Source organism: Uloborus diversus, chromosome 8 (assembly GCF_026930045.1).
Source record: "Uloborus diversus isolate 005 chromosome 8, Udiv.v.3.1, whole genome shotgun sequence".
NCBI lineage: Eukaryota > Metazoa > Arthropoda > Arachnida > Araneae > Uloboridae > Uloborus > Uloborus diversus.
This window is the reverse complement of record NC_072738.1, coordinates 81,186,577-81,450,658: the sequence shown is the minus strand read 5'-3', so window position 1 is coordinate 81,450,658 and position 264,082 is coordinate 81,186,577. Positions and strand designations below refer to the sequence as shown.

At 33.3% G+C, this 264,082-nt stretch overlaps 5 protein-coding genes across 5 annotated transcripts; 2 read left to right on the top strand and 3 right to left on the bottom strand.

Annotated features, from left to right (window-relative positions):
- Positions 1-27,986: 27,986 nt before the first annotated feature.
- On the bottom strand, positions 27,987-33,575 carry LOC129228449 (protein timeless homolog). Its single transcript, XM_054863129.1, has 2 exons — positions 29,262-33,575; positions 27,987-28,910 (listed from the first exon to the last, which is right to left on the bottom strand). The coding sequence occupies exons 1-2, from the start codon at positions 33,573-33,575 to the stop codon at positions 27,987-27,989; spliced, it is 5,238 nt and encodes a 1,745-aa protein (XP_054719104.1).
- A 393-nt stretch (positions 33,576-33,968) lies between these two features.
- LOC129227389 (cohesin subunit SA-1-like) lies at positions 33,969-70,782 on the top strand. The gene is made up of 6 exons (XM_054861940.1): positions 33,969-36,035; positions 41,248-41,467; positions 43,152-43,478; positions 53,101-53,475; positions 59,991-60,185; positions 70,459-70,782. Exons 1-6 carry the CDS (start codon positions 34,075-34,077, stop codon positions 70,666-70,668), a joined length of 3,288 nt encoding a protein of 1,095 aa, XP_054717915.1. The 5' UTR covers positions 33,969-34,074; the 3' UTR covers positions 70,669-70,782.
- Positions 70,783-80,428: 9,646 nt separating this feature from the next.
- Positions 80,429-83,523, bottom strand: LOC129228448 (protein timeless homolog). The gene has a single exon (XM_054863128.1). The coding sequence runs from the start codon at positions 83,521-83,523 to the stop codon at positions 80,470-80,472; it is 3,054 nt and encodes a 1,017-aa protein (XP_054719103.1). The 3' UTR covers positions 80,429-80,469.
- Positions 83,524-85,192: 1,669 nt separating this feature from the next.
- On the top strand, positions 85,193-126,083 carry LOC129228728 (NADH dehydrogenase [ubiquinone] 1 alpha subcomplex subunit 10, mitochondrial-like). The gene is made up of 8 exons (XM_054863413.1): positions 85,193-85,823; positions 97,616-97,702; positions 103,081-103,202; positions 105,881-105,969; positions 110,319-110,373; positions 114,321-114,430; positions 117,086-117,200; positions 125,875-126,083. Exons 1-8 carry the CDS (start codon positions 85,301-85,303, stop codon positions 125,998-126,000), a joined length of 1,227 nt encoding a protein of 408 aa, XP_054719388.1. The 5' UTR covers positions 85,193-85,300; the 3' UTR covers positions 126,001-126,083.
- On the bottom strand, positions 126,079-177,046 carry LOC129228727 (intraflagellar transport protein 80 homolog). The gene is made up of 19 exons (XM_054863412.1): positions 176,820-177,046; positions 175,335-175,445; positions 175,043-175,111; positions 174,302-174,411; positions 172,316-172,405; positions 170,612-170,749; positions 163,351-163,475; positions 161,561-161,734; positions 148,151-148,225; positions 146,335-146,498; positions 141,589-141,653; positions 139,229-139,367; positions 135,333-135,480; positions 132,250-132,421; positions 130,907-130,996; positions 130,647-130,819; positions 129,166-129,289; positions 128,573-128,664; positions 126,079-126,205 (listed from the first exon to the last, which is right to left on the bottom strand). The coding sequence occupies exons 1-19, from the start codon at positions 176,962-176,964 to the stop codon at positions 126,187-126,189; spliced, it is 2,223 nt and encodes a 740-aa protein (XP_054719387.1). The 5' UTR covers positions 176,965-177,046; the 3' UTR covers positions 126,079-126,186.
- Positions 177,047-264,082: the final 87,036 nt, after the last annotated feature.

The following is a 264,082-nucleotide window of genomic DNA, read 5'->3' as shown; positions in this document are numbered from 1 at the left end:
GGAGCAATCAGTTTGCGCAGAAAATCAATAAAATTGATTCAATGAATAAATATAAGTTTTGAGTAAAAAATATCATGTGTTTAAAGAACTCCATATGTTAATGTAAAATTACGATTAAGCGTTAATAAAGGCAAAACATAATATTATAAAATTTTGATTTAATTCAAATTTCTTCAAGGTTGCATAAAACTGACTTTTGAAATTAATTTAATATTTTAGCAGCTCCTATTTCTTCAGAATTTTTGGAATATCAAAAGTAATGTTATCTGATGCATACGGTGACCTCATCTTCCCTTCGATATCCAACCATTGATCTATTTACTTCTTTTAACTCACCTGTTGATAACTTAGTCAGTGTACATTATATCCATATTTTTTTAAAGTTGTCAAATAAACTGATTTTGAAAGCCTCTTTGAATGTCTCACCTTTTTGTGTAACACCACAAAAAATAACTGACAAAAGTTAAAAGGATCTTTTACTACACACATTCATTTCACAAAATAAATGTTCAGTACTTCTTTGCAACGTTTCTGGACAATGACACAACCTCGATAACTCTTCACACTTGGGCCCTCTTACGGCATAAAAAGTTAAAAACTTTAGCTTCTGCTAGGTCATTCTACGGAAACGGTAATTTTGTCCCGCACGTGACGCTTCATATATTTCATTTAAATTATAATTTAAAAGGATAATGAACAAAATTTTACTGCTTAACAAATTTCAAACGTATGTGTGATTCCTTAAGACAACGATTTCGTAATTACCTTTTAAAATTATCACTTTTTAATGAAATACAGTGGACTCTCTAATCTGAACAATTATGGAACCGAACTAAAGTGTTCAGATTATGGGGGTGTTCATTATTGAGGGCGACTTGATAATGCATGTATAGGTATTCTATTGCGTTAAAAGACTGTTCAGTACTTTGCTTAGTGAGCTATACAGGTTCTTCCGTTTTAACCTGCAAAACCTTTATTTTCGCAACCGTTAGCCCTAGATGTACACTTCCTGTAGCAAAAATGTTCAAAATTAGATGCAGGGTTAAGATATTGAAAGTTTGAAGTAAAAATAAAAATGAGTCAAAAAATACAAAATTTAACTTTTTATACGGGCCCCAGGTCCGCTAACTATTATTTAGGGAAATAATCTCCATTGAAAAACAAATTCAACACAAAAAGTTTTAAATTAGTACGACCAATATTCACCGAGATATGAAACGCAGCGTTTTGTGACTTACACCACTTTTCACTCGCCGTCAATAGCACCTTTTGGGAGTCGAATATGAAGTCCAATATTTTTTCACATCATTCCTATGTCATTCTAAATACAACCCAGTAATTTTTTTTTAAATATTGACAGATCTTCTTTTTGAAATGGGTCAAAAAACGAAGAGACAGAGAAATAACACGCCACAAAAGTCATCGTACACTCAAATATTTTCGAATAAATTCATAATTAAAAGTATCATATGCCGTTTATTTAATATTTTTGCATTGGGTGGTGGGGTTGGACCCTTAAAAATCATTTGGCTTTAAATTTTTGTTTATTTGTGCCTTAATATTGTGCTTATTACTTTAAAATGGCTGGTATTCGTAAAAACAACAAACACCATTCGAAATTTGATTTTTTTTCCTCACGGTAGTGTAAATTGGTTTAAAATGTCTCAAAATAAGATAATTTATACCATTCCATAGTGAAGTGCTAGATAAAATGCTTTAAAGGAAAAGAATCGGACCCAAAACAAGGTAAGAAAAAGTCAACTGGCAAAGTTGACAAAGCGTGATGGATGATTTAAAGTTAAAAAAAAGTATGAAAAAATACACATTTGAGTGCTGTAAATGTTTCTGCAGAGTTAAATGAAAAATTTTACATTTAATTTTTACTTGAAATTGTTCACCAAGATCTCTGATTAGCTGGATTAAATGGGACCTCTTCCCGCTGAAATTTTCTTGGTCGTGCGAAAAAACAGAAAGCTTACGCTTTTCGTCGCAAAATCAATGATAAATAAGCTCAAAACGTTTTACAATTACGTCTTACTTACAGATAAAAATGAATTTAACATTGTTGGTTAAATTGTTGTATAATTGTAAGTAGAAGAAAAATTTGGAACTAGGAACGTAGAACTTTAAGAACTTAGTTGGATCAGTTAATCAGGACGGTGGAGGTGTTCTAGTGTGAGGGTGCATATCAGCATCCAGGACTTGGTAGTTTGGAATTTTTTAGATGAAATAATGAATCATGCCGTTCCTTTAAATATTTTAAAACCCAATTTTGAGCTCTTAGCCAAAAATTTGGTTATTGGAAACAACTTTGTTTTTTTATCAAGACAAAGATAAGAAGCACACACTGTTAAAAATTCAGGAAGATTTTCTGGTAATTGTTACTGTAAAATTGCATCGCCGACGCATCGCTGATTTTTACGGTAATTTATACCGGAGAAATAAGCGATCCCAGCGCCAACTGGTTGCTGTGGCCTACCGAGGAAACCGTAAAATTTTACAGTAACATTTGATTTTTACGGTAATAGTTACTGGCAACATGGATGCCAGTAACAATTACCGTAAATTTTCCGGAAAATTTTTAACAGTGCACGGTATCCAACGTTTGCGTCTAGTGCCTCGAAAATTGTCCTAAAGTTTAGAAAATACCCCCTCAATCTCCGGATTTGAACTTAATGCAACATATTTAGAGATATTTGGAGGCTAGATTACAAAAATACGGCTTCGAAACGAATATAGAGCTGGAAACAGTAAGACTCAAAGTGTTGTTGAACGCTTAATCAGAAATTACGCAAAAAAAAAAAGGAAAAAAAAAAGAAAAGAAAAGAAAAAATTATGAAATTTATTCCCAGGCGTTTAAAAGGTGTTGTTGATACTGCATGATAATCTACTAAATAATAACTTAATAAAAAGTTAGATTATTCAATAATATATTGATATTTTTTAAAGTGTACGAAGACTTTTGTGAGATAAAATTTCCGGCACTTTTTGGTTTTTTATTTTTAAAAAATTAAGTTTTAATATTTTTTTAAAAACTTTTCATGTAGTTTTGTTAAAAATTGATCATAGATCTTATATTTTTGAATAGCAATGAAAAATATAAATATCTCTTGTTTTTCTTACTTTGACGAGATGTCATTCTTTTGAATGAGCGATAAGTTCCAATCTCATCTTCTGTATGGTCCCTTAAAACTTTTAACTGGAATATCTCCTTGAGTTTTGGTGGCACAAATGTCAAGTTTTTTGTGTTAGTAGTAGTTTTCAATGGAGATTATTTCTCTAAACATTAGTGAGGGGATCTAGGGCTGGTATAAAAAGTTAAATTTCGTATTTTTTGACTCATTTTTATTTTTGCTTCAAACTTTCAATACCTTAACTCTGCACCGTATTTTTCACTCTTCAAAATTTCAAAGAAAGAACATTATACAGAAGAACCAAAAAAAGTAAACGGAAAAACGTAAGCGCACAAGAGAAGGCATGTAATTTGAAGACATCAGTAACAAAAACTCGTTAAATACAACGTTGTGATAATTTTATCATCGCTCACCTTTTGGTTGTACCTATTTTCAATGCAAACATAAATATGTTTAAAAGTGCGGCTGAGTGACTCGTGAAAAAGCAGTAATTTTGCATGTGAAAAAACAGGTTGTGGCAAATACAGTTCTGCCCATGTGAGCATCCGACGGAAAAAAAATGAAACATTAAAGAGATATTTAATGGCACGGGTTCGAGCTGGCGCCATTCTGATTAACAGCACGACAGTCCAACAATCCTAGCGATTGCGCCTTCCTTTTCGAATGCTATTCATTGAAGGAATGCGTAATAAAAAACAGCAAAAAAGCTTTTGCCGAAAAAAAATAAGATCATGCGTCTATGCTTTGTCATTAGCCAGCATTTAACGATTTAAAATTATTCGTAAAACATGGAATTTGATAGAAATAATCAATTCGATTGAAAATAAGTGTTTTTACTAGTCGACCCGCGTGGAACTCTGCACTGTGCTTCGAATTGTTTCATGAGGCATTTCGCTCTTCAAAATTTCAAAGAAAGAACATTATAAAGAAGAACCAGAAAAAGTAAACGGAAAAACGTAAGCGCACAAGAGAAGGCATGTAATTTGCAGACATCAGTAGCAAAACCTCGTTAAATACAACATTGTGATAATTTGATCATCGCTCACCTTTTGGTTATACGTATTTTCAATGCAAACATAAATATGTTTAAAAGTGTGGCTCAGTGACTCGTGAAAACGCAGTAATTTTGCATGTGAAAAAACAGGTTGTGGCAAATACAGTTCTGCCCATGTGAGCATCTGACGGAAAAAAAAGAAACATTAAAGAGATATTTATTGCCACGGATTCGAGCTGGCGCCATTCTGATTAACAGCACGACACTCTAACGATCCTAGCGATTGCGCCTTCCTTTTCGAATGCTATTCATTGAAGGACTGCGCAATAAAAAACAGCAAAAAAGCTTTTGCCGAGAAAAAAAATAAGATCATGCGTCTATGTTTTGTTATTAGCCAGCATTTAACAATTAAAAAAATTATTCGCAAAACATGAAATTTGATTGAAGTAATAAATTCCATTGAAAATAAGTGTTTTTATTTTTGAATATTGAACAATATCCCATAGCAGGCTGCTTTAACCGTTACGGATTAAATGCCCGCACATGCTTTTCTTTTACTCGAACACTTAAAGTAGAAAACCAAAACCAGTTGAACTAAGTCCGTTTTTTAAGTGTAATTTTTCGAACGTAGACAAAATGTATATTTTCCTTTTTTTTTTCAGCCGAAAGCAGAGGAGTAGAAAATGATTTCTTACTAATGAAGTTGATAATAGTTTTAATGTTTTATATCGTATTCGAATAAATAATTAAAGGTTTACTGGGTGAAACTCTTAGTTTCAATTTGGCGTAGTATTTTTTCATTTGTACAAAAGGTCGAACACTGCTATTAGAAACATCTACATTTCAGCATACAATGAAAATGTTTTTCTGCACAAAAAGGATTTCCTTTTGGTAAATCTAATATTTTTTATGCTTACATTATGCTGAGTGGTCTGGATGTAGTCAAAGCTTAAAAAAAAGGAAGAACACTCTTCGATTAACAGTCAACTTATCTGAATGATAACTGTGGCCTGCATAAAGGAGTCGAAACACCAAGTAGCATTCCCACTGCATTAATTTTATTACGTGTGTTATCTGTTGTATGTTATGAGTACATGTAATAACAAAAACAATGCCATTGTAGTCTGAAATCTTAAACCTGATACTTATATTTTCACTTACATTATGCTTTATTTTTCCTACCGGAGCCAAAGCTTTAAAAACTAAAAAAAAAAAAAAAAGAAGAAGAATCAATTTAGCTCCATGTTGTATCAAGTTTTCATAACAGCATGGAGCGTTTCCATTTCATCTATTCCCTCATAAATGTTATTCAGTGTTCATGTATTGCGCGATATTTCTCCAATTTTTTTTGGTGCAGATTGTCCGGACATGGGCCCGAACACTCATTCTCTTGGTTACCAGTCGAACGCTCTGCCGATCAAGCTATTCATCTCTGCCGGTTACTGTGCAAGTTAGAGTTATAAATTTAACCGAAAACCTCATTCTGGTTCTTTAAAACAGGTTTTTTTGACAGAAAAGAAAACTATTTTTAGACCATGGGTCTATTTTTCGTCAGTAGCCTGCACAATAAACTTTAAAATAAGGTGTAAATCAAAGAAATCGATCAAGAATTGAGGAAAATCTCGCGTAGAAAAAAAAAAAACAGGCTACAGAAATAATATATAAGGATGGCAGAAAAATTAGGCTCAAAATGTTCAGGTGAATGATTTTTGTGATGCAGGGAAAAAAAATTTTCTTTTTCCCCTTTGATCACTGTGATAAAGTTGTGTATGTATTTCTGTCTTTTCAATTTGATTCATAGGAATTCCGGAGTACCGATTGTGAACATGTTCAGTATATAGAGAGGTAATAATTGAACGGAGATTAAAAATAGCGTTCATAATACTTGGGTGTTTATATTATAGGTTACTAGCTTTTACCCGCGGCTTCGCTCACGTTGATGTAGTTTTTACTTTCTTCTATATCTAATACATAGAAGAAAGTATTGGATTCGTGCAAATTTTCGAATTTCGAATTTTGACGGATTCGAACGTTTTGAGGTGTGCTGAGTCCATTTCGACTATTTTTGGAAAATGTCTGTCGGTCTGTGTGTGTGTATGTGTGTGTGTATGTATGTGTGTGTGTATGTATGTGTGTGTGTATGTGTGTGTGTCACGTCTGTGTGTGACCAGTTTTTTGTGGCCGCTCTACAGCAAAAACTACCGCATGAAATCGAACGAAATTTGGTACACATATGTGCCCCTATGTGAACTTGTGCCCATTGGTTTTTGGCGCGAATTCCTCCAAGGGGGGTGGAGCAATGGGACGTTTTTTGAGTTACGCGTGCTTGCTATTCCTCAGGAAGTAACTGGCGGAATCAGACAAAATTTGGTCCATATGTTGTCATTAACAGGAACAGGTGCTGATTCAATTTTGGTGTCAATAACTCAAACGGGGGTTGAGCTATAGAACGTTTTTTGTCGTCGATTGTGACTGCTGTATCTCAAGAAATAATGAACAGAATGAAAGAAAAATTTATCGGCAAGTAGTCCTTAGTGGGTATAAGAGCTGATTTTATTTTGGTGTCAACAGCTAAAAAGGGGGTAGCGCAATCGCCCGTTCTTTTTACTTTCTTCTATATCTAATATATAGAAGAAAGTATTGGATTCGTGCAAATTTTCGAATTTCGAATTTTGACGGATTCGAACGTTTTGAGGTGTGCTGAGTCCATTTCGACCATTTTTGGAAAATGTCTGTCTGTCTGTGTGTGTGTGTGTGTATGTATGTGTGTGTGTGTGTGTGTGTGTATGTATGTGTGTCACGTCTGTGTGTGACCAGTTTTTTGTGGCCGCTCTACAACAAAAACTACCGCATGAAATCGAACGAAATTTAGTACACATATGTGCCCCTATGTGAACTTGTGCCCATTAGTTTTTGACGCGAATTCCTCCAAGGGGGGTGGAGCAATGGGACGTTTTTCGAGTTACGCGTGCTTGCTATTCCTCAGGAAGTTACTGGCGGAATCAAACAAAATTTGGTCCATATGTTGGTATTAACAGGAACAGGTGCTGATTCAATTTTGGTGTCAATAACTCAAACGGGGGTTGAGCTATAGAACGTTTTTTGTCGTCAATTGTGACTGCTGTATCTCAAGTAATAATGAACGGAATGAAAGAAAAATTTATCGGCAAGTAGCCCTTAGTGGGTATAAGAACTGATTTTATTTTTGTGTCAACAGCTAAAAAGGGGGTAGCGCAATCACCCGTTCTTTTTTTCCATTTTGAGTGCCCTATCTCAAGAAGTAATGCTACGTTCTGGTTGAAATTTGGAATATATGTGAATCCATATGTAAACAGGCTTTGGTTTTATTTTGACGCCGATCGCTCCAAGAGGTGTTGATTTTTTTTTTTTTTTTTTTTTTTTTTTTTTTTTTTGCGAATAAAAATATTTTTATTAATGCAACAATAAGAAAGATAAATCGTAATAGATTGTCGTCTGCGTATTTCTCGTGATTTTAATTGTATGGAAATGATAGGAAATATTATCTCAATGATTTAAAATTTTTAACTGTTGCCATCTTATGTTTGTTAACAAATAAAATATTTGTAATTCATTCAAGCAAGGCTTTTAAAATAACTTTCAATTTTCGCTCTTTGCTTTGCTTTTGCAATAATTCAGACATTGGGATGGTAGTCAAGTTTTTGCATGTGTAATTTTGTTTTTGTTGGGAATATTGCTTCCTCGTCAAGCATGGGGAGGGATCAGAAAAAAAAGAAAAAGAAAAATATAGAAGAAAGTTTCGTGATGGCCACAACATACTAGTTTTCCATTGTGAGTGCCCTATCTCAAGAAGTAATGCTGCGTTCTGGTTGAAATTTGGAATATATGTGAATCCATACGTAAACAGGCATTGGTTCAATTTTGACGCCAATCACTCCAAGAGGTGTTGATTTTTTTTTTTTTTTTTTTTTTTGAATAAAAATAGCTTTATTAATGCAACAATAAGAAAGATAAATCGTAATAGATTGTCGTCTGCGTATTTCTCGTGATTTTAATTGAATGGAAATGATCGGAAATATTATCTCAATGATTTAAAATTTTTAACTGTTGCCATCTTATGTTTGTTAACAAATAAAATATTTGTAATTAATTCAAGCAAGGCTTTTAAAATAACTTTCAATTTTCGCTCTTTTGCTTTGCTTTTAAAATAATTCAGACATTGGGATGGTAGTCAAGTTTTTGCATGTGTAATTTTGTTTTTGTTGGGAATATTGCTTCCTCGTCAAGCATGGGGAGGGATCAGAAAAAAAAAGAAAAATATAGAAGAAAGTTTCGTGATGGCCACAACATACTAGTTTCCAATTGATGGTTATTACAGGCAATTAGTTACCAAAAAAAGTGTTTGTCTCTAGTTTCGCCGACACTTCAGATTGCTTGCCCCCTTAAATGCATCAAAAGGTATGATTAAAACTAAAAATTAGGGGGAAGGGGAGTAAATGAAATGTCGGAAAAACTGAGAAGACACCCAAAAATCACAAAAAATAAATCACGAAAACGTTCAGGAGTTGTAAAGAAATCAGTTTGGGTAATTCCCGAAAAATCCAATTCGAGTAAGGTCAACTATTCTTAAATAAAGTGAAAAAGTTCCCTTATAATCCTGATCTCCGTCAAATGCATAATATCCAGCGCTACACCGGCAGTCTAAATTATTGGTATAATGTATAACTTCTTACCGTAGAAATCGTCCTAAAATAGGGTCAACTATCACTACAAAAACTGATTGTAATAATGTCCCTTTAGAGTCATAACATCAAACCTCTAAAATCCCCACCAGAAGGAAATCAACTGTTTCTAAATAACGTACCTAACGGTCCTGATTACAATACGAAAAAGTTCAGAGTAAAAATACCATTAAAATCAGAGTAAGCACAACAGTTTTTTTTTTTTTTTTAAGTTCCCATTTAAATGAGGATAATAGCACAAAAACTTCTCATTTCGCAAAGAGAAAAAATCCCAAAAGTCTCTATTAGAATGGTCTCTATCAGCGTTTTCAAATAACATTTCCCTCTGATGATATCAGTTATGATTATTTCCAAAAATCTTCATCAGTACAGGTCTCATAGGATAAAAAAACAAATAAAAAACAAAAAAAGAAATAAAAGAAAAAAAAAAGAAATAACAATGTTTTCCATTGTCGCTATTATAATAGGGACATTAATCTCCAAAATCCTAATTAGCATCATTAACCCTTAAAAATACACACACAAAAAAGAAAAAAGGAAATTAAAAGTTTCATAAAAGTTTTAAATAATTCGCTAATGCACTAAAGTAGTCACCTGGTAAGACTGCAGATAAAAAATGGATTTGGTGGATTAATTTACGTTTAATTATTAGTTTTAATGTTATTTAAGAGTGTTGTTTCACTAATATGGCTGATTAATTTTAACTTCAATACCTCATGGTACTTGATCATTTTACCAAAATTAATTTGGCGGAATTTTTACATTTTAATGCAACTTTTGTCATGGCTGTAGCGCCAAAATTTTTGAACACTCGTCCCGAACACGTTATCATAACTCTGCCTATCAAATAAGTTTTAAAAATTAAATAAGCAATTAAAAGCAACCTTAAAATGTAAAATAATAAATCCTAATCCATTATTTATCGCCAAAGGACCACAGTACCATACATTCGGCAGAGACTTGCCAAGTTTATGAAACTACGTAAAATGTTTGGTTAATCTATATTCATAAGATACGATTTTTAATTCCGAACAGAAGATGCTATAAAGAAAATGTTTTGCAAGTATTTGGCCGTTTCTGGCGAAAAATAAATCTTTCTTCGACGGTAACTGAGGGTAGGGGCAGACTCTATTTCATAACTTTATTTAGTTACCAGATAATTGTAAGTAGCAAAAATAGCCGGCGTTGCCTGGGTCTGTAATAATTATGAGAAACAATCGCTACTTTTATTCGTTCTCTGCTGTAACTGAAATAACTCAAAACACACCGCTTTGACGTGATTAAAAATAGAGTTTCTTCCTTATCCATAAAAGTAAAATGTCAATAAGTATGAAGAACAAAATAGTACTCTTTTAGAAACGAAAAAACGATATTTAAGCATATACAAATTTGAGGAATTTCCAAAATATAAAATTAAACTTCACTCGTTTACAAAGATTTATCTTTTTTTTTTTTTTTTTTTTTTTCCTTTTTTAACATAGTCTAAAACCTTTTCTATATTGCCATTAAAGAACAAACTTTTAAAAAGTGTCCCCTTACTGCGAGTTAAAATGTTATTAAATTTGCATTAATCGTTTTGGGATACCTTAAATGATGCTCCTATCCTCCCTACTTTGTAAAACTGTGTGTTACAAATTTTCATCGAAGAGATAGAGTCGCCAAATACAGAGATACTTCTGGTGATTATGAAATGATGCTACCCGAAATGTTTCCAACAAACAGTAAAAAATTTGGCAATTGTTTGAAATTGTGTGCAAAGACAAAGTAATAGAAGTTTTTGCGCTGTTTATGGATTTGCTTAATTTAGTTGGCGAATTATTTTACGTGTTAACAAATTTCAAGACACAGATATTAAAGAAATGGCGATATTTGGATACATGGTGAAAACCGAGAAACAGTATTGCGTAGTCTTTACCTTCAAAAACAGCGACAGTTGAAAAAAATGCCAAATGCCTTAGCTATTGAAATGATTCCACAAAAAAAGTTTGGCTAGATTCCAGCTGATCGATTAAATACCCAGTCAATACAAATAAATAAAAAAAAACAATAATTGCCTCAAAGTTCCATTAAAATGGAAAATAATCAGCCAAATCCATGTATTATTTGCCAATTTTGTGCAAAAATCCTACTTCAAGATTTGACTTGAGAAAAGCCTTGAACAGTCACGAAAAGCAAAGATAGTCAACAATACAACAATATTCGCTATCGAAAGGGAGTTGAGATGATACACTGAATATTGTATTGAGTTAAGGAAAGCCTTCGAACATGGAATTAAAAAGCTCATAACTCGTTTTTTATTCCACTTAGAAATTTGGAACAGGTGCCATCTTCAGCAGAAAAATCAGAGCTTTCGATGGTCATATAATGTTAATAAGTGCAAGTATTTTTTCATCCCCATATTAGAGAATTTATACGAAAATTGTGTTTTATTGCTCCCTAAGGGGGTTTTGCCCCCCATAACGGGACGAAAACTACCCTATGTCTTATTCTGATGCATAAGCTATATTATTGTAAAGTTTCATCAAAATCCATTCAGTAGTTTTTGCGTGAAAGAGTAACAAACATCCATACATCCATACAGACAAACTTTCGCATATATAATAGAAGTAAGATAGTGTTCAGAGTACAGAGGCCAGCCTATGTTAAGTCTATGGAGTTTCGCCGGGACCATCAAAATGTGTTCAGAATAGGGGGATGTTCGCATTAGGGAGTGTTCAGATAGAGAAAGTACACTGTATATGAATCGTTACGTGCAGACAAAGGGACTACTTTTTCGTGGAATGGCCCAATGTATAATTTTTTTTCAATGGTTTAAACTATAGTTTCTCAACAAATGAGATATGTTTTCTTTACATTGGAATCTTTGCTTTCAAAATCTATAATTTATTTTGTCATTGCTATATTAATGGAGGAAAAATATTAACTAATTCATACAACAAGTTACAAGAGGTTGCCTTTGGATATACCGCACTTGACGTATGCAAATAAATAAAATTTTAAATAACAAATCTATTTAATAAAAATATCACTGTGTCAGGAGTATCTTTGTATCAAATGTAAAGATTGAAAAATGTGCTTACCCCTGATGTTTAATTAAAATATTAAGAGAAAATGTTGGTGAAATTTATAATTGTCTGATTGCCCCGCACGTGACGGTATAGAAGACAAATTTTGCTTCCGGACGTTTGGGGCTGAGTGTCTGTCCTATTTGCAAGTAGAAAAGTCGCGCAAGGCCTTTCGTAAGGTCGGTTATTATTAGGTATAATATTAGAAAATATATGCCTCTCCATTTTCCTCCCAGGAATTCTCAGAAACAAATAGAGTTTTGCGAAGCAGTGTTAAGGGTTCTGGAAAAATTAAGAATCTCATGTACTAATAAAAAAAATTGTGTGTCCTAAAGACACACGATAGAAGGGATATCGTTTCTTTTTTCTTTTCCATTATTTTATTTTTTTACATTTGGAACTGTCACTTCACTAGCACGTTTGCTCTCACGCTATGCTCTTGTTCTTTTTACGCCTAACTTAGGCTTAATCACAACAAAATTGTAAATTTGAATGATTAAAAACTATTGAAACAACACGAGAACTAAACAATACTCGAAATCCGCTTTTTAATTGGAGCCAAAAACAGTGAAAAATCATACTAATTTTGACAATAAAAGTTAACAAACCAACTTAACAACTAAAGTTAAGCAACGTGAATTATGCTTTTAAACTGATGACTTGACAGAAATCAAAAAAATCTTCGAAAACCTGCATTTTTTTTAAAGTTCAAAATGCCCAAATCCAAATATATGCTTCTTTAAGTGCAGCCTTGTAATTAATTTGTTTAATTCATTAACAAAACTTATTTTATAACTACCATTACTTTTCGTTCTTTTTAGCAACAGTTAAAAAGCGGAAGTATTTCTTCTTTACAATTACTATTAATTTTCATTGTTTTCCGCAACAATTAAAAACAACTACGTCACTTCCGTCACACAAAAGGTTGCGGATCAGAATTTCAAAGCTCTGGCAAAAAGTTTTACTTCAAAACTAAAACTATTGATAACTTGAGCTAGAATTAGCTTTACGTGATTCTTTCTAATACCACTTATAATAACTGTTCAAATACTTCGCCAACTATTTGTATAAATTTAAGCAATTTTATGTAAAGTGATTTAATCTTACAGAAACATATAAAACATCGAAAATTTCCTGCATTTTTGTTATCGTGATTCTGCTTTCAAACCACTTTGTGAAAAGCGGTTATTGATTGTAAATTGTTGAAGCACTGTGAAATGTTTCAGCTCTGTGTAACGTTTGTTGGATATAAATAATAATACATTTCGACATTTCGTTAGAAATATCAACACCTGTATTAAGGATCGCAAGAGACTTTACTGCAGCTAATATAATTTACAAGCGTAACTTTTCCAGCTACGCATCTGAAATCTTGAAGGACACCATACGGACTTCACAGACACCTCGTGCACGACACACACATAAAAAAGAAAAAAAAAATGCATCGCCGGAAGTTTTATCTAGAACTAAACGAGACTATTATTCGTATACCAGCATCGATTTCATAAGATCAAATAAATGTATCGGTTGTCAATTGGCTAAGGCTTCAAAGTAATTTTAAATCTACGTAATTAATCGTTGATTTTTTTAAACGGATTTATAAAAACAAAGTATGTCTCTTTTATGTAAAAAGAAAACTTTTTGTTTTCATAAAACTGATATTAAATTCATTCTCTCACGCCGTTAGGCATGTCATTTTTCAGTAAATTTCAAATACTTTAATAAATGTTTTACTATGAACGCTTCAAATTTAAGCAATTTTTTCAAACATTTAAGCGTAGGAAAAACAAATGGTAGAACTAAATTACAAAAATAATTCCAATGTAATATTCGGATTCTAGGAAAGAAAAAATAAATACGTAGACAAATGAGGTGAGAACTACTTTTATGCAGCTAATTTTGCAGCTTTTGTAAGTAAAAACTTTTTTCGTCGTTTCCAAGATTTAAAAAAAAAAAAAAAAGAAGAAGAAGAAGAAAATTACAGCATAAAGAAAGTAAAAGGATACATCTCAATGAATTATTTATATAAAAGATATTCTTAAGCTCTTTGTTTATTATCATAAACAAAGTACCGTGAATTTCCTCTTAATATTAAAGAATAACATTAGAACTTTGGAATGAAAGGATAAATTTTTTACCTCAAAAATAATTTCCATATCATAAAATTTGCACTTGGCTTTCACTTCACATTTCTAACTTGCGTCAATGATAAATCTCGAGAATAAGCGTTTCTGTTCTTAGAAAAATAACTTCTCCAGAAAAAACAGAAAAAACTGATTTTTCCCTCAAAACTTCAGGTTTTCTTTCCACACCATTCCCACCTCTAGAAAAAATGTAATACAATTGTTTTGTAACCTTCTATTATAGTTCTTTTTGTTGCCCTATAATACGATAATAAGTGATTAATGAAAAGATTTTTTTTTTTTTTTTTTTTGAGCAATCACGAATTGTTTAATGTTTGTTCTCACTTGACCGTCCTTAATCCTGTTTTTAGCATTTTTATTACGTTATAATAGTCGCTGGATGCTATGTAGTGAAACAATGGATTATAAGTTGAGTAAAATGTCACTTAAGGTAAATCTAGAAAGATAACTTAGTTCACAAATTCAACAATAATGTATCGGGAAATGTTACTGTAATGAACCTTCTTTTCACATCTTATTTGTTTTTAATTTAAATTATTTAAATCTTCTTTATTTACTGAATCAAAAATTCAAACATCCATCAGGCATCACATCTGTAGCTTGAGCGCCAGTCAGTACAAAGCAACGAGGCTTTTGTACAAATACTAATTTTGCCACCTGACAATTTTTTGAACCAAAATGTCGGTCAAGTCAGTTCTCCTTATATAGTGGCCTTACCTCCCCCGAACGGCTGGACGGTGGCGTGGATATCCTACACACACACGTCTACAAACACCATACACGCCTACACACACACACACTACAGTAGCGCAGCCAGAACTTACTCTCTGTGTGAGGTTTTTGGTCATAACCGCCCTTATATCCTTTTTAACTACTTTATAAGACTGGGGTTGTTTCCTTCAGTCAAAAGTACTACTTATAGTCACTGAAGTTGATAGAATGAGCGAAAAAAAATAATAATATGGACCCCGAAAATACTTTTATTTACCCAACAGTTACTTTTTAATTACTTTTTTAAAATGTCTGATTTTCAAACAATGCGTGGTCTTTATGACGTTACAAATGATGAGCTTTGCCGCGTATTACATTGGCGCACTGATTGTTTAGGCTTGCTGTCTTCCGCGTTTCCACGTTATGATAATCAAGAAGCGTGTTAAATATTGCGCTCTACTCTTGTTATCAACCATATCGTTGCCAATACATGTGAGTAAAAAAGCAAATTAAATATTGCACTCTGGTTTATGGCAACAGTGAATTGCAATTCATCATTTGTCTTTGTGATGTCATAAGTAGAAGTGTAATTAATGAAATGACACAGATTAAATTTTTTTTTTAATATTAAACTTTGTCAAATTATTTTAAAAAATGGTCAGATCCTATGTTTTTAAGGATGCTCTTTCAGAAAAAAATTCTTTTAAAATTTTGGAAACGATCCCATTGGCAACAAATATTAAAACCAAAGATTCTGGAAATGATTTTAACACCAAAACCTTCTCCTAACTGCGCCACATACACTCTCGTGATTGCGAAAGGCATATATAGATTGAATTTAAAATGTCAAAAATTCAAATTTTATTTATATTTTTTTTCTTTAATTTTTATACGAGATTATTTAGCTGCCAGATTCTATTCTATACTGCAAAGTTGTGTTCTGGAATGGACTGTAACTTATGACTCTTATTTCAGCCATTTATAGATTGCCGGAGATCCGATCTACCACACAACGCCTCATCAAATTCTAAACCCTTCACAGAAAAAGTTCGGGGTAAACAAAATACAGTCAATTTAAATATGTTTCCGGCAACAAACCCTTTCTATTTTAGGGAAACCCAATTGTTTCCTCTCATATCTAAACCACACCTCATGCCGGACCAATGCGAGGGCGGAATTTCATCCGAATAAATGTGATAGAAACTTGCTGGTCACTGGCTTTTGTTTTTCAGAGGGATTTCCCTCGAGTAAGCTGATCATCAATAAGTCAAAGGAAGAGAGAAAGAATTCAAACGAACCGCAGTTGAGGTCAATATAGTTTTGGGCACACGAAGAAATGTCTTCAAAGGACATTTGTCGCAAATCTCATTACAATACAAAAACAATGTGTTTTTCTAGGAAAATATAGCTTTTTTTTTTTTGCACATTTCAAATGTTTTTGGGGTATGAAAAACTCAAATATAAGATGAAAGAAACATTTAGTTAAAAAACAAAAACCATAGTCAGAGTACATAGCAGATGCCTAAAAAGAAAGTTAAATATAACATTAAAATGTTGGGTGAGCATAAATGATAGATCCAATTTTAGAAGTCATATTTCCGAAACTACCGCACATACAGTCGAACTTGCTTATAACGAGCTCTGATTTAACGAGAACCCGGAATTAGCGAGGAAATCAGAAATACTTGGTTCATAAAATGTTTAGTCAATGGGAGCATAACCGTCGCCACCGGGACTTTATTTCCATCATAGTTGCCCTTACAGTTTGGCACACAACAGTGGGAGGGCTGCCAACAAAAAAATTGTCCAAATTAATTGGACAATAAACACGATTGCATCAAACTATAGAAAGAAGTACACTCCTGCAATGGCGGCCGTGGTGTTCAACGCTTCACGTCTACGACTTCTGTCGTCTTCAGTGCGTGACTCAAAGGTAACTCGGGGGAAGCGTCACGAGGCCTTCTTGTAATCCCGGTGGCGACGGCATAACTCGCTTTGAACGAGCACAGTGGCGCACCCACGGGGGAGCTAAGGGGCTCAAGCCCCTCCCAGAAGCATGAAGACGAACCCTCTTGACCAAAAAGAGTCAAAAATTGCGTTTTTAGCGTTGAGTTTTAGAAATTTTCCGGTAGAAAGTCTCATTTTCCAATTCCCATCATAATTTCACCAAGGATAACTTTAATTTCTTTTTGAAAGAATTTAAATTCGAAAAATTTCCGAGGGAGAGCTACTTATCTTCTCTTTCTCCTCCAACTGGTACAATTATAGCCTATAGTGACACCAGCACACGAGGATTTTTTGATTCTGAGTGAAGTATATCTTACTGCAGCCAAACAAGTTTGGCTCAAGTACAAGACTCATGTTACACTGCAGTTATCATTACTTTTTTGGTAAAACCATTATCTTTAAGCAAGAGGGAAAATTTACCAATTGCTGTTAAGCTAAACTTTTCTACCAGAACGCAATTGGAGGGGGGTGTAAATTAAAGTCATTGTCTTTCCGCTTTGTTCATCGACTGAAAAAAGGGTGGCGTGGGGGAATTCTCCAGAAAAAATATTGAATCCTACACAATGTAATTGTAATAACTTTCAATGTATCAACAATACTTTCAATACTGACAAATAAAAAAACTATCCATTATTTTTATTGGTTACTAATGGATTCTAAAATTTAAAAATATGCCAAACACCAAACAAATTTTATAAGACGACAAATGTGACATCCTTTTTCTTTTCCTGTGCACTAATTTTGTCTTACGCAGTTTAAAACATTTATTTTATGACTTGAAAGGATTTCTTTAAATGTCCATTTTAGGTAAATTTTAGATTTGAACAGAGCAAAATCAGTCAGTTTTGGAGATAAATTAGGGTTCTCGTAACAATATAGATAAGATACTTTGAATAACATCCGGTGTGTTAAGTAGGGATGCGCAGATTAATCGGCCACTTTGTCGATTAATTGGCGGAAAACATATTTTCCAAAATCGTTTTTTAGCATATTTTCAACAAGAAATTATGATGACTATATTTATCACCAATACTCCGCCCCCTGCTCGCTGACGCTCACCAACCCCAGAGGATCTCCGCACAATCTTATTTGGTTCACGAGGATTTATAGTCTTTTAACAAGTATCAGATGAAAATCCACGTTACGATTAGAACTACATGAAATTTCCCTTCCCTCTCCCTTAAGAATTAGAATTTAAGTACAGTGAAGCACCGTTTACGTTTCTCTTTAATACGTTTTTATCAATTATACTTTTTTAAAATTGGTCCCTACAGAGTGTAATGCACATTAACCTATACCAATTATACGTTTTTTTCATACAGTCCCTTCAAAAACATATAAACGGTACTTTACTGTACTTAAAAGTAACTAATAGAGCGGGCGCTGTATGGAGTTGAGTATGCAAAACATGAGGACCGCATTCTGTAAATTGTTTTGAACTCGGAAAAGCTTGTAGATTATGATTCTGGATGTTGCCAGGAGGCTTGTTGGTCCTTTGATTTTTTGTACCCCGCTCCCTTAGGTACTAAGTAAATGAATTGAGCAAACTCATCTGAACCATTTTAATGATTGTCCTAGTTACAATATTCCGTTGTTTCTTAAAATTTAAGATATTTAAAGCTAGGTAATTTAAAATAAAACAAAAATATTAAAAGAAGAATTTTTGTTGAAAAAATTATTTAATACCAAAAATTAAATTTTTACTTAGGTATTCAAAAGCAAAATATAAAAATCCATCTTTTTATATTTTGACAATCATTATTGATGCATTTGCTAAATACTTGTCTCAAAGAAATAAGAGAGAATACAGTTGATAAAGATCATACAGGCCTAACTAAAAAATATAATCAACATAAAAGAATAATTACAGATTTTTTAATGAGTTTTTTAAATTTTCTTCGCTCCAAGAACACTAAAAACGAAATTGTTAAATATTTGAACAAGTATTGTGAAGTGGTTGAAATTTTGTTGGGTTCAGTTATGGCTAATATTAGTAATAATTTTGAACGGCATTTGTTAACAACTAGAAAAATGTCACCTTACTTTTTCTCCACGAATCACACAAATTACATTCGTGGGGGGACTTTATTTACAAGATATGATAAAACTACCTTTAGAAGTTGTAAATGATATGAAAAGAGGAATGCTGTCCGTCAAACGAACGGAAGGTAGATTTAATGCAGTAAGTCCCAATTTAGCATTAGAACAGTCTCAGAATCAATCTTCAGCAGTGGCTGGGTTTGATAGGTGTTACAAAAAATGAAGATGCGATGCAGAGATGGCTACTTCTTTATCCGTTTAAAAACAGCATACACGAGGCTTTTTCTTCATATATCGGAATAGAAGCAGACTCTGCATGTGACATTAATTACCACAATGAATGGACGCAATCCAGGATCAATAAAGACGAAAAAGATATTCAAAGTATCGTCAAATATTTTATTGCTTGCAATCCCTACAATAATAGCGAAAATTGCGCGCTCCGAAACATTTACACCGGTGAACTTGCTGATGAATCTTCTTCTCGATGTTTGCTAAATATTGTAGAAAATGAAGAGTTTGCATTAAGTACGTACAAAAAAGAGCGGATTGTTCTAAAAAGTTATCCGACCCTATTAAAAAATTAAATTTGACGATTTTGTGACTACCCATGAAAAAGGAAGAAAAACTAAGTGTAATAAAAAGTTACAAAATGCAACAGATATGTCTTTTTCAAAAAACATTCACATTGGCTGATCAACGAGGATTTGACACACAAATTTTAACAGCTCATGCAATTTTGGATTACTGCAAGTACCTTTTTGACGCAGAAGGATTCTACAGGAAATCCCCAAAATCAAAACTCGCTCTTGAAATTGAAAGTCATTATAAGTGCGGTGCAAACACACGGATGGAGATTTTCAATTTACAAAATTCTAAAATTTTTATTGTTGATGGTATGGCACTTGTTCATCGAATTCCATTAAAAAATTTCAACACTTTTGGCGACTTTGCTGAGGCATTCTTCAAAAGAATCCATGATTTTTTCTTGCAGCCAAATGTAAAACAAGTGGACATAGTATTTAGGTATGATGATCTTTCGATCAAATGTTCAGAGCCAGCTTTACGGAGTAAGGGTCAAAAAGTTTAAAGTGTTATAATTTTAAATGATAGTACAAAAGTCCCAAGAATTGCAATAATTTCTTTTCTAGCACTGAAAATAAGTTACAGCTAGTTCAATTCCTCTGTACTGCTGCTTCAAGATATGCACAAATAAATCAAGATTGCGAGTTATATATTTGTAAAGGATTTCATGATCCATCAAAATGTTTTAAATTACAAGGTTTCGTATTTTTTGAAGTACTTGAATTAAATTCCAACCACTTAGAAGCCGATTCTAGAACGTTTTGTCATATATTTCACGCCACAAAAAACATAACTACCCATAGTATAATTATTAGCGCTGATACAGATATTTGCATCTTGGGAATTTATTTTTGGAATAAGCTAGCACATCTTGGCTGTTAAGGTCTATGATTTGACGGTTCGTACAAGAAGAAATTCATTTCAGGATGTCATTTGACAGCTCAATCACAGGCGAAAAGATTTGTCATATTCTGCCAGCATTACACTCTCTCAGTGGCTGTGATTATACCAGCAGATTGGGTTCAAGAAACACAAGGTTTAAAAGTTGCATCATTGGATTTTGTACAAAAAGCTCTAGGACATTTTGGAAATCCAAATCTTAGTGTCGAATAATTAACTGAATTAAAAACTGTTAGCATTTATCTTTTCTCGAAAAAAAAAAAAAAAATTAGCTGCTGATGAGCTTCAGCATAAATAAATTACGCAAAATATCGGTTTCCGTGGAAATTTATTAAAAATAATTTGCACATGAGATGCTTTGCATTTACATTTATGAAGAGCTGCAGCACAAACATATGTTTGGATAAATGCTGACCAAACACTGTTACAGCCTTATTGATTATACCTTATTTGGCTACGAAAGAAGAAATGGTAAATTGTACCCACGGTAACTGACGAAGCGACCATTACCGAAATTGTTGATTCAGCCCTGTAAATGTTCATCCAACTGTCAAAAAAAGTCTCGTTCTTTTAAAAAATTACAAATAAATTGTATTTTGCTTTGAAAGTGCATCAATAATGATTGTCAAAATAAAAAAGATTGATTTTTATACTTTGCTTTTGAAGATCTAAGTAAAAATTCGATTTTTGGTATTAAATATTTTTTTTCAACAAAAAGTATTCTTTTAATTTTTATTTATTTTTTGTTTTATTTTAAATTACCTAGTTTTAAATATCTTAAATTTTAAGAAACAACGGGACATTGTAACTAGGACAATCATCATTAAGATGGTTCAGATGAGTTGGCTCAATTCATTTACTTAGTACCTAAGGGAGCGGAATATAAAAAATTAGTGGACCAACAAACCTTCTGGCAACATCCAGAATCGTAATCTGCAAGCTTTTCTGAGTTCAAAACAATTTATTGAATGCGGTCCTCATATTTTGCATACTCAACTCCATACAGCGCCAGCACTATAAAGTAATTAGTACAATATGAAAATTCCGCACATACTCGAAGGGAAAAGAACTTGAGGAAAATAAGTTTCCCAAAATTATTAATTTGTTATTAATAAAATAATATAATAAAGTTACATCACCTTTTCGCATCACCTGCCTTGCACCTATACTACTTTTTGCAGTAATTTCTGTTTTACTTTTTAAGTTTATAGTATCGTACCTTCACCCCAGCTTTGGATGACACATTTGCTTTTCTTTTTTTTTTTTTTTTTACGTTTTTACATGATAACATCATGCATTTTACAACTAAGTCTTAAAATTAATAACTTTGAACTCAAAAAAAAAATATTATTAAATATACAAATACAAATGTGACGCCCAGCTAAACTGGCTCTGGTCAATTAATAATCCCCAGTGAAGATCAATGGCCCTCTTAAAACTATCTACTCCCTTGCTCATACCACCTCTTCCGGTAAGCTGTTCCAAGGTTCCACTACCCTGCTAAAATAATAATTTTTCCTAATATCCATGTTAGCCTGAGATTTAAATAGCTTGAAACAATGACCCCTTTTTCTTTTTTCAGTGCTAAACTTCAGCCCCGTAACATCTTTCATTTTAATAAATTTAAACAACTGAATCATGTCCCCTCGGTCTCTTCTTTGCTCAAGACTGTACATTTTTTGCCTTCTAAGCCTGGAATCATAATCTAAGTAGGAAAGTCCATTTATTAGTCTTGTAGCCCGCCTTTGAACCCTTTCCAATAGATTAATATCTTTCTTAAGATAAGGAGACCAAATCTGAACAGCATACTCCAAATGGGGTTTTACCAAATGGGGTTTTTTTCTTGTCCATACTTTAGTTTTTTTTTTTTTTTTACAAACTGATGGTTGAAGCAATGTTATTATTTTCTTTATTTCTTCTATTTTGAATAAGTATACACATACACATGTATACAATGTTGCAATATTTTTCAGGTGTCTATTCTTTTCTCCTTTAACAGTGCTTTTAGGTAACCTTATAGTTTTTACAAAAAAAAAAAAAAAAAACTTAGATTAAAGTCTTTGATTAAATGGCTACTAATTATTAAAAAATGAATTCAAAGTAAAAGTGCTTCTAAATTAGCCAGCTGATCACAGGCTATCCCTCCCTTATTCTTAAATTTTCATGTCTGTTAAATTTTTATACTCACAATGGAATTTTGTTAACAATAACGTAAAAATTGGCTCAAAGAAATTGGATGAAATGTTGAAATTATTTGGGGAAAATTAGGAAAGTAGAGAAAAATAAATCTCCTCTCAGAAATAAACTATTAACTATATTTAAAATTCAAATTATAAAAGAAAAAAAATGATAGAGACACTGTAGTATCAAAAATAACCATTATGATCATTAATCGGCCGATTATCAACAGCCGATTAATCGGTAATCGGTTAATTTGCTTATCCTATCGGTGCATCCCTAGTGTTAAGGCCCTGCTACATCCCTGCACAAAATACTACAACAAATTATAATTTTAAAATTACACATTTAATTTCAGCATTAACTTTATTTTCATAGCTTTTATGCATTATATTTTTGTTAGTTTTGTTTCTTTCAATTGTGTTTTTGAGGTGTCTTTAAAATAATAAATAAATAAAAAGTACAGAGCAAAAAATAAGCATAAGAGTTAAAGCTGCCATGTCTATACAGCAAGCATAAAAATGAGAAGAAAAAAAATCTGAAGGAAATTGAACCTAAGAATCACCTAATTAAAAAAGACTTTTCATTATTGAAAATTCTTTACTCTCAATATGCATTTCCCTCTCTAGTGCTAATGCATTTCACATCATTACAAGACAATCACAATTTTAGGATAGTTGATTGGATACATATTACTTCTAACTGTAATATCAACGTTAATAGAAAAAAGAGATCCAAACTATCTGCTTCACATACCATTAATTTGAAGACTTTTTTCGGTTTAACTACAACTATATTTCACGTATTTCTGCTTTAGCCCTGGCTAATGGGCGGTAATTTACTGAATATACCCAATACTTTTCATATTTTTTGTTTGTAGTATAAGCAATCAAAGACAGAATTTAAGTACTTCCAGTGAAAGACAAATTGTTTAATACCATGTTTTTATTAAAAAATCTACAAAATTTAAATCACACAAAATAATTATATATTTCCAAGCAAACTAGATTATACACATGATATAGACTAAAATTAATATATACTTTGTAATAATTACAATGAAAAACCAATGTTACTTCATTTCTTTTCTTTTTTTGAACTTCACATGAAACCGATGAATCCAAGTAAAAAAAAAGCAGATTGATTTTTTAAAAAAAATTAAAATTTCAAAAAAAAAAAAAAATAATAATAATAAAATAAATAAATAAATAAATAAAAATTAATAATTATCTGATGATTATCAAGATCAAATTTTTAAGTGAAAACATTTTCTTGAATATTTTAATCAAATAAAAGTTTCCTTATCAAATCTTTGACAGCTTTTACAATTACATTATGTAATCAATTTTTTTAAGTGCAATCAGTTTTTAGAATACTTTATCACATTCAACAGGCCACACCTGCAAGTGATGGTGCATGATACATTGTGTAGTAAAGCTTCACTTAGTATGAAAGTTTTTAACAAAAAACTTCAAAAATTGTTTACGGAGGAAGCTGTTGGAATTTCTGATTTTGCACCTCGCTTCAAGTATCCGAGTTCGTTAAAATTAAAAATCTCGAACTCCTCCCAGGAAAAAATCCTGTATGTGCAAGTGGGGCAGGATATCTATTAGTCAGGGGTGCCCCCCCCCCCAAAAAAAAACAATGGTACATCCCCTTCAATATCAAGATTTCCAGAAACAATAGCCTCTAGAAAAGAAAAAAAATACTCCTGAAAACACCCTCTCCTCCCCCTCTAAAATTTTCAAGGGCACAGTCTGCCCCATGACTAAGGTAACCAGAGCTGTCTTCCTCAAAACAGGATGCTTTAGAATTTAAGGCAATAGCATGCTTAATATATACATAAAAATAATTAATAAAAAATTAATTGTTTGTGCTTGTTACAAACAGAAATTAACAGATTAAAAAAAAAAAAAAAAAAAAAACGGTAACTCAGATTTCACTTAAGTCAATTAGTATGAATAATTAAATCTAACCAGAAAACTGACACTCCATAGTCTATTCTAGGTGTCTCAGACCAGGGTTATCAGATTAAAAGTTTTGGACAGAGCAAAAACAATATTTAAAATTAGCCAAAATAGCAGACATGTGTGAGAACTGCGGTAATTTTAAAAGCTTTAATTGAGTAATCACACTTGAATATGTATAATACATTCCCTGTATTTTTACCCACAAAAGTTTTAAGGTGACATAATAATTGCTACTTAGATATTATTTTAGTTTGCTAGCTGTGATTTATATTAAAAAAAAGCCTATATTTGTCAAATATGTTAACCATTTTCTACACACTGATCTACTAATCAAGTGGTTGTGGTAACTTTGCTTCATGGGTGCCCATATGCGAAATTGTAATATGTGGGGGGAGGGGGGGGGCAGATATTTTCCCCATGGAAACCGATTTCAGTACAGATTAAAGTTATTAAAATTTGACATTATTAACTTATTCATAAACATCTAGAGAAGAAATATTTTAATATTTTTACAAAGAAAAAAGTACCGAGAGCAAGGAAGTTCTCATTTCTAAGGGGGGCTTCAGCCCTCCCCTTTCCTTCCCTCCCATATGGGCACCCATGCTTTGCTTGATTGGTTACTGTTATTTTTTCACTATGTGACTACTGGATCCTCGCTCTATAATTTATCATCTGTGTGTGTGCTCAAATTTCTAACTTTTCATTTTTTTTCCCAATTTTGCCAGAGTAGGTTGCTAACTTTCAGAAAACGGGGCATTTCTGCACCCCGATACAATGTACAGGGACAATGGGACAGGCTGTCTGAAAACAGAACTTATGGTCTTCTTAGCCATGCCCCACACTAGAAGCACATTATACACTTATTTTTTAAAAGTTTATACATATCATAATGGCTATGTTTGTTGCTTATTAACAAATTACGGCAAGTTATCAAAAAAAAAAAAAAAAAAGAGCTGAAACTAAAAAAAATGTATATTAACTTAATACATGGTAGTTGTAAATTATTGACAGCATTTAGATGGAGACACTACTACATCATTGTGCACTCAAAGGGTGCAAAGATTGCTCCTGGCATCCACTTTGGGAGTCTGGACAACAGTAGTCTTGAAAGTTCAAGGTTCTGCTTATTCTGAGGAGCTTCATTTATGTTTCAAGAATTTTTTCCAATAACTAAAAAATTAATTTTTTACTAAAATCCGAAAATTAAAATTTTTTGATACTTTGAAACTTATTTACAACATACAGTATATATAAATTAAGAAATGACTTAAAAATACAAATGAAAAGGTAGAAAATTTTCTAAGCTAATTGCAATATCTATACAGTAATCATGCAAATAAAATTGATTATATATATATATACATACATATATATATATATATATGTACAATGTTTCTGTCTAACACTTTTGCAGGAAAGTTGGCATATAAAAATGGGCAATGGTCGGCTTTTAAGATGCAGTCTACTCTCGATAACTTGAAGCTTTTTAAGACACTTCTTTATCTTGAAGTTCTTTTTTGGACCCTAAACTCTTGAGAAGACTGACAATTTCCCATAATTCGTAACTATCAATAACTCGAAGCTTTCAGTTGGTCCCTTGGGACTTCGAGTTATCACGAGTTGGCTGTACCAGCTTTATATACATAAAGAACAGCTAAATATCTTTTTAATTTTTTTTTTATAATTGTTTGATTTCAGTAGGGGGGAAAAGTTAAAGTAGTTTGTAATAGCAATTTTTTAAGTAATTACGTTTTTCTTAAATTTAATTTTAAAAAAAAATGATTTACTGCATTTTTTTAAATTAAGGTTTTTTTATACCCTTCCCTGCAATATAAGTTATTTTAGCTTGAGCTGCACCGAAAACCATATTTTGCCAAATACCAAACACAGAATAATTCGGTTAAAATTCTAACCAAATATTTGGTTGAATACAAATGTTTGGTTGCATTTTTTAAATTAATATTTATGTATTTTTCTTTTATGCCAATTTGAACCAAAAAAAAAGTATCTATTTGGTGTCTTTCGAGAAATATCTATGGTTTTCCATTTAACATCCCAAATAAATTAAAAATAAAATAAATCAATCCAAAAGCACAAGCAAATCAATATTGTAATCAACTCATAACCTTTTTACTTATATATATATATATATATATATATATGCCAACCCTGTTGAGAGTCCGCTACGAGTATTATTTTGCACTACAAAACAACGTAGGAACTATTTTTTTTTTTTTAAATTTCTGTCCTGGTTTCCTGTGCTGCAGTTGGAAAAAAAAATATTTAAAAAGACTCACCAAAAGAAAAGGCGGTTTGCAGCCAATTTACATTATATTTCTACTATTTTCACAAAAAAAAAAAAAAAAAAAACCTTAAGGGGAAGCCTCTTCCACCTCACTATGCCACTGCTAGCTTAACTACACACAGGGTTCGTACTCAATTTCAGAAATAAAATGAAGGAGTTTTGAAGGAGTAAAATGAGATTTTGAAGGTGTACTAACGGGCTGTCCTTGAATGATCTCACACTTTTTTTTCAACATATTTGACCCCTTCACCCTTTTTCAGTGCCACATGTCATTTTTTATAAACATATTGTTATTATAATGGTGTGATGTCACTTTTTGCCACCCTCTCTCCTCCCCTTGTCACAATTTCATGAACCTGTCCTCCCCTCAAGGAATGACATCACTTGTGGATGAACCTTTTTACAATATCATAACTACGATTAACTAAACAAATATTTTTTTTAACACAATCACTAAACATAGTACACCTACTTCAGTATTTTTAAATAGTTAAAAATACTTAGACAAAATGACTTTTGCTGCTGAGAGTGTGTTGGAAGAAAAAACAACTACCATATAGCTATCTTAGTCATATAATAATGTTTCACCTTCAACTTTTATGACTTCTATGATCAATTTGTAAATCACATCTTTATGAAAAAAAATAAGTATACGAAATTACTGCATTGAAATTGCCTTTATGCCTTTGCCCTTGTGGCGAAGTTAAGTTATCGAGCGAAGTATTTTAAGTTACTGTCATAAAGGAAGATTATGCAGCCTTGAACTAAAAAAGAAGGAGTTTTGAAGGAGTTAAAACCAAAAATGAAGGAGTTTGAAGGGCCCTTCAAAAAAATTTCCTAAATGAAGGAGTATTGGAGGAGTTTTGAAGGAGTGTATGAACCCTGTACACATTATGACTAATTTATGACCAAAAACAAAATTAGCACAGATAAATAATTTTGCAAGTAAAAATATAGTCAATTCTCAATAACTCGAAGTTCCAAGGGGCCGGTTAAAACGTTTAGTTATGGGAAATTTCCACAACAGTCTCAAGGGTTTTGGACCCGATGAAAACTTGAAGATAAAGGAATATTTGAGTTATCCGAGATTTAACTGTATTTTGTAAAATGCTATATAAAACTCAATTTTAGAAAACTGATGACATATTATCACTTTATGAGAAAATTTTAAAATGTGCAATATTTCACATTTAATGTACTAAAAGTAGTTATTAATTGATAATGCACAAGTTTCAAGAAGAATCATCACTGTCCAGCAAAACACGTATTTTCTTTTTCTTCAATTTTAAATCAGAAGAATTTTCTGCACTTTTATCTTCATCTATGAATGCAGATTTTTTACTACTGTTTATTTCAGTAAAATCATTGTCGTCACTAGATTCATCACTAAAAATAATCCGTTTTCTCTTGGCCTTTAAACTTTCTAAACTATGAGGAACAGTTTCTGCTGCATTGTTTACAGAAGAATGTGAAGATGGTAAGGCACTAATTTTTTCATTTGTTATACCGTCCGAAAGAGTTGAACTTGGATCTTGTAAAGAAGTGTTTTCGGTACCAAGCATTTCTTTCAAAAGAGGATCACTTTCATCCTGTCCACCAATTTTTGAATTTTGATTAATGTCCTGATCACCCTCTTTCGATGAACTGGATATGGTTCCATTAAAAAGTAATTCGTCATCAGAAGAATCCGATAAAAGTGGTTGAAGTTTTTTCTTTGCATCAGACATATTCCCTTTTTTACGGCTTAGCAGTAAATTATCATCATCAGATGAATCGGCTAAATTGTCAATATTAGTCTTGGATGCAAACGAATTAATTAATGGCAGTTCATCATCATCAGATGAATCAGCTAAATTCTCAACATTAGTCTTGGATGCAAATGAATTAATTAATGGCAGTTCATCATCATCAGATGAATCAACTAAATTTTCAACATTAGACTTAGATGCAAATGACTGAACTAATGGAAGTTCATCATCTGATGAATCTTCAATAACTTTATCCGTGATGGCATCCGGAGAGTTGGTCACTTTTGAAATTTCTTTTTCACTTTTAATCAGTCCCAATTCTAAGAGCTTTTGAACTACTTTTGTTCTTGGACGGTTAACAGCTAAATTATCTACAATATTCTGAATAGGATCATTAGAAGTTTTGTGCTTGTTAAACAAATTATGGAGTTCAACAATCTCCATTTCATTCCATACTTTCGAATCATTTATTGATTCACTTCTGGACTTGGCTTTTGATCTCTGATTAGTTATTTCTTTTTTATCTTTTATTAATCCTAATTCAAACAGTTTTTTAATAATAATTTTCTCTGAACGTTTGACACTTAAATTATCTATAATATCCTGAATAATATTATCAGAATTCCTGTACAGAGAAAACAAATTGTGTAACTGAATGATTTCACTTTCATCCCACATTTTTGGAGCTTCGGAAGAAGCTTGTTTCTTTTGAATCTTTTCGTTCTTTATTAGTCCAAATGCTAAGAGTTTCTGTGTTACCATTTTCTTGGACCGCTTGATAGTCATATTGTCTACAATACTTTGAACAACATCAGTAGAATTTTTGTATTGTGTAAACAAATTATATAGCTCAATAACTTCACTTTCATTCCATACTTTTGAAATATCAGAATTTGTTTCTTTAGTTCCTTTCTTCTTGAGTTCTTTTCGATCTTGTACTATTCCTAATTGCACAAGTTTTTCAATTACTGCTTCTTTAGAATGTTTGGCAGACAAATTATTAACAATATTTAGAACAACATCAGCAGAATTTTTGTGTTCACTATATAAATTGTGAAGTTGAATAACTTCACTTTCATCCCAAAATTCAGAAACTTTAGGTTTAATGCATTTTGAAGATCTTTTCTTCCGAATTTCTTTCCGATCTTGAATTAAACCCAATTCCAATAACTTTTCAATAATCTTCTCTTTAGGACGTTTAACGGTTAGTTCATCATTTATGTTTTGAACTACATCAGGTGAGTCTCGATGCTGTCGAAACAAATTATGCAACTGAATAACTTCTTGCTCATTCCACACTTTTGGAGGACGTTTCACACTACCTGCTTTTTTAGAACTGTTGGGAGGATTAGCTATTGGCCCCTCAGAAATATCAGAGATCTTCGACTCCAGTTGTTCATCATCAGATGAGTCTGATAAAATTCTTCTCTTCAAACGTTTTTTACCTTGTGCAGATCCAAGCAAAGATTCTGCAATGTCTTCAAAAGTACTGTCTTCAGAGTGTTCACCTGAACTATTTTCTTTTCCATTGCTAAATTTTTTAGAGGTACGTTTTTTCCTAACTTCTTTCTTATCTTGAATCAATCCAATTTCTAATAATTTTTCAACGATAGCCGGCTTTGTCCTTTTGACAGTTAATTTTTGTAGAATCATGTCCATGATGTTCTCAGAGCCTTTGAATTCATTAAAAACTTGTGTTAATTCTACAACTTCTTGCTCTTCCCAAACCTTAGATGACTTCTTTTTTCCTTCTAAAGTACCTTCTGTTTTTTTTACCAGTTGCTTGTTAGATTTTTCATGCTTTTTTTCTTTTCTTTTAAGTTCCATCTTATCTTTAATAAGTCCCATTTCTAGCAATTTTCCTACTATTTCTGATTTGGACCTTTTAATGGTTAAACCTTTGATGATGTTTTTCAATACTTTATTAGAACTTTTATGTTCTTCGAATAAACGATTCAATTCCATTATTTCTTGCTCATCCCAAATTTTAATTTCCATATTCCTATCAGTTAACATTTCAAGTGTTGCAACTTCGTTAACTTCTACGTTTTCATTGGCAGCTGAATTGCTAGTATTACGTTCAGCTTTCAATCTATTAAAATAGTTTTCGTCATCTGCATCAGATTCAGAACCACTTTTATTTGCTACATTTTTATGTTCTGGCACAATTAAGCTATCAGATAATTCACTTTCGTCATCAGAAGAATCTGAATCCCTACTGTCATTATTTTTATTCTGCTTCTTTGATTTTTTCTTTCTTACTTCTTTTCGATCAGTGATTAAATTAAGTTCCAGTAACTTTTCAACTACAGCTTTCCTCGAGCGTTTGATAGAAAGCCTTTCACGAATATCACTCATTATATCTTCCGAGTCCTTGTAATCATTGAATAAATGTGTAAGTTCCAAAACTTCTGTTTCCCGCCATTCTTTACTCAAATGCGGTTTTAAATCTTTTGCATTACTTATCAATCCTAATCTTTTCAAGGCTGATATAATTTGCTTTTTAGATTTAGATTTTTTATTCATACTTGCGCATATGATATCAGCAACATCTTGCCCTTCAATATGTACATCCTTATTTTCTTCAAAGAGATATTGCAATTCTTCGTCTTCTTCTTCAGTCCAAATCAATTTTGACGATCGATTCTCAGATGCTCCATAACCTTCCTCTAACTCGTAAACTTCACGAGCCCCTTTCCAAAATAACATCTCAACAAAAATTTTAGGGTTCTCTTTTGCCACTTCAAAAAATTTGGACATAATAAATTTACCAAATCTGTAAAATTCTTTAATAATTGGGCGGAAATTAACATCAGGATCATTAAAGATTTTATGAAAAGTCACAAACACTGTAGACTGGAAAAATAAAGCATACATTTTGCAATTCCAAGCAATTTTATGAATAAATTTAATTAAACTGGTATTTGTTTGATCAGAATTTTTATGATAATTTGCTAATAATAAACAGCATGGCTGAACTACTTTTGGTGAAGCATACTTTTTATAAACTTCATCTATTTCTAATTTTTTCTCAGCAACTGAAGACATTGATGCTTCCATTTCTTCTTCTTCCACATCCGATTCTTCATGCTCAACTGTGTTACCTTCAGTGTTTGTTCGCTGAACATTTGAGAAATGAATCTCTTTCAGAATGTTAACCTCCTCCTCTGCAGAAGTAGTGGCATTTCCATAAGCATCACCCTCCGGCCAGAGCTCCCTTGCGGCTCGTAACAAAGCAACAGCCGAAGCAGCGTCATTAGCAGTGATAGAATCTCGGATTTTGTACACGGCTTCAATTTTTTGCTCTGTGAAAGAAATGTTTGAAGCGCCATCAAAAGGCGTTACGTTAGTGGGCAATTCTACTTCACCTTGTGTTGCGGCAAATAAATCCCCAGATATGGACTCCCACTGGTCATTAAGGAGCTGCTCTGTTGCTACAGGCTCTTCGACAGACGATTTCTTTTTCTTTCTTCGACGAACAGTCCTTTTTTTGGTTTGGACAATCACTTCAGAATGTCTTTTAGAATGATTTTCCAGCATTTTTAAAAATAGATATGCACTTTCTACAAGTTCAGCGAGATAAGACAATGGGAACTTAACTTCATCATACTGAGTAAGCAATGTATAAAGCAGTTCTCTGTATTCAATCACATAAAATACATTCTTTATTATAAGATCAGCATTATGTCTTATCACTTCCTCTTTAGATCTTTCCATTACCCTTAATGTCTCAAGGAGTTCTTTATAAGCACTAACGCCTAACTGTGTTCTTCTGGACCAAAACATCATTTTCTTTTTATCAGTCAACATCATTTCAAGATAGTTGTTGATTTCTGTTTGAATGTGGTGAAATGTTTGCATAGAAATAGTCTCAGCGACAAAAGCAACATTAAAATCATGAATGCGATTGAATTCCATGAAGTAACGAATAACCCACAAAAAATATGTATCATCATTTTCATTGGTTTTATTGTGCTGTAGTTGGCGTTTCACAGAAACCAGCAATTTATTGTAAGATTTTAAAAATTCTATGCATATTTTCTTTAGCAACAACCTAACTGTAAATTTTGAACGCCTTGTCTCGTTTTGGTCACGAGCTGGAAGTCTATTTTTTGGGGTTCTCCTAGCACTCTTTTGAGCGTCAAATTTCACCTCGTCTAAGTTAACAAATTTATGAGCAATATAATCTTTATCACTAAGAGACTTCATATTTTTTACTTGATACACTCCGTTAAATCGACTAAACCTAGGTGTGAGGGATTTTAACTTTTGATTTTTCATATGTTGTTCTCGTTGCCTCACAACCATTAAAGTGTTTAAATCTTCTTCCTTCTCTGCGTCAGAACGTACATCAGCAGTGCGAGCCAGATCAGCTGCAGTATGCTCACGAAGCATCAAAGAAATGATTTCCAAGACATGAAGACAATAATCATGCTCGTCTTCATTAGCAGCCATATATAAAACAAGAAGATCCAACTTGGATTCGTGAATGCTTAACAGAAGTTTGTCATGCAAGCTGTAATCATCATCAGTTCTAATATATGAACTTTCATCTGAAGGCACATGAAGAACATTACGAACCGTAATTAAAATTCTTTCAATTGTCAAATTTTCATCGTCCGTACGTTCAAACGCACTTTTATCCAACAGATTGTACAAGCGGACATATAGAGCTTTCCAAAAGGTGGGATCGATCAATGCTTTTTTATAAGTCTGTAGACATGATACGATTTGAAGATAAACATTGCGCTCCAATTTGTCATCAGGCAGTTCTTCTTTATACAGCAGCAACGCAGGATTGGTTATGGCAACTAGAAGACGCAAAGCAAAATCAAAAATTTCTTGTTCTCTGTGATACTGCTTAATAATTGGTATGATGTCTGTTTGTAATAGACGAATTGATCCTAAGTAACGAATTACAGAATGATCATCATCGTCGTTTTTCAAATATCTCAAAAGGTCGCGCAAGCATTCCAAACATTCAGCACTCTTTTCGTAAATAAGTCCTTTTTGGATGCCTAAAGCACTGCAAGTGGCTAAAATATCGGCTTTTACAAATTCGGTTAAAGTCATTTTGATTCAAAATGCCGGCATAATTGGTTCAAAAAATAGGAAAAGCCGAAATCTGATTCATACCATAAACAAACACGTCAAGACCAAAACACGAACACGACACGAACAAAATCCAGTTTCCCGCTACCGCCAAAGAATTGATCAAGGTTTGCAGCCAACTTACAAAAAGAAATTTTAATGATTAAAAAAATTCCAATACAAAGACAGATTTCTAGCTTTGTAAATACATTAAAATTTTCATTAAAAATACAAACACTTAAAAGTGCTTGAAATTGATACCAATAATCAAATTCATCAAAACTGATCGCTTACATTAAACATTTATACTTGCTTTAAATGTGATTGGCAGCAGTCTCATGGTAGAATAATTTTTGTTTTCTTTTCGCGCGTCGCTGTGTCGCTGTCCAACGAAATTTGACGTTTCAGTTTCAATAGGATGTGAAAGGAATATCTGTTATTAGATTTTTTTGCAGTTGATTAAGATTTCGTTGCATTACCAATGGCTCGAAAGAGGGGAAGATTAAGTGAAGAGGATTGTCCTGAACCTCAGAATATTGAAGTTGACGCTGATGACATTTTCCCTGCTGGAGACATTCATGAGGCACCAGAAGCTTTGGATTTCCATGTCGAAGATCCTGGTTTTAGAGGGATTAGACCTAAACGGAGGCGAGTCGCTGGTAGAGCTCGAGGTGGAACTCGTGGAAGAGGAGGACGAGGTGGGCGAAGAGCAGTTCAAGATTCCCCAACTGAGGATCCAAATAGTTTATTCGAAGTCGTCAAACAAGGCCGCAGTGCACTTCAGTGTGTTGTTGATGATTGGATAGAGGCATATAAACAGGATCGTGACATTGCATTGCTAGATTTGATGCAATTTTTCATACAATGTGCTGGCTGCAAAGGACGCATCACTCCACAAATGCAAGCTACCATGGAACACGCACAAATAATTAGAAAAATGACAGAAGAATTCGAAGAAGAAAGTGGTGATTATCCTCTAATCATGAGTGGCCCTCAGTGGAAGAAGTTCCGCACGAATTTTTGTGAATTTGTGCAAGTTATGGTTCGTCAATGTCAATATAGCATTATTTATGATCAATATCTCATGGATAACGTCATTTCATTGCTGACAGGGCTTTCAGATTCGCAAGTTCGAGCGTTTCGCCACACGGCTACTCTTGCAGCCATGAAATTAATGACGGCTTTAGTTGATGTTGCATTAAATCTCAGCATCAATCTCGATAATACTCAGCGTCAGTATGAAGCTGAGCGTCAAAAAAATCGAGATAAACGCGCAACCGAAAGACTTGAAATGCTGCTTGGTAAACGCCAAGAGTTGGAAGAAAATATGGAGGAAATTAAAAATATGTTAACATACATGTTTAAAAGTGTTTTTGTTCATAGATATAGAGATACTCTCCCTGAAATCCGTTCAATTTGTATGTATGAAATAGGGCAGTGGATGAAGAAGTTCCACCAGCATTTTCTGGATGACAGCTATTTGAAGTATATTGGTTGGACATTGCATGATAAAGTCGGTGACACAAGATTAAAATGCCTTCAAGCATTATTGCCTCTGTATGGAGCTGAAGAATTGACCAGCAAAATGGAGTTGTTCACAAATAAATTCAAGGACAGAATTGTAGCTATGACTTTGGATAAAGAGTATGAAGTTGCTGTACATGCTGTAAAATTAGTCATCAGCATTCATAAATATCATCGGGAAATTCTCAGCGATAAAGACTGTGAACATGTCTATGAACTTGTGTATTCATCTCACAGAGCAGTTGCACAAGCAGCCGGCGAATTTCTCAACGAACGTCTTTTCCAGCCGGATGAGGAAGCGGTCCAGAATTTGCGAACAAAACGTGGCAAAAAGAGATCCATCAACACTCCTCTCATCAGGGACTTGGTGCAGTTTTTCATTGAAAGTGAGCTTCATGAGCATGGGGCCTACCTTGTTGATAGTTTGATTGAAAGCAACCCTATGATGAAAGATTGGGAGTGCATGACAGATTTGCTCCTGGAAGAACCCGGACCTCAAGAAGAGCCCCTCGATGATCGTCAAGAAACGTCTCTTATCGAAATTATGGTTTGCTGCGTGAAACAAGCTGCTACTGGTGAGCCACCTGTTGGAAGAGGTCCTAACAGGAAACAACCATCTGTAAAAGAATTAAAGCAAGTGTCTGATGATCGCACAAAGCTCACTGAGCATTTTATCATGACATTGCCAAGTTTATTAGCTAAATTTCAACCAGATGCTGAAAAAATTGCCAACTTAATGCTAATTCCGCAATATTTCGAACTAGAAATTTATACAACGAGTCGTCAAGAAAAAAATTTGGACGGCTTGTTAAAACTAATCCATGAGATAGTTGAGCGTCATAATGATACTGATGTTTTAGAAGCTTGTGCTAAAACTTATGAGTTTTTGTGCAATGAAGAACTTGCAATACATTCAAGGTTTGTATTTTTGTTTGGCTATTTTTTTATCTACTTTCTTATCTACTCTTCTTTATCCAAGAATGAAAGATTTCCGTCTTTTTTAAAAAGTTCGAAATAGAATGAGATAGAGAAAGATAAAAGAAAATAATAATCAGTAAATGAAATTTTTAAAAAATGGATATTTTTTTTGCTGTGTTGAGTTTACATATCATGTCCATAGTTGGCAGAAAACTGCTATTCATTATGTAATGGGGCAGTTCTCAAAAGGTGGGAACAAAAAAGTTAACTTTGAGCAATTTCAAAAATTTTCGAATTTGACATCAATTTTGATTTTATTCTATAGTATGCATACCTAGAACACAATATATGAACATGAAAAGACAGCAGGTATTTGTAAAAATTGTTAATTAGCAAATTAAATCAGCAATCTGTAGGTAACAGATTTTGGACATCATCATAACGTAAGTTTCACCATTTTTGACAACTATTAATCTGATTTTTAACTTTTGCAATGAAAATTTTATTTACTACTTTTTAAATTTTGCAATTTAATAATAAAGAGGATATTAATGAAATACTTGAATGGCTATACATGCTGCTCCTTACATTTAATAAAGTTTTGGAATGATTTTGAAGAAATTGATGCAAAGTTAAAAAAAAGCTTCAAATTAAAAATAATACAATTGTAAAAAGTGACATCAGTTTTAATAATGAATATTTTTTCTAATGTCATAAGAATTAAAATGATGTCTAAAAAAATTATTGAAGAAAGAAATTCGTATTTCTATTTGGAGATCGTTAAATTATGTTTCCAAAAGAACAGAGCCGGCCTTAAGCCGATTAGAGTAAAAGATCCCAATGGGGCCCCGCGCCAGCAGGGGCCCCGCTCTAAAAAAAATATTTTTTCCTCACAAAAGAAAATAAAGGATATATAAGGTTCAAATGAACTTAACTGATATTAATCATAATATGCTTAACTGATATTTAATCTGGCGGGTATGGAGCTACATTCAGTGCAATTGAGGTAGTATAGGGGGAATTTCCTGAGGCTTTTAGCATCCCTATTAAGTCCAAAACTACTAGTCTCAAATAAATTTCCTGAAGAAAAAAATAAAACATATAGCCAGCTAAAAATTTTTAAATCCATATCTAAGGTGATACCTGCTGTATCCTATAATTTCCGATCAAGAGAAAGGAACTAGGTAGTGGGGAACCAAAGTACAAATTTTTAATGATTATTAGCAGTCCGCAATAACGCAAGGATCAAGGACCCCTATCGCAGGATCTACTCGTATTACATGGCGGAAATTTACATGAAACTCCGAAATTTCAGAAATTTCCAAAGCTATCTTTTTAATTTCATTTATATATTTACTTTTATTATTTTTTTACTTTCTTTATTAGTATTGATAAAAAAAATCTTAAAACTTAGCAGCAATGCCAATTTTTTTACTACACAATTAACACCAACGTAAGTGCAATTCTGAAAAATAAATAAATAAATGATAAACTTCAAATACTGCGTATTTAATACGCGGAAAACATCTCCATAACAAGTCTAAAGAAAGCAAATTGCCATTCTTCTTCTAACGTTTATACATATAGAATGGAATTTGGTTTTTAAATCTTCAAGGTCAAAAAATTACTTGAAGCCAACCAAACCCTGACATCTCTCTTAACGTGACTGAAGATGCGTGTTTAAGACCTTTATTTCAAAAAGTTCAGGAGAAGGATAATCAAACGCTCACCCTTACCTCAACGTTATCACAAAAAACGAACTAAAATTACATCATTCAGTTTTAAATTTTAAAGGATTTTCAAGGAAGGAAGAGATTCATAAATTTCCTTCTTCTCTTCTATCGTCTCTAAAGGTAACCTAAAATAGTGTTTTTAAGATTCAAATTTCGAAATATTTCATGAGGAAGGTCTCTGAAACATTTTTACTATCTAATGACCCCTTTCTTTAGCATCAGCACAATAGCTTAAAATTTCCCTATTAGAAAATAGTACCACAAGAAAACACTCGAACCCTTCCTTCAAATGGATAGCATAAAATTCATTTCAGTATCAAAAAAAATTCCGGGAGGAAACTCCTCCCGTTTCCCCTATCATTACCAAACAGGGTATAAAACTGAGTTTTTTTGCGCCATAAAACCCTCTATTTTGAAAGTTTTCCGTAGGAGATCACTAAATTCCTTTCTTTTCCATTTTCATCAAACATCATCTAATGGAGACAAAAATTTCTGAGAGGAGCCCCCAATTCCCTATCGTTACCAAAATTAATCTGAACTTATCTGAAATTTTAAAATAAAATTTGGTAGGCGGGGAACCTCCGCCTCTCCCCCTTTCCCTTCAGTTTATATAAAATTGTTCAAAGTTGCGATTTTAGACGTCAGCTTTGAAGACTCTTCCAGGGACTGTGGGTGTTTTATCTGACCTCTAACGCCCCTCTTCTCTCCCCCCCCCTCAAACCTCATCTCCGTACCAAAACTGCCTTTTTAAACTTCAATTTCGAAAAATTTCCAAGGAGAGCTCCCCCGTTCCCTTCAATTCCGTTCCACTTCTGACACCCCAAAGACGTCTGGTCCTTTGCTTGTGGTCTAAAATTACTTTTTTTAGGACAGATACATTTTGGTGCATTTTCCTTTTCTGTTCTAAGTTATAAATTGCGCTACCCGCTTACTTCCAATGGTGAAGGGGTTCTCACTTCTCAAAGTTGCACAATAATGATCGATAGAAAAATGATTTTTTACTGGGTGGGTTGATTTATTCCATGAAAATAAAAATTAAAAACTCCAACTGAATGGACTTTTATCAAGTTCTTTCACAATAAGCGAACTAAGAATTGGAAGAGAGAGGTCTACGGTGATCATCCGTCCCGGTTTTGGAGACAATATTCCACATTTTTTGGAGGTTATTTAATCAATAATGTTAAATTCCCATAATATCGTCCAATTTTACAAAAAAAAGGAAGAAAAAATCAGCATCTGGGAAGCCATTCCCTCAGTCCCACACCTCTTTTGACACCCCAATTTTCTCGTGCACCAACCGCATGTGATTGTGCATAAAGATTCTCACAGCTACTTTTCTTACGTTTTTAAAATGTACACTTATTTTTGTGGCCATTCATTCATTCGTTTCTTAAGAAATAAAAAAAGTAAAAGTCGAACGTGATATAGAAATTTGAAGGGAGACGGATAATTGCGGCAGTTTCGAATCCTTGCTTGAATTAAAAAAAAAAAAATCGGTCAGCACTTCCCGAATTTGTACGATCAATCTGTAAGGGGCCCCGCCAGATTTCTCTAATCGGGCCCCGCATGTGCTAAGGCCGGCTCTGCAAAAGAAAGAAGAGAAAAAGAATTCTAAAATAATAAAAGCGGAAAAAAAAAAAAATTGCTAGCGCAGGTGATAAAGTCGCCAAAACTGGTACAGCTGACGATAAACTACATTTGTCAAATTGGAATTCCCCTCTGGTAACCTTTAGCTTATCGTATACTGTGTTGTCGCCAACGGAGGTTTGCTTGGCGATTTTCGCGCAAAATGGCTTTCGGTTCGATCATAAGCAGCCATGTTTCTACTGTAATTTATGTATTGTTCAATGTGTAACATATTAATTATGCAGAATACCAATGGATTAAAGAAGATAACATTATAATAACGTTTTTTATTGAGGTTAGAAGACAGTAGATCATCAAAAATTATGAATAAATGGACAGAATTATCGGCGTCAAGATCGTAACGCCATTTGGACATCTCACATGTACGTTTAAAAAAAATTATTTTTCTTCTAAGATACTGCATAAAATCTTATGAAAACACTTTTAAACAATTAAAAATTGATTCCGAGGCTCGATAAACACCTTTAAAATGAAAACATCATATACTTAGTTCTCAAAAAATAGCATTGTAAAGATCGTAAATTTTGGACATGCATCAAATTTCAAACTTCCTATTTTCTAAAATCGTTTACAAAGTGAATAATCTGTCTTTACTTTTGTTATTTGTGTAAAATATTAACAAAAAAATATTCAGTGTAAGATTCATACCTTTAAATTTTTTTGAAACATATGGAAATAATTTTAAAAAAAATTTCTTTAATGGTACATTTGCTCAGTTAACGTTTTGGTATGTCCGAAATTGCGCCTTTTAGCAAAGAAAATATTTTTTTAAGGGCATTTAAAGAGCATTTTTTCCATAATTTATGTCAATTCTTGTCTCTATACAGTATTATAATTTAACTCAAAAATTTTTGAGTTAATTAAAATGAAAGTTATTTGGTGTTGAAGCTTCAAAGTTGAGGTCTGTGCTTGCTCCCACCTTTTGAGAACTGCCCAATGATGAAAAATAAATTCTTAAAATTATTTCAATTTATTACTTAAAAAATTGCCGTAATTCTTCTCAGTTAATTTATACTTTTAAAAAATTAAAATTTATTTTTGACAAAAAGTGTTTAAAAAAGAAAAATTATAAAGAATTGTATTCAATCCTTTTATATTCTTTGAAACTAAAGGTAGGACATGCCCCCTTTCTGTGTGAAAAAGTTTCATCTTTACAATTTTTGAAACTTTCACATCTGTCTTTATCATGCTCCCCGACGATGTTCCGCAACGTAAAATCATTTGAACAAAATTGTTCTGCAAGTATTTCAAACATTGTATACACAAGCAACTTACATAATCTCTCATTATAGTGTACTTAGTTCTGCCAGAAATTGTTATCTTTCAAAAGAATGAGCTGTCTATCAATTGTTGGCTATTAATTCCTTTGTGTAGGCTTCTTTTATCATGTTATTAGTCAATATTCAACTTATTAATGAATTATATAACTAAACATAGGTACAAAGGAAATATTAGCCTGGCGTAGCATCAAATTCCTTAAATGTGATCAAGAATTATGTACACAGTGAAGCACCGTTTATATGTTTCTCTTTTGTACGTTTTTATCAATTATATGTTTTTAAAATTGGTCCCTGCAGAGTCTAATACACATTAACCTTATACGTTTTTTCATTTGTACGCTTTTTTCCTACAGTCCCTTCAAAAATGTATAAACGGTGCTTCACTAATTTAGGAGGCTGACTATGCTCATAATTTTGTAAAGGGTTAATTTTTTCAATTTCGAATTTCATTAAGCTACTCTTTTTTTTATGTGTTTTTTAAAGAATTAATTATATTTGATTAGTTTTATGTGAAATTTCTTTAAACGTAATTATTTTAATTGCTGATTTTAGGTGTGCTGTTGCAAGAGGTACACTTGTTGATAGCTTGGTGCACAAATATAAACAAGCTTCAAGTGATTACATGCAAGCTGGAGAAGAGGTGGATGAAGATGAAATATATGTTGTAACATCTGCAATGAAGAAAGTATCTATATTTTATAGCTGTCACAATTTAGGTCCTTGGGCTATATGGGACAATATTTATGATCTTTGGGTTAAAGGTGCAGTACAGGTAAGAGTTGTGTTCGTGTTTGAGTTTATTTTTCTTCTCATAAATATTTTCCCATCTATTATTTCAATGCACTTAGTTGTCTATTAATCATTGCAGTACAAGTGTGAAACTTTTTGGAGCTGCCCCAGATTTCCGGTTGTTTTTAAAGAAATAATCTAGGAACGCAGGGGTTTCTTAATTGAAGAATCTCGTAATTTCTGTTTAAAGAAATAAAAGCATTTGAATTTTGAGGTTTAGATTTCAAACTATGTTCTTTGCAATCGCGAATTGCGATAAGATCCTACTTATGAGGTTTCGTATTTCTATAAGGTGGAATGGAAATGGCCAAGGAATTTGCACCCATCATTATGACTGGTAGTTTTCTAGAATGGGTAATACAAGGCATATCCATAAAAGAAAGAAATAGTGATTAGTATGTGGTAATAAAGATAAAGATTTAATGGCCAATATCCACCAGTACAATTATCATAAAGATTATTTAGTGTATAACATTATGTACTTTTATTTCTTATGAATCTTCAATGATGGGAGTTAGTAATTATGGACATTTTGTATTTAGATGAAGTTTTGGCTCTTGTGACGTTCATCTATGTTAGTTTTTTTATGAAAAAAATTGTTTTACACATAAAATCCTTTTTTTAATGTAAAGTCTGCTTAAGTTAAACACTGAAAAAAATATGAATAAAATCAAGCCGCAGACAATTTAGAACTATGACGACAAAAATTCCACTCTAAATAAATATTCAACTGTTGTCATGATAATCCGAAAAATTAGAGCAACATCAACTTTGGTGAAGTGAAGATAGTTAATAATTAATGATTGCTCAAAAAAAAAAAAAAAAAAAAAAAAAACTTTTAAATTACTCGTCCTAATTTTCAAGCAGACATCCAAAGTGGGCATTCTTAGTGGCATATCCACAGGGGAAGAGAGGGGGGCATGAAGATTATCTTCAGAAATTCTCCTTTTTTCAGCATAAACAAATACTAAAACTACCTATATCCCCCTCTGAGTTTTTTCTGGCTTCACCACTGTCCATTCTTAGCGACTGAATTTGATAATTTGAGCACAGATGTACTTTTAATGAGGATTTTTCTCCATTAGCTATTTTGAAAGTTCCTTTTTTAAATATCTTTTTACTAAAAATAAAAGTTAATTAAAAAATTATAAAAGCACAAATTTGCAAAAAGTATTTTTTGAAAGTTTGTATTTTGTCGTTACAAGGAAATTCCTTTTCAATGCAAAATATGTAAAGTATCTTTGTTAAGTTCTCTGAACTTGTGCCCTTAACTAAGCAATTGATCTTAAATTTGCATTTGCTTTTTAATAATTCCTTTTCATCATTTTGCCATTTTGTGGCTAGATGAAGAAGAATAATGGTATGTGACAATAGTAAAAAATTTAGAGCAACATTGAAAAAATTAGCTGCTATTGATTGGAAGAAAGTCTCTTGCTCTGTAGTTACATTATGCTTAACATAGAAACTTATTGTAGTAGCTTTATATGATACTTTTGAGGCTTTTATGTGCAGTGAGAAGTTTATATGTTGACTTACAAATGAGATAAAACTAGGAATATATTTTTTTAAATGCTAGCCCAATATGACAGTTTTCAATTGCTCATTAAATTGTTGATAATTTGTTTCCATTGTGAATAAACTAACTGAAATATTTCAATGATTATTAGGACAAAGGTTTGCCTGAAGAAGTTGTGAAGTATGCTATGTCCTGCTGTTCTATGGGCATCATGTGGGAACTTGCAACTTTGGATGACACAAGTCCATTACCAGTAGCTGTTGCTAGTCTGCGCAACCGACTGAAAGATTTCATGGAGACGATGAGAGATTTGTTGAACCATCCTACGGATACACTAGAAGAATCTGCATTTGTTATCATTTGTGATTTGTTAATAGTCTTCTGCAAGCAGCTGGCTGAAAATTCTGGTTTTGGGCCCTTAGTTTATGAGCCTGATAGATCTTTGCAATCTCAGTTGAGTACCTTTGTTCAGAAAAAGGTAAATTTAATGTTTATGTATGTTTTGATTCAGAATTTTTTTTTTCCTCCTTTAATCAGGGTTGAAAGCTAGTCTGCATTTATTTCATAGCAGCATAAATAGTCTGACTAAAAAAATGTATATTGAAAAATATTTCTTCTTTTTTTTATACAGTATTTTTACTAACAATTATTATGCTATATATTTTGATTAAAGAGATGTTTTTATTTATTATTATTTTTTTTAATGCACTGTTAATGATCTATAATACATGTATGCCAACTTTCTAGCATAATTTTTATAATTAAGTAAGCACCCTTTACATTTTAATTTTACATTTATCAGTCCTTTCACAAAAATAGTGCCAGCAAAATTAGTACCTTCACAAAGATAATGTAAACAAACAGGCATATTCACACACAAAATAATAAATAAATAATTTTCTTTTTCTTTCATAAAAAAAAGGTGCATTTTTAAATGAGTATTTACAGTAGACCCTCGTTTTATGCAGATTTGATTAGACATGGTTTAAGATTTGACACTTTTATTTTATTTTACAAGTATGAGCTTTGATTTTGCACGGATGCGGCATTGCAAATGAAAAAATTTTTCTCTCTTTCAAAATCCTAACTCTTAAAATTGCAGATAACACCCAATAATTGCATTTAGAGTGCTAATAAGTGAGCTTGGGCCACTAGAGACGTTTTTTTGCATTTGGTTCCGAAGCTCTTTCCAGAAGTAAAGTAATTAAACTCACACAATTCAGAGCTAACTGGAGGGAGAACTTTAAGAAGTGACAAAGGAGAACAAAACCAATGAGGATACCCACATAGATGACACACAACCAAAAGCCTTTCACATTGAAAATTTTGAGCCATTCTGTGACAATGTCAAATGATATTTGTTAGGAAGGAAGATCCTGTCATGGAAATGATGCGAGTGATCATGGATGCATCAATACCCCTTAAAGAAATACAGAGGAAAAAAATTAATGACTACCAAGGAATCATAACCAGTTCTTGTTTATAAACACTAAATTAATTCATGTTTTCTTTATGCAGGTTGTGCATATGTAACAGAATAAGTGCACATTAAACTTTCATATATATTTATCTATCTCTAGAATGAAGTTTTTTTTCCATTTATGGAACCTGAGCTGACCCCTATTTTAACACTTTATTATTATAAGTGCCTATTTTACTCTGCCTTTCTGTGGAGCGTAGCTCCCGAGTAAAACAAAAGTCTATTATATTGTGTTTCTTGAAGCAAAATTTACTCACAAAATATGATTTTGAACTAACTGATGCAATACAAACATTGTCTGAGTATGACTTTTTTGTTATATCATTAACTCGTTTTTTTCCATTCTTCATATGAGGCAGTGAATGCCAAGACTTAAAATTTGAGGATAATCTGTACAGATGGTAGAAGAACCTCTCTTCTGCTTTTGGGCTAGAGATAGTACTAGTAGGCCTGTTCAGAACAGGGTTGTTTGGTTTAAACCACGTTGGTTTAAACCATGGTTTAAACCAATTGGTTTTTTTTTTTTTAAACATGCAGGTTTTTTTTTTTTTTTTTTTTTTTTTTAAAGCCAAAAAAAAAAAAACAGGGTTACATTGATTTTCCCACACATATTGAACAAGAAACAAATTAGGATTGGAAAAAGCTTCAAAGCTAGTCTTTTTGTTCAAGGCTTTCAATTAAATGAATTTTTTCTAAAGACTGTTGGAGAAAACAATGGTTCTTTTGGTTTAAAGCAAAATATTTTTAATCTGTTACAAACAAAAACTGTAAAATTACATTTATAAATAAATATACAGGGTGTCCAAAAAGTCCTTGACACATTTAACCTAAAATACCATTGTTATTTGTCGAGGACTTTTCGGACACCCTGTATATATAATGTATTCAACTCATTTCAGAAATATGTGTATAAACCTTTTTACAATTACATAAAATCAACTTTACACCACAATAACATATGCATAAATACATAGCAACTTTTACGTTATAAATTAATATTATTTTTATGTTATTTAGTACTTTGAACAAAGAGCAAGTTTTGAAGCTTTTCCAGAGCCTAATCAATTTTTGCGTTATGAATGATATCTAAATGACGAAAATATATGCACTGCACTTTTCTGAAGCTGGTTTTAGTAATGTTGAAGACTTTTAAAGACGGTTGCATTGCATTTTTCAAATTATTTTTCCTGGCTTTTCCACCACTCAGTCACTGTTGCAGAAGATATAACGTTTTTGGCAAAAAAATGTTCTTGAAATAGAATTTGCTACACATTTATTTGTTCCAAAGAGTTTGCATTTATTATTTTTTAAACTTCAATGTTGGATGCAACATGTATGCCAGTAAATAAGCTGTAATTTAAGCCATGTTACACCAATTTTTGTATTTTTGATTTGGTTCTTTGTTTTAGCGATAGTCGATATCTTTTCCAAGTCTTTCCAAAATAAGAACGGAGTCGAATATAGAGCAGCACTTTTTTTTAAAACTTTGTCAGTACAACAGCAATAGATTTTTTGACTGTTCAACCATGTACTGTTGTACATTTTGCTTTACTTCAATATTTGCGACATTGTGTATATAAAAATCAGCGTTATGTAAGATCAGAAAGAAAAAATATGAAAATTTTTCTTTTGAAAAGATTATGCTTAAAAATATAACTTTTATCTTTATTCGATAATTATTCATATTATGTTGGCTTTATAAAGTTTTTTTCTTGGATCTTCATTATATTTTATCTTAACTCGCATCACAACCACTTCTTGAAGTATTTCGTATCATAAAGGGTTTATATATACATGCATACTAATATGTTAATCAAGTCAAACATTTCAATCAATATTTCCCCGCAGAAAGCTATTTTAATTATTTAATTTAGTTACAAGATTTTGTTCTTATCTCTTTAATTAATCAAGAAATTAGGTATAATGTGACTATTGAATAACTGTTAATTACATGGAGCCTTAATTACCTTCCGAAAATTGTTTTTCTCGCAAATAGTATTTAAACCAAAAAATACCCGGTTTAAACCAAAAAAAAACGTTTTTTTTTTTGTTTTTTTTTGAAAAAAATCGGTTTTTTTACCAACCCTGGTTCAGAACTGCTATATAGCATTGAAAAGAGTTTCAATGAAAGCTTACCTAGGATCATAAACTGTAAACATGCTTTACTCAAAACTTTAAAAAGTTCATTTACATACCTTTGCTTTTCATTGCTTCATATAGTCGCCTCAGAGCAATAGTAGGATATCTTAGTGTTATTCCTGGGATTAGATGTCTTAGTGTTACTCTGAGGCAACGATATAAGAATGGAAAATGCGCTTACCCAATTTTAGCTCATTGTGTGTACAGGGATGAGATTTTTCCGACTTTTTCTGTTGGTTTTTTAAAACCTTTTCTCCTTCTTTTGCCTCTTTCAGGCTTCATAACAATCCTATTTTTCTTAAAAATCTAAAAAATTCCGGTTTTTCTTAGTTTTTTGTCTTTACTTTGTTATTACTTTTAATTTCTCCTCTCGAATCTTCATCCTCCGCGACATCTACCAAAAACGTATGTTTCAGAAACATGCCAACGACGTCAAACACGTGCTGCGCAGAAAATTGCGTGCATTGTTTAAGATTTCAATCTTTTTGCATCCTGCAAATGTTTCAATCATTTTTAATGTTGGAAGGTTTTTGAACAAATGCTACCTTTTATAAAGCATACAAAATATTTGGTGAATTTCGAATGGTTTAGGCTTTGCAGCCTGTTGAAAGTTTGAAATTTCATAATTAAATCAGGCAACTGCAAGTTGTTTTTCTGACCCTAGAGTAGTATAATTGTTTTAAACCAAATTTTGAGTTTCAATGCTAGGAAAAAGGATAATCATATATACTTTATTTATTTATTTTCAATTCTTGCTCTGAAAAGTATGTTCTGCCACATAAGGAAAACTTTGATTTTTCACTCAGTTGAAATTTTTACTTTACAAACAAACCAAATTTTTAAATTTGTGTTCCCATTTTCAACACTATAAATTCAAATGTTTTCAATTAAAAAATGATATTTTTTTGTAAAAAAAAATATGAAAATTTGACATTATTCAGTGATGCAGCCAAGATTTAACTCTGGCTCCTTCAACCTCTTATACAGGGACTCGCGGGTTGGAAATTGCTGCCGCTCTTTCAAAATTTAATTTTTGATAGATATAAACACTCTTTCAAGAAATGATGTAATGCAGCAAATTTGTTCAAAGTAGGATGTTAGTAACAAATGAAAAGCAATAATAACAAAACCATAGTTAAATATCTTGACAAAAAGCAATTTAAGTTTTTCCCCCTCAATTTGCCTCCCGCTCCAATAATGTATGCTGAAAAATGTATAACAGAATGCTTTAATATATAGAACTAGTTTTCTAACTGCAGTTATTCCCATTCTTCTGATCTTTTTTATATCTGAAATTTGAAAAATGAATGTAATGCTTTAAGGACAATATGCCCCAAGCATTAATTATTACCCAATTATTTCAAACATAATTAATATGATAAAAAATTTGTATTACCTTTAAAACTGGTAAATTAGCCATTTTTTGTTGAATTGTTGATTATCATGGCTTTTAGGGGCTATTTTGATGTAGTTTTGGAGATTGTCTCGTAGATCCCCCCCCCCCCCAAGAGGTGGGAAACAATTTTGTGAACTGGCACAGAGATGAAGAGTGCTTCATTACACCGAATATGTATGACATGGTTTTCAAGTGGTTTCTCTTGTCAAAGAAATTCTGAGGGAGTCGGGGTACTCCTTTACAGAATTGGGAAAAATCATGACCAAAGTCCACATTTTTAACTACCATAATTGGTCACCTCGAGTCAAAGAAAATATGTTTACCCTTAATCTCGTGCCAAGGCCCAATGATCAAAATATTAAAGTACATATTGCGTCTGTGTCAGATGAAGAAATTGCACTTCAAAATAACCCATGGCCCCATGAGACAATGCCGCAACAACGTTGAATCAGTGTGAAAAAAATAGGCAAGCTTTGAAAAAGTTAGGCACTTAGCATATTCAGGAGAAATACCAAAATTACGGAACCAACCCGAGATTCAGATACATTCAATTTTAGCAATACAAAGTTCATTTTAAGAAAGTCGACATGATTACAATTACAAAACACATAATTTCAAACTCACAATATCTGTAGGGTCAAAAGAAAGATGGCACCAAACACTAGAAAAGACGAATCCGGCAGCAAAATATTACATCAAGAAGCAAATTTATTCACTGGAGATATTTCACTACCGTCACAGTTCGATGAACACATCACACAAAGATTAAACACACATAAACAATTGAGGCGTATGGCTAAGTGGAGGTTGCGCACAAATCACAAATGTATCCATGGGGGAGCAAACACACAGCATTCAACTTCCACACTCTATGCACGGACAATGGCTGCCTTGCCCCATACTATACCACATCGCATTCCTTATAGCCTCGGAGCGGCGATGCCGTCGGGTCAATCACCCTTTGCTCACACTCTCTCATCGAGGTCCTACTCTGGTGAAACCTCAAAATCTTCAAGATCTCCCAATCTTTCAAAAATCATGTCGAAAAAAGCGCTTCACCTCTATATATAAACTTTTCATCGAATGTTCTGGAATAAATGACTGCATTAGCCAAAAAAAAGTGGTTCTGCGGCCAATGAAGAGAAAATCAAACCGAAACTAACACCCGATTGGCTGAAAGTTCACTGACCGAAGCTAATGGAATTCGTGACGTCATCACTTGCATTTAGTCTCAGACAGAGCAAGTGATAAGGAACCGCTCCAAAGGGGGAAACACAAAAATGCTTGCGCGGATTCGAAAATGAATGAAAAGAAAGGATTCTAATGTGGATTACAAGACAGAGATCATTCCTGTGTGTAACTGTGCAACAAATGTATAGCATTTGTTCTGATTGGTCCGTCTAAAAATTTCCTGAATTGTACTCTACATAAAACCTGTTGAGATAAAAGGCAAAGATTATCGATCCCTTGCTTCCTTGATCACCCTTTTCCCCTTAATAAAGAATGAAATAGAATCTTACTGTCTTGCTAAAAAATTACTACCACACGATATTTTTTCATCCCTTTTTATTTGGTATTTGCTATTTTTCCATATGTTTGGAAATGTCTTAACAATTTTTGTCATATTTTCTGAATTTAACATAATTAAAAACATATTTTTGAGGTTACATTGGTGCATTATTGTAAATAGCATTCATATTTGTTATTATAAATTATATTTGATAAAACCCCTTACCCTGTGGCACAACAGCCCATGAGGGCCAAGGCCTACTACGCCCAACTCTGTTTTCCTGACCAGATGTTCTGGTTAGGTGGTCAGCCTAATGTGGAACCCCCAGTGTTTGGTTTCCATGTACGCTTGGTACTCATTTTATCAAGCCACTGAAGGGATAAGCAGCTGAGTCAACCATACCTGTCCTGGGAATAGAACTCAAGCCTGTAGTGTATGAGCGTGAAGCGCTGCTATTGGGCTTATTTGATAAACATATTCTCACATTTTTTTTTTCAATTTCCCCCATTCACAATAGCGTTGGATTTGTGTGGTCTATCAGCCGTTGACGTCAATACTAAAAATAGCAGCGTCCTGTTGCCTACTCTTTGATTTCCACAGTGCAGACTTCAGCTACTGTGAGATAGCCAGAAGAAAAAAAGATATTGAGAAGAAAGGAAAGGCAAGCGGATCAAAAGAAGCAGAGTTCGTGTGCCTTTGTCCTTCGTGCGGAATATTTTTACATCATTTTGCGCCGATTTAAAACATCATCGGATGATGCATTTCATTAGTGATGTTCTGGATATCCGTATCCGCGGATATCCAAGGGAAAATAAAGATCTGTATCCGTATCCGTTACATTTTTGACGGATCATTTCTAGTCTAAAATTTTTTTAATATTTAAATTAAAGACTTAAATTCCGTTTAAATTATGTTTTATTCCCTATTTAAATTATAAGGTATCCTTGCAGAAGTTAATTTGTACCCCCCCTCCCCGTTGCAAAAGGGAAAGGGAAATAAGGTTTTAAAGAGTTTTTGTGGCATTGTAGCTCCTGAATGATGATTACCGGAAATATTAATTAAAAACCGACTTAACTTTTTTCACAATTATGGTAGTAAAAATTTGCCCTTACGTTAAAAATGTTGGCCCTGATTGAAAGAACGAAGTTTTCTGCATTTGATATTTATTTGAAACTTACAACTTATACAGTATGAGCTATAATCTTGTTAATTAAATTTTAAATGCAATCCTTATCCTTTATACGCTTGATTGGTAACGATTTCATAGTCGGAAGATAAGGAGAAAAAGCTCATTGATTTAAAATTTTTAGCTGCTCTCAGTTAATATTTGTTAACAATGTGTGTTCTGACCCGCGAAATTCATCTTAATATGAGGTCAGCTCTCTGGGAAATGTTTTGTTTTTTTAATATTTAATTTAATATTAGTTTTCATTATTGATTTGGGGTTTCTGTTATTCTTTATTTTTGTTTCTCTCGGCACTCGGCATCCTTCAAAAAAAGTGAGACTAAATTCTCTATTTACTTTTTGTAAAGGCGTTCCTGGCTCTATATTTTGTCAGTCGGAGTAAGTTCGGTGGAATGGGTCAACGTGCATTTATGCTGAAATAAAATGAGAAAAATTATTTCTAGCCTGTCCAGTAGCAGCTTTACACTCTTGCTCCTGTATCCTAAATCTACCGAGTAAGCTAGAAATAATTTTTCACATTCCATCTAAGCATTAATGCAGCGCTGGCCCATTCCTTCCAACTCTCCCTCAATTTTAACGGAGATTTCTTTAAAGAGTAAAGGATAGTCTTGATTATATTTTTGTCACAGTTGACATTTTTTTTTTTTTTTGAAGAAACTGCCATTATTCTGATGGGAATACCTTCCCTGACAAATTTTACACTTGAATAGTTGAATTGGGTAAAAAAAAAAAGAGATCCGTATCCGCGGATTTACTTTTTTAATGATCCGGCACATCACTACATTGCATACAGCCCCCAATAATCACATCTTGATTGTTCCATCAAATGTTTATGCAGCCTGGCCTGCAGTGCTCCTTTGCCTGCAATGTCAGAGATTTTTACATATGCCAGCATGTGAAGCCAGTGATCATGACACTGTGATCTGCAATGCTGTAATGAAAGGGAAACTGAGACAATTATTTAAGCCATGAAACAATGCTTCTGAACCATACCAGAGGATAAATTTGATCTATCCAACGGAATAATCGAACTTTTCTTTTTGCTACCCCACGGTGCACTGAAGGGCCTTGCTGCGGAAAACAATAAGTATGTCCCAAAACAGTTGGAGCCTCTGCTATTGTTGATACTGACGTCAGTGACAGACAGACCAAACAGATTGAGCAAGATCGTGAATGAGAAATCAAATTTCATTGTGAGACATATTAATTCACTTGTATGCTAGTTTACACATTATGTCACACTTGCATTATTTTACATATTTTGTTTTCCCTAGATTTGTAAGCATATAAAATGTTTTAAACTTTTTCTATGGCTTATTAAGCTATCTCCATAATTAAACCATCATATTTTAAGGAGAGGATTGTGAAATCAAATGTGTCAAAAATGTCTTAACTTTTTCCTTCCCTTTCAGGGTTCGTATGCTCCTTCAAAACTCCTCCAATACCCCTTCATTTCGAAAAAAATTTTGAAGGGCCCTTCAAACTCCTTCATTTTGGTTTTAACTTTTTCAAAGCTCCTTCTTTTTTAGTTCGAGACTAGAATAATCTTCCTCTATGACAATAACTTTTATCGGCAACTAACTCTGTCACAAGGTGATTTTAATATAGTAATTTCGTGCATTTATTTTTTTCATCAAGATGTGATTTACAATTGATCATAGTTAAGGCATAAAAGTTAAAGGTGAAATTTTTATTAGAAGACAAATATTTCATAAGTGAAGGAAAACATACTTAAATGGTGCTTGGCTGTATTTTCAAGTTTTATGATTATTGTTTTTTTCTTCCACCACACTCTCAGCAGCAAAAGTCAGCTTGTCTAACTATTATTTAAATATTTAAAACTACATAAGCAGATGTACTGCATTAAGTGATTGTGTTTATAAAAAAAAAATTCTTCAGTAAATTGCAGTTATTATATAGTAAAAAGAGTCATCCAAAAGTAATGTCATGCCTTGAAGAGGAGACGGGCTCAGGAAATTGTAACAAGTAGATGAGAGAAGGTGACAAAAAGTGACATCACACAGTTATTGTAACAATATGTTTATAAAAAGTATGACAAGAGGAGGAGTTAGGTGAAGTGTGAAACTTTGTGATAAAGGGGGAAGGGGTCAAATATGTTGAAAAAAGTGCGACATTATTTAATGACATCCCATTAGTACTCCTTCAAAACTTCATTTTACTCTTTCAAAACTCCCCCAAACCTCCTTCATTTTATTTCTGAAATTGAGTACGAACCCTGCCTTTAATTTTATTTTTATTTGAAGTACTTTTGGAGTTCTCTTATTTGTGCTTAAAAATCTTTCTTTTACCATATTTACAAACTGCACTATCAGTTTTATTCTCTACCTCTCTTAAGTAATTTAATTTTTTGCGTTATTAATTGCTGCAGGTTTTCATCGAAGATGATGATGATGACCAAGATGAACACACAAAAATTGAAGAGCTGCACAAGCGTCGTAACTTCCTTGCTTCCTTCTGTAAACTTGTGGTATACAATATTATTAGTGTGAAACAAGCTGCTGATATTTTTAAACACTATGTCAGATTCTACAATGATTATGGGGACATCATCAAAGCAACTCTGGGAAAAGCACGAGAAATCAACAAAGTGAATTGTGCAAGAACAATGGCCATGTCCCTTACTTCATTGTTCATTGACTTGCGCCGGGCTGCAGCATCAACGCAGATTAATCGTCAAGATGAGAACTTTTTGGCTATTAAAGAGTTGGCAAAAAGATTTGCGCTTTCATTTGGTTTAGATCAGGTAATTCATCCTTCTTGTTTTTTCTTTTGTCATTCTACTTCATAAGTTTTTCTGGGGCCTCGAATAGCTTCTAAATTAAAGGATGGAAAAGATGCAAGAAATTTTGAAACGCAAGAAATAAGTTGGGCATTATTGAAGCTTTTTTTTATAATTTAAACACAATTTGAAATGAAAAGAATCCTTTAATGTGATAAATTAATGTGTAGTTTTTCTTACATTTTTGTTTTTCCCCTGCAACATACATTTTCAAAATTTTTTACTTTGTTCATCATGTGTACAAAATATACAAAATCCATTATTTAATTTTCATTTGACATTAATTAGCAATTTTACCAAATTCATTCTAATATCTATATAAATAAAACAAAGAATATATGTGTATATACATGTGTGTGTGTATGTTCCCTATACCAATCCACCATTCACATCGGATCTCGATCAAATTTGGCAGTGAGGTACTTGCGCTCCCGAGAAGGAACCTAGGCAGGTTTTCAAACCGAACAAAAGCCGAAAAAGAACCGAACCATTCGAATTTTAAGACCCAAAAATTGCATTAAGTGGCTCTTTCTACCCGAAATAATTATCCGATTTCTTTAATTCAGGTCCCATTCGAAAGCCCGCAAAAAACACCCAAAGATTCATTTCCTCACCGACGGCATCGCCGCTCTGGGGCTATAAGGAATGCGATGTGGTATAGTATGGGGCGAGGCAGCCGTTGTCCGTGTATCATTCATTCCCTTCATTCATTTCCTTCGAATTAAAAAAAAGGGCTGTAAAATCACCGGGGAAAAAATTAAAAAGCACTGCTCAGCCTAATGGAACAGAAATTTTAAATCGGAAAATTATTGTTTGAGCGATCTCATTTTAAATTAGCATTCAGAAATTGCCACTTTTTTTTTTCTCGGCTGGGTCTAAATAAAATTTTGCTTTTGTTTTGAGCTAAAAATTTCGCCTTTTGATTAGTATTTGGAAATTTATCTTCTTTCTTTTTTTTTTTGAAAAGATTTTAGTTGTATTTATAGAGTGCTGCATTTAATTCTTTTGGGAACTTTTGATTTGCCGTTTTCTTTTTTTAAGAATGATTATTTTGACAGGAAATTTTGTGGTAGTTTTTTTCTCTAATTGAAGCCTGATTCTTGAACATGCTTCACTTGACAAAACTTTTATTTTCGAGGTAGACCGTGTAAATCCGGGCAATGCAGCTAGTTTAATAAATAAACTAAAGAATCACCCGTCAAGATATGACGGGTGAAAATTGCTTCTACATTTGATCGAAGCAATTGCCTGTTTGGTGGTATTCTGTTTGTAGAAATTTTAACCCTTAATCTAGTAGAGAGCGTTCATTGTTGACCACTTTTTTGTTTCTTCATTCCTTTGAAATGACAGTCTTAACAGTAAAACAGTAACAGGGTGCAGTTCAACCTTGTCACAACCAGGATTTGCTGGTATATTTATTTTGAAAATATCGTGATATTTTGATATTTTCTATATTTATTTTTTCAACTACAGTATTTTCAATATAAAAATTATATTAATCATAATTATCGTCCATTATTATTTAAAATAACCAAAAAGTAATGTACTATATTTTTATGATCATTAATACATCATTAGTATCACAAATTAATATAAGATTCCTTTTTTTTAATTTTATATTCATAAAATTATTAGTAATGTAACAATTTTAATTCATATTAAAAGTGCTTAATTAAATATTAATCATTGGTCGGAAAAAATGGAAAAGTATTTTGACTGTGCACCCGACTAGGGTTTGTGATTTTTTTTAATTTTTTTTTTTAATTTAAAAAGTTGGATTTTTTAAATTTAAATCAGATATTTTTGATTTTTAGTAATATTTATAATTATTTATTACTTTACATTTATAAACATAATATATTTCATATAGTATATGATGAATCTATTCAGCTTACTTTTCAAACTAAAATAAGTTCTTTAACTATTCAATACATTTTTAAGATTTATAAATACGTTATAATACTTTGATAAGAAGTGATTTTGTTTTATGCTTTGCTTAAAAATATGGTTTCCATCATCATGTAGGTCTTAGTGTTAAAGAATATGTTGAGAAATTACTTTTCTTAATTATATCAGTGATGGTATGTGAGAAAAACTGAAAAATTTTGATTTGGTTCTATACTGAATTGAACTGTAATTTTGGAGTAAAAGCAATATTGCAAGAAGAAAAAATCTGTTCCACATGCAATCAAGAGGGATCTATGTAGTTTTGCCTATGAAGTTAAGATTGTTTTATGCAGTGTAGTTAAATTTAGAGCAACACATTCTAAAAATGCAAAAATTAATTTATAAAAATAAAATGAACTGATTTTAATGAAGGATTTTTATAAAAAAAATCAATTGATTTAAATCATGATTTATCTCAATTAATTACTTACATTTCAATGCAGAAAAAGTACAATTTTTGTGCATTAAAACATTATTAATTTATTCATTTAATCATTCTAATATTGTCTGAAAGATTTGTGTTGACTACAAAATGCCTTTAATCATCTTTATGAACATTCTTTAATATCCTAAAGTTGTTTTTAATAATTTGATGAAAGCAGCAAGTTTTAATATGTAAATTAAGCAGAATAATTCTATTGATTAAAGACATGAAGCTTCTTGCCTACCTTTAACTATCAGCACTTGTGCATGTTTGAGTGGTGTTTATCTATGTATATATTTTTGTGTATTTATTTATCATTTCCGATTTGTGCAAGAAAATTTTGGTTGAGCTGTAAATGGCAGAAAAAATACAAAAAACCTAGTAGCAGAAACATTATGGCAGTCGTCATGAAAAAAAAAGGAAAGCGTTTTTTTATAAGTTTTTTTTTCACTTTTTGATATGCTTTTAATAAATTATCACAAAAGCATACCAAAGTTTACCATTTCATTTTAAGATTTGTTATCCTACATTTTACTTGTTTTTTTTTTTTTTTTTTTTTTTTTGCACTTTTATTACATGGTGTTGATTTTGTATAAGCTTTCTGATCAATTTACTTCTGATTAACCTTGAAGACTGCTGAAAAAAGAAAAAAAAAACGTGACTACAACACCATAAACACTTGTATAAAAAAAAAAAAAATCATAATTACCAAATAACAAAAACTCTTATCAATCACATGTAAAAAGATTTAAAATCATTGCTAATGCAAAGGAAGAAAAACATTTTTTTCCCAACAGTTTAAATCGTAAAAAATTATTGCTAATGTTCACTATTAATTTAAAAAAAAAAGAAATTCCGGTTTATCCGCAGATAATCTGAATAATAGGTAAAAAATGACACTTAGTGTATACAATAGCTAAAAACTATAAATAACACTTACACATACATTTAAATTTTTACTAAAAACATTGCTACCATTGCATGTAAAAAATCTATGCAAAATCTAAAAGCAAGCATTAACACAATTATAAGGTTTTTTTTTTTTTTTTAAATTCTGAAGAGACTTGTGAATAATCCGACCACCAATAATGGGGAGCTTACTGTATTGCAGAAAAAGAGTAAAAAGTATCAACTGGCTTTTGAAGCACAGTAGTGTTTTTAAAGTTGTATACTAACTGTGTTCAAAGTATTTTACACACCTTTCTTCTCTGTTTTTGCACATTTTGTACAGAATTTATGAGCAAATGGAATTGCATCTGGGAATTTTTATTTTATTTCCAATCCAAAACATTAGTCTCCAATCTCTGCAGCAATTGCGTAACATCTACTAATTTGAAAATTTCAGATTGGATCAAGGTAGATACATTTTTTTTTTCTGTTTTAAATTTTTCTATGTCTTCTTACTTGGATTCAAACATAAATTTAACAAAAAATATTTAAAATTAACGTTGTGAATATTGTTTTGGCTATTATCACTTATGCTGTCAGGGGTCTGGCCAGAGGATATTTGAGTCCGTTAACGGACCCTTCACAAAAATCTGATCAACCAAAACGGACCTTTCACAAAATCCTGATCAACCAACAACCAAAACGGACCCTTCACACAACTCTGATAAACAAGATTGGATCTTTCACAAATTGTTTATTGATAGAGCAAATCTGAAAGCAAAGTAATGCATATTTCTGTGTATAAACCGATAATTTTTTGAACCTTTTTTGAAGTCAAATTAGAGGTATCAGCTTATACAAAATCAGCTAATTTTGCAAAAAAAAAAAAGGGGGGGGGGGCACTTTTGCGATGCTGCTCCTGTGCTCCTGCTAGCGATAAATAATTGCTACTGCCAAATAAGTATAATGCTTGTTTGTTTGTCTATCACAGCTAATTAGTAGTTTTGTTGTTGTAAACTTTTCTGAAAAGGCGTTGGTAAGCACTTTTCTCCCTGCTCATGATTTAATAAACAATAATAGTATATATCTGTGAAATGAACTTAGAACTGCAAAGGGATGATAAGGGTGGGGAAAAAATATGATCGCTTCAGATAGGGTTACCAACTTTAAAATTATCACCACTTAGCGTCTGACGTTGAACCTTTATAATGACTTGATTAGAAAATATTCTCATCATTTTACCAGCTTGTCAATATTTGCGTTTTTACAGTGCTGTGCGGTGCCATGTTTAACTTATTTTGGGAGAAAATTATATGGGTTTTGATTTTTTGATGCTAACAAGGATGATTAACTTTAAATAAACTCTTTTAATTACAGTTTTTTTTCTTTAGATGTCTACATTTTGAAAAATGCAATCTTTAAACATCCGATATGAGAATCATATTTTGTTCTTTTTTCAAGCTAACTTCGCTTTATTAGGATGCTAATAAATGAAAAGTATCTTTATTTCTGTTAGAAATCTCATTTCAAGTTTTTAAAGCAAAATTCCATTTTCTTTTATGAGTCAAAAATTAAAATGCTGAATAGATGGATTATTATTATTATTATTTTATTTTTTTTTGCTTCAACTATGTCACAGATATTAATGAAATGTTTATCATAGGACTCTAAAATGAAATTTTAAAATAATGTTATCAAAAATATTTCTTTTACTGTTTGACCACGGATTGTATGTAATTTGGCAATTGGCCAAGTTAAGACGATTCCATCTGACTGAATCTAGCAGGGAGAAGATAAATAGCGATGGGATTTTTATTCACCCATTTTATAATGTCACTAGTGCCTAATTAATTTATTGCATTCTCTAAGTTGAAAAAGAGTGGAAAGAAACTGTTTCTATGGAAACAACAAAAAGAAAATACATTGTTTTCATTTCGTCAAGAAAAGTAGAATCAAAATGGTAAGCGCAAAATTATATTGTTAAAAATATATCAATTAATTTTTGTAGTAAGAATATAAGATCGAATATAGTTTAGATTTAAGAAATGATTCGGTGAACGAACTGTCATTTGCACAAAACTGTGTCTAAATAGGCAAAAGCGCACATCTGTGACGAACAAACTACCACCCCTGCAAACTAATAAATGCGTCCATTTCCGCTCATAAACCGGACATTAACCTTTCCATGCAATCGATGGTCAGACAGTACAAGCCGTTTTTATACTTTTGATGACTGAATCACTTTGAGTATTGCGATCTCTTTGCTTCCGCTATGGGAATCCGATTTTTCGAGTTTTTGATGTTTATTAGGCTTTGTTAAGAGGTAAACAATTAAAATATCTTTTTATTTTTGTTAAAATCAAGGAATTTTTAAGTTTTAAACGAAATTCTGTGCTTTTTAAGAGTGTCTTGGGTCAAAATGTTTAATGCTGAACCCTATTCTAAATTTTATTTTATATATTTGTTACAGTTATTTTAAATACTGTTCAGAAATATTTCTACGGTAATTTAACATAATGTAGAATGGTAGATAAATATTAATACTTGAGCGAGCCCCTCTCCCCCACCAAATATCAGAAAAACACTCCAGAATGATATTCTCGACATAGAAGAACAAAACACTCAACTTTAAGTTTAATTGACGCAGTTTGTGCCATTTCTAAATTCTAAAATTTCGTTTTAACAAAAAAAAAAAAAAACGTTCTTTTTTTTTTCTTTTTTGCGAAATTATTTGATTTTTCACAAAAAACGAACCCTGTGAAAAAGCCTGGACAGACCCCTGGCTGTATTGAGATATGCTTAGTTATTTCTTGCCTATTTTGCATTGTTACTCCTTGTGGGCGATTCTCAAAAAAATTTCCTGTGTGTAACGTTAAGTTTTTTTTTCCAGCTAGCCAAAGCCCTAAAAAATTGCTGTTGGGAAAGAATACATGCTTTAATATACTATCAATGCATAAAGTTAATCCCATATTTAATAAAAAATTACTTGAATAAAATAAAAGACTTATCATTATGCAAAGGACATTTTTTTCGAGAATCGCCCTCTTGCTATTTTACTGTTATATGAAAAATCTAATTTTTTTTTCTAGATTTTTTCTTTAAAAAAACCATTTTTTAAAAGGACTAATTAATTTGTTTAAATAAGTTGAAAAACAGTGCTTTTCAATTCAAAATTTTATTTGAAGTTATCATTCACATAAAGTAAACTTTCATTGTTTAGGTAAAAAACAGAGATGCTGTGGCTGCGCTTCACAGGGAAGGAATTTTATTTGTAGTGATGTCAACTGATACTACTGCTGCTGCTCTGGGTCCTCCTCCAAATCTCGCCTTCTTAGAAATCCTTACCGAGTTCACTAACAAGCTCATGAAGCAGGATAAGAAGGTCGTACTAAATTATCTGGACCGACATATTCAGGTAAGCTTGTGACTTTATGCGATTCACTAGTTACACATATTTAGTTTGTAAAGTTTTTCTGCATGTCAGCAGTTAAAAGAAACTAAAGAAATAAATAGTTGTTAATAGAAACCAAAATATACCTTATATAATTTTTCTTAATTTAATTAGAAATAAATTAAGTTGCTATTCAAACTGATAATTTTACAATAGTTTAACAGTGGCATTCCTGTCATGAATGACACCCGAGGCAGTAATTTGTGGTGTTTGTCCCCCCCCCCCCCCAAAAAAATCTTTTTTTTATGTAAACATGAAGTTAGTACATTTTTTAAAAACAAATCATTTTTTAATGTTGTGGTGCAACAAAAGCTTAAATTAAAAGAGAAGAAAATTTACAAATGCATTTTATGGAAAAGTTGCCCTACACACATATTGTCGCCTCCGAGCAACAGTAACATATTGAATCCCTGAAATAACACTAAGATATCTTACTGTTGCTCTGATGCAACAATATATAACCATTAGGATGGAGTGAAAAAATCAAAAGCCTGTAAATGCTAAGTAATAGTGCAGAAAAGTTTGCCTTTGAAGAGATATTTTTTGTATAAAAGGATTTTAATAGTGAAAAACATCTTGAGGTTCCGTTCGCGACTTTAAATTTGTTGGATATATTTAGATGTTATAGAGTTAATAGCCTACAGCTAAACTGAAAATTAGGCAACTCATTTCCAACTGAATTTTGAGGGAGTGGTCTGCCCGAAGAAAATAAAACATGAATCACTTTTTAACATTGAAAACATTTATTTAACATGTATTATAAAATAGTTACATTACAATAGTTTAGTCCTCAAAAAATATTAAATTATGCTAGGTCAAAAGATCTTACAATAAGTCCATGCAGATTTCAAAAGTTCTGTCGGCTTTCCACGGTGAATTCCACACAGGCAGAAGGACGGCATCGCAATTTCCCCATAATTGCACGCAGGTCAGTTCATACCTCAGGCCTCAAATTCACCGTATCCAGGAAAATATTGAAGATGGACTCACTCCTTAGCATTTGAAGACCAAACAACCCACTTAAGTTGGACTATAACTTTTCATCTTTATGAACATCATAACAGCACGCGCTTCCAAAAACTGGGGGCATCAATGACGAATCATTCGAAAAATCCGACCTCCCCTGAGAGGCCAGTAGCAAAAACTTTACGAACACATACACAAACAACACAAAACGAGAAGACGAGTGAGAGAGATCGAGCTAAGGCCGGTCCGAGTATTTATTGCCAGATCCGACCGTGCTCGTAACAATGTGACGTTACCTCATTTGCATCTTGCAAGAACAGCTCAACCCCGGAAAAACACAGCTTGCGGGTTGCACAATTCTTATCTAATTCGACATTCAGCACCCAACACCTCAACAGGTTATCTTATGTGATTGACATGTGCTTTGTCGGAAGTTTACCGACTTCTGCCGAATGGTGGCAACCTATCATAGCGTGCCACAAATTTTCCGAACACTTCCGATTCAAACTCAAACATTTGAGTGTCCGTGGCAGGTGGATGGGATTTCCCGTGCAAGGTTTTTCCCAGAATGGCAAAAGGTAAGTTACAATTTTTTTTTTTTTTAAACAATATTGGTGAAATCCTTCAAGAAACAAAAATAAAGGCATTTAGCCCAACAAGTTCCCCCCTCTTGAAGGAATTTCATCAAAAACCACATTATATACATTAAAAACACTTAACTACATTCACATTATATTTACAAAAAATACATTTGAAAAATAGTTCAAAAAATTTGATACGCCCCCCTTTTTTAAGTTAATCCCAATTAAATATAATTTTACAAAGCTTATTTAAACAATTCTTAGATAGGGGTTTAGTGAAAATGTCCGCGATGTTTACATTCGTCCTCACATATTTAATCAAAAAAATCTTTTGCTCAATTCAATTTCTTAAAAAATGGTACCTTACATCAATGTGTTTTGTACGGGAATTCTCAATGGGAGACTTAGAAAAATCAATTGTTGCAGTGTTATCACAATAAATGACTGTATCCCTAAGCTGGAGGTTTTCAATATTTAATTCACTTATTTCTGCAATTATCCTCTTCAGCCAGACCATTTCTTTTGCATTTCACCAATTGAAATATATTCTGCTTCCATTGTGGATAACGCAACACATTTATGTTTAAATGTCCTCCAATTAATTGGGACCCGATCAATACACAAAATTGATCCCCCCATTGAGACTATCTTCCCGATTAGCGGCGTAATCGGAGTCGGAAAATCCCCGTAGATCTACGCTACTGATTGAACTTAAATTTAGTTTGTATGATATTGTATACTTTAAATATCCTAGCAATCTTAATAGAAAATCCCAATGCTTCCTTCCGGGATTTGCTTGAAATTGGGAAAAAATATTCACCGCATAAGAGATGTCAGGCCGGGTCTTTCCCGCTATGTATGCCATACAACCCAACAAATTTCTGTATGAGAGCAATTCTGCTTCCCTTTTTTCTTCCTCAGTTTTCGTGCAGTCGTCTTTCGACAAAACTGTACCCTTTGAGATTGGGGGGGGGGGGGGGGGGGTTGAATTTGGCACATAGTTATCTGAGAATAACCCCAAGACCTTCGAAATTTAAGAGCTTTGGTGAATAAAAAGATTATTTTTATCTTCCACAAATTCAATCCCCAGTAGCTTTCTGGTTTTCCCCATTTCTTTAATATCATACATGCTTTTAATTTCATTAATTACCTTTTTAATTAAATTTTCATTTTTTGCTAGAATTATTATATCATCTACATAAATAAGAAGAAAAGTGTCTTTGTCTCTGTGATATACACAATTACATCCTTTTAATTTTTGAAAACCAAAACCACAAAGAACACTGTCTATTTCTAAAAACCAGTTTCTTCCGGACTGGTGTAGTCCATAGAGAGACTTCTTCAATTTACAGACAAAATTAGGGTGACTTTTACTGACAAAACCCTCTGGTTGTCTCATGTAGATTTGTTCCTCTAAGTCAGCATATAGGTAAGCATTTTTTACATCAATTTGTGAGTGACACCATTTTAAAAGACATATAAAAATAGAAAAGAAAACTCTCACAAGCGAAAATTCAATTACTGGGCTAAAAACTTCAGAATATGATTCAATTGACTGACGGTCCCCCCTCACAACCAATCTGGCCTTGTATCTTACAATTTCACCCCTGTCATTTACCTTGAGGTCGTAGACCCACCTATTTCCCAAAATTGGTTTCCCCTCTGGTGGAGGTACAAGGTCCCACACCTCTCTTTGCTTAATGACATCTAATTCAGATTCCATGGCCAATTTCCAGTTGTCCACTTCGGGGGTAGCGATACATTGCCTATACGAATTCGGTATAGAAATTTCCACTAAACTTGCTTCTTCACCTTCTCCCGAACTTTCACTCTCGTCACAGATTTCCCCTACTGTTGGATTTTTAGTTGAAAAGTCAAAAAGTTTTGGTTTATATTCTATTTTATTTTCACTACAATATTTCAAAACTTGTTTTAGTGAATTTAATCTTACTTTATTTTTACCGGCAATTGTATAATAAATATCAGTCCTATCCCCGGTCTTTCTCTTTTTGGCTTCTCTAACCCATTTAATTTTTTCACAGGGAGTCTCCTCAATGCTCTCCTGGATTTCCTGTTCAAGTTGAACTTCACTCATAGGCCTGATAAAGTTAAATTTTCTCTCATTTTTATTTTGGACTTTTAATTCCCCCCATTTTTCATTTTCATTGAAATTTACGCTAATAGTCAGGATCCCAGATTCTGTACCCTTTGGTACGTAAGGCGTATCCGACCATGATCCCCTTGGTAGCCCTCATATCTAACTTTTTTAGTTTAGACTTAGGCTGACCTACATAGGCAGTACACCCAAAAATACGTAGGTGTCTCACTGAAGGTTTACGCCCAGAAAACAGTTCAAAAGGGGTTTTGTCCATATTTCCTATTACTGTCCGATTCCTTACATAATTAAAACAAAGAGCGGCTTCAGCCCAAAACTCATCCCCCAATCCAGAATCATTGAGCATAGACCTCACACCATTCATTATGGTTAAATTGTATCTTTCTACAACCCCGTTCATTTGTGGGGTGTAGGAGTTGGTCCGCTCTATCTTTATTCCCTGATTGGTGAGATAGTTCTCAAAATCTTTGTTAACAAATTCTGTTCCGTTATCGGAACGGATAGCCAAAATTTTTGAGTTCAGGAATCTTTCAGTCCTTTTTTGAAAATTGACAAAAACATTAAATGCCTCACTTTTTGCTCTTAAAAAGAAAACATTTTTCTTTTAACAACTTTCTTGAGAAATCATCTATAATTATAAAAATATATTTATTTCCCCCCCAAGGACTCGGTCTGAAGGGGTCCCATCAGGTCCATGTAGAGCAATTGAAGTGCAGAGTTAGTACGTCTTTCTGGCATAGATTTAAACGAGCACTTCCTCATTTTTCCCAATTGACAAGGGTCACAATTGGGTTTTTGCCCCTTCTTAATCTCTAGTCCCTGGACTGCACCAAGTTTACTCGTTTTGGTGATACTCTCCATATTTATATGGCAAAACCTCCTATGCCATTTTTCCATATCAACACTGACCATATTGGCCCCTTCAGACGGGTCCTTGGTCTTAAAAACTTTTGTATAATTAACATTTTCACAATCAATATAAAAATTTGGTTTAACATGATAAAGTTTATTTATTAAATTTGCTGTAAATAGTTTAACATTTTCTTGATTAAAAACACAGATCTTTCCGGGCAACCATTTAAGCTTATAGCCCTGTCTGTCTATACAAGAACCAGAAATTAGGTTGCGTCGCAATGTTGGAGCATAGAAAACATTATTGAGGGTGATGGTAACTAATTTTCCATCTGATTCAATTTTAAAAACTACTTTCCCAATCCCCTCTACTTGGTTCTTCACGTTTCCTACGGCTACCTCCATTTGTGTGTTTTGTACAGGCTCTAGTTCGGCAAACAATGACTTATCTCGACAAAAATAAGATGTACTGCCGCTATCCAATAGCCATGTATCCTCACATTTTGGGTAGGTAGTGTTTGCAGAAATTTCGTTTTCATCTACGGAACAAAACATTCCTGCCTGAGGGTCTTCTTTGGTTTTGAATTTAAAATTCTTATCCTGTTTTACTTTGTTACGGCTCCAACACTTCGACGCAATATGCCCTTTCTTTTTACAAATGTAACAAACTTTATTTTTAACAAGAAATTTACTCCTACCATTTGCCATTCCGGAGTTTCCGGGTTTTGAAAACATTGCCGAATTTTCTACATTAGGCTCTTCGGCCAAATACGTAATCCTGCCTTCCTCAGCCAGTAGTTCGTCTTTTACTTTAGAGAAAGTAAATCTCTCTTCTTCCCATCTGTAGATGGCTTGAACAATACTGCTGAAACTTGAAGGTAAATGCCGTATCAACTGAAAAGTTCTGATTTTTTCTTCCATAATATATCCATTTTCGACTAATTGGTCAAAAATTCCCCCCAACCTTGCAGCGAATAATCCCACCGTTTCACCTTCTTGCATTTTGCAAGAGAAGTAGGATTCCCATAGTACGGCTACTCTGGCCAAAGATGGGGGTTCAAAATTTGTCTTAAGGGCTTTCCAAGCTTCACTGGGATCTTCCAAATTATCAATTAACCTTTTTATGTCTTTTTCTAAGTTTAAATAGATGATGGCTAAAGCTTGGCCACATCTTTTTCTGTCAGCACTAGTTAATTCCCCTTCTTGTTTCTTTTGGGTAACCTCCCATAAATCCCTTTCTATGAGCACCATTGTTATGTCTTTGGACCAGGTAGCCCAATTATGGGAGCCCAACTTCTCGACATTTCTATAATCTTTCTCCATAATAAAAAATGATTCAATTTTCTCCGGGCAGGTCAACCACACGACTCTGCTACCACTTGTTGGATATATTTAGATGTTATAGAGTTAATAGCCTACAGCTAAGCTGAAAATTAGGCAACTCATTTCCAACTGAATTTTGAGGGAGTGGTCTGCCCGAAGAAAATAAAACATGAATCACTTTTTAACATTAAAAACATTTATTTAACATGTATTATAAAATAGTTACATTACAATAGTTTAGTCCTCAAAAAATATTAAATTATGCTAGGTCAAAAGATCTTACAATAAGTCCATGCAGATGTCAAAAGTTCTGTCGGCTTTCCACGGTGAATTCCACACAGGCAGAAGGACGGCATCGCAATTTCCCCATAATTGCACGCAGGTCAGTTCATACCTCAGGCGTCAAATTCACCGTATCCAGGAAAATATTGAAGATGGACTCGCTCCTTAGCATTTGAAGACCAAACAACCCACTTAAGTTGGACTATAACTTTTCATCTTTATGAACATCATAACAGCACGCGCTTCCAAAAACTGGGGGCATCAATGACGAATCATTCGAAAAATCCGACCTCCCCTGAGAGGCCAGTAGCAAAAACTTTACGAACACATACACAAACAACACAAAACGAGAAGACGAGTGAGAGAGATCGAGCTAAGGCCGGTCCGAGTATTTATTGCCAGATCCGACCGTGCTCGTAACAATGTGACGTTACCTCATTTGCATCTTGCAAGAACAGCTCAACCCCGGAAAAACACAGCTTGGGGTTGCACAATTCTTATCTAATTCGACATTCAGCACCCAACACCTCAACAGGTTATCTTATGTGATTGACATGTGCTTTGTCGGAAGTTTACCGACTTCTGCCGAATGGCGGCAACCAATCATAGCGTGCCACAAATTTTCCGAACACTTCCGATTCATACTCAAACATTTGAGTGTCAGTGGCAGGTGGATGGGATTTCCCGTGCAAGGTTTTTCCCGGAATGGCAAAAGGTAAGTTACATTTTTTTTAAAACAATATTAGTGAAATCCTTCAAGAAACAAAAATAAAGGCATTTAGCCCAACAAAATTGAGCATTATTGCATAAAGATTGGAAAAAGCTACAATGAGTTCCCCAATTGTGAAAAATATTTTTAATGTGATGTGTGTGTGTGTGTGTAGTAGGACGTAATAGACTTTTTGTGTAGGCTACACCCAGCATAAAATCATTTTATCAATAAACTATATTTTAAAGTTCCACGCATGCTTTGAAACTGACCAAAATTGCATTAAAATGAAATAACATTGTAATACTCCGTACTTGAAGAAAAAGTGCAGTATTGTGGCAATTAACTGGGAAATTTTATTTTTTTCACTTTATCACACATAAGCGAATGAATAAGCACTCAAATTCAGCTCAGAGTTCAAATGGCACTTATTTTCAAATTAGTAATTAATTGTACGCATCAGGTAAGTTGCAGGCATATAAATTTTTCCGCCAAGTGGCTAGAAGTTTGCAGTGTTAGTTGCTCACTTGCTGTGAGTGTAATTAGAGTCATGGATATCAGCCCTGAAACACGTGCTAAAGTGATTGCACTTAGAGAACACACTTCTAAAACGTTAGAGGAAATAGGCAAAATATGTGGAGTGAGTAAATCAATTGTCGAGAGGATATGGCTGCAGTTTCAGATAACAGGAAATGTTGGAACCAACCATATTGGAAAATAAGCCGAAAAAGATCAACTTAGGCTCGTGACCACAAAAGTTTACATCGAATGAGTGTTATGAATCCTCAGTTAACTAGTTTTGATCTGTCCAAGTCCATGGTGACAGCTGGTGTTGACATTGCACCTTCAACAGTGAGATACAGGGTTTTAGAACGTGGGCGGAGAGCTTGTCGACCATACAAGAAGCAGCTTCTCACGCCTCGTATGAAGAAAAAAAGGTTAGAATGGGCACGGAAATATAAAAGATGGACTGAGGAGGACTGGGAAAAGGTTTTATTTTCTGTGGTTCAGGGATTTAGGTCCAGGTTCGTGAGAAGGATCAAAGGAGAACCTTTTCTTCTGCACCACATTAATCAGGCACTCAAATATCAACCCAAAAAGATGTTTTGGGATTGTTTCTGCATTTCAGGGACATAATCCCTTGTTCCCATAGACGGAATGATGAACAGTGCCAGCTAAGAATCGGTATGGACCCAAATGTGCTTCCAACCATGCCTAAACTTTGGCCGAACGGAGAAATCATGTCTAAACTTTGGCCAAACGGAGATTACATTTTTTCAATAAGACGGCGCAATGTCACACATTGAAGCAAATTTTTAATTTCTGCTCTAAAAACAAACTTACTGTACTGGGTTAGCCTGGAAACTCCCCGGACTTAAATCTGACTGAAAATTTGTGGGCTATCGTTAAAAAACGTCTCCATAAATTTTACAGTACTACGATGGAAAAGCTAATTTCGTCTGTTTTTGGCATATGGTATAATGACGTTGAAATTAAAACTATATGTGCCAGTCTAATACATCCTATGCCAAAACATGTCTGTGATGTTCTTAAGTCTTGAGGATGTCATATTAATTATTAGTTTGAAATGTATTCATAAAAAACTTGAATAAAACTGGTTTTTTTGAAAATAATTTAATTCCCACAATACTGTATTTCAAAACAAGAAAAGTTTTTGTTGAAACCAGTTCCAATTACTCATCATTTATGAATGAATTTGATTTTGCTTGGTTTCCATCTTTGAAACTTCCACTTGCATTCTATTTCAACCCTTTACTTCTGCCAGTTTTCATTGAATATGACAAACAAAAGTATTGAAAATTTTTAATGAACGATAACTAGGGACCAGTGCAGATGCAAATTGGGTCCACTTTGTGGCCCCTTCAAAAAAATTTCCATATTGTAAAAGCAGCCATTTCACAAAATTTCATGTCGTAAAATTAGACCTTTCACAACATTTCATTTGCAAAAACATCACACAATCAATTTCATCACATTTAAACTTAATCAATTTGGGTTTTTTTCACAAAACGCTGACCTAAAAATAAAAAGCTGGATCAAACCCTGATAACCATTTATTATGAGCTAGTAGAAATATAATAACGTGGATATTAAAAGAGCAATAATTTCATATCTATTCTGAAAAGTACTGAATCTTAAAATAAAAATATTTGTACGTATGATACAAAAATTATATAAATTATATAATCTTTTGCTCTTTGTTCCTATTCTTCCCCATGCAATTTTTGTTTCGTAAATATAACATGAATAAGAAGTAGTAAGCTTGGAAACTTTGCTTGTGGTAAATCCATTTGGACTTTTTGAATGTAGAGTAATGATAAACAAAGTTGTATATCAAAACAATAAGTCAAAAATTGTTGAAGTAGAGACAGTGCATGCATTCTAAAAAAGTGATGTTTTAAAAGGACAATTCAATATAAAGCTATTCTTTAGTTATAACCATACATTATCATATCATCATACTTGCCAACTCTACTGTTTTTAAGAGGAGACTCCAGTTTTTGCTTCCATCTCCCGGTTTTCCGTTTTTTAGGATTTTCTCCCGGTTTTGCAGTTTTTTCAGTTAATCATTAAAAAGTTTTACTTCCTTCCCAATAGATGGTGCCCCCTTTCTAGTCATCTACCAATGTCAGGGCAAAAGAATTTTCCAATTAATAACTCATACAGTAAAAATTTATTTTTTGGAAGCTTTCCACATTGCATGTTCAACGAAGCACATGCGTTGCCGAAAATGGCAGCAGATTTCAATCCTTTTACATCTTGAAAATATTTCAATCGTTTTGAAAGTTTGAAACTGTTTTAACATGTGCCACCCCATTTCTACATATTTTATATTTTATTTTCATTACACGTTTTTCCCCCCTGGAATTTAGCAATTAAATTTTTGTAGCTTAAGAAAATTCCCTCCTTATTATTTGGTTTTTCCTTTGCAGTCCTTGAGCGTACATCTGCCAAAAATCCCTGTTTCACTTTAAATTTAGTATTCATGTTATTTAAGAGCATAATTTAATAATTCTGTTGTGAAGATATGTCGCTGGTGAATCACCTAAATACCTCTATTGGAATCTCCTGTTTCTTTTTTCTTCGAAGGTTGGCAAGTATGTATCATACTAATTAGTAATAAAATTTTAAGCCTAATTGCTTTAGCTGGTGTTTTAATATTATTTTGTTTAACAGGTTTAAATTTGTGTAATAAACATTGAAGAGCATGATTTAGTCAACCAAAATAGTTTTGCCATTTTAAACCAATTTTGTCACCGTCATGGCCAAACTATTTTTTTTTCTAGCTAAATATTTGGTTCTGCAATTAGCGCTCTCAAAAAAAAAAAAAAAAAGGCTGATTCCACAATTTGAATTTATTGCTCATATTAAAGTTTTCTTTCACAGGCAAGTATGCCTGGAACACGCTCAGAAGATTGGCAACCCCTTATCATGTACCGTAACAGTCTTGTACATGGAGAAGCCGAACAAGCCCCACCCAAAGCTCCAGGAAGACAATATCGAGGTAGGAAACGTCTAAGGGAAGAAGATGATCCCAGGACAATAGAAGAAGAGCCCAATATCGACCAAGATTCTGATAGAGCTTCTGAGAACTAAAGTGGCATGCTTTCTTATTTGTATTTTGTGTACTCATTTTCAAATGTTATTTCATTAGTTTCATAAAGTTTATGTCTTGTTTACTATTTTCAAATAAAATATTTGATAAAATTGTATTTAGGCTGTGTGTATTATTTTTCCATGCACAAACATACTGGAATTTTAATTGAAATGTTGGATTTTTTTTTTTAAAATAAATTTGTTGTGGACCATTGATGTGAACCGAAGCGTAAAATATACTGCGAAATTCTAAGCTAATTTGCTTTCACATAGATTTGTAATTTTAGATGACAAAAAATAAAATTTTGTTGCCAATTATTTTAAGCTAGGTTCTGGAAAATTCAGTATTACTGCAGATTACGTCTGCAAGTGCTGTCTAATTTTTCGCATAAGGTTGTTAAAGAAATATGATAAAACATCGGGTAAACTAGAGAACTGTAAGAGCTGGAAAGATACTCTTTTAAATATATAAAATGAACTAAGTATGTGTCATTTTTCTACTAAAATGTGAAAATCTTTACTAATAATAAAGCTGAAAGTCTCTCTGTCCGGAGGATGTCTGGATGTCTGACGCGCATAGCGCCTACACCGTTCGGCTGATTTTCATGAAATTTGGCACAAAGCGGGGAATTCAACTGAAACGCGTTCGATCGAATCAGGAACGGTCGAAATTCTCCTTCGAATTCGAATGTTTTCGGAATCGTTCGAATTTTGCACTTCAAGTTGCTTTTTGACGTTTGATCGAAACACGTAGGGTTGCAAGCGAATGTTTTCCTCACTCGACGTTTCGTCATATGGCCGGAAGTTTGAGGCAGCCTATCACAAAATTGAATGAGGGAACGAAGTTACCTGTAACTGCAGCTGTTGCCCTTGTTTACGTTTGTCATGTCATTCTCGTTTCGTGTGTTTATTTTTCCGGATATCTGCAAGTTATCTTCTAGTGTTACATACAAATCTGAAAAAAGACACACACATTTTTTTTTTCTAGAAAGCTACCGAAACTTTATAGCCATAACCATTTATTTGTGTGGTTCATTTTCTTCTTAGAATAAAAAATATTTTTTTTAATCTCATGAAGTTAAAATGTATTGTAATTTTAAATTTTCATGGTTCATTTTAAATCGCAAAAAAATATATTGATCTTACTTTTTCCATGTAACTTGCATCACAAACAATTGTTGCTTTTATTGTTTATTAGTTATAATAATAGCTTAGTTCAATACATTTTGCTTTAAGTTGAATTTTTAGAAGTATATTGAGAGGGGGGTAACCCCCCCTAATACAATTTTATTTTCACAAAGCATTATAGTGAGAAATGTCAACCGAAAATCATGGACTTGAAAACTCTGAATATAACAGATACCCTGTACATAAAACTTTGAAACAAAAAATCTTTTCAATCACATTTTGATTGTTCAGTGGTGTATTACATCTATTAAAAGCAACAGCATAGTTGAAATATTAAAATTTAATGAATAGTTATTAATTGCAAATTATTGATTTGTTTTTACACTTATGATATGTATGTTTTCTGTATAAAAGTAACCTAAATAATTAGAACTTCATTTTATCATTGGATTTAATATTTTTACGAAACAAATTACAGTTAAGTGTTCAGTATTCTGTAAATATTTAATGTAGTTAAATTTCTTTTTACTGATTTATTTTTTTTATAAGAAACATTACTTTAAAAAAAAGAGAGAGAATGTTTGGTTTAGAAAATGACAAAAAATGCAATTTACAAGTAGCAGTATAATTGAGAGAAAGATGCAATCAATAACCAAGTACGGCAAAACAATATAAAAAAATATTTTAACCTTGAAATACTTCCTGCTTTTTTGTAAATAGCATTACAACTTTTTTTTTAAGCAATCACGATTGCTTTTTGTTCTCACTTGACTGTTTTTGGCGTGCTGTGATTTTATTTTCCCACCGCCTCCCTCTGCCAGCACCACTGTCGTCTGGCCTCACGATGCTGCTCCTCCAGCAAAAACCGTCTCCAGGTTGCATCCATATCCTACATACACACACGCATGCCTTCACAACATACACTTACACGCATACCCACACGCTCATGCCTGCACACAGACACATACCCACACACACATGCTTGCACACACGTAAAAAATATGTGATTGCGAAAAACATAATTTGAATTCAAGATGTCAAAATTCAAATTTTTTTTTTTAAATCAGTCCTTACAGAAATTACACTCCTCCCCCTTCCTCAAAAAAAAAAAAAAAAAAAAAAAAAAAAAAAAAAAAAAAAAAAAACAGTTCCTGTAATTAGTCATGCAATGTTTCATTAAACAATAACTACCATTAATTTTAAATTTATCAAAATTATATAAACTTATCAATTGTGAATAGTTAACATTGTTTTCAATAAAACAAAACATTTATTACAAGTACAAACTCATTTATTGCAGATTTGTGCTACACAATTTCTAACATTATTTGCTTTCACAAATGCGGAATTATTAGTTTCCTTTGCTTTCATCATCAGTATCTTTGGCACTCATACTTCTCTAATGTAAGAATCGTAGGTACAACCTGACCATCTTTCAACAACTCCAATTATTTGCAGTTAGTGTCAGAGACCTAAATTACAAAAGAAGGATAAGAGTATCAATGCATTATCAAAAATATGTAACACACAAGGCCGTCCACAGAGATTTTGGGTCTCATCACAAAATGAGTTCCCCCCCCCCTTCATATTGTTTACTTCTATATTCCAAGCCTAGTTTTGAAAATATTGGGCCCCTATCGGGCGCGGTTGTCCCTTCCCTCTCCTGTGCACACTCCTGGTAACAAATAAACTTTTTATTGAGTACACTATCAGGAGTCTCGTCATAAACATACACGTCAAAACAAAAAAATTACCTACGGTAGGATACTTGACTAGATTTTTTCTTGGCAACAGGAAAATAAGCTGACAGCAAGCGAAATAAGTAGTTCAAAGCACTGTGTCGAGGTTTGAAGAGATATTAGGCGTTTTACTTTAAATACATAGTTAATTTGTCAAACTGCTTTTTTTTTTGCTATAATTTTTTTAATTAATAATTTCAATTTTACAAGAAGCAGTCTGTAGTAAATGTGTTAGAATGGAATGTGCCAGCCAATAACTCAAAAACAATTTTCAATCTCTTCTGATTTGCCAAGTAGGTAGCTATAATTTCTGTAAGTTACCGCCCATTGGCCAAGGCTAAGGCAGAAATACATGAAATACACCGCCAGCTCCGTCATTCCAGCCGAGGACTGCAGTTTTGTGCTTATTAGCACTCAATTTGTTTGGCACTCTTGGCTTCCTTAAGAGGTTTTCCACCTCCAGCTCAGTCACTTCCTATGCCGGGCTGTTGAGTGCTAATAAGCACGAAACTGCAGTCCTTGGCTGGAATGACTGAGCTGGCGGTGTATTTCAGGTAGCTATAGTTCGGCCAAACCTAACCTGGCAACAATGCAATACTGAGATAGGATCTGTCTAGCCTTCACAATACTGCCAAGTTAGGTTTGCCCCTAACTATAGTAAGTATAACATTTTATCTGCTAACTCGATTTTTCTACCGAACCTCATTACTTGACTCTGAAGAAAGAAAACAAACTTATCCGTGAAAAATATATATATTTCAGAAAGTTACATGAATTAGTTTGAATATATTAATCAATAATTTCAAAAATAGTGTCGTAAAATGAATCATAATAGATATAATCGAGCTGTATCTCGATATAAGGTCACCCTTCCGGACTGTTTGAAACTGCTCTTAGAAGTGGGTGACTTTATAAACAATTCATATTCATTTGTCTACAGTTTCTTTTAAGCTTAATATATTCGTATACCTAGTGCTGTACCCACTATTCCACTATTCAGTATATCGTTGCTCAGAGCAACAGTGAGCTATCTAATTCCAGAAATAACACTACTGTTGCTCTGAGGTGACGATATGCTCACTGGCCCCTAAAATTTAATGTAGCAGTCTGCGCTATGACACCCCTGTTTAAAGTATATGCTCAGTGCTGGCCTAATCAGAAAAACCTCGGACTTGTAACTGGAGGGTTCCGAGTTCGCTGATGGTTACTGGGACATGTTAAATATGCTGTGGTCACAAAGTCCTCGAAGTGAAACGATACTTCTGATGGTGCTGGACCAGGGATTGCTCAATTTCTGGTACAGCAAGGTTAATCAAAGAAAAGCCAAATAAAAAGCAGCTTTGAAATTGATCTCCTCAGCATTGCAAATCTCAAAGTAACAGGTCAGGCACCAGTTCTACAAATATACTGGATCCAACATGTCACACAGGTGACTTAAGAAAAAAAAAAAGTCTAGGTGACAAGTTGTTTTAGAGCAAGACTCTTTCAGAAGATCTTTCAGATTTTTCCTATTAACTCGGATAAATAATTTGTTGGTAGCCTACATTTTTTTTCTGGCTACCAAGAGTTCACAATTTTTGTCGGACTCTGCACATGCACTGTACGTTGTATATACTATATTAATTTTACATGCATATGTAACACATCATGTTTTGTACTCACAATTTGATATTCTCAGCAAATTTACCTCTTCTGTTCAAGTAGGGAACCCAATAGGTACTTGCACCTTTGTTTGATCAGTTGCATTCCGTCCGTCATTTTCATATTTCTTGGGAACTGACACTTTTGGAAGAATTCCATTCTCCTGCCCCCCTTGGAAGATTCCAGTGTTGAGAAGGTGCAAGTGGACAGCATCTGGAATGTCAAAGAAATTGCTATGAATAATATGATTCAAAGTTCTCAAAATAATGTATTTTTTAATGAAGAAAAAGTTTTTTATTCATTTCCTTAAAAAAATATATATATTATACTCATTTATACAAATAACAAGCATTTAAACGCTTGGAAGAGAGGAGGGAGGAGCAATATACAAAACTGTTTTCTTGAAAACCCAAGTAGTTTAACTAAACCTAGATGCTTCAATTTGTTTATTGAAATCTAATCAGTTACAAGAAGCAAGTTTTTATAGACGTAGTTGTTATTCATAAAACTTAAAATAAATTTAAAAAAACACTAGTATTTTCAGTAATAAGCAATACCTTTTAATTAACCTTAGATGTAAGCAGTAAAAGAATTTTCGGAAGTAGATATATTTATTAAATAAAGTAATAATTCATTAAATAATTTCATAATTCATTAAATAATTTCATAAAATAATCAAGACTCAATGCTGTCATATGTTACAATTACTTCGTAATTAGAGGAACTTTTATAAAGTAGCTTCTTGGCAAACAAATTTTGATTTAATTTTGGAAGCTTGTCACGATGTTATCAAGTTTAGAAAAGGAAGAATGTTCGAACTAGATAAAAACTTAATTTTAAGCAGCAATCATCGTTACAGAAGTCATAAAAGTATTTATTTGTAATAAAAATGTAACACTCACCTGCAAATCAACTGCGGATGCGAATATAGCAAAATATTTGTCATCGGCGTTAGCGATTTCTGGCCGCTACACTTCGTACGCCATTGCTGGAAGATAAACAAAAATCAATCGAATCTTCCCAATCGTTCGAATTCAACCACTCGGATGGGTCACGTGGTACAAAACGTTCGAATCGTTTCAGTTGAAGCCGGAGTCGCTGCTTTTGATCGAAGCGTTCGATGGAAAAGGGGAAAACGTTCAAAAAATGTTTCAGTTGAATCTGCCCCAAAGTTAGTATGTAGCATGGGGGTGTGCACCTCGAAGCGATTTTTCGAAAATTTGATGTGGTTCTTTTTCTATTCCAATTTTAAGAAAAAAAAAAAAATCATAAGATGGACGAGTAAATTACGAAATTATCATAACGTGGAACCGAAACATGGGCACAAGCCAATTGGCGAGATACGAAATTATCATAACGTGGAACCGTAAGATGGGTACAAGCCAACTGGCGAGAAAATTCACCATACATTATTTGTAAATATACAGGCGAACCAAAAGACCTTTTGATTTTTCTATTACGGGCAAAGCCGTGCGGGTATCACTAGTTTTGAATACATTGTGTACCATTGATGTCAACTGAAGCACATAATATATTGTAGTCTGCAATTACCCAGACTGTGATCACAATTTTTCTTTTTTGAAATGAAATTTTTAGCAAACAAATGCAACTGTTTTATAATTATTTATTATAATTTTTGTCCCAGAAACATACTACCAAAACTTGGAATTACTGAATTTTGCAGTTTGATTCAAGTTGAAATTCAAGATGCTTATACATAGATTTTGTGGTTTAGGTTGACAAAATAAAATTCTGTTACCAATTATTTTAATCAATGTTCCAAAAAATTCTGTGTCACTGCAGTTAACGTTTACAAGTGCTGTCTGTAGTTTTTCATGTAAGGTTGTTAAAGAAATGTAATAAAACATTGGATGGACTGAAGGGCTAGAAGGAGACTTTTAAATATAAAAAATGAGCGTTTAACTTAAGTCTATGTAATTTTTCTCCTAAACATAGATAGGTACAGAATCAAATTAAGTCTGCAATGTAATATTAATGTAATAGTTGAAATAAAGTACCTACTTGAAGAAAAAGTGCCAATTTCAGCAATAAATTCCACTGTGACATGCATTACGTTGTTATTTTAGCATGAAATTACGTTGGTTGTAATACTGAAAAATTAAAAACTGTCAAAACACACACACTGCAATTTTAAATCACCTGATCAATAGACATCCTGTATAGGGGATATTCTATACATTAAAATACATTGTGGGCTGTTTAAATATTACAGGGTTCGTACAGGTCATGGAAATCCTGGAAAGTCATGGGAAAATTAATATTTTTATTAAAAGACATGGAAATTTATTTCAAGTCATGGAAAAATGTCTTGGGCAATAAGAAAGTAACCGAAGCTAAAAGAGCATTAGAAATCTTCAGTGATTTAACAGTATTGCATGTAAAAGCTATTTACAATGGAAAACTAAACCATCCCAAAAACAAATCTGGGTTTTGGAATCCTATTGCGTCTGCGTCTGTAACAGCCGTCCACCTTTTTTTGTTGTGGTTTTACTGCTGGGACATCTCACTTGTTGGAATTCACAATTATTTTCAGCACTTCTTATATTTTATATTTTTTTGGAACTGGACTTGCACGTTCTAGATTTTGCCACACCCACTTAAAAAGTATAATTCAATTGCATCCGAGTTAATTTCAACCACTCATAAAAAATCATTATTAAACATGTCAGACTTTATCTTAATTTGTTGAAGGCTTTAGAAAATAAACATTTAGTCAGGTGATAAAACAAAGAAATAGGGAATTCTAATACTTAAAAAAATAAATTTACTGAAAAACGAGGATTTACTTCAATGAACGAAAATAATGTCAAGCTGCATAGATTATTAGATACACTGTTGACACCTAAGGGCAATATTTTTATGAAGTAAATTTATTTTGGAAAAGTTTGTAATGACTCATTGAACTTTGTCCCATTTATTAATATTCTGCCCCATTTATTACTATTGTGCTCTGTTTATTAAATATTTATTACTTTAAACATCTATATATTGCATTCCCTATATTTTTACCTTACTTAAATTAAAAAGATAAGAATAGATATTAGTTTCTGTACTATGCGCAGCTGTTTTTTCAGTCATAAGTAAATGCTTTGATAAGGTAGTGGCATTCACACAATAGTTTGCTAATACCCATTGCAGCAAATAGTATTATTCACTTCGTGTAACATCACTGGGGGCGCTAGGAAATGCCCGACAGGGCGTCATAGATATATTTTTTAAATTTAAAAATCCCCCCTCCCCACCTTTCTTTTTTTATTAAAAATTAATAATTCTTACCACTATAACAAAACAAATAGAGATTTTGCATTTGTAGCCTATTTCATATAAAAGTAAAGGATATTTATTGAAACTACTAGATTAAATGATAAAAATGTACCTACTTAAGTTTTATTTTCTATAATGACGGTAGAGATAACTAGGTTCATTTAAATTTTTCCCACATTTTGGATGGTGCCCAGGCCCTCTCAGCCCCTCCCTTATATACGCCCTTGACTTGAGTGATGTTTGGAAAAGAAATAGGGATTCGACACTCTTCCTCAGATCATTTTAGGGAAATGAAGTTTTAAATACTCAATTGTGGGTCATCTTTGATGGCGTTCGGGGAAGGAATGTTGTTTGGTAACTTTCCTTCAGATGTTTTCCAAAATTAACGTTCTAAAAACATAATTTTGGCTTACCTTTGGTTGCCTAAAAGTAAAGTATTAGGTTAGGGGACCCCTTCCATCCCTATATTTTATTTATTTCAATTTTAAAATGCTGTGAGAAAGCCTCACCCAACTTTTATCTTTTTGGATATTTTCTTTGTTAGCTAAACATTTGACTATTTATAATTAGATATATTCAATTTCCACGATAATAACTCAACTTGATTGAAATCGAAATTCTGAGAACCAAGTTAAAATGTTGTTTCATTATTTGGTTCAGGGTGATAACTTGTAGTATTGGTCCCTTTTTCCATATAAAAGATAGTAAGCATCTTACCTAGTGAACCGATTTTGATGGTTCTTTTTTTTTTAATGGATAGTGGATGGTTCAACTTAGGTCCCATTACTTTGTTTGACGATATTTGTTCATTAGAAAAAAAGTTATGGTTAAAAAAGTCAATTTCATGCAATTTCCCTATTTGGATACAGACCATGGATTTGGGAGGGGAAACTTTTTAGAAATTATGTTCATTGAGGGTTTATGTAACGTATTATGTTTTCGAAATTACAGTAGAATCTCGTTTATCCAGCCTTCGTTAATCCGGAACAAACTTTCTGAAGAAATATTTTTATCGTTACATAAATAACAATTTTAAATTCCGCTAACAATCACATAGCTGAAATACGCCAAATGTTTGCTTTTTCTTTCATTAAATGAAACGCTCCTGTACAGATTTTACAATAAATGACGGTGGTCTGAAAAAAGACGGTCCTTGAGAAAACTCCAAAACTTCCCCCAATAATCGCATTTTAGGCCTCCTTTTGTTTCGGTAACGTAAATGGAAGACAGGGAGCAGTGATTTTCTGTCAAAATGTTTTTGAAAATTGAAGTTGTTATGGAGATTGAGAGTCGTTTGACGTTATGGAGTCGAGGGCCAAGTTGGTAAGAGTGCAGAAAAGTGACTCTCTTTTGAAAATGTTTTAGAAATGTATTGTCTATAAAATGTATTTTTAAAGTTATTCGTGGTGAAATTAGGAAAGGATGAGGGGATCAGGGTTTTCTCTCAAAAATTTAGCAGAGCAAAAGAACGAAAAGTGAAGTTTTAAGCTTTCTTTGGTCTCTCAAAGAGATCATGACACCAGGGCCAGATTCAAAATGTGAAAAATATTTGCAACTGAGCGGCATACTACATAAAACCTACATGAAAGAATTTTGATTTTTGGCACCCAATTTGTGGAAAATGTCATGTCTTTTCACATACAATACTTGAAGTACTTGCAGAACAATTTTAGTCAAATGATTTTGTGCTGCATTAAGTATTCTGCTTTGGGGTCTATTTTGTGTCTTGAGAAAGTTATATGCTCTTCCAAACACCCCAAATAAATAAATAAATAAATAAAGTATATGATTCCAAAAGCACAATCAAATTAATATTGTAAATGGCTAATCCCCTTTTGTTTATACGTGAAGCAGTTTAAACGTTTCTATTATACGTTTTTATCAATTATACTTTTTTTTTAAATTGATCCCTGCAGAGTCTAATACATAATAATGTACACCTGTAATAATGTGGAATATTTCACATTTAATGTACTAAAAGTAGTTTTGAATTGATAATGCACAAGTTTCAAGAAGAATCATCACTGTCCAGCAAAATACGTATTTTCTTTTTCTTCAGTTTTAAATTAGAAGAATCTTTTGCACTTTTATCTTCATCAATGAGTGCAGTTTTTTTATTACTGTTTATTTCGGTTATATCATTATCATCACTAAAAATAATCAGCTTTCTCTTGGCCTTTGAACTTTTTGAACTAAGAGGAATGGTTTTGTTGCCATTATTTTTATTCTGCTTCTTTGATTTCTTCTTTTTAACTTCTTTTCGATCAGTGATTAAATTAAGTTCCAGTAACTTTTCAACAATAGCTTTCCTCGAGCGTTTGATAGAAAGCCTTTCACGAATATCACTCATTATATCTTCTGAGTCCCTGTAATCACTGAATAAATGCGTAAGTTCCAAAACTTCTGTTTCCCGCCATTCTTTACTCAAATGTGGTTTTAAATCTTTTGCATTACTTATCAATCCTAATCTTTTCAAGGCTGATATAATTTGCTTTTTAGATTTTGATTTTTTATTCATAATTGCGCATATGATATCAGCAACATCTTGCCCTTCAATATGTACATCCTTATTTTCTTCAAAGAGATATTGCAATTCTTCATCTTCTTCTTCAGTCCAAATCAGTTTTGATGAACTATTTTCAGATGCTCCATAACCTTCCTCTAACTTGTAAACCTCACGAACCCCTTTCCAAAATAACATCTCAACAAAAATTTTAGGGTTTTCTTCTGCCGTTTCAAAAAATTTGGACATAATGAATTTACCAAATCTGTAAAATGCTTTAATAATTGGGCAGAAATTAACTTCAGGATCATTAAAGATTTTGTGAAAAGTCACAAACACTGTAGACTGGAAAAATAAAGCATACATTTTGCAATTACAAGCAATTTTATGTATCAATTTAATTAAGCTGGTATTTGTTTGATCAGAATTTTTATGATAATTTGCTAATAATAAACAGCACGGCTGAACTACTTTTGGTGAAGCATACTTTTTATAAACTTCATCTATTTCTAATTTTTTCTCAGCAACAGAAGGCATTGATGCTTCCATTTCTTCTTCTTCAACATCAGATTCTTCGTGCTCAACTGTGTTACCTTCAGAGTTTGTTCGCTGAACATTTGAGAAATGAATCTCTTTCAAAATGTTAACCTCCTCCTCTGCAGAAATAGTGGCATTTCCAAAAGCATCACCCTCCGGCCAGAGCTCCCTTGCGGCTCGTAACAAAGCAACAGCCGAAGCAGCGTCATTAGCAGTGATAGAATCTCGGATTTTGTAGACAACTTCAACTTTTTGCTCTGTGAAAGAAATGTTTGAAGCACCATCAAAAGGCGTTAAGTTAGTGGGCAATTCTACTTCACCTTGTGTGGCGGCAAATAAATCACCAGATATGGTTTCCCACTGGTCATTAAGTAGCTGCTCCATTGCTACAAGCTCTTCAACTTGCGACTTCTTCTTTCTTCGACGAACAGTCCTTTTTTTCGTTTGGACAATCACTTCAGAATGTCTTTTAGAATGATTTTCCAGCATTCTTAAAAATAGATATACACTTTCTACAAGTTCAGCGAGATAAGACAACGGAAACTTAACTTCATCATATTGAATAAGCAATGTATAAAGCAGTTCTCTGTATTCAATCACATAAAATACATTCTGTATTATAAGATCAGCATTATACCTTATCACTTCCTCTTTAGATCTTTCCATTACCCTTAATGTTTCAAGAAGTTCTTTATATGCGCTTACTCCTAACTGTGTTCTTCTGGACCAAAACATCATTTTCTTTTTATCAGTCAGCATCATTTCAAGATAGTTGTTGATTTCTGTTTGAATGTGGTGAAATGTTTGCATAGAAATGGTCTCAGCAACAAAAGCAACATTAAAATCATGAATGCGATTGAATTCCATGAAGTAACGAATAACCCACAAAAAATATGTATCATCATTTTCATTGGTTTTATTGTGCTGTAGATGGCGTTTCACAGAAACTAGCAATTTATTGTAAGATTTTAAAAATTCTATGCATATTTTCTTCAGCAGCAACCTAACTGTAAATTTTGAACGCCTTGTCTCGTTTTGGTCACGAGCTGGAAGTCTATTTTTTGGGGTTCTCCTAGCACTCTTTTGAGCGTCAAATTTCACCTCGTCTAAGTTAACAAATTTATGAGCAATATAATCTTTATCACTAAGAGACTTCATATTTTTTACTTGATACACTCCGTTAAATCGACTAAACCTAGGTGTGAGGGATTTTAACTTTTGAATTTTCATATGTTGTTCTCGTTGCCTCACAACCATTAAAGTGTTTAAATCTTCTTCCTTCTCTGCGTCAGAACGTACATCAGCAGTGCGAGCCAGATCAGCTGCAGTATGCTCACGAAGCATTAAAGAAATGATTTCCAAGACATGAAGACAATAATCATGCTCGTCTTCATTAGCAGCCATATATAAAACAAGAAGATCCAACTTGGATTCGTGAATGCTTAACAGAAGTTTGTCATGCAAGCTGTAATCATCATCAGTTCTAATACATGAACTTTCATCTGAAGGCACATGAAGAACATTACGAACCGTAATTAAAATTCTTTCAATTGTCAAATTTTCATCGTCCGTACGTTCAAACGCACTTTTATCCAGCAGATTGTACAAGCGGACATATAGAGCTTTCCAAAAGGTGGAATCGATCAATGCTTTTTTATAAGTCTGTAGACATGATACGATTTGAAGATAAACATTGCGCTCCAATTTTTCATCAGGCAGTTCTTCTTTATACAGCAGCAACGCAGGATTGGTTATGGCAACTAGAAGACGCAAAGCAAAATCAAAAATTTCTTGTTCTCTGTGATACTGCTTAATAATTGGTATGATGTCTGTTTGTAATAGACGAATTGATCCTAAGTAACGAATTACAGAATGATCATCATAGTCGTTTTTCAAATATCTCAAAAGGTCGCGCAAGCATTCCAAACATTCAGCACTCGTTTCGTAAATAAGTCCTTTTTGGGTGCCTAAAGCACTGCAAGTGGCTAAAATATCGGATTTTACAAATTCGGTTAAAGTCATTTTGATTCAAAATGCCGGCATAATTGGTTCAAAAAATAGGAAAAGCCGAAATCTGATTCATACCATAAACAAACACATCAAGCCCAAAACACGAACAAAATCCAATTTCCTGCTACCGCCAAAAAAAATTGATGATGCTTGCGTTCGACGAGCCTCACCGGTCGATCGGTGAGAACCGGTTACTAACCGAAGCGTTCTATGATCAACCGGTTACCATAGCGGTTACCATTCTAAGCAGTTGATTGGTTGATTGGAGCACGTGAAATTAGCTGTCACTTGATTAACTAACCGGTCCCTTCCGGTCGAGCTCGTCGAACGCAACCTTTATCTATCAGCCGGAGCGCAACTCTAGGGGTGCATTCGGAAACGCGGATCGGTCGCCTCGGTGCGACCGCAAGCGTTCGGAAACGCTTGCGGTGGAACCGGTGACGTCACTTAACCGCGTTCGGAAACACTGCGGTTGTTTTCTGGCGGTCGACTTGGTAGCAACCTGTGGCACCGCTGTCTGGAAGCGGTTAGCGAGATCACAAACGTCACAAAGTCTGTGTTGGCCAATCCGGTCGTGTTTCATGTTTTGATCGTAACGCACGTGACTTGCCTATTATGAAAGTTACGCTTTGATTGGAGTGTCGTTTGCTGCTGAACTAGAACTACCGCGGTTTAACCACGTGCGTTCGGAAACACAGCTGTTCTACCGGAATTCCTAGAGAAATTCCAGATACGTCATAACCACACCGGGCTAACCACGCGGTGTAACCGGTGGATTGTTTCCGAACGCAGCCTAGCTGGTTTATATGTATTTTTCACCTGCGTGTTATTCGTCTACGTCATGTCTGCGTAAGTAACTGGTGATCAACCGAAAGCGTTCGATGATGAAGCATTGGTTCGTGTAAGGCCCTCGGGACGCCTGTTTGAAAGGTTGTCTTTTCTTGCGAGCAATCGTGCATGTTGATTTTCACTGCGAGCGATTATTAGCGGCACGCTAATTGTTTATTAAATAGAGGGGTTTTTTTTTGGCGAATTTGGTGAAACCCTGTGGTAACCCTAGCAGCGCAACAATGTAAAATCCGATCCAAAATGGTTATACTTAAGCTGATGCGTCTAAGGCCCCTATAGTGGAGGAGCCGATGTATCTACCATTTTGGAGCAAACTTGATATAGTGATTCGTAGCGATAGCATTGCTGCTGATGTTTACATTTCTTTAGCATGTGTTAACTTGAGTCAAATAGGTGGTTGTTCGGCTGTTAATTGTGTAAACAGCTCCAAAAAGGTTTTCAGCCCTTCAAATTTCCAGCTGATGCAGAAAGAAAAAAGAAATGGATAAATAATAGCCGACGAAATGACTGGCAGCCTGGAAGCGAAGCCAACTGTTTCTAAAATTTCGCGAATGCTCACCTTCGCTCTCCGACTCTCTCGTTCCCCGTTTGGCGAGTGGTTGCCAATAAAGGTAGCTTTCATGGAGTCGTAGCTTTCCCTGTTTTATACGCTTGCTCCAAAATGGCGGATGGCGTCGGTTCTAAGCGGAACAACCGGTTAGTAACTACTGACGTCATTGCTGTCACGAGATTAACCAACCGGTCGCTACCGTTCGTGCTCGTCGAACGTAAGCAATAAGCTGCTTGTGCATAAAAAGGGAAGAAGAGTTTGCTTCTATAGAAGTCTCGTCAATACACTACGCTTAGGCATCTAATGTAATGTAATGCATCAAATATGGACGAACTGTAAACAGCTGAAGGTCTGATTGGGGTCGTATTACGTATTTTTATTATTACTAAAATGTCGTTGGTTTGTTTTCCCCGAATTTTGCAGTTTGAGGGGAAACTGCCTGGACTTATCTCCTGCCTACCGAAAGTAGTTAAAGTACAGTCTGCAAATATCGTTAGTAAAGAATTTAAAGATCCCAATGTTAAGAAGCCTGCTCCTTGGCCATACCAGCAGAGGTTATTTAACTTGTTCCATTGGTATATTGATGGCACAAAGAAGCGCTTCGATGAAAATTCTAAGATAATTGTTGTGGATGGAAATATAGGAGCAGGAAAATCGAATTTTGCAAAGCAGTTGGCGGATGCATTCGATATGCTCTACCTACCCGAGCCAACTATGGAGAATTACTTTGTATCACCTTATGGATATGATATGCGCAAAATAGACGATATTTTACCACCTTCATATAAGTGTTGTGACATCAAAACATTTTATTCAAATCCACATCACCAAAACGTCGGAAAATTTCAGTTCAGAATGATGTCTTTGCGAATAAATCAATACGTTGACGCTCTAGCACATCTTCTAAACACAGGTATATTTTATTTGTTTACTAAGGCATTTACCATAATATCTTTCTACATATTATGTTCTTGGCCCTAATGAGGCTGCTTCCAACAAATATCACCTTTCTCGTTGACATATTATTTTTCCTGCAATGAAAAGGTTGATGTTCATGTTGGAATATTTTTTAACAGAGTGTGTACAATTCGTTTTGCGAACCACACAGTGACAGATCTTTCTCAATTTAGAGAAACATACTTAAGAAGAACCATGCATAATGAATGTTTAAATGGTCTTGCACTGCTGAATTCAAGCAATGTCATTATCACACTTATACGCAGCCTAAACTCATTAAACCATCAATCTTAGTGACGGGCCAAAAGTTATCAGAAGTTAAAGGTGGCGGTTTAATGAGGCTTCGCCTGGGGGGAGGGGGGTTTCATGGCACAGACTGGAGCATTGAAATTTTTGTGTGGGGGGGGGGGAGCACTTAGCAATATTTAAGGGATCTTGCTCTTAGAGGGGTGGGCTCACCCGATTTCCCCAATCCTCCGCAAATGCACAATTTGAAAAATGATTATTAATAAATTGATGGTTTGCTAATAGATTTTTATTTTTTCACTTCTAAATTAGAATTTTTTTGTGCATGCTTACGATTAATTTCGACATATGGAGAACGAAGCAAAAGAGCATGATGTTACAGAATTATGATACAAACTGTTGTTTGCTGAATTCAGCATGTTGCCAATTACAGGTTAAGCCTCAACCCTCTCTCTGATCGCCCAACTGGAGGAGAAAAAGTGGTAAAGAATGATTGCTTTCATAGCAGAGTAGTAGGTAAATGTCAAAACGAAAAGGATGAAAGGGGTGAGAGAGCAAATAAGTTAATTATTCATGGCGTAACAATGCTCTTTAGCAGGGCCGTGTCCTATGGGATTGTTTTAGGGGTTAAACCCCTCCCATTGGAGTAGAGATAATAAAAAATAAATGAAGAAAAGTGCAATTTGAATTAAAATTAACTTTAATGTTTCAGTTTATATCAGCATTTAAAAAAAAAAAAAAAAATTATTTTTGAAATTTCCCGCCTTTTTTTCTTCTAGTTTGTTTGAAAATGAGAAAGTCTTCAAAAAATACTTCTTCGAATCTCTCCCCCCACCCAGAAAAAAAAAGCATAACGGAGCATCTCAAATTTTGCGCTCAAAAATTGCTACTGTTTTTATTCAGAAAAGATTGTTGGCCCTAATGTTACCAAATATGGTCTCGTAATTGCGTTTTTAAGACTAGTTTTAGAAAACATTTGGGCAAGGACCCCCGAGGAAACTATCATCAAAAATTAGGTTTTTTAACCAACATTTAAGAAAAATTTAAGCATAAACCTCTGAACCCCTGGTCTTAATATCATGGAATATTGCTAAATATTTTAGGACTTTAAGTATTGAAATAATTTTCAGGGATCAGCTCCCAGAATCTCCTTTCCATAAAAGATCTTCAGAGTTTGTCTACAATTGTGTTTTGGAACTTCAGTTTTGAAAATTGGAAGGGGGGGGGGGAGAGATATTTATGTATTTTTCAAGGAAATAAAATGATTAGGGAGAGTAGCTAAGTTTCATTTCTTACGTAACGTCAATAAATATGTCCCAGGGATCTCGCTAAGGAGTTCAAATTGTTGGCCAGTAAATTAGCCAAATTTTTTAAGTTTTAGCCAAATTTCAAAAGTCTTAGTCAAACACTAACTTTTATTCATTTTAATGTATTTTTGTCTGTTTTAATGTTATGTATTTAGCAAGAGGGCAAGTACAGTGGGGCAAGTCAAACGTCATCCTTCCTCCAATCCGATAGACTAGAGCCGCTATATAGATAGGCCGACGCATCAGCTTAAGATAAATAAATACCTTTGTTCTGAACAGTAAAGTAAGAAAAACAACATTAAAAAAAAGCACAAATTTGCCAATTACAGCAGACACGTGTTTCGGCGTTACAGGGAACACCTTTTTCAATGCAAAAAGTAATGAACTTATGGATGAAAAGACATCCAACAAAAGCCAAGAGCAGATAAGCATGCAGCTTAAAAGGTAAAAATAGTGGATTAGCCAAACACCAATGAGAAAATTATAAACCGATCAGGAACCAATAGGAATGCAAGCAAAGGCCAAAAGCTTTCTCTTAGGTACGAAAAACCCAGAAAGAAAGAATTCAATTGGACAAAGATTAAGCCGAAGCTTAAACAAAAAGAAAATTTTCGTAACCGTGAACCGCAAGAAAGGAAAAGCTGAATGGAAGGAAAAAAAACACCATGAAATAAAATAAACAGAAACAAAAAATTTGAAAGAGGAAAAATAAAGATAAATAGAAGAAAAAGGGGAGGGGGGGAATGTCAATCAAGAACAAAAAAAGGTAAAAATAAACAAAGGAAGATAGATAAAAATGAATGGGCAAAAAAGGGGGATGGGGAAAGGACAGTATTAAAAATATGGGAGCCAAATGTTGGAAAAATATGGAACTGTTTTAAGATCATTAACTAAGTTAGAACTGTTTCTCAAAATGTGAAAAGATTCCCAAAAGTCAAGATCTGATGAATTGGGGCATTTTTGGATAATCTGATAATAATTAAAATCAAAAGAGTGATTCGAATCCCAACAATGTTTGAGCAATACTAGATTTATTTAATTGTTGTTTTTTCACATAACTTCGATGCTCTTTCAAGCAAATTTTTAAAGCACGTCTAGTCTGTCCAATATAGGCAAGCTTACAACTGTAATTAATTCTATAAATTCCACAACAATTAAGAGGGTGAATAGGATATTTAAGAGAAGAGAATGAAAGTTTATTAATAGGAGAGACAACCACCTGGAATTGGAAACGTTTTAGAATCTTAGCAACCTGATAGCTTACAGATGGAAAGAATGGCAAAACAGCCAAATTCTTTCTGATGAAGGTTTGGTTAAGAACATTAGTTTGGGATTTATTTGAAAGTTTTTAATAAATGGAATCAATCAAAGTTGGTGGATAGTTTCTACCATTTGCCACAGCTTTAAGATAATTAAGTTGCACTTTAAGAAGTTCAGATGTCGCAAACCTTTTGCTGTTTCTTTATCTCTTCATATACTATCGTCTCATCTTCCAAATCAAAAACATTTTGCTTTCAATTCTTTTGTTTATCGCGCAATTAATATTTGTTCTTCATTGGAACTTCTTAAAGTGATTGCTAGTCTGGGAGTTTTGTGAATGGTTCGTTTTTAGAGGTCGGAATTTTGTGCAGGGATAAAAGTGACCAACTGACAAAATATAGGACATTTTTTGAAAAAATATAGGACACATTTTGAAAAAAATACAGGATTTATAGGACACCAAAAAATGATTTGAATTTTGCATACACATCATAAAAAAGTTACCTTTTAGTGCCACTGATGAAAATATATGTATACAAAAATTGTTAGACATATTTTATTGATTTTTTACTTATACAATAAAAATTTAAATTTTTCACACGCAAAAAATAAATAAATAAAAATGATAATATTATGGGAAATAGCAATTTATTTTAATTAAAAATCAAAATGGTTTAGCAAGAAATTACATAGAACTGCAGACTCGTTCTGAGCAGCTTTTAAATTTCTCATTAGCAGTGTCTATTATGGCTTGTCCCCTCTCAATGTCAAGCATGCATTACATTTGAGTCCTAATTTTTAATTTCGTATTCCAATTATCTATCATTGCCTGAGCTGAATTAATGCTTTCCTTGCAACCTTTCAGTTTATCTCAAGAAGATTTTTTTGTTACTTTATTCAATTTAGGTTTAATATTTTTCCTTCTTATTTATTCCAGTTTTTTTTCTTTCTGTTCCCTTTATTTCAAGTGTAGTGCTTTGCACAACTGGATCATTTTTTTTTAATTCACATCAATATTTTTCACAGGGTGTTTTACCGAGTCTTTAGTCACTCACAGAGCAACAATTGTGTCTAAACTCATGTTTGTTTTGTCACTAGTCACAGTTCTTTTGTTAGCCTCTCTTCTCGGAAGTTTGGTCATGAGAGAAAGTCAGAACAGCCTTAACAAGTTTAGTCAAATTAGGGTAACATAGCTTTTCATCCTTCAGGTTAAAGATGAAATTCCAATACTTATTGACTGGGTTATCTGCTACATTCTTAGGAATATCTTAGTCATCAATGTACATTAGAGTATATCCAAAAAGAACAAAAATTGTTTTGTTGAGTCGCACATCCTCATATTTTCCCTTTTATGTCGAAACAATTGTAAAATATGTCATATAATTTTAACAACGCCAAGCCGTGCCGACTTGCATCCGAAATTCTGAAACAGCAATATCCAGTACTAGGCAGAATAGAGACAAAATTTTTTTTGAAAATTAGAAACTTCATCCTGATAAAATGTTGCTTCTATAGCCCCATACGTATAACAAAAACATTTATCCAAATTAAAAACTATTAAAGTATACAGCAAGAGGCCTTTTTTCAAAAAATTGAATTTTTCTTTTTTTTTAAAAAAATTATACATAAATTTACATTAAAAATCAATTTCAAAAATTATTAGCGAACACATGTTTCAATCAACATTTGCAAATGAATAATAAAAAAATAATTATATTTAAAATGAAAAATTCAACTGAAACATTAAAAAAAAAAAAAAAAACCATATTTTTGAGTACTATGTGGGAGACTTAAATATTCCATGAGAGCAAATTCTCCTACTTAATGCTAATTACCTATTTTATTATTTATATTTTTCAGCTTTATAATTTCTAAAAATTTACCTTATGTTTTTAAAAAATATATATAGAAAAATATTAGTTTTTTGAAGAAAATTATAAATTTTAGGCTTAGTGCAGGATACTTTAAATCTTTTTGTGGCACATTTGGGGCTATTTATCAACATGAAATTTCAAATCTTTTATCCTTATATATTATTTCTGTAGCCTGTTTTTGGTTTCTACGCGAGATTTTCCTCAATTCTTGATTGATTTCTTTGATTTACACCTTATTTTAAAGCTTATCATGTAGGCTACTAAAGAAAAATAGACCCACGGTCTAAAAATTGTTTTTTCGGGGAAAAAACCTGTTTTAAAGAAACAGAATTAGGTTTTCAGTTAAATTTATAACTTGAACTGTTACCGACAGAGCTGAATAGCTTGATCGGCAGAGCATTCGACTGGTAACCAGGAGAATTCGTGTTTGGGCCCACGTCTGCACAATCTGCATCAAAAATTAGAAAAATACTGCACATTACATGAACAATGAATAACAAATATGAGGGAATACATGAGGTAGAAACGCTCCTAGATGTTATGAAAACTTGATGCAACACGGAGCTAAATTGATACTCAATTGTAAGGTTTTTTTTTTTTTTTTTTTTTTAAGATTTCAGACTACATTGGAATTGTTTTTTGTTCAGTAAAATATAATAAATCTTATGTTGAAATATAGATTCTTCTAATGAGTTTTTGACTCTTTGTACAAATAAAACAAATACCTCAATTTAAAGGGTAATATATAAATTTTTCTTCTTTTTGCAAAAAAAACAAATAGCGTATCACATTTTTACTACATTTGAAAAGCTACCCTTAAAAAAGAACTTAGTTCAAATTATTTTGTATTTTAACCGTTCTGTTAAATGATGAACACGTGCTGCCATCTAAGTCATAACGGTTCAAACAGCCTGCAATAACAAATTGTAAAAATTTTCAAAAATAAAAACACTTCTTGGCAAGAAAAAAAATTTAAAATTACCTGTGGTTTTTTTTTTTCGGTAGAGCGTTCGGCTATAAACTGTCTGAACTTCGAGCCAGTTCGGGCTGTCCGACATAATAGCAAATTTACAGTAATATTACGCATTACATGTACTCATAACATGCAACAGATAACACACATAATAAAATAAATGCAGTGGGAATGCTATTTGGTGTTTCGACTCCTTTATGCAGGTTACAATTATCATTCAGATAAGTTGACTGCTAATCGAAGGGTGTTCTTCCCTTTTTTTTTTAAGCTTTGACGCCGTCCAGACCACTGAGCATAATGTAAGCATAAAAAAATGTATTACCTCAAGGGAATCCTTTTTGTGCAGAAAAACATTTTCATTGTATGCTGAAATGTAGATTTTTCAAATAGCAGTGTTCGAACTTTTGTACAGATAAAAAAATACTACGCCAAATTAAAACTTCGAGTTGCAACCAGTAAATCTTTAATTATTTATTCGAATACGATATATAACATTAAAATTATTATCAACTTCATTAGTAAGAAATCATTTTCTACTCCTCTGCTTTCGGCTGAAAAAAAAAAAACATTTTGTCTACGTTCGAAAAATTACACTTAAAAAACGGACTCAGTTCAACTGGTTTTGGTTTTGAATTTTAAGTGTTTGATTAAAAGAAAAACAAGTGTGGGCTTTTAAGCCGTACAGGTTAAAGAAGCCTGCTATGGGAAATTGTTGAATATTCAAAAATAAAAACACTTATTTTTTCAACCGAATTTATTACTTCTCTAGAATGTTTGTTTCAATCGCTACGTGAGATCTTCCTCATTCTTTAATCAAATTCCATGTTTTACGAATAATTTTAAATCGTATCATGCTGGCTAATGACAAAACATAGATGCATGATCTTATTATATTTTTTCGGCGAAAAACTTTTTTACTGTGTTTTATTACGCATTCCTTCAATGAATAGCATTCGAAAAGGAAGGCACAGTTGCTAGGTTTGTTGGAGCTACGTACTGTTAATCAGAATGGCGCCATTTCGAATCCGTGCCACTAAATATCTCTTTAATGTTTCTTTTTTTTTCCGTCAGATGCTCACATGGGCAGGACTGTATTTGCCACAACCTGTAGTTTCACATGCAAAATTACCGATTTTTCATGTGTCAATGAGCCACGCTTTTAATGATATTTATATTTGCATTGAAAATACGTACAACCAAAAGGGGAGTGATGATCAAATTCATGGGCGGATTTATGGGGGGGCAGAGGGAGGCAATGCCCCCCCCAGTTTTGGGAGGACTTCATGTAGTAGTAAATAACACATCTTCCAAAAATTAAAAAACTATATATGTATTATTATTTTTTCTTTTTTGAATAGTTCAGAAGGGCATGGGTGGATTTATAGGGGGGGCATAGGGGCAATGCCCCCAGTTTTGGGAGAACTTTATATAGTAACAACACATCTTCCAAAATCTTAAAACAAAAAAATCATGACTTTTTCTTTTCTGAATAGTTCAATGAAAATGAAGAGAAAAGCGAATGTCCTTTTCTGATGGGAAAAAAGAAAAGGAAAAAAAAAACGAACATTAAATACAAATAGTACAGCTGTCACTGGGGTGCTGAAAATGTGTCTGAATTCACTACTTTGAACCGAAAACCATTTGGGCAAGCATATGAATGAAAATATAGGCTAAACGAGCTATGCATTAAGCTGCAACACATAATAATTGACGATTATTTTAACAAATTATAACCTAAAGCAAAGGGGAAAAACTCCCCCCCCCCTATTCGCGCTAACAGAACGATCTACTCGTTATGATTTGTGTCCACATTTAAGGTGTTATTTGTGCATAATATTTATGTTTTTAGTAGATTAATTGGCCTTTTGAGAAATTCTAAAAAACATAGTTTTTTTCCTTCTCTCTGTTTTCTAAGAGAGAGAGATTGAGAGAGAAAATAAATACTGTCGCAAACTGAATAAATTTCAGTTATCATTGTGTTTTGATTAAATGAATCTTTTTACTTAGACAATTTTACTTACTTTATAAATACTGTTTAAAAAGTAAGGTAAGTCATAATCATCTAAGTCTAAGTGAGTCAGTCTTTGTCATTATTGAAATCTAAATAATTGAGTCATCAAAAGTTTTGGAAAATTTTGCTGAAATTTTATAAAAGTCTATAAAAACCTAACAAAGATTGGTAAAATCGTAAAAATCCTGTAACCATAAAAACTGACGAATTTTCGTAAAAATTACAAAAAATAAAGCAAAAATCTGCAGGTAAGAGTGAATTACAAACGGGGCCGAATATGCCTATAAGATAAACAAGCTATTGCTTAGGGCCCCTGCTTTGAAGTGGGTCCTTAACTCCCAAAAAAAATTCATGATTCATTCCTTAAAAAATGGAAATTGCTTGAGAAAACAAATTTCATTTTTAAGTGCTTGAAAACCTTGAATATTTGGAAACCTGTGGCTACAAACTTTAAATTTTAAAATTTCTAACAAATGGTAGAGGGGGAGGAATGCCAGAATATGTCAAATTCAGCTCCTTGCCTCATCCTGTATTAAAAATGTAAAAATCATGGTTCCCACATTGGTAACATATTATTTGAAATAAATTTTTATGTCACACATATTTCATATCTTGCTATTTATTCAATCCCGAATGCAGTATTTTGGAAATTCTTTTGTATTGATTGCTTTTATCTTACTTCTTCTGCATATTGTCTATCTCTGTTTAGCACGGAAAAAAATACACACTACTTCTATTTCTATTCGTTTTCTGCCCCACTTGCAACTGAAGAAAAGTTGTTGTCATGAGAAATCTGTGGTTTCTTTTTTCTTTTAAATTTAAAATAGCTATTTCTCACAAAGTTAGAACAGGACTGTAAAAATTTACAATCAAGTACTTAAATATCAGAGACTGGAAAGTACAAATGAAGTGCCTTAAATAATTTTATTTATTCTAGAGTCCTTGAAAATAATTAGATAAGTCTTTGAAAATCCTAAGCAAAGTGTTCTTCTACTGCGTATTGTTAATCTGTTTAGCGAGAAAAAAAATGATACACTATCTATATTCCTTTTCGTTTTCTGTACTACTTATAATTAAAAAAAGGTTGTTGTAATGAGAAATCTATAGTTTTTTTTTTTTTTTTCAAACTTAAAATGACTGTTTCTTACGAAGTTTGAACAATACTGTACAACTGTATAATCTAGTTATCTATTTCTATGTCTATCCAATTAATCTTTATAAGGCTTCAAAATGCAGAATTTTCTATCCATTTTACAAAATTTTCTCCGGGGGAGAAACCCCGGCCGCCTAAAATTGGAGATATTCTATTTCCCACTTAAAAGGGTGCCCTGCGTCACTCTCTTAATACCAGATTTGTATGGGGCATTAGTGGCCGGTGAGTGATATTTTTTATTTCCCTCTGTGTCTCGTCATGGACATTCACTCTCCTAAATGGATCCAAGTTTGAATTATCTGCAAGTATAAATTGTTCGGCATGGTCTTTCAAGGTAGCATTTTAAACAGTAATATTATCACACCGAATATGCAGTTTCTGTCGATACAAAGTGGCACGAATTCGTATTTTTTCACCTTCTTTCTTGGCGAACCAAGAGGGCGGCGGTTTAACAGGGTTTGACCATAAATGAAATCTCAAGGGGGAAAAAATATTTTTTTTCTATGAGCATTTGTAAGCTAATTAAAGCAGAATGGTGACTCTAAATGAAAATCATCATGTTTTAAGATTTGTAATTATCAGATTTTCTCCTACCATGACTGGATACATCTATAATAAAGAATTGCTTTGCTGTTCCCATATTTTGTGTATTACCAATAAAGTAATGTGGTTTCTGTTAATTCAATTAGATAAGTATTTGATATTAATAATAAACTTCATTAATTGATGTTAATTATTTATCAAATACAGTAAACTCTCGATAATCCAAGGAATAGGGTGGCACGAAAATGGCGGATAAGCGAAAACCGCAGATAATCCGAATAATTGGTAAAAAACGGTATTAGTGTATACCAGTCTTGCATAATATAGACGAACTCGCGAACGGTGTTCGCAGAAAATTTTTGGCTCTGCAAAATTTTTTTTTTTTTTTTTTCAAACTGCTGACGTTGACTTTAAAAAAAAATTAATAAAAAATTTAAGGGAATTTTTAAGAAAATCCCAGAGTTTATTTCTGTTAAAGCCTTTCTCCAAAAGCTTTTTAAAGCACATGTGTAAAAAAAATAATGGTTTCGGCAGTTTTCTTCAGTTGGTGAAAAATAAGCAAACTATATGTTATTGTAAAAAAAAAAAATTAAATGATTTAAAGCACTTTTTTTTGTCTCTTTCATATTAAAATATAAATTTAATTTTTTATTCAAGGGTGAGTTATGCAAAATAATTATTTGCAGAAAATTTTCCAGATAGGATTTGTGTTCGCAGAAAGATTTTCATTTTATTTAGGTCTGGTGTATACGAAAGCTAAAAAAAAATAACACTCACACATACATTAAATTACAGCTAAAAACTATGCTACATTGTGTCTACTAACATTGAAAATAAAAAAAATTATGTACCTAAATCCTAAAAGCGAACAATAGCACAATCATAAGTTTAAAAAAGCAAAATTATGAAAAGACTCGCGGATATTCTGACTGCTGATAATCAGGAGTTTGCCTAACTTTTTTTAACCCAAGGGCCACATCTCAGATGAAGATTATTCTTGCCAGCCATGACCAAGTCTTATATAAAATTTTAAACTATTTAAAATTTTTCTAGGGGATGGGAAGACATAAAAGGGAAAGGAAAATACAAGCCAGGAATTGTTATCATTGCCTGATGCTTATTTTATGCAACGTTCGCACCTGTTTTCTAGAAATCAATTTATTAATATTTGGCTTCAAGATTGTGACTAATCATGGTTTTTAATTTTTAGTATTGATAAAAACAACAGGCGACAAAGATCACGCATGTGGTCCACTGGCCATATACTACTGTTATAAGTGAACAGAGTAGAAAATTTTGAATTAGAAGGATTCTTTTGTTGACTTTTACTGTTAAATATGTACAATGCCATAGTTGAAAAAATATTGGGAAGTAACCCTTGAGGTTTGGAAAGGCTGAACAAAAGATGAAGTGGTTTGAAACTAATTTACATTGTTGTGTTATCTTTACAATGAGAAACCACATTTTTTGGACATCTCCCTTCTCCCCCCAACCATTTTGGGGGCCATCACTTTTGACACAAGAGTTTGAGAAACAGATAATCTGCCACTGTAGTAACCATTATATGAGGCAGTGAGAAGCAAAGGGATGCAAGTGGATGATTTTAAACTTTCGAGTGAATCTCGTTTCAAGTTCAGATCCTAAGTAGGCTTTCATTTTTAAAAAAAATCTGAATCCTACTGTACAGCAGCACTTACCAGGGTTACTAGTACTATCTCCTGACCCATGACAGAGGATGAGTCCACATACCATTTGTGCTGGTTATCTCCAAATTTTTGATTTTATCACTTTCATCCCCTTTAGGCCCAGATCTACATATCCACAGTGCTAATGGGGCCCATATCTCTCAATGGCGTAGAAATCCAGTAGGCAGTTAAGGGCCCTGTTGGTGGTTTGTAAGGGGGCTCAAAATTTATGTGGATCCAGGCCTGATCCCTTTGCTTCTCACTGCCTCATATAATCAATCATTGACGGCATTACTTTACATGCTCTTCAAATTGTAAAAAAAATTTCTTTAAAATTTTCCAAAAAAAAAAAAAATCTGTATAAACTTAATGCATAAGCCAGTAAAGCAAGTTGACAGTTTCATTAAAATTATTTGAATCTAACTCAAGCAAGATTGTCCTCTGACCAGAATAATTTTATAGGAGGGAAGCTGAGTAATTTCAGGAAATATTCTCATTCCCCTAAATTGTACTCTTGTACAATTTTTGCATTTTTGTGGTGATGAAAATAGTTCAAACAAAAAAACTTTTTTATGGGTTGACCTATGCATGAACAACTATCTACATAAAATATTTTTTTTTTTTTTTTTGGAAATACTAATTTATTCTAAATTATTTAACTAATGTTGATTTTTTTTTTTTTTTTTGTAATTTTAGGGCAAGGAGTCGTTTTGGAACGCAGTACATACAGTGAATTTGTATTCGTAGAAACTATGCATAAGTTTGGCTACTTGAGTAGCCCAGGTAAGTGACTTACTTGAATTTTAATCTTACCATGAAGTCATTTAACTTTTTTTTTTTTTACCTGAAGAGTTGAGACTTAATTTACTTGCATTTTTATTCATAAGTTTTGATCTTTGCTTTCATATTTTTTTAGTCTGAATCAAGCTATTTATAGTTTGATAAAATTTCAGCCTCTAATCATTATCTAAAAGTTGTGTTCCAAACAAAAATCAACTTGATGTAACAATATATAGAATCATCATAGGCTGCAGGGAGACCCAATGGTGAAAAATCCAACAATCAGCCTTTTGCCAACAGAACCTTTTAGCTCACTGGCCACTTTTTCTGCAAATATTTTAATCAGGGTTTGGGTTTTGGATGTTCAAAACTGGTTTCCGACAGGACAAGTAATTTTTACCATTTCCAAACAGTCCTAAAGTATGCTAAAGGGGTCTATTCCAATCAATTTGTATTAGAATGCAGTAGTATTAGTAATGCATAAATATAATTATTAAACAGGGTTCTCACAATTCTTTGAAAATGCTTTATTTCAGTGACCTGTTACGAAGGGTCCTTTAAAGCGCTTATTTAAACAAAAATTCTTAATTATTTTAACAGGGTGCTTTATTAGTTTTTCAAGCAGGTCTTTAAAAGATGAAAAATTGTGTTTTCTCTTTTCCCTATAATCTCTCTCTCTCTCTGATTTCAAAGTCCATTGTTTATTTCTTTTACTGAAGCTTGAAGTCCTAGATTTTCGAATCTTGCATTTTAAAAAGGTCCTAAATAAAAGCTAATATTAAACTCCTTTTCAATTCATCGTAAAACAGGTTAACTAACAAAACTTCATGTGCTCTTTTAAAAACAACGAATCAACCCCCAAATATCTAAAACCTTACTGGAAGGATGAAACAGCATCAAGGAAGCCATTAAAATGATTAATATTTATATTAAATTATTCCATCTGTATCAGATTTCTATTTTCTGTATTCTAATTAATACAGTCTGACCTTGATATAAGGTCACCCCTCAGAACTTCACGAAACTAACCTTATAAGCGGTTTGACCTTATAACCGATTCACATATATTCATTGATAAATAAACATTCATAACACAATTCATTAATTCTTTTCAAAATTCAATACATTCAAAACTATCAGTTAATTAGGCTATTATAGTTAAATTGATTTGAACCAATTTCAAATTTTTGGAATGAATAAGAAATTTTGAAATGATTTTTAAAAACTTTCAATTAGAGTAAAGTTGCATTCAACTATCCCCAAGCAAACAACTGATGTGCATTTTACCTTACTTAAAATTATCATTAATACAGAACTAATGTGTTTTTTCTTTAATTTAAGCACAATGGTTTCTAATTATTTTCTGAAAATTTCTTCAGCTTCTCATGACTGGTAAAAGAGTGCGATATGTACACGCTGAGTGCCCGCATTACTGCTTCATATTTTAGTATCACTGTCGTAATGCTCACTTGCTACTGCATTCTGTGCACTACATGCTACGTTAATAGGAAAAACGACTTTTCACTTTTTAAGGATGGTATGTCGCGGTGAATTCTTGGAAGTGAATCTGTTAGGCACTGAAATCATTCAAAGAAATCTGACAAAGGTGACCTTATAACGATTAATGTATTATGACCTGACCATATATCTGATAATGCATGACATAGAATTCCTATTCAGTGAGCCGGGACTTTATAAAATACAAGTGACCTTAAAGCGGGGTGACCTTAAAAGCAGATGCCCCTATATCAAGATCTGACTGTACTTTCTAAAACTGATCCACCAGCAAAAATGTTTGACAAAAAAAAATTAAAGGATTACTCACTTGAAAAAAACATTGCCGTCCAATGTCTTCAATTGACAAATAAAAGAATGAAATATCACTGGTAGAGTTTATTCTGTCTGGAAATCAGTTTTATGCCCTATGATTGGTATTTTCTGGTTTATAATTGGCAAACATTGACTGTAGTATTCAGTCTGATAAATTCAGTGCTAGGCGTAGTAACAGATTATATACAATGTATGTAAAAAATTGCATTTTACATACATCTTGCAATTTGAAATATCTTTTGACAGATTAGAAATTATGGTTACCTTGGAGATTGTAATGGGCAGGTGTGACCCCTTGAGATTTTGTGAATAATTATTTCTAAATGTATTCTTGCATGAGTCCAATACTGTAGTCTAGTAATGATTATTAAGGCACGGTATAAAAACTATGGTAATCAGCACGGTATAAAATCTAAAATATAAACTGTAAAGTTTACATATTAAGCAAATGTAGGTAACTTTTACCCTTTTTTGAGAGCAGTGTGCTCCAAAAACTTATATCAACAACTTTGAAAATAGTTTAAACTCCAGGCATGTATTCTAATACAGTCGAGTCCCGACTTACGCGAGGGATGCGTTCCAAGACACCTCGCGTAAGTCGAAATTTCGCATTGTAGAAAAAGGTATGTATACCATTTTTTTTTAACATACCAAATTCTTTTAGGCACTTATAAATACCCCTTAAACTGCTTTAAAGTATTCCTCAACAGTACATTAGTCTCTTGTAGAAAGAACTAAACTTTTACCGTATTTAAAAAAATAAAAAAAAAGCTGTTTTATTCAGTATCAAATTCTTTAAGATGCACAGAATGATCAATGGGAGGGAAAGACATGAAATAAAACACGGCACGCACAGTATGTAGTAATAATAAAATGCTGCACGATAATAGTACTGTACAGTAGATACAGTAATAATATTTATGAGTTAAAAAATAAAGATGTTTTACGCTCCATGGTCAGATGGTTATTATCTAGTACATTTTTAAATACGGTTGATTCACTTTTTCTTTTATAATGTTTCCATTTATAGCAACCTCTTCCTGATCTCTTTAATCCATGATACAAGAGCAGCTTCCATTTTCATAATAGTATTTACTTTGCAAGTTTCACTATTGAACCGAAGTTCTGATCCTTTACGGATATCTTTTTGTTTTGACTTTTAATTGTACGTATGGAGGTTTTACTTATACTTATTGTCATTCTACCGTTAACGTTTTGTAATTGTTGAAGCATATCAAGAATCTTAACCTTTTTTTGTCAGATATTTTCTTCTTCTTTCCATCTTCCAACTTTGGATGAAACAGCGTACTAAGGTGACATTATATTTCATGAACTTTAATATTTGGAATGGGGATAAAAAAAATGAAAGAAGCTGAGTGGTTATTTGATGCACTAACAATGCGATGTGCAGACTTGTATGGTGTGGGAATTTTTGCTGTCAGGGATGCTAAAGGGATGTTATAACATTCATGAAATAAATATTTAGTGGCCAATAGCGAAGCCGATACGTCCTTTAAAAAAAGAATCGTGTTGTAGACGAAGAATTCTCGTTAGCTCTAAAATTCGTTACCTGTGAAAAATTCGCGTTGTAGCCATTTTGCATAAGTCGAATCGCGTTGTAGCGAGAGTCGACTGTACTTTATTATTTATAAACAGATTAACTAAGTGTGTAAAATCAGCATGGTATAAAAATTAAAATCTAAAGTACAAAATTTAGACGTTGAGCAAAGGTAGGCAATTTTACCCTTTTTCTGAGAGCAGCGTGCTCCGAAAACTTAAATAGCATGAGTTTTGCATAACTCAATCACTGAACACTTCCTCGTAAATGCAATTGAATAGTTCATCTTTTGGATCTACCATAGAAACTGACTAAAAAGAACGTGCCCTTGAAAATCCCACATATGGCTAAAAACTGGTTCATTGAAAACTAAGCATATCTTTTCAAAAGTTTGGCCCTGTGATTTATTTATCGTCTTACTAAATGCTAAATGAATAGGGAATTGCCTCCTTTTAAATTTAAATGGCATATTGCTATCAGATGCTATTAAAGAAATCCTGGGAATTCGAAATTTTTCAGATCCATCAACATGTTTAGTTTCAATGACATTTCTGTGTAATCTTGTAACTATGAGGTGAGTTCCATTACATAACCATATTCATAGTGAAACACAAAATAAAATTATGTAGAAACTAAATAAATCAAACGTAACAAAATAAATTACTATATGTATAAACATAATCAAATCAAACGTAACAAAACTTTATGCAAAAACGTAACAAAACAAATCAAAGAAGAAAAATTAGCAAGAATCAAATGTGGCTGCGCACATGCATGCATTGCGGTGATGTAAACATTCTGTCCGTTGCCAATGGTGGAAAAGAAATACACCCTCTTTTTGGTAGTTACGTTAGAGTTTTATTTCTCTTGATTTTCATTCAGAAAGTTCTTTCTTGTTGAACAAATAGTAGTTGTCAATCATTGCTTCCCAGAAGAATTCAAATTACTTTTTCTTTTCGTCAGCGCAAGTTTTTTCATTTGAAATCAACATACTTCAGTACAAATAATAGTTATTTCAAGGTATAAGTTTTTTTTCCCCAAATGCAGATCCAGAGAAGAGTTGTTGGGTATCATGATCCTTCCTTCCTTAATCGACTAAATATAGCCTAAAACTGTATTTTAAAGACTTTTATTCATCAATTTGATTTCTAAACAATCAAATTTAAATCATAACTTTGTGTATTTCTTTTGCGAGTGCTCACAAATTAGCCTTAAATATTAAAAATTTCCTTTTTTCAGGCCATTTGAATCGATTATTTGTTTCAAGTTCACGATGTAACATTCACTTTGTGGCATAGTGTCAGACCAAAGCCATCTAAATGGCACCTACGACTCATTTTCATGATCTTTTTTTTTTTTTTTGCAAAAATGAAGCATTTTAAAAGCCAAAAAGCTTTTTTGATACTTAAAAGCAAGGATATCTCAGAAATGAGAATCAACCATAACTTTTCTACAAAAATTTTCTTAATTACCACAGGTAGGCATGGGCTTGCACGGGGGGGGGGGGGGGAGAAGGGACACCTATTGGCCCGAGCCTGAAGGGAAGATTTTTAAAATGAGGGGTGCCAACCTGAGTGGGGGAAACATGGCACAAACTGTGTCATGGAAATTTTCAGGGCGTGTTTTAAGGGGTATTTTCCCCTTTTTTGGAGGTGGGGTCTTCACAATATTTAGGGGGGCTTGCTCTTAGGGGGGGGGGCATCCCGGTGAAATATATGTAAGGGTAAACAATATGGAGGAGGGCCCTTAAAAGTTATTTGTGATGGCCCCAAAATTTTTGCACGCCCCTGCAGGTAGGGTTACTTAAATTTGTTAAAAATTTCTTGTTCACCAGTGTAATTGAACCATAAATAACAACAGGAATCATAGATACTTGTCTTTCTTGTATTGTCATCTTAGTGTTAAATTGATTTTGAGGTGGAAAGAAAAATGTATTTTTTAAGTGTAGATCCATGAAAAAAATTAAAAATCATCTATTTATTAATTTTTGTAGCGAAGCAGCTGTACTATGATTGTCACAATAATGCAGTAGAAGAACTGTGGAGGCCTCACCTTGTTATCTACCTTGACATCTCGCCCGAAGTTGCCCTGGAAAGGATCAAAAAACGAAATGATGTATGTATAATTCAGAAGTTTTCTCCTTAAGAATATTACATTCAGTGCCATATTTGCTATGCTTGTGCTTATTGTATGTATTAAAAAGAAAAAAAAAACTATCAGGAATTTGAACAGTTAAGCTTGATTCAGCATTCGTTCGGGGTTGGTTTTTTGATGTAAAAATCCAGCTTTTGATGTGTGATATCAGCTTTAACCAGATTAAACTCAAAAACCCAAAATATCAAGCTCAATGTTATGTTATTTTTAAGCACAGAGTGCTTTTTTATACTCAATTACTTTTGGTTCTGTTTCTGTAATTAAAGTCATTGCATTGTGTGCAGTTAAAAGCAGGGTTGCAGAGTCGGAGTCTGGAGACGAATGCTTAAAATTCCAAGCTTCATAGTCGGTCATTTTTGCACAAAGTCCCCCCATTTGCCAGTGCTTGGGTAGTCAAATGGATTTTGGGTTAAAAGAGTCCGAGTCAAAGGCTCTTAAATTCCTGGAGGCAGAGATTCATTTTCGTTCCAACTCCACAGAACTAATTATAAGTAGTCATCAATTACTTATAATTATACTCAGAGTTATCAGTAGGTATTAATTAAATTTTAAACATAGAACAATGAATAATAGCTGTCAAAATGCAACTGATTTTTAGTTAGATTGTGATAATTTGAATTTTATATAAAAATATGAAGTTTTTTTAAATTAAAAATGTGAAATTTTCATGTTTTTTCTGAAACTATACAACATGAAGCTAGTAATATAAAAATACATGTTCTCTATTATACATATAATAGCGATAATTGCAAAATATAAATTATTGCGAATATTAAATACTTAATAAGTGGTAGTTAATTCGTAGTAAACTAATTTAGTAATTAAATAATAAATTGTTCATAGTGAAAGAGTAATCTGAGAAAATATTCTAGCAGTTAAGTAATTAACTATAATTAATGTATAAAAGCAAAGTGTTGCTCTTTCCTAATTTTAAAGCAATAGCAGATAAATGTTAATTTAACAAATTTGATATTTTTGGTACAACAAATAAAACCATGGTGTTACAAAACCAGATAAAACTATCACATGTCAAAACGTATCTCTAGATTTATTTGACAACTTTATGCTTCTAATAATTACAGGTTTGGCAAGTTTTTGCCATGGGTGGAAAAAAAACATGAAAAAAAAAAACGAGTTTTTTTTCCACCCAATAAAAGTAAAATTTCCATTGACAACTCACAGATGCAGTTTTTCATTATTTTGTTCTTCAGCACGTTTATAAAAAACATAAAATATACTTTTATTATAAAATTTTAAATTTGTTTTATTTGTTTTTTAGCATAAAATGAATGTAATATTGAATTTGCTTTTAAAGTTAAACATTTTGAAATTTATTTTTAAATTTTTTTTAGCATAGAAACAATATTTACAATTTTTTGTATTGAAGACAGGAAAGTAGTTGTTAACATAATGTAAAGGTGAACAATAGTTTAATAGAACTAGAGATATACAGGTTTTTTTTTTTTTTTTTTTTTTTGTCCTTCTTGATTACTTTCTCAGACATCAATTCCCGGGTAAAGAAGAAAATAGGTATGTTTGTAAAGGAAAAAAATCCTAATATTTCTCTATATTATGCGAATACTTCTATCAAAATTATGTAGCTTAAAATCTTAACGGAATCAGGAAAAATAATCTAAACTATTTCACAATTTTAAATGAATTTATTTATTTTAAAGATGTAATTTGTTTAAATATTGAGTAAATTGAATTTTATTTATTTAGTGTGTGTGTATTATTTATATCATTACTATTATTTAGTTAACAAAATTATATGCAACTTTGTGCATGTTTTTTTTTTTTTTTTTTGTTTTTTTTTTTTGCCATGATTTTTCCTAGTCCCAGCAAACATATCTTTTTGCTGGCAAAATTACCAACCTTGAAAAATTAAGGCCTTATTTTTAAAAAACCTCTATGTTGATTTAGTTGCACAAGAGTTTTATGGCTGACAAACAAATTTCTTATTGGCAGACACCTTTCAAAATGGCAAGCTTTTTTTGTCTCGTTCTTTAAGATTTTAGAAGGAAAAGATATGTGTAATTCAGAACTTTCTTGTTTCTCTATGAAAAATTTCAAGATATTCATAAATATTTGGTATTCTAAATCCAGAATTCATTATCAGATGAATGTTGATGTTCTAGATCAGAGGTCATCAAGTAATTTTAGGTGGGGTCTGAATACTTTTGAAACTTTTCATTGAGGTCCAGGAAAAAAAAAAAACTCGTTACTATTTTTATTTTTTATTACACTTTAAAAAAAAAAAGAGGTACAATTAATGGATATATTTGTGTTAAAAAATCAATGGGGAAAATTACCTTTGTGGTCTTGAGTCGCTTTTTATTATATTAGGTTTTTGCTGGGAGCAACTTACGCAAAAAACTATTCAACTTGTGACTATAAGAAGCCATTTTTTTTTTATCAGGTAGAACCCAAAAGCATTGTCACATAAGAAAAAATATTTTTCAAATAATTGATTTGTGTAATTTATACTCGAGTAATTGGAACAGAATAAAAGTAACATTTGATTAAAAACTATGATATCTTTCAAGTGAAAATTCTGCATGAAATTCTATTAAAACCTCATATTTTTTAACCTTTTGTAGTTTAGATAAATGTTGTTGATGTTGATATTTGTTTTTCAGCCAGCTGAAGTTAATTCTAAAGTATTAACTAAAGAATATCTGGAAACTATTGAGCACTTCTACAAGCAAAAATTTCTGAAAGATATAGAGTAAGAAAATTGAATCTGTCATGTATTTTGTTCTATTTAATGTTAATACCAAATTATCTATGAAATAACCAAGTTGTATTTCACTATAAAACTCAAAAATAAGAAATAGGATTAGTAAAAATCAAGTTGCCTGTATCTTACATTTTTATAAAAGTTTAAACAATAAACGTAAGTTTTAGTTATGCTTTTTTTTTCAAAACCTTTTTTGATCAACGATGACTAATGATCCTATTAATTAAATTTAGGTACGTGGGCATATTAACATCTCCCCTCCTAGAAATTTTAGTTCGGGTCACCTCTAACAGCTCAGCTTAATTGCATTTTGAAATGGGCAAAATAGACAAGGTTCGTACGAGTCATGGAAAGCCTGGAAAGTCATGGAAAAAAAATAACCAATTTCAGGCCTGGAAAAGTCATGGAAAATTGAAATTTTTATTGAAAGTCATGGAAATTTATTTCAAGTCATGGAAAAATGTCCTGGAGAAAGAGAAAGTAACTGTAACTAAAAAAGCATTAGAAATCTTGAGTGGTTTTAACTGTATTGCACATAAAAGCTATTAAAAGTTCAAAATTGAATGATCCCAAAATCAAATCTGAATTTTGAAATCTCATTGCATCCACTTCTGTTGCAGTTGTTCTTTTTTTGCGATGTGATTTTTCTGCTTGAGCATCGCTCATTTTGAATTTGCAATTTTCAACACTTCTTATGTTTTATATTCTGTAACCAGGGCCGGATTTGGAAGTGTGGAGGCCCCAGGGCAACGAAGGAGTGGAGCCCCCCCCCCCCCCCTTTCTGATATATCGATAATAATATTATTTTTGTGCAAACTTTTGTAGAACTACAAAAAAGAAAAAAAAATGTCTGGGAGAAAAAACGTAAAATTTGCTGACCCATGAAAGTTAGGATATTTTTTAAAAATTTTATTGTGGGGGCCCTTTTGTTGTGGAGGACCTGGGGCAGTAGTCCTGCCTGCCCTTTCGTAAATCTGGCCCTGTCTGTAGCAGCAAACTTACATGTTCTTGGTTTTCCATGCCACTCAAAAAATGCAATTCAATTGCATCCGAGTTCGTTTCCATCACTCCTAAAAAGTTTATTATTAAATTTATCAGAGTTTATCTTAATTTGTTGAAGGTTTTAGAAAAAGAGATTTTTAGTCAAGCGACAGAATGCAGAAAAGGGGGAATTCTAATGCTCTAAAACAGTAGTGCTCAACAAACGGCCTACAAAACTAATCCGTGCGACCCACTACTACGTTCAATGTTAGGAATCAAGCATTATGCTCTGCAATTTCTGAACCTACAGGAGTAGATGTGACCAACTTGTAACATATAGGACATTTTCCACAAAAAATATAGGACAAATATAGGACACATTATATGAATAGTTTTGCTATGAAAAAAGAAATAATACATATCATATATTATTTAGTTATTCTTATCAATGATTTTATTTTAAAAAAACCTCAAAAACAAAATTATACCTTACATCTGAAACGACTTCCCTGAAGTTGAAAGAATAATTTTTGAAAAAACAGTGTACTTTATAGACTAAATAACTAAACAAAATTTGAACAAAGATAATTTTTATTTTTTCCACCTCACTCGTGACCCAAGCACTAATTCCACTGTTCTTTGATTTTATATCTAAACTGAACCTTTTACCACTTGTATTAAGAACAAACAGAGCTTGAGAAGGATCCTTCAGACATTTTTCAGAGTTTTCTTTATGCTTGAGTGTTTTAGCATGCTGCCTCATTTGCGAAAATCCACTATTCTAATGGGCACTGAACAGTTGAAAAAAGCGGTAAAATCATCTTTTCCTTTAATGCACCAAAATTTGTAGAATTAATGTCCTCCTGGTTACACAACTCCACACGAAATTTTGTTAAGCGATGCGATTTTGCCATTATAATTCCACTTATTACAACAAACTTACGTTTTAACATCATAAGGAACTAACATTCCACGATCCCAAAACTCCACAAAAAGAAAAGATTGCAAAAAGAAAATCAGAGAAGGTGCCTGTTGCAGAATTTAGTCAGTTAAGTTTTTTAATTTGAAATTCGTTTGGGCACGTACTTTGAGTGAAACAAAATAAGTACATACTTTTGAATCCGAAGATTAATTCACTACTGAATGTTGTTTTTATTACAAATATCTGATTTAGAAACATAAAGAACTAAACTATGTGACTTTACTTTAAAGAACCAAAATACTGTCAAGTTGTGGATGATTAAATGCACTGTTGACACTAAAAGGTCACTTTTCAAGCAAATTTATTGTAACATAGTGATGACTCATTCAACCTTTGTGCCATTCATTATCATTCTGCCTGTTTATAAAAAAACGAGGGGGGGGGGGAGTACGAGTGCGCCCATGATTTGACCCCCTCACTTTTTCAAGGCACGAGGCGCCACTGGGTAGAAAGAATTATTTAATGCCATTTTCAGGCCCATAAATTAAAATTTGAATAGTTTGGTACTTTTTTGGCATTTGAAAACCCCCTGCATTCTTTCTTGGGTGCCCAAGTACTTCCCTGCTAAATTTGGTCAAGATCCGACGTAAACTTGATTTGTATAGGGAACATATACATACATATATATTCTTTGTTTTATTTATATACAGTGGCTCCCAAAAGTGTTCGTACACCTTGAAATTTTGTAGTAAAACCAAAATAACTCAAAACTGAATTCGAATATGAAGTCCAATTTTTTTTTCACATCATTCCTATGCCATTCTGAATAAAACCCAGCAGTTTTTTTTTCAAAATATTGCCAAATTTTATTTTTGAAGTTTGTCCAAAAAACGAAGAGACAGAGAAAAAATACGCCACAAAAGTCATCGTACACTGAAAGATTTTCGAATAAATTCAAGATTAAAATTATCGCATGTCTTTTTTTAATTATTTTTGCATTGTAATGACACTGTAAAGTCATTTGCCTTTGATTTTTTGTTTATTTATTCCCTAATATTCTGCTTATTTTTTTTAAATGGCTGGTATGCGTAAAAAACAATAAACATGATTCGAATTTTGATTTTTTCCCTCACAGTAGCCATAAATTGGTTTGAAATGTCTCTAAATTAGTTAATTTATACCATTTTATTGTGAAGTGCTTGATAAAATGCTTTAAAGACAAGAATAGGATCGAAAACAAGGTAAGAAAAGGTCAACTGGCAAAGTTAACAAAACGTGATCAGATGTTTGCAGTTAAAAAAAAATATGAAAAATACACATTTGAGTGCTGAAAAAGTTTCTGCACAATTGAATGAAACATTTTACTTTTAGTTTTCACGTAAAATTGTTCGCCAAGTTCTCTGATTAGCTGGATTAAAGGGGACCTCTTCCCTCAGAAATTTTCTTGTTCCTGCGAAAAACAGTAAGCTTTACGCTTTCCGTCGTAAAATCAATGATAAATAAGCTCAAAACGTTTTGGAACAACGTCTTACTTATAGATGAAAATAAATTTAATATTTTGAGTTAAATTGATATATAATTGTCAAGAGAAGAAAAAATGAGGAATTTAATTTTAAGAACTTAGTTGGATCAGTTAATCAGGACGGTGAAGGTGTTCTTGTGTGAGGGTGCATAACAGCATCAGGACTTGGAAATTCTAAATTCTTTGATGCAAAAATAAATCATGCTGTTCATTTAAATATTTTAAAAAATAATTTTAAACTATTAGCCCAAAATTTGGCAATCGGAAACAACTTAGTTTTTTTTATCAAGATAATAAGAAGCACGCGTTTGCGTTTGGTGCCTCAAAAATTGTTCTTAAGCTTAGAAATATCTCCTCAATCGCTAGATTTAAACTTAATGGGACATATTTGGAGATATCTGGTAGCTAGATTACGAAAATACACCATTGAAACGAAAAGCGAACTAGAAACAGTAAGACTTGAAGTGTAACTGAACACTTATTCAGAAATTGCACAAAAAAATAAAGAAAAAATAATGAAATCTATTCCTAGACATTTAAAAGCTATTGTTGATACTGCATGGTATTCTACTAAATAATAACTTTGTAAAAAGTTAGATTATTTACCAAATTTTTGACATTTTTTCAAAGTGTACGAAGACTTTTGTAAGATAAAATTTCCCGCAATTTTTGGTTTTTGATTTTTTAAGAATTATGTTTTAATGTTTTATTAAAAATTTTCATGTAGTTTTGTTGAAAATAGATCATAGATCTTATAATAAAATACCTATTCCTAAATATTATTTCTAACCAATGGATAATGTCCAATTTCATTGAAAGTCATAGGTGTATGAACACTTTTGGGAGTCACTGTAGATTAAGATTAAAAATCTGCATAGAAAATTAACTACATTTCCGCTTTAACATTTGCAGGACTCATGCGGAACTTCTTATTTATGATTGGAACAATTATGGAGATGTTGAAGTGGTGAGTATTTTTATGAATAAACAGATGTGCATTGTTTGTAAATAGAATGATATGAAGAGAATTTTTCTTTTGTTCTGCCTGTAACTATTTTGTGGATATGATTTTAAGTTTGAGGTAGAATAGAACTGCCATTAAGGAAGTATGACAAGTATAATAAAAGCAATAAAGCATTAAATTTACAGATTTTACTTGTCCAAGCAAAAGCAAAATTTTTTTTATAAAATAAAGAGAACTGCCATCAAGTAGTTAAATATTTATTATTGAAACAATAGAATTTTTCAGGTATGGAGACAAAGCAAAATAATGTTCATTCTTTTTTTTTTCAAATTTTATTTTCCATATTTTAATACTCATATTGTCTACTACTATATTGTCAGTAGCATAGTAAAGGAGTTAGAACCGCGGTGAAAAATTAAAAATCCTCTGGAAATTATATTTTTTCTCATACTTCAAACATCTAGTGTAACATGAAGAATTGGCCAACCAATTCTATAGATCAAAATTTGTTTCAAGTTTGTAAAAAGATGTTTTTCATTTACAGCCAAATCTTGATAAATGGCAAAATGGTTAAATAGGAAATATTGTTTTAAATGATTTTTTTGGTCCTGTGAATCCTCAACCATTTCATAATTTATTGGATATTATGCAATCCAGTTAAGAGGAAATGATGATCATGATCCACGAAATTTCAGGTTAATGGGGTTTAACTGTAATTAGTAGTGGGCCATCAGAAATCTATTGGTTAGAGCATTAAACTGAAATTATAGGGCATGTGTTTCAATGCTCAAAGTCTCTAACACCAACTAAGGCGATACTGATAATTTAGTCTGTGGGCTAGCTGCTATCAGTTATCATAGGTACAATGTAAGGCATATCCACTTAGAGATGGGAAAAAGTTACCAAAGGTACCGAAGACTGGAGATAATTTCTCTCCCCCTTCAGGCTGGCAGCCAAACTGTACAGGTGGAGATGATTGGTGGTTCCGTCTCTTGATGGTTAGTCCAGTTTTTTACCTTCTCTAAGAGCAGGGCTTCCCAAACTGTGGTCCAAAAACCCCTTGGGGGTCCTTCGAGCTTTAGTAGGGGGTCCGCCACAAATTTCGGGTAAAAATGTTTTTAACACGTTAAATGATATTTAAAAAATGCTCTTATTTTATAAGATCAGAATTTTCATCTTTCAAGTATGTAGTTAACCTTTGAACTCTACTTCCTGGCATCTTGGGATACAATGCAGTAAGACCACACTGCAAATTAATAGTACACCTTGAAATCTCGTTTTGAACACTTTAATTCAGAAAAAGTGTTCCAGTTGCCTAAATGTGCAGCATCTTGAAAAAATTGAAATCTATGGACAGCTCCCGAAGAGCTTTTTTTAAAAGGGGGTCCACATTAAATATTGGTCTACAAAAAAGGTTCGCTGGTTATAAAGTTTGTGAAGCCCTGTGTTAGAAAAAATAAGGGTCTCACCTAAATGAGCCCTTTAAAAGATGCCCAACACTTTTATGGTGTTAAAGAAAGTGACACCACATTAAAAATAAATAAATAAATAAACCCTCAAATCATTAGCAGCTTTTAAAACATAACTCTTGAAAAACTAAAAAAAAACTGTTCGTGGATTTCTAATCAGCTTTAATAAATTTAAAAAGTTTGTTTCATTTTATAAAAATACTAGAAGCCCGTACCAAACTTGTCGGGTTGAAAAATTATCTGTCTTAAATAAATATTATGCAGATTTTTTGGTTTTTAAAAATATCATGGCATACAATATTTATGAGGTTTTGAAAGAAATGATTTAATTCATTTCCTAATCAAGAGATACCAACCTTTTCTTCCCCGGGAACAATATAATTTTCCTAAATGTAATGTCGTACTGCATATAATTGTACGTTCAATCTTCAGTGTTGATTATAGTGATAAATAAGAAATTTTCATTGGGAATTTCAATCACTTATATTGGAAATGGAAATTTGCAAGGACTATGGGAATTTAAGGAGTATGATGCTTTTAAAAGTGTTCTTAAGATACAGAGACCGTACAGAGCTCCTAAAAGAAGATGATTTTAAACAGGCTTGAAGTATATCTGCAAGCATTCATCTAGGGAACCACTGGAATAGTTTGATTAAAATCACCGGCAAATGCGAAGTTGACACTTCTTATAATGCTGTCTTTTAGCAAAAAAAAAAAAACTTGCACAGACATCCCTAGTCTGCTTGTTGATCTTGGCCAATGTTAAATTTATTAAACTTTTTCCAATTCTACCGGGTATGCCAATAAACATTACTTTGCGTTTGGTTCATATGGTATCATAGGCGAGTCCCTAATTGGTTACTAATTTGGTTGCGAGATTAGAAACGTACTTATTCAGTAAGTTGCGATTATGTATCAGTCTTGTTACTGAATAGTTTTCGTTGATTCTCTGTGGCGCTGGCAAACAAAGCTCCCCTGGTGACTCTTCTCTTCATACAATCATGATCTTTTCTGTTTTTTTTCTGTCTGTTTTACTCTCCTTGCAATGTGGCATCACAAAGATATTTTTTGAATGTTTGCTATAAAACAAAAAGCTCAAAAAGTTGATTTTTTAGTAAAATGTTTACAAAAGTCTGGAATAGTGAAAAACAGAGCTGGAGGCAGATGCTATCTCATTGAAGCTGAGAGCGCGGACGAGACTAGATTGTTCAATGATGAAAAATTTTGAAGTTGCTCTCACACAATTTTTGAAGTTGCTTGGGTGATTTTGAAGAGCAAGATATAAAAAGTGTTTTCATACATAACTTTGTCACTTCAATCATTTTTTAACTATTCCAATCAGCTCAGTTAGTAGAGAGAGATTTTTTATGTCTCAAGAGGTTAGAGAATTATTTTCGAAGCACAATGGGCAAAAAAAAAACTTTTCTACTTAGCTGTAGTGGCAAAACAGCACAACACTGGGCACTGGTAGATTAATAACACAATTCCCTGCTCTTCCGAATTCCAAAAATCATGCATTAAAACTTTTCCAAAAAGAATAAAAACTTTAGTATCAAGTTGTTTCTGTATGATAACTTATTAAAAAATGAATAAAAATTTTAATTGTTTCTGAACACTAATCTTTATTCATATTAAACCGATTTTATGACCACTTCCTGTTAGCTAATGTGTGTTTGGTACTGCACTGTGGTAATACATATTTAAGAAACTCGATCCCCCAAATGAAATGCTGAAATGCTGCCCCTGCTGAAATGCATGCAAAATTACATCTTTTAGAAACACGGATTATTATCGTCTATCTGCACTACTTAAATTCAAGAACTAATTTGTCCGCAGTGAATCTCAGTTATTATTCGTTTAAATAAATTTAGAAGTATAAATATTCTTGACACTAAATGGTTTGCAATGTCCAAGGCTAATAGAATGCTATACACCGTATCCTCTGCAGCCTCAAACACATGCAAAGGTTTTAGCGCTTTTTATGCTAACACTGTGAATATTTTCTCAGACATGTGTGCCCATCCCTTTGAATTTAGTTCAGAGAGAACTTTCCACCAATCTTTCGTTGTCATTCCTAATTTAGTTCTAAGAGAACCTTTAACTAGTTTTTCTTTGCCGATGCGGGACAATCGGTGATTGTCTTTATGTGTATAAGAATAAAACAGTACGAAAAATAGTAGCGAAGACAAACTATTGGTTTAAAAAATTGGGATAAGTACACATATGCATATTTTATAGCTTATGTCACTCAGTTAGAACACACCTTTCATGTAGTGAACGAATTTTTCAAATCAGTGCAGTAGCTCCGGAGATTACCTCGAACATATAAACACACAAAAATTTGTTCTCTCTCTTTATAATATAAAAATATTTTTCAAACTGATGTTTTATGATAGTGAGAAAATATCTGAGTTGCAGTGTGTGTGTGTAAACTTCATAAGTTTTCATGTTGTGCATTTTTGTTCTCTGTTTAAATTCTAGGTAGTAGAAGATATCGAAAGAATAGACTTTGATCGTTTCACTATTTATGATGATAAACTTAAAGATTGGAAATATGATGACGATTGGATTTTGGGGTGGTATCGAAGGCAGTAAGTGCTACAATCATTAGTGAAATGGACATTTTTAGATATTAACTGAAGGTTTTATATACAGGATTCAAAATTTAACTATACATTTCAACAGCTATTTAATCATAAATTTATAAATATTTATAGAAAATAATAACATAATACAGCAAAACCTCTTTTCATGGCCACCTCTGAAAAAAAGTAGGCAACTTTTACATATGAGATAGAGAGAAGCAAAGGGGGGTAAGTGGACATTTTCAAGTTTTGAGTAAAAGGCGTTAAGTTCAGGTCCTAGGTAGGCTTTCCTTGAAAAGTTTTTCTAGATCATGCTGTAAAGCAGAACCTACCAGGACTACTCCTACTATCTCTTGTCCCAAAACAGAAGAGGGGTTTACCTACCTTTTGTACTGGTTATCATATAATTTTTAATTTTTGCATTTACATCCCTTTGCTTCTCACTGCCTCATATGTCACTCTCCTTAATTCCGAGCCAATCATGATTGAAATAACATTCAATAAAACCTCTGAGCTACAAAATCTCTGTACAATGGTAAATGATCACTAAAAGTACCCTTGTGAACTAATGAATGGCAGCATTTGAAAGAAACAAATCAACAAAAGTATACAACTCAAAAATGAAAATAGCTGAACATTTTATGATTTTTTTTTTTTTTTTTTGGAGTTTAGCCAGTCAGTGGAAAAAGCTTTTAATTATTCAATCCTTCAGAAACAAACATGTTTCAAAACAATATTAGTTTTTTATTACCAGATTATTTTTAAAGAACTGCTTATTTTTGGTTAATTCTTATTACTGGTTGTTAAAATGTTTTATACTTATTAGCATTTTATAAGAGATAGAGTGCATCTATATTTCAAGCTAAAATTATAATGAAAAAAAAAATGAAATTTATTTATTTGTTTTGAAATAACTTTTTAAAAATGTCGCCAGGAAGAAAATCCTAATATTGAGCAGAATGCTAAAAGATTGCGCATGGAAAACATGGATTCATGAGATGATATTCTATTCTGTATTTTAAGACTTCCTAAAACTAAATTTTTTGCACACAATGATATAGCTGCCAACTTTCCTGACTCGTTTGGAGGTCTCCTGAATTTTGATGCCTTCTCCCTAATGAAGTAAATAGCTCCCAAGTTTTCGTCAAAACAACAAAATTCCACAAAAAGGGATTGTCCAGTGATTTGATGTTCAGAAAAAATCTGTATAGTAAAACATTTAGAATTCCGAGACTGAAACCTTTTCATACATGTGTATGAAAATTGTATATATTTGATCGATCTTAAACTTTTATTTCCAAAAAAAATACAGTAAAATGTTCCTGAATTTTCCATGATCTTCCTAAAATTTTATCCTATTGTAAAAAATGTTTATTATCACTAAAACAAACTAAAAAAAAAAAACATAGTACTCTCTGCTATTGAATTTTGGGTACTTTTAGATTTCGGGATACCGAATTTCGGGGCCTAATATAGGTTTAATTAAAGAAATTCCAACATATGTTTTACGCAAACTTCTGTTGTAAAATTTATTCATGCCAAGTCTCCTTAAATTTTCACCTTTTAATGTTTTTTATTGTATCAATGTCAATTAATTTTCAGCTATGCAAAAATCACTGGAAAATTTTCCCTTCAATTAAAAGTGGCAATTCGAAAAGGCTACATGTAAATATGATACAAAAATAAATAAATAAAAAGAAGAAAACTTTCACTTACCATTTTTATCAACATTCCACAAAAATTTCTTTACCTCCTTTCTTTTAGCATGAAGCCTTAGTGTTGCCAAATAGAATACGCCAAGTGGTTGGCATTTCATGTGATTTCTATTATGAATATGATTAAGTTACAGTAAAAGGGCTAAAGAAAATGCCCAACATGGCTCTTTGTAGAAAAAAGGTTTGCTAACCACAACTGACATTTTTGCTAAATGCAAGAAATTATAGATTATTTTAATTCTAGTCAAAAATTATCAATATATTCTTCATTTATTTTTCTGATTTAAGGATTTATTTAAATTCATTCTGTCCTAAAATGCAGTCATCAATCATAAACATTCATTCTTTTAACTACACTCTCCTTAAATATGGCTAAATTCCTCGATTATGCCATTTTAATGCCTTAATTATTTAAGATTTATATTGAATCATTCATCAATGTTTTAAACTAAATTAATCTTGTTTTTATAACAAAAATTAAAATTTATGGAAAAAAGACCGTAGTAAAATTTTGTGGTTAAATTTCTGTCTTTGGTATGAACAACCAATGATTTGGAAAAAACCACTCAAGTGTAACAAATTTACTTAATTCCATATTGCTCAAAGATTAAATAAATCTTCATTCACTAATTTTTAAAGGTGAAACAAATATGAATTAATTTGAAAAGAAACAAAACGCAGAAAATAAATTAAAATCTCAGGAAATACATTAAAATACATGTAAAGAAAGAAGAAACAAGCAGATTAAGTTGCCAAGTATAAAATTGATTTAAAAAAAAAAAAAAGGCTGCATTTTATTATTTTAATTTTATGCATAATGAATGAAACTTTAAAAATTCCTGCAGGTTTTTTCTTATTTTGTAGGGCATTGTAACAACAATAGTTCAAAGTTTGAATGTTATTATAAGTTTGCTATGAATTTAATGTATCCAAATATTTTAAACAGATTCACAACCCTTAAGCGAAGAATTCTGGATTATGCATGTATTTATCGACCTAAAGTGAAAGAACTGTTTCATCCTGGAGAAGAAGTTTTGGAATTTCATGAAATTCTAAAAAAGGTAGCAATTTCTTACTTGTTGCATGTCATTTATTCATTTCACATCTGATTTCAAAAAGTTCAGAAATTTAAAACTCTTTGTTACAGCAATGAAGTTCTAAAATTTGTGCATCCTGGTTCTGATTAAAGTTATATTAAACATGACATAACTATAACACCTTTTATGGTTAAACGAAAGGTTAAAACAAATTCAAAGCATAGAATTTAAAATAGTGATTCTCTTCCTTTTGTAATCAAGAGTTGAAAAAGTTTTTTTTTTTTTTTTTTTGATAAGTTTCTCAATTTTTCTTTTAAAAGTAATGTGTTGTGGCTTGATTGATTTCCAACCCTGGAAATTGCTTAGTATTCAAGTCACAAAAAGCATTTTATGCTATTTTTGACAAGTGGAACAAGGCAGTTAAGCAGCTCTCCTTCAGAATTTTTTTTAAATTGAAGTCTTAAAAATGCAATTTTCAATTATCTTTAATGATTTTATGGAGTAGCAGGGTTCCCACAGTCCTTAAAAGTCGTTAGAAACTCCTTATTTTTCATTTTCAAAAATAAGGGCCCTTAAAAGTACTTAGTTTTTGCTCAAGGTCCTTAAAACTCTTCGAAAGTCCTTATTTTTCACTACTGTTGGCAACTTTTTAAACAAGGGCACTTTCTAAAGAAAAAATTCAAAAATGTCAATAATCATTCGAGAACGAGGTTGTGTAAACTTAATTGCAGGTAATTTTTGAAGTTTGGAGAATTAAGAGGAATGATTTAAGAGTCCTTAGGAATGTTTGAACCTTTGGAATGTTTTGAAAGCTACTGAAGTCGAAAAAAAAGTTTAGGCTGTCTTTGGTGATGTAAAAATATTGGAGAGAGGTCCTTTTTTTTTTTTGAAAAAATTACAAAACTGGAGTCTTGAAAATGCTGAAGTATTAAAAGCTATGTTTTAGGCCATCTTTGGGTGAATTAGGGAGCGGAGGTTCTGAGCAAGACACACGTGATAACAGGCCAGAAAACTCCCTCTCCCCCCCCCCCCGCTTTGTTACACCACCAGTCATCAATCTACGAACTTGGCGCAAAACTTTGAAAGCAGTGCAGTTTACCAGTAAACAGTAATACTGCTTGCTCTGGCTGAAATAGATGAAATAGGAAATATGTAATTTCGGATGCACATATTTGAATACAATACTGTTGGATTTATCTCATACTTTTCACATTCTGGAATGTTGAGTGAAAGTGAGTCAGCGATTTCCGCTTCCAAACAACCTGCATGAGAAGAAAAAAATTGGGCGCCTCATGGAATAAATTTTAAAGTTCGGAGGTAAGTACTTTTCTCAGATAAACTAATTTACATTTTGTGCAGAAGAGTTCATGCAACTAAGGTTACTTACTTTTCCTCCATTACATAAACAATTGTCAGTTTCCTTTCCAATATCTTTGTAATTTGTTATTTCAGCATACTGCTTTAATATTTGAAACGGTTAACTTACAACATTTTATTTCTTTATTTTTTTAACCTTGTACACGCATTTATTCGAAATGGATTTTCCAAGCTGACAATATACATATGTCAAAATTTTCTGCAGATATACTCGTTGCTATCAGAAGCAACGTAACTTTGTGTTGATATTCAGTTAATATGTAAACAAGTTTATTGAAACAGGCTTTTAACTGAACTAATCTTATATTTTCGGTTTCAATTAAATTGTTTCATACGCTAGCATGTGTTATTTTGATCAAAAAATATTCCTTGATGGGCTTCCGTAGTTCAGAGGTAGAAGATTAGCTTTGAATGCCAGAGGTCATGGGTTCGATACTCAAACATTTCCCCCCAACTACGCCACTGCAATGTTATTCAAACAAGCTGGTTCTGTGCGTAAATTAAAAAAAAGTATGTTTTTTTTCACTGTTGTTTTTAAGTTTTATGATATTTATGCATAAATTGCTGTTGAGTTTACTGGAATCATAATTTCTGGGCTTGCGAAAGAATATTTTGAGCAGTGGATACACAATGTGTTTTTGCCAAATACTCTATGCTTGTTTGTTATGCTTAATAAAGGCAAAATGTCTTGAACTATATATTTTTGAACGCCTTGGGTTTTCTGTTAATAGGCTTTCAGGAACTCTGAAACTGTAACATAAATTAAGGAGCTGTCCATAAAAGGATGTTACAAAATTTTGAACAAATCCCCCCCCCCCCCTTCTTGTTACATGTAATGCTGTTCAACATGAGCATATTGTTATAAACAACGTGTGATGTCACACTTCTTGTTATCCCCTCCCTTTTCCCTGTTACAAAACTGTCACACTGAATTCCTAAAACAGCATACTCAGCAAAATGTTGATCTAAATTTAACATATATGAGGTTTTAAATATTGTAGAAAGTTGCTAAAATGGTCATTCTATGTAAAGTTTTTCGAAAAGGGTTACTTTGTCATCAATTAATGCTTTTTAAAATATTTTTTCAAAAGCCTAAAATGATGAACTATTAAAGCCCCCCCCCCCCACACACACAAATCATTCGCAGCAGAAAAAGCTAAAAATGGAAAAGTAACCAAATTCCAAAAAAAAAAGGCTGCTTAGATATTGAATACATTTTTTTGATGAACAACATTCATGATGTACAACATACATGATGTTGTATAATTCATTCTTTAACTAACATTTTTCAAGTTCAATTCCTGTGTAATTTTTCGAGAGTGCCGACCGAAGGGGGGGGGGTGTCGGAATCAGTCTCATAATAATGATATCTTTTCAATGGCTATAGTTATAAATAACTGTGCCCTTGAAATTTTAAGGGAGATGGGGGAGATGTTTTTGGGGTTTTTTTCTTGAAGTTTTCATAATTGAAGGGGATAGGGCACCGTTTACTTTGGGGGATGGCACCCAAGCATTCATGTCTTTTTAAAAGCATAAATTTGCTCAGCTAAATTAACATTAATAGTATGATATTATTGTACTTTAATTTGATGTTATGTCTTTGAAACATATTGCAGTCATATTTCCCGTTTACTTAAGTAAAATTGTTTATTTATTTTTTAAAATTTCATTTAATTCTTATTCAAATGCAATGGTAAAATTATTTTTTGTTTTGATGTAATTGTAAAATGAAAGTTCATTTATTTGAATAATTCTTAATGTTTCAATACAGTATATGAGTAGTTAAAATGCAATTAGTTAAAAAAAATCAAATAAAAAACAAAGCTGTGTTTATTTATCACTTCGTTTTAACATGATTGTAAAATAAAATCATGTTTAGTTATTTCAATACTTTGTAAGACTTATAAATGTTTTTATGTAAAATACTATGAATTAAGCTCAGTGTATTTTTTAATGATGATTATCGGTTCCTTTTCATGTTTTCAAATGAAAAAGTAGAACTTTTAATGCTAGTACTAAACTAATAGAAGACAATAATAAATAAACAAAATTGTTTAATTAAACCAAAATATTAATCGAAGCGCTCACTTCCCAATATTTGTTGTGGATCGACGAACGATGATGTTATTTGCTAGTTGGATGGCTCTTCAAATATCGAAGGCCTCGTTCTGAGGCTCTCCCCTGAAAAACTTAACTGAAGTCTTAAAAATTTTAGGCTGTCTCTTGTCTTGCATAATACCAAAGTAAAGGGCAGAGGAATTCTTTGTAGAAAAAAAATTAAAATCAAGAGCCTTAAAGACTCAACTCTTGGCCATCTTTCATGAGTATAGAGGAGGGTTTCGGGGCTTGCCCCTCCTCCGACAAATTTTGAGCTGGTTTAAAACTTCTCAGCTGTCTTTAGGTCTAAGCTATCTTTGTATAACTTACAAAAAAGGGTATTTGGAGGCAGTCTCACAAATTTTTTTCGAATTTGTACTCTTAAAATTTTGGATGGTTTTTGGTAGTGTAAACATAGGGCGGGTGCTCTCTTCAGAAAAAAATCTGAAACTGAACCGTTAAAAACAAATTTAAGCCATCTTCTGGTGAATTTATCACAAGGGTTTAGGGGGCTCTCTTTCAAAACATTTTTGAAGCTAGTATATTTAAAACTTTGCACCAAGCTATCTTTGGTGATTCAAGGGTGGAGAAAATTCTGGGCTCTCGTCCGAAAAATTTGAAGTCTTAAAAACTTTTAGGTTGTGTCTTTGGTAGAAATGAAAACAGTTGGAAAAAAAACGGAAAATTTCCGAAAAAAACAGTTTTTTCCCCGAAGAAGTAAATTTCCACTTCGGAAAAATTGGAAAAAAAAAGAGAATTTTTTCAACTTTTCAGGGTTTTAATTGAAATTTTCAGCAAAAAGTGATTAGAAATTTCTCACACTTAAATTCTGATGCAATTTCCCCCCCCCCCCCCCCGTTTTATGTTAAAATACTGTCTAACATTAATGCAAGTTGTTGTATGACAATATAATTTGCATATAGATCAAAAAATGTTTAATAATACTTTTTGCAAAAAAACATAAACCAATAACCTTAGTGAAGAATTTATTTTCCTTCTTCATAAAACAAACAAGCATAACTTTAATCACAAAACTATGTTTCTGCTCACTGTGCGAACCAAATGTACAGGGTGCGGCAAAAAAAAAAAAAAAAAAAACCCCGGGCAAGCAATTTCCCAAGAAACTCTATTAAAAACAAATAATTTACAAAACACAAAAAATAATAATATGAGAAGACCTTTAGCAATCAATAAATTTAATTTGTTTCAAACTAGCAGACTTTTGCAGTAATACAGAGATGCAACTGCTTATTGAAATTTTCATTCAAGGGCAGCAAGTCCTTTAATCAATCCTATTCCCTATAAAGCAGTTGGTTTAGATAGAGAGTTCAATTTTATGTGTGTTTAGGGTAGACCTTTGACTCCAAAATAGGCCTTACAGTGTAATAAATGGGATTAAGGTCGAGCGAGTAGAGCGTCCACTCTAAAGATGATATCATGTCAAAAACAATGCACCTTGCAACACTCTTGTCTTTTTGGTCATATGAATCGGTGTTTAGTTAAAGGAAAATGTTCAGCCTACAATGCTGATGTGCTCTTAGGCCCACAGAAGTACAATAACTTCTAAAATGTCCTTCTGGTTCACTTTTTGGTTCATTTTACGGCCCTCATCCACAAAAAAAAAAAAAGATTTTTTGTCGCTTGTGCTGATTCCATCTCAGACCAAGCCCGACTTCGGATTTTGGCGATATCTAACACTTTCTAAGGTGCTTGGAGTGTCTATAGACCAAATCCTATGGTTCTGGGGGATGTGAGCCGGTTGAACGGTAAATCAGTGAAAGGTATATCTTCCAGTGTGGACTTGTGGCCCTTCTCAAATGTTTCTGGCATCTTTGGAGTCATACGAATGCCTGAACTTTTTGGAACCTAAAACTTTTGTTTGAGTTGTTTTTTCCCTTAGTCGCACTTATCGGTCACAAATTCCCATCTTACGACTTTTATGGTGAAAACCCAAGGATTTCATTGAACTCACTTTTGGATGACCTGACGATTAACTGAAATGTTCACTATTCGTTTTTGTACACATTCCCGACTATCATTTCCAAGCCTCTTGAAATAGCATACCATTTCAAATACTGTTTGTCAAGGGACAACAAGCAAACGAATTGTTGTTCTACTTGGTTAACAACTTAAAATAGCAGGTATTTTGCTTAAAATTGTTAGAAAACCGAAAAACAATGCATAAACAAGGTAATATATTGTAAATTATTTTCTAATAAAGTGAGAAACAAAAATAAATTAGGCACTCATTAAAATGAAATTATCTTTCTTCCATTCGATCATACAAATTTTGTCTGGCATTTTTTTTTTTTTTTTGCCGCACCCTGTATGCTGCCGGGCTAAGCAAAAAGGGGAATTTGCAGTTAGGCTCAAGCTGAGATATTGTATTTTAAAGTGTGACTCTTCCATATCTTTGGTTTAGATTTTTTTTTAAAGAATTTTTTTAAACAATAGTCCTTGATCAAATGACCCTAAAACATTTTATTTATTAAGTAAAATATGAAACAGAGAACAACTTGGTTATAGTAATTCAAATTTGTTCAAAAGTGCTGGTATGACTACTTTTACTTCTGTGCTTAGCACGGCCGTATGAATAAACTGAAACTGTAGTTCAAGTTTTGGTTCAGCTTAAGAAACACCAATTTAGTTTTGATTTGGTCTGAGACTGGGTTGGAAAAATCAAAACTCAATAGCTTTCATTTTCAGACAGTAAAGTTACGTTGCATTATTTTTCTTTCAAAAAAAAAAAAAAAAAAAATCAATCGTGTTTGAAAGTCGAAAATTTCAATTAATACTTCAAGTTTCAAAGGCAATCTAAAATAGAAAATGTAATTGTTACGATTAGACACAGATTACCCAATATTATTGGTTGAATGACGACTTGACTTATGTCTGGTGTTTGATCATGAAAGCTCTCAGTTATAAAACATTTTTTTTTTTGTTCCAATTAATCTTACCTTTATATGTATTTCTGTCAAGCAGATGTGTGAATAGCATATATTTCTTAATGCTTAACCCTTTATATGTTCCAAGAAATACAGAGGTATTGAAAAACCCTAATTTTATTTATAAAATAATCAAATTTTCCATTTTTTTTTCCAATTTTTCCCGAAAAAAAACGGTAAAAAAAAAAGTTTCTTTTCCACCATTTCAAAATTTCCAGAAATTTTACATCTCTAGTCTTTGGTGATGTAAATATATGAGGACTTAGAAGAAATTCTGAAACTGAATTCTTAAAAACGCAAATTTAGGCCTTTGGTAAATGTAGGGGTAGGTGTTTGGTGATTCTCTTCCAGCCTCCAGAAATGTTTCAGAATTGATGATTTATCGGCCCAATTTTAAGCTGCTGTTAAGTTAGGGGTTGGTGAGATTCTCCCTGAAAAATTTCCAAAGCTGACCTAAATGTAAAGAACACTACTTTAAGAAATTTTTAAATGACTTATTAAGGGGGAGAATTAGGAACGACTCTGCCAAAAATAGTTTTAGTATTGAAGTCTTAAAACTTTTAGGCTGTGTTTGGTTTGATAAAAGTAAGCCTCTCCTTTGAACGTTTTTGAAACTGGAGTGGTAAAAATGCAAATTTAGACAATTTTTTGTGAAGTTTGGAGGGCTCTCCCTCGAAAATTGTTCGTAGCTGAAGTTTTAAAAACACTAATATAGGCCATCTTTAGATGATTTAAGGCTAAAGGGATTCAGGCGCTATTCTGTAATTTTTTTGAAATGGAAATCTTGAAAGCCCAACTTAAAACTATCTTTTGTGAAGTACAAGGAAGGGGAACAGTGGGGGATGTTCTTCAAAAGTTTTTAAAAACTGAAGTCTAAAAACCAGGCTCTCTTCGGAGAAGTAGGGAGAGTAGTAATCTAATTTTAAATGGAAAAAAACATTCGTTTTGAAAATGAAGTTTTTGCATTATTAAATAATGTTTTGTAATAAATCAGCAGTCTCAATGCATTTTGTGTTATTTTTGCTCATTTTGCATAGAAAAAATTAGTGCTTGAAATAGTATTATTGGCTAGGTGCATTCAAGTAACAAGGAGGAGTAGAAATATAACCTTATGAAAATGAAAAATTGGCTATAAGAGAAATCGGACCCATTTAGTTGGACAGGGAGAAATCAGGGAACATGATTTTGTTCCTCCTGTGGTCACCTTGTGTATATATTAAGTGCTAAAATTCAATTTCTTCAGTACGCCAATATTGTAAAAGCTTGTGCTTGGAGTGCTGTGCTTATCTCAAAATTTATACTAATTGTTAACAAGCAATTCTTTTTAATATAAGATAATGAAACTTCTCTGGGCAAGAATTCAAGGAAGGGATTTGAGAAAGTTCTGTATGTGTCATCCTGCCTTGAATTTTAGCCCTTGAATAAATATTCGAGATAGTGATTTATTAACTTCTGTGTAAATATTTAATCATACTAAAAACTAAACTATTAAAATAAGTACTATTAAATTAGTTCTCCTTCTCGTGGACATCCATTTAAAAATGTTTTTTTGGAAAAAAAATTAAGAATTGAGCTTTTTTTTTTTTTTTTTTTTTTTCTTGCATCAACTATTTTTAGCTTGACTTTGCAATGTTAAAAGTTATTTTTCTGCGGAAAAATGCTTAAAAACTAAGGCATATTTGTATGATACATATGTATGGATTTAATAATAAATAAGTTGATGAGTAGTTGATATTTTGAGGTCCTGAATTTATTTTAAAAAGGTCCTTAAAAAGTCCTTACTTTTTGTTTTGGTAAAGGAGTGGGAACCCTGAGTAGGGTGGGGATCAGAGACATAGCCTCCAGAGAGGGAGCAGAAAGACAACCACCTCTTCCTGGGTAGAAAATAAATATGCAGTCTTTTAGCATATTAATCTGAGTATGCAAATAACTCAATTCTGGATGTGTTAATGTCAAATAGTACAAACGAGAAGAACTTGCAATTAAAGAAAACTTTTACCTGAAAAAGACATGTGTGACTGCTCCTTGATTCTACCTAAAAATGTCCAAAACATAGAACTACAACTATTGATTCTACTTGATGCCATGCTGTCACCTTGTACTCATCAGTTAAATGAATGCTTAAAGATGAAAAAGAGAGGATGGGTCAAACCTCCCCATAGCTTCCCTTACATATAATGTCATAAAATATTTGCTCCATATTCAAAAATACAAAGTAAAAAACTACTTTTACAAATATCTTACATAAAGTATTAAAATAGTGCTTCTCAATTTTTCAGATACCTGGAGAAAGGTATGCTAACGGTTTCAATCCTGCAGCTGGAGATAATGTATGGTTTAAAACAGTTCATGAAAAAGGCAAAAGATTCTATGCTGGTCCAGCCAGGTGGCATAGATCGTATTAAGTTCTAGAGGATTTTGATCCTTTTCATTGTAATTTTACAGAGCAAGCAAGAACATGTATTAATAAAAGGCTATACAATTGCTTTATGATGACTTTATTTTTAGATTATTAAAAATACTTTAAATTAAATACAGATCATATTTAAATCTGCTGATGAAAGAGACCACAACATAGCACCGAATCTTAATCACAGCATTAGAGAAGATCTGCAAAATAAATGAATAATACTTTTCATCTTTTGAACTTGATTGGTACAGCATTTGTCTCAGAATCATTTTATCCGCAGAAGTCAAGAACTAAATTATATTGCAGGTCTTTGTAATCTCAAGCATTTCCTGAGAATTAATTCGATAACTGAAAATTGGGAAATTTAAAACAGCTTACAATGATAAAATTCAACCACCTTCTGAGGACCAAATATTTCTGTTACAATTGCTGTGCCATCTTTTCTTGATGACTTTAATGAATTAAACATAGTGACAAATGGTTAAATTAATATAAATATGTACCAACAATTCTTAGAGAATATATTGTTAGGATATAATAACATTGTATGCTTAGTGAAAGAATAGAAAAATGCTCTTCATTTTTTAGTTTGCAGCATCATGCAGAAATTTCAGTCGAAACTATCTGCGCAGCATGATGGAGGGTTAAAATCCAACCTCCCACACTTGGCAATTTTTTTTTTTTTTTTGCATTTTGCGACAATTTTTATGAAACAGATAGAACAGTAAAAGCTATTTCAATAGACTCACAGTAAACACTAAACTGTAGTAATTGTTCATCTAGTCAGGAATAAAATCCAAAGAGCTGGAGGATATTTAAGAGCATTTAGCAATAGGGAGGTTTAGGAGGAAATATCCGCAAGCAGGGGCGACAAATAAGGGGGTCGAGAGGGGTGATCGTACCCTCAAATTTTTTGAGAGGAATGATAAAAAATGAGCAAATTCAATTTATGTAAATCACAAATCAATGTTCAAGGAAAACAATATTGCTCCGTAATGGTTGATGAAACTTGACACATTTCCAGACATGAGCAATTGTTTTCTGTTTCTTAAATTGTTAAAAATGTATCAAGCCTTTACCGGCCTTTTCAAAACAGAACTAAGAACTTTAACTGAAGACGTAATTTCCTCATATAGGCTAAATACCTCGTTCTTGTGTGCTCTGTGTAACGATGGTTATGAGAGGCTCGTGCATTGGTTTACTACATGATTTTTACAGGAAAATGCCTTGATATTTTGCATTCATTGTTATGCTCAGTTTAATGATGTGTCTATTTAATGAGGGTTCATCACTTTCTTCTAGAAACACATTTCAGCTGCTCAATACGTAGCATGCTTTCATAGAAACTCTTAAATACATACTATTTTTAAAAAATCTCACATAAAAAAATATCTTTTCTGGGGGCTCTTTAACTATTTAATCTCTCCCCCCTCCCCCTATATCATGATTACTTGCTGTTAGCCAATATGTGTTTTGTTCCATAATGAGGTAATTCATATTTAAGAAACTCGATTCCCCAAATGAAATGCCGCCCCTGTCCACAAGTATTTAGCAATTTTAATGCATGTCGTTTGGACATTCAAAAATTGTTTCATAAAATGAATCCTTTTAGGTCATTAGTTTATTTGGTTCATATTTGCAATTAAGCCCTGGTATGCAGCCATAATTTGGACATTTATGTTGATTTAACCCTGGCTGCATTGATAATGTTATTCATCTGGGTGCTTTTTTTTTGCAATTAATTAACAAAGTGTTGATTGCTGTCAATACCAACAATACTCGAACCAATTCACGAGTCACAATAGCAATACAAATGCTGCATTCTAGACCATTTTGTGTTAATTTTGTCTATTTTAATTGACTAGTTTTAAACTTATATAGTATTACTTCAGAATTATTTTGTTATCATTATCCTTTATGTATTTTTTTCATCTGCCAATCGTTGCCAAGAATAATATGAGAGGTAGGAACAGAGAGTTCAAGTAGAGTCTGGTGCATGGATATTTAGTGCAGTTTCTTGTGTTAATTTCTGGCTACACTGTGTTTTTAAAATAATGCTGTGCTAAGAGAAAATTACTGTAATAAACATAAGTACTTATATATATAAAGTGGATTGTTTTCTAGATAAACTAAAGCTAGAGAAATTAAAACTACAGCTATTTAAATGAAGAGAAAGAAAAGAGCTTACGTTTGGAAAGTAATCATTCAAGTATGTAGGTAGATATAATTTGCTTTAGAAATGATAGTTTCCATGATGGTGGAGATTTTTTTAATCATAGATTTGAAAGGAAATTTTATTTATATCCGCACACATAGTAATAGAATTTTGCCCTTATGTAACCTTCTGGGAAACTTGCTCTTTGGCAAGGGGCAACAAATAATCTTTAATGTGCAATAACAGTACTAATTTATCACAGATGAAATAAGCAATGGTTATAAATATTGTTTCTTCAATATGTTAATTCTATTGCTCATCTTCTAAAATTTCTGGCAGAGTTAGTTTTCCTGTAGTAAAAATAAACTAGAATTAAGTTTTTGATTCCTCAAATTTGCAAACACATAATTACCGTCTTCGAGAAGGAGTAGATGGCGTCATACTTTTCTCTTTTTGATATTCTTCTTCAACTTTAGAATTTACAACATCCCAATTAATCTCAACCTAGTTGGAAAAACATTAAAAATTATGTCAAAGTTTTAAAATTAATTTTAATGAGAATTGAGAAGTAAAAAAGAAAAATAAATAAATAAAATTAAAATAATCTGGAATTTTTTGAAAAAGGCTTGTCTGCACCAGTCTTAGTTTTAAAAAACAGTATAAGATTCCACATTTGAATACTCTAAGTTGCTTTTTTTTCCTTTTAATTTCCTTTTTAAATTGTTAAATGGGAAACAGAATGAATTTCATAACTACGATTGCTATGAAAGATAATTTAGCCGCATTTGGGATACAGTAAAATAATTCTGTTGTGTACTGTATTATATAGTAACTGATTCATACATATATTTTTTAATGTTTCTTCATGCCACTTCCTTCATAATATTCTTTAAATAATTTAGCTTAATCTTACTAAAGCATCTGAATACTCTAACGAGACACTACTAATGTTTGTATGAACTTTTTTCTTTCTTGTTATAAAGGAAAAATCAGATTCAAACTTACATCTTTCATTGATTGCAAGAAGTTCTGCTTATCTTCTATGACATCTAATGTTTCTAAGTATTTTTGTCTGAAAGCCAATACTGTATCAGTGTGATTTCCATTCTTTACTGCAAGTTCTAAAGCTCTAATCAACGAAAAAAAATCAGTTCATTATTACATTTGCATGCAAAATAATCAAAATGTTTCATGATAAAACATGAATATGGATGCATTTATTCACATTCAGTTCATCTTTTCCGAGACTATTATTATTTTTTGAAAGTGAAAGACTGTGGGTAATCAAGAGTTTACTATGTATTAAAATGATAACAGATGAATTTATCAGTTACATCCCTTCATTTAGTAAGAATATTTATTAATTGTTTATTAATATTCTTAGTGCAGAAATTGCAATAAATTTTAAACCTGCAAGATCTGAAAATAAAATACACTTATGTGTGCTGAATGTTTCATACACTTGAAGTAAGTATTTAATTTTTGAAACAATTTGACAACAGCAGCAACTCAAAATGTTCTTATTTTAAGAATACAGTGAAACCTGTGTAAGTTGACCACTTGCAGTGCACTGCTTAAGTGGTCAACTTATAAAGGTTGAATTATATGATATAGATCTAATTCTGTGCCTGAAAATAGCAGTCAACTTACACAGGTGGTCAACTTTACAGATTTTACTGTACTTTTTTTTTGTAAGAGCAAGAAAACAAATTAAATTCTTAGACTTAATGTGTAGCATTGTTTTGCTATAAAAGTGAACCTGATTTCATTAAACTGATGAGAAAACTATTATACATGTGTGAAAGGCATAAAATAATAGAGAACATTTGAAAAGAATAAATAATTTTTTAAAAAATATTGATGACTTTTGACGGCATGATCTCTGTGGCTTTAAACAACTTTAGATATACTTTCCGACTTAAATTTTTTGGAATTTCGCTCCTTTTTACTGCCCTCATCCTGGCAAAAAAGAGATTTATATACAGTCCTAAAAAAAAAAAACTTGTGTGATTGCACTTATGATTTAAATTCATGAGGAATTTAAATTAACAGTTTTTTGTACAGTAAGAACCCTGACTATCCCGGGAATCAGGTAGCGTGGGTACTGCGGATAATGAAAATCACGGATAACCAACAAAAAAAGCTGAAAATGGGAGCCAAAAAGGTAGAATTTGTTCTTGCTCAAAAGCTTGACTTCGTTCATACATAAAACCTTGTACAAATAGTTAATGTTTTATATTTATCCACAATAGAACTTAAAAACAATAAAGAACAAGTGTACAAACAATGATTAAAATGCAAAAAATGAAATAAAAACAACTAACTTACGATTTTTCGATAAAACTCGGTTATTGGTTTTTGTTTCTTGTTGCAAAACTACATTATCTTGATTCTTGAATGTCTCATGAATTAATACCCTTGTAGATAGTCAGGAGTTTACTGTACATACATACAATGTAAATGGACTTCTTGCTTTCCATTCTTACCTGTCCCACTTATACAATCGGAGATTCAGCATGATTGCTCGGAAGACGAGGCCTCCAGTCAGCAAAACACTCTCAGCTTCTCTCACATTTCCACAGAGAAGGGCCATTTCTGATGCCTGCAGGTCTTTCAAGGGAAGCTTTTTGATGTATTGGATGCACTCTACCTTGTCTGACTGAATGGAAAGAAAACTGGTGTACAATACCTTAAAAAACATTTAAGAATAATATGCCAGCAAATGACCTTAAAAAGTAAATAATACCTCTTTAATTGCGGCATATGCTATTTCTGCTGTTTTTAAATCTTTCGAGAGTATGGACATTCCAGCTAAACATGCCCATAATGCATCATCCTTGAAAAAAAAAAGTAGGAATTCACTATTTTATCATGCCAAACAAATATTACTCAATGCAAAGATCATGATTTAGTTCAGTTAAATTATTATTCTTATTGCTTAGATATATCATCAACAAAATTAGTTTGCTATAGAATTTTTGAAGATTGTTATTTTTAATTTTTGAGCAATTTATGTGTGACATTAGTCTTAGTCACTTTTATATCATCGCCTCTGAACAGTAGGGTACCTTACTGTTGTTCTGAGGCAACGATATACTCATAGTGTTAATAAATCTGTACATAAGATTTATTAACAATAAGAGACAATACTCTGTTATAAATGTGAAAATACTTTTAATGCATTCTTATTTTTAAATTCCATTCTGATTTATCGATTTTAAGTTTCAATGATTTTAATAGTGAAGGAAACATACCAATTATTTATATGATTTCACGATTTTCTGATCATTTACACTGACCTGGGTATGTCTCCAATTAATTTCGATTGCCAAAACTAGTTTTTACCTTGGGTCTGAGTTAGAAATTATAGGATTAGTATAAATCCTATAATTTCTATATTATTCTATTTTAGAAATTATAGGATTCATATAAAGTAAGCCCAACACATCTGCTAGGCCCTCGAATAGTACAATCAATGAAAATGCTGTACAGGTGCAACTGCACAGGTTTTCTGTTATTACATCTGCAGTGTAACTGATGAAACAAATTGAGGCATTTAGAAATATATATAAACGCACTCATTAACCTTTATATTTTCGTTTTAGCGTGTTTCTAAAGTTTTTCTTCTAATTTTAGCTTTTTTGTTAAAGAACTTTTGAACTCAGCTTAAACCCTGTCGCAAATCTTATTTTGGTTTAACTATGCCAATCAGAGTAAACAAATATTTTTTTTTTTAAACATATGGAGATGGAGATTCAAAAAACAGAAACAGAAAAAAAAAGAGAGACATAACTAGTCAGTAATATATAAGGTCTCAATGTGATTAAGGCAAATTAAAAGAATTTAGAGCTTTCACTATGTTTATTTCTTTCTCACTTGGAAAAAAACAATTTTTTTTGTCTTTAGTTTTTTCTTTTTGGAGGTTGCAGCAAAAATTTATCCTCTAAAGGATTGCTCCGAAAATGAGTTTCAGTTGGCGCATTTCTTTACAGACACACGTACATCTTTATTCATAGTTAAGGTATTATAAGTTATAGGTTTATTCTGCATTAAAAAAATATAATTTCAAGAATGTCAACTTTTACTTACTTTGATGTATCTGCAAAGCCTAACAGCATCGTCCCAGCGATGAGAAGAAATATAACCATGTAGTACAGAGGGATAGGGTGATACTGAAGATGATACTAGAGAACCATCTGCCCTTCGGATGCTGATATGATTTCCAATGAAGCTGAGGATTTCAGGATTTTTCCCAAAGTCACTATAAGCGAATTAATACAGCTTGAACAGTATTCTTAAGTATTGGCATGAGCATGGTTAGTATGCAATGCCAGACTTGAAAATGAAATTTTCGTAAAAATTAAATGTTAATATTTAGGAACAATTATGTGAAACAAATTAGGAAATAATTACACATTTATAAACTGAAGTTTATGTTCTTTCTTGTAAAATATTTTTCTAGCAAAGAATGAAATAAAATGAAGAAGATTTTTTTAATGAGATAATTTGCATAAAATTAGTTTCTCAAATACAAAATATGCAAGTTTTTTTTTTTTTTGAAAGTAAGATATTAAAGTAACAATATATTAACAGAAAATAAACAACAGTAACAAAATATGCTTTTAACAAAAGTCAGTATAAATAGATATTATCTTGTTAATATTTTAATTAAAGCACATTTATTTACTGCAAGAAATTTGGGAAATATTCAGACCTGCCATTTCAAATTTTTTCGAAAGAGGGGAGGGGGTACATACACATTAGGGTGAGCCGAAATAAGCCGAAAAAATTTATTTTTTGAAATCAATTTTTGGATAGCGCGCAAAAGTTGCGTGATGAGCTAGTTAGCACTCACAAAAAATTTCTTGGACATTAAAAAATATCTAGCCGGCGCTATTTAACACTAAAAAACCAAAAAAAATGAGAAAAATGAATTTTTGTCGAAATTTTTTTAAAAAAACTAAATTCCAAATATTTTGCTGGAATGCACCGAAAATGTTATATAATGAGCCAGTTCAAGCCCATAAAATGTTTCATTGATTTTAATGAGCATTTAACCGCTCCTTTCGAACATCAAAAAATTGGAGAAAAATGAAAAAATATTGAATTTTTTTAAAAACCATTGTGAAAATTATTTTTCAAAATTAAATCATAGACTAATTAATTAAATAGCACTATTAATCATAGTAATTATTATCACGCAATAATATCATATACATTTTCTAGAATTACATATAAAGATAGTAAAATTTTGAAAAAGAAATCTTCAAATTTGATTTATAATACTTCATGCATAATGAATATTATTTTTTGGAATAATATTGTCCCTTGTTATCAAATGATGGAAGTTCTTTCCTAGCTTGAAGTTTGGCACGAATGTATCCATCTTGTGCAGTTTCACCACGAACTTATATATTGCAGCTTCGGTTATTAGTTTCACACAACGTTTCACAGCTTCCGTGTGACAGGTAAATTTCTCGAAACAGCTGTAGGCTGTTCTTTGCGCATTTCTTTCGATTGTTGGTCTTTAAGATGCATTGTAAGAGGTGGCTCTGTTGCAACACAGTTTGCCCAATGAACTAAATCAACATAATCAATGGCTTCAAAATTGAGTTTAGGACGCTTAAAAAATCGTAACCATCCGAGCTCTTCGTCTTCTTCTTTCTGGAGTTCAGAATGCACCTAACAGCGAATTCCCGAATGTATTTTCTTGAGTCAAACAACATTGTCAACAGTAGCTGTTCAGGATGAGCGAAATATGCATTACTTGTTACATTATCCACTTTTCCAATAGCCATTTTTCTTACTGTCCTTTGATCAATTTGAAATTGTTTTTCTCTATCAGCGACTTTTGCTTTTTTTCTGCAATTACACGAATATAAATCTGCGCATTTGCAGGCACAAATGTCAAAGTCGTAGCCTCTGCTTTAAATTTGCCTAGCTTTGATTGTAAAAGTTGCGTCTTTATATTTTTAGCATTTTTTGTTGCGCTATTATATTTAGAATAATAAGATAAAATCATGGCGATCACTCTTCTTATCGAAACAAGGGGAAGGAAAGCACGCCCCCAAATATCAATAACTTTTTTTTACAACTACAGCGGCCACACTTGCTAAAGATGGTTGCTTACTTCCTTCTCCCTTTACTTGCATCTTAGTGATTTGATAACATCTGACAATGTCCTCATATGTTGGAAGAAATAAAGCATCGGGAGGAGACAAATCTCTTCCAGGTCCAAATAGAAGACTACTTGTGCTTGCTCGCGTTACTTTCTTTTTCGCGCGTTTCTACATAACAGTCGTGTTGTATACCAAAACAAAGATAATAATGCAATGACATTCGAAATGTCCGGCTACCGTTTAAAATACTTTAGAGGATTCACATTTTTTTAATACTCAAGGGCTCTATTTGCCAAACATATATAAAATAGTTATAACATAATCTTAGGAATAATAGAAGCAGTTGAGCACCGTTTATTATCCAGGAGAAACAATTGGAATCGAAGATTAAAAAATTAGCATCTTATGTAACTATTTTTTATTTGAGTGTGTGCATTTTTTAAAATTGGCGTACAAATGTCGCATAAAATTGATTGAATTTTCACTGTTTTTTTTCTAAGTAACGTATTGCGTAACATTTCAGTATTTACTTATTTTGAAACTACTTAAAAAAATTTTTTTTTTTTCATTTTTCCCATGTGTTAGTCTTAAAGGAGCGTAGCTAAATATTCTACGAAATGTATCAAAGTCTTTGAGGATTTCAACTAATTCACTGACAGATACTTCTAATGTTTGCTGAAACTAGCTCCAAACTTTTATTTTTAACCTCCCCCCCCCCATTTTCTTTTTTTTTTTTTTTGAAAAAAAGTGCATTTTTGCCCTTTTTTTCAGTTTTTCAAGGTCAAATAGCGTCGGCTAAATATTAAACAAATTTAGCGAAATTTTTTATGGGTAATAACGGGCCCATATAGCAACTTTTCCGCACTATCCAAAAACAGATTTCCAAAAAAAGTTTTTTCGGCCCACCCTAATACACATATCAAAAAACAGCAAAAACTAAGCTCACTTTCATGTAAATACATTAATTTCTCAAAGCCAGGGGGCACATGTAGATTTGTGGAATAAGTAGTAATTTTGAAGAATAAATTATTTATAAAAACTAGTAATTCCTACCTATCATCTTTATGTACCATTGTTAGAGATAGTAGATTCTTATCCACAAACACTATTGCAGGATAATAGAATATTATTAACTTGCCATCTTGCAGAGCAGCCAACATATTAGAATTGTCATTCCACTTTATAGAGTGCATCATTACTCCTGGAAAAGAAATAATTTTATTTTAATTTTGAGTCAAAAACCAAAATAACTTGCATTTAACAGGTAAGAGAAAAAACTTCAAAATAATGATGTTGTAAGATTCCGGGCTGTTGTGCCGAGGTCTGAGTGTTGTTACTCCAAACGTTTCGGCTGCATCTGCTGCGGCCATCTTCAGTGTTAGCGTGGTTGAAGTTTTTAGGGAAGCGACTTCCTAGCAACTGATGCAGGTATCAAAGTGTTGTCACTATTTATGTGGGAAGAGCTAGCTTTCCCTTCCTTCTGGGCCAGGATTGGCTGATGAACATTCGTCTTTGTTTCTGGTTGGCTGAAACTTGAGCTCTCTTCATTCTGGTTGGGGATTGGCTGCTGGGTGTCCATTGCTGTTTCTGGTTGGCTAGAAATATCTCTCGGGATAAACCGTCTAAGTGTAGCATGCCAGAGTTTGTTGATCTTAATTCCTTCTTCCTTTTTTGTTAAAATTGTTGGGATGTTTGAAAATTTTGATCGCTTCTCTGTTTAATCTGGCGTAATAAAGGGAAGTCCTTGAAAGTATTTTGGTTTCTATGAATTTAATGTCATGGGTGCCATCACTAAAAGTGTGTTCCAACGACTGCTGATCTCTCTGTGGCCCAAACGGCAATTTCTTTAGTGTTCTTTTATTCTTGTATTCACGCTTCTTTTTGTTGTTCCAATATAGGCCGATCCGCAGGAACATGGGATCTTGTAAACTCCTGCGGTGGACAAAGGGTCTGACGCATCTTCTACTGATTGTAGTAGGTCGCTGATTCAATGGGTAGGCTTGAAAACAGTCTAGATGTTGTGTTTGCCCAGCAGTCTTTCAATTCTGTCGCTGACGTCCTTAACGTAGGGGAGGTAGGCTGTAGATTTGACTGGGTCTTCTTCAGGTGGTTGTCTTTCCACTTTGGGGTGGAAAGCTCTTTTAATTCCTTGCTTCGAAAAGTCGTTGGCTCGGAAGACCTTTGTGAGGTGGGAAAGTTCCTTCTCAATAGCAGTTGGTTCGCAAATTCTGTTGGCCCTGACGAATAAAACGTGCTAATAAAGAACACCAAAGAAATTGCTGTCTGGGCCACACTGAGCAATCAGCAGTAGCGAAACACACTTTTAGTGATGGCACTCATGACATTTAATTCAAAGAAACCAAAATACTTTCAAGGACTTCCCACTATTATGCCAGAGTAAACAGAGAAGCAATCAAAATTTTCAAACATCTCAACAATTTTAACAAAAAGGAAGAAGGAATTAAGATCAACAAACTCTGGCATGCTACACTTAGACGGATTATTCCAAGAGATACTTCCAGCCAACCAGAAACAGCGACGGACGCCCAGCAGCCAATCCCCAACCAGAAACAAAGACAAACGTTCATCAGCCAATCCTGGCCCAGAATGAAGGGTGAGCTAGCTCTTTCCACAGGAAGTCGCTTCCCTGGAAGCTTAGATGACGCTAAGACTGAGGATGGCCGCCGCAGATGCAGTCGAAACATTTGGAGTAACAACACTCAGACTATGGCACAACAGCCCGTAGTCTTACAACATTATTGACACCGGCCGTGAAAGGCTTCATTCTTACATTCAAAATAATGCTTTTAATAAGTAACACTTATCATTTAAAATTAAAATTTCAAGCATCTACATGTCATTCAAAAGTATCAAGCTTAACCCTTTGTGCTCTACTGTTGGAGCAGACTCGACAATCTAAATATCCTAATATACTCGCACATTGGGTGTTCCAGACACAAACTTTAAGTTGCGCTAACTCATATGCCGGGCTCTTACCATTGTATTTTTTGTACTAAAGTGAACTGACATCTATTGGTATGCTTGAGTTCAAGTAAATAATTAGTATTGAGGGAGAAAATCAGTGGAAAAGGGTTAATCCATTATATGTTATATGCAGTGGTGGACAGAATTATAAGGACAGCAGAAAAATTGCACAGAAAAAGAAATATTTCTGAAATAATTCAGTGAAATTTATGCACAAAATGCCTTTTTATGCTAGAAATCATTGTGGAATGCAGAACATTTGAAAATGCGAAACATAAATGTTTTGCCGTGATGAATAAAAAATGTCATTGTTAAAACTAGGCAAAATTATAAGGACAACTAGCGTTTTACATTGAAAAACCCTCGTAATCAATAATATCCCCCTTTTTTTCAGTCACTTTTATCAGTCTTGATGTCATGGAAGTTGTGAAGAATGTTCTTCAAAATTTTAATCCTGACTTTTTTGATGGAGAAAATGAGTTCTTGCTTGTTTTGATATTTAATACCATTTTTTCATACTTCGTGTGCCAGAATGCCTCACAAAGTTTCCATGAAACTTAGATCGAGCCTTTTGTCTGGCTAGTACAGTAATTTCATGAAATCATGCAATGATTTTGAGGTTTGAAAAACATGTAATTAGGCATTATTCTGCTGGAAAAAAAAATCTTGTAATAACGGTGATTTTAATTCAAAAAATATTGCTCAGTATATCCACATTACTCTCAGAATTCATTCTGCCCCTGCACAAAAAATATTGGTATAGTTTTCGTCCATTGTGAAACTGCCTCAGATCATTACTAAGCCGCCTCCAAATGTACACTTTGAGATTTTGTTTTTCTTTCCCAGAGATTGTACCAGAAGTAGCAAAAACCATCTAGTCCATTCTAATTAAAATTTTTCTCATCGAAAAGCATTACACTATCCCACTTTTTATATATAACAATGCATTTTTGGCACATTCCTTGGTTTCTTATGAACTTTTTTTAAGAGTCTGTCATGACATTAGTTTCACATCATGAAACTTTTCTCTTTTTGTAAAAGATGTTGTATAGTTCGAGAACTGCATCATAACTTGAACTCCCATCTAACGTCTCTTGATGCTTGTTTTTTGAAGCAATATCTCATCTTATAATCATTAATTTCACACATACACAGAAACAGAAGATTTCCTACCTTTTTGTCTTTGTTGACCTTATTTGCCGGAATTTTTGGGAAAGCTCTAAATGACCAATCTCTATCGATTCAAATTTGTTACAATTTGACGCACAGTAGGTAGTGAAATTTTTCAAGCAAACACTTTCCTTTTCTTATTTTTTAAAAATTTTGTACCTAGCGGGATGATTGTAAAAATAGAATTTGACTTCCCCCCCCAATCGCTTACTAAGCATTTATATTGTTATGCAGTGCAGTTTGCAGAACAAAAAACATGCAGCTTTTACTTTTTAGAACACACAAATGTAATTGTCCTCATAATTTTGTCCACATCACACAGATGTCTAAATTCAAATTTCCTTCTACAAATTAGAAATTCCTTTGTATTCCCAATAAAAATTATAAAAGAAGCTTCATTTATTATTAGTTACTAGTCAAAAAATTTTCAGAACTTTCCAACCAAATGCAGAGATGTGGTGGTTTTTCCAGTTGTTCTTATAGTTTTGACCACCACTGTACTGTACAAGCACTTATTTTCGCAAGCGGTAATTTTCGCCAAAATGAAAATATCGATCATTTCACAAGCTGAAAAGTTCACAAGTTTTATAGGAACAGAACAAAAAGTTGAGTATAAAATATTTTTAGAGGCTGAATTTTTTGCGATTACGATAGGCTTGAGAAAATTGCTGCAGCTATTTACTCAAAGCTTTGTAAAAATGAGTGCTTTTATAAAGAAAATATTACGAGTGCAGTGACATAATAGAGTACAGGAAAAATCGAGTATAAAGGCTTAGAAGAACAAAATAGCTTACCAAGTTTCATCATTTTTTTGGAAGCACTAGGCAGTGTCCGAACATTAAGTAGATACAAATCTTTATTCTTATCAACAAAAGCAAGGCGACGGCTGTTTGCAACACCACACTGATCAAGAGCAATCTCCAAAATTTCCATCTATTTCAAGACAGTATTTCATTCATGATGCTTTTTAGTTAAATTCAGTAAAATTAGCTATTGCAAGTAAAGCTCCTAAGTGCATTGATTCCATTCAAAATTTTATTGCATAGATTTTGTTATTAATTGGGGAAAGTGAATTTTAAATCCTCAACAAAATGGTGCATTTCTTGCTCAAAATTTTTTAATACTTCAGGAATCAAAAGATAATATATTTAGATTTCCTGCAAAGGTTTAAAATTTTGGTATAAAAACCTCTTTCTTTTTAGTAGTATTGAATATTTAGATAAGCTTTGAATTTTGCATCTGACATTAAAAAATATATAGTAGCTATTCTCTCTGCATATAGTGTTCTATAATGTAAAATGCCTCCTACATATGATTAAAAAGAAAAACCAACACAAATAAAACATAAAATATGCAGCACCTTCTTTTTTTCATTTAAATTATATTTTAGCACAAAGCTTATTAGATCATATTTTATTTCTCTCTTACATAATTTTTCAATCTGTAAAATAACAATAATAAGGCAAGTGTTGAAAACTCGTTGGAACATTTCAATGCAAAACATTCTTTCGGACAAAGTTTGACTGAAGCAAATCAGCAGGCTTGGCTAGTAATTTTAAAAGGTAAAATTTTACTGGAAAAGCCAAATGTATGTTTAATTGAAGCCCTCGGGGTAACTACATTTTAAAAACTTCAAGAAATCATTAAAAAAAGAGAGAGAGAGAATGTTTTAAAAAGTATTTTTAAAGATTTTGTCTTACATTCAATAGGATGTTAGAATTTGTCTCTGAAACCAATTCCTATACCATTTTAATAAAACATGTTACCTATGTTAAATTAATTGTTATGTATTGGCTCAATCCATGGCCCTACTAGATGGTGCTGACGCTTTCGACCTCGGCAATTCATGACCTTTCTGTGTTAAACCAATGCAACTTATGATCTGCTATGCATCCACCAATCAATGTCAACGTTTCAAAGTTTGTTTATTTTTGATTGGACGTCGTTCATTTTGACCATAAGAGGTGCTGATAGGAACCCCTGCATCCACCAATCAATAGCAATGTAATGGAAACAGTGGTTCCCTGTAGTGCCATCTTTGTTACCAGGAGTTTCATCGATTGTCACAGCCTATAAGAATTATGTGGGGCCATGCTCTATCTCATCAGCAAAAAAAAAAGGGGGGGGGGAGCTGTTCTTTCTTGCACCAAGGTTTATAATTTTTTGAAATGCACAAAACTGATTGAAGATTCAATTTAAACAATGAAATATAGGGCTAAGATGTCTTGACAAAGATCTCTCAGAAAAACCAAACCTTCTAAAGTTATTGGAGTGTGGCAACAGATGGATAAGTACACATTTCCAGATCTCACAAACCTACTTTCAAATATTTTATTATTAACCAAATTAGTTAGCTTACTTTGTTTCATTGTCTTCATAAAAAGTGAAACTTTTATTGGTTTTTGTAACTTTAATGTAAAGATGGAATGTGCAGAAAATAAATGACAAATTGCTTACAGGCATCAAAGGGTGAACCATTGCTAGGAAGGAAACAGAAGATAACACCATTTATAATAACTGATACTCCCTTAGTTATCCAATGCCAGGTATTCAATGTCTTTTGTCAAGGTTCAAACACAAGGTTTTCACAGCTTAATTGCTTTATCATATCTCAAAAAAAAAAAAAAAAAAAAAAAAAAAAAAAAAAACTTTTTGTGCTTGTGCATGGGAAAAAGGTGTATGTTACTCTAGAATAAATTAAAATTTACCTCAATCTTATGGCTTAAACGAATATGCTTTGTATATTAAACATGGAATTCTGGACATAAAAATTAAATAAAATATTTAGTAGTTTTGAAAACAAATGTTTTTGAAATTGATATTACACGAACATCAATACTGTATTGCCTTAATTACAGTTATATTATTTTAAAACACTATCTAGATGGAAAATCCGAAAAAAATCATACAATTTTGCAGCAGAACCTGGTAAAGTGGGGAAAATTGTTTTACTCAACCAGTCGCCACTCTGTCTTAATAAGAATTGAAATAAACTTTAAAATAATCAACAAAAATTGAAGTTATTTTAGGAAACCAGTTCTGATTGTTATTATTTTAACAAGGTATGTATTTTTTTTTTTTTTAACACAGAAATATTCTACATCAAAATGAGATATTCGAACTTGTTTAACAGGAAATTATAAAAAACACTTACCTTATGAGAAAATGGTTTTCCATCTGGTATATACTTGCCTGTTACTGCATCAAAAATGTGGATAACTAAAATAATATGATTTTTTTTTTTAAATAGAAGAGTAGTAATATCAACAGGATCTACAAATTTAACAGTAAAAAACTTTAAATGTTAGGAAACAACAGTTCATTAGTTGTCTTTCAGAACAATATCAACACAAGATCTACTAATCTAACATTAAAAATTAAAAGGGTTGGAGAACAACAGTTCATTACAGTAATATTTCAGAACCTCCAAGTTTTAGATTCTTCATTGAAATAATTTGGAAGATTACAAAAGCAATAAGCTTTTAATGGATAGGAAACTTTCTAGTAGTAGGATATTTATCACGAGTAACTTGTATGTTGTGAAATATGAATTAGTTTCACAAACCTTTAATATTTTAAGGTTCTAATTAAATTATCACACTAACAAATTATAAAGGGGAACAAATATTAATTTTTAGTGCCAAATGCTTAAAGTTTTAGACACGTATAAAGATTTTTTTCCTTTTAGTATGAAGCATTTAGATGAAAAAAAAGGGCTGAAATTTCGTGGTGGTCACATTATTCTATTTCTGAAATACATTTACACTAAAAAGAATAAATTAACAGAATAAAAAAAAATACTAAGCACTTTTCATAATGCACTCAAAAGGACAAAATAACTTTTCTGGGTCAGAAAGAACAACATTTAAGTATTCCTGTAGTTTTCAATTATTCTAAGAAAATGACTCTAGAAATGAGGAAAAGTGTGGCTCAAGTCATTTCAAACAAAACTTTCCCAGAAAAATATGCATGTTTCAACACTCAATTTTATGACAGAAAGTTAGATATGATAAGAAATTCTCTACCAGAGTTGAGCCACACTTCTCCTCATTCGTAGAGTCATTTTCTTGGAACAGTTGAAAACTACAGGAATACTTAAACATCGTCCTTTCTGACCCAGAAAAGTTATTTTGAACTTTTGGGTGCATTATGAAAAGTTCTTAGTTTTTTTTTTTTTTAATTCTGTTATTTCTAATGCATCTTTTCAATATTTAACTTGGTTTTGTCAAAAAAAAATTCAATTTACTTTTTAAAACTTACAGGTTATTTTCCATTTTAGTTTTTTAACTGTAAAACATTACTCTTTATAGGTTCATCTTTTAAAAATATTCTATTGTAGTTTTAGTTAATACATTTTAAAAATTTGTGATTCTGACAAGTTTTTATACAAAGTTTCTATTAACCGAGATTTCTGATATCCAAGGCACCAGCTGTCCTAATTAGCTCAAATAATCGAGGTTTTACTGTATATCAACACAGTGATTTGTAAGCTTTTGCAGCACAAGATTATCTACTTTTTCGCTTTTCATTTTCCAATAATATTTGACATGTGTACAAGATTTTTGAGTGATAACTTGAATTGTTTGCTGTTTGATGATGTCCAATAATCTAACATGATTTTTCATGGCATATTTTTCACAGTATTGTTAAAACTAGAAAAAAATATATTATTTTTAAAGAAAAATTTATAAGCTAATATAACTATGTTTGTAATGAAGTTTAATCTGCCTTAATATACATGTAAGCCTTCGGTTTGTTATAAATCAAGTAAGCACTATATATATATATATATATATATATATATATATATATATATATATATATATATATATATATATATATATATATAACTCATAAGGAACCTGGGGTTGAGGGGTGTGTAGATAGGTCTTTGTTTCGTTCTGCAGTTCTTAAATTCCCTCAAGCTTACTTCAAATATCTTAAATGCAACCAGTAATAGAGTAAAATCAGTTTCCAGTTATCCCTATTGCCTGTTTATGATCATTCCTGGTCTTTTCAGCTTCAGTGAAAATCATTCAAGTTTGATTTTTTACTTTTCTCTTGATTACATTCTCAAAACGAAAATCCCCTAATGTTGGGAATCAAGTTGAATTGCCGAAGAACGAAGATGTATGAAGGCACAAAAATGTAATTTCTGTTATTTTTTTAATTATTAACTTTCATTTAATGCTCGCATAAATTAGAAACTAGGTTTCATACACTAAAATCAGCTTTAATTTTAATGTTAGGAGATTTTTAGGATAAAATAAGATTGTTTCTATATACCGAATTTTTTTCATGCAATTTGCTACTTCAATATATGGAGGTCTGACTGTATATATATATATATATATATATATATATTATTTATGAACACTAAAAATTTTGTTTGGGGGAAGGGGAGGGGTTTTTTCAATCTTTTAAAAAGAAAGGTTGTCATTGAAAAATAAATTACTTTTTCATGACTTAAAAATTTTTGATGTGTTTATAATAATTCACGACTAGTTGACCCGTGCGGAACTCCGCACTGTACTTCGAATCGTTTCATAAGGCATTTCGCTCTTTAAAAATTTCAGAGAAAGAATATTATGAAGTAAAACCGAAAAAAGTAAACGGAAAAAAGTAAACGCACAAGAGAAGGCGTGTAATTTAAAGACATCAGTAACAAAACCTCGTTAAATACAACGTTGTGATAATTTGATCATCGCTCCCCTTTTGGTTATACGTATTTTCAATGCAAATATAAATATCATCAAAAGTGTGGCTGAGTGACACGTGAAAAATCTAATTTTGCATGTGAAAAAACAGGTTGTGACAAATACAGTCCTGCCCATGTGAGCATCTGACGGAAAAAAAAGAAACATTAAAGAGATATTTAGATGCACGGATTCGAACTGGCGCCATTCTGATTAACAGTACGACGCTCCAACAAACCTAGCAACTGTGCCTTCCTTTTCGAATGCTATTCATTGAAGGAATGCGTGATAAAACACAATAAAAAAAGTTTTTTGCCAAAAAAAATATAATAAGATCATGGGTCTATGTTTTGTCATTAGCCAGCATGATACGATTTAAAATTATTCTTAAAACATGGAATTTGATTAAAGAATGAGAAAGATCTCACGTAGCGATTGATACAAACATTCTAGAGAAGTAATAAATTCGGTTTAAAAAATAAGTGTTTTTATTTTTGAATATTCAACAATTTCCCATAGCAGGCTTCTTTAACCTGTACGGCTTAAAAGCCCGCACTTATTTTTCTTTTAATCGAACACTTAAAATTCAAAACCAAAACCAGTTGAACCGAGTCCGTTTTTTAAGTGTAATTTTTCGAATGTAGACAAAATGTTTTTTTTTTTTTTTTTTTTCAGCCAAAAGCAGAGGAGTAGAAAATGATTTCTTACTAATGAAGTTGATAATAATTTTAATGTTATATATCGTATTCGAATAAATAATTAAAGATTTACTGGTTGCAACTCGAAGTTTTAATTTGGCGTAGTATTTTTTTATCTGTACAAAAGTTCGAACACTGCTATTTGAAAAATCTACATTTTAGCATACAATGAAAATGTTTTTCTGCACAAAAAGGATTCCCTTGAGGTATATCTAATACATTTTTTTATGCTTACATTATGCTCAGTGGTCTGGACGGAGTCAAAGCTTAAAAAAAAAGGGAAGAACATCCTTCAATTAGCATTCAACTTATCTGAATGATAACTGTAGCCTGCATAAAGGAGTCGAAACACCAAATAGCATTCCCACTGCATTTATTTTATTACGTGTGTTATCTGTTGTATCTTATGAGTACATGTAATGCGTAATATTACTGTAAATTTGCTATTATGTCGGACAGCCCGAACTGGCCCGAAGTTCAGACAGTTTATAGCCGAAAGCTCTACCAAAAAAAAACCCGCAGGTAATTTTAAATTTTTTTTCTTGCCGAGAAGTGTTTTTATTTAAAAATTTTTTTACAATTTGTTATCGCAGGCTGTTTGAACCGTTATGACTTAGATGGCAGCACGTGTTCATCATTTAACAGCACGCTTAAAATACAAAATAATTTGAACTAAGTTCTTTTTTAAGCGTAGCTTTTCAAATGTAGTAAAAATGTGATACGCTATTTTTTTTTTTGCAAAAAGAAGAAAAATATATATATTATCCTTTAAATTGAGGTAGTATTTTTTTTATTTGTATAAAGAGTCAAAAACTCATTAGAAGAATCTATATTTCAACATACGATTTTTTATATTTTACTGAACAAAAAACAATTCCAATGTAGTCTGAAATCTTAAACCTGATACTTATATTTTTGCTTACATTATGCTTTAATTTTCTTCCCGGAGCCAAAGCTTAGAAAAAAAAAAAAAAAAAAACTTGCAATTGAGTATTAATTTAGCTCCGCGTTGCATCAAGTTTTCATAACAGCTAGGAGCGTTTCTACCTCATGTATTCCCTCATATTTGTCATTTATTGTTCATGTAATGCGCGATATTTTTCTAATTGTTTGATGCAAATTGTCCGGACGTAGGCCCGAACACCTGGTTACCAGTCGAACGCTCTGCCGATCAAGCTATTCAGCTCTTTCGGTAACAGTGCAAGTTAAAGCTATAAATTTAACCGAAAACCTCATTCTGGTTCTTTAAAACAGGTTTTTTGCCCGAAAAAACAATTTTTCGACCGTGGTCTATTTTTCGTCAGTAGCCTGCACGATAAGCTTTAAAATAAGGTGTAAATCAAAGAAATCGATCAAGAATTGAGGAAAATCTCGCATAGAAACCAAAAACAGGCTACAGAAATAATATATAAGGATATTTTAAGTTATCTAAAAACAAACATTTTCGCTATCCTTAATAGATGTATGAAATGTTCTTTTTCCAAAGAACACTCATTAATTCAATACCTTTTTCATCTCCTTTATTCCTTACAGCAATAGTGTCATTGCTAAGAGTAACAGTTGATTCATTGAGGTAATCGGTTCTCATCCCAGGCCATTTGGGAGCACTCACTTGTCTACCTTCATATGTATAAATGTACAACCCTTGGCCATCAACAAACAGAAAGTGCCTTTATTAAATGAAGCATAAAGTCAAAAAAGAGACCATGGAAAGGTGATGACTATAAGTATTTTTTAAAATGTCATACATGAAAAAATCTTCTATGGAAGAAAATATCTCTGCCTCAGCGCCAGACTAATGCAAGTATAAAAACAGCGATTTTCAGGATTATACACCATTGAATCCTATTCTGCATTGAGAATAATGTGAGAGAGCTATGTAATTCTATTTTAAAAAGCTCCTTTATAAATATTTAATAAGTCCCACCCTTTGCATGCACCAGTCAAATATTTTTACGCTCTAAAGCAAAATAGTGATGATGGGACTTATGTTAGTTTGGCTTTGAGGTGAAGATATTGGCAAGAACAAAATATATTAATTATATGCAGTATAGATTCTTTTAAGGTGTGGTTTTTAAAAGAACAACATTCTGTTATGCACTCCTGTACGTGCATACAAACACACATGCATGTGTGTGTGTGCGTGGTTATACATATAAGTGTCAAATATAATGTGGACCAAGACATATGGATTGTTTTTAAGACAAAACAATATGAAAAAATACACTTGGCAAATAAATAAAATTTCAAAAATCCAACATGATAAGGTTCCAGCCTGGATAACTTAGCTTTTCTGTAAAATATTCAATCGTAGGATTGAAATTGTTAATTGTTACCCATTGCTAGAACAAAAATACTCTTTACTCAAATGGACAACAAAGTGAATAATACAGCTTTGAAATTTGGATATGTTTTCTACCAAAATTTAGAGTAAGTTATAAATGCAATAAAATTAATTAAAAGTTAAATTTATTAACAATAAGCTTACTATTATAGATGTTATTGAATAAAGGTATTGTCAATTTCGCTCATGCCTCAGCATAGGTGGCTCATACAAGGGGGCAAGAGGGGGATAACTGTCCCCTCAGTTCCAAAAGTAAAGGGGCCTTGTCCCCTCAATTTCCGCAGTTGAAAATTAATGATTGATTGAAAAATTATTTTTTACAGGGTGGATTTATTTATTTCACGAATTTAAGAACTAAAAATTCCAAATAAATTAACTTTTCTCAATTTATTTCATAAGAATGGAATTTTAAAAGGGAAGGAGAAAGTTTCCGGTAAGTATACCTCCCAATTTTTCATACTATACTCCACATTTTAAAAAGTTTTTCAATCAGTGATCTATAGCCAGTAACACCATTACATCATTTGTACTGGACTAAGCTAAAAAGCTGCCTAAAGCCAGTAATATAGTCCAATTTTACAAAAAAAAAAAAGCCTGAGGGGTCATGCTCCCTAACCTCTACATTTTGTTTGACCCCCACTTTTTTAGTGCACCTGCCGCCTGTGTGCCACAGAGTAAAGACTACTTCAATGCACCAAGGTTAAGAAAAATTTGCAGGCTGATTTAGACCACTAGAAGTAGCTAAATGGTGTAAATATAAATTAGTTTAAAAAATATAGTTTAAAAGTTGTAGTAATATTAATTAAATTAGCTTAAATCATACTTTGATTATGAAAAATATATAACAAAGTTATTACTGACCATTAGGCAATTAAGTGGAATCAATGAAGGGAGGAAAGGAAGATCAGTTATAATGATATGTTTTTTTGCATGATGATTTCTGTTTAACAATGAAAATGAACCAGAATGAAAACTTACTTTTCAGCCTGAACAACTAAAGAAACGTTTGCCTCCTTTAAATCAAATATCAGTGGAGTGTTCCAATTTTTGGTGCTGAAAAAGGAAACAAAAATGTTATGTGTAAATTTTAACATTTAAAGTCAATTTCAAAGTAAAATATAACTAAAAAATAATGAAAAATTATGAAAACTTTTCTGAATTTATCCAAAGATCAAGGTTTTTATTTCCCTATATTTGAATCTTTTCCTCAATCAATTCAGAAGTTCTTCTAATAATATTGAAAAATTCTTGAAGATTAATTAATGTGAAGCTTTTTTCTATTTTCACACTTCTACAGAATGCATTTTCTTCTTACATCCGTTCTTTTGCCGTAAAGATGAAAGATTTGTCCTCAAGTGGCTGATAGTCCATTTTAATACCAGGGTTTGAAAAAGGCAGTTATTAGCAACTAAAAGTTTCATTTTAATCACCGTGACTTACAGGGCCGTGTCTAAGGGTTGAGGCCTTTAGGGGTTTAACCCCTCCCATTGGGGAAAAACAATAAAAAAAACAAATGAATGTGCACATTTGACTTAAAATTAATTAGAATGTTATAATTCATGAAAAGCTTTTTTTCAAACATTCTCTTTGGAGTTTTCCGACAATTTAAAATTGTCCTCTCTTTATCAACTGAAATCCTATTTTGGAAAACGGTGATAGGAACCATTAGGCTATCAATATATAAGCATTCTCTGTGTTTAATGTTGCTTCTCATAATGCGGTTATGATAAATTGGACATTTCACAAAAAGAGATAGTAAGCGTTGCCATCATTGGAAGATTGAAGATGCATAGAAATTTTGTTTGCTAATGCAATTTGCATCTACAATGAGCCACCTCCTATTTAGTTTCGTAAGCATTATTTTACAAAACAAAACCTGAAAACATATGTCATAAAATAATGAATAAAACTTTTTTAGTACTTATTGTAATAAGCCACACAGTAAACATAATAAAGTTTGAATATAAACAAGCAGTAAATTGAATAAATACTGAGGTTACTAGCGCAGCAAGAATTTACTTTCTGGGAGGTAAGGTCTATAACGGTCCTTACATGTACAGTAAACTTCGTTTATTCGGAGGAACTGGGACCAAAGGTAATCCGAATAAAAGAAAATCCAGTTAATTCGGATAATAAGCAAAAATAGACTTGTTAAATGAACAGACTTACTGATGCTTCAAAGTTTGCCATATTGTTTGTTAAATTAGTACTAAACTTAATTGTACGTTCTATGCATGGAGTTGTGTGTTTAATAAAGAACAAAAACCAATTATTTAGCGCATTCATAGTACTGTTCTTGCAATCTTAACTTAAAATTATTGTTTAAGTAAATATATATACAGTAGAACTTGATTAATACGAACTTATAAAAACTCATGAATTTGTTTGCAATAGGCGTTATTCGTAACAACCGTGAATAAGTGATTCTGTGAATAAATAAAGAAATGCTTTTCTATATTTAAAAAATAATAATGCTACTACTTACTTACTTATTGCTGGTACTCACGATGTAATCTAATACCTAATACCATTAGGAAAAATTAAACTTATTTCTTAAATTAATGCTTGAGGCAAAAAAAAAAAAGATGAAAATCAGCAATAGCAAAACAAGTTTTGGACCCCAATGGAAGATATATTGGGTTTATTTCCAAGCAAGTTAAAAGTTCTCTGATAAACAAGTATATAGGCTTTATTTTTTATTTAACATTTTCTTCTCAATACACAATTGGTCTTTTACAACCTCACACAATGTTGAATAATTTCTTAAAAGAAAAATTGCAGAATTCAATCTCAAACATTTTCAATGAAGAAGTCTGAAATTTTTGTTCGTCTTGAGTGAGACTTACAATTTAATACGCATATTTTGTGTGAAAATTATAATTTTATTTCTCAGCAAACCAAACCTATCAAGCAAAATGTTTGTTTTAGCCATGATTTCGTATTAAACGTAATCATATTAAGAGAGTTTAACTGTATACACCTTATAACTCTATAAATTTTATACGGATAAACGGGGAAAAATTCAATCGCAGAATTGGTAATATTGCTTAAAGCCAAATATTCTGGGAATTTGAAACCCCCCTCACCTCCCCCCGTGTGATACACCCTTCTAGAGACAATTAATGAGAAATGAATTATTTGACACACTGTTATGTTTTCTTGACAATGCAGGTAAGAATAAAAAAAAGTCACTGAAACTGAAATCCTGGACATGGGCCTTATGACTTATCATTCAATTGTCATGTCTGACCTCAAACTTTCATAAAAAATAATTTGGCAACCTTAATTTCATGCCTAGTCGTCATTTTGCCTTAGTTTTACAAATTATGTAGAAAACTTTGCTTAAGCTACTTAATTTTTTTTTAAAATTACACCTAAGCAGAAAACTTAGGCAACAAAATAAAAAAGCTAGGTAACCCTGTTCAATACAGGCAGCGAGATCACAGGATTCAATGAACTAAATCCGAAATCATCGAAGAATTCTGCTAAGATTATCCATAATATTTACAGACAATATAACCAAACAAATCTAAGAAGGTTATTCTACCTTCATATCGCAGTTTAGTAAGAAATCATTTGGAGTATGCTGTTCAGTTTTGGTCGCCTTATCTGAAGAAATAGTAGGGGAGATAGCGACAGTTTTTAATACATTATTTATATAAAGTCAGAATTTTTTTAAATCTTAGATTAGTTTACTCAAAAGAAGAAAACGAGAGTCTACCAAAACGTAATCGTTGCAATAATTAATAAAAAATTTTGTAATATGTTGCAAAAATTTGTGAAATTGTCTTATATATATATATATATATATATATATATAAGGCTGAAACTCGGTAATATTATTGATTGCGTATAAACATAACGAAAAATATATGTCTACCGCATCCGAAGCGTTTTTGTGCCGTGTCTACCACCCACGCAAGGTGCGAAAAAATCAGTCAATTTTGACATAAATATATAAGTCTAAAATTTTTTTAAATAATTGTTTATAATGTATAAAATATAAAAACAAAAGTCTACCAGTTGTTTTATGTTGCAAAGGCATGATAGACGCCACGGAATGTCGACCTCGTAACCTCTATGTACCGTTAATGGGGCTGCTAGCACTCGCTCAAAAAAGTTTGCTTATCGTATCGAAATTTAAATAAATAAAGCTGATTTATTTTTTAATGAATAGTTTAAATCCTATTTTCACTAAAATTTTTAGTCTACCGTGACTAAGAGGTTACATAGTCTTTGGTAGACATTGCTTAAAATATGAGGTAGTTGGAAAAGTATGATTATTTTATCTTTTCATTCTTTATAAATGGAAATTTTTCAGTTATTATTATTTTTTTATGATTACAATTTTCTATCATATTTAAATTGATATTCATACTTTTGTTACATTATTCATATATATATATATAGAAATATATATATATATATATTTTTTAACTTCTTCAAAAATATTTTGAATCACCACCTTTTCAAATACATTTCGTAAATGGGGAATTAAAGCTCTTTTTTCATCTACTGCGAAGAAAGAAGAGGGGAAGGACATGCCTATAATAACCTTGGGACTGGGGCCTGGGCCTGAGTAAGGCTTCTATAGTGGAGGAGCCGACGCATCCGCCATTTTAGAGCAAACTTGATCCAGTGCTTCGCGGCGATAGCATTGCTGCTGATGTTTATATTTCTTTAGCATATGTTAAATTGGGTCAACAGATAATAGCCATTTGCAAAGCTGAAAAAGCTGCCTTACTGCATTTACTGGAAAATAACAGATTTTTTTAAAAATAATAAGCACTTTTCATAATGCACTCAAAAGGACAAAACAACTTTTCTAGGTCAGAAAGGACAATTTAAGAATTCCTGTAGTTTTCAAAAATTTCCAAGAAAATGACACCACAAACGAAGAAAAGTGCGGTTCTAGTCATGTGGAGAATGTTTTACCATTATCTAGCTTTCAATCATGAATTTTAGTGTTGAAACACGCATTTTTTTTTTTTTTCTTAATGGGAAAGTTGGGTTTAAAATGACTTGAGCGCACTTTTCTTTGTTTGTGAATTCTTTTTCTTCAAAGAATTAAAAACTACAGGAATACTTAAATTGTCCTTTCTGACCCAGAAAAGTTATTTTGTCCTTTTGAGTGCATTATGTAAAAAGTGCTTTTTTTTTTTTTTTTTAAATCTGTTATTTTAAAGTTTTTTGTTTTCAAACAAAATTTTACTTTAGAATTTGATTTTTTAGCGTTAAGTTGTACCTTAAGGATAAATAAATCATTTAACGAAATTCTGAAGTCTGTAAGTGGTCTAGTTGCTGAGTATACGCAAAAGAATGGCTCACAACATATAAGTAACTTGGGATAAAGATACGTCTTTTTACTTAGCCCCGTTATCGATTATTGGCATAGATGCATAGATGAGGATAAAAACCCTTAGAAAGCAACGACTGTGAATAAATTTCATTCTTGCTCCAGAGAGGACTTGATTCAAAATTTTCATTATGATTACTATTAACATTACATTTGCAAGGCAACAAAATTTGTAACGATTGATTTCATATTTAAACATTTAATGAAAAATTACATCAAATTTGCTATTTTCCATTTTAACCGAAATAATGATGTTATTTCAGAATTTTAAATTTTCAGCCTTAAGTTATACCTTAAGATTAAGCAAATCATTTAGTAATATCCAGAAGTCTCCTAGTGATCTAGTTGCTGAAATATAAGCAAAAGCATGCCTCAGATTACTCCATGACAATCAGGCCAAGTGTAATAAAAGTGCTTAAAAAAACATCAATTCTGAACCACCAAAATTTCTCATCTATGATGGATTCTTTTTATTATATCTAATGAAAGAAATTCTATCATCTAATGATATTGAGAAAATTATTAAGTATGTTCAGCAGTAGTCGTAGTAATTGTTTTCGACACATACCCAGTTTCCTTCCATAAAAGATAACGAACATATCGTCGCCTCAGAGTAACAGTAAGATATCTAATCCCAGAAATAACACTAAGATATCTTACTGTTGTTCTGAGGCTACAATATATTAAGTGGAACTCACAGAGGTCAAAAAATTCAGATATGACACTCTGCAACACGTCCCTCTGACTTTTTGAATCAATTAAAAAATATTACTTTTAAAGAAGATTTGCTAGAATATTTACTAAAAAACTTCGAACGAGATAACAAAGCAATTTATTTTGAAGATAAATTTGTGTATATTAACTACAAACAGTGTTATAGATTTGAAACCATCAACAGAAAAGTTGTAAAAATAGTAGATCATATTCAATCGTGCCCCAGACCGCGAAGAATCCGACACAAAAATGATTTACCATCTTTGTAATTTTTGAAGAGCTGCAGCCTCCATATGACGTCCACCTACAATGTTCAGATACTGATGTATTAGTTATAATATTGGCTAACATGAAGTTTTTGAATTCTTAAATAAAGGTCTGGATGGAAGTTGGCGTTGGAAAATCATTAAGATGTATCAATGTCTCGGAACTTTACAAGAATTTAGGAGAAACCGTTTGTTCCGCCTTGGTTGCTTTACACGCAATGACTGGTTGCGATCAAAATCCGGCTTTTTTCCGAAAAGGAAAAGTCCAGCCTTACGCTCTATTTACAAAGTCGGAAGAATACACAGGAGGGTTAACAAATTTGAGTAAGTATCAGCCATCGCACAATGTAAAATGCATGTCACAAATTCGAATACAACTCGAAATTTCGGAAGAGTTGTGCGCCGAATGTACAGACAAAATAAAATGGAAAAAATTAATGATGCAAGAACCATTACGTTTTTGAAAGTTTATAAAAATTTTGAAAAAAGATAAAGTAGTTCTCGAAAACGTGAAGAGTTTTGATCCGTCATCCTTAACCCTACGTTAGTCTGAGCTTCGTGAACATTTCCTCAGAACAGCTTGCATTTCGCAAATTTGGACAAATTCTCATTTAAAAAATCTGACAAGCTTATCACCTCTTGATTGTGGGTGGAAAATTGAGGACAACTGAAAAGTTTTTAAATGGTTTACTGAAAACAATTACCGCAAACAATAAAAGATGTTACATTCGAAGCACAGCCTTCTGCCTCAGGTAATCATTTTTTTTTCAACCAGACTTGGCTTTCAATAAAATTCTTTCTTTTTTTTATCAATTGTTTTCTATTACAGATATTGATGATTTTACCGAGACAGCTAATTAATAGTACCGACATTCACAGTGATGATGATTATTGAACTGACAATGATGCTAAGTTGAGCGTAAGACATTTTGAATATAAATTCAGCAACGAAAGCGAAAACGAAAATTATTTGGGCGAGTCAGACGTGAGCGGCGATGCACCTGATGAATAGTTTGTTTAAATAAAATTATGTTCCTTGCTACAGTTTTATAGGTTACAAGTGGTAACCGCACGGCTTTGCCCGTAATAGAAAAATTAAAAGGTCTTTTGGTTCGCCTGTATATTTACAAAGAATGTATGGTGAATTTTCTCACCAATTGACTTGTACCCACGTTACAGTTCCACGTTATGATAATTTCCTATCTCGCCAATTGGCTTGTGCCTATGTTATGGTTCCACGTTATGATAATTTCGTAATTTACTCGTCCATTTTATGATAATTTTGTTCTTAAAATTGGAATAGAAAAAGAATCACATCGAATTTTCGAAAAATTGCTTCGAGGTGCACATTCCCATGCTGCAAACTAACTTTGTGCGAAATTTCATGAAAATCGTCCGAACGGTCTAGGCACTATGCACGCTACAGAGATCCAGACATCCTACAGACACCCTCCGGACATCCAGACAGAGAGACTTTCAGTTTTATTATTAGTAAAGATAAAGATTAATTAATATGTAAAGTACTGTTTATTTAATTATTTTTAATTATTTATTGTTATGTAAGATCGATGAAAAAATTTTTATTTCATAAGTACTTGACCATAAAAAATAAATAAATAAAAGAGGCATAATTTAAAAGGTTAAGACATTATTAATGAAAAATAAATTTCACTATAATTTTGTACATAATTTTAATTTTAATAAAATATTTTTTAATTTTGTTTAAATGTTAAAATTATTTTTTTAATATGCTCAAATCATTTATACTTTTCCAACTACTTTATAATTTAAGCAATGTCTACCAAAGACTAAGCAACCTCTTAGTCACGGTAGACTAAAGTTTTTAATAAAAACAGGATTTAAACTATTTATTAAAAAATAAATCAGCTTTATTTATTGAAATTTCGCGACAACAAGCAAACTTTTTTGAGCGAGTGCTAGCGGCCCGATAAACAGTACATAGAGGTATGAGATTGACATTCCGTGGCGTCTATCATGCCTTTGCAACATAACACAACTGGTAGACTTTTGTTTTTATATTTTATACATTATAAACAATTATTTTAAAAAATTTGAGGCTTCTATATTTAAATCAAAATTGACTGATTTTTTCGCACCTTGCGTGGGTGGTAGACATGGCATGGCAACGCTTCGGACGCAGTAGACATATATTTTTTGTTATGTTTATACGTAATCAATAATATTACCGAGTTTCAGCCTTATATATATATATATATATATATATATAAGACAATTTCACAAGTTTTTGCAACATATTGCAAAATTTTTTATTAACTATTGCAACGATAACTTTTTGGTAGACTCGCGTTTTCTTCTTTTAAGTAAACTAATCTAATATTTAAAAAAATTCTGGCCTTATATAAGGTAAACGCACCAGTAGTGGCCACTTTAAGGTTTATATTTGAAAAATAAGGATTCCAGGTATCCCAATAAATTCAAATTTGCAGGGGGTAAAGTTCAGGCTATATTGTAGTTAGCAGTTCAGGGAGGAGTAGGTAGAGCATCATGGAAAATTAATATAAATTATTTAGTATGGTCGTCTGAATTGTTCATGTTTTTTCAGCTGTCTTCTAACGCTTCGCCGTAACGAGGTATAAAAACATTGTGTTGTATTATGAATAGAACAGTGCTCAAAAGTAATATTTTTAGAGCTGTAACCATGTTATGAAATGTGAAAGATCATGTTTGGAATGTTTTCAACTCCAAATAATTGTTTTATTGGCTGACAGTTTATGTGGCCACTACTGGTACCAAAAATGTTAGGAAATTCAAAAGTGGCCACCAAGTGGCCACTACTAAATCAGGAAGGTTTTTCATAAATCAACTCAATTTTCCTTTTAATAGGTTGTAATACTTTACCATAATAACCTGCCTCATTTGTAATGTAAAATTATTGTGTAATTTAGTAGTGGCCACCCGATGGCCACTACTGACTCATGTACAATAGCCACTGATGGATCAAAGTTCAGGTTTGGGAAAAAATTGAATAATTGACATTCTGGCATTTAAAAAAAATGGGACGATTGAGGAAAAGTAGGGCAATAATATGCTCATTGAGTTTTAAATATACTAATTAATATTGTAGTCCCACAGTTTAAAAAAGCCACAAAATATGCTTCACTGTGGCGACTGCTAGGTGCGTTTACCTCTTGTATGAACGGGCCAGAATTACTCATCACGCCATTCCCTAGGCCCTCGCCTAGGGGCGCATATCACAGAGGGAAAAATATTAAATAGCTTGATGGAAAAAAAAAACAGGAGTTTGGCGCGCTAGAATATACAGAGGAGAAAAATTCAACCAGAACCAATGGCAACTTGCCTGCTGAGCTGGTATAAAAATGGAGGGGGAAGGACCGAATATTTGATCGAGGCAATCCCTTTTCTAATCAAAGCAGATAATTTTTAATTTCTTAGATTTAAGAAATCATTTCTTGAAAATACAGATTTTCTTATTAGAAGTAAGTCACACACCGTAAAATAAGAAAAGTCATGACATATAAAATTTTCAGTTATAAAACTTGTTTAAGGAACCATTTTTCTCTTGGAAGTCACTAAATCATGTCAGTAGATATGCGTTTCGCAATTAATAATCTATTGATTCATATTTATTTATGACTGCTAATAGTCAGGGGAACCGAAATTCAAATTTTTTGGGAAGGGGGACGAACCGAATACCGTATTACCGAATAACAAAATGCGAGCATTGTACTACTACTAGTTTTCTAAAATATCTGTGACTAGCAATAATTTAGTGGTTACTCAAATTATGTTTACAATAAATAACATAAATAATCATAAAAAAGTAAAATATTAAATTAAAGTACTTAAATTAATTTACCAGACAATATCAGATATTTACCACCAAAGTATTAGGATAGGTTACAAATATTGTAAAATTTCCGAATTTGTGAAATATGTAACATTTACGGACTTTTTAAAAAAAATTACCTTTGAAAATTCCCTGATTTCTGTATTTTATCGATGTTCAAAACGTCCGTAATTAATTCTTCAGACCGATTTTATTTTCTAAAATCTTCATTAACTCAAGACACAACTGAGAATTAATGATAATTTTTATGAGTCTCTTGATTCAAAACGAATGTCTTAAAATTTTTGCATTGAATGCAATCGGCAAAAACTAGAAGTCTAAAAGTCATCAACTACACAATGAGACATATAAGGAAGGTTAAAAATAATGCTAAATACACAATTATAAATGTCCAAATGGTAAAATCACATAGAAAAGGAAAACGAATATGTATTAAAGAAACGGATGCAATCGGATTTCGAAATGTGTGAAAACTTGGAATTGACACGAAAAAGCGTACAAAATGGCCAAGATGCGTATTTTTAATACAATCCGTAGAATTCGATAAATATCTCGATAAATGTTCTTGAACTCAAAAGCCATGACCAATTGTCAATTTCCATGATATTTGAGTAATTTTGGCCGAAAATCATGATTTTCCATGACCATTTTCGATCATAGCCAAAATCTATTGCTTTCTATGACTTTCCAGGTGCGCGGATACCCTGCCTTAAGTAGTATTGAAAACTTATGCAACCAATTTCCTATATCCTTTGATGTGCCTTGGTAAGTCGTAGGAAACAAATTGTCCTAGACTTACATTGAATGGTGTGCTTACCTTATTATTAACTAGCCGCCTGCGGCGACCAGCTGGTTCGCCTTCTTACGCCATTCACCTTTCTATGCAAGCAGCCAACTACGGCGGCTGTTTGGCTAACTTGTCATTTACCTTTTTACTTCCAGTTTGCCGCCTTTGGCGGCTGTTTAAACAAATTTGGCTGCAGTATTAATCAATCCATCTCTATCTTTTTTTGTGCCATTCACATTTTTCTTTTACATCCCTATTTATTTTAACCTCCCCGCTCATTTCCTAATAAAAACAAAGATCACTCAAAAAAAACTTTTTTTATTTAAGTAGAACAAAAAAAAAAGTTATCTCCAAAACTCCCCGTAGTGTGCAAAAAGTAATAAAGTAAAGTAAGTGACAAAGAAAAAAAAATCTTGCTGTTTTTATTGAATTAAATGCGCACAACTATGAAATGTAACGTAATATCGAAACAGCAAAACGTCCAGCTTGGAGGGGGGGGGGGGGAGATGGAAAATAAAATAAATGCATTCCCTAAATTAAACAAAAAAAAAAAAAAAGGAAAGAAAAAAAGCAAGCGCTGCCGGAAAAACACGTGGTCATCACGTCATAAAATGTAGAAGTAAGCTACATAGCAAAAAAAAAGATTAACATTGTTTGCGATTAAGATTCCATCGTAAATATCGAATCGAAATCCAAGTAGTGACGTCAGAGGCATAGAAGATTGAAGAATGCTTTTTTCGACCGATGCATAGAAAGATATGATGTGCTCAGCATTAAAAAAATTGTAAAAAAAAAACTATTGCGTATTTTTAAGAACTTTTTTCTTCTGAAGAGGGCGAAATGTTTTTACTATTACCAACTTAAATTTTAGAAATGAGGCTTTGATACTTCTCGCAGGATGATATTAGAAAAATGTAAAACGCAGGAAAAAATGCAAATTGAAGGTTTTTTCAAAAATTCATTAAAAATACAAAAATTGTTCTATCTTCAAAATTTTTTCATTCATCACATTTAAAATTAAATTTCCAACACTATAGTACAAAATTATTTGTGTGGTGTGATTGGTTCGGGGTCTGTGAGGTAAAAAGTACTAAAAAGTGTAAAAAACACATAAAACATTAAATAACTTTTTTTCTAATTAAAATATCAAAAATCGAATCCCGAGGTGCACTTCTTCAGTAGAAACTGTACTTGTATACCAAATTTCATCTTTCTAGGCCTTACCGTTTTCCCGGAAAGCGCGCCACACACACACACACACAAACATCTTATTCTATTATATGTATAGGTTATGAATGATTTTGAAGAGAAACTAATTATTCAGTTCATACTTACCAATGCTTATATATATAATACTTATATAAGTACATACATTTTCTTCTACTTTATTTTTTACATTAGCGTACAAAAATTACAAATGCAAATTTTCTACTAAAAACTTTTTACTTTATCCTAAGTACTTATGTACTTTGAAGAAGAAATGTACTATAAAAATGTGATTAATATAGTGAAATCCCATTATAACGAGCTTCAAGGAACCTCAAAGTTTGTTCGTTGTATCGGGAATTTCGTTGTAATGGAATTCCTGTAGCGCAATGGAAATGAAGTCGGGACTGAAAAGTTCTTTCGTTGAAACAAATATTTCGTTGCATTGGTACTCGTCGTAATGGGATTTCACTGTATATTGGTACTCAATATAACTATCATATTGAATCAATTTTATTCATCAGTTATTTGAATTTAAAGTAAGTATTGTAATTTCTAAGGAAAGGATGTCAGATGGCCACTACTGACTCATGCATGTGGCCACTACTGAAAATCTCAGATTTTGGAGTGGCCACTAAGGGATCAAATTTGAAGTTTGGGAAAAAATGGATAAAAAATTGAAAAATTTGAAATTCTGGCATTTTTAGAAAATGGGACGATTAAGGAATAGTTGGGCTATAATACGCTCATTGAGTTTTAAAAATGGAATTAATATTGTAGACCCACAGTTTAAAAAAGACACAAAATATGCTTAACTGTGGCCACTACTAGTGCATTACCTTATATTGTCGTAAAATTTCGGTCGCTATCTCCCCTACTAAAAGATGTTTTGTATTGGAAAGGGTTCAAAGAGGGGTAACTAGACTAGTAAGGGGACTTTCAGAATTAGATTATGATACCAGACTTAATAGGATTAATATGTATAGCCTGGAGCAAAGGAAAGTCAGAGGAGATATGATTCAGTTATTTAAATTTATCAAAATGAAAGATGTTAATGGATGAAATTTTTGCATGGAAAGCAGAACGAGGGGTCATTGTTTCAAGCTATGAAAATCGCAGGCTAACCGGGAAATTAGGAAAAATTACTACTTAAGTAGGGTTGTGGGCACTTGGAACAGCTTACCAGAAGAGGCAGCAATGAGCAAGGGGGTGAACAGCTGTAAGAGGGCCATTGATCTCTATTGGCAACTAATAAATTGACTAGGATCAGCCTAGCTGGACCAAGAGCCTGCTGCTGGTCGTCACATTTGTATTTGTACTTTGGGGATCAAGTGGTTTCCATATTTTTAAGACACAGTTAGGTACAAAATCTTTCTAAAACAAACCATATAATAGTAAAATAATTGATACAAATTAAAATTTATTAAATAAATTTTTATCCATAACATAAACACAATCAGCACTGAATGAAACTGCACTAAACAAGGTATTTCTGTACAAAATATCAACATTCTATTGCTAACTGTAATTAAGTTTCAAAGAATAAACGAATACTAGCTGCATCACCTGGCTTTACACGGTCTATCTCGAAAAAAAAGGTAGGTCAAGGGAGGTATGTTCAACAATCATGCTTGAATTTAAAAAAAAAAAACAGTAAAATTTTGCAGTAGATTCCAGAAAAATTACTAAAAAGGAAACATTCTAAATATTCTGATTACAGGAAAAGCCTTAAAACAAAGGCCAGAATTTTATTCATTCATATCCGAGAAAAAAATGGCAACACAGATCTTTCTTCTCAATGATTTTCTTCACGCTATGAATTTTAATAAAAGCAATGTTGTGGAAAGTTGAGATGAAGCACTGAATAATAATTTGAATGGAGGAAAGTCTTTTAAAAATAGGGATTTTACGTCGAAATCTAAGTATCATAATTAATAGTTTTTAATTGATATTTCCGATAATTATTATCGGAGGATTATGTGATTATGTTAAATAGCCAAACATAAAGACCGAAAAATTACGAATCAATCAATACCTGGTTCAATGATCAGTTTACTGGCGTTGGGGAGAAGTAACTGGGACATAGACAGATAGATAGGTAAATACGCTTAGTTTTTAATTACGTAAGATATACACACATAACCAATGTGGAAAAATCATAATAGCATTTCTAATTATTAAAAGGTTCATTGGACATAACTGAACTGACCTGTAGATATAACACTGTGTTGAAGTTACTACAATGAGATGATTGTAATCAAAGGACACTTTGATGATATTATCCCTGAAGTCTAAGTTTTCCAACAAGTCATTGCTCACATTCTGCACAGTTATGGTTTTCCTTCCTCTCACAGTAGCTTCAAAATGCTTCCATTCCAGTCTCCTTTAAGTATCATTTCAAAATGACATTTAGGAAAAGCAGATAGTAACGCAAAAAAAGTTTGTGATGACCAAATAGAAATATAAAAATTTTAAAGAACATCCTTAGAGCAACCCCATTATACAGCAAATTATAATCAGAACTGTGTTTAGAAGTACTTTGGATGCCCATTCAAGCATATTTCATGCACTGAAAATCCAAAATACACTTTAAAATACTCTTCTTCACTGATGCTACAGCCAGTTGCAGGTCAAGACTGTCTCTTGAAGTCTTTCCCAATTAGCCCTATCCCGTGCAATAGCCCTCCATCAGTTCACTCCTACTACTTTTCAGTCTTTTTCTACCTCATCCAGCCATCTGACTGGGGTCTCCAGTCCCTTAAAATATTAGTCAAGTGTGTTTTACATCTTAAGTACAAATTTAGAACCATAGAAAACAGGGGAGTGGGGGGGGGATATCAAAAGTTAAATATATAACATACAAATGTTTTTTTTAGTCAAAAATTCAAAATTTCTTTCATTTACAGGTAAAAAAAAAAAAGAAAAATAGAGCACAGCTTTTATTTCCCCCTAATCTTTCACCTCATCCTATTTTCCAAATTATTTTTATGATGAAATTATCACTAATATGGGTTTTACTGTTTTCTTACATTTCACTCTTCCAAAATGAATTTTACTCCTCTAAAAATGCCAAAGAGTAAATTCACACCTTGGGGGGAAAAAAACTAGCAATACCTCTCACTCTGTTAGTATTTCTTATAACAGCAAATAAGCCTTCACTTTTTCAGCACTGCCATTACGGGGTTGCCAACCATGGAGAAACAATTTGAGGATCATCTGTGGTGATTTTGAGGAGCAGTCTAAAATATTGCAGCGCAGTTTGGTATTTTGTATGAAAATAACGAAAACCACTTACGTCAAATTGTTTTTGAGTTTTGATAATCATTTTAAGCACTAGTATAAAAATTAGTATTTTTTGATTCATAAAACACCTTTAAAAACCTTTTCAATTTTTTAGTATGAATATTTTTAATCTCCCATATTTGCATGTCTGTCATGACAAAATAGCAAAATATAATTAAAATAAATTTAATTTCACTAAAATCTTGATGAGTCATAACTTTGGGAAGATCACCGTCGAGGGGAGGTGAAGGAGTACTCTCACGATCACTTGAAAACTTTCTGCTGGAAATTCAGAGCCAAATAACTTCTTTGCAGAGCTGCGTAATTTTGCCATTTTTGCAGAGTAACTCCGCAAGATATGGAGCAGTTGACAATGATAATAAAATAACTAATCTTTACAAAGAAATAAGCTTCAAAAATTCATTAAGTGAATCTGTAATGGTAATGGTGAGTGAATAATTATTGCTGTAAAAATTACCTAAGGACTGCGTTTTGAAGTACGCCACCTCAAAATTTGTAGCAAATTAAGGTTTATTTGCTGACAGTTTAAAACAATCAACTGATACTGATCTCAAAGGTAAGCAAAAGAAGCAAACTGATATTGTTCAGCCATTTTACAAGGGAAATAGAATAGATGATTTCAACAAAATTAACAAATCAGAATAAAAAATGTCCAACTTTTAGCACTCTTACTTACTAATATCACATAAATCATACCTTTCCACAACATGAGCAAAAATGACATGTCCATTGCCACAGCCACCAGCAACTTGAGTTCCATCTGATGACCATTCTAAGCAAAATATACTTTGAGTCTCTGGTTTATCCAAGCTATGAGACCACTATCAAATAAAAGCTGATTCAAAAATAATCCTTGAAATAAATATATAATGAATAACATAAATAAAAGACTTAAGTTTTTTCCATTAAAATATATCATAGAAAAAGATTTTCCTTTTTTTCTGAAGTATTTACAAGTTTTTAAAAACCATAATTGCAAAAATGCAGAAGCTTTTTGATGAGTCAAAAAATAAGAATAGAAGTTTTCAGACTTTTTTTTCTTTTTATTCTACAATTATTTTAAATTTAGTAAATTTTTAGTTAACCTAAAATATTCTGATGCATCTATTTTTCCAGAGCAAATGAAACACTGTGAAATGGGTATTCCAACACCTACTAACATAAGAAAAACAACGTTAAAAAAAGCACAAATTTGCCAATAACAGCAGACACGTGTTTTGTGTTACAGGGCACGCCTTTTTCAATGCAAAAAGTAATGAGCTTATGGATGAAAAGACATCCGACAAAAGCCAAGAGCAGATAAGCATGCAGCTTAAAAGATAAAAATAGGGGATTAGCCAAGGCCAAGCTCTTGGCCTTTGCTTGCATTCCTATTGGTTCCTGATCGGTTTATAATTTTCCCATTGGTGTTTGGCTAATCCGCTATTTTTATCTTTTAAGCTGCATGCTTATCTGCTCTTGGCTTTTGTCAGATGTCTTTTCATCCATAAGCTCATTACTTTTTGCATTGAAAAAGGCGTTCCCAGTAACGCGGAAACATGTGTCTGCTGTTATTGGCAAATTTGTGCTTTTTTTAATGTTGTTTTTCTGCTTTACTGTTCAGCACAAAGGTATTTATTTATCTTATTTGTGGCTTAAACGAGCCTTACGTTTGCATTTTTCGCATTATCGTGTTTTTGTTTTTGTTTTCTGAATTTTTGTTTATTGTTGTATTTTGATTGTGACTTTTCACTTCTTGTTTCTTATTCATTCTGTTATTGTTTGATTTTGTTTATTCTCATTCGTTTTTGTTTTGCTTTTGATTTATGTCTCAAATCAATAGGTTTGCCAATCTTCGGATTAAGAATTTCGTTTTTTGAACCATTTAAAATTTCTTCAAGAGTGTAGGCGCAAGAAAATTATTCCAAAGTTTATCTCTTTGAAATGTAATTTACCACGTTCTGTTAAAATTGACAAAGTAATCTTTCGGTCGAAATTGGCTTTACTCAGAACTTCGATCCAGGAAACATTTATCGTTTATTGAACGTGAACTTTATGATTTACATTTTTTGGTTTCTAATTCCATTCCTGACTTTACCATTATTGATAGAAATTCTTGGTCTAGAACCCTTTGTTCCTTTGATAAACATCAAACTGTTTTGAAAAAGAAATTAGCTATGCTTTGTAAAACTTCTCATGTGGTTCCTCTTGATAATTTACCTGTTGTCAATAAGAATGTTGTTGTTAATCTTTCTAGCGTTTCATTAAGCAATTCTCAAATTAAGGCTCTAAAATGTAATGATAATTTTGCTGTGAGTGTTAAACCTTCTTTTTCAAAGCTTATTGCTCCTGTTGAGAAGCTTTTAAATTTAGTGCCTTAACTTCCTCTCAAAAAGATTCGATTCGTCATCTTATAGCTTCTAATATTGACTTTAACTCAAAAATGTCTAAACCTGTATTTGCTAATACTGTTAGCCGTTCTGTTAAAGATTTAGTTTCGAATTCTGATCTGGTTGTTACCAAAGCTGACAAGGGTAGCCAAATTGTTGTTCTTGACAAATCATCTTATGTTGATAAAACTAATGATTTGATTTCTTCTGGGCCATATGCTGAAATTTTTAAAGATCCTAGTGATAAAGAGTTAAAAACTATTTCATCAAGTCTGTTAAGTCTATTCCTTCAAATGTTAAACGCTTTGTTGTTCCATCTATTGCTAATTGTACTAGATTTTATGCTTTACCTAAAGTGCATAAAGCTGGTATTTCTTTCAGGCTGATTGTTTCCAATATTGGTACGGCTTCGTACAAACTTGCAAAATATTTAGTCTCGGTGTTTTCTCCTCTTAGGAGTCACAATTTATTTACAATTAAAAATTATGTTGAGTTTGTTAAAGAAATTCATAGTTTCGTTCCAAATAATTCTTTTATGGCTTCTTTTAACAATAACTCTTTATTTACGAACGTTCCCATCGAGGGTTCATTGTTATGCCTTCGTAGACTTTCTGAATTTCATTTCACCAATACGGAAATAGAGGATTTAATTTTCCTTACCCGTACTTGTCTTAAGCAATGTTCTTTTGTTTTTAATGGGAAATTTTATATTATGTTAGATGGTCTGGCTATGGGAAACCCACTTAGCCCCATTCTTAGTGATATTTACATGCATTATTTTGAGGTTAAGCTGTTTCAAAAACTGCAGTTTCAATTTTATATTCAGTATGTTGATGATTGTGTTGTTCTAATGAACCAGAATCAGTTTGAGAGTGATGAGGTTTTATCGATTTTAAACTCCACTGATCCTCATATTCAGTTTTCTTGTGAGAAAGAACGGAATAATTTCATTTCATTTCTTGATGAACTTGTTTCTCGTACTGAAATTGGTTTTGAAACTACTGTTTATTGCAAACCTTTTGCCGTTTCTTTACCTCCTCATAGACTATTGTCTCATCCTCCAAATCAAAAATATTCTGCTTTCAATTCTTTTGTTTATCGCGCAATTAATATTTGTTCTTCATTGGAACTTCTTAAAGTGGAACTTAATTATCTCAAAGCTGGGGGAATTGATAGAGACTATCCGCCAACTTTGATTGATTCCATTTATAAAAAACTTTCAAATAATTCCCAAACTAATGTTCTTAACCGAACCTTCATCAGAAAGAATTTGGTTGTTTTGCCATTCTTTCCATCTGTAAGCTATCAGGTTGCTAAGATTCTAAAACGTTTCCAATTCCAGGTGGTGTTCTCTCTTATTAATAAACTTTCATTCTCTTCTCTTAAAGATCCTATTCACCCTCTTAATTGTTGTGGAATTTATAGGATTAATTGTAGTTGTAAACTTGCCCATATTGGACAGACTCGGCATGCTTTAAAAATTCGCTTGAAAGAGCATCAAAATTTTGTGAAAAAAAAAACAATTAAATAAGTCTAGAATTGCTCAACATTGTCGGGATTCGAATCACTCTTTTGATTTTAACTCTTATCAGATTATCCAAAAATGCACCAATTCATCAGATCTTGACTTTTGGGAATCTTTTTATATTTTGAGGAACAGTTCTAACTGTTCCTCAAAACTGTTAATGATCTTAAAGCAATTCCATATTTTTCCAATATTTGGCTCCCATATCTTTAATACTGTCCTTTCCCCATCCCCCTTTTTTTCCCATTCATTTTTATCTATCTTCCTTTGTTTATTTTTACCTTTTTTGTCTTGTTGACATCCCCCCCCCCCCATTTTCTTCTATTTATCTTTATTTTTCCTTTTTTCGAATATTTTTATTTTTGTTTATTTTATTTCGTGGTGTTTTTTTTCTTCCATTCAGCTTATCCTTTCTTGCGGTTCACGGTTACCTACATTTTCTTTTTGTTTAAGCTTCAGCTTAATCTTTGTCCAATTGAATTCTTTCTTTCTGGGTTCCGTACCTTGAGAAAGCTCTTGGCCTTTGCTTGCATTCCTATTGGTTCCTGATCGGTTTATAATTTTCTCATTGGTGTTTGGCTAATCTACTATTTTTATCTTTTAAGCTGCATGCTTATCTGCTCTTGGCTTTTGTCGGATGTCTTTTCATTCATAAGCTCATTACTTTTTGCAATGAAAAAGGCGTTCCCCGTAACGACGAAACACGTGTCTGCTGTTATTGGCAAATTTGTGCTTTTTTTTTAACGTTGTTTTTCTTACTTTACTGTTCAGCACAAAGGTATTTATTTATTTTAACCTACTGACATGTTTTATTGGGATTGATTCAATATCAAAAAAATCAAGTTTTTAAATTTGAACACAATTTCTTGTGTTCAAACTTAAAAACTGGTTTGATTTAAATCAATTTTATTTCACTGTTGTTTTTTACTGCAAATCTAAACAGTAGGGTGTCTCCATCCCCCCCCCCTAAAGGGAAAGTCAATTTTTCAAGTTCCACACCCTCTTATATTTTTCCTAAACAATTGTAATAAAAAGTTTCATGTAATTTGAACAACAACAACCCATGCCAACTTGCGCCTAAAAGTGTAAACAAGCACTGTGCATTAGGTCGAATTGAAAAAAAAATTCTTTTTGGAAGTTTCGAAATTTTATGTTGATTAAACGTGGCCCCTATAGTTCAAGATGTACCACAAAAATATTAATCCAAATAAACAATATTTAGGTGTCCAGCAGGAGGCCTAAAATTTGTCATTTTCTTCAAAAAATTTCAATTTAACTTTTAAAAAATTACACATAAATTTAAACAAAACATCAAGTTTTAAAGTTCTTAGCGAACACATTTTCAAATCAACATTTGCAAATGAATAATAAAAAATAATAAATTTAAGATGAAAAATTTAGCTAAAAATTGAAAAAATCCATATCTTGGAATACTTTAGGAGACTTAAATATTGCAAGAGAGCAAAAAATTATATTCAACTCCAATAACCTACTTTACTGCTTTTATTTTTTATCTTGGTAATTTCTTAAAACTTACCTTACATTTAAAAAAAAAACATTTTAGGCAAAAATCAATTTTTTGATGTAAATTATAAATTTTAGGCCTCTTGCTGGACACATAAATATTTTTCAATTTGTTTATATATTTTTTAATACATGTGAGGCTACTTTCATGTGAGGAAACTTTTTTAAAAATTGTTTTGACACAAAAAGAAAAATATAAGAAGGTGTGCGACTTGAAAAATCGACTTTCGATTTTTTTTGAGACTCTCTACTAAACACAAATGAAATGTTGCCTGTGGTATATTCGGTACAGCCAAAGGATTCCACAATGAGGGCACATGTTTGTATTGTACCCTGGCAAGGGCATCGATTTTTATAAATCAGCATCGTAGTTCCTCCAATCATGTTCCTCATCACTAGTCATGTTAGGATGGTCATTGCAGTGCCTGAATAAAACCAGGTGAGACACTGAGGCAAACATTACTTTTGAGATTCCCTCCTCTAGGGTGGTTTTCTCTTGAAATTTTAAAATTTCAGTAAACTATATTATGGGCATGAGGTTTATTACTCTCCTCTACACATGATATATACCAACTAATCAGCAAAATTTGACAGATTACACTAGTCAACGCTAAAAATGCATCCGGCTCAAAAATAGCTATTTCCGAAATATTTTGCCTCATTAAACATGAAAATCCCCATAAAAAGTTGAGATTAGCGCTAGTTTTCAACATACAGGGTCAACTAGGATAGTGAATTTTCACAAATGCTCTTTTTTCCTGGCAAATAGAAACACCCCCCCCCCCCCCCCCCCCCCCCCCATGGGACTGACTGTCCTCTAAACTTAGACCCTAGGTTGGGATAGAAAATCTCACTACATGAAAACTAAAATGGACTACAAGAAATTTAAATTCTGGGGGCCCAAAATCGGCCAACTTTCCCCCCTTATTCACATAGATTCGTCTTATCTGGACATTTGAAAATTCCATGCAATCCGTGGTTGGACAGTAGGTAGATCCACATATTTCTGCTTCCACCCATGCTTATTCTGCTGGGAATAAGGAAGAATTTCGCAAAAGCTGTGAACAAAGACAAGTTTCCAATACCTTAGGGGAAAAGTTTCCAAGATATATTGAAACTAAGGTTAAGGAGAGAATTTTTAATGGCCTTTCAAATACGGGTAGTTATGAAAACCGATGTTTTTCAAAAACAAAATTGCGAGGGGAGGAAAAAAAATCCAAGAAGCCTTTAAGGGTATATTACAAGTATTTCTAAGCAGCAGCAAAGACAAGAACTAAAAACAGTTGGTCAAGCAATCCCTGCGGAAGTTCTGTGACCATTGATGAATGATGTGTCTCTGTAACTCTATTTTGTTCGCTTCTTCCAGAATATTTTGTTTAAAAACTAAAGCTACGAGCAGTGAGCATGAGGAAAGGTTTCATTAAGATATCTTTACAATGGAATGCAGATAGATATCAGGGTCATTGAGCTGAGTTAATGCTCACCAAATGCTGCTGAACTATTACAAGAAATGAAGAGATGGTGCTTCTTTGACTTACAAAAAGCAATCCAAAACGAAGCGTTTGCAGCTATAAGCCAAAAGCAACCACTGCTTTTTTTTTAAAAAAGCGTTGTTTAATAAAACAGGACCTATTTAATAACATTTATTGCACATGATTTTTTTTTCTTTTTTAAGATTACCTTTAAATTGATGTGTGGTTGCTGTGTGTCTTTCTCCAGTGAGCTTTTATGTATCTTGAAAACAAGAGCTAATTTTAAAAATCAACTACCATGTTTGCTTTTCTCAACCCAAAATTTGTAGGAATTGACTATTTAAAACCAGGATGCAGATGGAAAGTTCTTTTTTTTTGACTAGTGTTACCAATAATCAGCAAGTAGCCAATTATCGTTGATTACTGCTGATTAATCCGTGCATCCCAATTTCATAATTAAGTTAGGGCAGCTGTCCCATTTTCTGGTGTTGTAATCAAGCATTGGGTGGTTGCTTTACTGAAACAGAACACATGCCATGGTAATTGCAGACAAATGAACATTGATTATAGGATTTTGTTTGCAAATACAGTTAATTCTCAATATCTGAAAGCCCCAAGGGATCGGCTACGTTCGAGTTATTGGTAGTTCAAGTAATGAGAAGTTTCTACAACAGTCTCAAGAGTTTGGGACCCAAGAGAAACTTTGAGATAATATTATATGCATCGAATCAGCAAGATCCGACTGTAATTGAACTTTAAAGTACAGCTGTGAAAACTAAAGTCATTAGATGTGTATTTGATTTTTACTCCAGATACACTTAAATGCACAATACATAAGAAAATCAGAAAACTTACTATTACTCTGCCTTACTGATATCACAAAAACCAAAGCTGTTTAAGCAATCCACTTTAAGTTATTCCACTTGTTTAATAATAGACAATTACATAATCTTTAGTAATAATTGACTAATATAATACTGTTCAGACACTTTTATTACTGGCAGTATTATGTATGTAAATTAAATATTTTCCAAAATCTAATTTAAGAAATTAAAAAATGAACAAACCCCTGTTCTATCACATAGGCGCAAGGAGTTGAAGGAGCCAACACAAAACATTTCTCCATTAGGTGACCAAGATACAGATGTTATTGGATAATCATTAGAATGACTGCTGTATAAAATTCTACCATAAGAGTCCCAAACCTGTTGAGCCAAAATGAAGCATATTATCAACATGATTCATGACACATCACTGTTATTTGGAACTAAACTAAAACTGTAAATTTAAATTATAGAATCATAAATGTGAGCATATGGCTTAAAATAAGCAAGCTTTCTGAATTAGAAATAGTTCAGGATAGAAAAGGAAAGGTTAGATAAATTAATGAGCCAAAAATAGTGTATTTTTTCTAATACTTTACACAGTCATGTACATACATTTGAAAAATATGCCTGGCCCAAAATTGACTACATTTATAAGATATCTGAAGGTAATATAGTAGTAAACAAACAGTAATTTGTTTGAGTTTATTTCCATTGTTAAATGTTAAAGTTCAATTTTTCCAGCCTAAAATGAGATTTTAGGATAAAATTAATTAGATTAAAGTAATAGGTTCATCAAATGATCTAGAACCTGTATTTTATTGATGTCCTAAATGTCCTTCATTAATTTTTTAGACCAATTTTATAAAATGTTCATTACTTTAGACATTGCTGAAAATCAATAAAAATTTTTATGAGTCTCTTGAATCAACACGGATGCAAATGACTTAAAATTTTCGAGTTGAATGAGAGAGGCAAAATTAGAAGTCTACAAGTCCTCAACTACACAATTAGAGATATAAGGACTTTTCAAAATAATGCTAAACACATGATTATAAAAAGTCCAAAAGGTAGAATTACATAGTAAAGAAAAACGAGCGACTATTATAGAAGTGGATGCAACTGGATTTGAAATGCATGAAAAATCCGGACTGAGGTGTAAAAGCGTAAGAAACGACTAAGATACGTAAATTTTGCACCTACACTGTACAATTCGATAAATACTCATGTTCTTGAAGTCAAAATCCATGATCAGTTGTCAGTTTCCATGATTTATCAGCATTTTTTGCTGAAAATTATGCTTTCCATGACCATTTTTGCTCATAGTCAAAATCCATAACCTTCCCTGATTTTTCAAGTGCGCGAACACCCTGCATTTTCCTTTCCAATGACACTTTTATGAAAATACAGAACTGGAAAGTTCATTACGAACCTTCTTTAGTTTTCAGACTCAAGATATGATTACAGAAGAAAAAAACTGATTTCACCAAGGGGCTACGGGGTGGGGGATCTGTCCTGGGTGTCACTCCCAGATGGGTGACACACAGGACAGATCCCCCACCCCGGGGTGTCACCCGTCTGGGAGTGACACCCAAAGTGGAATTGCAAGTTTTTGAAAAACATAAAGCTAAAATGCATTTTTAAGACTACAAATAAAAAAATTTCCATGTGGGGGGACCACTCAGCCCACCCCACATCATGTAGTGAATATTATACTCAGGATTAGCTTCATATTGTCAAAACTTAGACCTAGTAGGGACTTCCTCTTAAACCAAAAAACTGAAAAACATTATCTTTCCCTGTGTTTGGGATACGTTTGAAATAATTAAGGAGCTATCAATATTGTACAGCCCGATACTTTTTAGATCTTGCAACGGCTCTGCACATATGTGTTTAGGGCAAGTCATATAAAAAGCGCTCATGGTTTTTTGACCTACAGAAACTCACTTTGTATTTACAATCTTCACCTCCAGAAACAATAAGACTATTGCTTGGATTCCAAGAAACTTTTAAAATTAAACCATCATGAGCTTTCCACTAGAAGAGAACAAAATATACACAAATTAACTTTTGTCAATTACTAAGAAGTAAAAGCATTTTTTACAATTATCTTTTTTGAAAAATGAAAAGTAATTTCATAACTTATTTTGAAATTTATTTTATTCTGAATTTTTGATCAAATATTCATGAGAAGTAAAAAATTAATTTTGTGAATAAATAACAAAGTAGAAAATCAGCATAAAAAGACATATTGCTCACTCTTTTCAACAATATCATGTCTCAAAAAATGTGATTTTTCAGGAGAGTGACTTTAAAAATTAAAAGTAAGATATCATGTAGTAAAACTACATTTCAAGCCACTGATTGGACTATTTATTATGCATAAGATATTTTTCAAGAAAATCTTGTGTTTCTTCTTCTCTGTTTCATGAAGAACTGTAAAAAGTTTAAGTTTTAAAAAGTTGCGTTTTATCTATGACGTTCTTGCACTAAATTTCAAAGATAAGATTTGAAATATCTAAAAATATGTCATTATTGTTAATAACTGTTCTCCTTACAATGCCAACATAAATGCAAATAGTGAGTTCTGGATTAAAAAATAAGAATGAAAAATGCTTTTTTTTGTGTGTGCAATGCTGTTTTTGGAACAAATAATACCATCTTTCAGTAAACGACACAGATGCTTCATGCCTAATCGATCAAGCACAGCCCAAGATGTGACATTCTTGAAAAGAACATTCCGAAAATACTTGAAAATGCGATACTTTTGCTCTCTAAAGGCGAAATAAATAAGTTACAGAAATACAGGTCTTGCAGAGATATGCTAATCATAACCAATATAGCTGTTCTAATTTTAGGGACGAATACCCTGTTGTAAAAGAAAGCTATGCTTCGTTGGGGGAGCTCTACAAAAACACAACTATATTCGAGCAAGTCGGCGAACAAGCTAAAACCAAAAACAGTGCTAGTCACGCATGCTGCGTTGAGTTGTTCTGCGGAGCCTCACAGACGATTTCTATAGTTGGCTAAACAATCAAGGCTTGTCTGTAGCGTAATAACGCAAAATATTTTTGATATAATACATTCTATAACTACAAAAAATTGTTATTTATTGCATTTAAAGTCAATTATTGCACTAAATTTTGAACACTTTCTTTTACACACATGCATAAATGTCGAAAAATTTGCTTTATGGGGAAAAAAAACTCATGGATACAGATTGAAATTTTTGATGAAGAATTTAATTTCTACGTAACTAGATTAAAATGAGCTATATAAATAAGTTAAATATATATTTATACTTGAATTTTCATAGTAAATAAACACATTTAATAGTCAAAAAATATATAATTTGGACACATTTGTTCTGTTTTTGATATTTTCTCACAAAATATAGTTTCTCAAAAAATAGTTTCGAACACTTTCGGACAATTTTGGACACAAGGGTTTTGAACAGACGGTAAAAACCTTGCCAACCCAGCTTTCATTTGCACACATGCATAAAGATAGAGAAATTTTGTTACTATTATCAAAATAAAATAAATAAATAAACACATGCATATAAATTGAAATTTTAATTAAGAGTTCAACTTCTATGTAACTAGATTAAAATCAGCTGTATAAATAAGTTGAATGTTCAAATTGAATAAATATTGAATATAAAACATTACTTTGATACATTTTATTCTGTTTTCGATGTTTTCTCGCAGATACAATTTCTCTAAAACTATAGTTTTGGATACTTTGGGACAGTTTTGGACAAGACGTTAAAAACCTGGGTTTTTACAGTAGTTTCCAAAACCTCGCCAACCCTAACTTACAGTATAATATTAATAGATGAATAAATTCATTAAATTTACTTTAGTTCAGAAATAATACAGTAACTAGAAAAATATTTTTAAAATCTTGTTTTTTAAAGTTTCATAAATATACCTGAAGTGGTTTTGAATTAGGCTGGAGTGGCTTGATAACAAGTTGGCGACTTAAAGTATGCAATACTTGATCTGAATTTGGTCCCCAAGCAACGGAATAGATAGGAAAGCCTAAAAAATTTAGAAGTAAATTTGTATGGTCATTAAAAAATAAGAAAATGCAAGGAATCAGTAGGTGATATCATAAGTTGAATGTGCAGAGGAATTATAGTGGATGTTATTTTAAATATTTCTAATGATTCTCATAACTCGGGGACAGGGCCAGAGGACTGAAAACTGGTTAATAGAATGTCGCTTTTCAAGAATTCATTGTTTAATATTGATACAGTAAACTCCCGATTATCTGCAGAATAGAATGGCGCGAAAACCACAGATAATCCGAACAATGGGTAAAAAAGGATACTACTGTATACAATAGCTAAAAAATATGAATAAAACTCAAACATACATTTAAGTTATACCTAAAAACATTGCTACATTGCATCTACTAACATTGAATGTAAAAAATATATGCATGTAAATGTTAAAGACAAACAAAAACACAATCATACGTTTGAAAACATTTAATGACCATTAAAAAAATTAATAAAATAAGTTGTGAAAAGACCCGCGGATAATCTGAACCTTTGGATGATCGGACTGCTGATAATCGGGAGTTTCCTGCATAAATTCAAGTTACTGGTCAATGGCCATAACTGAAGCATAAATAGTCTATTAACATTTCAAATATTTTAATACTTACTATTAGATGCTAAAGTTGATCTCAACATTCCACTTCGTGACCATATCTTGATTTGACCATCTTCCCCAGCTAAAATGATTTTAAGACTTAAATTAAATGATAATTCAAAACTTTCGCACAACACATGGAAAATTTAACTGTTGTAATCATATTTTAAACTGCTTTTAAAATTTGTAAACAAACCAAAATTTATGTTGATTACACTGAATAAAAGCTCAGATAGATAAACTAATTCAATTGCTTAAAATGCATCTATTAAAAAAAATTCATAAAAATTTCATGACTACCTTACCTGTAACAAAAGCAGTGCCATCATAGCTCCAACGACCAGCAAGGACTGCTCCTCTATGTGCTTCCACACTTTTTTCTATGCGACCAGTGCGATTGATCAAATGAAATTTTCCTTTAAGATAAAAGATTGGGAAAAATTGATTTGTTTACACTCAACCAGAAGCATGCATAACTGCAGTACCCTCATTAGTCAAAAAAAAAAAAAAAAAAAGAGATTCTAAGCCTAGAGAAACATACTATAAATGTTGTTTAGTGTAGATTAAGATGGCTGTGGCTGATTGACAGGAAAACTTCTCCTAACCAGCTTGTACATCACATAACCAGATTTTATCATTTATTCTTCCTTTATGCATATTTTATTTATGTTATGATATTCAAATAGTTTTATACTTTCATGAAACAGTGTGGCATAGGGAAATAATTTCTGTTTCATGAAATCAACCGGGGTACTAAATTTGAATGGGAGCACTTTTCACCATCCTCAAAATGGATTTTTACCACCTTTTTACACAAATGAAGTGAATAATATTTTAACACTTATTAAAAATATCTACCATCTAAAGAAATATCATACTTTTCTCAGTCATCACCACCAAAGATCTCTTATCATCAAAGAAAACTAGTCTTCAAAAATAAAGATGATCGTGTGAAAATTTAAGGTGCTTTGCGCTCACGGTGGAATAGCAAGGATTCCCAAAGTTCTCTAGCTACCAATCACAGGCAAACAGGTTGCTCTTCCCCTTTCTCACTCATTTGTCGCAGTTGGCAGTAAGATAAGGTGGGGAAACCTTTAAAAACTCGTAAGCTTCTACTTAGGAACTTAGGTATATTAAATTACTCAGCAGAATTCAGCAGTATTCTCATATAAAAGAATTTTATTTTGACTAAAATTAAACAATGGCAAACAAACATATTAAACATATAACCTAACTACGAAACACGACACATCAAAAACATGGAATAAACTGCTAAACTAAAACTAGAAGAAAGGCAGCACGTACAAAACTGAAAGAGTGTTGCCAAACTGAAATGCAGATAAAAACATTACTAATTAAAATTATGTGAATGAAGCTGATTGTCTTAAACTGATTTAAAGTCTTAAATCTAACAGTGTACAGTGATGTTCCCATCTATTTTTCTGAGGGTATACTATACTCCCAGTAATCCATTACATACAATATGTGTATGGGATCATATACATAATATGTCCTTATATGAAAATTCTTGAAGCTTGAGGGTATACGCTTATGCCTATAAAATTTTTCAGAGTATATGGCGTATATCCTATGGAAACACCACTGCTTGGGTAAACATTCTGTGATAAAGGAAATTTGTAAAAAGGCCTTTTTTATCATGCTAACTTTTGTGAAAAGGCTGTTTTTACAGTGCCGCATTTTGTGAAGGGGCCACAAAGTGAACCCAATTGGGGTGCGAATCAACCCTTGTACAGAGTTGATTATATTTAAGATACAATACAAATGCTTACCATCAGTGGTTGTAATCACGAACATGTCACCACCAATCTGCTTCTTAATACCACCTGGAGTTGAAGTCCTGGGGAAAATATGCATGTCTGTGGGGAAGAGTTCATTGGAAAGTGTAAGCAATTTGGTGGTTTCATTGCTCACCATGTTCCAGATGAGAACTTCATGGTCATCACTGCAAGATAGCACCTCATCTGTTGTGTGCCATGCTACACAACTTACTATGTCTGAATGTGCGGATAAGTTAAAGTTTTTTTTAAATTCATACAAAATAATAATAAAGAAAAAGTCATCGGTAAAAAAATAGTAGAAATGATTTTTTTTTTAACATCCACGTAAAGGGCTTAAGGGCAGGGTTGTCAAGGTTTTGGTCTCTATGGTAAAAACCATGGTAAATATTGTGGCTTTTACTTTCCTGTTCAAAACTACATTTTTAGAGAAACTGAATTTTGTGAGAAAAAATCAAAAACAGAACAAAATGTGCCAAAGTTATGTTCTATATTGCACATTAATTCAATGTGAACTTTCAAGTATAAATGTATGTGTGACTTATTTATGGGTCATTTCCCAGTAACTTAGACATCCGTAAAGTGACCTTTTTTTGCAATAACTTTTTAATTTACATTTCATTAGCATATTATTTTATTTTGAGCTTCTCCTACCAACACACCAACTCAAATTAAAATAATTTGCAAATCAAACAGCAAATTAAAAAGTTATGGCAAAAAAAGGTCACATTACGGACTCTACATAAATGTCAAAAATACCGTGAAATGACCCATATACGATTCTAATCTAGTTACATAGAAGTTGAACTCTTCATTGATAATTTCAACTTGTAAGCAGAGTTTTTTTTTTTTTTCCCCATATTAGTAACCAGATTTTTCAACATTTATGCATGTGTGCAAATGAAAGTGTTCAAAATGCAGTTCAATAATTGAATTAAATGCAATAAATGACAATTTTTGAACTGAAGGGAAAAAATATATATTTGCAAGTCTTTTACAGCTTTGTGAAGATTTTCTTCTCTTCACCATGGTGCCATTTCATGATCTAAAACTAAATTACCACCAAACTACTTTAGGAAAATGCCAATAATTTGTTTCTGAAAATTGTCAAACTACTGTAATTTTTAAATAAAAAATTATCATATAAGCTTTGTGCTACAATATGAGTAAGGTGAAAAAACAACGTAAATAAAGCACAAATATTGAAGAAAATACAATGGTTAGGGCCATGGTAGCCTGATCGTTAGGGCATTGGACTCGGGACCAAAGGGTCTCGGGTTCGAGCCTCACTGGTCGAAGACCCACCGTCGTCATTAATGGTGACTGGGCGACGTTAAATATGCTCGTGGTCACAATGTCCTCCAAGTGAAACGATACCTCTGGGGGTGCCAGACTAGGAAGTTATTCGGCTCCTGGCCTGGTTCTAAATTGTCTCTCGAACTGTCCATAGATGGCACCACCATCTATTGTGTTGTCTTTGTACTGTCCTGGAAAAACAAAATTCTGGAAACATTGTGGATTAATAGAGGTATAAGCTTCCCCCAGTGGAATAGCAGAAACCTCAATCTGTGTGTGTGAAAGAAAGAAAGAATACAATGGTTGTTGTTGCACAAAGTTGTCAGTTCTCTTGCAACTTCTGGTTGTGTTGGTGAGCTTTTTGCACTGAAGAAGAGGCTCCTTTGTAGCCTAGAAATAGCTATATGCTGTATTTTCTTCAATATTTGTGCTTTATTTACATTGTTTTTTCACCTTAATCATACTATAATTTTTGTTTATTGTAGTTACAAAATGTATTGTATTAAAAATATGAATGAAAAAAAGAAGCAAATTTCAAAATATAAGACCATACATTTAATCCTCAATTTATTGTTCTTTAATCTGTGATTAAAAAAAGAATTTTTTTTAAACAGACTCTACATAATTGTCCAAAATACTGTGAAATAATCCTTAAGAAGGGTTGAGTTTTGGACTGTCCGAAACTGGTTTATGACAGGACAGGTGGTTTTTACCATCCAAAACAGTCTTAAACTGTCCAAAAGTATGCTAAAGCAAATGGAGTGTAATCTAACAAATTCGTATTTACTGCAATATTCGTAATGAATAAATATAAGTATTAATAACTTAATTAATGAGCATTTGATTATATTTTCTTCAAAATGTTCATTTAAAAATATTTTACCTAAAAAGGATTGCCAATAACTCTACATAAAAACTTTCTCCTGTAACAGCTGGTATAGTTATGAAAGGAAATTCACAACACTACCAAGATAACTAATTTCAGCTCCATTCATAACTCAAAGGAATGTTATTAAATGTGCAATATTTAGTCACAAAAAAGAAAAAAAAAAAGCTTAATTTTTTTTAAAGGTTTTTGCATATAAAATTTACATGATGCATAAAATGACTTTATTAGCCGTAACTATTCAATTTACCGTTCAAATTGCACAATTTTCTATTTTGAGTTTGTCGTACCAACACAAACTCAAACTAAAATAATATGTTAATCAAACAGTAAATTAAACAGTTATGACAAAAAAAGTATCATGTTACGGACTCCACATATGTATGAAAACTTTCTTAGCACAAGCCCCATGTAGTGCATGGATGGATATAAATGTGTATGATAACATAAAAGGTTTTTCTTTTACATGGGCAGTTCTCAAAAGGTGGGAGCAAACACAGACTTCAACTTTGAAGCTTCAACACCAAATAACTTTCATTTTAATTAACTCTAAAATTTTTGAGGTAAATTATAATGCTGTATAGAGACAAGAATTGACATAAATTATGAAAAAAAAGCTCTTCAAATGCCCTTAAAAAATATTTTCTTTGCTAAATGGCACAATTTTGGACATATCAAAACGTTAACTGAGCAAATGTACCATTAAAAAAAAATTTTTTTTTAATTATTTCCATACGTTTCAAAAAAAATTAAAGATATGAATCTTACACTGAATAATTTTTTGTTAATATTTTACACAAATAACAAAAGTAAAGACAGATTATTTACTTTGTAAACGATTTTAGAAAAAAGTAAGTTTGAAATTTGATGCATGTCCAAAAGTGACGATCTTTACAATGCTATTATTTGAGAACTAAGTATATGATGTTTTCGTTTTAAAGGTATTTATCGATCCTCAGAATCAATTTTTAATTGTTTAATAGTGTTTTCATAAGCTTTTATGCAGTATCTTAGAAGAAATATAATTTTTCTTAAACATACATGTGAGATGTCCAAATGGCGTTACGATCTTGACGCCGATAATTCTGTCCGTTTATTTATAATTTTTTTACAATCCATTGTCTTCTAACCTCAATAAAAAAGGTTATTATGATGTTATCTTCTTTAATCCATTGGTATTTGCATAATTAATACGTTACACATTGAACAATACATAAATTACAGTAGAAACATGGCTGGTTATGATCGTAAGGAAAGCCATTTTGCGCGAAAATCGCAAAGCAAACCTACGTTGGCGACAACACAGTATACGATAAGCTAAAAGTTACCAGAGGGGAATTCTAGTTTGACAAATGTAGTTAATCGTCAGCTGTACCAGTTTTAGCGACTTTATCACCTGCGATAGCATTTTTTTTCCGCCGCTTTTATTATTTTAGAATTTTTTTTTCTCTTCTTTCTTTTGGAAACATAATTTAACGATCTCCAAAAAGAAATACGAATTTCTTTTTTCAATAATTTTTTTAGACATCGTTTTAATTCTTATGACATTAGAAAAAATATTCATTATTAAAACTGATGTCACTTTTTACATTCTTTCTTAAAGCATATTTTGTTTATTTTTCCTTTAAAAATATATATGTCGTATTTATTTGTTTCTATTTTTTAATTACTTATTTGTCCCAATAAATCAAAACATTTCATCAACTTCTTCAAAATCATTCCAAAACTTTATTATATGTAAAGAGCAGTATGTATAGCCATTCAAGTACTTCATTAATATCCTCTTTATCATTAAATTGCAAAATTAAAAAAGTAGTAAATAAAATTTTCATTGGAAAAGTTAAAAAACAGATTAACAGTTGTCAAAAATGGTGAAACTTACATTATGATGATGTCCAAAATCCGTTACCTACAGGACAACAATGTCCAAAATCTGTTACCTACAGAATGCTAATTTAATTTGCTAATTAACAATTTTTACAAATGCCTGCTGTCTTTTCATGTTCATATATTGTGTTCTAGGTATGCATACTATAGAATAAAATCAAAATCGACGTCAAATTCGAAAATTTTTGAAATTGCTCAAAGTTAACTTTTTTTGTTCCCACCTTTTGAGAACTGCCCACATAAAAGTGCTTGTGTTTATGAAAACTACAAAATTAAAAACAAATCAGCGAAAAACAAATCACTGCTCCATCCCAATTTAGGAGTTGATATTGAAGATTGCAATAAGCATAAAACATGACGTCAAAATTCTTTTAAATAATAATAACAAGAAAACTGCAGAAAAATGTAAGCATAAGTAGTTACCGACATTAACAACGAAATCAAAGGGGGAAAAAAACTACATTACACATACGACTTATTTCGTTGATGTCTTTAAATATAAACATGAATATCTCCGTGGCTCAATGGTAGGTGGCCATATGATTTATAACTATCTGGATCAAAATAGTATTTCCTTTTCCAGTGATTCAAGCAAAGAGCACATTAATTAAAAATCGGTATTTTTATAGTTGACAAAAAATGTTGCTTGGCGTTAAAGCGACGAAGTATGAAGCATGCAAATGTTTAGCTACACTGTATATTATCAAACAAATTTTTAAGAATTAATAGTACGAAGAGAAAAAGATTGTAGAACAATTGCACAAGAAGTAAAGGATATGTTTTGGTTCTTTTCTAAGATAAGTTTTGAACCTCATTTTCTTTACTTTGAGATCAAAAATAAACAAATTTACTTCTGCCACAGATTTTCATTTTTTCTCAAGTCATATTTTACAATAAAACACATACAAAACTTGCATAATATTTACTCGCACCAAATGAAAATACAAGCACGAAATAACCATTTTGAGCATATCATGTTACCATGGAAACGATATTTTAACAAAGAGATAACAAAGTGAACTGATACAACTGCAAAATAATACGGAACCGAAATTCTTGCCTGAAATGCCCATTAGGGAGCGCTGTAAAAACAGCAAGCTTCGTGCTGTGAAGTCACGGAGGAGAAAGAAGCAGTATAAAGGGATTAATTTCATATGAATGTGCTGTCATTCATTGGAATTACTGAAGCAATGTTTTAAGTTTATTATTTTCGGGCCAACAAAAAGTGAGTCAGCATTATACGATCACAACTACTGATATGAGAGGCAAACAAATACTTAGATACCAAAATAGGGACATGTCCCATTTCAAAAAAAAAAAAAAAAACTTGGGAAAAAAGGGACGAAGGGCTGACGTCCCACACTTTATATAAATAAACACGTGTCACCTCTATTTTTTTAATTTCAGAACCTCATGCTAATAACTGTAAATGGCCACCCAATTTCCTTTTCTTTCTTTTTTCGCCCACAATATAATTCGAAGGTTCTGAACTGGGGGAGGGATGCGAGCACCCCTCATAGGTTGAAGGAGGTGTGAATGCTTTAAAAATAACATGAGAAAGGAAAATTAACTATAATATGCTGAATTTTATAACCATTTGAACTGCACCAAATCTTCGATTTTTCTGAGGTGGGGCAACGACTTGAAACTGCTGCAATTTTTCCTTCCAAAAAAAAAAAAAAAAAAAAAAAAAAAAAAAAATATATATATATATATATATATATATATATATATATATATATATATATATATATATATATATATATATATATATATATATATATATATATATATATATATATATATAATATTTATTCAATAAAAAAGAAAGAAAACAAATTAGATTAACAATCAAAATTAAACCAAATTAAAACAACGTAAAACAAGTTTAGCACTGGCACTGAGCAATTCCTCCAATTAATGGCAAAAATATCTCTATATCAGGGGTTCCCAAAGTCGATGTCACGGCACCCTAGGGTGCTGCAGGAAGATGCGAGGGGTGCTGCGAAGGGCTCATGGTTTCAATATATTCATATACAGTAGAGATAGAGGCTAATATACCGTAAGAAAATTCTAATTCTGTAAAGGGTGTCGCAAATCGGAACAGTTTGGAAACTCCCTGATCTATATCATAGCAAAAAAGTTAAGGCAACGAATAAAACAGCGATCTAATAAGAAACATCAATGTAAGGCAGGGGCGGATTCAGAGGAGGGTCAAAGGGTCAGCTGAGCCCCCTGTGACAAGAATTCAATCACGATTATTATTTATTAAACTTAAATTTTTTAGATCCAAAAAAATATCAATGGAATCAATGTTAACCCTTTTTTGGTTGGGTTCTGTAAGGTATTTCTTTTCATCTCGTCATAATTCAAAGGATTGACTGAGTTCGACTACCATAGGCTAGGGTTATTTTGAGTTTTTCGTTCGTTTTCAAAAGAACAATAATCTCTGAGGAGCTTAACGTTTTTTCAGAAAACTCCTCCACCTCTCAAATTACATGTGTGTGTGTGGGCTAGAAGTATTGTATTCGCGAAAAAAATTTCCTCCAAACATCGGCCTTAATTTCCACTTTGCTCGCCCCCGAATGAATATTCAGTTTTTTTTTTTTTTTTTCAACCCGACCACACGTGGATATTTACCTAAGAACGTATAGACATCCGAAATATCCATTTTGACGATCCCCAAGTTAATTACAACGAGTTTTCTCCTGACGTCCGTATTTATGTGCGTATATATCTCGCATAACTCAAAAGCGGTATGTCCTAGAAAGTTGAAATTTGGTACGTATACTCCTAATGGGGTCTAGTTGTACATCTCCCCTTTTGGTTGCATTCGGATGTTCCAAAAGGGATCTTTTACACCTCTTTTGGGGGAAAATCATTGTTAATTTCGATGCAAACTTAAATGGTGTTATAATTTGGCGAACATTTGGCGATGTATCATCAAGTTTTTTTTTTTTAATCTGGTTTCAATTTGGCCTCTATTGGTGATATTTAGAGTTAACCATTGAATCACATTAAAATTGCCAATGTTGGAAAAATTAATCTGTATAAAAAGTTTTTTTTTCGGTTCGCAACAAACTTGGAGAGAAAATATTTAAAGTGTTTCTTTGCTTACTCCAAGTTCAAGACACCAGAGGCGTAGCGTGACCAAACATTGGGGGGGGGGGGGCACCAGGGTTTTCGCCAAGAAAGGTGTTGCTTTTACCGGGAGCTGCGGAGTCGGAGGGAAAATAACCAACTACCGAAACCAACTCCAAGAGTTTTAGAGCCTTCAACTCCGACTCCGACTCTTGAATTTCAAAATCAGTCCGACTGCACTCTGACTCTACAGCCATGGTAGAAATGCAGGCTCGAAGGGAAAATGAGACTCAGATTCTTGGAATTTTAAAGCCTTCGACTCCCGTCTCCGACTCCTTAGTCCCAAAATCACCTCGTCTTTGCAAACCCTTGTTTTTATTGTGAAATAATGGTTGTTGAGAATATTTATTATTATTTTTATCTTAAAGTTTTAATTAATTTCTTTTATCTTTGCTTTATTTTTACCAAAAAGAAAGAGCTACAAATGATTTGATTGTTTGTTTGTTTTTTTTTCTCTGATCAAATGTATTTATTTTATTGTGCTTTTTATTTTTAATTCTTTCTTTCTTTCTTTTTCTTTTCTTTTCTTTTTCTTTTTTTTTTTTTTTGAAAGCGATTAAAGAATTTTTTTGCGGGAAAAATGTATTAACTGCATTGTTTAAAAGGTGCAAGTACTTTATTTGCTCGTTTATTTATTTTTTGCGCATTTATTTCATCAGCTGAGAGAGGCATATTTTGTTTTTAGAAATCAGCTTTGAATGTTAAAAAGATATGTTTGTCATAATTTGCAGTTTTAGCCAATTGAAAAATTGATGTTTACATACAGGCAAGTATGCTCATTTAGTTCTGGATGGAGCTTATTGTTAATCCTGCGTTAGCACATTGACCGATATTCAAAACCTATCAAAAGAAAATGTAAGAAGAGTAAAACAAATGACAATCACAAAAAAGAATAAGCCAGGTTGATGTTCCTTTGTTCTCATCCAATCTTTGACCTCCAAGTACTAGCTAACAGCACTTCATTTAACAAAAAATGCAAAAAAAAATTTTTAAATAAACGAACGAAGTCTCCTCTAATTATTTTGTTATTATTTTAAAATTCGGAATGAAACAAGCTGATCTGAACTCAATGAAATTTGACAGAATTTACAGAAAAGGATACAATTTAAAGAAATGTCTTACCGAAGCTCAGGCGTGGTGAAACGTTTATTTCGATTTATGACAAGTAAATAGATTATTAGAAGCATTTTCAAAGAACTTACCTGTTCTAGTTTGAACTATTTTCTTATGTCTGCGAGAATAAGACTGACACTGACAGATTCTAATCTACATAATACTCTATCTAAGATTCTACTTTATAAATGATAAGGAAAAAATGTATCAGTTGTAAAATATAGACGAGAGTAAAATAAGAAATAACAACGTCAAATATAATAAATTGAAGATTACTGTAGACACGTGTTTCGGCATTATAAGGAACGCCTATTTCAATGCGAAAGAAACGAGCTTATGGATAAAAAGGCATCCGACAAAAGTTTTCGGTTCTTGTCGGATGTCTTTTCATCCATAGGCTTATTTCTTTTGCTTTGAAATAAAGCTTGTATTGCATGTAATGCTTGTAAAGTTTTGTAATGCCGAAACACGTCCCTGCAGTAATCTTCAATTTGTGATATTTGATGTTGTTATTTTTTACTTTAGTTTTTATACAGAAAGGTATTTATTCAATTTATACACGAAGGTATTGAGTTGGCCAAAGGTTATACACGCGAAGAAGAGTTGTGCGCGTGTGTGTTGGGGTAGGGGAGGTAATGAACATCATACTGTTAGAATTCTTTACTCCTCAAATGCTTGAAAGCAAAAGATGCAATTTCGCATGATTAGTCCAAAACCATAAATATCGAGCAAACTAATCCAGGTGATTCATACACACACACACACACACACACACACACACACACACACACACACACACACACACACACACACGCGCGCGCGCGCGCGCGCACTTGCGTTGAGATATTTTCCCCATGGTTTTAGCAGTATATTTTCCCCGAAGAAATCAATTTCAGTACAGATTAGAGTTATTAAAATTTAACATTTTTAATAACTTATTCGTTAATGGCGGAAGAAGAAAGGTTTTTTTCATTTCTGCAAAGAAGAAAGTACTAAAAGCAAGGAAATTCTAGTTTCTAAGGTGGGGATGAGCCCCACTTGCCCCCACTCCATATGGGTGCCCATGCAAATACATATGTTTTGACTATTATCAGAACTAACACATTTGCGACAGAATTTAATCATTTTCTCGGTCATCAATACTATCTTAAAAGCAATTCCCATCTATTTACCATTCCTTTCGTAAACATTTTTAAATTTCAAACACCGTAAATATACCTTTACCACAAGAAATAAACGTAACAATTAATTCGGCGCAAAAGAGTGGGGGTGAGGGGGGGGGGAGAGAAAAGAAAAAACACTACACTATTTCGTTGAAAAGATAATAATCAAAATAAAAACCGTCCTATCCTCTCTCCCAAGTCTCCCCGAACTGCCACAAACATTATTCCACTTTCACATTGTTCCCACCGATTCGAACAAACGCGCCTTAGAATCTCATCGCAATCCTATAACCTTAATGAATCCATCTCATTCACTGTCGAACTAAACTTTCCATCAATTTAGAGCGCGTTTTTTTTTTTTTCCTTTCGTAGTGGACACAAAAGCTTGCCCGATGCTTTGTTCCTCCCAAAGGAACACAAGGAAGAATCCAGAGAACATTTAAGTGGTTTCTATTCCTTCCGACAGAACAGCGGGACGTCTCCAGTCATTAACGTTCCTTATTGTTCCACGGATGTAACCCTAGACCAAGACAGAGACAATAGATTTCGATGGAGGACCCCCCTCTCTTCCCCAGGGCTGCTGTCTCTGACATCCTGTCGGTGGTCCCATTGCTGGAATATGATGCGACCTTATGTTTCATCCAGAAACACCCCCCGCGGAGGGTGTATGATGTTCCGTTCCAAACAATCCGGCACGGGACAATGAAGAATATTGCGTCGCAGCGATTGTGAAGAGGATGATACACTTGTCTTTATGGTTATTTATGAGAGACAAACGTTTCGCGTTTAATGGTAGCAAAGTCTCAATTATTTAGATGAAACCGGAGGAGTTCGATTCGGTAGAAACTTTGAACTGCGGATAAATATAAATTGCTTTCTGTTGGAATTCAGTTATTGAGTGCTGTTTAAGATTTGTCTTTGAAGGCAGAAAATAGATCCAGAGCCGGATTTACGCACGGTTCTGCAAGTCACTTGGGCAGGACCTGGGCGCCGCAATTTTAGGGGCATCAAAATAGGGTACATTTCGTTATATCAAATTTGTTTTTGAAATTATTACTTTGAAAATGTGCGGATATTTTTGTGAGAGTGGCTGCAAATTTTAACAGGGCATGGACATCACCTTGGATTGATCGGGCAGTAAGTAGTTCCCCAAAATCCATAACTCAGGGCCCATGACTTTGAAAATTTTGAATTCTCCTTCCGGCAAACTATTTTAAAAAGTATTTTGTCTACATTTCATTACTTACATCAACACAAAAAAAAAAAAAAAGACTTAATTTTGAAGTCTCCTTCTGCCAAATTAGTTTAAGAAGTATTTTGTCCACATTTTATTACTTATATCAACACAACAGAGAAAAGAAAAAACGACTTAATTACACTGAAACGTAAGTTATGTTATATAAAAGAATTGCATTTTTTCTTACTTAAATGTTTAACGAATTGGAAGTCATGTACATTAAAATCTCTAAAATATCTGATGGCATTTTATAAATATCGCCATAGCTACGACCTCGCAAAATTAGAACTTTTAAGTTATCATCTGAATCTCTCAGTACAACTTTTAGATAACTATTTTAGATAATTACGGGTACATCGAGTAGTACTGTTCACAGGTACAAGCATTTACATCTGATCAAAAAATCATATTTGGCTTAAGAATTTCTTAAACGAAACATAATGAATCGATTAGGCGTACGTTTGTCTTTTTTAATTTGTTTCCTATAAAACAAATAGCTTTTCTACTACCTCTTTTTTCAAATATTAGTTTTTTATCAGTGTTTTGTGTACAATTGCCCACAATTCTTGTTATGCAGATAGTAATTTATTAACTTTAAATATATTACTATTCACGAGTATTCTTTTTGCATGTTTTTACATGTAGGAAAAATTTAAGAGATAGAACGAAATTTAGGCAAAATCACAACTTTTAAATGCGGTTCTTCGATTGCGAACACTTTTAATTTGTCAAAAACGAGTTAACGTTTTCTTTTTTTCATTTATTTATTGTTAATATACTTTATAATTTGCTTTTTTAGTCTAAGTACTTTTTAAAATGTCAGAAATACGAGTTATAATGTTACAATAGACTTTTTCAAATTTATTTTTCTTTTGACTGTTCATTACAATGACCCACCCCTAATACTGCTCTTATTTGCAAATTAACTGAATTCACAATGGGGTTGTTTCCTTCAGTCAAAAGTACTACTTTCAGTCATTGAAATTGATAGAATAAGCAAAAAAAAAAACATGGACCCAGAAAATTCTTTCATTTTCCCAACAGTTATTTTTTAATTGATTTTTTAAAATGTCCGATTTTGCAAACAAGGCGTGGCCTTTATGACGTCACAAATGATGCATTTTTGCGCATCCATTTAGCGTTTCCACGGTATGATAATCAAGAAGCGAATTAAACATTGTGCTCTACGCTTGCTATCAACCATATCGTTGCCAATACACGTGAGTAAAGATGCGAATTAAATATTTTGCTCTGTGAATGGCAACACAATAGCATTTCATCATTTGGGATGTCATCGGCAAGAAATGTAAACAATGAAAGCGCAACGATTTAAGTAATTTTTTAAAAATATTAAACTTAAACAAATTATTTAAAAAATGGTTAGATCCTATGTTTTTAAGCATGTTCTTTCAGAAAAAAAAATACCGTTAAAATTTTGGAAACGACCCCATTCGCACTAACTTTTCCGAAAACGTGCTGCGGCAGACCGCGAGGCGAGTGAACTTCTGTACAACAGGTTTTCTCACAGCAAGCCTCGCAATTCAAGAAACCAACTTACAGGGCTTTAACACCCTCGTTCGACAGAAAAAAAATGCTTTGACCTTTTATTTCTAATATAGGTTGATTGTTATAGAAATAAAAATTACACAATGTAAATATTGATACATTCATACAGTAAGCTATAGATACAGGATGTCCAAAAATTCATTGACACATTTTGAAAATTCTTAAAAAAAAAATCAAATTGTCATACTATCAATACGCGGTTTGCACTATGATGCTTCACAGGTTAACTACGATTGGTTGATTTTTATCGAAATAAAAATAATACAATGTAAATATTGATGCCATAATAATCTATGCATACAGGGTGTCCGAAAAGTCCTTGAAATATCTCCTATCAGTTTACAGAGTCTCGGTTATTTTATTTTTGTAAATTTGCAGTCTTTCGTAGTAATTCTGTGTTTTCACAAAAAAAAAAAAAATCTCTGAATATTTTTTGTTTTAATTTTCTTCAATCTTAAAGAAAAATAAATAATTAATAATAATAAATAAATAAAGTCTCTGTAGATTTTATATTATTGATTCTCAGTAATTTTACATCACTCTACTGATACATGATTTGTAGGAGATTCTCATGCATCTTTACGGACAGTTTTTTTAACAGTGTACCGATCTAAAATAGGCATAAGAGTAATCTTCAACAAGTGAATTACGTTTCATGTAGTTGCTTACATAACTATCTGGAGTTGAACCAAAGTTAATCTTTTGCAAACGAATCATGCTTAAAAATTCTGTGAAACAAAAGTATTTTCTTCAGAAAACTTTCAAGCAAAGTGTTGCAGTTTTTAGTGTTAGCCGAAACATTCCTTTCCGTGCAAAGCACAAAATGAATTTTTTTTTAATATAAAATATTATGACCAGAGTATTACAAATATATTTCCATTAAATTTTTAAATATTAGTGTTCGACATGTAAGAAAAAGTATAATAATGGGGTCGTTTCCAAAACTTTAAAAGTATTATTATTTTTTTTTTTGAAAGAGCATACTTAAAAACATAGGACCTGACCATTTTAAAAACAAATTGGCTAAGTTTAATATTGTAAAAAAATTATTTTAATCGGTGTGCTTTCCTTGTTCACGCTTCTGCCGATGACACCCCAAATGATGAAATGCCATTCACTGTTGCCATTCACAGAAAACAATATTTAATTCGCTCCTTTACTCACATGTAGTGGTAACGATATGGTTGATAGCAAGCGTAGAGCGCAATATTTAATTATCTTCTTGATTATCATAACATAGAAACGCAGTAGACAGATGCACCAAAGTACATCATTTGTGACGCGATAAAGACCATGCCTTATTTTTAATATCAGACATTTAAAAAATTAATTCAAAATTAAGCGTTGGGAAGATGAAAGTTTTTTCTCGTTCCATGTATTTTTTTTTTTTTTTTGAGCAATCACGATTGCTTATTGCTTTCATTTGACTGTTTTTGGCGTCCTATCATTTTATTTTCCCACCTCGATCCTCCGCACCATCACCGTCGACCGGGTCCACACGATGCTGCTCCTATAGCGAAAGCCGTCTCCAGGTTGCATCCATGTCCTACGCACACGCGCATACACACAGCTACACACGCACACATACACAAACTCACACACACACACACACACACACACACACATACACCTACACACATACACCTGTACACACGCATACATACAGACACCTGCACATACACAAAAACATACACACACACATTCATATACACAATTACCCACACACTTATGCCAGCACACAGACACAAACACACATGCCTACACACACATACACTCTACACACAAACACACATACCCCCCACACACAAACACACACGCCTACATACACACACTCGTGACTGCGAAAAACATAATTTGAATTCAAGATTTCAAAATTCAAATCATTTTTTTTTTTTTTTTGCTTACTCTATGAATTTCAGTGACTAAAAATAGTACTTTTGACTTAAGGAAACAACCACATTAGCAAAGCAACAGCATAAATAGTTAGAAAATATTCTTTTCAGATCCTCATTGGTAAAATCCAAGTATGGTACCATTTTGAAAACTTTGAAAAAGTGAACATTTTACAGAATCAGTAACAGTAGACTAATTCAGTTTTAGAAAGTTTTTTTGCCTTTCTTTTGCTGAAAGTGTTATAACACTAAATTTTTCACAGCTATAAAAGCCTACCCACTTTCACATTTAAAAAAAAAAAAGGCTCGCTGAATCATAATGTAGTTTGATTTTAGAAGCATGGTTGTGGTCATCCACTGCTCATCACCAAAAAAGAATTCGGAAATCATCTCAGCGTGCGACCACTCAGCGTAGACAGGAAGACACCAGGGGGCGCTCTGTCCCGGGATAATGCGCCTGACCCGCAGGAAGGAGATCCTCATAAAGAAGGACACCGTAGAATAACGGAACAGGAAAACGGACACAATAGTCGCCTGTGAGGCTAAAATCTCGAACTAGACTGGCGATGTAGCATGCGCCTTTTTTCTGTGGTATATCTTTTGCAGGAATAAAATAATTTGCAAGAATTTTATCATTCCTTTCTTACTATTACATTATTGACTAGTGGTTCCCGCACGACTTTGCTCGTAGTACAAAACTAATAGGTCATTTGGTTCGCCTGTGTACTTACAAATAATGGATGATAAATTTCTCGCCAATTTGATATGTTAATTTGCTCGTCCACGTTATGGTAATTTGCTCGTCAATGTTATGGTAATTTATTTGTCCATGTTATGATATTTTTTCCGGTAAAATGTTCCTAAAATTGGAATAGAAAAAGAACAAAGTCAAATTTTCAAAAAATCTCTTCGAGGTGCACACCCCCATGCTACAAACTAATTTTGTGCCAAATTTCATGAAAACCGCCCGAATTGTCTAGGCACTATGCGCGTCACAGAGATTCAGACATCTAGATTCTAGACAGAGATCCAGACTTTCAGCTTTATAATTAGTAAAGATAAAGATGTCACACCCCTTGTCACACAAATCGAATAAATATGCAGAAAATCATTAGCTTTAAAAATTCATAAAATAAACTAACTATTTATTTTTTCAAAATCTGGCTCAGTTGCCTATTAGGGGCGATAAGATTAGTTCATAGTGAGTAGAACATTGTAATCAGGTAAAATACGTACAAACAACCATCTGGAAACAATAACTGAATTTTGTTAAAAAGTGCAGATACGACTTTTGTTCTTAGCACGGCAGTATACGTAATTGTACAATTGACCATTCATCTCCCACTCTTGTAATCGCACTGTAAAAACAATTCAGAACCGGTCCCGGAAAAAAATAATGGGCAGCTAATGTGCTTAATTTCTGCAAGTAACATATCTTGCAAAAAAACAGGCCTGTTTTCGACTAACATTCAGTTACTTTCCTGAAATTATCTAGAAATCTTTCTGAAGAGTTAAGAAATCTCCTTGGTGAAATCCAATCGTGTTTCTGGAGCCTTCTGACAACATTTAGGTTGGTTTATTATAATCGCTTGGCAACTTCCTGATTTCCCAAGAAGGCTCCTAAAGCATTAATGTCAACATCGGCAAAGCTAACACAGAATCGCAGGTATTAAGAGTCTAAACTTATCTGCAATTTTTACAAAGCTACACTGTAAAAAAAAAAAAAAAAAATTCGAAACGTTACTGAGTATTTGCGTGCAACGTTTCGAGAATTCAATGGTTCTTATCCATTTCCTGGAAATATAAAGTATCATTGTCAAAAAGTTTCCTGAACAAGCTGAACTTCCATTGCTACAAGTTGTCCGAATGCAGACTTCTCTCTGTTGTAAAAAAAAAAAAAAAAATGTTTTAAGCTCGCAGTTTAAAGATTAGTTGAGAGTATTTATAAGGTGTATCGGTTACAGTTCGATTACGGGACGTGCATGCTGATCAAACTCCCAATGGGAGCGAATAACTATGGACTATGTAGCTTTGCAAGAATTGCAATCAAGTGAGATTCTTGATACTTACTTGCAATTTTGGTTTAGCTTTGGCTATGGTTGCAATACTGCTTTTGGAACTGTCTTGATAAATCAGGATGGTGTCAAGCTGTTATATTATTCCTCCTTAAGATTACTCTGAAGTTGCAGAGACACGACTGGCTTTAAACGGGATGATTTCTGGATATTTCAGGAAGGTTACTGAATTTTAGCGGAAAACGTTCCTGGTTTTTGCGAGATATGTTACTGGCAAAAATTGGGCACATCAGCTGTCTACTATTTTCCAAGAGCGTTTCTGAATCGTGTTTACAGTGTACGGCATCCAGAGACGTATTCACTCTCATTGGAAACTTAACCAATCCGGACGGGCCGTTGTCGTTCTGGAGCCGATACATTTAATAAATATGCTCAGTTAATCTTTAAACTGGAAGCTAATAATATTTTTTAAAACCGTAATAAGTCTGCATTCGTGCGACTTGTAGCAATTCGGGAAACCTTTTGATAATAATACTTGATTTTCCCAGGAAGTGGATGAAAAACTTGTGAAATCGTGAAACGTTCCACAGAAATAACTAGTAACGTTTCGGATTTTTTTTTTTTTTTTTTTTTACAGTGGAAGGGAAAATACACGATTCGCGTGAAAGCTAAACTTGCTCATCGAAACAAGGGTAGAAAGTCCCAATTTCCAGAAGTATTAAAGCTTTGTAGTCATATCAAGAGATAAAAAGAACTAGAACTAAAATTTATTTACAACCACGTCGGTACCTCGGTGCAACATCCTAAAGACATCAAACCATGCATCCCACTCCAGGGTCCCTCGTACCTACCACTATTTGAATTTTAACCGGTTGGTTGGGGCCCTGAAGACAGCTCTGATTTTTTGATCCATACCAGAAACCGAACAATCCCTGGTCCAGCAGCCCCAGAGGTACTGATTCACTTGGAGGATTTTGTGACCCCAACATATTTAACGTGCTCCAGTCACCATTAACGAACATGGAACATCCGAAAGACAGGATATGTGATGCCATCGCACAGAAGCATAAACAATGAAAGCGCGCAGATTTAAATAATTTTTTTAAAATATTAAACTTATAGAAATTATTTAAAAAATGATCAAATCCTATGTTTTTAAGCATGCTCTTTCAACAAAAAATACTTTTAAAATTTTGGAAATGACACCGTTATGATGTTGAAAATTGAAATATAGTTCACCGCTTTACAAAAAAGGTCCCTCAAATACTGTAGTTCTAGTACACAAAGGAGAAAAAAAAATTCTGAAAAAAAATATATTAATTTGAATTTTTGACATCTTGAATTCAAATTATGTTTTTCGCTATCACGAGCGTGTGTGTGTATGAATGCGCGTGTGTGTTTGTGTAGGTGCATGTGTGTGTGTTTGTGTAGGCGCATGTGTGTGGGTGCGCGCGTGTATGTGTATGTATGCATGTGTGTGCGTGTTGTGTATGCAGTGCTGTGTGAGTAGGCGTTCATGTGTGTGTGTATGTAGGCATATGTGTTTGTGTCAGTGTGCAGGCATGAGTGTGTGTATGTGCGTGTGCGTAATAGTGTGTGTGTGTGTGTCTGTGTACAGGCATGGCATGAGTGTGTGTATGTGTGTGTAGGCGTGTGTATGTAGGATGTGGACGCAACCTGGAGACGATTTTCGCAAGAGGAGCAGCATCGTGAGGCCGGTCGATGCGACGGTGGTGCTGGCAGAGGGTGCTAGTGGGAAAATAAAATGATAGGACCAAAACAGTCAAATGAAAACAATAAGCAATCTTGATTGCTCAAAAAAAAAGTAATTGTAATTCGTATCCTTCAAAATTAACTGTGGTACCTACATATACACATACATACATCTACATGTAAATTTATTTACATAAAAAATTACAATGACATTTCTTTCGCATTATATGTTAACGAGGTAATAAAATAATAGAAGCTCGAGAGATATAACGTTAGTTAATTAATTAATAAGGCACTCAATGCTTTTGTTTAAAATCTGAAACCAAAGAGGATCAGTAAAGAATGTTTTAAACTGAAAGTTGTCTTCACTGCTTATACTTTCCACAATTTTTGTTTTACGACAGCATCTTTAGATAATGCATCTGTAAATCGTGTTTTTTAGCAGTCAGGAAGTCTAAGCAGTGAAGCCTCTAACAAGTAAAACCACTACATCTAGGCAGAAGCCACGATCTAGGGACTAGTTACTAAAAAGACTCAGGACAATTGAGCTTTCCCTCGGAATTTTCAAGGAACCCGATAATGGCCGAAAACTAATATTAAAAATTACCCGCTTTTTCTTTTAAATGCATTTTTTAAGATAATGCTAACATTTAGAAGTGGTTCGATAAAGAAACTTCGTTGGTGTATTAAAAAGTGAGGACAAATGGCGACAAAGTTCATAAAATATGACTATCTTTAAAACAAAGGATTTGACCTAACATTGTTATGATGTAGGGGAATGTGGGGGCAAAGTGAAATAGCTAGGCGAATTGAAATGATGAAATATTTACTCTTTTTTTTATCACCACCATTCTGGTAATATTTCAAATGTGTAAATAGTGACTGGTAATAGTCAACAACACGTGTAGACTATTACCAGTCAAGAAAAAGTTACCCCTAAAAATCATAAGATATCATAATACAAGCAAGTTTCAAAAATTGATACCATATTGTAATACTTCGTTTATGTCAAAAATTATTTTTGTTATTAAATGATAAAGTTTTTGCAATTGATATTTTAAATGTTAATTGAGATCTACTAATGTTCGGTGCAGTATTTATTTGTTTAGGTTTAAGCTTATTTGTATTTTAAATGTTTTCTTAAGTTACGCAATTGCATGTGGGGCAAAGTGAAATAGCTCAGTTCGTTTACTTATTCAATCCTTTATCAAATCACTTGCACATTCATTTTTAATAACTTCATTTACATTCCTTTTTTTAATAATTTCCTTATTAATTCATTCATTCACTTATTTTCTTATTCATTCATTATGTTATTCAATCATTTTTTCTCATACATTAATTAATTAATTAATTAAGTAATTAATTAATTCGTTTATTTTTTAATTTTCTTTTCATTTATCCATTCATTCTGTTATTTACTCATTCAGTTGATCAAAAATTTCTTTAATAATTATCGAATAGAAAATATTTCGTTAGAAAAATATTTTATTTTCCACTTTGTGAAAGAAAAAAAAGTGAACATTTTCCATCTTTTTTCGGAAGTATAAAACGACTGCCAAAAATAAAAAATAAAATTTCAATGCATGTTTTGCTCAAAAATATATTGTTCTTTCTTTGTGTTCCGTAATTTTCGGAACAAATTTTCAATATGTTCATTTTGAAAAATGTAAGTTATCTTACCTATTTCACTTTGCCCCACATTCCCCTACTTTAATTATTTAGTTAATTCTATGAAGCGATAAATCTGATTCAGCAACTAACCGTAGAATTGCAGTGCAACCATATGTAATTTTTAAAAGCTGAGGGAAGAGTAAAACTAAAACTTAATCTGCATTCTCTGCGCCACTTTTGAAAATAGTATTTGTAGCATTAGTGAGTTTCGCTTTAATGTGTAAACAAATTAGAAAAAATCTCCAATCACAAAGTAGGAGTCCCCAAAATGATACTACTAATATTTTTTGTGGCTGGGTGTTTGCTCTTTAGTTTATGAAATATTAATAAGAACCGGTAATTCTCTTTCTTGGGACAAAGTTTTTTTAACAAACAGTGACTTCTGGTTGATCATTAGTATTTCATTTTTTTTCTTCTTCTTTTCGATTTACTACTTAATGTCAAGCAATAGGATTAGTTTAATTAATGCAACAATAATTTTAAAAAAAAAACTGCAACTTCTTGTGTAAATTACTTGTATCGCCTTTAAAAGAAAAACTTAAGTTATGTTGCTCTAGTCATTTGAAATGATCGATATTAAGTGTCACTGCATAGATCCGATCAAGCTTTGATTTTCATTCAAAATTTCAAGCGGATTCGGACAATTTACTACTTTTTGACTCTATTTGGTATCTACCGATTCGAAATTTAGTAAATATGTGCGAATATTTGAATACAGATGTACGCACACAGACACACACAAATTGACAAGTTTTTTTTATTGACATTTATTTTTGACATGTTTTTTATTTATACATACGAAAGGATTTTAAAAGCAAAGGGAAAGGTAAAAGATATTTTAATTTTCGTTTTAATATTGTCGAATGGAAATGTGCTTATATATTTGACAAAGAGAGGGCAGCACTAGTTCAAAATTAGTAGTAAGTCGCTTTGAAAGTAAGATTACATTTTGGAAGAAGATTTTTTAAATAGAATGACACTTTTCATCAATGGCAAGAAAACTCAATGTCCTTTATAATAGTAATAATAATAATAATAATAATAATAATAATAAATAAATAAATAAAAACAATAACACCTAGCATTTAGTCTTGCATGCATTTGAATTTTTACGTCTTGAATCTTGAATTCAAATTATGTTCTCTCGCAATCACGAATTGCGATAGAACCTTACTCGTTGGGTTTCTTGTTTCTACAAATGGTTCCTATCGCAATCATAACTGCGAAAAGCATAATTTGAATCCAAGACGTCGAAATTCAAATGAATGCCAGTGGTTGGATGCTGGCTGGATGTTGTGTGCTGGATGTTGTTTTTGACTAAAGAGGATTGCGTAAAGCTCAGAGGGTTAGGGTCAGGTATAAATAAAGTCGATTCCGGCCATTCCGGGGGACATGGAAGTCATCACCCAGGAAGAGAGACATGCTTTCGGAGACCCGTGGACCCAGAGGAGTTTACTTTAAGCGTAGAAAAATATAATCAAAGGAACATCAACGACGGACTAGTGTGGGCAATAAGTAATTCTTGATTGCACAAAAGAAAAAAAATAAATAAATAAAATAAATTAATAAATAAAATAAATTAATCAATTAATTAAAATTAATTTGAATTCTGACATTTTGAATTTAAATTATGTTTTTCGCAATTACGAGTTGCGACAGGACCCAACTCATTGGGGTTATTATTACTAGAAAAGGGATCCTATTTCCCCAAGGGTGCCCCTCCTGAGTATAGGTGTGTGAGTAGGCATGTGGTGTAGATGCATGTGTTGTGTAGGCATGTGTGTGTGTTTGCAGGGCAGTTGGGAGTACAGTAAAATCCCTCTAATACGGAGACTAACGGGACACAAAATTTTTGTCCGCAATAGAGGAGTATCCGCAGGATAGGGGTTTAATAATGTTATTTGCCTTGGAACCGGGAAATTAAAAATTGTCCGCTTTTGATGGGTGTCCGTTTTGAGGGGTTTTACTGCATATATGTAGGACATGGACGTCACGGCCCAGGAGGAACGGATTCCGATGGACAGTGCTGCTAATGGGGGCCCAGGACGAGATAAGCAAAGCAGCGCTTGCTGGGACCTGTGGACGGTAGTGCTGCAGAGGGTTCGGTCCAATCTGAAAAAGGAACCGGAACGTCAAGGTCGGTCAAAGGAAAACAATTAGCAATCGTAATTGCTTAAAAAATAAAAAATTACAAAAAAATTATATCAATTTGAACTTTTGGCATCTTGAATTCAAATTATGTTTTTCGCAATCACGAGCGTGTGTGTGTATGAATGCGCGTGTGTGTTTGTGTATGCAGTGCTGTGTGTGTACACGCGCGCGTGTGTGTAGGCGTTCGTGTGTGTGTATGTAGGCGTTCGTATGTGTATGTAGGCATATGTGTTTGTGTCTGTGTGCAGGCATGAGTGTGTGTATGTGTATGTGTGTGTGTGTAGGAGTATGTGTTTGTGTCTATGCGCAGGCATGAGTGTGTAGGCGTGTGTGTGTGTGCGTGTGTGTGTGTGTGTAGGATATGGACGCAACCTGGAGACCGTTTTCGCAAGAGGAGCAGCATCGTGAGGCCGGTCGACGCGACGGTGGTGCTGGCGGAGGGCGCTGGTGGGAAAATAAAATCAGCATAACATCAAAAACACTCAAGTGAGAATAATAAGCAATCGTGATTGCTCAAAAAAAAATAAATAAATAAATAATTTCTTTAACATGTTTCTTTTTAAGCGAAAACTGCTTATTTTTGCCAAATGTCATCTTTGAGGAATGGAGATGCGCTTATGAATACATGGCTTCGACAAAATAGATCAGCAAAAAAAAAAAAAAAAAAAAAACAAAACTTGGATTATAGTAAGGATGGAAATTTCCTCATCCAACTAACTCTTTAATTTGTCAAATTCCAGAGTAGTATAAACAAGAATGATAATTCTCGTAGGCGGCTTGTGCAGGAGTGGAGAAACTGCCCCCTCACTTTCTGATGTAAAAAGCTTTGTCCTTGCCTTTTTCTAAGTTCAAAATTAACGATCGATCGGAAAATAATAAAATTGATCGATTCACGTGCTTAAAGAATGAAGTATTGACTTAAAAAATGTGGATTTTATATTTTTCTCAAGATAATATTTCGTACAAAGTAAAATGGAGCTTTGAATTGGAAGAAAGGAGTCGACTGTGGCCATCTGTCCCGATTTTTGAGGTCGTGTCTAGAAGTTTTAGAGGTCATTTAATCAGTAATGACGTTTCATTTCAGTTCATTAAAAGAAGTCAGCTGCAAGGGCACCGCCCACCTAACTCACCCCCCCCCCTCCACACCTCCTTTGACCCCCCACTTTGTTTGTGCACCAGCCGTCTATGATAATTCTAATATGTAACTGAACAGTGAAATATGAAATTGCTAAGGAGGTGGCCTTTTTTTGTGGCTTTTTTGGTGGCTTTTCTGCCATAAGTTAATCACTGTAAGGAAACGACATTTACAAACATTGCTGGCAGAAGAATAGGGTCTGGTGGGGTAAAGTGGTCATAAAATCGTAGGTTTTCAACTTTGGTGGATAATAAATACAACAAATTATTTAAACACTTCAACTTTTTTTGTTGTTATTTTACATTGCATTATTAAAGAACACAGTACATTGAAGTTTAGAAAAAAAAATATTGATTTAATTAGTTTTATAACACTTTCTTTTCCCTTTGTATTTATGACCACTTTACCCCATGGGATGGGGGAAAGTGGTCATAGCATGGGGTAAAGTGGTCATAGTTAACAATTAATGCAAAACCATATTAAATAAACCTAATATTTGTATATTTCAGTTATTTTTATGGTTACAAGTATATGCACTAATATATGTGTGTATTCACGAGTATATACGTGTCGTGTAAACATGAGTAATCACGTTCATATATGCGTGTATAGTAGACGTATATACACATATATGTACAAGTGTACATGTGGGTACATACGTAAGTGTACATAAATGTATATACGGGTATACACGAGTTAATTCGTGGGTGCATCCATCGCGTGTTTGTACGTGTCTACTCACGTAGATACATGTATACCTACAGAGTGAATCCAAGCTCTTGCGCAAAAATCTAAGGGGTGTGAGAGGTGAGGATAAAAAGCAAAGAATAATAAGGAGCTTATGGTCGCTGACGCGCTACATGCACACAAAGCCAGAAACTAATGGATGCAAAACAGGTCACAATTTTTTTACACAAAGATGATTTTACTCAAAACTTTAGTTTTTAAGAAATATTTATAGCGCTGGTTAAAAGTTACGGCCCGTAGTAGTTCTAATACACGCATCGGAACCAAGGCGCAGTGACGGAAGAAAGTTTTTCAAAAGTCGCGTTATTAAAACAGAGAGTGCTTTGTGATTGCGACGCATGTATTACAGCTGCAGGCCGCAAATTTCTTCAATCACTTTAAAAATTTCTTACGACCTAAAATGTTGTGCAAAATTGTCTTAGTGTAACAAATTTGTGACCTGTTTTGCATCCATCAGTCTTTGGCTTTGCGTGCCAATGTAGCGCGTCAGCATTGTATTTGTGACCATATGTTCCTTATGATTCTTGCTTCTTATACTAACCTCTTACATCTTTTAAAAAATTTCCCAAGAGTTTAAACTCACCTTGTATACTTGTATGTCATATGCTTGTATGTAAGTGTCTACTCGAGTACGTACGTGTATATACGTGTCTACTTGAGTATATAAGTGTTCGCATACATACGAGTAAAAGCAAGTATATACGTGAATGTATATCTGCATAGATAAAAAATACCCATATCTCAGATACCCATATACGTATTTATTGGTACATTTATGTGAATACGCTTATATACGCGCCTACACGAGTATATGCGTGTGCATACGTATATACTCGTATATTTAACCCCATTTACTGTAAAAACAATACATATTAAGTGAAATTAATATTTAATTTATATCTGCCTTAGACATAACTATTAAGTGACATTAGAAGAACAATATTCGTTAAGCCTAATATTATGACCACTTTACCCCCATCTTATTAAAATTGTTCTAAAAAATGATCTAAAATATATTTAGCTAACTGCTAATGAGTAAGCGATCTTAAGACATGTAGGAAGCTTCCTGCGCCCTCAATCTGTTCAGAATTCTAAGAAACAAAATTTCCCAAAGAAGTTAAAAGAGGTGTTTAGATTTTTAAAAATTTCATATTTACACAAAATATTTTTTTTTACCAAATAAAAATTTTCCAGCTTTGAAATTTTGTATTCAAAATGTAGTTTCTAACTTCCCAAACCTAAAATAAAATTTTTACATTCATTCGAACATTTATTTCCAATCTATAGTCACTTATTTGACGTATGACCACTTTACCCCATTGACCACTTTCCCCCACCAGACCCTACTTTTTTTAGTAAACATAAGATTGGATCAGTAAAAAAGTTATCAGTATAGTAAAATTGAAAGAAATTCATCGCATAATTAGCACACATTAATTTTAATTAATTACAAAAATTGGGAATGAAGTTGGAATTATGGACTTTTTCCGTTACGATTGAAGTTCCCGTTAGTGTGCCTCCTCCAGAATTTCGAAAATTGCGTGTGACGCATTTTTTTGTTTGGTCTACTGAAGCAGGCTCGGATCTACGTGCCCGCAGTGTGAAGAGCCCGCGCCTCTAATCAACCCTGGCCCAAGAAACCAAAAAAATAATAAATCAATAAAAATACTCAAGTTTCAACAGCTGAAAATATTTTTGTAATGTTTTGGTAAAAATGTGAGGAAAATTGAAACTAAACACATATTACTCGAGCACATATGCGAGGGGGGCAGATAAAGTTATGGGAGACTTGTTTCCTTGCTTATAAATCCATTGGTAAAAAAAAAAAAAAAAAAAAAAAAAAAAAAAAAAAAAAAAACACGACGAGGCCCAAAGCCAGTTTAGAGCACTATACAGTTTTGCTGCAACGTGCAGGTGGCTAAAACGAGATTGAGATGGCTTTGGCTGACTGTCAATGCAGCTTCTTCACCACACATCCAGCTTTTATCATTTATTCATCTTGTATAGGGGAAGGTCGTTTAGTATCGGACAGCGGTAGTATCGGACAAGGGCTGCTTCTTAATTCTGCTGCCAGGGGCAGCACGTACTGGGTCAACATAGTGTGCTGTATTGAGGAAGAAAGCCACAGACGCCATATTGGTTCAAATCAACCGTTCGTTCTGGTGTGCAAAGCTAGACCTTCCCTTACGTATTTGATTTTATGACATTTTTATTTAAATATCTTTTTATGAAACAGTAATGCAGACAGGAAGAATTTGTTTTGGGATATCAAGCCAGGTTTCTTGATTTGAATGGGAGTTCTTTTCGACACACTCTAAACGGATTTTTACTCCTTTTTTTAACGAATGAAGTTCATAACATTTTAATACTTTTAACATGTCTTTGACAAGAAATATCATGCTTTTCATGAAAGAAAAATAAAGGTACTTGCGGAAAAATTAAAGGTGTTTCATGCGGTCAACTTTTTATGTTAAAATTGTGTGAACAACATCTCAAAAGTTGACTTTTAACCAACATTTCAATTCTAAAATGGAAAAGAAAACACAAAACAAATTCGGACATTTTGAATTCTGCAGAAGAACTATTCAAACTAAATATTCATTTTTATTGAAACTAAAAACGGCATGAGAGCGTATCTCAACCACACTAAATGAAAATCAGAAAAAATAATGTTTTGAAACACAAACTTTTATTGCTGATGATTTGGAATTACAGGACACAAAAGCATCCTTTGATATGAAGAAGCTGCACTAAATATAAGTTTCGTAGGCTGATGATGAAGCTTAAAAACGTTTTGCATTTCAGGTTTGTCAATTTAATACCCCAAATCACTTAAAGCTCCTTTGATGCTTAATGGGGTGGTTTCCTTCAGTCAAAAGTACTACTTTTAGTCATTGAAATGGATAGAATAAGCAAAAAAAAAAAAAAAAAACATGGACCCAGAAAATACTTTTATTTTCCCAACAGTTTTTTTTTAATTAATTTTTTTAAATGTATGATTTTTCAAGCAAGGGGTGGTCTGTATGACGTTACAAATGATGCACTTTGCCGCAACTTTCTACAATCAAACATTTGAGATTAAAGTGGTAAATCTTAGAACAACTTGAAATCATAATAAAATGGCCTTACCTTCGGAAAATGCATTTTATAAGTGGATAATACTTTAATTACATAATTTTAGAAAAAGACTAAGAGAGAAAGAGAAAAAAAAAGATAATAATAATAATAAGATTCCATAACTTAATTAACCTCATTGTGTTGAGCGGCTCTTTTTATGAGCAAAATTAAATTCTTAAATTTTATTTCAGAAACTAAATAAATTCACTAAAAAGCACTCTTATATTAGCCTCCACGCATCTGATAGAATTTAATCACCTCCGTCGGTTTAACTACCACCACAATACCGCATATAGAATGAATATAAATGCGAATTCTTACATTTCTATGCCTATACCGTAACAAAAGACGAGGTAAACATACTTAAGAACGATTTCACTTTCGGTGAAAATTCCCTACGCCCGCCCGCGCACCCTTCTCCTCACTCTTCAGCCGACTCATTTACGTTTTTGTGCGCATCCTTTCAACCTGCTGGGACTCCCTTCTCTATTTAAAAAAATCCCTTTTTTTCCCCGACGCTTTCCCTAAACGCATTCATTGCCACCGAATGAAATGAAAATCAAGGAGAAAAACGGAAGAATTTACATGAAACTCCCATTTGTGGGACATTATTAAACAAACTGCCGAGGCTATTGTGAGGACCCATTTGCGAGGCAAGCCGAGGCCTGCGGACCCTAATGGCCCCCGCGAGGATATTCTCCAGGCACTTTCATCAGCCCCGGCGGCACTTTGAGCCCCCCACAATTGCCGGCATTAAGAAAAATTCTAAGCAGACAGTTCGTGGATATTGAAAAGGTCCGAGTTCTTCTCTCACCGAGAATTCTCTCTCTTCTTTATATATAGTTCTTTTTCTTTCTCTCTCTCTCGACTTTGGCATTCCAATATTTTTTTCTTCGTATGCTTTTCTTAGGCTCTCTTCTATATTTTCGTATTTTACGGGAGTACTTGGTATTTTTATTTATCTGTTTGGGTTTTTCTTTACGCTCTTAGTCTTGCTTATAGGAGTTTAACTTTTCAGTTTTTTTCTGATTCTGCAATCGTCGCCCTTTATTTTAACCCTTAACTGGGCGCAAAGTGATCCAAGTCCTAAGACTGTGTACTGTGCAGCTCTCTTTTGTATTTTCGTATTTTACGGGAGCGCTTGGTATTTTTATTTATCTGTTTGGGTTTTTCTTCACACTCTTAGCCTTGCTTGTATGAGTTTAACTTTTCAGTTCTTTTCTGATTCTGGAAGCGTCGTCCTTTATTTTAACCCTTAATTGGGCGCGAAGTGATCCAACTGATGATTTTCGGATTCTTGCATTTTTTTTCCTTTTAGGTATTAAAAAACCAGAGTAAAAATATATTTGTTTCATCCATTTATAAAAAAAACTAAATCTTTATTTATTTTACAACAAAATTATTTAAAAAACATTAGTCAACCATTTATGCGAATTATACTGTAAAGTAACCCTTTAAAAGGAACTTTGTAAAGGAACCTTTTCTTAGGACTGTGCAGTTCTGTACTTCCGTACTTTACGGGAGTACTTAGTATTTTTATTTATCTGTTTGGGTTTTTCTTCACACTCTTAGCCTTGCTTTTATGAGTTTAACTTTTCAGTTCTTTTCTGATTCTGGAATCATCGCTCTTTATTTTTACCCTTAACTGGGCACGAAGTGATTCAAATGATTTTTTTCGGATTCTTGCATCCTATTTCAATTTAGATATTAAAAAAAAAAAACAGAATAAAAAAAAATATCGTTGATCATGTACTTTGGGGGTGTGACTTGTGATACTTTCATATAAACTAAGTTTTTAAAACATATTTTTGATGAAAATATATCTCCTGGAGATATGTTTTAATCTGTTTGAGGTACTAAGCTGAAATAATACTGTATGTGATAAATTACACTAAAAATGATGCTCTCTACTTTAATGACGAGTATTCAGTCGTTAATAAATTAGGATGAAGGTTTTTTTTTGGGGGGGGGGAGAGGGGTACGTGCACAACTTTAAGGCGAGTTCTTTTTTATGGCAACCCTTTCTCCATTTTTAAGCTGCGGAGTCGGAGGGAAAATTGCCGACTGCAACATTTTGTAACGTCCGACTCCAACTGCAACTCCGACTCCGTATTTTTTATTCTATTTTTTTCAATCCCCCCCCCCCCCCTCCCCGAAAAACCTCTAAACAGAGATTGCAATAGCAATTCCTTTCCATGAAAACTTCACAGATTGTATTTTATTGTAAACCCAAGATGCATACAACGTTAGAAATTCAATTTAAAATCAAATTTTCCAATAGTTAAGAGATTAAAAGTGAAATGACTTAAAAATCCCATTTTTTTTAAATTGGGAAGGATTAATTTGCCCCTTTTTAATGTTTAACAAATAGATATTGATCAAATCGTGTGCTTTCAATTTTTGAAAGCTGTAACTTGGAAGAAAAAAAGTTTTTTTTTTCTAAGTCTAAGTTCTTGAGAGGTGCTGGTTTGTCCCGGGTGACTCATCTGGTAGATGACACCCCAAATTAATTTCAGTGTTTATAAAAAATATAAATACTTTAATTCTGAAAATTTTCCAGAATATATTTTAAATTATATTTCATCTACAAAATTTCAACGAAAATAGGGCACTACATTGCGGGGAGAGGCCGGGCACATGTACGTCTGGAGCAAATTTTACACAAAATGCGGCGCGGCGCGGCGGTATACAGCTTTGTACGAATAGTTTTTACTATGCCTATATTTTTTCTTCGTTCAATTTTCAATTTAAATTTTATTGGCTTCTTTAGAATTAATCTTAATATGAAGATTTTAAGATTACTGCAATTCCTGAGTGTTGTGACTAAGAAATCGTTTACACTGATTTTGTTCCATATACTTTTAGTGAGAATCAAGCTTATAGAATTAGTCTTAATAAAAAAACATTAGATTTATTTCATCGGATATTTTGGATTCGTGCTTTCGCGTCAAAACGTATTTGAATTTGTCGAACACCCTCGGAAGTTTCCACTCGAGCTACGGCCCTCGATTTGTTAAATTGTTAAATTCCTTTACTATTTTACAACTGAGATCGAACTATATTTCTATTTTCATTTGAAAGATTAAAAAATGTTAGGCAACAAAACCGTTTGCTGACAATTGCTATTACTTAAGTTAAAAAGCAAGAAAACTAGGGAACGTTTACAGAAAGTTCGATAAACACTCAAGCCAACTGATTTCTATGATGGCAGTTATTTTCTCGTTAGTAGGCTTTTTATACATGTAATCGATTCAATTGGCAGTCAGTTTTTTTTTTTTTTTAATGCAAGGAGAGTCAGTGAAAATTAATAAAAAAAAAAGAATCCCGGAGTAGGAATCGGCATATTTTCTAACGACCCCGACTCCTTTACCCAAAATCAGTCCGACTCCGACTCTTCGACTTCGACTCCACAGCCCTTTTTTTAACCCTTGACTGGACGTGAAGTGATCTAACTGATTTTCTTTTGTTCTGATTCTTGCACTTTTATTTCTCATTAGGCATTAAAAAATGTTTTGTAAAAAGCGTCGTTAATCATATACTTGTGGTAAAAATAACATGGAGCCAGAAAATACTTTTTTTTCCCAACAGTTATTTTTTAATTAATTTTTTAAAATGTCCGATTTTTTAAACAAGGCGTGGTCTTGATGACGTCACAAATGATGCTCTTTGGCGCATCTTTCTACCACGTTTCCACGTTATGGTAATCGAGAAGCGAATTAAAATTGCGCTCTACGCTTGTTATCAACCATATCGTTGCCAATACACGTGAGTAAAGATGCGAATTAAATATTTTTCTCTATGGATGGCAACACTGAATGGCATTTCATTATTTGTGATGTCATCGGACAGAAGCATAAACAATGAAAGCGCACCGATTTAAGTAATTTTTTAAAAATATTGAACTTAAACAAATTATTTAAAAAATGGTCAGATCCTATGTTTTTAAGCATGCTCTTTCAGAAAAAAATACTTTTAAAATTTTGGAAACGGCCCGATTTAAGATTATAATGCCATTCTAACAAATGCTTTATTGCATTTTCAATATGCACAGAAAGATATTGTTACAAATCCTGTAAATAGTAATTATTGTAGTAACGTAACCTGTAAATAGTTTCCCGTATAATGAATATACAACCCCTTTTCATTCGGCTAAAGTATACGACCCCTATTTTCTTTTCTTTTCATTGATAACGATCTACGCATTTCGAGAAGAGGTAAGAATGTTGTGGAAAATTCTTCGATGTTTATAAAAGCGTCCTGCGTGATAAAGAGGGGAGTTTCGATTGAGAATTTGTTCTGAGAGTGTATTAGCTCTGTTTATTGCGAGGCATTTCGCTGTTTTGTTTTCGTATTTGGAAGTAAATACGTGTGTAAACGTTGAGTTTACGGTGTTGTGTGGTAATTGCTTAATTGCTGATGAATAATTTAGCAGTTGTTGACGATATTTCCTGTACATAGTGTAAATAAATTTCCTGTGTTTTTATCAAGAACTGTGTCATCCTTTCAAGAAAGTTGGAAGTCTCACCGAATCCGTTACAATTTGGCGCCCAACGTGGGGCTACTTTAGGACTTTCTTGGAGTAAGTGTGACTTTGGACATTTTTTCATAAAAACTTTTTGAATTTGGACTTTAATTTTATGGTGATTACTCGCGCAATGGATGAACAATTAAAACAACTTCTTGATGCAATCAACTCTGTTAAAAATGATATGGCGGCTAATCAAGAACAATTAAAAAATGATATGGCGGCTAATCAAGAACAATTAAAAAGTGATCTGACTGCAAGTATGTTGGCAAATCAAGACCAGTTAAAAAGCGATTTAACGGTGCTGAAAAAGGACTTAACGTCTAACCTAGAAGAAATTTAAAACGACCTTATTTCGGTAAAGACTGTGATGGAAAATAAATTTAATGACATAGAGCATCGAGTTGATGCTATTGAAGAAAAATTTGATACCGTTGAAAGCCGATTCAATGCTGTAGAAAATAAATTTGAAGAAGAAGATAGAAGATTTCATTTATTTAAAGAAGAGATCTTTAAGGACGTGGAAAGGAGATTGGCGACCGCGGAAAGCAGCTCTGTACAGTTTGGCGCTCCCACATCGGTTGCTCGACCGTCCATTAAACTTGCCACATTTGATGGGAAAACTTCGTGGCAGGTTTACAAAACTCAATTCATGATAGTGGCGGAAGAGAACGGATGGGACTCTGCTACCAAGGCCTGTCATCTTGCAGCATCCCTGAGAGGTGACGCAGCGGCCATTCTCCAGACCCTTCCGGACAGCCAGCGCCTGGATTTCGCCGCCCTCACATCTGCGTTGGAGCTTCGCTTCGGTGAGAAGTGCCAGAAAGATTTCAGCCGACTCCAGTTGAAGTCCCGTTTCCAGAAAACTGGGGAAACCCTGCAAGAGCTTGCGGCGGACATCGAGAGACTGTCTCATCTTGCTTTTTGCGACTGTCCTGCGGATGTTCGAGACAACCTGGCACTCAACTACTACATCGACGGGGTTCGAGATCCGGAAATCCAGAAAGCTCTACGGATGGCGGATGTCAAAGACCTGAATTCTGCTGTTGTGTATGCGATGAAGTTCGAGGCCGCCCAAGAAGCAACCCGTGCGGATCGCCATCAAATCCGGACTCAGGAAGCTGATGAGTCTGATTCCAGGTCGTCCCACCTCGCTGAACTTGAGAGACAACTCGGTGACTTGACAAGACATCTGAGCAGCTTAACAGCCCAAAAGAAACAAGAGCAGAAGTGCTGGAAATGCGGTAGTGAAGGACATCTGCGAAGGAGTTGTCCGGCTCGCCAAGCTACGCGAGGGAAGGAAATCACCACCACCAGAGCTCTGCAGATTTCCTCTTCTAGTAGTGGCAGTGATGAACTTTTCATTTACGCACATGTAAATGGGAACCCCTGCAGACTGATTGTCGACACTGGAGCCAATGTGACAATCATTAGGACAGATGTGACTCGTGAATTTGGACTGAAACTGCTGTGGACATCGCCACGCGTAAGTCTCCAGACTGTGACAGGTGACAAAATCGAGATTGACGGTAAAGTGGACTTGGAAATAGTGTTTGGGAATGCCACCTACCATCATACGACATTCGTCGCTAATATCACGGACCCCTTCATTCTCGGATTGGACTTTTTGAAGAAATATGACTTCACTCTCGACTTCAAGACTAATGAGCTGCACTCGATGAGAGAAGACATAGCCGTTTTCCCCGCAGAAAGTGATGTAAAATCCGCTCATCAAATAATAGCCCAAACAGATTTATCGATTCCCTCAAGGTCAGAATCATTAATACCTGGCTCCCTTGAAGAAAGCAATAGTTTTCGATTTGGACTCGTTGAATACCCTAACCTAAGCAATAACCTAAAAGGAGTGCTGGTAGCATCTACGCTTGTGGACCTTTCGAAGGATGTAATCCTGTGAGGGTCGCCAACGTGAGTGAAAGGCCAAGGAATATCCGGAAAGGTGAAGTGTTGGCAACTTGTACTCCAGTAAACTGCATCATTTGAAGAATCAATTCCCCCGAGATTGTGTCTTCTGCGTCCTTGACATCAAAGTTGATTGGGAGTGCGCCATTATCGAAAGATCAAAGAACTGCTGCGGAACAATTGGTGGAGGACATCAAGCATCTGTTTTCATCTACATCGGAGGATGTGAGCAGGACGAATTTAACGCAGCATAGGATCTACACTGGAGAACACCTCCCTATTAAACAGCATCCAAGACGACTACCGTTCGCTAAGAAGGAAGAGGTTGAAACCCTCCTGAAAGAGATGAAGGAGAATGATGTAATCGAACCCTCATCCAGTCCTTGGGCCTCTCCCATCGTCTTGGTTCGAAAGAAAGATGGCTCCACCAGATTTTGTGTCGATTACCGACGGCTGAATGAAATCACCAAGAAAGACAGTTACCCTCTTCCAAGGATAGACAACACCTTGGACACTCTTTCCGGACACAAGTGGTTTTCGACCCTGGACTTGAAGAGCGGCTACTGGCAGGTTGAGATACACCCTGATGACCGAGAGAAGACAGCGTTTACAACTGGACAAGGCTTATGGCAGTTCAAAGTGATGCCCTTCGGCCTCTGCAATGCACCAGCTACGTTCGAGCGTCTTATGGAGACAGTGTTAAGAGGACTTTCCTACGAATCCTGTCTGGTCTACTTAGACGATATCATCATCGTGGGACGCAGTTTCGAAGAACATCTGGCAAATCTTAGGAAGGTGCTGCAAAAGCTTAAGGAAGCCAATCTGAAGTTAAGCCCGTCCAAATGTAATTTGTTCCGCCGGGAAGTGAACTACCTTGGTCACATCATCTCTTCTGAAGGTGTACAAACCGATCCAGAAAAGGTATCTGCGGTCAAGAGTTGGAGTCGTCCCGAAAACATCCATCAGCTGCGAAGTTTCCTGGGGCTCTGCACGTACTACAGGAAGTTTGTAAAGGGTTTTTCCAACATTGCACGACCTTTGCATAAGCTGACGGAGAGCAAGCAAAAGTTTGAATGGTCCAAAGAATGCGAAGATGCATTTCTACGACTGAAGGAGGCTTTAACATCAACGCCTATCCTCGCCTATCCTCAGCCTGAAAAATCCTTCATCCTGGACACTGATGCGAGCCACGAGGGCATCGGAGCTGTTTTATCCCAAGAAATTGACGGCAATGAACATGTCATCGCTTACTGGAGCAAATGCTTATCAAAGTCGGAGCGAAATTACTGCATCACCAGAAAGGAGTTACTGACCATAGTGAAAGCTGTAGAACACTTCCATCATTACCTCTACGGCCGAAAGTTTCTGCTTCGGACAGATCATGCCTCGTTAACTTGGCTTTTGAACTTCAGGAATCCAGAAGGCCAGATAGCCAGGTGGATACAGCGGCTCCAGGAATATGACATGGAGATCAAGCACCGAAAAGGGTTGTCTCACGGTAATGCAGACGCTTTATCAAGGAGACCCTGTCCTGAGAAATGCAATTATTGTTCCCGAATCGAGAAACAGTATGGAACGACTAGCCCTACTGCCTATCAGGTGACAGTGACTCCAACATCTTCAGAACCTGATCCATGGAGTGACGACCAAGTTCGAAAAGATCAACTAGAAGACCCCGACATAAAACCAATTTTGGAGTTCATGGAGAGTGACAGTCGGCGACCTAGCTGGCAGGACGTTTCCATCTTTAGTCCTGCAACAAAAAGATACTGGGCTTTATGGAATTCACTCCATTTACGGAACGGCGTACTGTACCGAAAATGGGAATCTGAGGACGGCAAAACGTCTAGGTGGCAGTTACTACTTCCCCGATCAAGGATTTCAGATGTTCTGAAAGAAATACATAGTAGTGCGACTGGAGGACATTTTGGTGTCTTGAAAACCCTCAATAAAGTTCGGAAACGCTTCTTCTGGAGTAAGGCGAAGGATGACGTGGAGAAGTGGTGCCATTCTTGCGACGCCTGTGCTGCTCGTAAAGTACCGATGAAGAGAAGCAGAGGGAAGCTACATCTGTACAACGTTGGAGCTCCTTTCGAACGAATTGGGATCGACATCCTGGGTCCTCTACCAAGAACTGTTGATGGGAACAAATACATTCTTGTTTCCATCGACTACTTCACCAAATGGCCGGAAGCATATCCCATTCCAGATCAAGAAGCTACCACCGTAGCAGAGACTCTAGTCCAACATTGGATCTCGAGATATGGAACACCTTTGCAGATTCATTCCGATCAAGGGAGGAATTTCATCTCTGCTGTGTTTAAGGGCCTATGTCAAATTTTCGGAATTGAGAAAACTAGGACAACACCACTACACCCACAATCGGACGGCATGGTGGAGAGATTTAACCGCACAATCCAGAATAATCTCTCACTTATGGTCTCCAGAAATCAACAGGATTGGGACAAGAAGCTACCTTTGTTCCTGCTGGCCTACCGCAGTGCTGTCCACGAGACTACCGGATTTGCCCCATCTCAGATGCTCTTCGGACGAGAGCTTCGGCTACCTTGTGATCTCGTCTTCGGTCGTCCTCCGGATGCGCCTTCATCGCCTGAGGAGTACATCCAGGATCTCCAGGCCCGGTTGGAAGACGTTCATAACTTCGCACGAGAGCGAATCAACATCGCGGCGGAGAAGATGAAGACCCGACACGACACAAGGTCTACTGGACATGAATTCAACGAAGGCGACAAGGTTTGGTTATGGAATCCCATCCGACGGAAAGGTCTGTCACCCAAATAGCAGTCGCATTGGGATGGACCCTACAAAGTCCTTAACCGACTAAATGACGTCGTAGTGAGGATCCAAAAATCACCTAATGCAAAACCTAGGGTTGTACATTTTGATCGGTTAGCCCCATACTATGGCCATAGTTCATGAGTATTACGTAAACAACCATGGTTGATAACATAAAAGTTGTAGATAATTTTTGCTTTTAATGTTTAGTAATATTTCTTGTTATTATTGTGTTTTCTGTATCTGTTAGTTATTAATTAGTGTGTAATTGTGAATATGTGATAGAAGTTTGGCACTCTTTCTGGGGATTGTGCAGTCCTTAGGAAGGGGGCAATGTTACAAATCCTGTAAATAGTAATTATTGTAGTAACGTAACCTGTAAATAGTTTCCCGTAATGAATATACAACCCCTTTTCATTCGGCTAAAGTATACGACCCCTATTTTCTTTTCTTTTCATTGATAACGGTCTACGCATTTCGAGAAGAGGTAAGAATGATGTGGAAAATTCTTCTTCTTTTTTTTAAAGCGTCCTGCGTGATAAAGAGGGGAGTTTCGATTGAGAATTTGTTCTGAGAGTGTATTAGCTCTGTTTATTGCGAGGCATTTCGCTGTTTTGTTTTCGTATTTGGAAGTAAATACGTGAGTAAACGTTGAGTTTACGGTGTTGTGTGATAATTGCTTAATTGCTGATGAATAATTTAGCAGTTGTTGACGATATTTCCTGTACATAGTGTAAATAAATTTCCTGTGTTTTTATCAAGAACTGTGTCATCCTTTCAAGAAAGTTGGAAGTCTCACCGAATCCGTTACAATATTCTTTCAAAATCCAAAGTTCCAATTTAAGTATTCTCCGCAATTCACGAACAGCTTTACTCACGTCGGAATTTAAGATCACACATGATGCCATTCTAATTCTCCACAAGTCACGGATCATTCCATCCGAGATCGTTTGCGTTGTTATGGCTAACATCGCGTTGCCAAACTGGAGCTGCTATAATTATTTATTCTTATGCTTAGATTATTGTCTTAACAAAATATAAAATCATAGCTTATACTCACAGCGAAATTAAAGATTGTGACTTCAATCTAACAAATGCTTTATTGAAGTTAAAATATGCACAAAACTATTCTTTCAAATTTCAAAGTTCTAATTTAAGTTATTCTCCGCAATTCACGGATCATTCTTTCCATACAAAATCGTCTGCGTTTTCATGGCTAACACCGCGTTGCCAAACTGGAGATACTATAGCTATTTATTTTATATTTAGAATATCTTTTTAACAAAATATCAAATCATAGTTTATACTCACAGCGAAATTAAAGATTATAACTTTAATCCAACAAATGCTTTATTGCATTTAAAATATGCCCGAAAACATTCTTTCAAACGCCAAAGTTCCAATTTAAGTTATTCTCCGCAATTCACGGATCATTCCATCGGAACGAATCCCATTCTTTGCCGTCTGCCATGCTGCCTAAACTTCCTGGAAACCATATCTATCTATCCTCCTTCTATTACTTTCCCGGGCTCGATATAAGGGCATATTTTTGTGGAGGTGCGTAGAATCGAACAATCCGATGGTAGAGAGAGGATGCGGCGAATATTTTTCTCCGGATCAATGGTTGTCATTCAGCCCTGGAATTTCATTCATCGGATGATGAATCTCGTGCGAGTTGGAGAATATATCTATAAGCAATTCTAAGGAAAACTTCTTCGAATTATGACGTCATAAGATCTGGGCTCGAAAGGAAGTGTAAACAAGCAGGAAGGAACCAAACACAGACAAAGGAGGAATGCCCTGCATTCGGTATGGCTCAAAAATACATGCTATGAATAATATCTTTCGATTTCGGGCTCGTAGGCTTCTTTTAATTTATTCATATCATATCTACAAAATTATTATCACGTTGAATGTTTTTCAATTTCAGGACTGCGTTGACTTGCATTAACTCATCAAGTGTCGTGCACTTTCTTTCTTAAAACTAATAAAACATTACAAAAGCGTGTTTTGTTCTTTTTTTTTTTTTTTTTTTTTTTGAATTGGTAAATCAATGTGAGTTTTCAGTCGTTTTTCATACCAAGACACTTTCTCCGAAGCATAGTTCAATCCATTTTAATAATTTTGCACCAACACTAAAAAAAATTCCGAAACGTTACTGGTTATTTTCGTGGAACGTTTCGGGATTTCACAGGTTTTTACCTATTTCCCCGCAAAACCAAGTATCTTCGCCAAAAAGTTTCTTGAATTGCTAAAAGATGTACGAATGCAGACTTTTCACTGGTATGAAAAATGCTTTTTGCTACCAGTTTAAAGGTTGACTGATAGTGCTTGTTAAGTGTATCGGCTTTAGTTTAATTACGGTCTCTCTGGATTGACTAAGCTCCCAATGGGAGCAAATAAGTCACTGGATAGCTGCAGCTTTGCGAGGCAGGAATTGCAGGCAAGGATTATGTTTGGTTCTTCCTTGCAATTATTCGCGTAGCTTTGGCCATGGTTGCGCTAATGCTTCTGGAGCTTTCTTGGTAAACCAGGAAGGTTCAAATCAAATACATTAAACCTATTCAATTTTTCTAGAAGGATCACGACTGGCTTTAACAGGGGAAGATTTCCTAGTATTGCAGGAACGTTACTGACTTTTATCGGAAAACGTTCCTGGTTTTTGTAAGATATGCTACTGGTTGAAATTGGGCACATCAGCTGCCTATTATTTTCCAGGGACGTTTCTGAATCGTTTTTACAGTGAATTGGTAACATACACTTTCCATTACTTCCTTTATTAATTTAATGTGTAGCAAAAGATGCCTTATTATTACGAAAGATCCATTTTTTCATATTTCGAAGGTAGTCATAGGTTATACTAAGCGAATAAAAAAAAAAAAAAAAGTGCGTCGTAACGACACACGACGTGAAACTTTTATCTTTTCTTCATTCTGAACTGTCACTTCTCTCACACGTTTTCTCTCACGCCACGCTCTTGTTCTTTCTGCGCATGACGGAAGCATATTCTCAACAAAAAAATATTACATTTTAATGAAGAGAAGAGATTATAAATAATGAAAAAACTAAACAATACTCGAAATCCAATTTTTTAATTGTTTCCTAAATAAAGGAAAATAATAGTAATTATTAAAGTTAATTTTGTTAATACAATTTGACAAACTAATTTCAAGACTAAACTAAAGCAATGTGGGTTACGCTTTTAAACTGACTCTAATCAAAGTTCGACATTGAAATTAATTTGCTGAATTTATAAACAAAGCTAACCTTATAATTACCAAAACAAATTTATGATGATAAGGACGATTTTTTTTTTCTGTTTGATGCAGGTTTAGTTGACGTTCGGTCAAATGCAGGTGGGTTCAAACCAAGGAATCGGAGTCGGAGAAAAATGATCGACTTCGACTCCAAGAAGTTTAGTCTTCAACTCCCACTTATTTACCCCAAAAGCAGACCTACTCCGACTCCACGACTCCGACCCTTATTCTATGACCCTATCAGAGTTATGGACTCGGAGGAAAAATACCGACTCTGTCTTATTTACCCTAAAGTCAGTCCTACTTCGACTTCACAACTTCGACTCTTACTCCTTGTCAAAGTTGTAGACTCGAAGGGACAATACCAACTCTGACTCCTAGAATTTTAGAACTCCGACTCATTTACCCTAAAATCAGTCCTATTCCGACTCCACGATTCTGAAGCTTACTTCCTGTCAGAGTTGTGGACTCGGAGGCAAAATAACCGACTCCGACTCATTTACCCTAAAATAAGTCCTATTCCGGCTCCACTACTCTGAATCTTACTTCCTGTCAGAGTTGTGGACTCGGAGGGAAAATAACCGACTCTGACTCATTTACCCTAAAATGTGTCCTACTCCGATTCTTACTCCCTGTCAGAGTTGTGAACTTGGAAGAAAAATACCGACTCCGACTTCTAGAATTTTAGAGCTTTCGACTCCGACTCATTTACTCTAAAGTCAGTCCTATTCCGACTCCTCGGTAATTTTAAAGTAATTTTTTAAAAATATTTAACTTAGTCAAATTATTTAAAAAATGGTCAGATCCTGTGTTTTCAAGCATGCTCTTTCAGAAAAAAAAAATACTTTTAAAATTTCGGAAACGACCCCATTCTTCTGGACTGATGAATGCAGTGCCAAGTCTTTCGAGGTGCTTTCTCGAAAAGTCATTCGTCTTTCAAATATGATCTCCAAAGAGAACTCTGAAAGGCTGTTTATTTACCCATCGTGGCTCCTTGAACCAGTATTAACGACCCAAGTTAATGCATATCACCATGAAAGATGGGAGCCAAGAAAAACCAGCCAGCACTTAATTTTTCATATTTCTCCGTTTTTATTAAACTCCATTAAAGTTCCATTGGGGTGTTTGTTTACTCTCAAGTAAAGGAAGGAATTCGCGTCAGCGTCCTTCGGTTTGGCAATATAATTTATTTAGTTTGCATTCTTCAATTCACCTCTCCCTATATAAGAAGGTCCTTATAGATAGGTGAATGAGAAAACTTTTTATTTCTTATTTGTTTATCGATTATTTTCTTTTGGAAAGTTCGCCACAAAGGACTACGCTTTTTCGTGTATTTATTAAATTCTCCTCTGGTATTTAAGGCAAATAATGATAAAATGGATAGCGTTTAAAACTTCTTCAAGTTTTTAATCCGAAGGTGAAATATATCGGGAGTGAGTGACATTGTAATTGAAAGTCGTTTACTTGTGGTGAGATGTCAAAGGAATGAAGCAATTTACGAAATGCAATGTTAAAGACATGATGCTAGTTTTTAGGAGACCTCTGTTTTTTTTTTTCGAGAATAAGATCTATTTTGTGAAAAGTATGCGATATTTTACGTGAATAGTCTTACTGAAAACGTAAAAACTAAAAGCGTAAAAAAATCGTAAGAACTAGATAAAGTTTTAACGAATAACGAAGGTAATTGTTTTCCTTCTTCTTTTTAATGGGGCTGCGTTAGGCTGTTTAGCGTTTTGAAGATCTAGTGCGATCTCCTGATACGCTATCTAGGCTTTCATGTTTCACCATTAAGGTGCGGATGTCAATGGCGCACATAATTTTGAAGCCCAGTTTCCCACCAGATAAAGGCACCTGAAGTGTATTTTATACAAATAAATAACAATAATTTTGTTAGAGTTTTTTTTTCCTTTAAAAAAAATGTTTTAAAATTTCATAAAAAATCCATTTTTGCAACCTCTGATTTTTCTTGCTTCTTTTTTTATATTTTAAATTTCACTCCATTTTTTAGACTGCAAATTTAGGAAAAGATTTATTTACAAATTTCGTTTTCTCTTAAAGGTTCGTTTGGCAATTTTGTTTTTGAAAATGATTTGTTTCACAATTTCATTTTTCATTAAGAGTTCATTTTCCAAGCACGTTTCTCTTCAGTATGCAGGTGTGGTGCATTTTTTGTATGGTGTTTTTGTAAATTGTATTGCTTTATACACAGGCCCGGATCCAAAAATTTAGCCCCCTCCCCCCCGCAACAAAATCTGTAGGCCTCCCCAGAGGCCAGCAGTGTATATTTACAACGTTAATAAGTCTTAGTACTAGTTTTTTTTTCATTTTTTTAAAAATAATTTCTTGGACCGTTGGGCCCTTTAAGGACGTCGGCCCTCCCGCACTGTGGGGTCTGCAGGTACGCAAATACGGGCCCGTTTGTACACGGTACACCTCAATTTTTACTTACTTAACAGTGCTTCACACTAGAAGTGCGACATCGATGGCAAAACATCGATGGTATTGATACATCGATCAAAAAACATCGATGTTTTAAAACATCGATCTTTTTATCAATATATAACATTCATTTTTGAATATACTACACTAATTTTAGCAATACGAAAGAATACGCACCCGATGAATATATTGAAAATACTGAACCTCAAATCATGAATATAATTTAATAAGAATAATTTCACAACAACTTGGTATTATAGTAGGACAAAAATTGATAAATTAATACAAACTAGTTATAGTAATAAGGAAATATTTTCAAACTGAATGAAACTAAAAGTAAATTTACATCAAAAAAAAAATCTAAGAAAAAAATGTATCATAGCACTTACCGTCAGTTGAATGACGAGAAAAAGGTGTTCTAATTATTTTAAAAATACAAAATTAATTCTAACAATTATTTTTAAGAGCAAGAAACATGTGTTGTACTGTTAGTTAATAATCAAACACAGATTGTAAGTAATAGAGGGACGATTTGTTGGGGGAAATCGATTAGTAACCCCGAATAGAAAAAGAGGTTTGTTTACTTTGTCCCCCAGAAGAGCATTTCTCTTTTCGCAGACTATCCCACCAGTCAGAGAAACATCTCTTTCCGATGTAACAGAAGTTGCCATCACTATCAAATACTTTAAAGCAACCTTTTACCAGCTCTGAATATTTAAAGTTATAATTTTCACTGTAGTAACGCATAGGATTTTCCTTTAGTTAAAGAACTGGATTCTTGAAATAGACTGCAAATTTTGGCACCAGACTACCAGTGTCAGGTTCTTCCAATAGTTTTGACCTCTTCCTCACTCTCTAGTTAATCTTCTACTATCTTGTAGTGATCTTCCCAAAAATCATCCTCTACACAGAAAAATTGATGTTATAAAATGGGTGCAAAAAAAAAAAACGATTTTTTCTTTTTTTTTTTTTTCGGCAACTCCATTGGTAAACCTACCTAGCAAGAAAATTGGAGCAAATTTTATGATAATTTTCAATAAAATTGCAAAAGCATCAACATTGAAAAAACATCGAAACCAAAACATCGATGGTCCAAAAACATCGAAAGTAAAACATCGATGTTAAAAACATCGACATCCATGTCACATCCCTACTTCACACACTTATGTTAGCTTTAACTGATTTTAACTACTGCTCTTAGAAATTATTAAATGCAAGAAAATGGTTTCTTGTCTTGTGAATAAAAAATAACTAGTCGACCCGGGCGGAACTCCGCACTGTGCTTCGAATCATTTCATAAGGTATTTCGCTCTTTAAGAATTTCAATGGAAGAACATTATGATAAAGAACCGAAAAAAAAGTAAGCGCAGAAGAGAAGGCATGTAATTTAAAGACATCAGTAACAAAACCTCGTTAAATACAACGTTGTGATAATTGGATCATCGCTCACCTTTTGGTCGTACATATTTTCAATTCAAACATAAATAACATTAAAAGTGTGGCTGAGTAGTGACTCGTGAAAAAGCAATCATTGTTCATGTAAAAAAACAGGTTGTGGCAAATACAGTCCTGCCCATGTGAGCATCTGACGGGAAAAAAAGAAACATTAAAGAGACATTTATTGGTACGAATTCGAATTGGCGCCATTCTGATTAACAGCCCGACACCCCAACAAACCTAGCATTTTCGAAAGCTATTCATTGAAGGAATGCGTAGTAAAAAACAGCAAAAAAGCTTTTTGCCAAAAAAAATAAATAATAATAATAATAATAAGATCATGCATCTATGTTTTGTCATTAACCAGCATGATACGATTTAAAATTATTCGCAAAGCATGGAATTTGATTAAAGAATGACGAAGATCTCACGTAGCGATTGAAGCGAACATTCTAGAGAAGTAATAAATTAGATTGAAAATAAGTGTTTTTATCTTAAAATATTGAACTATTTCACATAGAAGGTTGCTTTAACCGTTACGGCTTAAATGCCCGCACATGTTACTCTTTTAATCGAACACTTAAAATTCAAAACCAAAACCAATTGAACTGAGTCCGTTTTTTAAGTGTAACTTTTCGAACGTAGACAAAATGTTTTTTTTTTTTTTTTTTTTTTCAGCAGAATGCAGAGGAGTAGAAAATGATTTCTTGCTAATGAAGTTAATAATATTTTAACGCTTTATATCGTATTCGCTCGAATAAAAACTTCACTGGATGAAACTCGTAGTTTTAATTTGGCGTAGTATTTTTTTCATTTGTACAAAAGGTCGAACACTGCTATTAGAAACATCTACATTTCAGCATACAATGAAAATGTTTTTCTGCACAAAAAAGATTTCCTTTTGGTAAATCTAATACTTTTTTATGCTTACATTATGCTGAGTGGTCTGGATGTAGTCAAAGCTTAAAAAAAAGGAAGAACACCCTTCGATTAACAGTCAACTTATCCAAATGATAACTGTAGCCTGCATAAAGGAGTCGAAACACCAAGTAGGATTCCCACTGCATTTATTTTATTACGTTTGTATGTTATGAGTACATGTAATGCGTAATACTAATATAAATTTGATATTATATCGGACAGCCCAAACTTGGCCGAAATTTGTAGCTGAACGCTCTACCGAAAAAAATTTATCAATTTAGCTGAACAACTAAGTCCAGTGCTTTTAAGCTTTATTAAAGCATGAACACACACACAGGCTTTTTTTTTTGCCAAAAGCGACGTAAAAAATGGAAAACTGCATTAGAACTTTTCTTTTTAAAAATGCGTAAGAACTACAGGCAGCATCAAGGTTTTGAAACAGCAAGGGGCGTTTTCGAAAACTTGATTTTTCGACCGTAAGTCTATTTTTCTTCATTAGCCAGCCTGATAAGTTTTAAAATGAGAAGGGAATAATATATAAGATAAGATATTGAAGAAACATTTTTTTATTCTTGAAAATTTTTACAATTTGTTACCGCAGGCTGCTTGAACCGTTATGACTTAGATGGCAGCACGTGTTCATCAGTTAACAGCACGTTTAAAATACAAAATAAATTGAACTATGCTCTTTTTTAAGCGTAGCTTTTCGAATGCAATAAAAATGTGATAAGCTATTTGTTTTTTTTTTTTTTTTTTTGCAAAAAGAAGAAAAAATATATTTTACCCTTCAAATTGAGGTAGTAATTTTTTTTTTTGTACAAAGAGTCAAAAACTCATTAGAAGAATTTATATTTCAATACACGATTTATTATTTTTTTATGACTAAAAAACAATTCTATTGTAGTCTGAAATCTTAAACCTGTTTCTTATATTTTCGCTTACATTATGCTTTAATTTTCTTACCACAGCCAAAGCTTAAAAAGAAAAAAAAAAACGTACAATTCAGAAGTAATTTAGCACAACGTCACTTCAAATTTTCATATCAGCAAGGAGCTTTTCCTTCTCATTTATTCTATTCCTTCATATTTGTTATTCAATTAATTTATAATATATTAATTAATTTTTAATCATATTAAGTGTTCATGTAATGCGCGATATTTCTCTAATTTTTTGTTGCAGACTGTCCGGACGTGGGCCCGAACACGCATTCTCCTGCTTACGAAGAGAACGCTCTGCCGATCAAGCTATTCAGCTCTGTCGGTCATAGCGCAAATTAAAGTTATAAGTTTAACCGAAAACCTCATTCTGATTCTTTAAAACAGGTTTTTCGGCTGAAAAAAACAATTTTTAGACCGTGGGTCTATTTTTCGTCAGTAGCCAGCACCATAAGCTTTAAAATAAGGCGTAAATCAAAGAAATCGATCAAGAATTGAGGAAAATCTGGCGTAGAAACCAAAAACAGGCTACAGAAATAATATATAAGGATTTCACTCAGAGTACTGATTTGAGTTTTTTTTTTTTTTTTTGCTGTTTTTCAAGCTATAATGAGTGCTTTGACTATAAATTTTGATTCTCAAGAATTTCGTTCAAAACTGAACTTCAGCTTTGTATTCAGCTGCAATGCAATCGCTTTAAAAATAAACCAACAATAGCAAGCAAGTTGAACTTTCCCCCATATTTTTTATTGTCTAAAACTGTATAAAACTGACACTAAACATGTTTTCCCGCTGGAGGCGGGGACCTGTTGAAAATCGTTGCGAAAGAACATTTGACATAAGTAACTCGAGGAAACTTTGCACCAATTTGCAATGTTTTAAACACAAATGTTACAGTTTCAAATGTAATTCTTTTAAAACTCATTTCTAAATCAACTTAAAAAATATACGCTGCCTAGCTGCCATAAATTTATGTTTTATCAAATAAAAACACAGATTATTAATAAGTTCAAAATTTAAACAGTTTGAAGTCACTGTAATAGACTTTTCAAACTCCTTAGCGAAAGTAATCATATTTGAAAGAAATATTTTAAACAGAAAACTGCTGGAATTAATGTATCATATTTCTAATACAATTTGCCAACTGTGCACAACGAATGCATAAATAAACAATCAGCTCTGAAAACTATGGTTTGCATTTACAGTATAATCTTTATTTAATGATTGTCAAAGGACTGGAAAAACTTATCGTTTATTCAAGGATATGATTAAATCGAGGAGCACGGACATTCAATGCAGCCAAATCCAGACCAGTGAAATGTAACATTGAATTGAGGAAATTGTCAAATCAGGTATCGTTAAATCGAAGTTATAGGGTCTGGTGGGGGAAAGTGGTCAATGGGGTAAAGTGGTCATAATTCAAATAAATGGCTATAGCTTGGAAATTAATGTTCGAATAAATGTGAAAATTTTACTTTAGCGTAGTGCATTTATAAACTATATTTTGAATACAAAATTTTACACCTGGCAAAATTTTATTTGGTAAAAAAAAAATATTTTGTGTAAATATGAAAATTCTTAAAATCTAAACACCTTTTTTAACTTCCTTGGGAAATTTTGTTTGTTAGAATTATGAACAGATTGACTGCACAGGAAGCTTCCTACATGTCTCAAGAACTCTTACTCATTAGCAGTTAGCTGAATCTATTTTGAATAATTTGTTAGAACAATTTAAGTAAGATGGGGTAAAGTGGTCATAATATTAGGCTTAACGAATATTGTTCTTCTAAAGTCACTAAATCTTTAAGTTTAAGGCAGATATAAATTAAATATTAATTTCACTTAATTTGTATTGTTTTTACAATAAACAGGGTTAAATATACGAGTATATGCGTATGTATGCGTAAATACACGTGTAGGCACGTATATATACGTATTCACATAAATGCACCAATAAACACGTATTTGGGTATCTGCAAGTATTTTTTATCTATACAGATATACATTCGACTATACACATATATTCCCGCTTATATGCTCGTATATATACGAACAATTATATACTCAGGGAGACACGTATATACGCATACGTACTCGAGTAGACACTTGCATATAAGCATATGATATATATGTATACAGGGTGAGTCTAAACTCTTGGTCAAATTATTAAAAGGTGTTAGACGGGAGGATAAGAAGCAAGAATCATAACAAACATCCAGAATCAAACTCAAGGCTGACGCGCTACATGCACGCAAAGCCAGAAACTGATGGATGCAAAACATGTCACAAATTTATTACACAAAGAGAATTTTACACAACATTTTAGGTTTTAAGAAAATTTTAAAGTTATTGATGAAATTTGCGGCAGCTGTAATACATGCATCGCAATCACTCTGTTGCAATTACGAGACTTTTGAAAAACTTTCATCAGTCGCTGCACCTTCGTTGCAATGCGTGTATTAGAACTACTACAGGCCGTAACTTTTAACAACTGCTCTAAATATGTCTTAAAAACTAAAATGTCGGGTGAAATCATCTTTGTGTAAAAAATTTGTGACCTGTTTTGCTAACGTCAGTTTCTGACCTTTTGTGCATGTAGCGCGTCAGCGACCATAAGTTCCTTATGATTCTTTGCTTCTTATTCTCCCCTTTTACACCACTTAGATTTTGCAAAAAATCTTGGATTCATTCTGTAAGCATACATGTATATTAGCGGATATACTCGTGGATATACGTGGATACATGTACTGGTGTATACACGTAAATGCACGTATATACGTCTAACAGGTATAGAATCGTGTTTACACGTAAACATACGAATATACTCGTGCTTTCATATATATTTACGTGAATAGACACGTACAAACACGCACTGGATATATCCACGAATTAACTCGTGTATACTCGTATAAGTATGTATGTACACTTTTATATGCGTCGACTGTACACGTATATACTCAGGTATGCACGCATATACTCGAGATACAAGCGCAAAACACGCATATGATATTCTTTTCTACGCTTTACTCGCATATACACGTGATACGTATATACTCGTGTAGACACGTATACACTCCTATAGGTAATCACGTATACATGCGTGAGTATATACGTGTATACACTCGTGTATACACGTATATACTTGAGTAGGCATGTGCATGCATCTGATGTATACATGTATCTATTCATATACGAACATGTTTACTCATGTCTACACGACACGTATAGTAGACTCGTGTATACCCGTATATACTCGTACATATACTTGTAACTATAAAAATAACCGAAATATACAAAAATTAGGGTTATTTGTAACGGTTTTGCAGTTTTTTTAAACTATGACCACTTTACCCCATGCTATGACCACTTTCCCCCATCCCTTGGGGTAAAGTGGTCATAAATACAAAGGGAAATGAAAGTGTTATAAAACTGCTTAAATTCAATATTTTTTTCCTGAAATGCAATGTACCGTGTTCTTTAATAATGCAATGTAAAATAACAACAAAAAAAGTTGAAGTGTTTAAAGAATTTATTGTTTTTATTATCCACCTAAGTTGAAAACCTACGATTTTATGACCACTTTACCCCACCAGACCCTACTGTATTTCTTTTCTAAAATACACACTTTGAGCATGTACCCAGGACCAGATTCAGAAAGTTTAGGACAGTAAGCCCGACACAACTACGGGTACTTTGAATAGTACAGTCGAAGATAATAATAACAACAATAAAAATAATAACAATAATACAAAAGATCATAAACATAATAAGAATAACTGTAATAGTAATAGTAACAGAAATAAAAATACAAACAACAACAACAATAATAATAATAATACCAATACTACTACTACTACTACTTTTACTACTACTACAAATAATAATAATAATAAAAATAATCGATAATAATAATAATAATAATACCAATTAGAACAATAATGTAATAAAAATAATAATAATAATAACAAATAAAGCAATAAATAAAGAGAAATTAAATCTAAAAAATACCTTTGAAAATCCTCGGGTCACTGCAATTTTTCATTATTACGATGCTACTTACATTTTATTAATATTTCAATGGGTCGCATCGCATACCATGATTTGTGAATCATCCCGCGTGTTACAATAACAAACAAGTTAGCCATGGACTTGGACTCAAAGAATGATTATTGCGATTATTTTTGTAATATTTTTCCAGTATCTTCTTACTGATTGAAGGGAATGCAACCTTTTACGTATCTTGCGAAACTCCTTTCTGTGCTGTATAACATGTTCTTTCTTTCGCTGAACTTTTTCTCTAAAATAAATATACATCGGTATAAAGATCGAGTAAAAAGAAAAGAAAACCTCACTACAAAATCCTAAAATAGGTGGTAGAAGAAGGAGAGAGGAAAAAAGAAATGTTTTCCTCTAGAAATTCTGGAAAGCAAACGATAGTGTGGGTTTCTTTTCCAAATAGGAGGGTTGCAAAGAAGCCGCACACTATCGGTATCAATGAATGAACAGGAAATATAAAAACATTTTTCAACTTTACAAGTTGGGGCATAATAGGTGCCTCTTCTTTAGAGAAGCGACAGATCATATTTCTGTGAAGTTTGCCCCTGGGGGCTGTTTTGGCGCCCCCGCATAGAAAAGGAGAGGAGGGGGAGGAAAAGAAAAAAAAAAAAAGAAATCAACTGTCAAAAAGATTTCGAAAAGAAACGAACTTCACCAACAGACTTCTCAGCAGCGCAATAAAGTGAAACGATATATTTTTCTTTATTACATTTTGCAGCGTCGAACTTAAGACGTCGTCTATAAACGCGAAAGAAACCACGAGAATGCTAAGATATAGATTGAAAAGAAGTCGGGGGAAAAAAGCCTTAAATGGATAGGAGAAATACAACCGCGATAGCACAGTTGTCACCACTCTTCTTTTTCGATAACTAAAGCTCCAGTACACATTTCATATATAGCAATATTTATGTTGTTTTGCTTCTTTCTGTTCCCCAGAAAGAGTTGACAGCAAGAAGGAGTCTTGGGCAATTTCGGTCTGAGGTCGCTATTGTAGGAGGAGATAAAATTTGTTTAAGTGAAAAGGCGTTTTCTCTTCCTTTTGTGGAATGAATTTGTAACGTCGTTTTGAGCCCGTTTTTGTGACTTCTCCGGAGAACATAATGGGATTGTGTTTATTTATGCACCATACTCGTCGCTGATAAAGATGGGAATTATTTCTGGACGAAATCGAGGAGCAAGAATCCAGGAACAGTAAATGATTTTGAAAGCACAGCAACTGATATAAAGTAATTTAGCTCTGCTTCGAATTGTTCATAAATCCTTGATGATTTAAATCACAAATGAACTAAAATAACTTAACTATGCGTCGAATTTTTCGTAAATCTGTGACGATTAAAATCCCAAATGATATGAAGTAATTTAACTATGTTTCAAATTGTTCATAAATCTCTGATGATTCAAATCCCAAATGATTTAAAGTAATTTAACTATGTTTCAAATTATTCATAAATCTCTGATGATTCAAATCACAAATGATATACTAAATGACTTGACTTTACTGAAGAAGATTAACTTGACTTAAATTGATTGAACTTACATACCTCTATTTCACGCTTATCAAAAAACTGGGTTGAAAAAAAAATCCGTAAAATACGGGAAAACGCAAGATACGGGAAGTACATAGAAAGCAAAAATCAAATAGAAAAAAAAAAAAAAAAAAAAACTGAAGATAGTGAGGATGGCTCTTTTAAAGGGTATAACATCTATATTTTACGAAAAGAACATTATTATAGAAATCGTTTCAAATCATTTTAACACATTTACTAGCGAATCCGGACGAAATAGTTTGAAAATAAATTTAAATCCGTTTGAAAATAGTTCGTAATAGTTGATTTCTTTTTAGTCATTGAGTTCAACGTAAATGCAGCATCGTCCAGGATTGAAACACTTTGCAAGTTTTTTTCCTGGTCTTTATGAGAAATAAAACAGTCTTTTACTATTTATAAGTTCTTCAATGCGATATTGAAAGAAGGGACAGGCTCTGCAACCGGCTCTTTTTGTTCACCTCCATTGGCGGACGAAAAGTAAGTTCATAAGGACGGCTACGGACGGAGCAGTAGCATTTTGGTTTTCATAGGTTAACTTTCAACAGCGTGGATTAGCTTTAAAAAAAGCACAAAATTAAACATATTGCTTATTTTAGAAAATTTTCTTTTCTTTTTTTTTTAACTTTCTAGGGTAAACGTAAAATGGGGGAAATTTATGAATGACAAACTTTTCATCCAGGTTAAATCAATATTATTAGTGTACGGAAAAACCAGGCTCTGATGAAAAAAAAACGTGAAATGCAGGAAAAATCGTAGATTCGGGAGACGAAAAATTAGGCTTTCACTATAACATAAAATTGTTCATAAATCCTTGATGATTCAAATCACAAATGAACTAAAATAACATAACCATGCGTCGAATTTTTCATAAATCCATGATTATTCAAATCTCAAATGATATAAAATAACTTAGCTGGGAGTAAAATCGTTCAATAAAAGGACTTAAATATGCGTCGAATTTTTTCATAAATCCTTGATGATTCAAATCACAAACGATATAAAATAACTTAACTGGCCATCAAATTGTTTATAAATTTATGATAATTCAAATCACTACTGAAAAAATTCAGGGATGACTCATAAGTTTTGCAAATGTTCGAAGTACATGGCATGTTATACCGTCTTTAGTCGTTTTTCAACCAGTAATTCCAGGGGTAATAATGACATTTTATTGTCATTATTACTATGATGATAATCAAAGCCATCAAAAAGTTAACATTAATGTATTAATAATAACTATCTTGCTTCAGTGTTGTGGTAACCCGAACGTTTACCTTTAGCACTGCATATGTTTCGCGTTAGCCCGGCTGCGTTATGGACTAACTCAAAAACAGCAGAAGTTACCTAATTAGTTTAGTTTGACTGCTCCTTTTGAATGCTTCCATTTAGCTATTAACTATATCTAAATATCCATTTCTTTTGAAAATTGTTCTCTTAAACAATTCAAAAATTATTTTACCATTCAATGAAAATGGTCCACATTTTTGATGATTTCAGGATCATTGTATAAATGGTTTTGTGGAAGAAAAGTTATATCCCAGTTGTGTTACATCAAACATGCCAGGTAACTTGTACTAGCAATTCTACATTTTACTAGAAGACAAATAAATGTGCAATCTTTCCTTTACAAAGATTGCGCATTGGAGTTTCTGTGCAGTACGCGAAAGAGAAGAATTGCACGTGGATTTGTCTACTGGTAGAAATACCAGCCCAAAGATACTGCAGATGTCTAATAATTCTCCACCTGAAGAGAATTCTGAGCCACATGTGCATACAGCACAGCTAGGAACATTGAATAAAGTTTTAACAACGGTACTCATGTTCAAGCAATTTGTTGACAAGAATATTTAGGATAAGTTTTTACTATTATCGTGTCGTTTTCGCAATTTAAAGGCAGAGCATTTGAGGTTATTCTAAGTTTACGTCTTCAGCAATTCTATTCCATTTCAGAAAGTGAAATTCTCCCTTCCAATCGGGGCTGCCGAGAGTCAAGACCTTGTCAGTTTCGTCAGTGGGAGGAATCACCTGCCCCCCATAAAACTTATAAAACGTATACTACTAACTTCAAATTCGATCCAGACCCCTAGTTTCCGACTAGACTGACATGGCCACTCGTCAGTTCTGCATGCAATCTTTTTTCAAATGAGAGTGCACTAAAATCAATTCTTTTAAAAATAAGCAAATGTGAACTTTTTTTCCCTTCTTCTAATCAAGCCATTTCTTGCTGAATAAAAATATCAAATCACGCGCCTCAACAAACGGGCGACGGCTCGTATGTTAATTCAATTAAACCTTCGTTTCGTTGTCGCTAATATGTGGGGGTTTAGGGTCTTTCCACGCTCATAAATCATATTTAAACCGTCAAGACCCCTCTATTCGTGTGGGGGTCTGTGTGATGTTGTGCTGCAATTCCTCCTCCCCCCAAATTGTAAAAGGGGAATTGAAAGCTAGTTGGGGTTGGGGATATTAAGGGGTTGGGATCTTGACTAATTGTGCCCGTGAGAGTTACCACAATCGAGGATTAAATGTCCGTGGATTTTGGATTAATAGTTGGCATGAAGTGGGAGGGGACGTTTAAAAATTGAAGTGTGCAAGAATAGGTTTTGATCATTAAAAGTGAGGTGAGACGTATGTGTCAGATAAGTTCCCAATTTATTTTATAAATTATCGGATACTATGAATTTACAAATTATATTTTCCCCATGTTATTGAAATATCATAATATTAATTACATGGGCAAATAAATAAATAAATAAATAATTACTGTTAAAACATGTACTGCAATTTTATTTTGATAAAATGAAATTGCAGGGTGAATTCGCAAATGAAATACATTAGTTGAAGGGCAACGCATTCATACTTTCATCATTTATCTCCAGACAATTCTTCAATTCAAGAAATTCAAGTAAGGTAGAGCTCTAGAAAGGTAAGTCACGTGACTAATTCTAAACATATTTCTAGGTTGAATAATAATTGGACTAGATTTTGGAAATTGATTGCAGTTTGCAGTAAGCAAGAACAAAAAGTTTTTAAACATTTAATTTGGTTCCAGTTTCTAAGACTAAAATAAAAGTATTTGGCTTAAATCTCAATGTATGAATCAAAAAAAAAAAAAAAAAAAAACACTTTAGCAAAATATCAAAATTAAAAAAAAAAAAAAAAGAAAGAAAGAAAATGCGTACTTTTCAACCCTTACTTTATCCCATGGGCCCACTTCGCCCTCCACCTGACCTTATATATTATACCATATACTATAGGGTAGACCAGGGCATATTTACGCAGTCCTTTTTTCAAACAAATTATAACTGGAGAGCCAACAGACATAACATATTGATGCTGCTCCTTAGAAAATATCCTCATAAGATTTTGAGCATGCAGAAAGAATAATCTGTTTTTACCAAGTCGAGTAAATTTTGAGGTGAACGTTTTGAAGCTTATTGTGAATAAATAATTCTTAGTTAAGAAAAAATAAATATTTAAAAATTAGCAGAATTTTATCCTTTTTTGAGAATTGTATTTGTATGAACTGAAATGTTATTAAATTTTTTTTGCAGGTTAAAAATAAATCCAAACTTTGCGACGGGGCAAGTTTACGCGTTGACGTCTGAGCACTTTTACGCACGTTCTTACTGTGTCTTATTTCAAAACGTACCCTGACGTTTTTTTCACTCCGAACTGTCTCAAAACTTTTTAGTATTTTCAGGCTATTTAATTTAGAAAATCACCATTTAGTTTTTAATTGAGTTACAAATTTGTATCTTATAGCTTACAATCATGTAGTGCTGTTTTCATGCCCGTTCTACTTCTACTTTATACACTATTCAGTCTGTAATAAATTCGCTTTATTTTAACGATGGTAAGGTTCAAAACACTAACAGAACCACGTTAGGTGCCAAAATAAATATGCGTAAACGTGCCCCGTGTCCGGGGCAAGTTTACGCAACCGCCTTGGGCTCAAAAATAATTTTTTTAACGGTTAAAAATACAAACTAAGCAACGACTGAATATACCAATTTCGACTACATTAACTGCTTCATAAAACCACAATGTCTAAAATTTCCCAATTTAAAACATAAAATTTAGAAAAATCATTGAAAAAAATCTGTTTAAACGTGCCCTATCTACCCTATTTCTATGTACTTTAAATTTCTGTAACAAATACAAAGACTGAAAAATACTATACTTATATCCCAAGGTAACTCTAATAGCCACGTCCCCTTCCATAAATGGACATAATCAATGATACATAATAAAATGAAAAAATGCTTTTCTGTTGAAGGGTTCGAACTTTTTGAAGTCGAGACTCAGATTTAAGAAAATTTTGTCAAAGAAGGTGACATTTTTCTGACCAGTGAAAGAGACCAAAAGTTGTTTGAGAAGCTTTAAAGAAGAAGAAAAACCCCACCTTATTCGAGCGAGTTGTTGTGATTCTCCTGTTACGGAGATTACAAAAAAGATCCTTTTTCTATATCTTTCAGGAGGAAGTATATTTTTGTGTTAAACTTTTCTAAAAGTTTTGTATCTTCTTGCCATTAAATAAAATGTTTGTTGGTGGGATTTTTGGAACGTGATAAATAAAATTTTGAAGTTTTGAAGATAGATGTAAACTAAGAGTAACACTAATACAGTAGAACCTCGTTTATTCGAACAAAATGCAATCCAAATAAGCGAAAATCCTGATAATCCGGGTAATAAGCGAAACACATCTGCTTAAATAAACAGACTGCAAGATAATAAACAGATAGTTTAAATAAGCAGACAGTCTGCTTAAATAAGCAGATATATATTTTATTACAGCAGAAAATAAAGCCTTGTAACAAAACTAAATGAGATCGTTTCTCGCAAACACTTTAGCATTTATAAATCTGCTACAGTGGTGTCGGACTGACACTCCAAAAGTACGCCATGTTGTTTGTGACTATAATTTATCGTTTGACCTATGCAGGAGTTATACATTTAATCCAAATAAAAAGCGAATGTTCGGCAAGCTTATAGTTCAGCTATAATAATTGTTTGAGTAAATATATATTTCTTAAACATAGTAACTTGTAGGGATTTTTGGAACTAAACTATTGGAAAGTGAAGACTTTTAAAAATTTCGAAGTCCTGCGTCGTTTGTAGACTTGGTGCGACCATCCGATTTTACACCCATTCTTATCATGGTGCCACCGTTAAGGCATGGATGTCAATGGCTTTAGACTGTATTAATGCCTAGTTTTCCACCAGGTGGTGACACCTAGGCTCTCACGATGCGAAATGGCACTAGAAATTTAATTTAACCGAGAGTGCCTGAGCCAAATACACTCAAAATAGTTTAAACATGCCGCATATTCATACGACATGGGCACTGACGATTTTATGCATCTCGAAAATCCACCGGCTGAGAATTTGGGTCGTGAGTTTGAACCTGCGACCAAGAGGCGTAGGAGGAAGGCGTGAGTTCCTGTCGCCTCTATACGATTCTCACTGCAATTAGTGCTGCATAGCGTTAGGTTTATGAATGTACAGTAAACTCTACCATGAATGTATGGTAGAGTGTACAGTATGCATGTGAAGTGAACTATGAATGTACAGTAAACTTATCCGCGGGTGTTAAAAAAATTACTTTTTTGGCGATGATTAACTGAATGCAAACAAATGCGCACATTTTAACCTAACAAGTGAAAAATCTATAGTTCTAGACATTCCCATTTCTTTTTTCCCCTCCCCTTCATACGACATCCAACTTTGATTTTTAATTTTATTCTCGTTTTAGAGTCGTTTGGCTTGCTTGAGGTAAGCCATGGATTCCAATTTTCTAAAAAGATTTCTCATAGCTCTCCTAATGCTCGTAAAAACTTCCAAGAAACTTCATCTTAAGCAGAAAATTCAAAGATTTTGATTGAACTAAAATTTAAAAAGATGCAAGAAATATTTTCCCCCGTATTATAAAATTTATGTGAAAAAATGAGCTAAAAACTGGAATAGAAAGAGAACAAAATCGAATTTTCGAAACCGCTTCGAAGTGTTTACCCCCATGCTGTAAACTAATTTTGCGCCAAATTTCATGAAAAAAATCCCATTCGGACAGACATATAGACATCCAAACCTTCTGCTTTATTATTAGTAGAGAAGACTAGGTGCGTCGCCCGACTTTGCACGGTCTCCGTCGAAAATAAAAGTTATGTCAAGTGACGCGTGTTCAACAATCAAACTTGAACAGAAGAAAAAAAAATATCTGTAAAATTTCCCGATAGTTTGTGGGAAAATAGCCAAAAAGTAAAAATTTTACATTACAGGAAAATCCTCAAAACAAAAGGAAGAATTTTATTTGTTCATAGACAAGAAAAAAATGGCAACAAATCTTTCTTGTGATTTTATTTACGTGAATTAGAACTGAGCTCGAGGCGGACGATAAATTTCCGATTTATATTGATGTTACTTTTCTTAATAATGCTTAAAACTTCTTTGCTGGTGATTTTTCAGTCTTGGTGGATTTGAAATCTGAAGCAAGTAAATTCACTTCTCTCAGGGGTATTTCTCGTGGGTTTTCGAATGGGACTGAAATTAAGGCAATTGGATAATTAGTTCGGGTAAAAAGAGTCATTTAATGCCATTTTCGGGTCTTAAAATTAAAATTCGAACGGTTTGGTACTTTTTCGGTGTTTGCCCCCCCCCCCCACCCCCACTACGCTCCTTCTCGGGTGCCCAAGTACCTCATTGCCAAATGTGGTCGACATCCGACGTAAACTGTTTATTTGCATAGGACAATGGCGCACACAAGAGGAATGTCCAGGGGATCCAGACCCCTCCCATCGCCCTTTTGTTTTTTGATTGACTATAATCCTATGTATGTAGTACGTAAAATGATTCCAAGCAAAGGTAACGATAGTTTCAGATTTAATAAACGAAGAAACAAAATCTATTTTCTCTCTTATTCCTTCCCCTTCAAAATTGAACTGTATGAGAACATAAATTGTTCTATATTGTTGATTTTGCTTTGCTGTTTTTGTTTTTAGGTAATACATTCATTCTTGTACTATCTGATATTTTAATTAAGTATTTGTTATTAATAAACTTATTTCATTTTTTAATGCTAAGTAGTTATTATTATTTTTTTTAAAATGTTTTTCGTTCCCAACAAGAACATGTTTGGAATCGTGTTGGAGTAAGATATGAGAATGGTGGACCTTCGATTCTGGACCCGCCTTTTGAAAAATTCTTGTGTGCGCCACTGATAGGGAACATACATGCACACATACATGCATACACATATACATACATACACTATGTCGCAAAAAAAATATATGCACATAGAAGAATTAGAGTCACAATCATGAAACTTGGCACAAATGCAGTTTGGTAGCCGATATGCAAATGTTTAAAATTTTAGCGCCAATGAAACAAGGCTGAACGCGCTAGGATCATGTGAGTTGCAAAGGTGGGAGAGTTTAAAAGCATGAGTACTTGTGCCGCAGGGCTATTCAATCGAATCTGTTGACTTCGGTAGACTGTATTGTGACTTAAGATGATTCTAAGACGTAACCGGCGACAGTACGAACAGCTGACGGAGTTTGATAGGGGCCGTATAATAGGCCTCAGAGAAGCAAGTTGGTCAAACAGGAGTATCGGCCGCCACCTCGGTCGGAGTGATAGGGTAGTTTCTCGGTGTTGGCAACAGTGGATCACGGAAGGGAGAGCCTACCGTCGCGGAGGGTCAGGCGTCTCAGGAACACAAATGAACGTGAGGATCGCGCAATCAGAAGAGCGGCCGCGTCGGCACCGACAACGTCGCTAGCATCAATTCAACGCCGCTTACCTCCTTCCAGGCATCCGGTGGTATCAAGGGAAACCATTAGGAGACGACTGGCCGAAGTTGGCTTAAGGAGCCGATGTCCATTAAGACGCTTGCCACTGACCCCACATCACAGGCAGTGTTGACTGGATTTTTGCCGACCTCGGGCAGCATGGAGTGTAACAGACTGGAGGTGTGTGATCTTCAGCGATGAATCCCGATTCAGTCTTAGTGCTGATGATCACTGTACACGTGTGTGGAGGCGCACTGGCCAGCGCTCCGATCCAGCATTTTGTTGTCGAGCGGCATACAGTCATTTCATAAGGTGTGACAGTGTGGGGAGCAATTTCTCGGGACACACGATCACCTCTAGTTGTTCTCCAAGGCACTTTGACAGCTCGCAGATACGTAGACAGCATTTTAAGGCTTAGATTGTTCTGCCCGTGCTATCAAGTCGCTCAGGTGCCATTTAGCAGCAGGACAATGCTCGTCCACATACTGCGCGACTCTCTAAACAGTGTCTTCAAGGATATGACGTACTCCCATGGCCTGCTAGGTCACCAGATCTTTTGCCAATAGAGCATGTCTGGTACGTGCTGAGAAGGCAACTGCAGCCATTCCGCTATACAGGGGAATTAACGACGCAGTTGAAAAGGTTATGGCATGATCTTCCGCAGGGGGTCATAAGTGACCTAATTCATTCGATGCCACGTAGTGTTTCGGCTTGTATAGCTACCAGAGGTGGCTTTACTACTTACTGATTTGTAAACTTTTGCATGCTGTACTGCTTAATAAAATTATCTTTTATTCTGAATTTTTAATCATCTTCTTATCTCCTTATACACTACATGCTTTTCCAAGTTTCGTGAGTGTAGCTGAACTTCTTCTGGGTGCATATATATATATTTTTTTTGCGACAGAGTATATATATATATATATATATATATATATATATATATATATATATATATATATATATATATATATATATATATATATATATATATATATATGTATGTATATATATAATTCATTTATTTATTAATCTGTTTGCAGCTGCTAAATTTTACCTCATTTGACACTTTTTTTTCCATTTTGTGCCCCCTCCCCCTTTTTTTTTGGCCATTCTCTCGGATTGGACGTTTATACGCTATTGTTTATTGTTTTATAATGAAGCTTTATACACTTAGAGATCCCGAAGGTAAAGGATAATGGGGTTGTTTCCTTCAGTCAAAAGTAGTACTTTTTGTCACTGTAATTGATAGAATAAGCAAAAAAAAAAAAACATGGACCCAGAAAATACTTTCATTTTCCCCAATAGTTAATTTTAAATTAACTATTTAAAATGCCCGATTTTTCAAACAAGGCGTGATCTTGATGATGTCACAAATGATACCATTTGGCGCATCTTTCTACCACGTTTGGACGTTATGATATTCGAGAAGAGAATTAACTATCAACTATCAAAGGGACTTCTGGCCCTCAAACTATGAAGTACTGCGTGCCAGACAACACAATAGATGGCAGTGCCATCTATGGACAGTTCGAGAATTTAGAAGCAGGCCAGGAGCCGAATAACTTTCTGGTCTGGCACCCCCAGAGGTATCGTTTCACTTGGAGGACATTGTGACCACGAGTATATTTAACGTCGCCCAGTCACCATTAATGATGACGGTGGATCATCGACCAGCGAGGATCGAACCCGAGATCCTCCGGCCCCTAGTTCAATGCCTTACCGATCAGGCCACCACGGCCCCGAATTAAATATTGTGCTCTACGTTTGCTATCAACCGTATCGTTGCCAATACATGTGAGGAAAGATGCGAATTAAATATTTTGCTTTGTGAATAACAACACTGAATGGCATTTCATCATTTGTGATGTCATCAGCAGAAGCATGAACAATGAAAGCGCACCGATTTAAGTAATTTTTTAAGAATATTAAACTTAAAAACAAATTATTCAAAAAATGCCCATTCTTCACATTATCTTTTTTTTTTTTTTTTTTTTTTTTTTGTTATTTATATTTTCAGTAGAATACGTTCACAGCTTGCTGTCCTTTAAATTAAAACGAAATTTAGGAAAGTCATTTTTTACTATAAATCTTTGTTTAAATTATCTCAATATTTCTATGATGTTTACAATTTTAACAATTTTCATTTTAGAGTTCATTAATGTACGCATTCGGGAACGCAATTGCAAGTTCCACGATGAAGACAAATTGGAAAATTTAGTGCAAAGATTTCGCCAGAAGAGCGAACGTTTTTGCCAAGAGGTAACCATTCATTTCTGTTGGCGATATTTAAACACCTAATCAAATGCAGTTAAAAATGACGTACGACTCCCTTTTGTTAAAAGCTTTGAAATATATTCTCCCATCCGTCTTAAACAAACATAGAGAAAGGAACGGGCAAATTAATATTTTTTTTTACATAAAGGTTTCTCTTTTTATCCTCGGCAACGTTGATAAGAATCAGCAATTTTCAAACGAATTCTTTCTTTGAAAATGGCGATAAGCATCGTTCGTTTTTTATAAAGGGAGATGAATAATAAAAACTTTAAAAATTCTATTCGTTAATAATTGCTTTGCCCTATTTTATTTTATTTTTTAAAGTGTGTGATATTATACTCTGAACAGATTGGATTTCAGTTTAATTTCATTTTGTTGAATTTATTGATGCACGAAAGCAGATAAAGCACGTTCAATGAAAAAAGTTTTATTGGTATTATGTGTGCAATATTTTTAAAAAATGGTACGAGTTGAATGAAGAGAAAGTTCTGTCTGCCGACAGTATCATGTTTGTGAAAGCAAAAACTTTAAATTCAATTTATGAGTCAAAACTTGTTTTTTAAATCATTAGTTATTAAAAGTGTTTTATTGAATTTAGCTATAACAGTATGACTCTTGAACAACTTGTTGTCAGGTCCTGATTTACGCATGGATCAGCTGGACCCAGGCTCAGGGGCCCCCCGAGGTTTACGGCAATTTTATGGCATAATTTTATTTTTATAGTTTTTTTTACATAATTATTTTTAACTCTCAACTTCTAAAACATTTTTTTATTTATTTTTCTTTAATTTTGCCATTATTTGTGGTTTAAATCAAACATTTAGAACATTTGCATGACAAGAGTTACTATCTTATTGCAGTTTCAACATGTAGAGTAATTGCATTTAAATTCATCTCGTGTGAAGTATGAATGCTAGGCCCAGTGCTCCACTATGGCTTGATCCGGCCCCAGCTTGATGCGTCAAAATCTCCTTTTGCGAAACGATGCAAATCTTTAATAGTAATAAAGCTGAAAGTCTGTGTCTCTGGATGTCTGGATCTCCAGATCTCTGTCTCTGGATTTTTGTCTGGATGTGTGTTACGCGCATAGCAACCCTAGACCGTTTTGCCGATTTTCATGAAATTTGGCACAAAATTAGTTCGTAGCATAGGGGTGAGCATCTCGAAGCGATTTTTCGAAAATTCGATTTTGTTCTTTTTCTATTCCAATTTTAAGAACATTTTACCGAGAGAATTACCATAACATGGAAGATTAAATTGTCATTACGTGGACGAGTAAATTACTACAACGCGGACGAGCAAATTACCATAACATGGGCGAGCAATTTCCATAACGTGGACGAGCAAATTACCGTAACATGGGCGAGCAATTACCGTAACATCGGCGAGCAATTACCATAACGTGGACGAGCAAATTACCGTAACAAGGGCGAGCAAATGGGCGAGAAGTTCATCATCTATTATTTGTAAATATACAGGCGATCCAAATGGTTTTTTAATTTTTTCGACTACGGGCAAAGCCGTGCGGGTACCACTAGTTTTAAATATCTCCAAACAATTCATTCCTTAAATTTTATTTTACTTCTACAACTTTAGTGGAAGTTTTCTAAACGTGTAATAACTTTTAAACTATTTATCATAGAATGAATTTCTCTCTACTCATCTAGATTTCCGATTTTAGTTCCAGGTCGATTTTTTTATCGATGTCATTTAAGAAAAAAACTTGATGTGCTCTTATGTTTTATTAAACTTAAATACATAGTTAATGTTTTCGTAATTTTTTTTCGTGATTTAATATTGTACATATTGATTTATTTTTACTTAGAGACATTTTGGCTTATGCCAGAGCATTTAATGATTGTTCCAGGGGTTTGAGCGCATTAGGTCTGTATTTAAGTCTTTTATATACCTTCTAAAGAGAGGCCCCGTATTATATATTTAAAGACAGTTTTAATTTTACTGACAAATCCTAGGTGGCAAACAAAATACAGATAAATGTGCAATAATATACACGTCATACAATAAGAGCAATAAAAATTTTTTTATTCCTGTAAATAAAATTTAAAAAAGAATAATAAAGAAAGAATATGAATTAAAATGTAAATACGTACGGTGGCTCCCAAAAGTGTTCGTACAGCTTGAAATTTTGTAGTAAAACCAAAATAACGCAAAACTGAATTCGAATATGAAGTCCAATTGTTTTTCACACCATTCCCATGCCATTCTGAATAAAACCCAGTAGTTTTTTCTTTTTCAAAATATTGCCTGACTTTATTTTTGAAATTGAGAGACAGAAAAATACGCCCTAAAAGTCATCGTACACTGAAACATTTTCGTATGAATTCATGGTTAAAATTATCGCATGTCGTTTTTTTTTTTTTAATTATTATTTTTGCATTCCGTTGGCACTGTTAAAGTCATTTGGCTTTACTTTTATGGGTATTTATTCCCTAATATTCTGCTTATTATTTTAAAATGGCTGTCATTCGTAAAAAAAAACAAACCCCATTCAAATTTTGATTTTTTTCCCTCACTTCAGCGGTAAATTGGTTTGAAATGTCTCTGAATTAGTTATTTTATGTCATTTTATAGTGAAGTGCTTGATAAAAGGCTTTAAACAAAAGAATCAGATCGGAAGTCAGGTACGAAAAGGTCAACCGGCAAAGCTAACAAAGCCTAATCGGAGATTTACAGTTAAAAAAAATATGAAAAATACACATTTGAGTGCTGTAAAAGTTTCTGCAGAATTAAATGAAACATTTTACGTTTAATTTTCACCAAAAATTGTTTTCCAAGTTCTCTGATTAGCTGGATTAAATGGGACCTTCTCCAGCAGAAATTTACTTGTTTGAGCCAAAAACAGAAAGCTTAAGCTTTTCGTCGCAAAAATCAATGATAAATAAGTTCAAAATGTTTTGTAATAACGTGTTATTTACAAATGACAATAAATTCAACATTTTTGGTTAAATTGTTGTATAATAGTAAGTAGAAGAAAAAATGAGGAATTTAATCTTAAGAACTTAGTTGGATCAGTTAATCAGGATGGTGAATGTGTTCTTGTGTGAGGGCCCATATCAGCATCAGGACTTGGTAGTTTGAAATTTTTTGATAAAATTAATGAATCACACTGTTCATTTAAATTTCTTTAAAAACAATTTTAAAAAATTAGCCCAAAATTTGGTTATCGGAAGTAACTTTATTTTTTTTATCAAGATAACGATACGAAGCACACGGTTTTCAACGTTTGCATCTGCTGCCTCAAAAATTGTCCTTAAGCTTAGAAATATCTCCTAAATCACCAGATTTAAACTTAATGTAACATGTTTAGAGATATCTGGAGGCTAGCTTACGAAAATACGGCTTTGAAACGAAAAGAAAGCTAGAAACAGTAAGACTCGAAGTGTGGTTGAACACTTACTCAAAAATTGCACAAAAAAAAAAAAGAAAGAAAAAGAAAAAGAAAAAAAAACATTGAAATCTATTTGCAGACGTTCAAATGTTGTTGTGGATGTTGAATGATATTCAACTAAATAATAACTTAATAAAAAGTTAAATTATTCAATAATATATAGACATTTTTTAAAGTGTACAAAAGCTAATGTGAGATAGAATTTGCGGCACTTTTTGGTTTTTGATTTTTTAAAAATTAAGTTTTAATATATTATTAAAATTTTCATGTAGTTTTCTTAAAAAGAGATCATAGATGTTATAATTAAATACCTATTCCAAAACATTAATTTTAACTAATGGATAGAGGCCATTTCATTGAAAGTCGTAGGTGTACAAACACTTTTGGGAACCACTGCATGTATTAGTTAATTGCGCCAAATTCTAAGTCAAACAGCTTTGAAATTTTGCTTGAAATTTGTTAAAATTGTCCGTACAAGTCTGACAGATGATTGTTAATTACGTGCGAAAGTTGAAATACTTATACCTTTCAGGGGTGCCCATCCCCCCCCCCCCCAAGCTCAATGGCGCAAATTCCCCCCCCCCCAAAAAAAAAAAAAAATTTCTCGCTTTCGAATCGGGTTAAACACAAATTTTGAAAATATCTAATTTCCAGTCGAATTCCCGGGGGGGGGGGGGGGAGCGCTAACAAATACCATTTGAACTTAAATATTGTTGGATTGTTCCGCCTCGCTTTCCCAAAATTTGCAACGTGGACCTTGAGTAAACAAGTTTTGGAGGCCCCTGAGTTTTGCTGCACCTTTTTTTTTTCAAAGGTATGAATAATTACAGGGAGAATGGATTCAACTTTCTGTTTAGGGATAGAGTGATTACTAGATGTATGCAATATGAACCTTGAAACAGAAATATAATAGTCAGTTAGCTAGAGAGTACGGGGGGGGGGGGTCTATTTTAGAAAATGTATTTTTAAAACCAGTTTTAGACGATCTCTATTGATGTTTGGGGGATAAACGGTTTGATGGCCTCTTTCCGGTAATTTTTCAATATTGAAACTTCAAAAACGCAATTGTAAATAGTCTACCGTTGTGTTAGGGAAAAAGGCAGGTTCGGGGGGCTCTCCTCCGATAAGTTTTCAAAATTGTAGTTCTAAAGACGCAGTTTTTGACTATCTGTGGTAATGTTAGGGAAAAAAGAGATTCGGGGGCTCGCCCCCGGAAAATTTTCGTGATAAAAGTCTTTAAAACCATATTTTAGACTATCTATGGTTAGGGGACAGGCAGTTTTCTGAAATTGATCCTCGAATATTACAATTGTAGCCGACCTTTGTGACGTTAAGAAAAAGAGTTTTTGGAAGCTCTCCCGGAATTTTCTCGAAATTGAAGCCCTAAATTGAAATTTAAGACGATCTTTAATAATGTTGACGAAAGTGGCGCTCCACTTAAATTTTCGAACCTGTAGCTTTACGTAAAAACGCAGTTTTGATAGATCTTGATCGGGGCCGTCGCTAGGTCAAAAAACTGGGAGGGGGGTACACATTTGGCTGCCCCTTAATTGTTTAAAACGCATGTTCCAATATGCAGAGAGAGAGAGAGAGAGATTCAGCTTCTGGTTTAGTAGGGATAGTCATTTTACTGGACTTTAATACAAGCAATATAAATTTAATTGTAAGGAGAATATTCAATCAGAAATAGGGGGTGTCGAAGTGCTACCTCCTGGAATTTTTTCGAAATTGAATATATAAAAACGCAGCTTTAGAATATATTTTAAGTTGGGGAGGAAGTAAGTAGAGAGGAAGTCCAATATATACAATATTTTTTACAGAAATTTTGGTTCCCAAAACACAATCGTACGTTATATTTGATTGAGAATCGTTCCGGTAGTTCTCCCCCGACAATTTTTCAAGATTTTTAGTTGAAAAACTCGGATTTAGACGATTTATGGTGATGTTACAGGAGGAAGAGACTCGAAGTCATCCCCTGATAAATTTTCAAACTTCTTCAAACTGTAAGCACGTAATTGTGAATTACTTCTGATTGCGACAGGTAAAGGGGGGTCCGGGGCTCTCCCCCGGGAAAAATTTGAAAATTGCAGTTCGAAAAATGCAGTTTTAGACGATTTATAGTGATATTAAGGAGAATAGAGATGCGAACGCCATCCCTCCAAAAGTTTTTGAAAATGAAAGCTTTAAAATGTGGTTGTTGACTTTTTTGTTAAAATGAAGTGCACCGCCAGTTTCTTGAAACTAAAACTCCGAAAACGTAATTTAAGCTTTACCGAACTTACTTCACTTACTTCACTGAAGGAGGATTGGGGGGGGGGGAGTATTGAAGGGGCTCACGCACAGAAATGTTTCGAAATTGAAGCACTGAAAACGAGATTTAAGACTTTTTCGGTGATGTTGGCGAGAGAGAGAGAGAGAGAGAGAGAGAGGGGGGGGGGGGGGAGCATTCTCTCGAAAAATTTCCGATCTGTAGAAAACGCTGGTTTAGAAGATTTTTGATAAGCTAATGTTAATGGGTGGAGGGATTCGAAGTCCTCCCCTGAAAAATTTTCAAAGTTGAAATTCAATTAACGCAATCGTAGGCGATTTTAAATACTGTTAGAGGAGTGGGGAGTTTGGGAGACCTCCCTCGAAAAATTTTCTGAAGCCTTGACAATAAAATTTTTGAGGATCTTTAGTAATATTAGGAGGAGGTCAGGTTCCAAAGACCTCAGGGAGTATTTTTTTAAATTAAAGTCCAAAAGACGAAATTTATTCGGCCGTGAATGATGATGATTGATTAATTGAGAAGGCAATGGGTTTTAGAACGTTTTCCCGAAATTTTTTCAAGGCCTATGTTTTAAAAACTCAATTCCTGACCAGCTTTTGGGACGTAAAAAGAAGGAATTGGAGTTGTCCACCTCAGTTTGGCTACTTCCCTGTCTTCATTTTAAGTTTTAATTATTGGTAAACATAGTGTGGTAATACTTTCTTCCTATTTTAGTTTGCCAAACACGATTATTTGCTTGGATTTTCCATCGTGAAATTGTCAATTTCCAGCCTAATATTTTTGTTTTCTTGAAACACAAGCGTCTGCGGCCCCAGAAAAAGAACTTTTAACATTTTGAACGGATGTGGTAATTTTTTGCGATACCTTAGGTCTTATTTATTCCACTTCATTTTATTTTAAATGTTCCTCCTGCATCTCTTGATTAAGCTTTGAATTACCCACGATTTTTACGTTCAAACATTTAGAACTCCTGGTGTGATCATTCATCACAATATTTTTAATCTCTCTTAGCATTAAACTGTTTTTTTCCCCTCTCTCTCTGTTTCAAATATATTTCTGCGACCCAGGCATTTTTCTCCACTAAGCAACGATTTTCAGAACAATATTTTTCATCAAAAAAATTACATATGGGGAATGTTTCGGTGGCCCCTATGAAGCCATCCTATTTATTTATCTATTTTTTTTTTAAACTGAAGAACCATGAAGCATGGTTTTGTATAACCAGGGCAGCCGAGAGAAAAGCCGTGTACCATGTTAGTTTTTTCGCCGGTTCACCCTCCTATTATGCTAATTTTACTCAGGCACAATACTTGAGTTTGAGCCAGGTCCATAGTTTCCGCTTAAGCAGACATACCCACTCTGCAGCATAGTGAATAGTGCACTGAATACTATTTTTTGCGTTAAAAATGTTTGAAACTCACATTTCCGCGGCCCTTACTTTGACAATCTGATTAAAAGAGAATCATGGATGTTCCTAAATGGTATTTTAACATTACTTTTTCCATTTAAATTTTACTACAAAAATGCTTTTTGTCACTATTATTTCAGTTGTTCATTTGTATTTACTATTTTATTTTTTAAAACAACGAAGAGTTTTTCCTTTTTCTTCGTTTGTTACATCTCTAAAAGGAAATTGGCGGCTCCCCTTATTAAAAACTGGGGGGGGAGCACCCCCCCCCCCCCCTTTGGCGTCGGCCCTGATTTTGATAATGTTAGTGGAAGGTGAGTTTCAGTGCCATTCAACCGGCAGTTTTTCGAAATATATACTCCAAAACGCAATTTTAGGATTCTCTTAGATTATGTTAAGAAGAGAGGGGGGAATCAGGGGCTCTTTCTTATAAATTTTTCAAAATTGCAGTTCTAGAAACGCAGGTTTAGATGACTCTTGATGATAAAGATGGTGTTATTCGGGCGTTACAGTGAAGGGCGTTCTCCTGAAAGTTTTCCAAAATTGAAGTTACATAGTCAAAAAGGATGGATAGCACACAGATACCCTGTGGCAGATATCCTTCGTAAATCCTTAAAAATGGATTCAGCTATTCAGCACACATGGAAAATCAGAACTCGAGAATTTTAACGATTCAAATATTCTTCTATGCATATCAGATACCTTTTATGCTTCCATCGGCAAAAACCAACATCACTGAAAGTTTTAGTAAAAATCATCTAATAAAAAATTGAACCAGTCCGTTTAAAAATGGTAGAGAAGATGATAGTAAAGTGAAATGAAAAAGTCTACACAAACTTAAGCTAGTTTATGAAAAAACTCTAGTAATTGTCGATTAGAGGGATTAAAAATATGTTATTCGCAAACTTCAAAACTAGTTCTTAACGATTGTCAAGGTGCAAATGAATCAATGAAAGACAAGTGCATAGTGGTCAGAATTATTACAAACAATAAACTAAGGAGAGGAGAAAACTTTTTATTTTAGTCATTTTTGATCTCTCTCTCCCTCTCATCACTGTCACACATATTCGTCATGCATAATTCTTCTACTTCAGAAGATTTATAATAAATTAAATAGGAAGCAAATCGTCTGATCAAGCTTTGAAACGGGCACAAACTCCATCCCGTCTCTGATGTTCCCTTTATTGAAAAGAGACACGGGTATTAAATTTTGGTAAAAGTACGTGAAAAAAGTATTACTTATGCATCTATTTCTTGTTGAATAAGATTAAATATTTTTTCCTTCCAAAAATCAAAAATTTCATGTTCTAAAGAAAATCAAAACTTCTGAAAAAAAATCCCCCCCCCCCCCAAAAAAAATTTTGATGGCGCAACTTGCGCCATAATCCCCCCCTGTGGGCACCCCTGGTACCTTTTAAGTAAAGATTTTAAAAATCTGAATATTTTTGCGAAATCGTCGAATCCAATTTACGGAGCAGCAATACAACTTTGAAAAGCTTAAATGAAGGAGGTCTCATCGTCAGGGAAGCTTATAAACTTATCACATAGACGAAATACTGAACCTATTCGAAGAGGAAAATGCACTAGTTTTATATTCTAAATTGGTAAAAAGTAAAACTGCTTTGGAAAATTCATGAACAAGAGTTTGTGCTTTTTTTCACACGTAATTTAGTGGTCCCTGGGCACGTGCTTCGAGGGCCGTCCCAAAAATCAGTCCCAAGTTAAAGAAAACAACTTACGTATAAACACTTCGTTTTGTTTCCAAAGTTCATTTCGAAATTCATTCAATGACTTATTAGCACAAAGTATTTTTCAAATACCTAAACTCGAAGAATTCATTAAATAAGGCTCTGAACAAAAGAATGATTTCACAAAGTTTGACGCTTTCTTCATCCGATTCATTGAGTTTCCCTTCAACACGGATAACACCTCGCCAAGAACATTATTCAATGCGAAATGTTATTAATTCCCTAACTTTTTCAGAATATTCATGAATCGCGCACCACATGGTCACAGAAATTTCTTTATTTATTTCAGGACACAAACACTTGCAAAACAATTTCCGAACTTGCCTTGTAATTAATAACTCTTAAGGGATTAAGAATCTTGAACAGGCCTTTACTTCTTAGACTAAAAACTACGCGTGAATCTTTATTTATTATGAAGATCAATAAAACCGCTTAATTATGTTATATCTTTAAAAAAATGGTAACGGGTTAGTAACCACAATATGCTTTCGGCTTGTGTTCTTCGATATTGCCTTAAAACAAAGGAATATAGAACAGCTGTTGCCAACTGCGAATGAGAAATATTATTAATTATGCTTGCCTATTGAAAGGTACCATACAATGCCTTAACTTTTGAGATGCCAGGCGAATTCTTATGCCAATCGATTTTTTTACAATCTATATTCATATCGATGCGATTTAAGCTATGGAGTCTTTTAATTTTAGTCCTAAACTTACGCAAAATTAGCTTTTCAAAGATTGGCAACGAGGCGTGATGTGAAGCCAGGTGTCGCTCGCGAGGCAAGGTTGAAAAAAAGCACTGTGTGACAAGACATGTTTGTGAACAAAGCTTATTGGACTCTTTGTCTTTTGGGGATAGGTAGGGAAGGATGAGAACAACAGCAACATTAGAACTCCTCTTTGATGCTGTCCCCAACCCATCCTCGATAAGGTAATGAAATTTTGCTCCGAGAAGATGTCAATCCCAAAAGAAAAGGAGTTATTATCCGGTAATATCCTTTGTTCCAAATGCCAGGGATCTTCTAAAAATAAAATAATCTGCTAGATATTCAGTTATTTTTAGTTACTTTTGTGAAACATAATAGTCAAATTAGCGAACATATTTCAACAAACAAGAACCCCAAACTATTTTTTTTTAATAATTAAGAGCCCTGGTTGTGTTGGTGCTACTGCAAACAGTTTGCTCCAATAAATATTCAGTGGCTACATATCTCATATATCATACACACGAAAACACTACAAGTTTTATCTCAGAAACTTCAAAAACTTTCTTCAGTTTGTACGCATTTTCCCGCTTCTAATTCAATAAAACCTATAAAATACTAACTTAAAGTAATATTTGATAATGAATAACTTCTATTCGAACAATGAATATAGACCGCGATCTAATTTATAAAACATATTTTACTTTGAAGCTTTTTAAGAACTTAAATCAAGAATAAAATGGCGATGAAATACAATGTCGCTAATGCAAAGTAACCCTTAGAAACTCATAAAGCAATCTAATTTTTAAAATGTGATTGAGTCTTTTTAACTTTAAACTTAGCGTATAAAGTTGGCTTGTAAAAAATTTCTGCTTCTAAATTATGATAATGTTTTGAACTTTCTTAGTATTTTATGAAATGCTTGAAAATTAGAATTCAACAAATAGGAAATATGGAAAAAATGAAGTTTACACAGAGATGATTGTAGATTTTTAAAGAAACAAGATAACATTTTAAAATATTAGGGAAAATAAACTAAGTGAAATGTACACACAAATAATGGAATAGGGTAAGTAAGTCTAGTTGGCTTTGATTATGATTCATAAAATTCTGATTTTTATAGCACAAAATGCAATTTTTTGTAAGATGAAATTTTAATATTTTTACAATACAATTTCAAAATTGCAACTTGTGGACCGCGTTTTGAGTGGGAAAAATTCAACAACTGTAAAAAATTTCGAAAAATTCTCACTTATTTAGGAAAAAAAAAGACACTCAAGTAAACATTGGCAGGTACAAAGAAAAAACTTGTAAAATTAAACTTAAACTTAAGCGATGATTTAGAGTCCTTAAAAATAAGGAAATATCAAAAAGTAAACAAAAGTGGGGACAAGCCATGAAATTGTATTTAATCAAAAATTTAATTTTAGTCACTACAAATTAAACAGCATTAGAAATTATTTCTAGTTAAAGAAATAGACTAGAAATTATTATACTAGAAAATATATTCTAGAAATTATTTAGCTAAATTTTATTGATCATATTTAACGGATTAATTAAGCAAAATTTCAAACTAAAGAACTAAAACATAATTTAAGAACGTAAAATATATTTTAAATGCAAGTCATACATAAATTTACTACTTAAATGTGCTAATATTCTCTTCTGCTCTTTTGAATAAATCAACAGGTTTGTCTCTTAAATATTCGTTATTTTTGTTATTATTGATATTATTATTATTATTATTATTATAAATTTGTCTAAAAGTATATTTTTTAAAAAGTCATTGTTCATAAAATCAGCAGTTGATATAGTTCTTGTTTTAGGTCTCAAGAGGGTATAATGGTTTTCCTTACATTTAATTTTCACTAATTTTTTCTTATAGAATCTTGATATGTCTTAAAAATTTATTGTAATATGATAAACTTGGGAAATGGGGAAATGATTTCTCGATATGTACCCAAAGTAACTAGCAGTTTCCATCTAAAAGAAATATCTTATGTCTTTTTTTAGCCTGCTTTCCAAAATTATAGGCAGCTTATGTGCCCAATTTCTACCAGTAACATATCTTGAAAAAGCCAGGAATGTTTTCTGCTAAAATTCAGTAACCTTCCTGAAGTTATCCTGGAAGCCTCCTAAAAAAATCAGAAATCTTCCCGTTGAAGACAGGTTGTGTTTCCTGAACTTTAGAATAAACTTAAGTTGATATAATATAATAGCTTAGCACCTTCCTCATTTGTCAAGGAAGTTCCAAAGCAATATTCTAAAAACATAGCTAAAGCTAAGATAGAATTGCAAGTAAGTATCAAGCCTTTCCGTTTAAAGCCAATCGTCTCTCTAGAACTTTAGAGTAAACTTTGTTAGGTATAAAATAATAGCTCGGCACCTTCCTGATTTTTCAAGAAAGTTCCAAAATATGTATTGGAAACATGGCCAAAGCTAAGATAAAATTGCAAGAAAGTACCAAGAATTTCACTCTCCTGCAATTCTTGCAAAACTACGCTGTCCGTAGACTTATTCGCTCCCTTTGGGAGCTTAATCATAGTCTGGACGGGCCGTAACCGAACTGAAGCAGATACACTTTATAAATACGCTCAGTTAATCTTTAAACTAGGAGCTAAAAATATTTTTCACAACAATGAGAAATCCGCATTCGTACAACTTGTAGCAATTCAGGAAACTTTTTGACAAAGTTATTTGATTTTTCCAGGAAGTGGGTGAAAGCAATTGAAATCCCGAAACGTTACACGGAAATAATCAGTAACGTTTCGGAATTTTTTTTACAGTGTAGGGTTTTGAGATGAGGGGAAAGGTGATTCTGTCGGTCAATCTGCTCCCCCCCCCCCTCTTCTCCCCATTTACGCACACAACTTTTAGGGAATAGTCCGATTCGAACAAACTTTTCTTTTGTTCGAAAGATCTTGGTGAGCACAACTAACTCCATTCTTCGTTTTGTTTTATTAGAACAATTTTTCGTTCAATTTTGAGCAATTCAAAAAAAAAAAAAGCTCCTACGGGGAAATTTAAGGTGAATATAGATCTCGAGCATAAATGTAGATTTGCTTGAAACAAAATTCTTGGCTAAGAATATGTTCAAAAACAAACGATCAAAACTAACAGCTTACACCTTTTTAATCTTTAACACCTACGGGAGGATTTCAAACCTTCTTATCTAAAATATCAACATTCAAAGTTATTTTTAGTGTCAAAAATAAGAAAAGTGCAGATTTTGAATACATCATTAAAAAGAATTAAAGAAAATCAATAAAAGAAAAAAAGTTATTAATAAACAAAGAAGTTCCATCCAGAACTAAACAAACCTACTTTCCCCGTCAACATCTACTGTCTAGTGTCTAATCAATGTTCTCTAAATTAGCTAAAATCGCAAATTATGTCAAACATACCTTTTTAAAACATTTTAAGCTGATTTCCAGCAATGAAATATGCCTCGTTCATTTTATGAAACAGATACGAAAATAAATAAGTAAATAAATAATACACTGGAAAAAAATTCCGAAACGTTGCTGAGTATTTCCGTGTTACGTTTCGGGATTTCAATGGTTTTTATGCACGTCCTGGGAAAATCAAGTGTCATAGCCAAAACTTTTCCTGAATTGCTACAAATTGCATGCATGCAGACTTTTCACTATAGTGAAAAATATTTTTAGCTCCCAGTTTAAAGATTAACTAAGCGTATTTATACAGTGTATCGGTTTCAGTTTGATTACGGCCCGTCCAGACTGTTTAAGATCCCCAAGGGAGCGAATAAGTCCTTGGAAAACGTAGTTTTTCAAGAATTACAGGCGAGTAAAATTCTTGATACTTACTGGCAATTCTGTCTTAGCTTTGGCCATAGTGGCAATACTGATTTTAGAATTTCCTTGATAAATCAAGAAGGTGTCAAGCCTCATATGGGTCATTTTCTCTAAACTGCTAAATTCTTGTCCTTGCTCCAAAAATAACAAACTAACTAGTATAGAAATAAAACTGACGCTAGAATGCTTTAACAACATGTTTTTATGTTTGTAAAATAAGTTAAAACAAACACTCTATTATTATTATACATTTAAATAATTTTTTGACATGATAAATGTCATTCCCCTGTGTGTCCCTACCTCCACCTTAAAGCAAAATCAGCTCTAAAGATTCAGGAAGCCATGCATATTTGTACAGAAAATGTTGTTTAACCTCTTAAGAAATGTTATGCAATGTTGTAAAATAGAAAAAAAAAATTCTTCAAAGTTTGCTTATTTAAAAAAAAATAGTAAAAAATGTCCTTTGATTTTTTGTCATTCCCCTGTCGAGGAATGGAATGAATGTTTCTCACACCTGGTAATAGTTGTATTAACTCATAATTTAATCTTTGAATTCTGGTCTCATCATAGAAATAATCTTAATTAGTTCTTTTTGAATAAATATACGGTGTCGCGTATATTCGGGTGATATCGAGTTAAATTTTGATAAGTATTTTTAATGACTGTCATTACCCTGTCTTTGATAATTCATTTAATTTTGTAATAATCGCTCGATGAATGATTGACTCTTGTTTGTATAGAGTTCCCCCCCTTACTTTAAGTGACATTGATATTTGTTGTTTGCAGTTATGACAATATATAAGTTAACTTTAATTTTTGTCATTCCCCTGTCGTCCTTCCCCTGTAAAATGTAAAGGAAACAAATAACCACAATAACTACTTTTTGGACACCACGACATTGGATCTTTTTCAATTTCATAAAAGTAGTGTTTCCTTTTCCCGCATAAATTATAATATCGTCAGTAAAACGCATTATTTCCTCTAAGTGTCATTCCCCTGGCACAGTGAATGCCATTCCTTGCCCTGTCCGAATTGCGCTGTTTAGGGAAAATGACCCATATATGATACGTTCCTAAGTTTACTTTAAATTTCCAGAGACACGACTGGCTTTAAACAGCAAGATTTCTCCGAATTTTTAAGGAGGCTTCCAGGATAATTTCAGGAAGGTTATTGATTTTTAGCGGAAAACGTTACTGGTTTTTGCAAGACATGTTACTGGCAAACATTGGGCACATCAGCTGCCCATTACTTTCCAGGAACGTTTCTGAATCGTTTTTACAGTGATAAAGAAGCAAATAAAATAGTAATCCCTTTTTAACAATGCAGCTAATATTTTTTTTTTTCATAAAAACATCTTTAACCGCTTTCAAAAAGGAAAAAAATAGAATTAAAATTAAAAAACTCACATCAAAATAAATATATTTTTAAAAAAAATCGTTTTTTATGATCTTTTTTCCAGGTAGAAGTACCCCGGATTTTATTTTACCCCCGTTGCTGAAAAATAATAATGATAACTAAATAAATAAATATGCTTCAGAAAATAAATAAATATAGGTAGTAAGTCCAAAAGGAGTCTGCCTACGTTCGGAGTATTTTTTTTTTAAATCAAATATTGGCTAACTTTTTATTTTTTTAACTGAAGAGTGATTCAAAATTGGAAAATAAGCAAAAAAATAATTATTTACTCATATAATTATTAAAAAAATGGGAAAATTCAGCAAAAATTAAGCTAATTTTGTAGTTCACGCCACGCACACAACCATTCTAAACTCATTCCCACTCATTATATTTAAAAATCGCTTCTAATGTAAGTTGTAACATTACTTACCTGTGCTCTGAACTAAAAGCTCCCTACCAGTCCAAAATTTAGAAAAATATGACAATTTTTACTGAAATTCAAGGATTTTCTCCCGAAAAACCCTCAATTTTTGCGGTTGAATGCCCGTAAAAATTTTAAATACTGATGTAGAACTTAGACTATTGTTCAAAACATAGCTAGCATCCTCAGAAATATTATTTCAAAAAATCAGATTAATTAATATAAAACTTTTCGTGGTATGAAATTTGTTGTAAATGAAAATATCGAAAAAAGCAGTTTTTGAGAAAACACATTTAAAGATTTTAATATCAATATTTTCGATAATTTTTCAGACTAAAATTTTCAGTGTTAGTAGCTAAAACATTCTTTGACTATACTTGGGAATTTGTGCACTTAGCTAAAAGTTTTTTCTTTTTTCCTCGTTTTGGGGGTCTTTGGGGTATTTAAGTTCAACTTCCACTTCTTACGACATAACTTCCGGTGTACTTAATTGGCTCTAATTGGGGTATGAAGAGTCGGAGTCGGAAGTAGAGGACTTTAAAATGCCATGAGTCTGAGTCGGTCATTTTCCCTCCGAGTCTGACAAGGCTGCAGAGCAGCGGAGTCAGAGTTGGAGTCTGAGTCCGACTGATTTGAGGAACAGGAGACGGAGTCGGAGCTACGTAAGCAACATTCATTAGTTAAATGCATTATTAGGGATAGCATTTTATCATCCTCATATATATAATAACGAATGATCGAGTAACGCTGAAGTCATCAACCGAGTAACGCTGAACAATAACGAGTAACGCTCGACAATAACGCTCGACGATCGAGTAACGCTGAACAATAAAACTCGCACAACGGCATGATATTTTGATAATATTTTTTGGAAATGTCTGACATGGAGGGAAATGCTTTATTTTGACAAGGCTGAACTGGATCCGGTAACTTAACTGTTTTACTGGTAAAACTGTAATTTCAGGAGAAAGAAGGAACGAAAAAGTGGTCCACAATGAACGCTATCTGCTGGAGTTTAGAGTAAATCCACTGAAGTTAGGGTTAAAATTTAATTATCAAAATATCACCAAACAGGCAACTGCTTCGTTCAAATGTAGAAGCAATTTTCACCCGTCATACCTTGACGGGCGATTTTCTAGTTTACTAATAAACAGCACAGGTAAAACTTAGAGGTATCAAAGAAAAAAATAGACAGTCCCTTTTTCTAATTCCAAAAATTATCGGAATCGAAAACCTCGAGAAGGGATCGGTAAGCACTTCCATTGTCTTAGGGAGTATCTGCTGCTGCATATCGCCTGGTTATTCAACTCGAATGGCTCCTCAGGGATTTTGAGATTGAATCTGTTCCTAAAAGGGGTAGTCAGTCGCCGTCGATGCTTGAGCGTGTTTTAAGTAATGAAAAGCAAAGTTATAAAACCCTTTCGCGCTGCTCTTGATGATTCACAGAATGCATCTTTTGTTTGGATTCAATGTGTTCGTAATTTTGGAGAAAGCAAAGGGGATAAGCGCATTCCGTTCGTCCTCTGAAGATTTTTAAGTGTTTCGGGGCATTTAAATGACTTCATTTGGTTACTGGGAGTTCTCAGGCGGAGATGTGTTGTTTCTAACCTGCGAAGAAAAGCAGGGTTTTAAGTTTCGATTCATTAAATGATTTTACTGTCACTCACGGATACAATGGGGATTCTTATAATTTCACGGATAGTAAGGAAATATTTTTTAAAAAATAGTTGAATCTAATTTTAAAAAATGGAATAACGAATGATCCCTGTAGTTCTAAAACTGTGACAAAAACTTCGAAAACAAAAAATATGAAAACAGTGCTAGTCATTGTTAACTTAAGTTTAAATGGCAAATTTCTTCTCTCTCTCTCTCTCTTCTTTTCACAGAACTGAGTTAAACTTCTTTTGAAACTGTTTTTGGCGATATTTTGTACGCAGCAATCAATTAAATACACATTACAGCTAACTACCTCAGACAACAATCAACACAATGTATATATCAGGCAAACTCATTCTCGCTGTTTCCTACCTCGTTTGAAGTTTACTAGGAGTAAGGAAAGGAATACACACACACACACGTCAGCGGCGTACGCAGACAAATCAGTTCGGGAGGGGCTGAGCTCGAAAGTCTTTGAGCTGAGGGGGGGGATACTTATGAACTGTAGCTAAGAAAAGTTCATGTATCGCTTTTCTGATATCAATACGAATGTAAGATTTCAAAAATACATCATAAAAAAAACTTGTTCTTTATTATAATTTTTGTAATTAATTTTGAAAATTTCGGGGGGGGGGCTGTAGCCCTATCAGCCCACCCCCTGGGTACGCCACTGACACACGTCTTAGTCACAAACAATTTACAAAAGTTTAATAATGTAGGTGCGTTCATTACTGTAGTAGAGTCGCTACGGGGCCCGGGTGATTCCCATGTGGGTGGTGACATTCAAACTATATTTATTTGTAAAAAATATGAATAGTACTTTATTTCTGAAAATTTCTCCCAATTCATCTTAAATTCTATTTGACCTATCAAATTTCGACGAAAATAGAGAGCAATATTGCGGGGCGGCTATTTAAGCGTATCTTACATAAAATGCATTCGTAATTTATACTTGTCTTTCAACTTAAACTGGGGTTACAACACAGAAATAAAAAAGTTGTTTCTGAAAATTGTATAACCTTCGTGTCTATGTAAAACATTGCAAGTTTCTTTTTTTCTTTTTATCTGCTGGAGGGGGGGGGGGGGAGTGACACCATAAATAAAAGCTCTGGGTGCCACCCGTGCTGAGAAAGCCACTGACTTACTAGCGTAGGGGAGATACGGGCAAGATGGGGGTGGCGGGCAAGACGGGGCACCCGGTCTATTATAACCTTCTAGTCGCGCGAACACGTTCAAACTCGCACAGACGATGTGGCACCACGACGGCTTCCAGTGCACTCTCGTATGTGATTCGTGCGACACGTATTTTTTAGGTTATCGAAACAAAAGTGATTTCGCCAAGTTTTCTTCTTATTTTCTCAATTCGTTTAGTACGTGTTTAATATACAAGTAATAGTAGTGTAAATGAGATAAGAGTTTATCCGCATGCGCCGAATATTACGCTAACAGGTAAAAACTGGTTTATTTCTGTCTTGTGTGTTGTTTATTTTGTTTTCTTTTTTAAATACATCAAGACCCATGAGGGCAAGATGGGGTATGTGTTCCCCGTCTTGCCCGCTCTAAGTTTTTATTACGGTTCGAGCTTTTGTGTTGATTAATGTTAATGTATCTCTCGCTCTATATGTATGTTTGTGATTGTATATATGCATGTGGCTTGGCTGTGTAATGCATAGGCGGACTTGTTTGTTTTAGCATGGTGAAAACATACAAGAGAAAGACAAATAGAGGCGAGTGGCCGGAAGAGAGCATGGAAAAAGCTGTTAAAGCTGTTTTAGAAGAGAAAATGGGGTATATGCTAGCAGCAAAGACATTTTCAGTTCCTCAGACTACTCTAGAAAGAAAAGTAAAAAAAGCTCGGGAGAACTTGGCCCTATCTCCATCTAAAAGTATTAAAGTAAAGGTTTCATTAGGACCTAAGCAACCTGTTTTCACAGAAAAAGAAGAGGACGAGCTTTGTGGCTATATATTGGACATGGAGACTAGACTTTACGGACTTACCGCCAAAGACTTAAGAGCATTAGCGTACAATTTAGCAGTAAAAAATAATATAAGTCCATCCTTTTAACGTTCAAAAACAAGAAGCCGGCAAAGATTGGTTTCAAGGGTTTTTGAACAGACACCCCAGACTTGTCAATAAGAAAACCCGAAAAAGCACTTCTGCTGCACGTGCTGCCGGGTTCAACAGAATAATTGTTGATCATTTTTTTAATTTTTTGGGCAATATCTATGACGAACACCATCTTACACCAGACCGCATTCATAACTGCGACGAAACTGGTGTTTCAGTTTGTACCAAAGGACTAAATCCAAAATTATAGCAAAACGAGGCCGAAAACAAGTAGGGGCATTAACTTCTGCAGAAAGAGGTACTACAATCACAGTAGAGATATGCTTCAGCGCCAGTGGACAATACATGCCCCCTATGATGGTGTTTCCCAGGAAGAGGATGGATCCACAGTTAATGCTTAATGCTGCCCCTGGAGCATGGGGAGTTGTTAGTGACTCAGGCTGGATGACCACGGAGTTGTTTCTTGGATGGTTTAAACAGTTTGTGAAATTTAGTGGGGCCACAGTAGATCGACCTGTTTTGCTATTATTGGATGGCCATAGCACCCATACAAAAAACATCGATTTAATAGATGAAGCTCGAGCCAATGGGGTAATTATTTTATGTTTCCCCCCACATACAACTCATCGTCTTCAGGTCGCCGATGTTGTTTATATGAGACCGTTGAGCAATTATTACGATCGGCAAATTACGACCTGGCTTCGCAGCAATCCAGGGATGGTTTGTAACAATGCGGCAAGTTGCAGAAATTTTTGGAAAGGCATTCATAGAAACATCTACCATGGCAACAGCTGTAAATGGCTTCAAAAAGTGCGGAATTTGGCCTTACGATCCGACGGTCTTCTCTGAAACCGACTTTGCTCCTTCGTTGGTGACTGATATTCCGCTCACTCAAACACTGACTTCAGCGACCACAAATGTAGCAGTCACAGCACCTGCTGAGTTAGAAACGCAGCAAGTTGACGTATTACCTGTGCTGGATACCAGTGAAGCTGCTATTACTAATGCAACTACATCTCGTGCCTCACTTCTATCTACCGGGGTTGAAACAGAGGCAATTCGCAAAACCATTAATAATGTTCCTGTATCAGCTACTTTTCACGAGACACCTACGGTGACTTCTGCTACCCTCGTCGAGTCCTCAACCTGGATGTTCCACGTGGGTTGATGATACAGAAATAGACAGAAGACCAACTACTCCACAACAGTCAACATTTTCTGTTGTTAGTTCACAGCAAATATTACCCCTTCCAGCAAGTCGTAGATCTTCACGCGTGACTCGTAAACGAGGAAGAACAGCCATTATTACTGAGTCACCGTATAAAAAAGAACTGGAAGAAACGATTAAAAGAAAGCAGGTCACGGAAGAGAATAAACTAAAACGAAAAGAAATTAGACAATTAAAATTGGAGAAGACGAAAACGAAGGATAAAAAAGGAAGACCCCAATAAAAGAGGAGTCATAAAAGAGAAAAAAACGATAGATAATCGCAAATCATCGGATAACAATAGTGATGCAGATATTGAAAATACCCCTTGTTTGTACTGCAGCGGTCTTTATTTAGATTCCAATGAAGGCTGGATCAAATGTTCTCTCTGTGGTACGTGGGCACCATTGCTCTTGTGCTGGAGTGGATGATGAGGACGATGAAGCAACATTCTCCTGCGAATTCTGTCAGGAAAAGTAGGTGAAATGCTGTACCCCATCTTGCCCCTAGGGGTACCCCATCTTACCCGAACCAGAGGGTAAGACGGGGTGGTGGGGCCTTTTTTACTTTTATATCTCTAGAATAATAACTACGCTATGATTGTTCCTAAAATTATAAAAAAATTAAAAACTGATTACCAAAGGAAGATTTTGAAATAAATATGATTGTTTAAATGCAATGGTTTCAGTTTTATTGCCCTTTAAACGTTAGATATCCCATCTTGCCCGCATCTCCCCTATCAGGGGTGTTTGTGATCCGAAATTTCCGAAAATTTTTGGTCGCCATTTCTGAAAATTTTGACCTGGCAGCATTCTAAAACTGAAAAAGAGAGAGGGGGGTCCGAGCTTCCGAAAATTTCACTGACTTCAGAAAATTTTACTTGAGTCCACTTGCACCCCTGTAGCGTACAAATATTTGAAAAAAAAAAAATCCTCATTAGAAAAGCAGTTCATTCACCCCCGAAGCACGTGTATGAAAAATATTTAGCATTTTCTGCTGTACAGCGTTGATTTTCTCATAACCTGATTCCTCATATTGGCAACCACCCTTTTTTTTTGCGTCCATGCATTTGAAATTAACCTTCATCTTTTGTTATTTAAAACAGAATGTAACAAATAAAATCTAAAATGCATGTTTTTTTTTCTCCTTATTGGAGCTTTTTAAAAATTTGATATTGTAAAAATTAAGCATGAAAAAAATTTCAAAAACTTTTGCCTACACTCAGAAGAGCAGCGACAGATGAGTTAACATCCCAGAACTCTTGGTTTTCAGCTATATAGACAAACCCTTTTTTTTTTAATAAGTGCAAGGGGGAGCAACCCCCTGCTGGTTTTGTTCGTTAACCTCCTTTAGTTCTGGGCGGAGCTCCCTTTGTTTTCTCCTTATGCAGAATTTCCTTGGCGTCAGACATCAAATTATCTCCCATTTGATTTGACTCCTTTTATGGCGATATTTTTCTCTATGATCATTGCTCCAACAACTAAGTTTTTTAAAGTCTACTAATCTATTACAAAGAGAAAGAAATTAAGAAAAATTGAAAAGATCTATTTTTAAATAAAACAAAACAAATAGGTGACTACGTTAAAATTTACTAGTATGCGTTTAAAATTCTCCGGCACCTCCTAAAGCACTTGCACCAAACCTGCGACAACTTTAAAATCAAAAGTATGAGAAAGCCAGGGAATCCGTGTTACATCAGTTTCAGTTAGCTCTATAAAAACAGCTCCAAATAATCTGAATGACTCCTATTCAGCGAACTGAACCAAGAGGGGTATTTTAACACTTTCCCAAATTCGAGTCGCTACTTAACACATATATAGTGTGAAGTTTCATCCCAGTCCATTCGCGTCAAACAAAAGCTATAAATTATTTGCCTCAAAACCCCCGTTTTCGTTAATAGAAACGGTGGCCAAACAACGAGAGCGACATCTGGTGCCACCAGAGTGGTGCTTCGTCCAAAATCTGGTCGTGGTTTAATCGGCTTATAAAAAGAAGTAAAGCTAGATGGGGCTCTTTCTAAACTCCCGCCTGATTTAGCCGGCACGCTCCTGACGCGTGACCAAAGCGAATGACGTCAGCTGTGACTGTCCCATGGTATTTAGGGAGGAAGCCGTCTTGGAGGTTGCTGAATTTTACATAATAAAAGTTTGCTGGTGATTGATTTAAAAAATTAACAACTTTTTTCTTTTGCCTAATACTATTTTCAAAAAAATAAAGATCGGATTTTAAAATTAAAAAAATACATGCTTTCAAGTTTATCCTCCAAAAACTGATTTAAACAACGTTGGGCGTTATGATATGAAACTGATACTTCCTTGTGCACACTTGATATCCAATTCATAATCATCATTTGGATTAAGTACAGTCGAACATCATTCAGTGGCGTAGCGAGAAATTTTTCATAGGGGGGGTGGGGTCAAATAAAATTTTTCGAAATAAAACACTGAAAAGCGCAATTTTAGGTCCTGGTTGTCTGTTCATACACATAATTTTTTTTGCTTCATGAAGAGGAGGGTGGGATTTTCCCAACTACTCCCCCCCCCCCTTATGGTTGCACCACCGACCTCTTTAAATCGAACTAATAGGGGATCCAGGTCTTCCGAATTAACGACTACGGATTATACAAAATAACCTATAAATTGAATTTAAAAAAAACTACTATACACAGTAAGAATTGCATATTGAATTCAAAAGAATTCAAATTCAATATAAAACTACGCAAGAAAAAATAAAAAAATACATACATTATAAAAAAAAATACAAAATATGACCTACGAAAACGCTTTTGTGCACTAACTCGACTTTTATTTATGCACAGAATGTGCATTTAAATGGCCGTCCGGATTCTATGGAGTCCGGTTTAATAAAGTCCGGATTAATGAGTGTTTACTGCATTAGGTATTAAAAAATGTGATTTAAATTCATGGCTGTTCAAGGTTGAGGAAAGTCATTTCTGGGCAATTTGAATTAATGCCCGTTAAAATTTAAGCACGTCTTATTGTTGTTATGAACAACATTTAAATTAGAAAACTGACTGAGCTATTGAAGACAAGAATAATACCAAACTTGCAATAACAGTTTTAAAGTAACTGAACCCTAGTGTTTTTATTTCACATGACTGCAATTCATTCAAACTTCTACAAGTTGCACTCAAGGAGAAAAATTCGTTTGCAGAAAATCGCTTAAATTTTAAATCTATACTATAGACACCTAAGAGGCTGCCTACAAATGATGTCACGCTTTAAGGGAGGAGGGTGACAGTTTGTGAAAAGGGGGAGAGAAGGGGTAGCAAAAAGTGTGACATCATGCATTTTTATAACAATGTGTCAATGAAAAATAGCGTGACATGTGACAAGAATATGACAATAAAAATGACAATACATAATGACATGACAATAAAAACGATTCAGAAACGTTCCTGGAAAATAATAGATCGATGATGTGCCCAATTTCTGTCAGTAACATATCTCGCCAAAACCAGGAACGTTTGCCGCTAAAATTCAGTAACCTTCCTGGAAAATCCAGAAATCTTCTTGTTTAAAGCCCGTCATGGCTCTGGAACTTCAGCGTAATCTTAGGTAGGGATGGTATAACAGCTTGGCACATTCCTGATTTATCAAGACAGTTCCAAAAGCAGTATTACAAATATGACCAAAGCTAAGCCGGAGTTGTAAGGAAGTATCAAGCGTATCCCTTGATCGCAATTCTCACGTAGTCCATTCTTATTCGCTCCCTTATGAAGTATAATCACCATGGACGAGCTGTAATCGAACTGAAGCCAATACACCTCATAAATAATCTCAGTTAATCTTTAAACTGAGAGTCAAAAATATTTTTTTACAACAGAGAGAAGTCTGCATTCGGACAACTTGTAGCAATTCTGGAACCTTTTTGACAATGATACTTGATATTTCCAGGAAGTGGATCAAAACCATTGAAATCCCGAAACGTTATACGGAAATATTCAGTAACGTTTCGGAATTTTTTTTTACAGCAATGGAGAAGTGTGACACTTTGTGACAGATGTGGGAGGGGGAGGGGAGTTGAAAAAAAAAGTGCGACATCATTTGTGGCCAGCACCTAAGACCAGAATAAGTTTTTAAAATGATGCTAACAGCAAATGGAAAAGAACACTAAATATTTCACTTGTTTGCAAGTCCCTAATTTAATGTTTCAGTATTGTTTTTGGAGCAAAATTAGTACCTTGTATAGTTAAACTATATTTGTAATAGAATTATATCACAGCAGTGATAATATAGTTTAAGTCGCATACAAACCTGCCACAGTTGTATTCCTCTTTGAAAGAGAAGATGAGAGTCACATTCAGAGGAAGAAAGTGATTTTCATAACTTTCCGATCCCAAGAGATCAGCCAATGAGAGTCCTTATTTCTGTCATGAGAGCTCAATCCAGAACTTTTCTCCAAAGAAAGAGGTAAAAATAAAATAAAATAAAATAAAATAAAATATAAAAATTTTCTTTTCTGGAAGCGGTGGAAATACTCAGCTTGTCGCGTACTCCCGAAACTGAAGAAGAGAAGAAAGAAAACACCTCCACTCTATTTTCTCTGACGCTTCGAACACGCATTGTCCGATCTTCTTCAGCAATGACAATTGACGCCTGTGCTCCGCCATTGTTGAGATTTTGGGAACTCTGTTATTGTAGTTGCATATACAGGAGAAGACTAGGATGAAAATACTTTTTCCTGTCTCATTTATTTCATTTCATTTCGATTTCTTTTTACGTCTTTTCTCCTCATTGATTCTCCCCTGAGTAGCTAAATAAGAGAGGCTCCTCCGGGATTTTTTTTCTCCTAATCCGCGTTTTCTTCCGGATTGTTTAGATTTATTTCTTTTCATTTTCAGCAGTCAGATACACAGAAATCACAAGCTGACAATATTTAAGTTTCAATCTTTGCCTGGGGCTTCGTCAGTTTTATTTCCGAAAAGACTTTCATCTCACGTATCAGTTGTTGCAGTCAAGGAGGTTTGGATTCACTTCACGGTGATAACGAGTTACTGCTATGTCTCGGAACACTCGAAGAACATTCATGTTTATACTAAACCTGCTAAAAGAAAACTTTCCCTCTTAAGCACATCAAAACAAAATCGTTTCCCCATTTTACTTCAAAAATTCAACTCTTGACCATCTTCCTCGAAAGTTTCATCCAATACGACAAATCTGCTAATTAAAAATGACTGGGAAATAAGGTGGTCCCTTCCACGCTACATTTAGCATACACTGTACAAAAAAATTGTGTAACCTTACTCCATAAAATCGGTAACAGTTATGATGCCTCCACTGCTCTGGAGTAACCCTGCTCAGAAAACTGGGCCTATGTCCTAGCTGCCCAAATATGGAGACCTTATGCAGGGGTGCCCATCCCGCCTGGAGCAAGGGTGCACCCCTCTAAATACCACAAAGCCCCCCTCCCAAGAGCAAGATCTCCCCAAAAATAGACCAGTACCCTTTAAAGCAAAACTAAGTGCATTTCAATGTCGCAGTTTGTGCCATGACCCCTCCCCTCAGGTGTGCATCCCTGTCTTACGTCTGTGGATCTTTTGTCCATCGGACCTTACGCTGGTCTTCATGTCCGGTGGACCTTTAGATCGCCGGACCTCCCGTCCGGTGGACCTTTAGTTCACCGGACCTCCTGTCCGGTGGACCTTTAGTTCGCCGGACCAACTGTCCCACGGACCTTTTGTATGAGATTATTCTGTCTGTGGACCTTTTGGTTTTGGAACTTATGTCCGGATCCCATATTGTACAGTACTAGTGACGGCTTCTCCACTCACGTGAATACGAACAGACGCATGAAGAAAAAAGCTAATGGAATGGCTTTGTAAATTGAAAATTCTTTGAATGTGCGTTGTGTGATGAAATAAAATTAAAAAATATTTCATCATGCCTCTTTTTTATTGACACGAAAATTCTTTGTTTTTGATGTTGCTTAAACCACTTGTATGCCAAGCTCGAGTAGATAGATAAAGATAATGTTCCCCGATTAAGGCAGAAATGTACGGCTTCCGTTTACAGAGCATCACTAAGAAAGGCGAAAGATTAGCACGAGGTTTGAAGGGGTGGAAATTCGATTTAGCTCAGGTAGCACACGGTAGATGGAAGCACCATCTATAAACATTTTGATCATTTTGATTCATACCAAAAGCCAAACAACTCTAGGTTCAGGTTCAGAATCCCCAGAGGTATTGATTTGGAATGGGACCCTGAAGGACATCGTGACCACGACATAATAATCCAATCCATAGAAAACACAGATGATCTTCAACCGGTTATCATCTAACCGGGAGCCTTCACTGTAAAAACGATTCAGAAACATTCCTGGAAAATAATGGGCAGCTGATGTGTCCAATTTCTACCAGTAACATATCTTTCAAAACCCAGTAACTTTTTCCGCTGAAATTCAGCAACTTTCCTGAAATTTTCCTGGAAGTCTCCTCAAAACTTCAGAAACCTCTTCTCGTTTAAAGCCAGTCGTGTCTCTGGAACTTCCGAGCAGTGGCGGCG

Bases quoted from the DNA above. Each gene is read 5' to 3' on its own strand.
- LOC129228728 (XM_054863413.1), top strand. From the start codon at position 85,301: ATGTCGTTGGTTTGTTTTCCCCGAATTTTGCAGTTTGAGGGGAAACTG. The intron at 105,970-110,318 runs GTAAGAAAATTG...TAACATTTGCAG, and splicing joins AAATTTCTGAAAGATATAGA to GACTCATGCGGAACTTCTTA. The intron at 114,431-117,085 runs GTAAGTGCTACA...TATTTTAAACAG, and splicing joins TTGGGGTGGTATCGAAGGCA to ATTCACAACCCTTAAGCGAA.
- LOC129228448 (XM_054863128.1), bottom strand. From the start codon at position 83,523: ATGACTTTAACCGAATTTGTAAAATCCGATATTTTAGCCACTTGCAGT.
- LOC129228449 (XM_054863129.1), bottom strand. From the start codon at position 33,575: ATGACTTTAACCGAATTTGTAAAAGCCGATATTTTAGCCACTTGCAGT. The intron at 28,911-29,261 runs GTAACACAGAAA...TTGTTTAACAAG, and splicing joins TCAAGCGGTCCAAGAAAATG to CACAAAACTTCTAATGATCC.
- LOC129228727 (XM_054863412.1), bottom strand. From the start codon at position 176,964: ATGGTGAGCAATGAAACCACCAAATTGCTTACACTTTCCAATGAACTC. The intron at 161,735-163,350 runs GTATGATTTATG...TGATACTTAAAG, and splicing joins TTTGCTCATGTTGTGGAAAG to GAGACTGGAATGGAAGCATT. The intron at 132,422-135,332 runs GTAGGAATTACT...ATTCGCTTATAG, and splicing joins ATGGTACATAAAGATGATAG to TGACTTTGGGAAAAATCCTG.
- LOC129227389 (XM_054861940.1), top strand. From the start codon at position 34,075: ATGGCTCGAAAGAGGGGAAGATTAAGTGAAGAGGATTGTCCTGAACCT. The intron at 43,479-53,100 runs GTAAATTTAATG...TAATTGCTGCAG, and splicing joins GTACCTTTGTTCAGAAAAAG to GTTTTCATCGAAGATGATGA. The intron at 53,476-59,990 runs GTAATTCATCCT...TTCATTGTTTAG, and splicing joins TTTCATTTGGTTTAGATCAG to GTAAAAAACAGAGATGCTGT.